This window comes from Rhipicephalus microplus, chromosome 5, assembly GCF_043290135.1.
Source record: "Rhipicephalus microplus isolate Deutch F79 chromosome 5, USDA_Rmic, whole genome shotgun sequence".
NCBI lineage: Eukaryota > Metazoa > Arthropoda > Arachnida > Ixodida > Ixodidae > Rhipicephalus > Rhipicephalus microplus.
Genome location: NC_134704.1, coordinates 8360464 through 8616500, shown reverse-complemented (window position 1 = coordinate 8616500; position 256037 = coordinate 8360464). Strand labels below are relative to the sequence as shown.

Sequence of the window (256037 nt, the reverse complement as noted above, 5' to 3'; positions counted from 1 at the left end):
GCCTATCAGCCATAGCGTGGCGGATCATCTCCGAATGCCTCTAAGATGAAAGCTTGAAGGCATTGGTCGACGCCAGCGACATCTGATCAAGTGCTCGGACTCGAGGTACAGTTATTCGAGGGAACTTGGAAAGCTTCAGAGTGCCAGCGGGCAAACGCTCACGTGGTAAGAGATGAAAACCGTATGTGTTTCACAGACGCCTTGACGGAGCAATGCTTCACATTTTGCTCCGCTTACCTTATTATTGGTTCAGACGTCGGGGATGTGCCTTTGTTTATTTGACCATTCGTGACCGATCTTCCCGAACAAGTATGGGACCCTCATATTTTGCAGAAGCGACTCGTAGGTCAAGCAGAATGTTCTTGTTCATTGGCCTTGCTACGCAGTTGTGAAAACAGGCTTTTTTTTTCTTTGTTTACAATAAACATCTTTAGAAACAGGCGTTCGCCACTTATACGCATGGCGTATGAAGGACGTCTAAATCATGTCTCCTATGGCGTGTTTCCGGCTTGCATTAACAGCTTCTTTTACGTGCTGATACATAGTAGGTGTAATCATCAAGGTAAATTATACTACGTAGGGAGCCTAATGCAGCAAGGAAGATTGGTTGCACAATGACAGTGGCCCTAGGCGGTGTCTGAAGCAGGGACTCACCTCTGTGACGCGTCCGAAGAAGGGCCCAGCAAGGAGGACCTCGAGATGCGTGTCTTCAATTTCTCTTCCTTTTTTTTCTCACGCCGCTGGGTATGCACGTGCACCTACGAACGTCATCTTCATGCGCAGAACACAATGTGTCAGGCAAGGCTATAAACGGCTTTTCGGGCTATTTGACTGCTTATTCGCACCTCACTATTTCCCTTCCAAGTGAAAACGTGAAAAAAAATTTATTGAGCACAAAAAGGCTGCGCTTTAGCATCACCGTTTAAATTACTGTTCAGGTTAAACAAAAAATTTTGCTTGGACGGCCCGATTGTTGCAGTCTATTTTTTATGTTTTCTTTTGTTTATGATAAAAAAATTCATACACAGGTGTCGTGTGTTCATTTCGGCAAGTGGACTCGTCTTCATCAAAGCAGTCCTAAAGAATAGAAGTCCACTTGCCGAAATGTCGGCTGATGCACCTAAAGCCTGTTTACGGATTTTTCTATCGCGAGCTTCTGTCGTCCCCTTTCTGCCGCCTTTCTTATTTCTCCTCTTTAAATGTTTTGGCGCCTACTTAATATATGTCAACTTTTTGTTTCCCCTTCCTTAAGAGTATCATCGTCATTAGTGTGGGAATTGCAAAGCTGCCAGCGAGAAGCTTCTCATACCGCTAATGTCTAACTTTTATTCAAGTGTGCCAAGGTAGGTCAACGTCTGTGTGTAATTCGATTAGTTGCGTAGGTCAGCTGCTGTGACGCCTATTGGGCAGTGTCACGCAACGACGGTACTCGGGGTCAAGTGCAGACGTTGGCATCAAATGTTTCTGGGTGCAGAAAAAAAACGTTACAGAAAAGAGAACGCATGAGGCTCGGACTTGGGGAAATCCCCCGTCGTGGAAGTCACCAGATCAAATCGCTGCAAATAAGGCGGGTCACCTGCCAGTCCTCTCCAGTAAGGTTGGAAAAGGCCTGCGTTAATCTTGCAGGCCCACACCCTATGGTGGACGATGAAGCTGCTGCGGGAAAGGTCCGAAGTCGTTGGTGCGGATTCCCTATCGTAGAACCAAGTCGCGGTCACGTCCTCCAAGGAAAGGTGCGTGTGACGCAACTTGTCCTCGCAGTTCCACTTGTTCCATGTTGAGACCCCGTCGGACGTATTCATGCCAAGTGCATGGATCGTTACATGACGATCCACTGAAATCAGGAGGCTCCGCGGGCCGCAGCATAAGGAGCGTCGACTGGGACACGGCCGCCGTCCTTATGCTTGATATTTTGCTTGCTTGCTTGCTTGTTCCTTTCTTTTGTGGCTCTCACCCACTAAGGGGGATTGGCAAAGAAGCCGGTGGTTAATGCAAGTCAATACCTTTAGATTTTCTAGACTAGGGGAATATGATTACTGTGTTTTGACTGTGAAATTATTTGGCGCAATGTAAAAAAAGAAAATAAAAGGGGGGTGGGCGAGAAATAATAGAATTTGTTGAATATCTGAGGTGGAATCGTTATATGAAATTCTCCTGAAAGTTGAATCATTGCAGTGTATGAGCTAAATAAGAAGTGGTAGTGTGGCTACTAAAATTCGAGAGTTGATCGCTGACTCAGCAAGGTAATCTTCTTGTGTTATATATTTTTGTAGCCATCAGCCGGCTCCTTGATGGCGTCGAGGCCTTTTTCGCGTCTTTGGCTCGGCCCATGGCTCTCTGTGGGCGTCCGTAATCACAGCACTTTCAGCAGATTCCACTTGGTAACGATGGAGAAGGAAATCTTTGGCAGTAAGACTCTTCAAGGTGAAACTTTTTTTTTGGGGGGGGGGGGGCGATTTCGGAAAACTATTTCGGAAGCAATTTCGTAAGGGGGGGGGGGGGGAGAGGCGAACTTATGCCGAAGAAATACAAACATACGTAACTTGCGACTTCTGATTAATGTCACATCTTTATTTATGGTTTATAGCTTCAGAAAACATAATATAAAGCACAACAAGGTGTCACGCTCACGAATGACAAAACAATTAGCAGCCACAATATGTGAAGAAATCGGCTGAGTCTTCGATGCACGACAATATGCGGTCTCGCAAGCTTCCTCGGGGCTTTCTTGAAGCAGCACGTTTGTGACGATGCTCGTAGCTCTCGGCATACGAACAACGGCTGATCAGTAGGGGATTCGTGAATAGTGAATGTTGGAACTGAAACTAACGCTGCCTGAATAGCAAGAGAGCCATTTCGAAGACATCCCTAGAATTGCACATCATTTTATTTAAAGCAGATATTCGCAAATTTTACCAACGTAAAATTACGGTTGCCTTTTTATAGACAAACAAAAATACCACAATTAAGTGAAGTAAGCTAGAATACAGAAGCGACTAGAGCGTTCCGAGATATTTTATAACCGTAAGAATAAATACCGCGGTGACTAGAGTATTCAAGTTTTAACCAAGGACGACATAATCCAGCGATCAATGTAGCACCAACAATCCCGCAGGAAGTCAAGTGGGTTGCATGCAGTTTGGCTAATCAATCATGCTTAAACAACAACAAAAAAGGGATCCCTGTTGTTCCAAACGCTTCACTCTTCTGTGGCTTTCCCATCGGTACGAATATTCGAAAATTATTTGGTGCGCGCTAGAGGCTGCGATTCTAATTTTTCGAATATTCGCACACCTGATAATTAAGGCTACTAAAATTATTCAGCAGGAAGTCGTTCCGTCAGGCTCGATCGAGAGGGCATTATGCTAAGCTAAAAGCTGCGTCGTGCCTTCAGCATCACTGACTCGGAGCTCGATCGAGGAACGGCAAGTTCATGTTGCACATCCTCCGTGTGCAACGGAGCAATCGCCATCGACACGCGGCGTTCGAGAGGCCGCCAGCCACACAAGAGCAGGCAACCGTGGAGGCGCTTCGAGGTCTGTCGGCTGAGTCGAGTAGGCGGGTGGTGGCACGCCGTACACCTGCGAAACGATAAACGTGTTTCGATTGTGATTGGCCCACCTATTTTAAAATGCGCTTGCGTTTTTCTTGCTGTCGCGCAGTTTTTCGTCAATAAGACACTAAAGTAAAAACATTGAAACTGCTTAGACAAAAAAACAAAAAAAAATGGACAGCATTTCCGGAGTGAAGGATGATGGATGGCGCGAAGCTTCGGAGGGTATTATCGGTAAACCATGAATCGTTCGTCCACTGGCCACATCCTCCGTCTGTCCATCCGTCCGTCCGTCCATCTGTCTGTCCGTCCGTCCGTCCGTCCGTCCGTCCGTCCGTCCGTCCGTCCATCCGTCTGTCTGTCTGTACGTCCGTCCGTCCGTCCGTCTGTCTGTCTGTCCTACGGATGGACCGGCAGTTAGGCAGACAGATGAACCGACGGACATTTCACCCCACTCAACATCATTCACTCCGTGGATATGCTGTGAATTTATTGTGGTGTCAGTGGCGTGATATTGAAGTCATTATGACGTCACTCACAATAGCACCACCCGCTGAGTGAGTCCTTGCCCGTTCCTTGATTTTTGGCTCACCAACTATGGAGAATCGGCCATGAAACCAGTTGTTAATATCAGAGAAAATTTTCATTTTTAAATGAAATTAACGAAAGTGTACCACGACCACTAAAAATAAACAAAATTTAGGAATGATTAGTTTCTGTAGAATTATACAATTATATGTACACCAATAAGCTAATGAAATCGTTGAATATCAGTGGCAATCTGAAGAAAAACAAAAAAGTAATATATATATATATATATATATATATATATATATATATATATATATATATATATATATATATATATATATATATATATATATATATATATATATATATATATATATACACATATATGGGATATGGCACAACGCTCCCGTTGTGCCCTTGATGAAGGGAGGACCCCTCCCGGAACTGTTGGGAAATAAATATATTTATCCTTGTTGACAACGCTCCCGTTGTGCCATATCCCATACCTTAACGAAGACTAACTGGTCCATTGAATTATTACTCCCAGACTAGAGTCTGGCGTTCATCAGGATGAAGGCCAGACTCTAGGCCGAAACGTCGAAATAAACCACGTCATGACCGCTCACGGAGGATCTACTTGACTATATGCAACGCTATGGCCATTCAACCACCATGCCTGCCTATATATATATATATATATATATATATATATATATATATATATATATATATATATATATATATATATATATATATATATAAACATGCCCACCTGCCGAAACGTTAGTAAAACTTGTGTGTTCGCACGTTTGTCGACCTCTTTCTATATATATATATATATATATATATATATATATATATATATATATATATATATATATATATATATATATATATATAAGGCGCTATAAAGGCGCTATTTGCTCGCTGTCTGAAGTTGCTTGTTCTATAGTGGCAGGAATTTTAAGAGGGTTGAAGATATTGTTTGGAATGATAAATAGGGAAGTTAAAGTAATTAACTTTTCATTAGTGGAGTTAGACAGTTGGGTCGAATCAGAGAGTTAAAGTACTTTTTGCGAAAGACCGATTGCTGCTTTGAGATTTCTGAAAAGCGCCTTCTAGTAATAACTGCGAAATAATGATGTTCTCTCCGATTCCGTGGCGAAATCAAAATGCGAAAGAGCGCAACTGTAATAAGGGAGCATTGTTATATCAAGCATCAACCGACTTCATTGTATGGGTGTGGGCTGCGTTCATAATTACAACACGCATGACGTACATTCGTTTTCGAAATGGGAAGAACTGCAGCCCTGTAACCGCTGTTTTGAACAATGACGTCATTGGAGCCGTCTGCTTGTTGCGCTATTCTGGCCGTTGGTTTATGTTTCGCCGCAGAATTCAGGGGAATTTCATTAATTCGTAGTTATTTCTGTATCAGGCATGCGCATGTATCGTACTGCTTGCTTTATCCCAATAGAATTGCTACCACGTATTTCGCCAATATAAAACGTGACAATAAATCCCTTGTTGATCCGTTGTTCCTGCCATCGTGTAGTTGCCTGAGTCCTTACTTGCCCAACATTCAGCGCGGTACAAGGCGTCAGAAGTGGTCACTTTGGGTCAAAGCTTGGTCCCGGCGGAACCCCATCAACGGAGCTACTAAAGGCACCACCACGCTTATATATTATTAATATATTTATAAATGTAAGTTAATAATTTAACTTTTTTAAGTAAATTTCCAAATGATGTCTTTCTTCATTCTTGATAATAAGACGTGTGCCGCTAAAGAAAATGCAACTGTGAGGACAGTGAGCAAATAGCGTTTTTTGCTGATTTTTAAGCCAATAATTGGACACATTTCTTGAAACACCTTTTATATATATATATATATATATATATATATATATATATATATATATATATATATATATATATATATGCTCGTGACAGTGACTGACGCCTCTTGAACCAGGCAGTTGGTTTTAGTCAATGAGCCCCTTGATGATATATATATATATATATATATATATATATATATATATATATATATATGCTCGTGACAGTGACTGACGCCTCTTGAACCAGGCAGTTGGTTTTAGTCAATGAGCCCCTTGATGATATATATATATATATATATATATATATATATATATATATATATATATATATATATATATATATGCTCGTGACAGTGACTGACGCCTCTTGAACCAGGCAGTTGGTTTTAGTCAATTAGTCAATGAGCCCCTTGATGATGATATATATATATATATATATATATATATATATATATATATATATTTTACTTGTTACATCACGGCTCACGTGTGTGCAGGTGTGCCCGCTCGAATAGACTCTCAGCCCGGTCACGAGTTTATAAGAATATTCAATTACAAACTAAATGCTCGACGGAATGTGGCAGAATTTCTCAGGTTTAATGGTTTATACAAGATGATTAGCCCACATAACAATAAAACAGATTGTGATCGGATGCCATGAAGAACAACATCGCGAGCAGCGGGGACAGATGAAGGACAGCGCCGTGTGCGTTGTCTCGCCCTGCTTCTCGCGCAGCTCTTGTTTTGGCCACAATGGTGCAATCATTCATGTTTGGTGGTGGTAACAACTTTATTTAAAAATTTCTGCAATTTCGTGGTCTGGGCATAGGTCTTCCCCGAAGACGACCGGAGACCCCGTCTCCTCGCCGTCTCATGGGCTTGCTGGATGCCACAATTGATCCGGTGGAGCTGCACAGCGAGGCCGTCCACCGCGCCGCAGCTTCATCTGAGGAGACTTCATTTTCTTCTGCTAAAACTTCATATTCCCACAGGATGTGCCTAAGTGATGTGTGAGTCCAGCCACACAGTTTGCATCTAGATAGACGTCTGGGTATATCTTCCTAAATAGAGCGGGCTTGGGGAACGTCTGTGTTTGTAATCGCCTCCAAGCTACCGCTTCGGATCTGTCGAGTTCAGGGCTTGGCGGGGAATAAATACACCTAGATTTTTTTTTATGAAAGCTTGTGATGCCACAGTATCTGGGCGCGATACTTTTACCACGGAGCTATTTTTTGGCGACACCAGAAAACTATCAATCGCCATGAATGCGCCCTCTTCGTCTTCACCGTCTGCTTCGCTCCCGTGCAGCGATGTGTCCGATAACTCTGATGAACGATAGAATGAGTAAAGAAAGAAAGGAAGGAATCAAGAAAAGAGAGACACACTAAAATATAAAAGAGGTCAAGCGTATGGCAAGAAGAGGAGGGCGACGCCAGCAGCTCCTGTGCTTCCTTTTCTTCGCGCTCCCAATTTAAAGCTATGTTACATATTGTTATGACCGTCGTCAGTAGGCGCCATGCTGTCGCTGAGACGCGTAGCCGGGCAGCGCTCCCACGCCTGGAACCCCAGTTCTCTCGGAACCTGCGTCCAGAGCTGACGGGGGAGCGGCACTCTTTCAATCCCCAAACAAGTAGCCGATTGGCCGGCTGCCTATGCCCGCCAGGTATTGTCCCTGCTAGCCGGACGATGAGACGCCATGTCGTCACGACGCCGTAAGCCGTTCCAGAGAGGACAACAAACACAGCATCTTCCTTGGAAGAAACCGCGGCCGCCGCCACAAATTGCCCTGCTAATTGAGCGGACAGATCGGCGGACCGTTTGATGTCTGCTGTCAGGAGCTTGGGACCCCTCGATCAGCGGCACACACACGACGAGGAAGAGCCCCGCTGGCGCCACCTTGCAGTGCAGTGATCACGACTCAATATTGGATGTTCACGTGCATGCTCGTACCCCTCGCCTGTTGTGTGTGTGTGATTGGGGTTCCACTCAAGAAGGAGGAGCCCGACAGGGCTTATAACGACGCCGCAGAGTGCGGGACGTCGCCTTGAACCATGTAACGGTTCATCCACCTCGCTCGTGGTCTGTGAAACCACTAGCCCTTCTTTGCTGTAAATACGTGTAAATAATGCTACAAACCTGTTTGTTTTTCGTATCCCCATCTTGTCAGCGTTCGTTTCCTCAACCCGAAGCTACACCACGCTACCACAAAAGACCGGGCAGACCTCGGTATGCAACAACTGGTGATCAGCGCTGGGATTCGGAGCGACTACTGGTGAACAGCGCCGAGAGCCGCAACAACTGGTGTACAGCGCTGGGATCCACAACAATATAGACCAACAAACTCACGATCACGAAATCAACGGAAACATAGTTTTTCATGTAATTGTCTGACCTCATATTTCTAACTCATTTCTTGTCTTTATTATGCCTTCAAAAAAGGGACACTAACGGCGGCGTTTATTCTCGGATTAGTAAACACCAATTTCACAATGCCGAAAGCCCCGCTTTTACCGCGAGAAAACGACTGATAAGTGAAAAAAAAAAACGCTGGGATAAAGAAAGCAATGTACAAGTGGCGACGCTGTCTTCATGTTCGCGCACCAGATAGCCGTGACGTCACAGACTCTGATGGCATGTGATAAGGCCTACGTAATCGTTTCTCGCTAAAACTGATTGATATTGCATTCTAAGCATTCGAAAGAATGCCAATTATTGATGTCGCAAGATTTAGGCAATCTCATTGAAGACATTTGGGCAAAATACACAATAATGTCAGATTTGTGACGTCAGACTGACGTTCACGCGCTCAAGTTAAGGCGCGAAATTCAAAGCTGAAATAGTAACCTTCGTGCATTTCCTCTGGTATATACATAATTATTCTGTAATCGTGGAATAGCGACATCAGAAATGGGAATGGAAATTTTGTCTCCGTTTCTGTGCCTACTAGTCCCGACGGTCTAGCCGTTATGGTCCGGCTGCTGACCCGAAGGTGGAGGGAGCGAATGCCAGCCACGCCGGGTGCATTTCTAACGAGGAGAAATGCGTCCTCCGTGTTTCCAGGAAACCACGTAACTGTTTATGTGGTTAGTTTACGTAGATTTGATATCACAGTAACGAACCCTCGGCACTCAAATTTTACGGAACCTTCCACTGCGGTGTTTCTAAAAATCATTTGCGGTATTGGAACGTTAATGTTCATCATGTATTTTATTTTGCACAAAGTAAAGACGAGATGCTGATTCACCACTCATCAGCGCATACTTGCTGTTTCCTGCACTCAAGAATGAGTCGTTTTATAGCTACAATTTTAATGAATTACATTGCCTCGAAACGGTCAACAAGTACCTATTTCTTGCGCCGGTCCACATCTTGCTTACAGCTCTGAACAGCCGGAGGAACTCAGTGCGAGCTCTTGTTGTACCGGCCCTTGTCCATCCATCAATCAAAGCAGGCCAGCACGAGACAGCTGTCGTCTCGGGTTGGCATCTTTGCATTGTACGACTATTTTGTATAGCGTCATTGCAAAACCGCGTCAGCGCCAGCCGTGTGGCTCTACTGCAGCTAAGCGACGCCACAGCATCAAAAGTGGTTATACTATCATGGGTAAGTGCTATCTGTAAACAAATGTAAATATGGACAGCTGTTAATCATTGGCTCACTGTACGTTAAACGCGTCGTCCTGTGCTAACTTAATTCCCAATTATGCATAATGAAAACCCGTAAATATCGAAGCAACTGCAGTGTAAAGCGCATACTCTGAATGTTAGTCCATCTTTGGGCGAGGTTTTCTTTACATACCCTCCCTGTGAAATCGGGGCAGCGATCTCGGCACGAAATTGCATTTATATACTCGGTAACCACTCAACAAACACACTTGCTAAAATTTCTCGTCTACTATAGTTCACTTTTTACGAGTTGACAAATTGTGCCTGGTAGAGAAGTAGTGGTATAAACTTGTCTAGCGTATAGCGCCAAGAAAATGTTTATTACCAATAATACTTCCCAGGATTTTCATAAGCTTGTAAATTATTTTCTTCTGGACAAGGTTAAAGTACTGGTGTTTCTCTGTGGTAGAGCACTTGCTTGCCACGCCAAAAGCCTCGGTTCAAATCAACCTCGAATGGAATGGATACACTAAGTGGATTCAGAGCGGTGTTAACTAGCAGCCTTGCTCCACGTAGCTGCGATGGACACCAGCTGCGGCAAATAACTACGTTACCAAGGTTAACTGTTGTTTTGAACTCATGACAGCTTACGCTGTAAAAAAAAAAAGAGAGAGAGAGAGAGAGAGAGAGAGAGAGAGAGAGGAGGTGTTCGGGAGGGAATCGAACCTAGGCACTAAATGCGTGTACCAATTATTCGACCACCCGTACTTTTCCGGACGAAACAATACTTTCGACAAGTGTTGTGTTTTGATGATTGATATGTGGGATTTAACATCCCAAAACCACCATATGATTATGAGAGACGCCGTAGAGGGCTCCAAAAATTTCTACCACCTGGGGTTCTTTAACGTGCACCCAAATCTGAGCACACGGGCCTACATTTCCGCCTCCATCAGAAATGCAGCCGCCACAGCCGGGATACGAACCCGCGACCTGCGGGTCAGCAGCCGAGTACCTTAGCCACTAGCCCACCGCGGCGGGGCAAGCGTCGTGTTGGGCAAGGGATCACGTTACAGGAGATGTAAAACTGTCCATCATGAACTTACAGCGCAACAGCAGAAAAATACAGGACAGGGAAGGAGCAAAAAAGAAAGAAAAGATGGCGCTGACTCACAACTGTTGTTTATTGGGAAAAAACGTGGTGAAAAGTATATATATAGGTACTGGCAGCCTACATCACAACATGCGCAGAATACGAGGTGCACCGAGGTAGCGTTGTCACACTCATGGCAATAAACAAGATTGGCCTAAATAACTTAATTCTTTTTCATGCAGTGTGACGGATGGTTCACTAACGCACTTACTACCCCTAAACTTTATATGATATGCCTTCTTTCTCTTTTGCTCCTTCCCTGTCCTGTATTTTTTTCTGGTGTTGCGCTATAAGTAAGTTCACGATGGATCCTAACCAACTGGCCCAACTTACCGTCTTACTATGATGTAAAACTGTGTGGGGCCTAAGAGTAGAAATCGCACCAGGGGTCAAACAATTTCAACTGCATCACGTGTGGTGGATCAAAGCTTTCTACCAACTGCACGGCACTTATATAACCATAATTACTCACCGTCATCAGCCGCAGCGTCAACAAAGTGGGCAGACATATGTAGGTGAGCGTGTTGGGTACACATCGCGCTATATACTTAGCAAAACGAAGAATTATGGCGCGAGGGACACTTATGCCATTAAAATTTCGTTCATGTTGGTGGGCGGAGCTGCGCTTTTTCTGTGCGGAATAAAAAGGGCACCTTTCAACACTAGCTATTTCAACGGCCAGTTTAAGAACAAAATAGGACCCGTATTTCCATGGAGTACAAAAAACTAATTAATAATTATCATCGGCGTTAAACGTCCCAAAACCGCGATGTGATTATGAGGGACGCCGTATAATAGAGTGCCCCTGAAAACACCTGGTGTTTTTGAACGTGCACCTGGGCACACGGGTTTCAAGCATTTTGATCTCCATCGAAAATGCTGCCACGGCTGCCGGGAATCAATCCCGCGACCTACGGGTTAGCAGTCGAGACCGATAACTACTCAGGGGCTTACCTAGAAATGTTTTTTTTTTTCCTTTCGGTGCGGGAGATAAAGGTTCAGCCACACTATGTATATGTCCGCGCGTGCGTTTGTCTATAGGTGCGCGTGTATATATATGCAAGCAAAATTGAAAAGAAAGTTGAAGAAATCTGAGCCCCCCTCCCTTGGCTACGCCCCTGTAATTACTACAGCACCGTGGTGGGCATGTAAAGAAACTCTAAGATGTATGTAGAGGAGTGTGCAACACTGACGACGCAGTTTCCAGTACTAGCAACTACTTTATGTGGCGCAGGGCAGAGCCGAGGAGAGTGCGCCAGGTGGCGTGGTGTGGCGTTGGTGCTGCTGCTAGTGTGCCACGAGGCAGAGTGCGCTGCCACGCGGCGGCGCTACTTCAACTGGCGCGGCTTCCTGAAGTGCATTGACAACCGGTCGTGGATGCTGCTCTCCCTGGACGGAGCCTGCGTTGCACTCATCATGTACGCCACCTACCGCACCATGCTTAACCTGGAGTGCCCAAACTGTGACCTGTGAGTGTTACATGGCCACGAAACGTTTGACTCGTACTACGAAAAGAGTAAAGAGCTCACATTCGAAGGCCACAGCTATCTTCGTCTTAGCCGGTTGTATTGATCGTACTCCTGGTGGCTTCTGTGTGTCACGTAGTGTTGCACTTTAACTCGTAGAAAGCCACTAAAACGTCGAAAAATTGCAACAAGTGAGAGGCAAAAGCAGAGACACTGACACAGATGTGGCTTCTGCACCATCCACTCTCTGCCTTTTTTTGACATTTCAGTTGCTTTCTTCGAGTATGCACCCAACAAGCAACATTCTAGAATCGCACTGCCTCCGTGATCTGTTCGACAGAGCGACATTGTCATGTGATCACGTCATCATGTGCATTCAAGGACCCATAAGGGAAACGTGAACAATGCGTGGAACACGGAGCAACTAACGCCGGTCGCTCCCGAGGGAGAGGCTTTAGGGGTGATTGCCACCTCCCACAAACGTGTGTGTCTAACCCTCTCCCTTCAGTGCCTGTTTTTCACTTCTTATCACTGATTAGGACAAACGAGAACCTCAGTCAGCACTAAATAACAACATTTATGCAGTGATGGGGCTCATGCGGTGATAGTAACAACCAAAAAATGCCCTTACCTCCCCGAAGGGAATCGTGAAAAATGCAAATTCATTTTTTGCGCCGAGAAGGCGTACTGTTTCCGTCAGACATTCTCCTGGCCGACTTCTGCCATCGCATTGAGAGGCGCCCAGCCAGCGAACGGTCGAGAGTGAGGCGCGAGCGGACGGAAGAATCGGGTGCCAGCGTTCTGGGCTCGTCGTTGGCGTTTCACAACGGCGTTTCGAGCACACATTTCTGGATGTCCTTGAGAGGCGCCCAGCCAGTGAACGGTTGAGAGTGAGGAATGAGCCTATGGGAGAGTGGGGCGCAGAGAGGAGAGAGGGAAAGAGCAATCTTCGAGAGAAAGAGCACTCGACCTACCCTTTCCTACACTCTCTCGCAACACATGCTCCGGTTGCTAGGGGCGAAGATAAGAGCTCGCGCGCGGCTATGGCTATAAAAGAGGGAGAGAGAGCGGATAGATAGCACCTGCCGGCGCGCGGACACTACCGCGGACAACGCTGGGTGCTTGATATAGCCCGACTATATGCATTTGCATTGAAAACAAAAGAAACATGCCGGTTTTACTTCAACTGAGCCACCAACCCCCTCTAAATCGAGGGGCTGGATCCGGTCCTCGTCATATGTCATGATGGCGTTCCAAATCTCGGCCATCTGCAATGTTATGATGATGTCGCATCTTCACATCATGAACAAAGTCATGCGATCTTTGTTGGCAATCGTGTTTACGCCGTCGACGGTCACTTTTCCCGTTTGACGAAGCTTATGAAACTTTCGCCTTACTAATTCAAGACGCAGGACGGAAACAGCGTGCTACCGCTAAATGACGCCGGATATAGTGGCTACAACGTAACTAATAAAAATTATGTGCTTGCTACATACTAGTTAACGCCGCGAATGATCTGAACAAAGTTTTGATGCAAATGCTCCACATGCTGGACCCTACGCTCGACCCTGTTTCCCGTGCGAGACGCCGTCAACTCTAGTTACCGCTCCTACTTCAGACGCACTTCTTAAGGAATATTTCTTGAAACATTCGCTAAAAAGCACTAAAGCAACCAGGTTGGTCCCTAGTTGCCATAAGTTGCGCGTAGTTGCGAACGTAGCGCGCGCATTCCTTCAGTGACACTTCATGGGAACGCATCGGTATGAGTGGTAAACAGCAGTCTGACTCATCCACAGCTGCTGCTGGGCGCGCTCGAGTTCCTGCCGCGAAGCGGCGCAGGCGCCAAGCCGATCCTAAACCGTGCAAGCTCGACAGAAACGCCGCTTCTGAAGAGACGAAGGCTCAAGAAATCCACGTCCTTCCTAGCTGCTTCGCTAGCCCATCAAGATTCCCTTGCGGGAAGATGTGTCTAATTTTTAGGGGCGAAGATCCTAAGGCCGAGATTTTGTTTTTCCCTCCTTGCTCGTACATGACTGCCTAGTTTGATGACTCACTCAGCAGGTGCGGAAGGACGGACGGACGGACAGATGGAGTTTATAAAAAAGCGGACAAGCACCACAGGTCAAAAAGAAAACTGGGCGAAGCTTGTCGGAAAAAGAGTTTCACTAACGGGAAAGCATGCAGTGTTTCTAGGATGAGACACAGCTGCAAAGCCTGAAGCTGCACGAAGGGTGTTTCCGCTCGACTGTTTTGTTTTGTTTAAGACTACTGCCGATCTCATTCGGGACCATCGCACTGAGGAGGGACGAGTATTCAAGTGGCACATAAAATAAGTCATAAAAAATAGAACAAAACAAAAACTTAATAATACACTGAAAACTAGATAGGTCAAGGCTACCTCGAGACTGCAGCAATAAATATATACAATACCATCAGCAAAGAGCCACATCAGCTTGAACAGTAAAAAAATGTAAGTATTTCACATGCAACCTCAGCCAATACATTTAAGTATAGTAAGTGTAGCATTACAGTATAATCTTGTAGTCCCATTATTACAATATAATCTCGTATTCCGTTGGACTAAGTGCTGCCTTCTTCATATTTAGTGTACAGGTGGCGAGTATACTGGTATATACTCAATTTTTTGTGGCACATACCTAATCATAATAGACAGTGAACACGCCTGACGCCATTAGACGCCGACAAGCAGATACCCCTTGATAAGTGGTGTACGAATGTATACTAGACAACTTTCCGTTTTTTTTTTTTTTGGCCTAGAATGTGCTTTGACGCACCTCGATTTAAATTTCGTCACCTTCTTCTGACGGGAAGCTCCGGTTTTGGAGTGTCTTTTTTTCCCTTCGCTTGGAGCAACGTCCGTGTCTATGTCACCATTAAAATTCAATTATGAATATTTCAAATTGCACGCAACATTTGCACTGTAAAATATCGGTACGCCATTAATGGTCACGGGCTGCAAATATGCAACATAAAAACTGCTCCCAGGTAAATCATTTGAAATGTAATAAAGGAGCTCTGGTTATTTAGTCACATCAATTCCTGGATGCAGAGCTTGCGTGTGAAAATACACGAGCCTGAATGTCGGATCAGATTTTTATTTGATAGAACTGCACTGTCACGGCCACTGGTACTGAAAAATAAAAAAAGGGCGCCCTGCACGGGCTACGTATACCATCACGCTATGTATAAGCTACACACCACGCGATCCCGTGGTCCGGCGCACCGAAAGATTGTACGTACACTGACTGCGATCGTGGCGTGGATTCAAGTTATCGGAGAGAGTCTGGCTGTTCGTATGAATCATACTCCCAACGCTTCCTTTCAGCCTCGGCTTCGTCTTTTTTTTTTTTTTTTGAGGAACCTTTCACCATTTGTCTAGCTTATTTTTTATTGAGCAGAAATTCTAAGCCACGAAGGCAGTTATTTTGGAAGCTGATATTACGACAGGGCGAAACGGGGGCGAGTGTTTATGCGAGCGGAGGCGATGCGCAGTCGCAGCCAAAACTTTCCTTGCTAACTTGAGGACACGTCACAATCGGCGCGCCGGTAAAACCACGCACTGCGGTGTAGCTCGTATACTGAGCGTGCCTGACTAATCACTTGGACTTCTACACATGCAGCTACTTCCACTGCCGCGCAAACTACAACGCACTGCGCTGGTGCCGCAAGACGAAGCGGTCGAAGGAGATGAACGCCCTGATTGGCGGCTGCCAGAACTTATCGAAGCCGGGCAGGACGCCCGAACAGAAGGCCGCCGAGGAGAGAGCCCGCCAGGACGGCAGGGAGCAGAAGAACTGCGCCAGCATGTACCTCTCCAAGGCGGGCTGCTCGTACGATCCCGACACGCGCAAGTGCATGGCTTTGCGGAAGGTTTAACTGGCGACTTACTCCTTGTTTGTAAAAAGAATGAAGCGCTTGTAGCGACGTCGGGGCGAGTGGGCTCCTCCCAGCCAAAAGCTCACCACCACACAACCACACTCTATTATCACGTGACAACTAGCGCTGCAGCTGCTGCGCCAGTTGTCATAGAGGGCACGTGGAAGACTCTCCGAAGCGCTGCGCCAGTTGTCACGTGATAATAAAGGGCGAGCTTCGGGCTGGGCAGAGCCTATGCATCGCTACAAACGCCTCAGTACGTCGACGGCGCCTACCGCTGTTTACGAACATGCAATAGGTCTATAGCTAGACGTGATTTTATGTCCACTGTGGGTACTGACTATGGTTTAGAGAATAATAATATGGTGGTGCAACAAAAAACAACACGGCAGTGAAATAAGAATACGCGGCAGCACCGACAGCACCCTCAATACGCACGAATTACCGTTAATCGACGAGAACAAGTGATATTTACCAGGTCATACAGTCACATTGCTAGGCGCGAAGAGAACGCACACTTGCCAATAATAAAGTTCAACTATTTCTGTGTGAGCGTCTAATAAAGTTACGCCTAATAATGCATGCTGCGTAGTCCTTAACATCGTCCGGAGTTTCTTTGTAATCCTTTAAGTTTCCCCTCCACACGTCGTGTGCAATTTTGATTTAAGGGCAGACATAAACTGCCACTCATTCTTTCGAAATGCCTGGCGCGCGTGCTAAAGCCTGTCCTTGTTTCTCGGTGAATCAAGCAGCACTTTGCTCTTAGCAAGCTGTTGCTGATTCTTCTAGCCGCCCGTCCTATACCTGCTATGTTATTTGTCAAATATATCTTAGCGCTTTTCCACACCGCTACAGCGAATCAAACGAACTGCTCACCCTGGACTAGCGAGAGACTCCGCACAGAACAGCACGCGCTGGTGACAACAGCCACGAACGCCAATCTCTGGAAGCCTCACATTTCAACCGAGCCACAGACTATACTCCCGCAAGCACATAATGTTACATGCCTACTTTTCAAATTCATCTTTGCAGGCAGGAGACGAAAGAAAGACTTTTTTTATCCCCTGTATTCGTAGCAGCCGTCGCAACCTAGCGCACACCGCCACCTCCGCATTTGTTTTAAGTGCGAAGCGCTCAAAGCTCGACGTAAAATGTCGGATGTCCGCGAAAAACTTTTCGCACCGTCGCTTATCAGCCGCGCCTATCGACGGAGACGGTCTGCGCAGCCATCGCGCCAAGTTTGCCCACCGCGCGAGACGAGTGCGAGAAGATGAAAGGTCCACGCTTCAAACGGAGGCTGTCGGCAGGGGGTGCACAAGTGGCCCCCTCAAGCCTCACCTGTCCTCACTGAAGCTACACCAGCGCTCCATCAGGAGCCATGCGCTCTGGCTTGCACCTCCCAAGAGGAAACCCTGCCGACAGCCATGAACGGGGGTTCCACTTGCACTATTAGTGCTGGCGCTGGAGTGGGGACATTTTTACATAGTCTGTGACAGGTTGTGGTTCGACTTTGCTTAGTCTACGCCAAGGAAGTAGGCCACGTTAAACCCCTCGTGTCACCCAGATTTTACCCGGACTCTGTAAAATTTTCCCTTTTTTTAACGTGATAGCGTTTAAGACCTCGTTTTGAAAAATTCCGGTAGGCGTCATGAATTGTGAGTGAAAAATCATGCGTTCGTCCGGGCGAGACAAAAAAGTCCTGTAAGTCTGCTCGTTCTCGACGAATTTCAGCAGATTATCAGGGAAGTAAATTCGTGCGAAATTAACAACAATAGAGCCCTGCAAGTACAATTTATCCATCTAAAATAACGCAGTGTTTCTCTGAGTGTGCGTTTAAAGTAAGACAATCTGAACTGCACCGTAGCAAAACGTCATCAACAACGTCGTACACAAGCATACTCCATAAGAACTGAGGTACATAGCGATTTGGCATAGCTGACCTGGATACAGTGAGTGCCGCCCATTACACGACCGACTGTTCGCCAGATAGCCAATTCCACGAGACATTACTGAGGCAGAATAGAGAAACGTGTATAACGCACCATGTTGTCGATCTTGACAATTTCAGTGTAAGAAGGCGGCCTCTCCAAGCCCTCGAACTCAGCGGGGACCGTGTACACATCTGCGGACAGCTCTCGCATCCTCTCTGCAAGCTCCCTGGAACGCTCGCACGTCCTGCGCGCGAGACGGGATCGTGATTCATGAGTTTGATACCAGGAGTTGTCAACCTGCGCGGCCCACGAGGCAGTACTGAGGCGCACTGCTCGACGTCATAACTTCCTCTCGCCTTCCTACCGACATGACAGTTTTAACCTAAAATGGCATTCGATAGGAACAAAGAAAGACTGCTTGTCTCCGATCTTCACACTTAGCCATCTAGATAACACCTTACGATTATATAAATTATAACGAATATTTATAATAGGCCTATTCTTACAGATTACAATTACTGTTTTCTATGATAAGTATATCTGTTGATTATAAGTAACCATGCATTTGTCAATTCACCGAATGCATTCTCTTCGGCTGTAAACAATCCTGCTTTTTTTTTCATCCCCTTCCCCCTCGTTGCCGACAAGCAACTTCGCCAGAAAGGGTTGCTGATCCGAATAACGCATACTATCCCGACAGCGACCCTGAACAGACAGCGCGCAGTACACATCTGATCCTGAGGAAGTAAATGAGCGATTGGTATGCCAAAGTAAAAAGGTTATTGAAAGAATTCAAAGCTATGTTGGACAAAACAAAATTAGGAAGACCTTATTGTGTGGATCTGGGGCGCGCCCGCGACCATTGCCACTCCCTTTCCTTCTCCCGCACTCTTGTGACGACGCTTGGCAATAGATGGAGCGCCGCGCGGGCGCGGTGCGTTGATGATGAAAACATTTTAGAATGAAAACTCGAGGAAAACGGGAAGGGTCTCTATTCCAGGACTCCTATGGTAACCTCTGCGCCACCCCAGGCCATGGGAATGAGGGCCCGACAGACCTCGGCGGCACCGTCACTAAGTGTGCCTTCCCATTGCTCTGGGGTACGGGTGGACCAAAGGAGAGAGGGGAGGGAATTAAGAAGCACAGCACTCAACGGTGAAAAGTTGTGGGGATAGTGCCACAGCCTGTACGGGCATCAGTATAACGAGTCGGGCATATTTTATTCATGAAGTGGAGGTTCGGAAAAGTTCGGGTCTGCAGTTGGCGAAGTGTGACAGCCTCCTCGCGTGTGAAGGAGTCTGGTTGGAGTTGGTATTGCGGTCTTTGGCGTATGTAATGTTGTGTGACTCCGTGATATGTGAGAAGTGAAGAACCTGGCTCTGCATTGGCCGCCACTGCGCGGGGCCGCTCGGAGGGTGAGTTCTCGAGCAGTGGCATGAGCGCGTTCATTATCCGACAGTGAGGCATGACCAGGAGTCCTGAGCAGGTGTATGATTCGGCTGTTGTGTGAAGCAATTTTGGATGTGCGTAAGAGAATAGAATGGGAGCTTTTGGGAATCCTGCGACCTGTTAGAAAAGTCCGACATGTCACTGGCGAATCGGTTAGTATGTAGTATGTTTCTGCGGGGAGGCACAAGGTGTGTTGTACCGCCAAGGTAACCGCCAGGATCTCGCCCGAATTTGTAGATGGGGAAGATATTGAGGCCGCACTTACGATCTCATGAGTGCCGCTAACGACCACCGCTGTATGTCATTTGTCGTGCGAGCCGCGTCCGTTTAGTAGACCCTATTCTCCTCAACGTCACTGAGAGTGCGATTCAGGTATCTCACCCGAGCCCGCCGACGGACGATTGATGTTACAGGGTGCATGTTGCGTGGCAGAGGATGTACGCGAGGCGCTTGAGCTATTTCGAGTGGCACGGAAGTACCCTGCGTTTCCGGAGGTTCAGTGGGGACTGGATGACCCAGGTTGTAGAGTACCTGTCTACCTGTTGGTGTGAGAAGAAGGCGTTGGCGCTGACTAATTCACTGGGCCTCGAGTACTTCAGTGAGGGTATTGTGCACTCCTAGTGACAAAAGGCGCTGCGTGTGTATAGTGCAGAACGCCCAGAGCGACCTTGATGGTCTTACGGATGAGTGTGTCCACCTGTTGATGTTGTCCCTGCGTCAGCCGGTGAAATGGAAGGTGATAACTGAAGCGGCTTATTATGCACAAATCCACTAGTCGAAGCATGTCCCGCTCCCCAAGTCCCTACCGTCTATTACTTACGCGTTGAAACATGGCGTGGATCTGCTCCATCTGGCGGGAGAGCATGGAGATGGTGTGTCTTGCCCTGCCATCTGCTTCAACGTAAAGTCCAAGGATGCGTGATCGCTCTACCTGCGGGATAGGTGTTCCTTTGACGAGAACATTGATGTGGGTTGGCGGATTTTTACGGTGGCCGCGAAAGACAAGGAGCTCAGATTTGTTTGGAGCACAAGTGAGGCCACCCCGTCGAGCATAGTCTGACACGACCTCTACCGCTCTTTGAAGCAGGTCTTGAATTTCGCCGTCGGAACACCAAAACGTCCACAACTTGATATCATCGGCATAGATGGCATGGTGCAGGTCCTCAATTTGGTCAAGTTGTTTAGAGCGACCTGGCATAGCGATATTAAATATTGCTGGTCAAATCACAGCTCCCTCAGGGGTTCCTCTGTCTGGGAGGTGGATGATGCTCGAGCGATGCAGGCCTATAATAATTGTTGCCGTGCAATCACGAAGAAAGGCTCTGACATAGTTATAAACGCGAACGCCGCAGCGCGATTCGGCGAGGTTGCTGAGAATAAGGTCGTGCTCCGCATTGTCAAAGGCCGACTTACTCCAGTGCAAGCAAAGCGCGGGTTTGGACACCCCGCGATGGACCCAGGAGCTGCACTTTCAACTGGAGCAACACATGTTGAGTAGATAAGTGCGAGTGAAAGCCGAACTGCGTATGCGAGAAGAAAGACTGGCTCTAGAGAAATGGCGCTGCAAGCGCCGCAGGACATCATGTTCCATGAGCTTGCCTATACATGACGTAAGGGAAATCGGTCGTAAATTTGCGACGCAGATGGGTTTCCCCGGTTTTGCGATGAGGGAAATTTCCGCATGTCGCCATGCTTGGGGTAGCGTGCCGTTCCGCCAATGCTCGTTAAACGTGTCCACCAGGCGCATAAGATCTGCGTCGTTGAGATTTCGAAGAGTCGTGTACCGGACGTGGTCAGTACCGGGCGCTGAATTCTTGCGGATACCTTCTAACACGGAGCGGACCTTTTGAATTGTGATTTCAGCATCTAGGGCACTGGGCGAATCTGTATCATATTGGTACGTGTGATACTGGGGACTCACTCCAAAAGGGATATAACGTGCTTTTAATTCATGCAGGAGACGGTCAGGAGAGTCTCTAAACGAATGAGTGAGGGCATGCAACCGTTTTTGAGTCTGCGTCTTCGTGGCCGATCGGTCTATAAGTTCTCGGAGAATGTTCCATATCTTAGCAGTACTCAGGCTGCCGGCAAAACGATTACAAAATCCCCTCCAATTGTTTTCCGTGAGAGTCTGGACGTATTCCTGGGCTTGTCACGTGATACGCGCTATCCAAAGTTTCAGTTTACGATTTAGGCGCTGACGCTCCCAACGCTTTGCCAGTCCCCTTCTAGCGCCCCACAAGTGGAGCAGGTGCAGGTCGACGTCGGGATTGATGGGCGTAGTGGTGATCGACTGCGTGGTGGCATCGAGGTCAGCCGTGAGGGCCGCGAGCCCGTCGTCGTAGCCATCCACGCGGTGCGTGTTCTTGAGGTTGCACAGGGCTGCAAGAGTCGACGAGACCGAGTCACGTGCGTGCTCTGCTCTGCCTCCTTGGCCGGCGCTCGGTGAGCACGTGTTTTCCTTCGTCCGCGTCCCCTTTGGCCTCAGGCATCTAGGCATCCTCGGCGGGCGTGTTTTAGTGCTAGCTCTGGTTCCGTATGCAGCGGTGCCTAGTGCTTGACGTAGTCGTACTACAGCAAGCCGCACTTGCCGGAGGCTCACCGTACGAGGTTTTCTCTAACTACAGTGCTCTACCCTAACTCTCCTGACCAGTCCAGTGGCCATCGTGAGAGTGCGCAGCATAGCCGCGAGGGACCTTTTACCGCCCGGCATGTCAAAGGCGCTGCACCGTGATCCCTACCGGGGCTGCAGAAATCAAGCACCTTCTTTCTCTTCCAACCACTACCACCACCAACACGTCAAAGCTCGCCATTGCCAACTGCGACGCTCTCGCGGTCTCCCCTTTTTGGTGAACGTCCGCATGTGGGAGCTTTTGCTGCCCGCGTCCCGGACGTTACAATGTGTTAGGGGTGCCGCCAAAGGCCATAAAGTGTTCGTGGGTAATTGTTAAGATCGAGCACCGCCTTGCCGCGCCAAGCTAAACGCTAGGCTAGATGAGCGCGCGCAGGACAGTGCGCAAGCCGTGAGCAGGCGACGGAGACGCGGTCTTGTGACTCGCTAAGCCCGAACCCACGGTGATCTTTCGTTACGGTGAGTAGCGAGGTCATCACAATTGTCAGGTTCATTACTTGAAACGGGTTCATAGAAGTGCTTTGCACGCAACACACGGGGACAAAGAAAGGAGACACGCCAGGCGCTTGTTTGCGTGTCTCCGTTATTCGTGTGTTCCTCGCAAAGTACTTCCATGAATAAGTTCCAACTAGGCCAGCTTGCAGTTTTGCTTCTGAAAGGCTTATAGGGTCCGGAACACTCTAAGAGGTCTGTATTTTTTTAATCCGCCATGAAAGTCAATGTCAGGTCCAGTTAAATTTTGTTTACAACAAGCGTGCAGTGTTGCAACGGTTATAAAAAAAATAGTCGTTCATTCGGTCACGTACAACTTTCTAACGGGGTTAGGCAGCGCAAGAAGCCAGATATTGAGAAACCTCTGAATATTTTGTTATAGCACATTTTGTGATTATTCAATATTGCGCATTTCATTCACGCGCCTCGCTCTCGTGCATTTTTTTTATTTTCATTCTTTACGCTGATTTGGTTCCGTTTGTTGCATTTTCGTCTTTGTCAGGCATCAGCGAAGCGCAACGAGTATGTACCAACGCATGCATGCCATCAATGAAATGAAGTCAAAACATGGAAGAGCCAGTGGGGAAACACAAGACACGGTTAAAAGACAACGACGGTACAGGCTGACACTTACAACTGATTTATTCGAATACCAGAAAAGTTATGCGTCGTAATACGCTGCAGAATCTTTTTACTACCATGGCGTTTAGAAAACTCGTCTCTTCAATTTAAGGAGAGCGCTCTCAAAATTTTTCTTTGTGTCTTCGTGCTCCGCCGACCCAAAATACTAGTGTTGCTCAAACACAGAGTGCACCCGCAGTATACCAGCAATGGCTTGGCAGGTGAGAACTGTCATTCGCAGGTGTAGAGGCCTTGTATTTCCTGGGGCTGTCATCAAGACAACGTCTTACACAAATTATGTTTTGACATTCGTACCTTGCGTTGCACATGTAATTGGTCGCATCTATTTAAACGTTATTTGAACGGTGTCGAAAAAATGTTCCATGACTTCTGGAAGGACACGCTTCACTTTTGCGATGTACAGATTCCTATGACGGAGGGATCTACCCTGTGTTACTTAAGTAATGCGTGAAAGGAGTAAATGAAATTGTAAACTCACCTCTTGACAACGCAAGCGACGAATACCGAAAACACAACAACCATGAAGACAGCAGCCACAACGAGAGTCACCTGGTAGATGCCAACGTTGTCCGCCGGGCCACCTGCATGCGCAGCACACACTGCATCACAAGGGTCAACGCACTGATGGCAAACTCCAGTGTGCTGTAAGCATTTCTTGACCTATTTTAGGAAATGGGCTCCACAGATCACTTCCTAAGAGCAGCCATAAGTGAATTCCCTATTCCTGCTCCACTTTTGTTATCTTACAAACACAGCTCGTTAATCCGAATGCAGTTAAATATAGCTTACAGTTAATTCAAACTGCCGCCCCGGTCCATGGTACAGCCCTGTATATTTCTATCGGCGAAAACTCCCAATGATTCGAACGCGTCGGTATCCACAACAGTTCATTTGAACCAGAAGCCCCTGCTTTTTATCGCTCATCGCAGAAGTCGGCCCAGAGTGATTACAATGTGTTCAAAACCAAACTAAATTTATCAGATATGTAAAATAAAAACAGCATATTTCAGCAGATAAGAATTGGGTGCTGCGCTGGAGCTCTTGAGCAAAGCAGCAAATAATCTTCATGGAGTCGCGATAAAAGAAACGCAAGCAAACGCAAGTTACTGATTTCTTTCCATTCTAATTGCGTTAACTCTGCCATGCAAATAAGCGTGTTTTAGAGCATAAATAGCGTTATATATTTTAAGGTTCATTACTCGCATGAGTGCATGTTGTAGCTTGTTCCTTGCGTATCACTTATAAATCAATCAATGCTGTGCACAGCTACATGATCCTAATGTACTTATTTATTTGTTTATTTATTTATTTATTTAGTGATTTATTTATTTATTCATCTAGATACCTACAGCGCCCTGGGGCATTATTTTAGGGGGGGGGGGGACAGAAAAATATTGCATTACAGTTGGTGTACAACATCAAGAGCTAACATAACAAGATCAGCAACGTGTTAAGATTAGAGATGACGTTACGCATGTACGTTCTTAACAGATCACTCGAAAAAGATATCGCGTCAAACGTAAAACAGTACATTGCCAAAAAACTACAAAAAAGTAAGAAGGATTTAAAAAGAACATAGGAGGAGGCGGTGCAGAGCATGTTTTGAGGTAGTTAAAGGAGTACTGACGCATCTAACTGTAAATATTATAAGGCTTATTGCTCTAAATAAAAACAAGGGTGTCAAGAATCCTAAAAAAGTGTCTTTGTAGTTGGGAATGCATTGAATATATTTTAACACCACCTCCCTATTAAGAAGGGATCACGGCTTAAAGTTAATCTAGAGCAGCTTCCGCTATGTTTGCAATTTTTGACACTGTGTGCGCATTCAATCATGTTTAAATGAAGCTCCACAATGCCGAATCTGCATGTGCACAAAATCATGGTCCCTTAATGATGAAGAAAACACAGCGCCCCAACGTTCCGGTTGTCTGCGAACGTCGTTTCCGCTCTTTCGTGCTCGTGGCGCACCGCGGACCGTCCCAATTAACCGAGTTGCGATCAAATGCAACCGAATTAACGCGAGTCATTAACCAATGCATGTTGTAGACGAGATCAGGAGATGCCTAGATGAGTCATTCGATTTGCTGAATTAATTAACAAGGGTCGAATTAACGAACTCTTGCTGTATCGGGGTTACATGCCGTATTTCACCCAAATACCCGTCCATGATGATGACAGTTTTCGGGCATGATCACACATTCCACACGCCGAGCTAGAACAGCTTGGCTGTTGAAACTTTACGAGCCTGTGTCTCAAACATTCGGATTCTGTTTGCAAATGACACCGAGTGAGACGACCTGATGCCTTTCACACTATCACGTGGCTCCCGGCGCACATGGAAATCAATGGGCTACATCCCAGCAAGCCTAACCCGAATGAACTACTTGATGACCAAGCGCGAGGATGGTCCCGATACGCTTGACAACCCGGCTTGGGAGCGTAACTCCGACCTATTTCTCTCTTCGAAGCACTGTCAGCTTGGGCGTACGAAATTCCCACTCCCACATCCAAAGATGACCAGACCTCAATCTTCCACCTTGAGAATGTTACAAACGGGATCTTTTTCGCCGAGAAGAAGGTTTAGTCGCTTTGCTCCGGACACCAATCCACACTGCCCTGAGTGTCATGTCATGGCAATATTCGGCGTTACAAAATGCCTCTTTTAATAAACAGGAGAACTGGGAGGAAGCTCTAAAAAGCGACGATCTTCATGAACAACTAAGGGCTGTTCAAAATGCCCGCGAACCATAATCTTCCGGACCCAACGTTGGTTCGGCTCGCAACTACGACTCTGTAGTTCATTAAGACCCATTTAAAGTTTGTTGACTGAACGACTTTTTTAGAGGGCACGGCACATGGCATGCAGGCAACATGTCTAAGTCGGAATTGCTGTTTATGAAGGCATTTTCGTGGATTATGGGAGCGGCAACTGCGAGCGGAACATTCTGGCTACCTTCTCATGAGTCTCATCAGGAAACTGTGAGGTGGGTGGATCACCCATCATCGATGTCAGCTAGCGGCACAAATCGGGTGCCTTTCGACGGCACTTATAAGGACCCAGTGAGCAACGCCTGGATGGCTTGTCTATCATCAGTGACGTTATCAACACCTCACCTAGAAAAGGAGCAGCGCAATCAAGGAACCCTCAGAGGGCACGGCACACGGCCTGCAGGCAACATGTCTAAGTCAGCATTGCAGTTTATGCAGGTTCGTTACCTCTCAATACCGCATGTTATCATAGCGACAATCGATTTTTGTAAGTATTGCCGTGCCCTCACAATTGTATTGCTTGTGTCATTGATTGCTGGTCTGCAGTGTTGATGCTTTTAAAGTCTGGTGAAAACCCGGGGCAGAAGACAGCTGAGATGTTAGAGCAAATCTTAGAAAAACAGACAGCATTCGAAACTAAAATAGATGGTATGAGGGAAGATATATTCGATATCAGTATTAAAACTGAAAATTTCATGGACTCTCTGAAAGTTATTGAAGAAATGAGGGAGCGAATTAGCAGTCTGGAAATGATAGTTCGGCAACAAGAACAGAAACTAACTGATTACGAAAACGGGAGTAGACGTAATAATCTACTCGTTTTCGGCCTATCTGAAGATTCTGGTGAAACCGAGTCAGAGCTGACGGAAGCTGTTGTTCATAAACTTTTTCATGTGACATTGGGCAATAACGTCATTTCCGTTGACCGAATTCGCTGGCTCGGCAAGCGAAAATCTAACAGCTCAAGACGAGTCACCATGAATTTGTACAATCACCATGAAAAGGAACACGTGTTAAAAGATTGGAAAGTTAAAAGGGACAACCATTAGTGTTAGCAATGAATACGCGAAGGAAACTTTTTACGCGAGGAAAATGTTAAGGCAAAGCTGCGAAACCAAAAGAGCGAAGGGAGTAAAACTGAAGCTGATTCATGACAAGCTGCAAGTGAACGGTGAGCTCTATCAGTGGGATCAGAAACGAAACATTCGTAGTCGATGCAAGCAACGAAAAAATAAAAAGGAACGTAACCACGACTCTGCAACGTCCGCTCGTCGTTAACTAGAGTTTGCCAGAATCGACAGATGCAAGTGGCATAAAATCATCTGGCACGGCGCGTAGCTAAGACTTCTTTCACTGAATGCACGAAGTATTATGAATAAAGCAACCGATTTAGAATTCTTGTTGATTAGATACAGCCCCCATGTTGCAGTCTTAACTGAGACCTCAAGATTTGCGTAGAGAAATTGTACCAATTTTTAAATGCGGTGATAGAACAACCCTGAACAATTACAGGCCTGTCTCACTTACATCAGTGTGTTGCAAATTATTTCAACATATAGTGGCAAAAAATATTCGGCAGTTTTTAGAACAAAATGAATTACTATGTCCCTTTCAGCATAGATTTCGCAGTGGCCTTTCAACTGTCCCACAACTGATCGAAACTATTCATGACTCGTGTATTGCTGTAGATGCCTGTATGCAAATTGATGTTGTATGTATAGATTTTTAAAAGGCGTTCGACAGAGTTTCGCACCGTGAACTGCTGTTCAAGCTTTGCAATGTAGGTATCAGTGCGAATCTTCTCAATTGGATCGGAGCTTATCTGGGCAATCAACAACAAGCAGTTAGATTGGGAGATGCTATTTCGGAAAATCAGGAGATGTATTCGGGAGTGCCTCAGGGCCCCTACTCTTCCTGTTATACATAAATGATATTTTAGCAGTTGTCCAACCACCAGTAAAAATTAGGCTATTCGCAGATGGCTGCCCAATCTATTGTCCGGTATCATTAAGAGAAGATGAACTTAAAAACAAACAGTGCTTACAAACCTTAAACTTATGGTGTTCTAAATGGGGTATAGAAATTAACATTAAGAAATCCACTTACACACACATTACAAAAAAGAAGGAAGTGCTTCCATTTGCGTATAGCATTGGTGATAATATGCTGGTTAAAGTATGTAGTTTTAAATATTTGGGTATAACTATAACAGATAAATTGAACTGGCGCACTTATATCTAAAACATTTTTCAGTCAGCATAACGAAAGTTGTGCTTCCTACGAAGGAAATTAGGCTGAACCACGAACGATATCAAGCTGCTTGCCTACAAAACGTGTGCCCATTCGAAGTTGGAATACGCTACCGCCGTGTGGAGTCCACATCAAATGGTTTTAAAAAATAAACTAGAACGCATTCAGAAAATCTAAGCTCGCTTCATCTGCTCGAAATATCGAGGAAGGGATTCTGTAACTGACAATATAAAAGGTATGTAAATTATAAACGCTAGAGTTAAGAAGGCGGAAACAGAGATTGAAAATGCTTTTCCAGATTTTACATGCAGGGGTGAAAATAAACAAGGATTATTATTTCACGTGATCTTACAAGAGGTTTCCAAAACAACACGCAGTACATTCATACAACCAATACGCGTTCGAACAAATGTATTCCAATTTTCTTTTTTCTCTGATTCTATTAAAATGTGGAATGTATCACGGAATGATGTGGTGTAAAAAGTATTTTGAGTGAATTTGAGGTTGCTCTTGACGGGCATTTTGTTGAAAATGTACAGATTATTAGTGTTCATGAATAATTGTCTCCCTATAAATGTTTCATATGTCATAAATATTATGTTGGAAATGTTATGAGTGAAAAGCATGTAACTAGGTGTCTTATACAAGTGTGCTATATCTTACAGAATCCACCTTACAAATGCTCCCTAAATATTTATGTAATCTTGTGCACCCTCCCTGTAATGACCCTCATGTGAGGGTTAATGGTATGACTGAATAAAATAAAACGGGTTGCTGTAAAGAGGTTGAGATAGAGGGCACTACAGCTGTCCCCAAAACTATGGTGTGAGCATACTTTGGATAACTCGGTACTCACCCATGTACCTGCAATAATGGTCACTGTATCTGTATCCTCCAGGGCACACACACAGCTGCAAGGTGAAGTTGCATATGGCGTTGTAGTCGGAGCAGTTGCCGTGGTGAGTGCAAGGAGAGTACACACCTGGAGAAAGTTTATCGATAAGTGCACAGCACCGTGGACGGTTCGTTACACGATTATGATTCATAGGCGTATTAGCCAGGGGGGGGGGGGGGGGCAAGCATTCCTCTCCGAGAAAAGTTAGAAGGGGGGTTACTGAGCCCCCCACTTTCGACTTTAGTCACTGTCAGCTGCACGCTGGAGAAAAAAAAACAAATAAGGCAAAATTTTTCTTCACCCTGCAATCCTTCACCACTGTAATCACTCATTTATATTGTTACGAGAAAGAGAAAGTATTACGAGGCAAAGGTACAATGTAGTGATGACTTTCCAACATATTAGCAGTGAGGATTTTCCTTGAAGGCTCTTTGCGACGCTTTCCGCCCTGTGCTGTAACACTGCAGAGCAGGCTAGCACTGAACAGGGGCCCTATATATTGCATCACTTGTTTTTATTCTGCTGTAACTGACCAATGCAGTTATGGATGGGAAAGAACAAACTTTTTATAGACTGGTCAAGAATTTGTTGCTTCAGGAAAATCATTTTCTTTCATCAAAAATAATACCATCCCCGCTTCTCTGTCGAAGCTGCTGTGAGCATATAACTGCGACAAATCTTTATAAATATTTTAGTTTTTCCGTACTGTAAGCGCCAAGAAAGGTTTCCGGTTTAATATCCCATAAATCTGATCAGCCCTGCTTATGGCAACTTGGAGCGATTGAGGCAGCTTGCAAAGCGGCGACGAATAAAGCAGTGGACTCGAGCTCAGTGGGAAGCTAATATAGGTAGATATAAATGCTCAAAATATTTTTAATTCCTCAAGGAATGCTTCAGATTAAAAACTGAGATATTTGTGAGCTGATTTAGTCATTAAAATTTTTATTCAATGATAAAATATTTTCTGTTGAGGAGGCCGCAATCAACATAATTGTATTCACGCGGAAAGTTGTGAGGTAATGCGTCAAAAGCGTCACATGTACATACATCATGCATGACAAACATATACGTGTTGTCCCAATGCATGCTGCTTAAACTGACTGTCTTTTTTTTACGCTATTCAACAAGTGCTGTGCCCTCAAGTCAGCCCTTAAGTATCCACTTATTTCCCTTGTTCATTAATGAGGTTCTCGTACTGGCAGCCGCCGTGATAGCTCAGTGGTTAGAGAATCTAACACGTTATTGGAAGGTCGTAGGTTTGATTCCTGCTCACGACAAGTTACTTTTTCACCCACTTTTATTTCTTCTTATTTACATTACATTGGTTCTACTAATAACTTCCCCTATACATTCTTTGGCATTATTGTCTGTTAGATCTCATTAATATTGTGTCAAAACACGGAAAAATGCGCCCTTAGGTATAGACTTCTTCATATTTTTCATATATATATATATATATATATATATATATATATATATATATATATATATATATATATATATATATATATATTGTAGCATTGTAGCGAAGCCTCCGAACTATGAAATGGGTCGAACTCTTGAGTACCTTCTAGTGGGGCTACCCAACAAGGACGCCGCTCGCGCTGAGAGCCCGTGCTTGGCCGTTACTGTCGCCATTGTGCTTGCTCGCTGTGGGCCGGCTAATAAACGCCTTAACATTTTGGTGGAGAGTGCTGTGCCCTTCAAACATCTTCGGTTCACATTCGATGCCCTTGGAGCTTAGATCCCGTACCGTGCCTTCAACCATGCAACAAGACGCCGCCCAGCAAACGCTTCCTCCTGCGCCGACGCCATGTTCCGGTGTCCCCCGCATCCGCGACCCACCTGTCTTCACCGGCGCGGATGGCACCGACGTCGAGGACTGGCTCGCCATGTACGAACGCGTCAGCGTCCCCAATCATTGGGACGAGGCAGGTAAACTCGGCAACCTGGTTTTCTACCTCGCGGGTGTGGCCGGCATGTGGTATAACAACCACGCGTCTGATTTCGCAACCTGGTCCGATTTTAAGACCGCTATCACCAACGTTTTTGGCCGCCCTGCCGTTCGTAAGCTGCAAGCCGAGCAGCGCTTACGCGAACGCGCTCAGCAGGCCGGTGAATCATTCACCAGTTACATTGAAGACGTCCTGGACCTATGCAAGAAATCCAACGACAGCATGTCCGAATCAGACAAGATCCGGAACGTCATGAAGGGCATTGCCGATGATGCCTTCACGATGCTGCTTGCCAAAAACCCAGGCACAGTAGCTGAGGTCATCACGCTGTGCCAGAGCTACGAGGAGCTCCGCCGGCAGCGTTCGATGACCCGTCGCTCCACACCACGAGATGCAGGGCTTGCAGGCTTGGAGGCGAGCTGTGACCAGGTGGCACTGCTGGCAGACCTCAAGTCCTTCATACGTGAGGAAATCGCACGGCAGTTCTCTCTCCTGCCCTTTGCCCACCCACCGGCTGCTCAACAATCGGCCACTACCATTTTCCCCCCCATCCGCCGAGCGATTGAGCAGGAAATAGCGGAGGTCATGCCTGCGTACCACCCACAACAGCTTCCGGCTCCTGTACCCCCAAGTTACGCTCAAGTGGTCGCCAGGCCGCCTCCAGTCGTTCAAGCGCCCGCCCCACTGACTTACGCCGAAGCTGCCGCACGACCTCCATCCTTTGAAGCGGGTATGCCGGCTACGTATGTTGACGTGACCTCTCAGACTCAGCTCCAGCACCCCCTGCAGCCTTTCCAGCCACCGTTCCGTCCATCGGCTCTTGCGTCATGGACAAGACCTACCCCGGCGAACCGATGGCGCACATCCGACAACCGGCCCATTTGCTTTGCCTGCGGTTACGCCGGCCACGTAGCACGTTATTGCACTCGCGTACAGACGCCCCATATCTCGTCGCCTGTTGCTGGCCAGATCAGGCGTACCTATCACGAGGAAACGCCGTCTATGCCACCGCCAACTCGCCTAGCTTCATCTTCTCGTAGGTCACCGTCTCCACGACGTCGTTCCCCGTCCCCCATGCGGCCAAGTTCAGCTGCTCACGAGCGGGAAAACTAGTCGTCGCAGTCCCCGAGGCAAGGACTGCGATGCTATCGCATTGTGAAAGCCCTCAGAGCCGCCCATCTAATGTCATTGACGTGCTTGTGGACGGTATTCACGCATCTGCTCTTATTGACACAGGAGCTGCAGTATCCGTTATGGACGAAAAATTTTGCCGCTTGCTTCGTAAAGTGACGACGCCAATTTCTGGATTGTCCCTTCGAACCACCGGTTTGCATCGTATCCATCCTACAGCATCCTACTAAGATGGCGGCGGGGCAACTCCGGAAAACCGGCGCATGCGCTGATCGGCTGGTGGGATCGGTGTATTCATCATCATTCCCGCATGCTCTCATGACGTCATCCTGGGGTGGGATTTTCTCTCCCGCAACGACGCCGTCATCCATTGTGCCGCCGCCGTAATTGAACTCTCCCCCTTCTCGCATTTGACGCCGGAAGACAGTTCTTCGAAAGTGAGCAAGATTCTCGTGAAGGACGATACCATAGTGCCTCCAAGCTCCACGATGGGTGTATCTGTCTACTGCGCTGGACTCTCCGACACAATTGCACTCGTTTCGCCATCCGACCGTGCTTGCCGAAGGAAAGGGTTGCTAGTACCTTTCGCGACCGTGCAAATCACCCAGGGCAACGCCTCTATTTTCGTGACCAACCCATCCCCGTACACTGTTACCTTGGTTCGAGGGGAATGTCTCGGCAGAGTGGAACCAGTGGATAACGCACAAGTCCTGGACGTACCTGATGACTCGCGTTGTCCCAATTTGCGTACCATCAGTGCTGTTTCCACTTCTGATTCATCATCTCCTGATGTATTTGGCCCTTACATTGATGACAACCTCACGTCGGTACAGCGTTCCCAGCTTCTGAACCTGTTGCGAGAATATCGTTCTTCTTTCGATGTCGGGCGAAGTTCTCTCGGTCGTGCGTCCGCTGTTACGCATCGTATCGACACTGGTGCCCATCCACCATTACGGCAACGTCCCTACCGTGTGTCGCCTGCTCAACGTCGGGAAATTAACGAGCAGGTTGATGATATGCTCAGACGCGACGTTATTCGGCCCTCGGACAGTCCATGGGCGTCTCCTGTTGTTCTTGTTGCGAAGAAAGATGGTTCTGCGCGGTTCTGGGTGGACTACAGACGGCTCAATAAGATCACTCGCAAGGATGTTTACCCACTGCCGCGCATCGATGACGCAATTGACAGCCTTCACGGAGCCGAATTTTTTTCTTCTCTCGATCTGCGCTCGGGGTACTGGCAAGTACCCATGGCTGATGACGCTCGACCGAAGACTGCGTTCATCACACCCGACGGCTTGTACGAATTCAACGTCATGCCGTTTGGACTATGTAATGCACCTGCGACCTTTGAGCGCATGATGGACACCGTTCTGCGCAACTTGAAATGGCACACGTGCTTGTGTTACCTCGATGACGTTGTTGTGTTCGCTCCAGATTTCTCTACGCACCTCCAACGTCTGAAAGAAGTTTTTGCACGTGTCAGCAATGCCGGCTTGCAACTAAATCTGAAGAAGTGCCGCTTTGCAGCACGGCAACTCACCATCCTTGGGTACGTCGTGTCCAAGGATGGCATTCTTCCTGACCCAGCCAAGCTTCGGGCCGTGGCCAAATTCCCCAAACCTGCGTCCGTCAAAGAACTGCGTAGTTTCGTGGGCCTGTGCTCGTACTTCCGACGCTTCATACGAAACTTTGCCACGATCATATCACCGCTGACGAAGCTCCTTGGAAGTAACGGGTCCCTCAATTCGTGGTCGTCTGAGTGCGACGACGCGTTCGCGAAGCTCCGCCATGTGTTGACGTCTCCTCCCATTCTACGCCACTACGACCCTACGGCCCCGACGGAGGTGCACACAGACGCCAGCGGTGTAGGCCTCGGCGCTGTCCTGGCGCAGCGCAAACCCGGATTCCCTGAATATGTCGTAGCATATGCAAGCCGTACGCTCACGAGAGCTGAGACAAACTACACCGTCACGGAGAAAGAGTGCCTGGCGATCGTCTGGGCTCTTACAAAGTTTCGACCGTATTTGTATGGTCGCCCATTCGATGTCGTCACCGACCATCATGCACTATGCTGGCTTTCATCATTGAAGGATCCCTCAGGCCGTCTCGCCCGTTGGGCTCTTCGTTTACAAGACTACGACATCCGCGTGCTGTACCGCAACGGACGCCAGCATGCTGACGCCGACGCCCTCTCGCGCTCCCCTCTGCCTGAAGGTGATGTGCTCTGCTCAGTATCCTCGGCTGCTGTTTCTGCCATTGACGTTGACATAATCGCTACCGAACAGCGAAAGGATAATTGGATCGGCCCGCTGATCGACTTGCTCTCTGATCCATCCGCAACGCCATCCACGCGTGCATTGCGTCGTCAAGCTCGCCATTTCGCCATTCGTGACGGCCTTCTACACCGACGCAATTACGATGCCGACGGCCGGCAGTGGTTACTCGTGATACCCCGCAGTCTGCGGTCAGAGATATGTGAATCCTTCCATTCTGATTCGCAATGCGCGCACTCTGGGGTATTCAAAACCTACCATCGCATTCGACAACGCTACTTCTGGCGCGGGATGTACCGCTATGTGCAGCAGTTCGTTCGCTCTTGCCTCACTTGCCAACGCCGTAAACCGTCAGCTCACATGTCGCACGCCAGTCTACAACCGTTACCTTGCCCTGACCGTCCCTTTGGGCGCGTAGGTATCGATTTGTATGGACCACTTCCTCTGACGTCGGCTGGTAACCGCTGGGCCATCGTTGCCGTTGACCATTTAACGCGATACGCCGAAACCGCCGCTCTCCCTGCGGCTGCTGCGCGCGATGTTGCGTCCTTCCTGCTGCATCGATTTATACTGCGCCACGGACCACCCCAAGAGCTTCTCAGCGATCGAGGCCGTGTCTTCTTGTCGGAAGTCGTCGAAGCCATTCTGACAGAGTGCCATTCTGTCCACCGCAAAACTTCTGCTTACCACCCACAGACGAATGGCCTCACCGAACGCTTTAACCGCACCCTCGGCGACATGCTTTCTATGTACGTCGCTGCCAACCACACTAATTGGGATAATATACTGCCCTTCGTCACCTACGCCTACAACACCGCCCCTCAGAGCACGACTGGCTTTTCACCTTTCTACTTGCTGTACGGAAGGCACCCGTCGCACACCATGGACACGATACTCCCGTACACGCCGGATCCATCTGAGTGTACACCTATTTCCGAGACAGCCAGGCTTGCTGAAGAGTGTCGCGAGCTTGCCAAGACTTTTACGACGCAAGAGCAAGAGCGGCAGAAGAGTATCCGTGATGGCTCCACCACTTCTGAGCCCACGTTCCTTCCTGGTGCGCTTGTATGGCTCTCGATCCCGACCTCTGCCGCTGGCCTCTCTTCCAAACTACGTCCCAAATACGAAGGCCCCTACCGTGTCATCGAGCGCACCTCACCCGTCAACTATCTGATCGAACCCGTTGAACAATCTTCGGACATGCGCCGCCGTGGGCGAGACATCGTCAACGTGGAGCGCCTGAAGGCTTATTATGACCCGCTCATAATAACAAGCTGTTAGGTCGCCAGGCGGCTCCCTCTTCGACCCCGGGGTAATTGTAGCGAAGCCTCCGAACTATGAAATGGGTCGAACTCTTGAGTACCTTCTAGTGGGGCTACCCAACAAGGACGCCGCTCGCGCTGAGAGCCCGTGCTTGGCCGTTACTGTCGCCATTGTGCTTGCTCGCTGTGGGCCGGCTAATAAACGCCTTAACAATATATATATACACCGGCTGACGAGTGCAGAAAGTCAGCCCTCCCCCCCCCTCACGAAAAGTGTTGATACGCCACTGTTATGATTGTTTGTACGATAATGATTTTGTGCCCCACCCATCCTCTATTGTCCTCGTCTCGTCAGCCGCAGCACAACAAAAAATCATAAACGTCAATTATCACTTTATTGTCGTGCGACCACTAAAGAGCATGGGCCAGGATTCGGGGAGGCCACCAGCAGCTTTAAAAAAATCGTCAAGCTAACAGGAGGACTAGATAATCGCTACTGATCGGACATAGCAACCTGCTGGTTGCCATGAGGAGTCGTGAGCTCAGGTCAAAGGCGATAATCACGCGCACAAAATATGAGACAAGTGAGGAGTAGGAGAAAAACCATGCACATAACGCCTCCTCTATAAAGATGCCTGCGATGTCGCACGCTTTCCCGTAGGGACGGAAGGCTGCTGTAGGTCAGTGCTTTCTCCGCAAGGAGCGCTCGCAGCCTACACTACTACTTCCGCTCGATTTGGAAGTAACGCCGTCACAAAGACACCACCGTGTTGCCTCCGAGACAGCAGTAAACATTGCTTTAATTTCAGAGGCAACAAGGTTTAAAGCAGCCGCCGAAGCGAGCGCTCGCAGCCGACAATGTTTGGGGGAGTGGAGGAGTGAACAGGAGAGGGACGGGAACTAGCTTTTCGGCTCAAGTCGCAGGCAACTTTCTAGAGGAGGCGTCGCGCATAATATTGGCTGTAACGAGGGTGATTACGCTGCTTTAAAGGGGCCCCGTAACGTTTTTCCCAGCAACAACAGGATGGCTCCATCAAACGGGTTTATTGCCTCACGAATCAAAATCGACCACCGAATTTCTTTTTTTTTAGGGCCGAACCTCCTAAAAGAGTGGGTCTGTCCATCCCTTCTATGTATGTATGTATGTATGTATGTATGTATGTATGATTGATTGATTTGTGGGGTTTAACGTCCCAAAACCACGATATGATTATGAGAGACGCCGTAGTGGAGGGCTCCGGAAATTTTGACCACCTGGGGTTCTTTAACGTCTTACATGACGTTACATGACATAGAACTGAGTACACGGGCCTACAACATTTCCGCCTCCATCAGAAATGCAGCCGCCGCAGCCGGGATTCGAACCCGCGCCCTGCGGGTCAGCAGCCGAGTACCTTAGCCACTAGACCACCGCGGCGGGGCATGTATGTATGTATGTATGTATGTATGTATGTATGTATGTATGTATGTATGTATGTATGTATGTATGTATGTATGTATGGAAGTGACTACCTATAGTTCCACCTTTGCCATCTGCTCACTACTTCATCCTTGCAAACATCCCACTACGCCCCATCACCGATCCACCACTTCACCGACCATGAAGCAAATACTGTTGAGAAGTAGCCAATATGAAACTCAAGATGGTCGTGTACTTGTATCCAGGTGCGCGTTAAAGAACCATAGATTGTCTCACGGTGTCCATTCCTTGTTTGTACGTGATCGCCTATAGCTCCACCTTTGCAAATTGCCCACTACTTCGTCCTTACAAACATCCCACTTTGCCCCATCACCGATTCAGCATAAAGCCGTTATGATGAAGGGGGAACGGAAGCGACGTATAGCTACCACTTACGAGTTGTAGAATTTCTTGTATAAGTATTCACAGTATTTGCATATATAACCCTACAGTGCTTCGCCCCACTCATCATATGCTGTGCTTTTTTTCGAATTCATTGATCAAGTGTCAGCGGAGTTGCAAAGATGTGTTGCACGCTGTAATTGTTTTCTCTCCTCTCGGCCCGACGAGCATGCTGGAAGCTGTAGTGACACGTATCCCGAATGAGTACGGCCACTAGCGTGGGTCCGGTCTTAGCGAGCCGCAGGGCACGCGTTAACCATCGCCGTGGCGAGAACACGATACTGCTCAATGTCGCCACACTTTATTGCCAGCGGCGGCACCAAAACGCAGTACAGTCCATTGCAAAGGCATGGCGGGAAATCAAATGGGCTTATCCACGCCACAGGCGAGAAGTACTACACAGGGGTGCCGCGAGCACATCTCCGTGGTAAAAGTGATTCACGGAGACACCGGGACCAAGGCCCGGTTGCTCGAGCGAGGGCAAAGGCGCTCACGTTGGCTTTGGAGAAATACGCGTGTCGGCGTAGCTTGGCCCCGCACTAGGACACCGTACCGCTCTTCGGCCTAGCGTACGCAAAGGGGCAGCAAAAGGTGAGAGTTCGCCTCGGGCGCGAGGCGCCGTCAGCGAAGTCCGACGAGCCCCAAACAACGGGAGTCGACAGACGGAAAAGGGAATGCGTGCTCACCCGCAGCTGTCCCGAAAAAATCTGAGTCGCTCCCGACGCGCGCGCGAAAAACCTCTCGAGAAACCTCGCGCGCAGGGCCACAGTCGACATCCGCTACCGGTTGAGAGGGTGTAAGCATCACTCTTCGCTCTCCCAGCGTGGCAGACAGTGGAGTAGGGGAGTCAGGACGGGAATGAGAACGGCAGAAATAGGCGGCAAAGCCCGGGCAAAGGCAGCGGGCTGGCCTCAATTCCCACAAAGCATAGCAGGAAGCAGGGGGGGGGGGGGGGGGGAGACTGTCGTGTTTTCAGCATTATCAGCAAAATGGCACAGTGAGCGCGCGGCGGCTCTCATCTCTCACGCGTATTTTGGCCCATGTAGAAAATAAGGGGGTGTACGCTTGAGCGCGCACCTTTGTCTATCGTACGTCTTGGCTAGCCTTTTAGCTTCGTCGGAACAATTATGTTGTAGTTACCGGGCGCACAAAGGTCACTGCAGTCGTTGCACAGCCTTCGTTTGCGAAGAGGTCGCGCTTTTCAGACACAGCGAAGTAACAACTGAGACGCTTATTCGCGTTAATCTGTACCTGTGAGTACGTTTCGTGCGTCCTTTGTGCGTGAGAAATGCGGGGCACGTTTAGATCTGCTTGCCATTCTGCGTGTGACCTTCCAATTTCTTCCTATCGCGTTCATTGCTTCGCCTTTGGGTCAAAGCTATGACTTTTTTGTTGTTTTTTTCGTAGGAGCAAGAATCACCGCCAGAATCTTATGGCTGCACTGAAGACAAGTATTTCTCTTGTTACTGCATTGTTTTGGTCCCACTTACGGGGAAAATAAAACAAGACAGAGCAACTGCTGAATTTTCCCGATAGGTAATTTTAATAAGATATCAATTCGTCTGTGGCAGTATTACTTTTTTTCATAACGGTCTGTTTTGTCTTGGTGCTAAATACCTCGATTTGAGAAATATAGAGGCATTCTGGCATTCTTCCTTACTGGAGACCTGTATGGGGGAAAACTGGGCTAATTACCGTCGTTGAATTGTATTGCTCTCCTATCCTGACTCATAATTTTACAACTATATCACGTGCGGATATCTATAAGGTGGTCTCTCTAGATAACTCTCAAGATAACTAAGTGCCCTGGTCATCACATTGAAATAAGGTACGTGAGAAGTAATTTTGCCGGAATACTGTAGAAGGTTTCGATTAGCCGACCTACATTCACTCCCCACGTCTTTCACAGTTAAAGTGCTTGAGTTGTCATCGTCTCCTTTTTCGTCATCTGAATTTCGATTGTTTTGGTAGCACAACGGCAATATGAATGTCGTGTTTATTTACTGTACTCTCGACTGCATCCAAATCAAAGGGTCGTACATGTAGCATAACGGCGTCTTTCTAATGAAAACTAATTATTCGCTGACCTGGGCTTCTGAAAAAAGAAAAAGTGCTAGTTTTTACTGCTCTGCAATACCGCAGTGTTTCATACCAGGTACATCGAACTCTGAACGCGTGTTGCGTACTTTCGGAACAAGCGAAACATTGCGATGTTTGTTTTTACAAGGCCCAACGTTCCCACAAAGACACGTTCACAGAAGACACGTTCACATATGTTGCACTGTTAACCCCAGTTAACAACACGAGACGCGGCTAGTCAAGTGGAAAAGGTCGGCTGTACAGCGCTGTGAATCTAGGTGGCATTCCGGAGAAAGCGACGCGATCACGAAAACGCGCGAAACTTGGACATAACTCGAAAATACCTCTACCTGTGATGAAGTAATATGGAGTTTTAGACTACCGTTTGCAAAACGCTGCGGGCGTTGCGGGCGAAGCGGGCGCGATAAGAGCTTTAGAATAGCGTTTGCCCTGCTGCGAACCGCAACGCACGATCGCAGCGACACTGTAACCTCGAAACCAGCACTTGCGGGCCACATGCGGGCCGCCATCACCACCCGTAGCCTCGAAACCAGCGCATGCGGGCCGCCATCACCGCACGCAATTTCGGATTTTCTGCGTGCGGTCTGCGAACGCGAACGCCGACTCGCGTTACGACGCATGCGCAGTAGCAGCGACCGCACCGCAAGGGCTCGCGGTGCGCTGTTCTAAATCTCCCTAATGGCTGCAGTAACGGATTGGGGTTTAACGTACCAAACCCACTATTTGATTATGAGAGATGCTGTAACTGGGGGCTCCGGAAATTTCGACCATCTGGGATTCTTTAACGTGCGCCTAAATCTATGCATAAGGGTCCAAGCCTTTTCGCTTCCTCCGAAAATGCAGCCGCCGCGGCCCGGACTTGATTACGCGACCTGCGGGTCAGCAGCCGAGTGCCTCAGCCACTAGACCACTGTTGCGGGTACTATTCTGCATCCAAAAACGGCCCGAATAGTCATGGTGTATTCGATAGCGCGACTGAAGTCCAGATTTCGCCGCTGCAAAGGTCCCGACTACGCTTCTCGGCAGTTGCTTATGTTGACAAACATGGCGGTTCTCGGTCCCGTCGTTACCGAATGTAACATACGTGCAAACCATGTATGTTCTTCGGCGTCGTGACTGCGTACTAAGCCCTCCCTGGACACATCAAGGAGGTTATACTAAAAATAAATTCGGCAGATCCCACTTACTTGGGAATCGACGTTTTGCGAAGCATGTGGAGGGAAGTTGACCGTGTTGCAATTGCAATTTTTTTTATTGAGCGACACGTCATGAAATGACGCTGTATATATATATATATATATATACATGCATGCATGCGTGTGTGTGTGTGTGTGTGTGTGTGTGTGTGTGTGTGTGTGTGTGTGTGTGTGTGTGTGTGTGTGTGTGTGTGTGTGTGTACAAATGTTGCACGCACAGATACAACCAGTTGTTTGCACTTGCGCAACGATGCCAACTGCAACGTGCGTATTAGCAGCACCAGAAGCTGATATATGAAGCGAGGATGCTGGTCCTGGACGCTGCTAAACGAATCAACTTCAGCGCATGGCAACTAACCACAATTTACGTTAACCCATCGTGACGGCTCTATCAAAAAAGAACTAATGCAGTGTTTATAAAATTGGCTAGACAGTGTGCTCAGAATTGGGTGCACGTTAAAGAACCCCAGGTGGTCGAAATTTCTCGAGCCCTCACTACGGCGTCTCTCATAATCATATGGTGGTTTTGGGACGTTAAACCCCACATATCAATCAATCAAATTGGCTAGGCAGCACTGCAACCACTACTGACGTTTCACAAAGATTAGCATCTATTTGAAAAGCAGTTTCTAGACCTGGTGTAGCTCTGTGCTAATATGCTTCATTGCCACGCAGAATGCTTGGGTTCGATTCCAGCTGGGACCCTGACATTTATTCTTTGCATTCGTCGGGTCGACGTGACTAATGCCGGGTATTTCTTGACGATCGTGCGTTAATATTATACCCATGTGTGTTTTTGTCGTTTTAGAGTAGATGCTAAGTTTCGATCACCTGTGGCACATATCCGTTCGTGGGTATGTGCCACTGTCTGGCGGGAAGTGTTTGACGACGTACGCGACGGGATTGTGACATTATTGATATCTTGACCAGCGCGTCATATTCGTCAAACCATCTCACCCTCCCATGCTAATTTTGGTTCACGCGAAGTTAATGGGGTGACCACGAGAGCACCCAAACGTAAGCGGCTAGATAGATAGATACGCGCAAAGCTACCGAAGTTCACTAAGAAATGCTTCGCATTTAAAAAAATGGGGGCTCTAATGGTGTTAGAGAACCCCTTTAATGACATGCAAGAGAGCATGAGCGTTGGATTAAAAATAAAAAAATATCATCTGTGCCAATTTACCCATACACTGTGAATCCTGCATGTTTGAGCCGGACCTTACAAATATTTGCATACTTGGAACGAGCAAAAAACATTGTTTCACGTGAACTTTTGGAGGCGTATTTTATCAGTGTTAAACGAGATGTGTGTATCAGTGACACGCCTGTCGCCATGCGTAAATATGAAGCGCAATATTTTTATGTTCTGCTTTCGTGATGTCTTCAACGTGGGATTGTTCATCCCTGTCCTGCGCAACTGTAATGTGCACATAGATGCAGGCATAAATAGCGCTATTTTAAATAAAGTTAGTTGCAAGCTGGTACCCCGTCCTGTCCACTTTCTTTTCTTTCTTTTTTTTTCGTCTATGCGGGTTGTGTCTTTAACAATTCCTCAGAATGAACCAACTGGCCCAACAGTAAACGTAAACTCATCTCACTCATTATCTCTCTTTCGGAAGTTTATGTGAGTGCTTCTTTAAAGCGTGCAAGCAGTTATGTTACGATGAAAATTTTATCTGCGACTGAAAAGCGCTTTGACCCACGTACTTAGATTTCCGTCTACGTTAAAGAACTCCAGGGGGTCAAAATTTTTGGAGTGCTTCAATACGGCGTCTCTCGTAATCATATTGTACTTTTGAGGCGTTCAACCCCAACAGTTAATATTATATGCAAAGCGCTTTACATGCGCAATTATCAAAACTTCAGAAACGAGCTTTGTAAATAGTTGAGATTGCAAGCTTACCCCGTCGTTTAAAAGACAGACACATACTGCACCGCCATGCAATCATTTCAAGTTATCCTATTTGTCCTCATTCACTGAGTCATGCAAGACGCCGCAAGCATTTTCTTATGACCGAACAGTCGCGGTAGTTTTGTTAATGTGCCGTACCTCGAGATCGGAGCGGTCCGTCGCTGGCGCCGCCATCCACCACGATAACGATGTCAGCCGCCCTCTTGACGGCGGCACCGCTGCTGGGAAAGTGAACTCCACCGACAACGTGCAGCAGCAGGAGAGTGACAAGTTTCATGCAGCAGGTGTCCCTGCACAACCCCGTGCCAACTAGGACCACCATTGCACATGCTTGGCTCGCACAAGTTGAGCTCGGACAGAACGTAGTCGCCGCGTTTTTGGTTACTCCAGAGTGCGTCAGTCACAAGAGCGCGACCGACTATAACCGCCCACATCTCCTGAAGTGAAAGCTACGATGGCCGCCACCTTTGCTTAGAACAACTCCGCTTTCACACACTGCACTAAGGTATGCTGTCAAAAAATCAGTTTGCCTTAATATTGATAGATGACGCTACACTCGATAAATGTATCAAGAACTATCATTTCAATTTTGAAAATGGTGCGTGAGGAGTGCCGCGACTAGTGTCCGTAAAATAGCGATATAAGGTAGCGGGGTCTGATGACATGGTTCAGAGGTGCTTATCTACGATAGCACCGGTGTGATAAGCAGCCGGAATACAGAAATGGATAGAACAAAGAAATGACATGCGCTGATAAGGGTGCACGCGGCATTTGCGCACAGCTCAGGTGAGCGCGCGAAAAAAGAAACGGCTTTCGTGCCGTTTCTTTCTTGGTAGTGCAACCTTCGGTTGCACTACGATTTTTTTTTTGCGTGTTTGGTAGTGCAACTCTCAATTGCACTACCAAACACGCAAAACAAAAAATTAGAGATTGCATTTGTAATGTGGTGCATCGGCTACTGTTATCGTGTTATCGATACTGTTACTGTTATCGGTACTATGTCGGCCAAACAGGTCGTTGTATAAACGAGAGGCTGAAGGAACATCTGTACAATGTGAATCGTTATAAACAAGGATGGCTGTCTGTTGACTGCAGCACGTGTGGCTGCAGGCCAATGTTTTCAGGGTGTACTATTGTGGCAACATGCAGGAATCGCACAACAGGCAAGACCATAGAGGCAGAAAAGATATTTTCATTAAAAGATGCTTGTGTTAGCACCCTTTTCGTCACGCTCACCGATAAAGAAAAGTTGTTTTTTTTTTTTTTTTGCTTGGCAGTGTGACGTACTTCAAGTATGCATGGCTAGAGAGGGTGCCTGAACACGCTACCCATATACAGTATCGTAAAGGGTTGAAGCATTCGACGACCCAATTGTTGTGCAATTCGCATTATGTAACCCTGGTTGTTCATTTGGTGTTCTAAAGCGCTCTATTACTCATATTAACGTGATTCATTTCCCGACATCAAGTCTGCCTAAGGCCATTTTAAAAATGCCTTTCAAGCAATGGCATGGCTCAAATCGAGGCAGCCGAGGCCTCAATCACCTCGCTTTGACCTATACCATCTCGTCACTTTCCATCGGCGTCGACCTTCTTGGCCACGTCAAAGGACTGCCGAGTCTACCTTCAAGTACCTGATGGTTTGGTACGATCTGTCCGTGGGGTGTCGGTTGTGTGTCACGCGGCAGTGCTCTCTCTGACCTGATTTTACTGTGAGTACCTCTAGGAGGATATAATATGAAAAAATTGCTGGAGTGGAGGGAGCGCTCTTCAAGTGAAGCCAGCGCCGCCATGTTGTGGTGGGCAGAAAGCTCGGCTCGGCTGGCTCGGTGGCGGCCAGCGCTGCCAGTTCACCTGCAGCGACGGTGGATTGCGGTTCGTGCGCCTGTCTTTCCTTGACAAGTGTGTCTCTGCAGTGCATTCGAATGCGTGCGGCTCGATTCAAGCGAGCATGGTACAATCCTGCGTAGCGTATGGGTGCACAAATCGCGCGATTCCTGCTTCCAAGATCACATTTCACAGGTGCGTACTGAAAGCACGTAGTGCTTACGCGGTCTAATACGGCTGACTCGTGTTTTTCATTGGTAGGCTTAAGGAATTAATATTTGGAAATTATTGGCAGGTTTCCAAAAGATGCTGAGACACGGAACCTATGGGAGCGAGCTGTGCGTCGTGAACACTGGAAACCGACAGATAAAGATCGCCTTTGCTCTGCGCACTTTGATCCGGCGTGTTTTGACCGGACCGGACAAACAACAAGGTTGAAAGCGGGAAGTGTGCCGACTTCGTTCGCTGCTTTTCCTGCCCACCTCCAGGCACCGGTAAGCATCGGAACTTCGCAGATATAGTGCTCTGACATCAAGGAGGTTGGAATGACGTAGACATATCTCTTCTGTCGTGTTTTGTCGACGTGACTGCATTGCTGCGTGTTTCCTCGCGAGCTTTTCGTCCCGTTCGCTCGTTTACAATATCGCTCAACACACGATTAGCGCATGATCATTGTCGAATGTTCCCGAACATGCTTTCGTGAATACATATATTCATGTTATGAGCAATAATTGAAGTATATATATCATTCTAAAAGTAGTTAATTTCCACTGTGTGCTTATTTCAGGTGAAAAGGAAGCGGCCAGCACCAAAACCTCGAGGATGCAGTCCTGCTCAGCAGCAAGAGGCCTTAAATACTGAAGATCATGTCACTGTATCACCATCAAAGCAGTGGTACAAGACGAAGTTGCAGGAAACAGAAGACGAAAGATTGCACTTGAAGAAAAAAATTAAAACGTTGCAGCAGAGCAAACGAAGGCTGACACAAAAGAAAATCACCGCTGAAGAAATTATTAGAGGCATCGAAGAACAAAAGCTTTTGTCAGAAGAGGGCTCCAAGATGTTCGATGCAGCATTTTCTCCTGACATACAACAGCTGCTTCACCGGGCACGGACAGAAAGTGGAGGTAAATACCCTCCAGAGCTGCGAACGTTTGCACTAACTTTACATTTCTACTCACCAGCAGCCTACGAATTTGTGCGATCAAAGTTTAATGACGCCCTCCCTTCGCAGCGCACAATCAGAGAATGGTATAGGTCTGTTGATGGCCAACCAGGCTTTACAGGTGAAGCATTTTCTTTCTTGGAGAAGTTGGTTCAAGGTCGCTCTGAAACTCTTTACTGCGCTCTGATTGTCGATGATATGTCGATTAGGAAACATGTTGAACTTGTCGGAGACAGGGTAGTTGGCTACGTTGATTTTGGAGCATCTCTTGATGATGACAGCCTTCCTGAAGCCACAAATGTTTGTGTTTATATTGTTGTTGGCATAAACATGAGGCTGAAAATTCCAGTCGGCTACTTTCTTATCCACTCGCTCACTGGTTCTGAGAGGGCTGAACTAACAAAACAATGCATTGAACGACTGGAATCTGTGAAAGTTCAAGTTGTCAGTCTAACATTTGATGGTGCGTCATCAAATTTCACTATGGCAAAATGCCTTGGTGCAGAACTGAAGCCTGATCCTGTCGAGTTCTCCACATCCTTTAAAAACCCAGTTGATGAGTCAAGGGATGTGCATATCCTGCTTGACCCATGCCACATGATTAAGTTGATTAGAAATTCACTGGCAACAATGTGTTACATCACTGATGTTGATGGAAACCACATAAAATGGGCTTACATAAAGGCACTGGAGGCTTTACAGCGCGAGGAAGGGCTCCGCCTTGGCAATAAGCTAACTAAGGTGCATATGCAGTGGGAGAAGCAAAAGATGAAGGTACGGCTCGCAGTTCAGGCACTCAGCGCTTCAGTCGCAGACGCTCTTGAATTTTGCGAGCAAACGCTGAAGCTGCCACAGTTTAGAGGTGCTAGTGCCACGGCAAAATTTGTGAGGGTATTTGATCATCTCTTCGATTTGCTAAACTCCAGAAATGCGTTTGCAAAATCATACAAAGCCCCCCTTCGAAAGCAAAATGAGCCTTGTTGGAAACCATTTTTTGCCGACGCTCGAGAGTACATATGTGCTTTAAAAGACCCATTCGGTCGACCACTTTTGCAGGGAACAAAGAGGACAGGATTTGTGGGTTTTCTTGTGTGTATACAGAGCACAGAAAGTATCTTCAAGGAACTCGTTCATGAAGGTCAACTTAACTATCTGCTCACGCACAAGATGAGTCAAGATCACGCAGAAACTTTCTTTGGCTGTGTGCGAGGACGTGGGGGGTTCAACAACAACCCTACAGCTGCCCAATTCATGGCAGCTTACAAGCGTCTATTGGTCCAGACAGAAGTGAGATCGTCCACCTCAGGCAACTGTTCGCAAGATATTGTTTCTATTCTGGGTGCATCTGCCTCTGCCACTACATTTTGTGCAACCACTGAGGTCACATCGCGAAGGTGTGCCATCCTACAACCAGAGGACCACGATTACACAGACCGAATTGACTATCCAGAGAGCCTCTCCACATTCGTTTGCTCTGTCGTGCCTTACATTGCAGGCTTTGTCGCTCGCAAAATCGCTACTACAAACACCTGTGAGTTGTGCATAGAAGCTCTTCATGGAGCGGATACATCTCTATTGGTGAGACAAAAAAATCGAGGTGGACTCTTTTACCCTTCCGAAGACGTTGTGTCACTGTGCGAAACAGCGGAAAAGGGGCTGCGTCGACTGCAGGCTTCCACTCAATGCCTTAAGAACATACATGCCAATACCAAACAACTAGTCCTGGAGATTTTGAGTCAATCACTGGAAAAGAGGTGGTTTTCACAATTGGAACAACATCTTTTTGACGTCGACGTGTTGGACAACCATATTTACAACTTGAGCAAGCAAGTATTGGAGCTGTACATCAAGATCAGGCTGCACCACATGACAAAGGAACGAAGCCGGGAACTCGTGAAAGACAAAGTTAGGTCTTTGCTTTCAAGACTCGTCATTTTTAGGAATCAGTGAAACAACTTTGCCATAACGTTCATGTTGGCTAAAGGCTGAGAAAGCTGTACAAATAAAATTTTAACACATGAAAAACGAACCGTTCTGTAGTCTCTTTAAATACTGCCAGTGTATCGGCGACTATGTGAGCACGTTTTTACTTCTCTAGCAGCAATCATTTGCGAAAAAAAAACGGCCGCGGAAGTGCACTATATGCTACGCGGCCGCCTTCCTGCCCACCACAAGATGGCCGCCGCCGGCTTCACTGTGCTCTATGGGTAAGTATAGGCGGCTTCCACTCCAGCAATTTTTTTATATATATCCTCCTAGGAGTACCTAATGTCTCTTTCCTCTCCTGGCCAGAGGACTTCCCTCTGGACGGCCTCTCTTCTCACTAACAACAGGCTCATAGAGGCCTTTTCACGCAGTGGTATCCACAGTGTTCCTGTTGCCCAGTACCGACCAATGGGGGGACTAATCCGTGTCAAAAATCCAAAGGTTACTCAGGAGGAACTCAGGAGAGCGACCCCACTCAACCAGAACATTACCTATGTCCGACAGTGTGGCAGGGGCGGCATTCTGTGCTGCTCTCCGGACCAGGCCTGCGCTTCTGATCTGTTGAAGTGCACCGCATTTGAATCTCAACCGGTAAGCCCACTTTCCAGCTCATCTCGCTTGCGTGAAAGGCCTAGTTCGTGGTGTAGTTTTGAGCCTGCGCGCCTGAGAGGTATTGGAAATGTTTTCAGCTGCAGGGGCCATATCAGTGTACCGATGCTCACGTGTTTCGGATAATAACCTAAAATTTGTTGGATGATGTGTTGATGTTTTGCTTTCCTTTTGTCATGCCAATGTTGATGTTTTTTTTTGTTATTGTTGACAGTTGACATTACTTGAGTGTTTTTATATACAAATTATTACTTTTATGTACTCCCTCCCTGTAATGACCCACAAATGTGGGTTAACAGTATGCTCAAATAAATAAATAAATAAATAAATAAAAGTCCCCACATATAATCGGTCATTGGTACATTTGCAGGCGTAAGTAGGCCAACAGAGATTAAGGCATGGTCTTTAATTTATAGAGTTGAGGCTCTCTCTCCCCACCCACTTCAATGCATCCAGTGCTGGCAATATAGCCATACCGTTAAGGGGTGCCGATCGTCTTCTTGATGCCGCATATTCCGAGAGGAGCATGACCCTAAAACATGTTCCTCTCAAAACGAACTATGCTGTGTTTGCCAAGGTGCTCACCCTGCTGATCATTCTAACTGCCCGGTGAGGGATCAAGAGCTCCAAATTTTAGAGATTATAGAAAGGAGACGATGCTCATGTCAGAGACAGTCACATGACCCAAGTCATACTAGTGCAGGCAATCCTGCTCTTGATACCGGTATCGCGCTTACCCACGAAGGCGTGGATGAAACCACGCCAGAAACTGCATCTGGTGCAGAAACTGCGTTTGGCTACACTGATTCTCTTACATTTGACTCGCAGATTCTCTTGGAGCCGGCACATTTGCCGACATGACGTTAACGCAACGGTTGCTGGTGCAAATACCTTTGTTCCTGTTTTCTACGGTCCATTTCGATGCAGCACAGCGCGGGGCACCACCTTTTTCATCTGATCCCTGGATAGCGTCTACAGTATCTAGACTATCATCCACACGTGTGCATGGGTCATCATCTGTCTTCAGAGGCATGTGCGGCCCGAGCCACGGATGAATCAGCGAGGACCAACCAATCGACTTGGGCCAGCAGAACTCACGTGGTGCCGATCAAGCGTATATAAACACTCAGCACGACGGCTTCGTGGGACTTGGAGCCGGCACATTTGCCAACATGACGCTAATGCAACTGTTGCTGGTGCAGGTTATACCTACCCATCTCAATCGCGGAGACTTGTAAAAGCATTGCCGGCTTCTCCCACATTCCTAAGTGTTCATAACAAAAACCATGGATGCATGATACATACGTCGCGTTTGATGAGATTTCGATTATTTTCTAACAGTGTTGTACTTGATTTTGTCGTTAATACTCGCGGGGAATGTTGAATTGAACCCAGGGCCTTCTAAGACTCAAGAGATGGAAGTGCTGGAAAGTTTGCAAGGTGGGCAGGAAACTTTAATTTGAAAGTTAAATGACATTGAAGCTAGGTTCAAAAAAAATGAGAACATACTTATGGAAGTGAAAGATAATCTTTGCCAAACTCAGAAGCAGATAAGGGACATCACGAAGACTGTAACAGAATAGGCAGTTATAATATGGCAGCTCATCAACAAGTGAAAGATCTTCAGAAGAAGACAAATGACCTGGAAAACAGAAGTCACCGGAAAAGTCTTGTTTTCTATGGCGTTGATGTTGAAACCTCAAAATCCTGGGATGAATCCGAAGCTATATTAAAGAATATTTGCAATACACACATTGGAATGGAACTTGAATCTGTGGAAAGAGCACATCGCTTAGAACCCTATAATGAGAATAAAAAGAGGCCAATTATTGTTAAATTCTCATTCTATAAAAAACGCCAGGCAGTGCTTTTTAATTCCAAAAAAGATTCAAGAATTCCCAGTATAGCGTTAGCGAGGATTACTCGCCTGAGACGAGAAGTGTCAGGAATAAGCTGTGGGAATATGCTAAGACAAAAAGAAAAGATAAGAACAATGAAGTGAAACTAAATTTTGGCAAACTGATCATTAATGGCAGGGCTTTCAGGTGGGAGGAAGAAAAAAAAGAGGTCGTCCCAGTACGCTGGCAATGACAAACTAGGAAAAAAAAGAGAAATACCAATGTCAAGAACTTGTTGCGGTTATTATGAACTGCCAAAGTGTAGTTAATAAAGCTGCTGAGCTCTCGGGCTTACTTGAAAGTGTCGACGCTGACATAGTCCTTAGCAGAATTTTCGGAAGAACCCTCCATTGCTGATAGTGAGGTGTTTCCGCAAAATTGCGTCGTCTATCGCAAAGATAGGCCCACAGCAGGCGGTGGCGTCTTTTTGCTTGTCCGCTCCTCTTTACAGTCAATGGAGCTTGATTATAAGTGCGGCGCACAGGAGTCTATACGGTGCAAGATAATCTTGCCGGATAACTTCAAGTTCTTGGTCGGAATGGCTTATCGCTCGCCGAGCTCAGATATTATCATAATGCGAATACTATATGTAATTCCTTCCGAAGCGTCAGCCCAGACGATACTTCTCGAGGGTAATTTTAATCTGTCTGGCTTATCTTGGGGTAATGATCTATATATGAGTTTGAGCGGGCACAACAACCTTGCGATGAAAAATATCGTCGACACGTTTGATTTGGCGCAGTACGTTACCACCCCTACTCGCAATGACGCTGAGTTAGATTAGCTGTTTTGTAACGCACCTAATTTCGTGAGTAACCTGACTGTGATTCCATTGATATGTGGGGTTTAACGTCCCAAAACCACCATATGATTATGAGAGACGCCGTAGTGGAGGGCTACGGAAATTTCGACCACATGGGGTTCTTTAACGTGCACCCAAATCTGAGCACACGGGCCTGCAACATTTCCGCCTCCATCGGTAATGCAGCCGCCGCAGCCGGGATTCAAACCCACGAGACTGTGATTCCAAAAATTAGTGAAAATCTTGTTGTTGTTGCTTGTATCCAAAAGGGAAAAAAATGTGTGCGAAGCTACCTACGAGTAGAAGGATCTAGTTTTACGAGAAGGGCGACTACCATGCTATTCCCGAAAAACTTCGTAATTCGTTCCCTGTTTTCGAATGCTTTTTGAGGAGGGTAATGTGCATAATATGTGGGACAAATTTAAGACTATACTATCTGAGTTAACAAATACACATATCCCTAGTGTTTATTCTTCACAGCTAAAAGAGCACAAACAGCCATGGGTAACAGCGCCCATATTGAAACTTATCAACAAAAGAAAAAGGGTGTTTCGCGCATTCAAGAAAAGCAAATCAGCAACTCACTTCGAAAAACTGAAGCCCCGACGCGGTGGTCTAGTGGCTAAGGTACTCGGCTGCTGACCCGCAGGTCGCGGGTTCGAATCCCGGTTGCGGCGGCTACATTTCCGATGGAGGCGGAAATGTTGTAGGCCCGTGTGCTCAGATTCGGGTGCACGTTAAAGAACCCCAGGTGGTCGAAATTTTCGGAGCCCTCCACTACGGCGTCTCTCATAATCATATGGTGGTTTTGGGACGTTAAACCACACATATCAACCAATCACTTCGAAAAACTGAAGTCGACTACCCACGTATATATTCTAAAGAAAGAAAAAGCTAAATATGATTACTTCACTGAGCTGAGCGGCAAAATGAAATCAAATCCTAAAATGTTTTGGAAGTACTTAAAACAGTGTGGCTCCGAGTCCTTTGGAATACAAGAGTTGAATTATAATGGCAAGCCAATTACGGATGACGGGGATAAAGCTACATGTCTAAACAACTTTTTCCCCTCGGTGTTCTTACCCAAACGCAGCTGTGATTATCAACCAACTATTATGAGCATTTCGCCTATGCTTCTGTTGAGCTTAGTGTTGACGGAATTGAAAAAATAGTGCAGGATGTTGATGAGAGTAAATCTAGTGGTCCAGATTGTGTGGGTGCTAACATTCCCTGTAAAGTTGTTTGCGCTACGTGGCGCACGTGTCTTGCCCAAAAGCCGAATTTCGGATTACAACCACCAGGCGGTAGGTGGCGCTGTGTTCGCGTTGAGGGCAAAATAAACTTTAAGCGGGTAGACTTAACCAGAAGGAGGTTATCTGATTGGTGGCTAAAGTCAAGACACGAGTGAAAATTAAATTCTTCACTGCAAAGTACGAATCCTCAAACTCACTTTTTTAAGGAAAAAAAAATAAATATGGTTTTTGGTTCATTAGGTGTTACGGCTTGGTGGCGCTAGCCACCGCCCGATCTAAAGGGTACAGCCATATCCATCCATCCATCAGAGTGGGTAAGGGCTGAGAAAAGGGTTCCTAGTAGTACATCAACAGGCCCAGATGGCATTCCAATTAGGCTGATAAAGACATTAGGTCCGAAGTCTAAGCAGGCTTTGAGAGAGGCAGTGAGCACAATAATAATCGATGGTGAAGTTCCCGATGGATGGAAACTTAGCAGGATGAGCATGATCTATAAAGGAAAGGGGGACAAAGCTGACATAAACAACTACCGTCCTATAACAGTGGCATCAGTGGTCTACAGGCTGGCGATGCAGATTATAAAGGAAAGACTGCAGGCGTGGATAGAGGATGAGGGGGTGCTGGGGGAACTGCAGAATGGATTTCGGAAACACAGGAGGTTGGAAGACAATCTGTTCTCACTGACGCAGTGCATCGAAATAGCAGAAAAGGAACACAGGCCCCTGTGGCTAGCATTTTTGGATATCAAGGGAGCGTACGATAGCGTAGTTCAAGAGGAATTGTGGGGAATACTGGACACACTAGGCGTGGAACATGTAGTCACTAATCTTTTAAAGGGTATCTATAAAGGTAACAAGGTAGTTATAAAGTGGGAAAAACAGGTATCGAAGCCTGCAGAGGTAAAACGGGGGCTTAGGCAGGGGTGCCCCCTGTCACCCTTATTATTCATGATGTACCTACAAGGATTAGAGGCAAAATTAGAGGTAAGTGGACTGGGCTTCAACCTCTCTTTAGTCAAACAAGGAAAACTTATTGATCAGGCACTACCAGCATTAATGTACGCAGATGATATAGTGCTAATGGCCAACAACAAGGAAGATTTGCAGAGATTGATGGACATCTGCGGTAATGAGGGAGATAGGTTAGATTTCAGCTTCAGTAAGGAAAAATCAGCAGTCATGATTTTCAATGACAACGAAGGTAGTGAGCTTAGAATACAGGAGGTCACGCTAGAGATAACAGATAAATACAAATATCTGGGCGTATGGATAAGCAATGGGACCAAGTATCTGAGGGAACACGAAATATACGTGACGACTAAAGGTAACAGGAATGCAGCAGTCATGAAAAATAGGGCACTGTGGAATTACAATAGGTATGATGTTGTGAGAGGAATATGGAAAGGGGTCATGGTTCCTGGGCTGACGTTCGGCAATGCGGTCTTGTGCATGAGATCAGAAGTTCAAGCAAGATTAGAAATTAAGCAACGTGGAATAGGTAGGCTTGCTTTAGGAGCTCACGGGAATACACCAAATCAGGGAGTACAAGGTGATATGGGATGGACATCATTTGAGGGCAGGGAAGCTAGCAGCAAGATAAAATTTGAGAAGCGATTGAGAGAAATGGGGGAAGAGCGTTGGGCTAGGAAGGTTTTCAGCTACTTGTACATGAAGAATGTCGATACAAAATGGAGGAAGCGAACCAGGAAGTTGACTGGTAAATACTTAGAAAACAGCAGGTGGCCAAACCAAAAAGAACTATCGGTTAAGAAGAAAGTGAAGGAAACGGAGACTGACATGTGGAGAATGGGCATGATTAAGAAGTCCGCACTAGAGGTCTATCGAACGTTTAAGCAGGAAATTGCCAAGGAAAGGATCTATGATAATACTCGGGGTAGTTCTCTACTGTTTGAGGCCAGAACGGGAGTACTGCGAACCAAGACATATCGGGCCAAATACGAAGGGGTAGACACAGTATGCAGTGCGTGTGGAGAGGAAGAAGAAACTGCCGAACACTTGATAATGTTCTGTAAAGGGCTTCACCCTATAGTTCAGGATGATGGCGCAGAGTTTTTCAAAGCACTGGGGTTTAGGGACCGGGAGGGCAAAATAAACTTTAAGCGGGTAGACTTCACTAGAAGGAGGTTGTCTGATTGGTGGCTAAAGTCAAGGCGCGAGTGAAAATTAAACTCTTCACTGCAAAGTACGAATCCTCAAACTCTTTTTTAAGGAAAAAAAAATAAATATAGTTTTTGGTTCATTATATATTACGGCTTGGTGGCGCTAGCCACCGCCCGATCTAAAGGGTACAGCCATATCCATCCATCCATCCATCACCACTATCACCATCATGATTGGTAGAGTGGTAGCGCCGGCAGTGACCCCTGACGGAAGGCAAGCCTTGGTGACGGGCGAGAGTTGAACGAGTCTCTTCTGCGCGTGGTAGGTGTTCTGTGGCGTGGCGGTTGCCGCGAACGCTTGTCTGTAGCATGGGTCCCCGGTGCGCGGCACCGCGGGCTGCGCGTCGGGGCCCTCGTGGTAAGTAAAGCATTGGCGACGCCGCCTTGGGCGTGTTATTGTGTTTGTCATGGAGTGTATGGTAATATTGTGCAAGGATGTCTTAGCGTGTTGGTCACTGATGTACAGTAATTTGGCGGACGATATCGTCGTTGTAAATTAGTTAAATAAATGTGTGTTGTTCTTTGGTTTGTACCAACCGTGTCTAGTGTCTTTTCACTCCAAGAGCGTTGCGTGGCGCAAGCTCGCCACAACGAGACCCCACACTGGCTGCCCAACGTGGAGCTCTTGGAGAATCGGACAACAGTTTTCGCGGTTCGGTGCAAGCTTTTGTTTGAGCTGGGGAAGAGTAGGCCTAGGGGGGAAAGGGGGGGGGCTTCTTTGCTAGCGTCGGCGGTGTGCTTTGTTGAGAAGCGAGATGAGTATTAGTGACATGTTTTATTGTCGGCACGCTGAGCATTTATTTTTTTCTGCTCGCAAGTTTTTTTTTTGTTGGTTTTTTTAAATACGTTGTTCACTTGGGACGAGAGCCACGCAGTCTGCATCCTGGGGTGAACAAGGCTTAGAGCACGTGGTTTGTAGGCCAAGCGAGTGAGTACAGAAGCCTTGTGGGTGGTCCGATTTTCTATAAGTAGCTTCAACTCTTTTGGGCTCGGGAAGTCGGGCGTCGTTGCTGTCTGGTATTGCTGCTCGACGCTGGGGCATCGTAACACCGTCTGGGGCGGTGGACGCCGATCGCTCGGTAAGCTGCTGTGTGGGGCGAGCAATAGTGCCACCCTACAGAGTGGGTGTCTCCTTGCGGCTGCCGGTTGTTGCCAAGCGACTCATTAGGCCTAAGGCTCTGCGCAGCCGCCTGTCGCACGTGCCAAAACTATGTGGATCGTGGCGTTACACGCTGCTTTCCTCACTTTTATCTTGCAGTGCACGAATTGGGAAAAGTGACCTTTGTTATATTTTGAGCTGGGCGTCTCGGCCGCCGCCAATGTATTAGCTAGCAGTACTGACCATCGTACCACGTGGGCGAGGAGCCAGAAGCCCCCTTCCCGTTGGCTTGCTGCATTGTTTCTGTCGAGTGTTTCGGAAATTACGCAGCGGGAGTGTTGTAATCCACAGCTGCAGCTGTCTTCTGCACATCGTCAGCGCCACTGGCCAGGAATCCGGTCGTGAGGTCGGTCGATGGAGATGTCTGGGACCTGTGCAACTACCTGCAGTCCGGCGCCCTCGTGAGTGCTGGTCGCAACGGGAAGACGTGTCGGCGCTAGCGACGGTTCGTCGCGCCGACGGCAACGTTTCTGTTGCGGGACCGGTACTGAGGTGAAGTCGAGCTGGACAGTGCAGCAGTGTCGGCCGGCGGCGGCGTCGTTGTGCACGGACATTATGAAGGAACATGTGTTGCGATTTGTTTTATAGAGCTTGTGAAGCTGATTTTTGTTTTTCTGAATACGGTTTGAATTAAGGTTGGGGATGCGGGGGTGCTGACACCCCCTGTAAGGTTGTTTGCGCTGCGTGGCGCACGTGTCTCGCCTAAAAGCCGCATTTCGGGTTACAACCACCGGGCAGTAGGTGGCGTTGTGTTGGCGCGAGCGGTTGTAGTTTTCAGCGCAAAACTCATAACTACAGCTGATAGACGAAACCTCGTGATAATTTCAGGCGGTTTAAACGATGTCTTAAATGAAGATACAGCAGGACTAACAACCACACTGGCGAAAGGCGTCGATGACATGCGCGTCACTTCTCCTAAGGTACAGGTAGTGATATGCACGATACCGGAGGTACCGGTGCGTGATAGCAACCTGCAAAGAGCGGTTGTCAACGCAAACCAAAAGATAGGGCGGATGAGTCGAAAGAAAGGCTTTGAGGTGGTGGAAATAAACAGAGAGGTGCATAGGTGGGGTGGTTTTCAACGAGACAGAATTCACTTCGATGGGCGGCTCGGTCATAAGGTGGGTTGGCGACTTGCAGGACGCGCAGTAGCTTTTTGGGGGGGCAAGCGAGCCATTCGGGGTGCAGGATAGCTAGTAACGAGGAAAACAACCAGGGAGACTCTTCGACAGGTGGTATGGACAGATACGATTCCAAAGTGGCACCAATATCTAAGATAGGTAGAGTCCGTGGCATAAATAGACGTAGCCACGAGCGCCGAGCCAATTCAGACATAGGGTATATTAACATGCAGGGTGGTAGGAACAGGCTGAAGTGGGAAGAGATAGAAGAACAGCTAAGGGAAGAGAGGCCGATGGTATACGGTTTTGTAGAAACACATCTCGGGGACATGGAACAACCTCCGAACAATCCGGACTACGCATGGAAATATTGTAATAGAACAGAAGGCAGCAGGAAGGGGGGTGGTATTGGGGCATTCATTCATAAAAGTACAGACCGGCAAAGGGTCAAGCAGGAGTGCAAGGAATATTTATGGCTAAAAGGGAAAGTGGCAGGTCACATGACACTCCTTGGTTTTGTGTACTTGTGGACGGGAGCAAAAGTCAGAGAGGAAAACCAGGCAATGGTAGAGTGTATATCAAAGGACATTCAGGAGTTAGGAAGAGAGTGCGAGATAATTATACTAGGAGACATGAATGCACACATAGAAAATATAGATGGGTATATCGACCCGACAGGCAAAATGATCATGGATATGTGCGAAAGGCTTGATTTGATCATTTGCAACAGTACCGAGAAGTGTGAAGGGCAAATAACATGGGAGGTAGGAAGGCTGCAGTCGACGATAGATTATGCAATGATGTCACATAGGATGTATGATAAGCTCAGGGAAATGCACATAGATGAAGGTGGCTCCAGAAGTCTGGGTAGTGATCACAAACGTATCAAGCTAAATTTTGGAAGAGCAGTGAAAGTGGGAAGGAGACAAGATCAGCAACTACAGGAAAATTTTTATTCAGAAAGGCAAATAAAAATAGCTACTAAACAAATTGAGAAAGCAATCACGGAGGATAATAAGACAGTGTGGACATACACGAATCTAATTAGACTCTTTGAGCTAGAGCTTGCTAAGACGCATGACAAGTCACCCCGGAAAAGAAGACACAAACCCAAAAGTTGGTGGGATGAGGAAGTTAAGAGAGCCATAGAAAAACGTCAGGAAGTCTCTAGGGAACACAGACATGCTAAGCAGCGGGGTCAACCGACAGATGATGTTGAAAGAAAATGGGAAACCTTTCTAAGCTGTAGAAGGGATGCATCCCTTCTGATCAATGAAAAGATTAGAAGAAAGGGAGCCCAGTGGCTGGCAAAAGTACATAAAAAAGATAGAAAGGCAACTGCGAAATTTTGGAACCATCTAAACTCCCTAAGAAATGAGACGAGCCTAGAGCAGAGTTTTATAACTACAGTCCATGGTGCTAGGCTAGAAGGGGACGAAGCTATTGAATATATAAGAACAAGGGTTACAGAAAAGTTTCAACAAAGAAGTACTTTATGCACCACAATAGACAAGGACGAATCAAGTGGTGCAATGGCTCCATTTTCACAACGAGAGTGGAAAAGGGCTGAGAAAAGGGTTCCTAGTAGTACATCAACAGGCCCAGATGGCATTCCAATTATGCTGATAAAGACATTAGGTCCGAAGTCTAAGCAGACTTTGAGAGAGGCAGTGAGCAAAATAATAATCGATGGTGAAGTTCCCGATGGATGGAAACTTAGCAGGATGAGCATGATCTATAAAGGAAAGGGGGACAAAGCTGACATAAACAACTACCGTCCTATAACAGTGACATCAGTGGTCTACAGGCTGGCGATGCAGATTATAAAGGAAAGACTGCAGGCATGGATAGAGGATGAGAGGGTGCTGGGGGAACTGCAGAATGGGTTTCGGAAACACAGGAGGTTGGAAGACAATCTGTTCTCACTGACGCAGTGCATCGAAATAGCAGAAAAGAAACACAGGCCCCTGTGGCTAGCATTTTTGGATATCAAGGGAGCGTACGATAGCATGGTTCAAGAGGAATTGTGGGGAATACTGGACACACTAGGCATGGAACATGTAGTCACTAATCTTTTAAAGGATATCTATAAAGGTAACAAGGTAGTTATAAAGTGGGAAAAACAGGTATCGAAGCCTGCAGAGGTAAAACGGGGGCTTAGGCAGGGGTGTCCCCTGTCACCCTTATTATTCATGATGTACCTACAAGGGTTAGAGGCCAAATTAGAGGGAAGTGGACTGGGCTTCAACCTCTCTTTAGTTAAACAAGGAAAACTCATTGATCAGGCACTACCAGCATTAATGTACGCAGATGATGTAGTGCTAATGGCGAACAACAAGGAAGATTTGCAGAGATTGATGGACATTTGCGGTAATGAGGGAGATAGGTTAGATTTTAGATTCAGTAAGGAAAAATCAGCAGTCATGATTTTCAATGACAACGAAGGTAGTGAACTTAGAATACAGGAGGTCACGCTAGAGATAACAGATAAATACAAATATCTGGGCGTATGAATAAAGAATGGGACCGAGTACCTGAGGGAACATGAAATATACGTGACGACTAAAGGTAACAGGAATGCAGCAGTAGATGAAAAATAGGGCACTGTGGAATTGATTGATTGATATGTGGGGTTTAACGTCCCAAAACCACTATATGATTATGAGAAACGCCGTAGTGGAGGGCTCCGGAAATTTCGACCACCTGGGGTTCTTTAACGTGCACCCAAATCTGAGCACACAGGCCTACATTTCCGCCTCCATCGGAAATGCAGCCGCCGCAGCCGAGATTCGAACCCGCGACCTGCGGGTCAGCAGCTGAGTACCTTAGCCACTAGACCACCGCGGCGGGGCGGGCACTGTGGAATTACAATAGGTATGATGTTGTGAGAGGAATATAGAAAGGGGTCATGGTTCTTGGGCTGACGTTCGGCAATGCGGTCTTGTGCATGAGATCAGAAGTTCAAGCAAGATTAGAAATTAAGCAACGTGGAATAGGTAGGCTTGCTTTAGGAGCTTACGGGAATACACCAAATCAGTGAGTACAAGGTGATATGGGATGGACATCATTTGAGGGCAGGGAAGCTAGCAGCAAGATAAAATATGAGAAGCGATTGAGAGAAATGGAGGAGGAGCGTTGGGCTAGGAAGATTTTCAGCTACTTGTACATGAAGAATGTCGATACAAAATGGAGGAAGCGAACCAGAAAATTGACTGGTAAATGCTTAGAAAACAGCAGGTGGCCAAACCAAAAAGAACTATCGGTTAAGAAGAAAGTGAAGGAAACGGAGACTGACATGTGGAGAATGGGCATGATTAAGAAGTCCGCACTAGAGATCTATCGAACTTTTAAGCAGGAAATTGCCAAGGAAAGGATCTATGATAATACTCGGGGTAGTTCTCTACTGTTTGAGGCCAGAACGGGAGTACTGCGAACCAAGACATATCGGGCCAAATACGAAGGGGTAGACACAGTATGCAGTGCGTGTGGAGAGGAAGAAGAAACTGCAAACACTTGATAATGTTCTGTAAAGGGCTTCACCCTATAGTTCAGAATGATGGCGCAGAGTTTTTCAAAGCACTGGGGTTTAGGGACCGGGAGGGCAAAATAGACTTTAAGCGGGTAGATTGCGACGCGAAGCTATCGAAACGGCCGCGAGCGCATCATGAGCGTAGCATATAGTCATGTCGTTACATGACACGCATCTCATGATTATCATGTTTGCATTAGTCACATACCTTCGTCATCTATTCACGTACCATAACACATTTGGTATATGTGATGCTAGCGAAACGGCCACGAGCACATCGTGAGCGTGGCATGTAGTCATGTTGTTACATGACACGCATTTCATGATTTTGATGTTAGAGTCTGTCGCTTGTGTTCGCCGTGGAATCATGCCATACCGTACCAATTTTGCAACATGCCACGTGATTGAAACCACCGCAAGAGCTGCGGGACCATTAAATGTAAATCATGGCATTCATGACATACGTCATGATTTTCATGCTAAGACTAGTCAAATATGTTCTTCATACAGTCATGTTATGCCATACCAAGTTTATGCCATACCAAGTTATGCCATACCAAGTCCATCATGTTATGCCATACCAAGTTTGGTAGATATAGCATTATCGAAACGGCCAGAAGAGCTAAAAGTCGTAGGCGGCTAGATAGACAGACAGACAGATAGATAGATAGATACGCTCAAAGTCACTGAAGTTCGCAAGAAAATGCTTCGGATTTAATAAGCTAAATGAAAATCAAGTACGTAGTGCACTGTGAGCAAGGCTCCCGTGTGGGGAGCCGAAACGTCTCTTTAACTTTTGTGTATTTCACCTTCGTCGGCATTTTTGTTATTTTGCACTATGTTTGTCCCCGACCAGACGGGATTTCGTCGGACTCTTGACTATAGAATGAAGATGTATTTTATTCAATGCTGTAATCCCATGCTGTAAGCTGAACGAAGATGTATTTACGTGTGAAAATAACTGTATTATGTGTGTGAACAAAGGTGTACTTCAGGTATTGATATATTTTGTGTGCGTACGATGATGTACATCATTCATTGATGTAACCCCCCGCCCCCTATAACTCCCTCGGGTGCTGTGGGGTATTTCATGAATAAAGAATGAAGAATAAACTACTTGTGAACAGGACGGTGAGAATGATTAAGACCACTTCACAAATTGTTGAAAATATGAATTTGGACAGTAGAGCCACTAAACGCCGGGCTACCTATTACTCCCCAAAATACACTCTTCTATATAGATTTAAGTAAAAAATAGTGCCAGGACAGCAGTTCGCTGAGGAACGATGATTTCTTAAGACGTCATCCAGAAGGCAGTTGAGGCCACTGGTTTACATTTAACATGGGATCATTGAAAGTGCTTCAGTGGAACTGTCGCTCAGTGCTCGCTGTAGCTACTGGTCTTTCACATCTTTGAACCGAATTTTCTCCTGAATTATTTTATCGCAAGAAACATGATTATCTACAGAAAAAAGTTTTGATCTTAGGCAATAACTCTGCATTCGCTTTGATCAACGTTCATGTAGAGCGGGTTTAACGATTTGCCCATAGAGTGAAAACAACATATCAGTTCACATGAACAGAGAGTGAAGTTTTAGCAGTAGATTTATCTATTCCTGGTTGTGTACCTTTTCCAGTAGTCAATGTTTATTTTCTCACAGGGTATTTCAAATACTAGTTTATTTGATTCTGCAGTAGCAGCGTGCAAAAAAAATATAATAATCGCAAGAGATTTCAACTCACGCCACATATCATGGCGTTATAGATCCGATGCCTGTGGCAAACGGTTATCATAATTCAGTGTGGGAATTTACGATCCCCCACTTATCTATCTGGCCTATCACATTCTGTGATAGACCTGACTTTTTCTAGCTCAGGGTCCACCATCACATCGGCCACAAATAGTGGTCACCTTCCAATATTGATTAAAATAATATGCCCACATACTTCGACAAACAAATATGTCCGGAATTATGTTAATTACACATACGGATACATTCCAATTAAGCTTAAATGAACAGGCAGGACAAAGAGAGCACGTAAAGGCCCTTAATTTATGTCAGTTACTAGGTGTCACTATGGATGAAGCCGAATTCAGTAAGCAGTCAACTAGAAGTAGTACTCATTCACCATGGTGGAACAGTGACTGTGATTGCGTGAGTGTTCTGAACGAACATAGTAGTAAGAGGTGACCATATGCTGGACGCACCACCAGTTGAAGCACGTACAGTGCCAACGAAGGGCACTGTACGTGCCAGAAGGGCATGTACAGTGCCCTTCTGGCACGGTTGACGCAGATGTCCTTGGAGCAGGCACTGTTGCAGGAAGGTTCGTTGCAGCAGGTGCTGGTGAACAAGGCAATGTTTTCAAAGAAAAAGAAGGAATTGGCCATTTCGAGTGATGTAGAATGCAACCGGAGACATGACGCTCCAGTAAGCAATGGTGGACTTAAATTGGGCAAAGTGTTCAATAATTCCTTTCGAATACGATTGAAGGATAATGGAAGAAGATGCCAGTTGAATGCCAGTAAATGAACAATGGCACTCACTGAATAATGACACAGATGCACCGGTGTCGACAAAAAACGAAAATGAAACAGTACCGATGGAAACTGCAATGCACAGTTCTGTGAGCTAGTGGAGCTCATCCACATTCAAGACAATGACCATGCTGGTCTGCGCAGCACTAGAAGTAGACAAGTAGGCTGCGTTGGGAGAAATTGGAAGACGAGAATACAGACAGATTCAAAATGACCAATCTTGCCACAAGCCACACAAGTGCGGTTGCTGGAGTGCGGCAAGATCGGTCAAGGTCGCCGCTTCACTGCAGCTAATCAGAACGCCACGCGGTGCAGGCGCTACTGTATCTTATCTTTGGGAGAAGCATTTACACGTGACAGCGACACGTGCACAAAAGCACTGGATGCCCAGACTCCTCTGCCACGCGGAGGCATGAGGTTTGAACAGATGCGCGCTTTCACTGCTTCGAACAGCTCGCTTTCCCACTTTGTTACTTCCCTTTCGGTGTGAACAAGCCCACGGCAGCCTGGCCGCCTAAATGCTCCGCACTTAAAGGAGCCATCCGTCGTTTTTTCGTCTGATTTCTGGAGCTCGTATAGTGCTGAATACAGAGGCGAACGCAAAAATAATGATTGAAATCACTTTACAGTAACCTATGTTATTAGCCTTCAAACTTCAGAGCCCCGCCAGACAACGAAAAAAACGTTCCCTTGAACATGTCACTCTCCCACTGACATCAAAGGCTGTTTCTAATCACCACGCCCCTCTCACACAGATGTGGCATACGACAAGCATCGTGGTGGTCATCGTGCAGCGCCTTTTTGCATCGTTTTGCAACTGTTCTCATACTTTCATGTTAAAAAGCGAAATCTTTTTGTATATGAAGAAGTATAAACCGTGCTTTTATCGTTATTTAATGCACAACGGTGTGCTCTATCTAGGAATGTATTAATATTACGCGTGTCGGGATAATCAAAACGTGCATTCTGTGTTGTCATTCCCACGGGGTGAAACGTTACTTGATTAAAAAATTAGCTGCTGTGTGTCACTCTAGTCCTAAAAAAGTGTTTTCCCATAGAAATAAAATTACAACAGCTTAGTTTTTGGCATTTCCCCTCACCAACGAGGTTTGGTGCACTCTACAGTTCAAAAAGAAGCCATGAAAACAATATGATTAATTTGTTGTCGCAGGGCCCCTTTAAAAGTTGGGGGATCATGGCACAATGCGAATTAAAGAAAAAAATTGTACTTGGTCCTGCACATATGCAAAGCTTTGCTTGTCGCTGTTTACCCAGCAGTGGAAAGGCACCCCCATTATAGGCGATTCTTGCATTACTTTTCGGCTTAGTAACAATGGTGACCCCACTGACAAGCGTACAATTGTTCATTCTTAAGGAGGCACACATGATTTCACTTTGCCAGATGCCAAGTTTGGGTAGGCCGGAGCAATTCATTTTCAATACGAGATATTACAATGAAAGCTGTTACAAAATCACACCAACAGCCAATTTTGGCAGTGCAATTGTCCGCTACAGCTACTGCCTGTGACCATAACTGCTATCATGCACAAAAAAAATCCACAATCATACGGGATTTGAAACCAGGAGCTCTGTGTGAACATCCTGCCACACAGCCATGTCAAAGCTAGAAACCCCTTTTTTAAAAGGCCCTATACTGGGCAAAGAATTATGGTAATAGATGTAATAGAGGAGTGAAATAACAGCCAGGCATCACACAATGCAAATTGCATAACGAGCTTCCCACACATAGTAACAGGCCAACAAAGTGCACATAATGCCTTGCAAATGTGTAGCAGGCACCTCACTTTTCCACATAATTATGGATAATGACACAGCAGGGGCCATGCAACTGTATTTGTAGTAGACACCCCAAGGGGGCCCCTCCATGAAAGAAGAAAGTTTAAAAAGAAGTATCAAATGTGCAACATAACAACATCTGGCAGGTGAAGCAGTAAATTACAATTCAAATCACCACACTAGCCACTTGTTTACAATTTTCTGGTGTCCATCAAAGAGTAGGCTGAAATGAAGTGATTAGTGAGGTCATCATCAAGTGTCTTCACAGCTCTGTGGTAGAGGACACCCGCTTGCTCAGGCTTTCCTTCTGGGTGCTTCAGCTCAAAGAGGATGTACTTCATCCAGACATCTGGAAAGCCGCAGATTGTACAAAATGAATCACGTGGACACCACTGGCATTAAAGCTTGTTTCATGGCAATTGGCTTTTAAATAGAAAGGGAGCCTTGCTACCTTTCCTGTTGCTGAATAAGGCAAAATTTGAGAATTAACACTTTAGAAAGGACACTTCAAATGTGCAACCAGTAAAGCATGTGACCAGCACCAAGACATAGAAGCACTGGTTTTAATCAAAAACAAATTCAATTTCAAATGACACAGCACACTCAAGCACCACGTCAGAAAAACTAGCATTACCTGTCCTAACCAATAGGAATTTCGGGTGACTTTTCTTGTGGAACAAGTTAAGGGGGGACGCGGCTTTAGGATCGCGAAAAATGCCAAAAAAATCGATTTTCTGAAAATCAAGTTTTCAGTTTCTGGAACCCTTTTTCTATCTGATTCCAAAATATCTACACTGAAAACTGCGCAGAAGTGCTTCGGAAAATTAGTTTCACTCACCTAGATAGTGAAACTTTTTTTGGAAACGGCGAGAAAACAGCAATTTTTAAAAAATTATAGATTCACGATGGCTGGGCCGGGAGCCGGCTTTTTGGGCTCATCGGAAAGAGCATTTCTCGTGTTTAACTTTCCTGCCACAGCTGGCTCCTCCCTTTAAAAACAAGTGCACAAAAAGCAAATGTTTGAAGGTCGCTTTGAGGCCCTTGATTGGCTGTGGCCGCCATGTTGCCTCAGCTCGCCTCGCCATTGGCCCGATGCTCGCTCCGGGAGATCGTCGCCTGCTGCTTGTGCGTCGCGAAAATCGCTACTTCGTGACGTGTTCACGGCTCGATGACCACATAAGCTCACCACAATATTCTAGTCCTGCCCAATAATAATGGCAAAGTTATGCATTCATGAATACAAAAAAGCTTTGAAGACAGTCGGCTATTGCATCTTAGACAAACTTGAAGCTATAAAATGGTGCAGCCCCGCCGCGGTGGTCTAGTGGCTAAAGTACTCGGCTGCTAACCCACAGGTCACGGGATCGAATTCCGGCTGCGGTGGCTGCATTTCCGATGGAGGCGGAAATGTTGTAGGCCAGTTTGCTCAGATTTGCATGCACGTTAAAGAACCCAAAGTAGTGAAAATTTTCGGAGCCCTCCACTACGGCGTATCTCATAATCATATGATAGTTTTGGGACGTTAAGCCCCACATATCAATCAACATTTCTGCACCATTGAGTTACAGACCATGCGGGAAAATACGTGCCATGTGTTATCGAGCTATTTCAGCATATACAACACAGCGGTCGCTCCTACGTCGTCCGAAGGGTCCTATGTTGCAAGGCACATTACCAAATGGTAGTTGCTGTGGGTGAAGAAATTTGCATGTGAGCAAGTTCCCAATGAAAATATGCACTTAAAGCCCATTTGCTTGTGTGCACAATCATACTGGAACTCCACTGTAATGGGAAACATTACAATAGAAAGCGAACGAAGCAACGATGTCACAGTCTCATTCAGCTTTATTCTCATACCGATAGCATCATACCTGATGCTTTGCGTTACACGGTGCTTTACTTTTTTCAGGTTATTCATTGGCGGGATGTGCTGCTGTGGCTGTATTTGTGTCATGTCTTGTGTATTTTTCTCGGTATTATATGCTGTGCTCGGTATTCCTGAAGCCCAATAAAACATTTGCAGTCCCGTCTTCGACGCCATTAGAACCATAATTCGTATTGTCAAAGCTTGCAGTAAACTTCTTTAAAAACTGTACGCACTTGATCTTATTATTACATTATCACAGTGGTAAACAATGCAGTGCAATGAATTTCCGAAGCCCTCCACTACGGCGTCTCTCATAATCAAACGGTGGTTTTGGGACGTTGAACTCCACATATCAATTAATTATGAAATGGTGCATTCTATAAATGGATTACCTATTGGCACTAAACTTGGAGCTAATGCAATGCATATAAAATCGCTATTACATCACCAAGAATTATGGGTTCCTTGAGAATGAACTCGTGATGTCTCGTTGGAAATTAAAACTTTAAATTTATAAATCACGCTTGCGCAAGAGGCGTTAGCTCTATGACCAACTACACTGCTAAAAATGCTACAAATAGCTGTGTGCCTTAAAGTATGCAATATACACTGCATGAGATTCGAGAGGTAGGGTGCTATCAATACTTCAGAATACCTTGTGTTAGCATGGTATTAACTATTTAACCATGTTGGGATTTTAATGTCATCTCCTTTGATTGGTGCTTTTTGTGGTGCAATTTGATTACTTTTTAAGTAAAAGTAATAATAGTTGTTATTCAGTAAATACAGTCTACTATAATGAACCATCATAATCCAGTAAAATGAGTCCGTTATATTCGAAGTCCGTAAAATCCAAACTTCGCAGAGGGAAATCGCGTTGCCGTGTGACGATCGTTAGAGCAGTATGGGGCAGGCTAGTTCTGCTGGTGAGCCCTGAATGCATTTTCCAGCACGTTTACAAAAGACCTAATCACTAGTAGGGGTTATGAAAAATGCAATGCAGCGCCGTTACAGTAAGTGCAGGGACGTCATGTAGCTCCTGCACAGCAACAAAACTTAGTCGTCCGATGATAAAACGTTTCTTTTAAGGTTTTTCATACGCTCCTGTTTATCGGCTTTGAATAAATTTTTATTTGTGAGGACGGGAAGGCGTATCTGCTGAAGTGTGGCTGCCTATTGCCAAAAGTGCAGCCCCCCCCCCCCCTTCTAAGAATCGCCAAATGGCCCCAAGTTCGTCTGAGAGGTCTGAACTGAGCGGCACTAAGGCAACTCTCACATTAATAACCTAATTTGACAGCAGAATTCACCTGCTCGAAGCACTGGAACATCTTGGTTTCAAAACATAGTTTGCGGTGCTAACAATATTACTGCAATGAGTGATGAACATCTAATGCAAAACACAAACTGTTTACTTACACTTACTTCGAAAAGAAATTAGTCATCAGCGATTGGCGAGCACCCTTGAGCAATGCTGTTATCACCTTGCGCCACATTTCACTCAGCTGCAACACTTCGACACTGCAGTCATCTTGCTGCTTCTGGAAGTATTCCTTCATTTCATCAATGTGGTCAATCACCTGCTGCGAAGTCAGCCCGACAGCAAGGTACTCGTCTTCGTGTTTACTGTCGCTGTCTGATAACAGCTCAAAACAGCTTTAGATTGTAGCTCCTTGTTATCGATGACGTTGTAGTCAAATGTGACAATGTCAGAGAAGCTGTATGCCCCGAAAGCCGGGTCTGATGTTTCGTCATCTGGGACGAACAACTCTTCATTGGATATGCCATCATTTTGTTGGAAACCAGGTTTCATGAAGCAATTTTTGACTACTTCCCCTTTCAGTTGTTGCCAAACGCTCGCCAACACTTCGACAGTAAATATGATGTCTATATTTGACGCCCAATTAATTTGCATGTCGAATGTCGAAGAGCAAACGTTCAACAAAGTGAGCACGGTAGGCAGCCCTTACGGATAACTTGGTCAATCGGCTGAAGTACCAAGGTCGCATTTGGCGGCAAGTAGGCCAGCTCAATTGCTGCCAGCTCGGGTGACTTCACGTGGTTGGAGCAGGAAGAGCAGCATCTTTCTCTTAGGCTTTATCATCTCCCAGTCGAACTGCAATAACTAGGTCTTAAACATGTCTTTCGTCATCCATGCCTTTGTATTCGCAGTCCATTCGACTGGAATGTTTTTTCCGAGGCTGTGGCTTTCCCAATCACCAACAGTTTTCGTTTCTCGAAGCTGCTCATATTGCAACAATATAACATGGACAAATACTCCTTGGAGCGCCTACCACCATGGCACTGGCAGCCAGAAACTGTGTACGTCCTATTCGGCCTTAGCCTTATAAAATAAACCACTTTCGTTTGCAATTAATAGGTCCTTCTCGTCGTACCTTGCAAGAAGCACTGGTAGCTTGCTGGTCTGCCATTCGGTGACGGTGTCGACACTCACGCTGTTGCGTTCACCATAAACTTGCATGAATGTGGTGCCGTGCCTTACCTTGAAACGCTCTATTCATCCGTGGCTGAAAGTGACGCCACTGTCATGTCCGAGGATCACAGCTAGCTGCTCGGCCCCCTTCCTCAGCAATAGTCTGTTGGCCGGAACATCACGAGATCGGGCATCACGCAGCCACATTAAAAGTGTGGACTCAACGTCCGGGTACATCGCCTTGCAGAGTCTGAAGTGCTTGAGATTCATTGCCCCCACAACTTGCTTGCCAGTGATACTCTTATTGTTCATTGAAGTTACGGTCTGCTTGAACAGTTTCATTGCTCTTGCGATGTCCGCCTACTTCTCACCTTGCGCGACCGCGTTCACTACCTTGAGCTTGTCGCTCATGATAGCGGACTAATGGCCTCCAGAAAAGTTCTGCTTTCTGAAGGCCATTACCTCAAAACTTGCGAACAGACAGAACAGTCAAGCACGTGAACACAATGACAAAATGGCATCAGCTAGCTATGTCCGTGCATGACCAACAGCGCCATTGTGGTCTCAGACTGGCTTGGCTGGAGGCATGGCTAGGCCGGAAGCCACTAATGTTGCCAATGCCATTTAAAATTACCATGGTTTTAGCTCAAAGAGAGCGGCGTGGTGAAGTCTGTTATCAGCCTGCGTCAACACGGTAAAAGTCCACTTTATGCGCCCGATTTCGTCAAAAAGTGTCGCTGATTTCGTCCACTGTAGCCAATAGTCCGTTGTATCGTGGTCCATTAAAAGTAAACTTTGCTCCGTTAATTTGATACACAAAAAAAACTTAGCCTGAATAATGGTCTGTTGTATCCGAAAGTTCATTGTATGCCTGTCTGCTGTAACAAGCGAAGACTGTATAGTTTTATTCAAAGATACAAGCGGTTTTGTTACTGAAGACCTCCACTGCAATTAGTTCCAAGGGTGAGGATAAATGGGCAGCTTTATATTTTGGAAAATAAATTCTGTGGCTTTACACAGCGGAGCATACATGATTACAAAGCACGCCATAAATGGAGACTAAATAATTGTAACCACAGATCGGTAAAATAAATGGAGTTCATGCAGACTCACTCACTAATTATGTTTTTTGCATGTTGAGCTACCCGTCATCAATCCTACATGCATCGGCAGCGTTGCGGCAAGGACGCATTGAATGTCTTTTTTGCGAGTTCAATAGACATGAAACTAAGATATGCAATTCAACTTTGAGCAAACCAAAGAAGAAAACCGGCGGGCCGAACTTGTGCGGTGCTAACCCATGCTATCCAAAATTTCGCTGAAGCAAACTCGCTAGGACTCAGACGCATAAATATTTTCGTCAACCGGACACACTCGGACTCGCACGCTCCGCAGTAGGACATTTGCAGGATGATCCTGATGATGTCAGAGTTACAGCTTACAATTAATGACTAGTAATTGAACTAGCTGCACTAATAAAGAACTTTTCGTGCATCAAGAAACATAATGAAATGCTGTTTGTTTGTTTCTGTTTAATTCATGGAAAGAAAAATTTCCCTACCCACCCAGGGAGAAAGAAACCGTGAGTAAATACAAATGCACTGCGTAGAGTTTATAACGGCGTTTCACACGTGAGAACTCAGCGTTAGAAGAATAATGTTCTTTTTTTTTTTCAAACCGTGCAGCCAATAGGGTCGTTCGCTTCACGTGACGCTTTTCTGTCGCAACATAAGCGATATGCATTTTCAGCTGTAGTAGCTAGCGTGCATGGTTAAAAAATACTATGAAGTGAACAAAACAAGACAAACAGCGTTCTTGGCATGGCGTGGCGTATCACAGCGGAGTCCCGAGCCCACTTTCAGGATGTTCTTGAGAGGCCCCCAGCCAGCAAACCGTCGAGAGTGAGGCGCGAGTGAGCGGGAAAGTGGGGCGCAGCGAGGAGAGAGAGCGAACGGTGAGAGAAGGAGCGGCGAAGCACTGCACCTACCCTCTCCTACACTCGCGCACCACACGCTCCGGTTGCTAGGGACAAGGATAAGAGCATGCGCTAGCTTATCCTGATTAAGAATGCATTCGCATCAAAAAAAAAAAAAAAAACGCCGGACGTTATTATGGGGAGTGGTTAAAAAGTTCAATTTTTACCTGGTTAAACTGGACAGGTCGTGCCATCTAGAGGGCCCAGTTGAACCAAGCACATCTGCCATCTCTAAGCCAATGGTAGGAAATCATTTAATGGCCATTGTTGCATCTGCGGTTCCCGCTGCTCTCATTCTGCCGCTACTACTGTCGGTGGCCACCGCGCAGTAAGACAGGGCAATATTGTGCATGGCAACAGTAATGCGAGACGTTCTGCTTGAGGCGGCTAATTTGAAGTGCGCTAACCTAATGCAGACCACTAAAACGTTATTTTATTTCAAAATAAGCACTTCCTTGGAACAAAGGCAACACTACGAGGTTTCTGGACCACTATTTCAACAACTAACGTTGACTTGATCGTTGCTTTTAGTGTCCTTTTAAGCATTTTCAAGAATAAAAGAGAGCATAATTGCAATGCCCTATGAGTGTATCCGAAAAAGTGGGATGTCTGTGTCCCATTGCCCACAAAAAACAGTCGCCGTTGTTTCAGGAAAAAAAAAAGGTACTTTTATTTTATTGCAAGGATTGGCAGACTGCCTGTGGGCCACAGGGTTGTCAACCTTTGCAGTAAACTATCACAACATAAATAATTCGAATATTCTTACAGCCTCTATGAAGAGACCTTTGCAATAAACTATCATGGCATTAACAATCCAAATATTAATACACCCTGTATGAAGAATTTTAATTTATATTGTTAGAGAGAAGAGACGCCGTATCGACGAGGCTGTGGATGAAATATACCGTAATTACTCGAATCTAACGCGCACCTTTTTTCCGGTTAAGTGAGTTCATAAATCGCATGCGCGTTAGAATCGAGTACGAACAAAAAAATTACGGCCAATCTATTGCCATCGGCAAATCTAAAATGGCCGCCCCCTACGTGCGTCGGCATGGCGCGTCGTCCATTTCTGCCTATGTGTTTCTCATGTGCGGCACTTCGTACGTGTGCTAAGGAATTCGTCATCTAGTAGTGCATTAGCATCGACGGCGTGGAATGGCCGACTCCAAAAACTCGAGTGCACCATGATGCCGCTTTTAAAAGAAAAGTCATCGCGTGTGCAGAAACGGACGGAAATCGGGCCGCATCGCGGTCGTTTGGAGTTCCCGAAACGTGCGTGCGGGACCGGCGGAAACAAAAGCAGAAGATTTTCGACAGCAAAGCTCTACGCAAAGGCTTCAGTGGACCACAGCAGGGTCGGTTTCCGCAAATTAAAGAGCTGCTCGGCGAGTATGTGCTTTAGCAGCGAGCAGCACAGCGGCCCGTGACGGCAGAACTGCTCCAAGTGCGGGCTATGCAATTAGTCTTAGAAAAGTGTCTAATGCGGAGCCAGTTTTAAGCGAGCAGGTGCTGGCTCACTAACTTTATGAAGAGGAAAGGCTTTTCCCTCCGAAGGGGAACATGCATATGCGAAAAGTTTTGCGGAGGAGTACGATGAAAAGCTTCACAGTTTTCAGAGGTTCGTCCTAAACTTGCGGCGCAACAACGACTACCTGCTTGGGCAAATCGGGAATGCCGATCAGGCGCCTCTTTACTTCGACATGCCTGGCACCACAACCGTCGAGAAGAAGGGGGCGAAGCAAGTTCGCGTGCTGACATCGGTCCACGGTAAAACTACAGTGACGGCAATGCTCTGTTACACGTCAGATGGGCACAAGCTTCGCCCGTACCTCATATTTAAATGGAAGACGCTCCCGAAAGGAGTCGTTTTTTCGAGTGGTGTGATCATGCGGGCCAGCGAGAAAAAATGGGTGCGCGTTGCAATCGATGTCTTACGTTTTTTTTTTTTTTTCGCGGTGGAAATCGGGTGCGCGTTACAATCGAGGGCGCGGTAGAATCGAGTAAATACGGTATTTCAAACGAGCAGCAGCAGCGAGACCGGTTGACCACTCTTCATCCTCTTAGTCAGGCACACACGGGCGTCGTCCCACAAAATGTCAACATGCATGCAGCAATATATAATTATAGCACCCGTCTTCCTCTTGTTTGTACAATTGAATGTAGCCCTGACAGCTTCTCAGTTTTTGGTCGCAAAGCCTTGTATGCCATTAAGAACATTCATTGTTTCCTAGCAAGCCCGTTTGATTTTTATTTGCTTGCTTTACGAGCGCACGACACAGCAACTTTTCAGACCCGTGAGTTCCCTTCAGAGCACAAAATTGAAATTATTCGTAAAAGCCACCTAGAAATAATGAACCAGTATGTGCACTCGGGCTGATACTTACCAACATTTGATCCTCCAAACTCAGCTACTGCATGTTCAAAGTAGCTCCTCAAGTTGTCTGCATCCGGTTGAACCTGGGCCAATATAGTTGGACAAAATTAACAAAGGATCGATTTTTTAAAACGATGGATCACCACAACAAATTGTAACAGAGCACATGAAACTCACTCTGGAATTCTCCAAGTCAATCATGCGTTGGAAAAAGTTCACTGATAGAGGTTTCAGATTTAGCATTCTGAAAAGTGATAAAAGATTGATGATCTGAGATAATGCAGCTTTTGATGACACACAAGAGAATGGAAACATGATAGCATGTGGCACCTGTACTTTTCTCTGGTTAAGAGCAAAACTCATACTTTGACACACTTACTTTGACAAAGTTGTATATTACTAGATTAGTTTTACACAGTCTGTGTTACATCATGCCAAGGTTATAGCACTTGTATATCGTGCTTGCTATTTCCCGCCATGAATTTTCCCAACCAGACAGGTTTCCCTCCAACCCTGGGTTTGAATCTAAACACAAAAAGCATAAAACAAATAATTAAGAAAATGAACACAAGAAAGCTGCAAAACCTTTTGTAGAACTTCCGTGCTGCATTGTAGCCATGGTACAAACACTTCAATTCGAGGAGTTTCTCCTTTGCCCAGATGCACACATCATTTGGGTAGAACAATGCTTTCTGTAACAACAAAAAAAAAAGAAAACAAACTGACCTTTAAACTCAACTTCCACTTAACAGAACCATGCTGAAACAAAAAGTATCCCAACAAATTACAAAAAAAAAGACATAACAGCCTGTCACTTGGACAGTCACTGTGTTGGGTCTCGAAATGGAGAGCGAGCGCCATGCTCTTGAAGCAAACGGACACAGTAGACACGATCGGAACAAACCAAACAACTCATATTTATTTAACCGATACCTGCGGGTCCGCAGCCGAGTACCTTAGCCACTACCACCACAGCGAAGCAGCATTCTTTAGAATGACGATATCGTGAAACGAATTAATATAACATCAATTGTGATCCACACGCTAAACAACCTTCAACAATATTACACAACACTCAACAACATGACAAACAAGGCGGTGTTGCTAACGCCTGACTCACCACAAGGGCCCCCTGCAGACAGCCCGCGGTGCCGCGCACCGGGGTCCCACTGCGAAAGACATCCTTTTGTGCAAAATGCCACATGCAAAAGAGACTCGCTCAACTCTCCCGTGCCGCCACCAAAGCTTGCCGCCAGGGGTTACCGCCGGCACTACCGATCTAACCATGACGATGATGATGGTGGTGGTGGTGATAACAAATGCTCACGAGCACAACGCCACCTACTGCTCGGTAGTTGTGAACTCGAAATGTGGCTTATGCACGAAATACATGCGCCACAAGACGCAAACTACTTTACAGAGAGTGTTAGCACCCCCACATCTGTCATCATTTGATTTCAGCTGTTCAATTCCACACCAATGTTTTGTTCATCAAAAAAATTCTCTCAGCCAGAAGTGACCTGTTGGCTACATTTCTAGACAAAATTAACCTATTTAACTAGAACTCGAAAATGTTTTTAGTTCCCCTTTCCTTTGTTATGACTTGCATCAAATGATCATCAATAGCAAGAGGCATTGCAGCAGTGTTTACCTCAAGAAAAGGAATTGTTTCCTCTGGGACCTCTGATGACAGAAATTCAGTGGCTCTCCTCCAAACTGGCAGAGACTCCTGCACAGAAGCATGATGGCACAGGACAAATAAACCTCACCAAGTGGCATTCACGGTGCACCTTCTACACCACTTCTGAATGGCCTCATCTGAGTTGACTCTTCAACATGTTCAAAAGTAGCACAACATGTTCAAAAGTAGCACACGATTTGCATAAAGCACATACAGGAGTCATATTCAAAAAGCATCACCAAAGTGACATTTAGAAGCAGAACAGTAAACTGTCAGAGAATGAAATTTAAATATATTAACAAAATTTTACTACTGCAGCATAACATTCAAAGCTGGGTTTGATAAGTACACATATTAGCCTAGCTGTTCAGTTTTGTTGATGTCATTACATTGATGCAATTACACCACCTCTTCATTCTCGCCATATGGCAGACAGAGTCTTTGCTAGGTTTTGTTGCTTGGTGCTAAACTGATTGTTACAAAACGAGCGCTCAAAAAGGGCGCGCCGCCAAATTCTCGCGCCGGAGCGACGCCGCGAGGTCAACGATAAAAAAAGAAAACAAGCATCCAAAGACTCCCCGGGCGCGCGTCCCTCTTCTCTCTCGGAAGCGTAGGTTCGCCGACGAACCTCCTCACCTCACATCGGCGGCCGAGCAAGCCCTGGAAATCTCTCGATGGAAAGGGGCGTGGTGATGCCGGGTTGCGTCATCCGTCGCGGACGGCCGTCGAACCGTCTCGCGCTTTCCCCCAGCCTTCGCTGCGCATCGCGCCGACGAAATGATGAGAATTTTCTGGAATCTCGCGCGGAAGGTACTTAACCGAGCAGCAGAGATGGGAGATCAGGAGAAGAAGGAGGTTAGCGCCAGTGTGCGTGGGGTTATTCCGCCGCGTCTGTCGGTGCCTTAGTGACAAAGCAGGACAAGAAGAAAGTATGCGCCAGAGTGCATAGGGTGTTCCGCCTTGTGGGCGAAGCCTTTTGTCTTCCGTGACAAAGGAGGAGAAGAAGAGGATTTCCACCTGAGGGGTGAAGACTCGAGCTACAGGCAAGAGTGTGTGTCTACCGCTATCGAGCGAAGACGCGTGGCAACAGCTGCGTGTGTGAAGCCGACGTGTTTCCGGCGAAGAAGTTTGGAGCCTGGAGAGCGGCCAATTGAACACGCGAGGTTTCCTGGAAGAGAAACTTCAGGGGCAGCAAAACGACAACAACGCTGGACTTTGAGTGATTCTCGGAAGAGTATCATCCAGACTTTTGTTCCAAGAACTTTGGACTGAATAAGTTTTCTAACTCTTTAGTCTTTAAGTGTCTTGGCTGTTCGATGCATGCGACTGCATTGTAGTGCGTATTGTTGTCTGTGTCCGTTGTTTCGAGTGTGGCTGATTGTACTGCGTAGTACGTTGTTTGATTGGTGACAGATCGTATTCAACTATTGTCGAGTGTGTGTACTTGTGTATCGTTTTGATCTGCCATAATTGAGAATATAATTTTGTTTTGTTTATTAACTCTCAGTTCCGACTTGTTCTTTGGGCCACAGCCGGCGTCCGCTGGCGCGCCAAATAGGACCACTTCTAAATTGTCCACGCTTTCGTGGTGCGGTTCGGGGGGCCGATACTTCGGCCCTTGGAATTAGCCCGGCGATCGCCTCCCGAATTAACGGGACCTGTGACACTGATGCCCTTGCATAAATGCCATTCTCTTTTTGGGCAAACATGACTCAGCTTGATCACCCTTTACAGAGAGAGGACCAGTGCGTTCGTTTGGGGAGGAGTGAGTTGAGCACTCATAAGCTAATGATGGCAATTGCCGCCTCAGCAAAGTCACTTGTCGAAACAGCTTCCCCAACATTCTCCGTTCGATAAATCTCCGTCACTTATAATCTCTGTCGATTATACAACCACCAGTTTCGAGATGACCCGCATTTTAAGATGCATCGGTTCGGTCCCCATAGAACTAATGCATTAGAAACCTTGGTTATAGAATGCATTTTTAAGCCGACACTGCATCTTGGGACAACTTTCCCATTCAGCCTTGTAGAAAAAAATAGCACCCAAATCTGAGCACATGGGCCTACAGCATTTCTGCCTCCATAGGAAATTCGATCCCGCGACCTGCAGGTCAGCAGCCTAGTACTTTAGCCACTAGACCACCTAATGATTAGAAGAAAAGTAGAGAGAGTGAGATAGCATGTCTCAGAATGCAAGACTTATTCTCCTGGAAGTTCATGTGCTTCTGTATACGCCTCGATCGCATGCATATCCAGTGTCATTACCTAGACAACATCTATCCACAAAGTAGCTTCAGCTTGCCGAAAAGGTCATCTTTGATATCCGGATGTTTTCATGTTTTCGATCCCTGGCAACTTTCTCTGGTTGATGTATAGCTGATCTTTTGCCTTTGTCTGCGACACTCGCAGTAGCACGCCTTGAGCACACACACAAAGGGATGCGACACAGCTATTTTCACCTTGAAAAATAACTTTTGCTTGACGTAAATGTTCGTAACAGTGGGACGTCAGCACTCGCACTTCACAAGGCAACACACTACAACGCGCACAAAAGCATCCTACGCGAACGACACAAGCTTGCACTCTGTCGGCATTATGTGATGGCAAAGACACTGCATCTGACTCGTGACGGAAGGTTGTTGCCAATGCAGTTTAGGTTTTATTTGCATGCACAGGCAATTTTTGAACTCGACTTATTGAAAGAAAAATGCGCATCCGATTCAATTTTTTTTTTTTTTTGAGAATAAAGATTGATTCACGTCCCTGTCAGCTAAGTAATGCTACCATTAGCTGCTGATTTCAAAACTAACTTAATCTATCTTTCTTAGAGAAGCACAAGGTTGCGCCATCGGCTCATTCAAGTGGTCTGCACCCGTTTTTTTGTAGGGTAAGGCTGGGTACCACTGCCGTTATTCTTAGTTTTTCGATTATATGAAGCCCACGTTATACCACAATATTGTGTGGTCCCCTGATGGTCGTATAATGGGGGTTCCACGGTACATTTATTCGAACAGAATAGAAACACTTGAGAAGCAAGCCACTGACTTCGCATAACTAGCACCTACCCAGATGTTCTAAACGTATGCACAGTTATGTAAAGGATGAGTAGTTCACCTGTTTCGATATGGCAGACAGGGCATCTTCAAAGGCCTTTAATGCATCTTCAGCCCCAGGCCCTCTTCCAATGAGCAGCTCAAGCAGCAGAAGCCAAGCTTCAACCGACTTCGCCCACCTTTTGACACTTGCCTGAGCACAGGCCAAAGCAGCGTCATGTTCTTTACAGTTTTGCAGGAGCTTGACCTGGATAAAAGCACAACAAACTGTAAGTTAGCCCACGGGGCAGGTTTAGTTTGTTTAGATACGTGGTCAATTACTGCTGCATCTCTCTAAAAGGTTATGGAACCTTGATGAACACGATTAAAAAAAAAATACTTCCACAGCTGCTCATCCCACCTCATTCCACTACAGCCACTCTATTTAGATGCTCCAAACATAAGTCAGGACTGGTGAACACAATACACTTACCATTTTATGTACCACTATGCATAACACAATGTGAGCTTTTTGGAATACCCTTAAACAAGTTATGAGTATGGTTGTAATGAAATTCAGTCAACAATGACGACTATAGTCAGGAACAAACATTTGTCACACTGCGAACGTATGCCAATTGCACTTGTCAATGTATGTATACTAGTTGCAGTTCCTGTCACTAGAGATATACATGTCCATGTCGGTGCTCTCCCTTCATCGTATCACTGCCTCTGAGAACCCCGCATGTAGCATGGCAGCGATATTGTTAGAAGGGAATGAAAATGCAGATAAAATGAAGTGTTCAATGACATCTCACGTACACTGTACGGCAGGAGTCCTTAAGCATAATGGTCTCAGGGAACCCCACGTTTATCTCCATGAAGTGCCAAGAAATCCCTGCTTTTTTTAATACAAGCACTATTCTTTTGTTTAAAAACATTTATTTATATTTTATTTTTTCTACAAGCACTATTCATTCTGGTACATTCACAAGCAATATAAGTTCAAAAGCAAGGGCATACAGAAAAACCTCGATATAATGAAATTGAAGAAGTCCCGGAAAAATTTATTATAAAGATGGTTTCGTTATATGCAGGTTCAATAATATTGAAAACCGAATGCTAACCCTTGGTTTATTTTTTGATTTTAGAAAAGCTTTTGATTGCATGCAACACAACATTCGTTTCGAAAAACTACCTCACTATGGTTTTCATGGCGTTGCTTTATCTTTAATAAATAGCTACCTAACGGCAAGAACACAGTACACTAAGATCAATGGCGCTACTTCTGAAATTCAGCCCATTAATTACGGCATACCCCAAGGCTCCGTTATAGGACCTGTCCTCTTTTTGTTTTATATAAATGATATTTTACAGGTACAGGGCCACACTAACATTATACTATATGCCGATGACACTTGCATGTTCTTCTCAAGAAGGGAATTGCAGAGCAAGTTCGAACAAGCCAACACCTGGCTGCAAAGATTATATATGTGGCTTAATGCAAATAAACTTCAACTAAACGTAAGTAAAACAAAAGACTTGCTCTTTAAATCTAAAGGAACGAACACGGCTTGTCATCCTCAGCTGAAGTTTCAAAAAGTAAATAATGAACAGTCAAACACGGCAAAATTCTGGGGAGTTATATTCCTTGAGAACATGTCCTGGTCACCATATATGTAGAGACTCTACTTTTGCCTGCCCTGTAGGTATATTAAACAGGCTGCGATATTTACTACCAACAAGCGTGAAGCACCATATCTATAATGCACTTATAGATTCCCGTTTACCATAGTGTCTTCTAGTCTGGTCGACTACAACACAGTACAATTTAGGTACATATCAAATGCTTCAAAACCGTGTGCTAAGTGCAATAGAAACTTAGGACGTATGATAAGCATAGAGTTTCCTAATATAAACCAGAGGGAACGCTGGCGCTAGTGTATATGGGTACTGCCACGCACGGTTCTTCATCGAGCGTGGGAATGATGGGTAGTACACAGATTTGTCTAATCTTCGTACTCCTAACTTGCTTCTGGCTCAGTGTGTGTTCATGTGGCTTGGAGCTATTTTCTCACAAAACAAAAATCAGCAAATGTTTAGCAATTGCACTTCACTACCTTATTCTTTTAGGCTTACCATTTTGAATCGGAAAGTTCAAAAGGGTTCGCTCTTCCTTTCAAAATGAAACCGAAACCAGCAATAGACGAAGCCGCAAGTATGATTCGTCTTCCGCAAGTACGAAGACTAGGCAAATCTGTGTACTACCCATCATTTCCATGGTCGCTGAACGATCGTAGTGCCAGAGTCCTCTCTATTTAATTTTAGGAAACTCTACGATGATAAGCACCCAAACATATTATTCCAAAAATAAAATATTAAAGGCACCCAAACTCTACACATATAAACTATTCCTTGAAATTATGCGGCAATTTGAGTCTGACAAACGATTCTTCCAGAGTAAATACAGTGTGAAAAAGACAGGCTATTATTTCAGAAATAGTTTTGTGTCTATACAACATAGCATAACAAATTACGGGGAACAAAAACTTGCTGTTCAGATTCCTAACCTCCTCAATGACTATACCTTTACTATAGATCTCCTCAAATTCGGAATTAGGAAGCAAGAAGAATAATATGGTTCTGTATCAAATGTATTGTTTTGATTTTCTTTCTTTGTCCCTTCCCACATGTGGCTTGTGAGGCCCTACAAGCTATTTAGTTTTTTTATTTATTTTTGTACATTAGTATAATGCTTTTTTATTTCTGCTCGAGAGTTGTGCGCGCATATTTTTTGTTAAAATTGTGCTTACGCGGTCATGATCGCTGGTGTGCGTGCTATCTCGGCAAGTATCAGTGCGCTTTCAATGCGGAGAGACTGTGTAAAAAGAGCACTTCTCCCTAAAGTGGCCGTATTTGCTCACACGAGTGTTTTTTAGGAGTTTCGCAATATTGCATCCAAAGGAGTTGGCTACTAGCCTTACTTCATATAACATTACAATTTGTTGCAACCACATTCATTGCAGTACTGAACGCGCCGTTGTGTTGTTGCCACATCTAATCGGCCAATCACGAAGGTTGCGATCCCGCGAACTCGCCATGGGGCGCAAGATTGAAGCGTGTGACGAGTCGACCTCCAAGGATCTGCCGTGGTCTCAAAGAATTTCCATCAGCGCCTAACCTGACATTCCCTCAGTACTGACGACACAATTGTCCGCATTTAAAAATAAAGAAGAAAGAAAAAGAGCAAAGCTGTATGTCATCGGGGGCCACACTATACGCACGCAGTGAAACCATGCAAGTGCACACGGAGTTGAAAACAAAGTGTGAATGACACTAATGCTGCGAAAAACTATTTGCTAAAGGGCCCTTCATATGCAGTGCAGCCCCACAAGTATTCCAATTTAAATGCAAATTAATTTCTTAGTCGCGCTATGTCAGGCGTCCGCGTCAAGATCCGTCTATTGCCCTCTCTTAGAGCAACAGCTGCGCGCGCGCTTATCATCGCCCCTATCAACCAGAGCATGCGGTGCGAGAGAGTATATGAGAAGGTAGGTGCAGTGCTTTGCTGCTTCTTCTCTCGTCGTTCGCTCTTCTCTCTATGTCCACTTTCCCGTCTGCTTACGCCTGACTCTCGACTGTTCGCTGGCTGGGCGCCTCTGAGGAACATCCGGAAATGTGTGCTTGAGACGCCGCTGTGAAAGCCCAACGCAGAGTTGAGAGCGCTGTTTGTTTTGTTTACTTCATAACTTTTTAACAGTGCACGCTAGCTACTACAGCTGGAAATGCCCACCGAGCTTCTCGCAACAAGAAAATGGCATGTGCGGCGAATGGCGCTATTGGGTGCACGGTGTAAGAAAAAGAAGAAAACATTATTTTTCTAATGCTGGGTTCTCACTTGCGAAACACCGTTATAAAGACTACGCAATGCATTCGCATTTCCTCCCAATTCTCTTCGGGAAGTTTGGGGTTTTTTTGTTGCTGTTTTTGGTTTGGAGAAAGGAGGGGAGGGCACATCTGTGCATGCGCTCGCGGCGGCAAGAACGATGACAATGCCGACTCGTGGGGCCTGTCCGCCTGTCACACACCTGCGCGCATAACGAGCGCTCGCTTCCACCTGAAGTTCACTGGGGCCAGGAGAGCTGTGCACGCCGCCACCCCTTCGCACTCCATCAGTGGCGGGGCATCAGTGAGTGGCAGATGCTTGCTCGTGCCGAAGTGACGAAATTAGAGGCAAAATTCATCCATGGGAAAAATTCGTTATATTAAAGATGTCTCTTGCTGTTACTGTGCTACATAGAGGTCGAAAATACATGTGCTTTTATGGAGTAACAGCAGGGAATATAAAACTTTGTTATATTGCAGAATTAATAATATAAAGATTTAACTGTATAAGAAATTTATTCACGGACATGCAATTACACTCACTTTCCTTGCACCAACAAATCGATGCGAGGCTAATTAACACTTGGGGCCAGCCACACGTGGGCTGCTGGATTCAGCCGAATCGGTGCTTATTTTTCAGATAGGCTAGTGTAAAGAATGTCCGCTCACAAGCATATTTTGTAGCAAATGGCTGCAGCCAGTTCAAAGCCTTATCTCGGGCATATTCAGCACCTCACTTCCAACAGGAGGAATGCACATGGGGGTAATATAAGGCCTCCTAGATACAAACGCAATAGCTTTACCCTGCAGCCTGTTTTTGGAGTCTGGCTGGCTGTAAGCTATTGGAAGGTTTAGCTGTGCAGATTGCGCATTTGTGGTATGTACAGAGATGTGCTTGTTGACACTTACGCGAGAGTAATAGAGGTATTCTAGATCAATCACACCTCAGGTTCACCACCTAAGTGACCGTGCAAATGGGGAACAAGAGGAAACTTATCAGTGGCTCGCGCACCACGAGGAGGTGCACGCGGAACCCACTTTGAGCAACCAATCTGCACAGTTCTGAATGGAAGTAGAAAATGATTATCTGAGCAGTGTGATGTAATTCAGACAGTGCAGTGACGAAACATCAAGCTATTTTTTTACAGTACTTGTGAATAAAGGAAACCTACTGATTTGAAATATTGGTGACATTTTGTTTATGGAAAAAAAATGCTCCAAAACAGGCAAAAAATATTCCTGTAAGTGTGGTGGGATTTCCTTATTTCTGTTTTCCTTTTTATTTGCAGTCATTAAAACGGTATATTTTTTACATTTCCTGGAGCTCAATACAACTGAAAGCATACACCATCATAATGACGAAAACAGTCGTCCATCACATCAAACATACAGTGCTACTAAAGCAGTACTTCACTTGGAGTAGTTCGGCAGTAAAGAAAGAAAGGACTAGGCTCACCCATTCTTGGTGGTGTTCAAACGTCAGCAGTTCTTCACTTGAAGCCCTCTGCATCAAGTTGACCACTTGGCGTAGCCTCTGCAACAGCCATTTCATGCTACTATGTGTGTGACCCCTTTTGAACACAAGCCAAGATCCTAATTACGCTAAAATATCCGACCATGTCTGCACTTTGACAGCTATCTATAATTTGATATGGGTGCAAAGTAATGCAGTCAGGTTTATCTGTAATTAATAGGTTACTATATATCCTTTACTGAACTAAAAGGTAGAGCAGGTTTACGGGCATTACCGTGCAGAAATAAAACTGCATGCCTACGGTTCTTGATTAATGTTGTCAAAGGCAGATTAAAAAGCAACACTCACAAATACATCCTGCTTTCTGCAAGTTATATCATATGATTAGGCACATAAATATCTTGCCTTTTCCAGCGAGGAACAATGTTTTCAAGAGCTCTCTTTTTTTTTTTCTCTCGCTTGGTGGGCGAGTGGAACAAGCTCGATAGTACAAGGGTTGAAGTCGACAACATACACCAATTTGAGGTGTTCATTAAGAATACAGTAAACTCCTGTTCAATGAAACCTGAAGGGGCCAATAATTGTTTTGTTTAACAGGAGGTTCGTTTACTAAGGAATGAATACTGGTGCAGTATACAAGTACGAAACAAATCATAATAGAGGCAGTTGTTCCATTTAGTCATCAACTTTGTTTAAGAGAGTTTCGTTTACTGAGAGTCTACTGCAGTATGTGAAGCAATGCATATCCTTTAAATTTTCTCTCTCTCTCTTTTTTTACTGTTTCGCTATATTCTGCACTAAAGAAAATGTTACCCTGCTACGGTCTCTACGTAGGGGCTAGCAGTATTGTACATAGAAATAAATAGAGCTGCGAAGTGTTCACTGGGCCAACTAGCATCTTGTGAACCCTAGTTAGGGGGGCGGATGAATCTTTGGGACCGAAAAATTACAAAACACTTTTTTTTTCAATGGCATTTTTGAATTCTGCAAGCAATTTTACACCTGCCTGCCAATTTTCAGACTCCAGAAAGCGATAATTTACTTGTTATATCATTACAAAGAGGTCTCGAGGGCTCGATTTGCGCAGAATCTGGCGAAAAAACACCACTTTTTTCACAACGCAGAGATACCGTTTGCCGAATGCCATAGCCACAATCTTGGTCTCATTTGAAAGCGCGTTTCTCCATCTTACAATTCCCACTCAAATACTCTCTCTGCTCATTGATTGCCAAAAAAACCAAAAAAAAGCAAAGTACGCGACACTATTGGAAGTTGAGCGCACGTGACCACGAGGTGGCTACTTCATTGGCTGATTGGGCTCGCATTGTCTGCTCGCGCATCAACAACGTGTTGTGCTGCCATACTGCCTGTGCTTTGACTAGCATGCTCGTGATCGAAGTTGTTGCAATGCCTGGATCATCACGAAAATTTCATTCCCGTCATAAGTTCGGTAAAGAAAGAAAGAAGGCTCAGGCGAACAACTTTAAGGCGCTTCTTTTGGTGAGTAGCGTCAATGAAAAACGAGATGGGTCGCCCGCCGATGCCGCCAACGCATGCCTGACGGCCTCGCCAGCCTGCGATATTCCCAAACCTGACGCATTGCCAGCACATCTATCACTGGAACGTGCAGATGAACATTGCCCACATCGAGACTCCACAACCCCCATCTCGTCCACGGACAGCGAAAGAATCGCCGAGGCGCCCGAGACAGTCGACGGGGAGTTAGGCCTAGTGGGTTCGCCAGCCACAGACGCTTGGCAAAGCAGCGGCTGCGTTCGTTGTGACACAACCTTGCTAACGGAATCGCAGCTGCAGGTAAAGAGCACAAAGGCCGATTCAAGGCTGCAGGAACTGGCGTCGACTGCCGCGTCGAAGAGAAAATATGAGTTTTTGTAGAACGACCAAGCGAAGAGGAGGCAAGTTTTTTGAGCGCCGATCTTGGCTGCATCGGTCAACTGCTCGATTCCATGAAATGTAAAAGTTGCAACGAAAGCGTCAGTATTTACTCAGGACAGGCAATATGGCCTTGCCGTGAAAATGTGTGCGCGTTGCGTGAACTGTGGGGACATCGCGCAAGCATGGAGTTCTCCGCGAGTGGGTGGCACCGAGAAAGTGAACCCCTTCACCGTCTATATTCTCACCGCTCGAGCCATGCAGGCTACTGTGAACAGTCAAGCAGCTATGGAACGATATATTTTCGACCATGAATATATCTCATCGCAGACTTCACGAGAAAACGTGACAGGGATATGTGAAGCAGAAATTGACACCTGCAGCTAGTCGCGTGTCCGAAAAAGTTATGGGCGAGTGCGCGAGCGCAGTTTGCAAGCTGTACAAGGAGCTGCATATTGACTATGCCGACAGTATTGCAGTCTCGTATGACGGCTCGTGGATGACGCGCGGGCACTCATCCCACATATGCGTGGGGGCAGTGATCCAGCTCTTGAATGGCCTAGTGATGGACTATGTGGTTTTGAGTAACTACTGTGCCGGGTGCGAGCGTAGACCGAAGGAAGACGACCCGGCATATCAAGCTTGGCAAGACAGCCATATGTGCCAAAAACATAGTACAAAAAAAAAGATGGCGAAATGGAAGTTCAGGCAGCTGTGCTCCTTTCTGAGAGGTCCCTAAAAAATGGCCTGAAGTACATGACAACCTTGTCATTTTGGGAATAAGATGAGTACACGACAATCTGTCGACTTGCAGTACACGACAATCTTGTCGACTTGCATCATCTTGGGAATAAGATGAGTCACAGGAAAAGTAATTGCATATTTTAAATCAGTATAAAAAACTGCAAAAGCCTGTGCAGTTTCATCAAGATCACTGAAAAAAAAAAAAAAAGAGTGTCTATAATGAGTCTGCCCCCTTAACTATCAGGTGATAGGTTTCTACCTTTCTTCACAAGCAACCCCCCCCCCCCCCCCCATCTCACAAATTTTAACACAGTGTGAGTAATTGACTCTGTATAATGATGTCCTTACACAGACAACAAACAATAGAAAGCCCATCACATGTATCCCAAATAAACAAAGCATGCGATTATTACCTTTGCTGCTTGCTTTTCACTACTAGACTGCTCCAGAAGTTCCAACTGGAACTGAATATAGAGTTTCCACATTGTCTCTGCGACAGAGAGCAAGACAACACCTATTAATGTAAAAAAAAAAATGTTTCTTTACAGCTGCAACCGTGCGAGCCACGTATACCATAGCATAGCAAGGGGTGTGACGTAGAGTATTGCGTGTCAAAGAGTGAGATTACGGGGTGGGATATACGGTATAGCATAGTACGGGACAGGATGTACTGTATTGCACAGCAAGGAGTGGGAAAGATTAGCAAGGGCTGGGACGTACACTAGTATAGCATATCAGGGGGTGGGAAAGAGGCAGGTAAAAGGTTAGCTGCGCCAGGACTCACCAGCTCTGCTGTCATCCAGCTTTACATGACCGAATGCAAGCTGCACTAATTTTTATTTTTTTCATAACTCTGAACATGAAACCTGCGAGAATATCTCCCAGAACAGCACTTAATAGCAGCTAACCTGTCCTCTTTCACTAGGACCGAAGAGCACTTTCGAGTTTCACAACGTAGTCATGTCAAAAGTAAAGTCTGAAAACACCACGAGAGCCCAACCATGCTGCCCACAACTTTGCACAAGTGTTCACAATTAGGGCCTTAGCAACAGACACCAATCTTAAAGACTATGCTATTGCTGACAGCATGCACCAGAAGAAATATGTGACAAATATGTTCTGGCCATTATAATATAAAAGGGTACTGCCCATTTTCCTAGCATGTTTACCGTATTTACTCGATTCTACCGCGCCCTCGATTGTAACGCGCACCCGATTTCCACCGCGAAAAAAAAAAAAAAAAACGTAAGACATCGATTGCAACGCGCACCCATTTTTTCTCGCTGGCCCGCATGATCACACCACTCGAAAAAACGACTCCTTTCGGGAGCGTCTTCCATTTAAATATGAGGTACGGGCGAAGCTTGTGCCCATCTGACGTGTAACAGAGCATTGCCGTCACTGTAGTTTTACCGTGGACCGATGTCAGCACGCGAACTTGCTTCGCCCCCTTCTTCTCGACGGTTGTGGTGCCAGGCATGTCGAAGTAAAGAGGCGCCTGATCGGCATTCCCGATTTGCCCAAGCAGGTAGTCGTTGTTGCGCCGCAAGTTTAGGACGAACCTCTGAAAACTGTGAAGCTTTTCATCGTACTCCTCCGCAAAACTTTTCGCATATGCATGTTCCCCTTCGGAGGGAAAAGCCTTTCCTCTTCATAAAGTTAGTGAGCCAGCACCTGCTCGCTTAAAACTGGCTCCGCATTAGACACTTTTCTAAGACTAATTGCATAGCCCGCACTTGGAGCAGTTCTGCCGTCACGGGCCGCTGTGCTGCTCGCTGCTAAAGCACATACTCGCCGAGCAGCTCTTTAATTTGCGGAAACCGACCCTGCTGTGGTCCACTGAAGCCTTTGCGTAGAGCTTTGCTGTCGAAAATCTTCTGCTTTTGTTTCCGCCGGTCCCGCACGCACGTTTCGGGAACTCCAAACGACCGCGATGCGGCCCGATTTCCGTCCGTTTCTGCACACGCGATGACTTTTCTTTTAAAAGCGGCATCATGGTGCACTCGAGTTTTTGGAGTCGGCCATTCCACGCCGTCGATGCTAATGCACTACTAGATGACGAATTCCTTAGCACACGTACGAAGTGCCGCACATGAGAAACACATAGGCAGAAATGGACGACGCGCCATGCCGACGCACGTAGGGGGCGGCCATTTTAGATTTGCCGATGGCAATAGATTGGCCGTAATTTTTTTGTTCGTACTCGATTCTAACGCGCATGCGATTTATGAACTCACTTAACCGGAAAAAAGGTGCGCGTTAGATTCGAGTAATTACGGTACTCCCCCATAAGAATCTCCTGCATACATAGACAGGTCTGAGCAAGTGTGAAGCTCAGCAAGCAGTGATAGGATACTTCATCTTGAGATTAAGATTGACTGTCCCATGGCGCATCTATCAGCATCGATGCTAGCCTGATGTCAGGGTACATAGTAAATTCTTATGCAGCACTCTCACTAGCTGTGACGACATCAGGTACCACAACTTGCAAAATGGCTGCAAATGAAGGAAATAAATATACCTATTAAAGGCTAATTTTTTTTGTTAGACATATTAATAATGAGGCCTAACAGATAATCAAGCCAAGAAAAGTATAAGGGATGTTATTAGAAGTAATTGTAATGTGAATGTTAAAAAAGAGAAGTGGGTAACATTCCTTGCCATGATTGTCTGTTGTTTCTCATCAATATTGTGTCTAACAAAGAAAACGAGTCTTTAATATATGTATTGATTTCTTTTATTCGTAGCGAGGGTCTTGTTCCGGCACACTTGTGCCTTCAGGTAATATACGAGAGATTATTTGTCAGCTGCCCGCTCGTAATGATTTTACGTGCTATGTGAAGCCAAACAGGTTGATAAAGAGTGTTCCACATCCGCCGTTATCGCCACTAGCAGTGCTGACTGACGCTCTCACGTTTAAATGCACATATATACCACATAACGTTGACAGGATGACAGCCATTGTGGCAGCTCAGTTGGTAGAGCATTAGACGCATCATTCAAAAGTCATAGGTTCAGTCCCTAACCACGGCAAGCTCTTTTCATCCACCTTTCTTTGTTAGCATTTACGTTGCAATACTTGTAATAACATCCCCTATACTTTCTTTGGCACGATTGTCTGCTAAGTCTCATTAATACAATGACTGCTGGTGAGTCACCGATAGAGCCACTGTGAGGAACGGGTGTAGAAATGTCCCGATATCTAGCGTGAACATGTTTCAAGAAGCTCATACCATGTTGTGATGTCAATGTACAGCAGAAACCAAACCTACTTTTTAGAAACATGCTGCAATAATTTTTTCAAGGTGCACTCAAGCTTAGCAGTGCAATTTCCAGGCCCTTGAGAGCTTCACCTGTCATTCAACACATACAACTGAAAATTTTCATGTCAGAACTTTTTCAAACATGAGCTGCTTGTCTCACGTACGAAGGAAGTAATGAATTGGCTAGGAATTTTGACCAAACGTACCTGTGCATCCACAATTTTACAGCGTCCTGCCAGAACCTTGCTCTCACCTCATGCACATTATTTACACAACAATGTCCCGCATCATGTTCATAAACTTCCGCACTTAATGGTACCAGATCACTAACCTGTTGGGAGCCGTACAAGAGCTTGTTCAAAAATGGCCCTAGCTGCTGCAGCACCTTTTTTATCACTGCATACAACTGCAAAGAAGCAAACAGCTGTTAATATACATGGAGCACACATGCAGGGAAAACGAGCTAAGGTGAAGGTTTTATTGGTATCAGTATTATCATACCTTCCAAGTTCAAGGATTCTGAATCTGGGAGATTTCCCCAACTCAGAGGGGGGGGGGGGGCATCGCGCCAATTTATTTGCCTCCTTTGTTTGGCAGAAAAATAATAAAAAAAACAAAATGCGGAAAAAATGAAGGAGTGAGGAAGTTTGTATACATCAGCCTTGCATTCTTCAACGGTTTGGAATGGCTGAGCACACAAGGGTAGGGTTTTTCAACTACAGTAGAAAGTGCGTAGTCTGAAAGGGGGTGCGCAAATATTCACGTCTCTTTAAATTGCACGTCATCAAAACAATTAGCAAAATCTTTATCTGTCCAAAGAGCTCGCAGATGTATTCTTGGGACACACGTTAACGGATGGGATGGCAAAGTCAGCTGCTAGGAAAGTGCGGGTCGAAGCTTCACTTGCGGCCAACCGAAAACTGAATGTCAAAAAATATAGCAGATCGATAGGAACAACGTTAACATATTCTTTGGACAGGAATGCCAAAACGCTTCTAGCATTTTTTTACGTTTTTATTGCCTGTGTTAGCCGCGTGTTTTATTGCCTGTGTTAACTAGTAGTCGCTATTGATGATCACATCGCCGAGATTGCAGTTTCACGTGTGGCGGCTGTGGAAAACGATAGTTCTGTCTTGAATCCGCGTGCACTGGCTGCGCATATTGCTTTAAAAACCAAGTAGCTGCCACAGTTTTGTACGCAGCGTTTGTGGAAGGCAATGTCCTTTACTGGTCGGGCGATGAACGCACATGCACTTTCGGAGTTGTCAGTTATGTCATTGCCATACATGATTGTGTCAAGAACGACCGCAGTTTCATCCACAGCAGTTATGGCAAACGATAACCACAGCTCTGACAGTCCGTGCACTGGCTACGCACATCATTTCGAAGCTTCGAGCACACTGCTCTTAGCTTTTGTTCGACGGTTACGGTACTAAGGTTCATACGACCTGCCGCAATGAGGAAAAGTTTTCGGAACATCCGAATCTTGGCCCAATGAACGTTGTGAAACTTGGGTGAGAAATTTCAAAATTCTTGTCTGTCGAACTCGCATCATTGAGATTCTACTGTACGATTATATGAATGTCTCCTAAATTGGTTCACAAAATAAGCAATAAGTTCGCACAAAGCCTGGATCGGACTGGGCTACATGTTTGCCAATGTAGCCAGATCACGCACAGAAATTTCGATTTCCGAGAGATTTTCAGGACAACCTTACAAACATAAGAACTGGTCGAAATTCGAGAGTCTCCTAAAAAATCTGAAATACTTGGCAGGCATGCACTTTTGTTCTCGAGTGATAATAGCAAAGAAGAGAGAACACAACCAAGTCGGAAAATTTTTACAGGGAAATGCCTCATTCAACAGTTTTCTGGTACTTGCAACATAACGATGGAAAGATAGATATAAAGTGAAAGATGACAACAAAATAGGAAGTATGCGGGCCCAATTCAACAGTGGTAATGTAAAAAAATCCCCTTCAATGCTGTGAGAAATGTGTTTTAATCTTTCGCCACACTCATGTTTATAAGGTTTCATTTAGGAAACAGTGAAAAAAAAAAGAAAAGGTTAGAAAGCATTGGCCATGGCCAGAAAAGCATTCAAGCGTTCCGAAATTTTTACATTTTTATGAGTATGTATGTCATATACAGCATAGACGGCTTACAACTTAAGTCACCGGAGTAACAAATATCCGCATTATAAGTGGTACCGCACTTTAACCAAAACAACCTTCTTCAAAGGGTATGCTTGCGTAAAACGTATGAAAAATGCTGCCTCGAATGACCGAAAATTGAGACATGGAATGTCGGTGGCTTACAACCACTAAAATTTCCAAATGTTCGAAAATGAGCATCCAAAGACCCGCGTTGCCAATGAAATGAACAAGAGAAAAAAGTAAGAAAGAAAGGCAACGCCACTGTAGAAATTCGCCAGCTATGTTTCAGACCGCCTTGATTACACAGAAACTATGTTGAGTCATGACCGAAGCTTCGCATGTTGAATGATGCTGATCGCTTGATTTCGCTGGCAGGCACCCGATGTTCAAGACATTGCAATAAAACCCCGAACCACTATTAGAATGTTCCATTAACAATATAATTTCTCTTTCCTTCAAGTGCTGTCCCCACAAGGAGTGTCACTGATTCTGTACCTAAGAACAACTCTGATCGTATCCGACCACTACCAAAAAGCAACTATCAATAATTAGGCCCAGCCTGTCGCTCAGCATGTTGTTGCGGGAAGTTTGTCCAAGACAATATGAAGATCAGGCGTTGAGAAGGTGGTACTCAAGCACTGACCCAAGAGAAGCATGCTTGACACGTAGTTTGGGTTCGCGAACAAAAGATCAACGAAAAAAAAAATAATGACACCGCCAAGTTTGTGTAAGTTCACGCGCTGGCAGCAAAGGCAGAGCTGCATCATAATGCAGAGAGAGAATGAACTTTTATTTGAGCAAACAAATTATGCGCTCAAAGTGGGCGGCCTTTTTATTCCAGGTAACCGCGGGCCTTCACCATCTCTCGTGCGTATGCTGCGCTGATTCTTCAGGCCTTGGTCTGATAACTTGGTCTGCCACTGCTCTTTGGTTAGTGTAGTGCCTCCAGGGCTTTGTCTGCATCCCCATACCAGATGGAATAGGGTTTCTGGGACATCACAGTGCTTGCAGCTGTATAAGCACTCGTTTGGTGAGATGCGGTGAAGCAGCGTACCGTGAACGTAGGTGTTAGTTTGCAGCTTCCTGAGGGTTACTGCTTTTTCCCCGAGTCAGGCTGGGATAAATTGGTGGATAAAGTCTTCTGTTCAGCCTGTAGTGCTGCTGCAGTATGTCGTTGTACTTTCTAGGTACACCTTCTTTCCTCTTTAGTGCTTCTTGTGAGTTGGCCCGGTGAACATGCGCTAGGGAGAAAGCATTGGCTGCCTCATTTCCCATCAGGGACTGGTGTCCTGGAGTACAAACGATGTACGTGTCAGGTAGATTCATTTTTGCTGCAGTGGCAAGAATTTCTAAGGCTTGATTGCGAATCGGTTAGAATTGCTATTGTGTCAGTACAGGTTGAGACTGCTATCGCTGTTTCTTCTGCCGTGTCGATTTCTGTAGTTAAGGTGCTAGCTTCCGTAGTAAAACTTTTAAATTTGGAGACAAGGTAGCAAACACGATATCTGTAGCAAGCTCAATAACAATGACGCTTCTCCTGACAGAAAACTCAAAATGCACTTAATGAGTACGCAATCGCAAGTTTCGTACAATACCTCACGCACCCGGCAAGCGGCCAGAGCCACGCTGGGGCCAGCACATAAGGCTTCTCCATTGCCTAGGCAGCCGCCTCCCTTCCTCACTTTGCGAGTTCACGCGGCGCTGCTGCGGTCATTTCCCTTTTTTTTTTTTTCCCTTTCCTCACCCCTTGTTTGTTGATACGCGGTCACCTTGCCCTTCGTAACAACCTTGTCACTCTCTCCCCAGCGATGCTCCTCCTTTACGAAGCACACTCGCAGCTGCGTTTGTCAGAAAGACTTTCCAGCAACTGCATAATAACTGGTCTTCTATTTCAAGGTACTGAACAAAAAACAGTATGCCTACATATGAGGTTCTATAGGAAGGAAAACAGGAGTTGAAAAAGACCGCCTTACAAGCAGTCCTGCGCTATAAGTAGTTACATAATAAGTGGTCTGCATAATATATATATGAGTACAGATACGTGCGCTCCCACAAGCATACATAAGGGGTAGAAATTGTGTGTTGGCACAACTAAAAAAGAACTTCCAGTGCAAGAAAAATTAGGCTTCTATAAAACGTCACAAAACCTTAATATAGCTAAAATATGGTTGATACCCCCATCATCGAAATTCTTATAATGAGAAAGTAAAACATGTTTTTACAACAGTAGTTAAACAGTTATTCTACACTGGTATACGACAGCTTGCACAATGTCTATTGATGTTTGGCGGCTATAGCGTTGCTTGAAGTGGATCTGTCCCAAAAGAGTTTGCAATACTACAACAGTCTCAATGTACCATTTTGTCAGTTCTGGAACCACTTTCCACCGTTATTATTACTTCTGCTTGCCACTGAAGTTTTCTGCAGCACTAGAAGAAAGTTGCTCAAGGCAAAACAACTCTGATGAGGCAGCACAGCATTGAGGTTTTACAGGCTTCATTGAAAACAAATGCTAGTGCACTTGGGTTCTAACAGTTCATATCTTGAGTATTTTGTATCATGTAATGACATCCTCATTTGAAACACATAACAATACTCAAGTGCCGCAAAAGTTCCTTTGATCCAATTGACCACTGTTATATATAGGTTTCAAAAAGAAAAGCAAAATGGGTAGGGGGGGGGGGGTGGCGGCATGCTGTTTCGAACCAACTATAATGTCGGATGGGATATGCCAAACATGCATCAGTAATAAGGACAACACAGCTTCAAATTTTTTAAGACATTTTTTGAAATTGAGACGCTTGTACGGGACTGCCTTAAGCCCCATAAAGATACTGTATAAAAACATCTGAAATTTCTGACAGTGAAAATCTTTGTAGTTTAATTTTTCTGACTGTGCTCAGAGTGCGTACCTGAAACCACAATAACTGAAGTCACCACTACTGCCATGTCAATCATCTCCTAGGCTCGAACTAGCGCTGTCGTGTGTCAATCCACTTGCGGCCGTAGCAGATTTCAAATCAGCTTCGCTGTAATGCGAAAGCGCTGTGCAACAAGCATGCTGTGTATCCAAAGGGTTTACAGTCGGGGCACAGGACAACACCACCTTGGCGGGACGTGGAGTACCTTATTAATGTTCGGAGATTCGAAAGAGCGACACTAGGGGGCACGCATGGTTGGCAATACTGACATGACTACACCACAGGTCCTGTTGTATGGCAGCTTGGTGGCCGCTGAAGTGGTCGGGGGAGGAACAGCCACTTAAATTTATAATTTTCCTTCTTTTCAATGATTTCGCCTTCCACTACCTTTTGGCACGGACATCAAGCTACCAGAATTGGTTGTTACATAACCAATCCCACAGCATTGGAGCATTGTTGTAAGAGAGCCATTTCACCCCAGAAAATGAATAAAAGTTGACAGTGCAGTAGCTTCTCGTTGTTAAAACTAACATATTGTTAAGACTAATATCGTCAAGAGAGGGTCAAACTCACTACAATAAATTAGGTCCAAGCACTGAATCAAATGAAAAGAAAGGCATAGTTTCGCCGCAAAGGTGAAGAAATGAATGAGATAGCAACAAATTGGAATGTCACAGGATGAGCAGCAACCATATCGAAAAGTGCAGCGCGCTGCCTCAAGAAGAAAGACCACACAATAAAAACACAAACAAGACAAGTGCTAGTTAACAATGTTAACAGTTCAACATTCAACACCCTGCTCAAATTCAAAGGATGCACAAAACGTATACCCACAAGTACACAAAAAAATGAGCGTGAACTAACTAGTGTCAGAGTTGTTAGTTCGCTGTGTTTGGAAAGCGCGCTCTTTTCGCACATATAGAGACCACAGCGAAAAAGTGACCTTTGTGCGCCAAGTAACTATAATAGAAGCATTCTGGTGAAAACCCCAGACATACAATTCTCTGTCACCGCAAGATAAGAGAGTGCGCGATGCAGGGGGGAACTACGCACCATACACAAGCGCCTTTGCGCAATCTAGCTAGAAAGGCTGAGAATATACCGATATGTCACCCGAGATCGGCATATCGCCAGCGATCATTTGCATATATAATATGCTCGCCCCTACTACGGCAGAGGATGTGCACTCTGGTGAATCGCTATCGCCGCGCACTAGGAAGTGAGAGATTGCCCCTTCGATTCCACAAGTCGAAATTATTTTTCTGAATAATAATTTGATAAGTAAATTCTGTAGCACTAACATACAGTTTGATGTTGCATGAATAATATAGTTGAGCCCTTTTATAAGAGGCATGCTCCGGGCAGCAATTCCTGTCTTTTATATGAGATGTCTCTTGTAGGCAGGGTACCTTGTATGCATTTTCTTACCAACCCATATTTCACTGTACGTACACTGGTGTCTCTTATACCCATTTGTCTCTTATATCAGTGTCTCTTGTAAAGAGGTTCGACTGTATAGAATGGTTTCTTATATCCGAAAGGATGTTGTAATATGAATCATCGTAACAAAAGCAGATGGTACATAAAGAAGAGATGCGGGTCTAAGAACGTGTTTTTTTTTTAATTACCAATTTTCTGTTGTCACCTGTTTTGATAAGATAAGTAGCTGGGCCGTCCAGCAAGCCAAAGATGCCATCCGGGTTCAAAGACTTCAAGCATTCATCTGAGGCACCGCCATCATCACCGACGAAGGGAGAGAAGGGATAAGGGTATCCCCTCTTACCCCCGCCTCTCCCAAAGAAAGCTGCCAGATTCTAAATAAAGTTTATTCATTCATTCATTTAACTGTTCTGGAAAAAAAAATATCTATGTCAAGACTCAACTGGAAATGCTTTAAAATTGCATCTAAAGACAATAAGGTCGCTGTTCAAAGGCCAGAAGTGAGCACACTTTGAGCACCTTGACGCTGATATTGCGCCCCCGCTCACTATTGTCAATCACACGAGACAAAAAGCCGAGCCTCACTCTTCAAACGACGGTTCTCGCATTTCATCAGCGCAAGAAATGCAGCAGACTCTCGTTAAATGGAACTTGAAGGGACCAGAAAAATCTGTTCCGTTTAACAGGAGTTTTTTTCATTGAGAGATGAATCAGGATGGAGAATCCAAGTATGAAACCAATCATGCTGGAGGCAGCTGTTCCGTTTAAACAGCAGTTTCGTTTGACAGACTTCCGTTTACTGAGAGTCTACTGTAATAAAAAGAAGCCCGCTTTTTTCAGGCACCGCGTCTGGCTTTTAAATCAAGTGGTATGGATCGGCGACCGCCATTGGCCGCTGCGCGCCTGTGTGCGCTGTGGAGCCTACTTGCTGGGTTCATGTCTCGTCGAGCAGAGCAGCTGAACAATGCTTTTCTCATGTGCTTATCTCCATTGTGGATGAAGAAAGCCATAGCTCACAAAATAGCTACGCTGTCAATGTGAAAGTTGTTTAGGCAGAGCACTCTGGAGGCATAGGCTACAAGCAACTGGTCCGATTAGCAACAATTCTTAGCTTGCAAAAGCCAATACATCATAAGTGATTCACAGCCGTCAGCTTGAAAGTCCGTGATACAGCAATGGATGCCGTCTACGCCCATCTTACGTGGTCGAGGGAGCTCACAGTGAGGAAAGTTAGCAGGGACGACATTGCCATTATGTACGATGCTACGTGGCACAAACGCGGCCCCAAGAGCCACAATGGCGTCGCCAATGTTGTGTCTCTTGACACTAGACTTTAATTAGATTTTGAAGTCCGTTAAAACTTCAGCCTAGCTAGCAGTCAGCAATATGCTCTGCCCAGTGGAGCAGAAGAAGTTTGGCAAGCATTTCATGGCCCTGTCTGTGAGCGAAATGTCTGCGAGGGATCAGTTCAAGAGAGCTGAGAGGGACAAACTGGCAGTGATGGCGGTTGCTTCTATTAGAAGGATTCTTCTTTTTGTGTGCAAATTTCATCGCATTTAATGATATTTTTCACAAATTTAAACATTCAATGTTAACCTTTGAACTCGTTTTCTCTCTAAACATTAATTTTGCCATTTTCTTCAATGTGCGCCTCTTTCTGCGTGTATTCAATGGGTCCCTCTTTTTGCGGGTACTTCTGGAGCTCAGATCTGCATGAAATTTGGCCAAATTTTCTCTAAAATATGAGAAATGCAATTACTTCACTTAAATTTTGGTATTTTCCTTATATGATAAAATATTCTATGTAAACTTTTACTAGGGTAGGAATAATATGGACTTCCTGATGTTTATTATTTTTCACATCTATGACATATTTTGTATGCACTTCCTATTAGTTTTCTGCATTCTACACTTTAATTGAAACATTATGAACTATCTAAGGCAAAAAATTATGGAAGGTTAGTGATGGAAAGAGGGGGGGGGGGGAAGGCTTAAGGTTTTCACCTTGTCATGTTGCAGAACTAAATGTATACAACTTGCAAGAAAGCTACCGTATTTACTCGCACAATAGGCGCACTTCTTTCCCAGAAAATCCTGCTCCAAGTTCGGGGTGCACCTAATACGCGGGGTAAAATTTCCAAAAATTTTATTTCCAACTAGTATAGACGACGGATAACGTATACTACGTCATTTAACTCACGAATGCGCACACTACAGCTGAGACAACTTTATTCATAAGTTACACTAGCGCAAGATGTGTTGAGCATGCAATCTCGCCTGTCTGAGAATCAGGGTATGTGAGGCGGTGTGCATTAAAATTTACAAAAATTAACATTAAGAGACTCACGTTGCCAACAAAATGAACACCAAAAAAAATACGAGAAGAAAGCGCCATATCATTCAGGCCACATAGATTGCGTGCTGAACAGTACCGGTCGTTCTATTTCACGGGCTTGCACCCCATATCTGAGGCATTGCAATCAAATCGCGAACTACCATTTCAGTGTTACAAACGCCACCCAAGCTCCCTTTTTTTTACGCAGAGCCATCGAAAAGAGTTATGTTGATTCCATACAAAATCGCAATTCGCAACGTTCATGACCTAATAGGTGGTGCAACTGTACATCCAACATGGCGGTCGTTGAGATGATTGCCTCAAGAGAGACGGTACCGGAAAGTACACGTCTGGCGAAGAGTAAAATTCATGCTTCAGTATGCTTCGATTTATGTTTTTGTGAAAGTAGGGAAGCACTAACATACTATATTAAACAAATAAATGTCAAGTAGCCAATTAGGCGGATGAATATGAGCAAAATCGTAAATAACGTACACACAATCTTCACATTGCTGGCTGTGCGTAATCACAAGCAACGCCTTCTGTCATGTTGGAAAAATGTCAGTACTAATTTCTCAGTAATATCAGAAACATTTTTGTAGGCGCACTTTATCATGGTATTGCTTGCATTGCGTTCTGCCGCAAAGCTTGTTCAGCTCACTTCATGCTTCAATACTGAAGCATGAGCACCAACTGAGGGATGTCCTATTACCGGCAATATTATTTTATGATGCTCTCCTGATTAAAAAAAACTGTAGAATATCAAGAGAATGAAGTTGGCAAGCAGCAAACAAAACCGGTAGCAATATAGAAATTTCATGCTTAAGTGGTGGCATTTCCGTTACTATTCTATGGTTTCAGTGTTTAAATGTACTAAAGATAGCATGATGCGAGGCAGAAAGGACAAAAAAGAAAAAGCGCCATCCACAAGTAATACGAAATGCAAATTGCTGCAGATGTAAAAATCAGGGAGGCACTTCGCAGATGATTCAGATGTCAGATGTGGAATGATGCAACGAACGTTTTTAAACTGGTATTTTCATTCTATTCTAGAGGCGAAATGCATTCCTAATTAGTTCTCGTACTGTTATGAACCGTGGAAACTTGGGCAAGTTGGTAGGACATAACTGAATATATGTAGTAAAGCGTAACCTAGGAGTAGTTACAGCATAATTATTGAAGCAATAAACAAGGACACAAAATAACGCCAACTTTCAGCCTTGAAAGTCCTTGTACGGTGACTTTCAACCTTGAGAGATTGAAAGTCAGTGCTCTTTTCTTTCCTTGTTTATTGCTTCCATAGTTACGCTATCGAGCAGCGCTGTTGTGGCCATTTTTTGTTTATTTTTTCTTCGCGTCAGTTAACATAAAAAGGCGTCGAATTGCATCCATGCAAATACGGTACAGAACTACTCATCACGGGAAAGTTTTGGGTGTGCCTATTATGCGTGAAAATAAAAAAAATCTGATTTCTCGCGACCAAACTTGGGTTGCGCCTATTATTGCGAGTAAATATGGTGTTATATATTTGAAATCAGCACAAAAATTTCTATAAACAGCTCAAGTTTCATTGCTCTACAGTGAATACGAAATAAAGTGTCTTCTAGTAGCATCTCCCCTTAAGCATAAGTAAACACTGCTAAACCAAGTGATTAAGGGGGGACGTGGCAATGGGAATAGTAAATTTGGTCAAAATGTTCAGTTTTTCAAGTATTTTTTTCTGTAATCCTGAGACCATGTTTCACATCATAGTGTGATTTCAGACCAAAATAAGAAGTTGAGAAACAAGCATTTTACTGGTGGGCTGTCATCAAAAGCTACGTGAAAATTGGGCATAGAAAAATGCAAATTTGGAGCTTTCCCTTGGCACAGTGCCACCATATTGGCATCATCATAGAGAGGACAGAGTGGAGCTCAAGACAGAATCAATACTGCATTACTCCGATGAAAATGAAAAATAAAGCCAGCTTTTTTCCGACTTCCATAATATCAGCTCTAGCTCCAATTTCTTTGAGCTTAATTTTCTCAGCTTTCATTTTTGGAGCACTTGTCGGTCGTCCCTCTGCCATTTCACAGCAAATTAAGCTACAGCCATTCCGTTTTTTTTTTCTTTTTTTTTTTTTGCACTTAAATTGTGAGACATTGATGAGTGCCATAAAGCTGTCCATATTTGTGTGCACATCATGCAGACTTTTGTAATTGGCTTTTTGTAAAAGTTGGTCATAAGACAATATGTCCTCGACATTTCAAAAAATTTTAGTGTGTTTATTTAAATATTAAAAAAAAAACCAATAGCATTACGGCATAAAATGGACCTTTGTGAATATCCTTACGCAAATATTTTGACGAACTTGTGTCTAATTAGCTAAATAATTTTGGGATGACAATGAGAGCCTATCAAGTGTTGTAACTCAAAAGTTATTTTAGATAGCTCAAAAACAATTTCATTTATGGTATCAGCACAACAAATGACATGAGCATGCCGAATTTCAATTCTTTGGCTTCGTAAATAACAAAGATAATTTTCATTGCCATGTCCCCCCTTAATTACAAGATTCAAAATGGCTACACAGTGCAATGTACAGGTGACAATAAACAACTTACCATTTTCAACAAGACTCAAGGTTCCGTGCTTGCTTAAGAGCTGCCTCCTTGCCACAGCATCCCACATTCTTTCTTGATTAGGATGCCGAGCCTGCACACTTCAGTACAAAGAGTTATTCAGTCAAGGACAGTCATCTGCAGTGCATTAGCGAAGCCAGTAGTAGTAGCAGTAAGGTCAAGTAATTCCTTTACTGCTTGAAGTTTTACAGTCAAGATGAAGAAAAACTTGGCCAGTTCATACTGGTTCGTGGCTAATAAAGAGCGAAGCACTAAAAAAAGAACAACTACAGACCCAAGCTGACCTTCAAGTCAAAAATGGATGAAAACAAATCAACCTTTTTAAATTTTTATTATCAATTTTGACGAAATTTGCTGAGCTCATGTAATTAGGCATCTAAGAGCACTGAACAAACAATTCAAAAGTTGTGGGTCCAGATCAGACTGGAAGATGATTTCTTGTCCACTTTCATTTATTTCGATTTGCTTTCTTTTGCCTAATTGTCAGACACAAAACATTATTGGGCCCTGAGAAATGCTACTCCTTTAGAGCAATGCTGTTGGCCGCTCCCATGTCGGGACGGGGAGGCCTAACCTCCCGCTGCATCGTGGGCTAGACAGCTTGTAGTTGTGATAGTAATTATAAACTTCATAGAGCAGAGTCAGCTGGAAATTTAATTCCTTGAATTACGTACTTATATGTTTACTATTTTCTGATTCTCTTAGAGCTCAATATATCTGGGTCCGCACATCCATATTTGTTGAATGAAAATTCCTAAGTCTAAGAAATGGCACCAGCGGGAGAGGGGGGGTAAATTTTCGTCTGTCCCTTTTGCCCCCCCCCCCCCCCCCCCAAGAGCAAACATAATAAAAAAAAATGCAGAAGTTCCCCGTCTCAATGCCCCCTTGAAGAAACTCACTTATCCTGGGTGCCTACCCCCCTCCAAGAAGAAATATCCTGGGCACCGTCCCTATGAAATCTCAATCGAAACAATCGACCAAATGCAAATGTGTACTCACTCTTGCAGTATCTGCTCTGCCAAGTGGTGAGCAAAGTCAAAGGCATCACAGATAGGCAGGAAGGACAAGGCGAACTCAATGTCTATCAGGAGTCAGAGAGAAAATACAGTAAAAACCTTTGCTCAGAACCAGTATCGATAGTAGCAACATAATTACAGTAGCTTCTGTGAATAGCTCTGCTACTTAGTCACAAAAGTAATTGTGCATGTAACCAAACTTAGTACCAGGACCACATTGGTCAAGTTTCCTTGATAGCACCTTCCTTGATACAAGGTGTTATACTCAAACTATTGCGAGAATGACTAGCCAATGTTGTAGACTAGGCACTTATACAAAAACAGAAAAAAAAAAAAAAAAAGGAAAACACTTTAAGGACCCGTGAGCTACGATACAACACGATGCAGTCTCCTGGCTGTAGCAACTTTCTGATAGTTGCATTACTGGGTGAGAAGTAACTAAAGTACCACCCAGAAGCTGTCAAGAAATGCAAAACCACGGAATATTACTGAAACAAATGAAGCACCTGGAATGGACTTGACAGCAGCACCATATACGAGGGAAGGAATTTTCACCTTGAGGACAGCATCTTCAGCTTCTGCACCATCCTACACAGTAAGAAAAACATTGCAGACGATAACTACACGTTTCCAGACACCACATATGTGATGTTTGTAAAGTATCGTATTTACTAGGAGTGTGCGAAAGTCCGCCATTTAGATATTTTGCGAGTAGTGTGTGCTACAAGATTCGATTCGGACTGGAATTTTACTATTCAAGCATCCCAAAGACAAATGGTCATCATCCAATTGACAATGGCACCTTTAAAACTTTAATAAGCTTCACCCCATCACTCTTGTAACGCTGCACAGATGCCTTTCAGGCTCTGCTACGGGGGCAAATGCATTGACTTGGGAAAATGCTGGTTTCAACCAGGAGACAATAGATGGGGTAAAGGTTATGGCTCAATTAATGCTGTTTTAAACTTGAAATTTTGGCAGGAAGTAAAAAAAAAATCGGAGGACAAAAATTTTTAGCATCCAAAATTTCAGATTTTTGAATATATAATACCATGTAAAAGCAAGATTTGAAACTCCGGACTCAAATGAAACACACCCTTCTCCGCCACCACATTGGTTGAGTTTCCACAGAGGTTAAAAGAGGAGGAGAGGCTGGGGAAATAGCATCTCTACCTTTCACGCGTAAAGTATTGTCGGCAACACTTTGAGTGTACCAAATCATGTACAGTAAAAGCTCGGCAATTCAAAGTCACTGGGGCCGCGAGAAATCTTCGGATCGAGTAGGTTTTAGAATTAATAGAACATACAGAGAGTGAGATGCAAGGAACTAGAAATTATTCGAAGCAATCAGGGCTGATAATTCGCTGTGCCGGCTAAATTGCAGCTCCAAGGATTGTGTTTTCCCACAATACTTGGTCTTAATTTTGCCACAAAGACGGAAGAACGGTGGGCCTCACTACTGACACCGAAAAAACAACAATAACAAAAAACGCTGTTGTGATCAAATGAAATGCACACCTGCGGAAAACAAGTAGGCTTGGTTGAGCTTTCAACCGGGACACTTGCATTTTTTTTCTTTTCACTCCTCCAGTGTGCGAGTGTTCTTCCTCGGCGTGTGCGAGGAAGAACACTCCGTCAAGAACGTGCCAACTCAAGCAGAACCCCCGAAGACGGAAGAATCATCCGCCTCTATTTCCTCATGGAAACAACAAACACCATTGTCGTTGTCTCCACACAACCTGGATACGACCATGGGAAGAAACTGTCGCCCCCAGCTTGCGTTTCAGCACCTCAACTCGCCTCCCAGCACAACCAGATACCAACCCACAATCAGAGCCAGTGACAAAGCCCCCGGCACCTCCTGCAGCAGTGGTAGAGCTAAGCGGCACAATTCTGTATCCTCCAGCTGGCAAGAAGGCCAACAACCTCACAACAACTCACGAAGCCATCGGGGACTTCCTGTCCGGCTTACCAGCCGCGCCAACTTTTGGCGCAACGTGGCCGCAGTGGACAACCATCCCCTCGTGGATCCTGCACTTCTTCTCCAGGTCAGCCGGCTCTGCAAGATCCACGTATGGGGAGAACTCATGCAGAACAGCTGCGTGGCCCCGTCTAAGGCGTTGACGCAACCCTCGGCTCTGGCGACATCGCGGCCAACTTCGATTCTGCCGTCCCTGTCGTCTCCTGTATCCGACGAGACAGATGCCTCGCGATCACCTTTCAGAGCACCCCGGTACAGCCGGTGGTGTGTGTCCCTGTTCAAACTCCAGAAGCCGGTCCGCCCTAGACAGCCACGGCCCCTTCAAAGTGCCCGCTGGGGTCACATCGACCACGCCACAGCACCCTGCTCGTAAGGAAACACTGCCTTCGCTGCGGTGGCAGCCATGTGAAAGCTCCGTGCCCCGCGGAGCACCCTCGCTGCATCAACTGCAGCGGCACCCATCCAGCTAACAAGCCGCGCTGCCCTTCTTGGCAGATTCACCACAAGGCCGCCATCATTATTGCTTCTTCGTATTGCCCCGTGACACGCCGCCAAGCGCTGGAGAAGGCCAGGACAGCTGTCAACAACATCGACAAGCGTGGCAGCGCGACAATCGTGAAGGGCCGCTCCTTTCGGGACGTTGTCGCTGGTGGTGACCGATCAGTGCTGGCATCCGCCCCTCGCCCTGCTACGAGTGTGCCTCCTGCCTCTACGAGCCCGACAACCCCATCACCCCCTCCTCTGGATATTGCGGCCCCCCGAGGTCGACCTGTAGGACGCGGTGATTAGCGTAGTTGTGGCAGCAATTCACGCAGTGAATGTGCTTCTGCCGGCGTATTCTCCGGAGCGTGGATTGTGTGCCGCGGCTCTCACTGCGCATGAAGACATCGCCCGGCAAGTTAGACAGCTGGATTACCACATCGAGGCCATCAGCACTCTCCCCCATGAGTACACCCGAACTTTCAATTTTTCTGTGCCTGGGCTACATGCCCAGGCGAGTGTTTCACGCACACCTGTCTTATAATGCGCCTCTTCAACTCATCGACTTCTTCTTTAGCGAATATTTTTTCCCTGGCCTTTTTGGCGGCTTTTCCGGACGGTTGCAGGCCCTCGCGGTGAGGTTAGGGCGCGCGCTGTGAAAGGCAGAGCAAATCCTTTATTTTATTTTTTTTATCCCTTTTACCTTTTTCCTGCCTATCCCCTTTACTCCCACATCATCCCTGCGCGGTGTTGTGGTGGTGTCCTCCATAGAAAGAAACAGTAACGGCACCGCGTTTATTTTTCTTTTTCCCTTTCAAAATTACTTCTGCGGAAAACAAGATGTGCTTCACTGCAACACAGTAGTGACACGCTGACAGCATGTCACCTGCTCTTTGCTGCTTCAGCCCATCATGATGCAACCGTTCGCCCATTCTTTCTGGGGAAATAAAAAATGTAATAATGGCCAGTGTGACGAAATTCGTGATATCTTTTGGCTGGAAAACATGATGATTGAAGCTTCCGAACTTAGTTTTCGAAGTAGGCGTTGCAGGCAAGAACTCCGCCAGCAGTGCAAGTGCGCGAATTGCAAGAGAAACCGGATATCAGAGGTTTGCATACATCGTGAATTCTGCCAAACTACCCTTTATTAATTTGTTTATATTCCCAGAAAGAATGCGTAAATCATGATGTGCTGACGTTGCGAAAAGCATGCAATATGCTGCTCGCGCGTCACCACTGTATTGCAGTGAGGCACATCTTGTTTTCCACAGGTGCACATTTTAGTTGACCATGACACAATTTTTTTGTTCTTTTTCGCTGGGAGTAGCGAACCTCAGGTGCTTTCGCAGCCACTCATTAGTATCGCTACGTTGCATTACCTTGTGGCTCTTAAGGGCCGTCATTTCCACGGGTTTGCGGTAAAATCAAGATCGGGAAGTAGCGCATGGCACCCAAAGTTTTCGAATTAACGAGACTGGTGCTGACCACCCCTTCTAATTATCTGCTGAGACTTGCATTGCAAAGTACGGGACCATGGAAATAATAGAGTTCGAATTTACGCGGTTTTACTGTACACATACAATTCTGCCTTTGCATTGCCTTTATAAGACAATTATGGAACACCACCCTGCCAGTGCTTCATCAACTTAGCCGAACGAAACACTCTCACGCTGCTATCTGTGCGGCGAGCAATAGGGCCACCTTACAGAGTGGATGTCTCCTTGCGGCTGCCTTTTCTGCACCTAGGCTGGGTGCTGGGTGGATGCCGGTTGTTGTGCCGGTTGTGCTTTGGAATGTATGTAGCGGGAGTAATGTGACCCGCGGCTGGCTGTCTTCTGCACATTGTCAGCGCCGCTGGCCAGGAATGCGGTCGTAAGGTCGGGCGATGGACACGCCTGGGACTTGCGCAACTGCCTGCAGTCCGGCGCCCTCGTGAGTGCTGGTCAGAACCGTAAGACGTGTCGGCACGAGTGACGGGTCATCGCGCCGATGGCAACGTTGCTGTTGCGGGAGCAGTACTGAGGTGAAGTCGTCGAGCTGGACAGTGCAGCAGTGTCGACCTGCAGCGATGTCATCGTGCACGGACATTGTGAAGGGACATGTGTTTTTTTTTTTTTTTTTTGTGAGAGCTTGTGTAGCTGACTTTTTTTTGTTTCCGGGATATGGTTTGAATTAAGGTTGAAAAGATGTGGGGGTGCTGACACCCCTGTAGAGTTTTTGCACCGCGTGGCCCACATGTCTCGCACATAAGCCTTGTTTGGGGGGGGGGGGGGGCAATAATTGAGCGATAGGTGGCGTTGTGTTCGCGAGCGGTGATCACCGCTATCATCATCATGGTTGGTAGAGTGGTAGCACCGGCGGTGACCCCTGGCGGAAGGCAAGCCTTGTTGCCGGGCGAGAGAGTTGAGCGAGTCTCTTCAGCAGGTGGCGTTTGGCGTGAACAGTTGCTCTCGCGGCGTGTCCACGGTGCACGGAACCACGGGCCGTCTGCCGGGGGCCCGCGCGGTGAGTCAAGCGTTGGCGACGCCGCCTTTTGTGTGCTCTTGTAGTTGTTATGTTGCAATGTGCTGAGTAATATTGTGTAAGGATGTCTTAGAGGGTTCATCACGATTGATGTATAATAATTCAGCTGACGATATCGTCGTTCAAAAGTAGATAAATATGTGTTTGGTTTGGTTTGGACCAACCGCGTCTGCTGTGTCCATTCACTCCAAGAGCCTGGAACACTCACCACCAGCGAGACCTCACATATCTCGCAAAAACATGCTTAAAAATCCTCTCCAATTTTTTTTTCTGCAATTTTGCTTTGAAGTATTAAATGAATATTCAAGCAATATTCTAAAATTATTCAATTTGATTCGCACTCAGAATTCAATAATCGAATTTTCCTCGCACCCAAAATTTTGCTCTTCACAAGCTCTAGTATTTACTGAAACGTAACATCAGCTTTTTTTCTAGGTTTTGGCAACCAAAAATTTAGCCGTGCGAATGCCTAAATTCAAGTTGTCTAAAAAGTGCATTAATACACACCATTAGTTTATTTTCGTTTTATTCTTTTTTTCCAGGACACGATTAAAACTCACCCCCCACATCACAATCGTAGTTGCTAAACTATCGACCAAATATGGTACTGGTGCACAAATGGGCTGTTCAAGTAGCTCGGAGGGACAGAGAAGCAAACGTTTCACAAGAAGCAGTCGGCTTTGTACATAATACGCACTGTAAAATACACATTTCTATCTTTTTTTCACCTACTCATGATCAATACGGCAATACCTATGTTTTACCGCAACAATGTTCAATTTAAGTTTTACTGAAACAAACAATTTCCCCTGAAACCCCCCTGCAATCACAGTTTTGCTTTCTCAACCTGCAACAATGCAGGCCATTCACCTAATCACTACGGTGAGTGTCCCGATAAATGTACTATAGTGCACTTTCCATTTTACTCTCACACTTTCTAGAAACTGTTGATGCACAATAAAAGGCTTCATAATTAGTGATAGACAACAGAACAACCGTGCCAGTTTTATGATAAATGTGGTTACAGTCAAACCCCTTTAAAGAAACACTGATATAAGAGACAAATGGGTATAAGAAAGACCTGTGTACCTACAGTAAAATACGGGTTGGTAAGGAAATGCATGCGTGGTAACTTGCTTATAGTAGACATCACATATAAAACACAAGAACTGCTGCCCAGAACATGCCTTTATAATGGAAGTCAACTGTATTCTGTTAGAAATGCACGTGATCTGAGGCAGCTAGTGAAGAAAGACGATGAGGTTGAGGGAGTGACACTCGTGAAGTTCAGCCTGTGTGGCGTTTGAGTATACAGCTTGTGTGGCATGTGTTTTATTGTGAGAGTAAATTATTCTTTTTATTATGGGGTCGAAGATAACAATTACATTCTAGCAAGCCAAATAGCTTATTTTTGTTCTTGCTTGGGTGACCCGGATTCACCTGTTCAGAGGTGCTGTAAATAAACTAATTTCTACATCAGATTTACATGAATACCCACACTCCAGATCCACTTACCTCTTTCTCCTCAATGCCAAGCACTATCTTTCTTTTTCTCATCTAAGGAACAAAAAAAGAAAGAATACACTATTTAAAATCAAGTATTTCCTCTTCTGAAAGCAAACTCAATCAAGTGGAGGTTGTTACATGCTAAAATACTGATGAGACTATAAAGCACGCCGTAGTCCACTACCCGGGTTTCTTAATGTGCGACTAAATCAAAGTGCACGGGCACTTTTGCCATCCACCCATACAGAAAAGTGGACACTCCATTGTAAAGCTGTGCCGCTGAAGTGCCCAAGCACAAACAGTGGCTGCTGGCACGGCAACTAGGACAGAGCAGTTGCCGTTATAGAACTATTACAATTTCACATGTGGTGCAGCTACCGTGAAATGACACAGCAGTGGAGCTTACCACACTGCTGAGGAGGCACTGGCCCAATGCAGTCAAACCCACTTATAAAAATACCAATTTTAACAATGAGAAGCTACTGCACTGTCAACTTCTACATATTTTCTATGATTAAATAACTTGCTTAGCAATGCCCACATGCCAAATTATCGGTTATAACAACGAATTATGGCTGTTGTGTGACCACATTGAAAGGTACGGAACGAGAAGTCCTTGAAAAAAAAAAGAAGAAAACGAGAAGTTGCAAGGTGCTGAACCCCAACCCCCCCGAGCACCCCTTCAGACTCGTGGTATGCTGCACCGCAGCACGGCGGTGGGGCATTGCAACAAAGCTGACTTTTGAACTCCGCTATGACATCGGAGTGGCGGTGAATGCACCTTTGGACGTGCTATTTGAGTAAAAGTTGTGACTTCTAAGGGCTACAGAATTTGAAACTTCATACATTAGCTTTATGGGGCTTGTGAAGGTCCCGTGAAAGTCTCCTAATTTTCAAGTATGTACAAAAAATTGGTAGCTTTATCATCCTTATTACTGATGTCTGTTGGCATATTTCATCGAATATTATTGTTTTCTTACTACAGCCAGTTCTCCCCCTATTTTGGTTTTTGTCGTGCAACTTATTATAGCAATTATCGGTTATAACCATGAAATTTTTGTGACACTTGAGTATTGTTATAAGTGGGTTCAACCGCATATGCAAAAAATACCTGCTGGGTGCAGCATGTCTTTGCACAGTTTAACGCAGCATTTCTATCCCCAACAACATTGGAAACAGACTGCCAGACTCACCTTGTCAACAAAAATCAGCTCCATTCGGAAGTACTGCAACCATGTAACAAAAGAAAGCAATCAGAAACCTGCTAAACCAACAGTGGCGTAATGTAGTTGTGCTGAACGAAGAAAACAAGAAGACAGGACAAGTGGGGCACAACACTGTTCCGTTAATCATTCGTGCATTTTGTTCAGCACATCTATTTTGCAATGCCATACCAACTAACCCGACCTGAAGCTTTGCTACGGCAAAGACTCAAGAATGGGCTGCCGTACCTCGTGCCAGAGCAGGGACGACTTGTTGTTGAAAAGCAACCCCCTTTGAAGGAGCTTGCGTGCCATTTCTGGAGAGGAGTTGCACTCAAGCTGCCACTTCGCAGCTGCCACCCAGATCTCTGGCAGAACAAAAACAGCAGCCTTGTGTCAACGCTCACTTCAAACTTGGTTCTACAATGCTTGTAGCTGTTCCCAGCCAATAATGAATAGTTTTCTGGGAAAGAAATGCCCAGCAGTGTTATAGGGTACCATAGTTACTAGGAGGGTGCAACATTCAGATATATTACGAGTAGTGTCGATACGATTCGATCCTGCCGGTCGGCAGTCGAGCACAATAACCACCATGGTGAGTCTCTTTCTCAAAAAAAGAAGAAGCATTGTGTACAATTACGATTTGAGTGAAAATCAATAGCATTAAAAATTTCTGTCACTGAATCTGATCCCTCAGATTTCACTTCAGCTGGAAATAGTGAGGTAGGTCTGTACCTGCTCCAAGGTCACTAAGCTGCCATGGTTTGCGAGGCATTTGAATGTACCACGTGAAAATCCAGGGAGGGTCCTAAATATTAAATGCACTAGGACGTTCACAGAAAAAAGAAAGCCTGCAAGAGCGACAGCATGCTATAGATGGCTTGCATTGACGTCCCTTAAATTTCCATGTTGCAGCACCGGCATCTGGGGATGTGAAGCTTGGGACATGGCATTAATGTTATCAAAGCAACATATGCAGGTTCTTTTATTATTCATGCATAGAGGCATTCTTGCCAGCCCAATGGCAATTTTTCCCCAGTTTCACCACCACATTCAGAAGCTGCTTCCTTGAGCTCAGATGCAAGTTGTATATACTCCATGTGCTGAAGCTGGGATGCAATAAGCTTTCTCAGTAGATGAAAGTTGTCATCATCATCTTTTCTACCACAAAAAGAATGGTGAACCAACAGGGTTTCTGGCCATGAAAATTGGGTGTACACTACAATAAAGGCAGCATTAATAATAATTTATACTACAATAAAGGGAGCATTAATAATAATTTATGGGGTTTACCATTTAGAAAACCACAATATGATTATGAGAGACGACGTAGTGAAAGGCTCCAGAAATTTCGACTATCTGGTGTTCTTTAGCATGCACTTGAATCTAAGTACACAGGCCTCGAGCATTTTTGCCTGCATCAAAAATGCAGCTGTCGTGGCCAGGAATCAATCCTGCTGGTCAGCAGTCGAGTACCCTAGCCACTAGACCACCGCCGCGGGTAATGAAGGCAGCATCAGAAGCATGTAAACACGCTATGTGATCAAAGTACAGCTGTATAACATATTGCAACAGTCGAAACACGAAGACCACTCACCTGGCCTGTGACTGTGAAGATTTAGCATGCGGGTATAAAGCGTTCCCACGACATGGTTCCAGCCCTACAGAAGGGGGAGGAAAATGAGAAACGGTTCTGCTTTAGTCACCTGAAATCTATATAAACTATCATGATGATGTATTGTCAAAATTTAATGAAACCTTGCCCTGTCAACCAATCTGCTGCAAGAGTAGCACGACATGCGGCATAAGTGACGTTGACTACACTTCCGTTAAAAAAAAAAACGTGGCCAATCCCCTATATAGGAATCGGTAAAACACAAAAGTGAAACGTGCCCTCACTGAGGTACCGTTTATTCTGCATTGTTTCAGCAACAGCAACAAATTTCAGTCACATTAGGAACAATAAGCAGCTCGAAATTTGTAGCGCACACCTCAAGCAGAAAGCATGCATGAAATCAGCACACACAGGACGAGCGTGGACTAACAACTGCCACAGCTTGACACTTAAAGCGCACTGTTCTAACAGAAAGAAGCACAAAACGAGTGCACAAGTATACACAGGACAAGCGCGAACAACTGTCACCATTCTTTCTGCATCGTGTGTCATCAGTGCGCTCCTTTCGTAAACGCGACCGTGGCAACATGCGAAGTGACTGTCGTCCTCTCCCGAATTACGAGTCTGATAAACACGCGCAGACCATGCTCTGCAAAGGCAGCGCTTCACGGAGGTGACGACCTTTAGAGCACGCCCAACGCAAGCTGTCATGCCATCTCACCAGTGATAACAAAAATGCACTAAAGTTTTGAAGCTCTGAGGACTGCCAAACGGTGTATGATGTAAATAAATGTCTTGTCATTAGCATTGCAGACAATGTGCGCTCTGTAGCATGGTGGTTTGTGCCACGCTCTGAGAATCGAGAGGCTGCTGGTTCAATTTCGTGTGATAGATGTTTGCCTTCTGTTTTTTTTTTTTTTTTATGCAATCTCTTAGTATATAATTTTCAACTTTACTTTTGTGAAGAAAGTACGTCAGCGGAGCCGTGGTGGACATCAGCATAAAACACTGTCATGTTAAAAAAACTATATCCTTCACAAATTTGGATTCTGTAAAGGCATCTAACCTTAGCAACTTTTTATATAAAGCAAAAGATACACTCACCATGCGCACACAAAAATCAATGTGCGACAGCCACAGCTTTGAGTCACCACTGAACAAGAGCACAGCCTTCTGCATTGAAAGACAACAGTGGATACAATGTAAATAAAAAAAGACCGCCAATTTTTCGAAATAGAAACCAATATGACTTGCCTTAAACAGCTTGTTGATTCTTCTTGCAATCATCTGGTCGATCTCTGTTCTCTTGTCTGTTATGCTAAGCCTCTGGGAAGAAAAAAAGCAGCAACAGTGAACAAGCACTGTACAATGCACAGTTTTCAGTAAATGGGTTTGAATAGCAGCTCTTACCGCTCTCCGCTTCTGGAGCAGCTCGTACAAGTTCAGCTCATACTAAATCAGAAAAAAGAAAAAGAAAATATGTTGTGTATGTGTGTATATATGTATATTTTCTGTACATGGCATTATCCAGCAAACATTCTGCCATACCTGCCAAGTTCAAGGATTTTGAATCCGGGAGATTTCCGCAACAGGGGGGGAGGGGTCATTAAAGAAACAAGAACAAACAAACAAAAAACATCATGAAAAACAAAAGGGTGGGAGGAGGGTCTTGATTGCGCCAACATCAGCGTTGTAGTCTTATAGTGGCTAGGAGTAGCCGAACACACGAGGGTAGAGTTTTTCACTAAGGTGAAAGTCTCAAAGGATCAACACAACTAGCAGAATCTATTTCAGTCAAAACAACTCGCGTGTGTCTTCCTGGGACACACGTGAACGTGAACAGACGGGACGGCGCAGTTGGCTGGCGCAAAAGCGCGGGTCAAAGCATTGCTCACTGCTGGAATCTTTTGACAGGAACGCCAGAACGGGTCTGGCCCCTTTTCATTGAGACAGCAATTATATGAACAGTCAAGGCCGTCTTTTTTTTTTTTTTTTTTTGCCGTCGCCACCATCGCTGTTCTTCACCGTATATGTATCTATATCTATGAACACTCAATGAAAAAAAAATAGCAGCATATCCACAGTGTGAATGATGGAGAGTGGGGCGAAGCATACGTTCGTCCGTCCGTGTGACCGTCCGTACGACCATCCGCCCGGCCGTGCATTTGTTCGTGTGTCCGCACGTCCATCCGTGTGTCCGGCCCTGCATCCGTCCATGCGTCCGTGCAGCCTACCGTGGGTCCGTCCATACATCTGTCCGTGTGTCCGTTCGTCCATCTAGTCAACACTCTAAGTACCACCATCTCGCATATTTTCATCATATATTCCGCATATAAAAGCACCACCATCCACCGGACATTCCAAGGACTAAACGAGAGGTGGCACACGCACCCTTTCTTACGGCTTGCGCTTCGTGTCTACTTCCCACCTTTAACCACCTCGAGTTCACAGTATATACTAGTTCATTGTATTCATGGCACTGCGGCCCAATGCTCGCTAAACCTTTCTAAAACCAAGGAGGTTATGCCCAGGGAGTATAACGTAGCAACCCTTTCTTGTCAGATAGTGCTCAATGTACATGCCAATGGCTGCTAATGGGGAATGAGAAACTGAGAATTCCGATTTTAGTTAACGCGCACGCTGCGAATTTTTTATTGTTCAACGACGTACAGGAGAAATTTCCCACCGGCACTACCTTGCAGGTCAAAACGTAAGACTGGTTACGCACTATGATGAGGGACGAATGGGTGCTGCTTTAAGGAGCTTTGCCCCGAAAAAGCCGCCCGCGTTCAGCGCCGAGCTCGTCGCGATGCGTGCTTGTCTCTCACGTGTACTTTGCCCCATGGATGGATGCATGTGCATGCACACTTATCCTTTGGTGGGGAATTGTGCGCCTTCGGCTTTCACTGAAACGAAAGCGTTAGTTGCCGGGCCCACAAAGGTCACGTCGGTCTCTGCACAGGCCCCTTTTGAAAAAACAGCGCGCTTTTCATACACAGAGAGGTATAACAACATGGACACTTGTTAGTTTGTACTCATCTGTACCTGTGATTACGTATCGTGCATTGTTTTTGTTTAAACAACGCGTTACGTGTCGAGTGGTAAACGCTGTTAGTTTGCACTCATCCTGCGAGTATCGTTTTCCAGCGTCATTTATGTGTGAGCGGCGCGCTGCACGTATCGATCTGCTTGCTGTTCTCAGCGTTACATTACAAGTTGTTGCTGTCCCATTTATTGCTTCGCCCTTGCGGCGAAACTGTAACTTTTTTTTATTTTTACGTATTTACTGCTTTTAACCTACCGCTGTGTGCCCTCAGAGCTCGTAGATCGCTATCGCATTGCCAAAACCACGGTTTTGCGCTAGCTGGTTGCGGCAAACGGTAGTTCATTTTACAATCCCAATGCGCTTCGCTGCGCATCCACCATCAAAACTAAGTCGCTTTATGCCATCTACGATAGCATCTGCCGCAGGTTTGTCCGCAGAGTTTATGGAAAGCAGCGTTGCTTTGACTGGTTGAGCGCATACTTTCGGGGTTCTCTCAGTTGCGTCATCGCCACACATGATCATGTCAAGAGTGACCGCGGTTTCGTCCTCAGCGGTTGTGGCAATGACAATCACACTCACTGTAGTGCGCAGGTCGCAGGCGTACTTCCGAAGCTTCGAGTACGCTGCTCTTGGCCTTCGTTCGACGGTTTTCGTACTGAAGTTCGTATCACCCGCAGCGAATAGGAAATGTGTTCAGAACATTCGAATTGAGGCCCAATGAACATAGTAAAATTTGGCTGGGGAATTTAAGAATTCGTATCTGCCGCGGTTTCACATCATTGAGATTATACTGTACGTTAACATGAATGCCTCTTAAACTCATAATAAAATGGGGTAGGGTTCGAAAAGCCTAGAGCGGATTTAGCTGCTTTTTTGTCAATGCGGCCAGATCAGGCACAGAAATTTCAATTGCCGGGAGATTTTCATCCGGAAAAAATGGTCAACATCCGGGAGTCTCCATGCCAATCTGGGAGACTCTGCAGGTATGTTCTGCACACCACTAGAATGATATTTTTCAATGAACAATGTTATATGCACTGCAGTGTGTGCAGACATTGAATGTGGCAAGTAAAAATATATATGCAATGACTGGCAAAGTTGAGCAAGTATCCCTACTTTGCCAGTGGCACTTGTTAGACTCCTTCAAGGGAAGAGTCAGCAACCTACAGAGCGTAGGCCTGGGAGTGCTCGTAATCCATTTTACTATTTTAGCACGCTTGTTAACAAAACAGGGGATAGAAGAACAACATGGTCACCTGCCAGCACAGTAACCTACATACACTGTGCCACTTCATGCTAGCATCACTACTGCCCGAGCCAGGGTCAACAACAAGGTGCCCGTTATATGAGACGTGTGTTAAGGCCACCCAAACCAGAGCTGTGAAGGTGCAAATACACTCTCCCCCTCAAGACTAGTGATGCCAGCATAATAGTAAAAACTGCAAGGGCAGTATGTATGGCAGGTTAACGGACCCAATGACACAAGTGAACCTGTGATTCTTGCAAATTATAGATAGTTTATTTATTTATTTACTTATTTATTTATTTATACAAGTGCCTCACGGGTTCCACGAGGGAACATTGCAGGAGGACATTTGCAGGAGGTCAAGAGGAGACTGCAGGAGGACATTTTGATTTACAAACAACAATGAAAAAAAAAATGTATACTTTCCTTATACAAAGTATGCAAATGTATACTTTCCATATGCAAAGTCTTAACTGCACAAAAATAGAAAAGAACAAAAAGTGTAGTAAATAGTAACATTATATAATTTAGAATGATAGTACATAAGTACATAATACAAATGTGAAATATTTTTCTATGAAAGCCAGAAAAAATACTTTGCTGCGCAAAATAGAAACAGATAAAAGAAACAGTAAACAATAGCGTTAAACAATTCAAAACAATAATAGATAAGCATATAATACAAATGGTGATAAAATGTTACAATGTTATAGGTGACCATGTTAAGAATGAGAAACTAGCAGGAGCACATTAGGTAAGACACACACTACTAGGGTTCAAGAGGCAGTTTTTCCAAGCAGGCTTCTAAAGATCTCAAATTCTATGACGTTTGCTATATGTTCAGGAAGATTTTTCCAAAGTACTATGGCACGTGGTAATGCAGATTAATTAAAGGCGTTTGTGTGCCCATATGGACGCTGACAACTGAGGCTATGCTGCAAACGATGGGAATATCGATGAGGTTTGAGAAATGGCAAGGAAAAACGGTGCTTGCTGTAGGCAATCCTGTGTAACAGACGCAAAAGAGAAAAGATTCTGCGGGATGCGAAGAAGAAAAGAGAGAACGACTGCTTGATCTTTGTTACGCTAGAATGCCTGCTGTAGTTACTGATGATAAAGCGAGCGGCGCAGTTTTGAACAGATTCCAGGCTTCGCCATAGATAACCTTGATCAGGTGACCATATGAAAAATGTGCATACTAGTATTTGGTAAGCGAGCTTGCACGTGGAAGGAGGAGCATTATGAAGGTTGCGTTTTATGTAACCAAGCGTTCATGATGCATCAGCTGTAATCTTGTTGATATGACTAGACCAAGAAAGGTTCGATGTCAAATGGATGCCTAGATACTTATAAGATGATGTATGTCATAGAGGGCTACCATGAAGGAAATACAGAACTGTTAAAAGTGAGCACTTTCTAGTGAAGGTCACTTCATTAAACTTATCAACGATTAAGTCATTAGACAATCTGAGCACCATGTGGTTACACGATCAAGGTCCTGCCGCAAAGCTGTATGATCTGATGGTGAAGCGATTTTGCAATTAACGCAGTCTTCGCAAAGATGCGAATTTATGACGTGATTTCTGAGGGAAGATCATTGATAAAAATTAAAGATAACAAACGGCCAATAACACTTTCCTGAGGGACACCAGATGTCACCTCTGAGAGAGAGGAAGACATGTTATCAATCACAGTACACTGTTTGCAAAAACACAAAGTTTCTAATCCAAGAACATGTAAGTGAATCTAAGTTGAAAGATGATACTTTAGTTGTTAAACGACGATGCGCTATGCAGTCAAAGGCCTTAGAAAAGTAGATGAATATGCTGTCTGTTGGTAAATTTTCACCGAAGATCTCATGCATGAATTTAATTAGCTGTGAAGCACAAAAAAGCCCCTTGCAAAAGCTGTTCTGACTTCTTAATAAAGAATTGGTTTTGCTCTAAGTGTGATGCAACATGTGAAGAAATAATGTGCTGAAGTAGCTTACATAGGATTCTCATTAAGGATATCAAACAATAATTACTGGGCAGGCATTTATCCCTAGATTTGAAGACCGGAATGACCTTAGCAATTTTCCAGTAATATGGAATCTCGCCAGTTTGTAGCGATTGCTGAAAGATGTAACCGAGAATGGTACTAGACGGAACAGTGGTCTGCGTTAAGATTTTCAAGTTTATGCTATCGACACCTGAGCATGTTGACGTCTTAAGATTAGTAATTAGGGAAGAGATACCTGCAGGAATAATGACTATAATATCCATAAAGCGATACTCATATGTACATGGCAGATGCATGTTAGTGTAATTTTCTTTTGTAGAAACTGAAATGAAGTAATTATTAAACACGACTGACTGTTGGTCATGCGAGAAGAACTTGTGTTTCGCTCGACGCACAGCATGACAACAAACCTTATAAACACGATGCTGTGCCCATGCTACTGAAGATTGCAATAACCTTGCTTTTCTGAAAAGACGCTTCTTTCTATTTCAAATGGTGTGAAGTGTATGAGTATACCATGGTTTAGATATATTAACGTGAATTGTCAAACGAGAGATAAGTTGATGCACCAGGCTCAACAATTTTTCTTTATAAAGGCACCAATTTTCATTGACTGACCGATTGAAGAAGAAGGTCACAAATCAGCGAGAGAAGTCTTCTAAACTCTAATTTATGGATGAATAGTCACCTCTTTTATAGCCAAGTATTGGCCTTGGAGAGACACAAGGCTTGGATGCAGGTAAACTAACACATATCTGAATGAGGCGGTGGTCATTGAGACCATCTAGATATAAGGTTGAGGTAGCTTTTTCAGGAGCTGATAGAAGCAGAATGAGTTCTGTTGTTAGTGCAATCCGTACTATTAATTTAACATTGCTCTTTCCCAATTCATGGTGACCAGTGCAGAGTCCATCATCAATCTACTCACATTGGCTTGAAAGAGCAGTAAACCTAGCTGAGATGTTATCTCGTTTACAAAGGCAGGAGGTGTACTTCTTCACTGTGGCTTGTGTGCACATTAATTTGATTGCTTCACGGTTTAATGTACAGAGGAGGCACGTCACACGAGCTGCAGTAAAGGTAACTGGATATTTTTACAGTTTCTTTTAATCCCATGCCTATGAACCTACATATGTCGCTCTCTAACTTATGTTTTTAATAGTAGGCGGTACCACCACCGGTCAACGCACTTGCTCGTTTTTAGTTATACATTCTAGGTCTATTTGTTTTTAACCAAACGTTTGTTTCCATTCAAGCAGCCACAGTTCAGAAATAAGCACCATCCAAGAACAAATCGACGAACACGGGCAGCTTGAGTAACAAGTGCGCTGAGAACACAAGAACCGCATAGTTGACACATTGCGATTCGCATTACAGTCTCCTCTCGCACTTGACTCGATTCCGTCAAGCACTGAATACGCTAAAGCGATCCCGCATCATTCATCGCTTTCACAATAAACACTGTAATACCTGTATGTAGGTCAAGTAGTCTTCTTTGGACTTCTTCCTTCGACGCAGGCGATATTCGAACCGTTTCCTGCGTCTAAGAATTTCTCTGCAAGTCAATGCATCACTGATTATTATAACTTCAGATAACTGCACGTGAATATGGGTACAACTTTCAAGCCGTCTCCGACAGCAACTGAGATTTACAACGTGCTTCAGCCAGCTCGAAGAGCACTTGCCTCACTTGCTCTCTCGTGACTAGACCGGTCCTTTCCATTTGCTCCAATTCGGGAATGAAGCCCTCGATGTTTTTCTGAACAAGCTCCGCCATGTTCAGACGCTGTCTCTGTAATTGCTACAAAGTATACTACTACACAGAAAGCACGCGGCTGTCACACGCCAAAATTTTGCCCGTTACACGCGGAATCGCGGACCTTGTAGCTTTCACGCGCACGGCTATGGATGGCTATGACTATGCGGCTATTGTGCAGAGCCATGATAGCAATAGCGGTTTGGCTCTATGCAGGAGCTGTTCTACTTTCGAATCACTGAATACTGTGAAATGACGATACCAAACAATTTTGTTTATAAAATACCTTGAACCACTCCAATAGTAGTTTGGTGAGCACCTCGGCCAACTGTTGCGTTTTGTGCAGAGCACTGGGAGCATTTTTTTCCTTCCGTGGAGGAGTTCTTTTTTTTTTTTTTTTCAGGGCTATGGTAGATATCCACGCTGAACTCGCTTTTCCTAAGATTCCTTAGCTCTTTTATTCAGGGACTTTAGCTCTTCCGACCGCGCGGGTTCCGGGCAACGATTCGGGGCCAACGGGGTTGCGGAAAACAGGGACGCGCCTGCCACGTACAATGAAATAACAAAATATTTTTACCTCGCGCGGAGACTATATCCACTCCCTCATCCACGTCTTTATAGGCCACAGGCCCTTACGCTCAGACTACTGCAGACCGACACGTACCCTAACCTGAGATCCCTTCACGCTATTTATCCTGACGTGTTCCCCAACGACGCTTGCGCCGCATGTGGGGGTGTATCCACGCTGGCGCACATGCTCTGGGAGTGCAAGGCAATGTACACTAACCCCAACACTACATCGGTCAGGTGGGAGGCGGCCCTACGCAGCTCCCTCCTGGCCGACCAACTTTGGGCCGTCCAGCAGGCCCGCGGAGCGGCCGATAGGCTTGGCCTAACGGTCCCGACGTGGGAGTCGCCCGCTGCGCGCTGACGCGCGCCTTGCAGGACCTCAATAAAGTTTCGCAACCAACCAACCCTCCCTCTACTTACGTACTACAAGCACAGTTTTTTAATGTGTCGCTAAAAGCATTGGAGGGGGGAGGGGGGCTGACAAGAGGGCAAGAACATACTTCCTCTACTCCCGTTTATCAGTGTGCGTCATGACCATGAGCACCCTTTTTTCTTAGTCTGTTTTTTTTTTTTTTTTGAACACGCATCAGTGTGATCAAGAGCGTGGCGCGCGAGCATGGCGCGGCATACCCCGCTGTCACCGCGATCGCTCAAATCAGCCAATTACCGTGGACTCGGGGTTTATGGCGTGGTCATTTGGGTTTATGGCATCATTCGTCGAGAGAACAGGGTAAGATTTCTAGCTCCGTTGGAGAATTATTTTAACTTCCCAGCGAAATGTTCCACCATAATACTTGATTCACATGTTCTCAGAAGCGTCGACTACCAATCGGCAATGTTTTCCGACCATGAAAAACTTCAAAAACCGTCTCTTCATGAAAAAACTTTTTCAAGGTTTAATGTTCCCTCCGACTTACTAGCTTGAATGGCACAAAGCTGCTTTCTCTCTGGTAAAAACTCAGCCTAACATGAAGTATTTAAAGGCACAATAAATTTATATTAACTATTTCAATGTAGTTGCTATGTTACCTGTTAAAAAGTGTGGTCGAAAATGCAAGGCTATCTCTGCTATCCGGAACAGAAACAGCCTGCTTATTTACATTTTGTATAGCATTGCATAAGAACCTCGTCACTTGTTATGAATATTTATATGGTCATATATCATGTAATCACCGAGAAGAATGTTGCAGTCTTTCAAGCTGCAGTCGCCTTTAGCATTACTGCCACAAAGTCCAGCCTTTCTCCTCAGTCTTTAACAACAGCCACTTGAACTTACCGTAGCTTTCTTCACAACATCTCTGTTTTATCACCACACTTTATGCCACAATTCTTTGGTTATTACTACGAGGTACATATTCAATTTTGTAAAACCCAAAGCGTTTTTTTTACTGCACACACGAAATAATTGAAATCACCTTCTTCACCAGGGAAGCAGAGATAATTATAATTTTCATGAGGCAGTAAGTCTGTACATTTTTTTTACTCACTGTATTATGTGGCATCTTTGATTGTGCGTTATTCCGTTGTCTTATCTGTGGTGTTGGAAGGTGATACAACACTATCTCACGACATTGGCCTCGAGAATGAATGAATAAATAAATAAATAATTTTTTTGAAACTTGCATGCAGCTCAAAGACAAATCAGGGCTGTAAAATTGTGCACACAATTCCATGTTCTTGCATATTTGAAATCATATTTATTGTAAAATAATTAAAATATCTCCAGTCATAACACCACTTTTGTTATGTTTGGCTGTACATGTGGCGATGAACTTAAATGAAATGGCTACTTTGGCTGCTTCTAGCTTAAATTGCAGCTCCTATTGAATTTACCCAACGCACACTTTTTCTGCTTTTGACAAGGTGGTGGATACTCAGACGACTTCTTCTGTGACAATTCAGTATTGCTGCATGCTATAAATTGATTGGCTCCAAGTCCTCAGCAGTCAATGTAAGGAATACCCAGTTGTGTTTGTGTTAGAAGCCTTGAGCTGCTGAGTTGGCATGCAGCTTACTGGTGATGGCAGCGTGGTTCACAATCCTGGTCCTTGTCTCCCCTTGGTATTTGAGAATTTTGTTTGTCTGTAGACTTCTTACCATTTGCGTTCTATGGATTGACAGAAGTATACATGATAGGCAACACTCACGATGCAAAGTTTAACCAGAGACACAAGATTCTGATATAAGTAGACTCGCATTAAATGGAACCTAAAGGGACAAAAAAGAAATAAGTTACAATTAACAGGAGTTCCATTTACTAAGAAATGAAGAAGGGTGCAGAATACAAGAACGAAATCAATCTCGTCAAGAGCACTCATTTCATTTAAACTGAGAAATGGCTAACCTCCCTGTCCTTCCTCCTTCAATCTTCCTTCTTACTGGGAGTCTACTGTACTTATCTTTGTTTCTTTACTTCATTGCAATGGCTTTTTTTTTTTTTTTAATTTCACTGCTGGTGCGTGGGCATTGACAGTCAGATAATCACTAATGCCCAGCAAAAAAAATCACCATTTTTCTGAAAGCACTGATGTGACAAAAAACAAAATTGAATGCATTGTAGTTTGACAAAACACCCACAAAATGCCATTACCAGGTTTACTGCCACCAAAACATTGGTACCTGCTGTCCAGAAATGTTGAGACTTACTGACAAACTAAAGCTTTTTACTATTGGCCTCGCATGATAGTGTCTAATAAGTGCCACAACCAATTATCCTTATTTCTTTCATTGATTTTTCACGTTATCATGTCTAGGGTGCAAACAACACATGCATGAAGTTCAGTAAGCAAGTGCATCATAATCGACACAGTGATGTCATTGAAAAGCATAATTTTATTTATCAGCACTATTCATAAATAAGTTTGTGAGAGTGGCGTAAGAAATGCTTTTCTAACACCACAGCTCCAAGTAATGGCTTGCGATAATGACTCAGGTATCTTCCAGACCATCCACAACATGCGATTTATCGCTGTCGATGTCCAACGAAGATCCCAACAAACCAGGGCTTCCAGCTAGCATTGGATCTGAACAAGATAGGACAAATTAGGCTGTTACAACATTAAGTTTATTTATGTTAACTAATATGGCAAAGACACACAGGGTTTGCAGGAGAAATAGAGTATCTATGATCTTGCTCACCTGATAATATGACACTCTCTGCTCTGTGTTCACTCATTTGACTAGCCACAAGAGATGGATCATCCACCTCACCAAGACAAGAGGTGTCATGAATCTCCTGAAAATACAAAAAGTACAAGCAGCTTTTAAAAATATTTTCACCAAGATGTGCACTGCAACACTGCATAATTAGCCAATTAAATGTATAAAATTAACTGACTACAAATAGAGCAATGCAGCACTGGACCATCACAGGAACACATGCTTGAGGTACCATTAAGGGTTCCACAGCACAATGAAAGGGCACGCAAGCATAGTGCTGAACATTGAAGGCTATTTCTGTGTTATACATAAGACTTCGGCCTGCTATATATTGTCACGAGACTTCAGAAGTGCAGGGGTCTTTTAATTAAACAAGATGAAGCCAGCTCTCGAAAAGTGCGTCCATCGCAGCTGGCTCTCGAGTGAAAAACAAGCATGCAATCTTTTTTTTTTCTAGGGCAAGAGCCGCTCTTGCTCCCAACCAATTACATGCAGGTGGCATTATTCCCCTTCCGCAAAAAAAGCAGGAAAGACTAAAATCAAAGGAGAGAAAAAGAATAAGACATAGAGCCGCCCCGATGCTATAATATAGGCACGTGAAGAAAAAGGAGATAAAAACCCTAACAAAGGGAAAGCATAAGATAAGAAGCATGACAATAAGAAAAAAGTCAATGAACAAACAAGCAAGTTCGCAAAAATAAATAAAAACACAAAGACCTGTGAACGATGAAAAGTTACGAACACGTACTGAACGGTTTCATGCGCACAACAAGAACTATGTCCACGCACGGTCGTGTCCTGGTCCGTGTCTGCGGTGTTGAATCTGGGACCACATTATAGCTCACGTCATTGATGGGGCGTAGCACTTTGTACGGGCCAAGATACGGCTAAGTAACTTTTCACTGAGGCCCCAGCGGCGAACGGGCATCCATACCCAAACTTGCGCTCTGGGGTTGTAGGCCACTTACCTGCGGCAGGTATTATAGCGTAGTGCGTCTGCCTGCTGCTGCTGGCCGACGTGCAGTCATGCGGGCTGTCAAGCTTCCTCGGCACGCTCTGCAAATTCCTTGGCGTCAGGTGCCAACTTGTCGTAGTCTTGACACGGTAGCATAGAGTCTTGCATGGTCTACACTTCGCGGCCATATAAAATCTGAAATGGCGTGAATCGCGTGGTCTCTTGCACGACGGTGTTATCCGCGAAGGTTATGCAAGGCAAAATCCAGTCCTATGTTTTGTGCTGTACATCAATGTACACTGCGATCATGTCTCCAAGCGTCTTATTCAGTCGCTCGGTAAGCCCATTGGTTTGCAGATGCCGCGTGGTTGTCTTTCGGTGTCTAGTGTTGCTTAGAAAAAAAACTTTATCCATAAGCTGTGAATGCTGTGCTTCTGTCCATTCTTATGCTAAAAGGTGCACCGTTACACAACACGAAGTGGCGCATGAAAAATTGCGCTACTTCAGAGGCCATGGCTCATGGAATCGCCTGCGTCTCAGTGTAGCGTGTTAAATAGTCGGTCGCCACGATCACCCATTTGCTGCCGTCAGCAGACAGGAAAAATGGTCCGAGGATATTCATGCCGACCTGGTCAAACAATTTTCAAGGTGCATCAATTGGCTGAAGTGAGCCAACTGGCTTAACAGATGGTTGCTTTCGGAGCTGGTATTCCCGACAACCTTTGACGTACCGTTTGATGCTTGCTGAAAGTCCGCACCAATAGTATCTTTCGCTTACTCTGGCAAGTGTCCATGCGTAGCCCAAAAGACCAGATGTGGCTTCGTTGTAGAAAGCGAGGAGGACGTTGTCTCGCATGTCTCGAGCAACCACCGGTAGGTAACCACAGTCGTTCGAATGAGCGTTCTTCTTGTACAGCATGCTGTCTTGCAGGCAGAATGACATCAACGAGCGGGACAGATGACATGGTATGATTGTGCCGTGGCCCTCTAAATGATCAATTATTGGTCAAATCACTTCGTCAGCTTGCAGTCGTCTGGTCAAGTAGGCAGAGGTAATGGCGGTCGGGAAACCTTGGTCATCCTCTGCTCTGTGGCTGACGAGACGAAGGGGTGCGCGCGACAGTGTGTCAGCATCTTTACGCTTACGGCTGGCCTTATAAACTGATGGTGACATCAAATTCCTGCAGCTGCAAGCTCCACTGTGCTAGTCGTCCCGAAGGGTCGACAAAGTTTGCCAATCAACAGAGAGCATAGTGGTCCGTGACTATCTTGAAGGGACGACCATAAAAATATGGGCAAAACTTGGTGATTGCCCAAACGACTGCAAGACATTCTTTCTCCGTAGTGGAATAATTCGCCTCGGCACGGGATAGGGAGCGGCTGGCGTAGGCTATGACTCTTTCGATGCCATCTTGACACTGAATGAGCACTGCACCAAGGCCGTAGTTACTGGCGATCACCGTCGAAATGAGCGAGAACGGGCGCTGATTGCATGCACTGTTACAGTTTAGCAAAAGCTGCTTGTTGCTCACTTTCCCAGACAAATGGTGTGTCGTCCCTTGTAAGCCAAGTAAGGGGTTCTGCTATCTGTGAAAAGCCGTGAATGAACCAGCGATAATAGGCACACAAACCAAGGAAGCGCCGGACGGTGTTCTTGTTGACAAGAGCTGGTAATTCGGCAATAGCAACAAGCTTGTCTGGATCGGGCTGGACCCCTGTGGCGCTAACTACATGTCCAAAAAATTTGACTTCCTCATAACCGAAATGGCACTCCTGTGGCTTTAGTTTAAAGTGTGCGGATCGAATAGCCTCCAACACATTGCGCAGGCAGTGAAGATGCTGCTCGAACGTGGCAGATCGGACCACCACATCATCAAGGTAGACAAGACAAGTCCGCCACTTCAGCCCTGTGAGGACAGTGTCCATCATTTGCTGGAAGGTTGCCAGCACTGAACACAACCCAAAAGGATGCACTCAAAACCAGTAGAGGCCATCTGGAGTCACAAAGGCTGTTTTCTTGCGGTCTTGCTCATTTACCTCGATGTGCCAGTACCCACTTCTCAGATCGAGAGAAGAGAAATAGTAAGCATACCAAAGTATATCCAACAAGTCGTCAATATGCGGCAACGGGTACACGTCCTTTTTGGTCACATTGTTAAGCTTCCCGTAGTCGACACAGATGCGCAGTGTGCTGTCTTTCTTTTTGACAAGGGCGACAGGAGATGACCACAGACTGTTGGATGGTTTGATCACACCATCGTCAAGCATATCTTGGTCCGTGTCCATGCTATCGGCGGCCTCCAACGTGAGACAGTTGCTAACCTCTTCTATTTCGTTGACAAAAGCGATTGAAGTGCCGTGAAAGAGGTGTCAATTCTCGTTGCTGAAGTTGGTAACAAGCAACTGCAATCGGCCATCACAAAGCTGCATGACACTTATAGCTACACAAATGTCTTGTTTCGATAGGGGCTCAAAATTCGTTTTGGCCACCGCTTTGCAATTGCCCAAATTATAGCATGTGATGATCATTACACTTGCTCGAGGAGCAGGCGTGATGCTGTCCGCAGAAACACGAAGTACGTCAAGACGCTGTTCATCGTCCTGTACATCTCGCTTGGCTGCAGAAGTGACACGACGCTCTTGCCGGTCAATAATAGCGCTATACATATTCGTCAGAATAACGTCACGGGAGCACTCGCATAGGACAAGGCAGCTTGCAACAAACGTATATCCTTGTATCTGAACTCTAGTAGCACAAATGCCCCGAAGAGTACCGACATGGCCACCAGCCATCCATATCTGCACGTTGTGCTGCAACGTGATTACTTTCTTTAGCTGCAAGGCCAGTTTCCCGCTTAATATACAGTAGTCTACGCCAATGTCTACTAACACATCAACCATGTAACCATCAATCATCACTGGTTTGTCAAGTGAAAGCCAGTCGTACTGTGCAACAATAGGTGATGACAGATCAGTATTATTGCATCTCTGCATCTATCGGAGATCTCAGCACTTCGACGTTCAATGACCCCACCCCCAGAAGTCGCTGCAGTTAGTTTTATGGCGAGGACTGGGAGAACGTGCGGTAGAATACTGCTGGCGCAGCGGCGGAAATCACCTCGGCGACGGCGAGTGTAACTGGCAGATGGTGGCACATACTGCTGGGAGAGGTAGTTTTTGTTGTTGCGGGCCCGCTAGCCAAACCGGGGCGGTGGCGAGTGCGCAGAGAAGCTGCGGCAGCGGTATGGGCACTGGCAGTACAAGTGATCAGCTTCACTGCAGTGAAACCACTGAATCCGGTGGTCGGGTGTACGCCAAATATCTAACTTACAAAAGGACATATGCCTATCGTTGATGTAATGCACTGGCTGCTCCAAATCATGGCTGACTGGAGCGGTACATACAAAAGATTGCGACCTATACCTATCGTCGTAGTACTGTATTGGCTGCGCTGTCTGGAGCGACACGATGGGAGGAGCACGGACTACAGTGGCGGAGAGGCAACAGGCTGCTATAAGGCTTCCATGTAGGTCATCTCGTGGCGGTATTCAGTCGGAACTGGCGCAACGCCGTTAGGAGGCGAGGTGCCCCGTGATGCCTGGTGTAGCTTCTCTCTCATAACCACTGCAATAGAGCCAGATGTAGGATGAAATGTCACGCCAGTATTTTGCAGCTCCTTGCGCACCATGGAACAAATGAGTTCTCATAAGCAGTCATTGTTTCCAGTTGTGGCGAAAATGTCAGCAGTGGACATGCCGTTGACTTGTCTTTCTACAGACTGGAATGTTACTGCAGCATCTTTTCAATTGTCAAAGCCTCGGTCAAGAGCTCCGCAATGATCCAAGGAGGGCTCTGCCCGAGGCCGACAAAGAGCTCCTCTTTAATGCCACGCATCAGATGGCGCAACTTTTTATTCTTCGCCATTCGTGGGTCAGCTCATCGGAAGAGGTGAGTCATGTTTTCCACGTAAGTGGTAACTGTTTCATTTCGCAACTGTACTTGGGCCTGAATCACTCGTTTCGCTCGTTTTTGACGATCGACACTGGTGTAAGTCCTTAGAAGCCTACGACAGAACTTGCGCCACTCGACAGAACTTGCGCCATAGGCTCGGTCAAGAACACCACAACCATCTTCGGAGAGCTCTGCACGAGGCAGGCAAAGAGCTGCTCTTTTACCCTGCACACCTGATGACACAACTTCTCATACTGTGCTATTTATTCTTGGGTCAGCTCATCAGAAGAGGCATGTCATGTCTTCAATATATATGGTGATCGTTTCATTTAGCAACTGGACACGAACTTGAATCACTCGTTCTTGGTGACCGGCACTGTATAGGCCTCCAGAAGCCTATGACAGATCTCGCACCACGACGTACGGTGCTCCTTGAGATTCTGTTACCATGTATGCGCACCATCCTCCAGGTAGTAGACAAGTCCCATTTTCGCTGCGTCGTCCCATTGGTTCAAACCGCTACGCGCTCAATATCGGCCATCCTATCTTCAACGTCCTCGCACTCTGTGCCATGGAACGTCGCCGTAACCCATGGGTTCTCCAAGGTATACCGGTTTTGCATCATAGTTCCCGTGCTGGTTGAAGCTGTGTGAACTGAAGCGCTTGTAATACCTGTCGCAATGGTGGGATCCCCATTGTTGACTTCCGGAGGCAATCTTCTGATTCGGCGGCTAGTGGGAGTGATGACTGGGACTGGGCTCACAGGGTGACTCTCTGGAGGCGTCTGCACCATCCGTGAGGACTACCCAGCAACCAGTTTGTCACAAGACTTCAGAAGTCATTTACTTAATGAAAATGTAGCCAGCTCTCGAAAAGCGTATCCGTCGCGGCTCGCTCTCGATCGAAGAAGAAGCATGCAATCTTCCTTTCTTTTCTAAGGCGAGAGCTGCTCATGCTGTCAACCCAATACATGCAGGTACATGCAGACAAAAGGTTCAGGCAACAAGAAAGAAAACTCAGATTTTGAAAGCACAACCTGTACGGTCCTTGTGCCTAAACTTATGTCTGCATTCATAACACTATTTTCATCAAGTATAACAACACAAAACCAACCAGCTCTCCTTTCTACCAGGTACAAGGGGGGGGGGAAGGGCACGCTTTCATAGGAATATACTGAATAGTGACCTGGGAACTTTTGACCCCCCTTGTAAATTTTGTTCATTGCTGGATGGAGTCACCAGCATACATGTTTCTCTGGATAACACTAATAGCTAATTACTATGATGATAACTATAAGCTATTTATTATACATTTTCTAAGCCCAGAATTACTGCTCTTATGCAATAGCAATAGCAAGCAATAGCAACTAAGCAATAGCAAGAAAAATTATGGACCATCTCCCCAAAGGAAACCACGATAGGATGCGAACAGCAGCGGTGCGCATGCTGTTGACCTGGCTGAAAAGGGCGTCAACGCAGGTGCTGGAAGAACGGTTTGAAGCGAAACTCAGTGTAGCCTTTGCTCAAGTAAACACTTCTTTGAAACGCAAGGACACGGGAGGTGGGTTGGGTTTCGGGTAAGTTTCATCGCAGATAAATAAGCTGAAAGAGTGTTTTCACTTGACGTGCAGTCAAGCATTGCGGGCGGCGGAGTGGGTGAAGTGAGACCTAGGTGTGTTGGGAGGAACCGGCAGCTGCTACGGGTGAGAGAGATAGTGACGTCATTGCGCAGCTGCGACTTGACCTACTTGGCATCGTTCCAACAACTGGAGTGGGGAGAATGCAGCGCATCGGCATGAAGACACGGAGAGACAGCGTTACACAGGCTAGTCAAAGAGCTGCTTCGCATCTAATATAAGCATGGTGCTTTCTGCAACACGCCAGTTGTGTGCAGACTGCATTTTTGTTTACCTCGTCAGTGCCTTATGCCATGCTACATTACCATGCCAGCTGTAAGCAACTGACCTCAGTAACATGTGGCCAAAGCCATTGGATGCACTCTGATTATGTAAACTGCCGACACCTTGTTCCTTGCTAAATTGGGTGTAAGCCCGACAATGAACTACATCGACTTCCTTCCGCGACAGAAATGGGTCGGAAGGTCGAGGGAGGAACCAAAGCAGCCACAGAAGAGTCGTTGCATCTCTTGTAGCTTCCTTATTACCACATTAATTTACAATATTCCTGCAGTAGCAGATTCACCTCGTATGTCTTTTCACAGATTACAGACCTCGGAGTTGTTCAGTGGCCCTTTGCAGAGGCTTATGTCCTGTAGTGAACTTAACACATTGCTTATGGGACTGACCTGTACTTGAAATTCCTCTCCATCAATGCAACACATGGCATATGAGCTTGAACTATCTACGTCTGATGTGTCCAGGGAAACAGTGTCAGGTTGAGGAGATGATGGCTCTGCAGGCGCAAGACTAGTGTTGCTGTTGACAACAAGTTCTGCAGGAGGAACAGCAGGTGGCAAGTGCATCTGCACGAGGACGCTTTCAGCAGCCTGACGGGGCTCAGTCTGTTAAAGTATATACACAGTTTTCATTAACAAAACAATGAGTGAATAGAATGCCCATGCTAACAAAAATATCTGCAATGAGTCGGGACCAAAATTTGGCATTATACCTAGTATAAGGCCACTTTCCTTCCCTACAGGGGTGCAACAGCTGAAATAAGATTCGAAACAATTTTCGGAGCAGCAAAATATCACATTTGGAGCATGGAATTAAATTGGGAGCAGGTTACAGAAAAAAAAAACATCCATTTTTAATCACAAAATTCCAAATTTCCAGCAGCATAACAAACAATGCTTGTTTCTAGAAAACAAAAATATGTAGAAACCATTCAGCATCACCTAAATTGTTCACAGTGCTCGTGAGCACTGATATTATAACAAAGGAGTACTTGAAACCACCCCACAGTGCAAGCAATGATGAAGTCTACATTAGGATTTGTAGCCCCTGTCAAATCTTTTGACAAACTCTGCAAGTTCAAATGTGTCTTCTAAGCCAGCGACCTTGAAATTTTGGGTATTCGTAAACCAATAACGAGTGAGGTTGCAAAAAAAATAAATACAGTTGAACCCCTTTATAGGAGACATGCAGCAGGCAGCAATTCTCGTTTTTTACATGAGGGGTCTCTTATAAGAAGGGTACCACTTATGTGTTTTTTTTATGAACCACTATTTCTATGTAGGCCCACTGGTTCCTCTACTACCCATTTGTCTCTTACATCAGTGCCTCTTATAAAGGGGTTCGACTGTAGCATAAGTTTTTTTTGTTGTTGTTTCTTAGATATTTGTCTTACACTACTACAAATGATTGCCAGTAACATTTTTAGATGTCAGTGATCATAATAGTATCCACAATTATGTGGCGAATAAACGCACGAGGAACAAAATGTACTGTGTCTTATGACTACTGTGGGGTCTCGATATGGCGAGCACTACGCTCTTGGAGTGAACGGACACAGCAGACGTGGTCAGAACGAACCAAACAATACACATTTATTTAACTGCTTTTAGACGGATGATATCATTAGCTAAATTAATATACATCAATTATGAACAACACACTAAAACAACCTTACACAATATTACACAACACTCCAAAACATAAAAAACACAAGAACACACACAAGGCGACTTCGCCAATGCCTGACTCACCACAAAGGCCTCGGTGCGCAACCCGCGGTGCTGCGCACCGGGAACCCACCACTAGAGACACACGCCAACTGCCACCACAAAGAGATCCGCTTCTTTTTCCTGTGCCGCCACGCAGGCTTGCTGCCAGGCGCCGCCACCGGCGCTACCATTCTAACCATGATGATGATGGTGGTGATACACGCCCCCGAGCACAACGCCACCTACAGCTCGGTAGTTGTGAACCCGAAATGCGGCCAATGTGCGAGACACACACGCCACGAGGCGCAAACAACATTACAGGGGGTGTTAGCACCCCCACACTTCATATTGTTAACAACCCCTTCTAAATCACAATATGCTTTTTCGCACTGCACCAGCGTACTGCGACAAAGATAGCTTAAGCAGCGTTCTGCACGAGATAGCACAACATACATACAAATAACTATTGAAATTGCACGAGATAGCACAACATACGTACAAATAACTATTGAAATGATTGATTGATATGTGGGGTTTAATGTCCCAAAACCACCATATGTATATGAGAGACGCCGTAGTGACACTAATAACACTAATAAAAACACCAGATCTTAGGATTGACTGAAAACCACTACTAATAGTGCAAGTAGACAACGTGTCTATGTTCAGGTCACCACTGAAAAACAATACACATTTATTTTGTGAGACAAATTCCATTATTTTCTTCGATCGATATGTGGGGTTTAACGTCCCAAAACCACCATATGATTATGAAAGACGCCGTAGTGGAGGGCTCCGAAAATTTCGACCACCTGGGGTTCTTTAACGTGCACCCAAATCTGAGCACACGGGCCTACAACATTTCCGCCTCCACCGCAAATGCAGCCGCCGCAGCCGGGATTCGATCCCGCGACCTGCGGGTTAGCGGCGGGGCAACTATTGAAATGTCTTGCAAGTTATTGCAACAGGCAGAAGATTCTGTTTAGGTGAAGGTCACGAGTTCATGATCATAGCGGCTTCCACAGCCCGCTGGACAGCCCAAAGTTGGTCATCATGGGCAGAGTTGTGCAGCACTGTCTCCCAGCGTGTGCGGAGGCAATCACTGAAGGTTTCCCTTTCTTGGCAATGATGTGTTGGTCAACACTGCATCTTGAAGGTCTGCTTGAACTGCTTGTCGTAGGATAGGAACTTCAGTGGTCGACATGTTCTCAGAGATCTTCGAACAGGCTGTGTGTTGGAAGTGCTGTCTGCGGCGATGTCTGGTTCTACTGGGTCAGTCACAGGAGTAAATGAACCAGCACCGTCATCATAATCCTGGTCATTCATTCGAGGCACTTCCGAATCGCAGGTTGGCTGCACATCTTTTGTCATCCCATCATCGGATAGGTTCCTAAAACTGAAGGCTTCCGACGGGGGTCGTAGATGCTGTCTATTTCGCCTGCACTGCTTGCTCACTGTCCTCAGAGAGTACTCTGTAAGAACGAGGTGCAACCTGCTCAAGCACCGTCGCTTTTCTCGACCATCCCTTCTCATCTTTCAGGCGAACGATGTCACTTGGCCGAAGTCTTGAAAGCGTTCTCTTCGGTGCACCCCGTTGAGGCCCCTTTGTGACTTTTCGGCTGCCAGGTGGATTAAAGTCGGGAAGATCAGTTCTGAGGCGGCGATTCATTAGCAGTTCACCAGGGGAATTGACCACCGCACTCTCAAGCCCTTGATAAAAAACACCTTCTTTACACTTTTATACACTTCATACACTTTAAAGGAAGGAAATTTTTTGAGGTAGTCTAAAATGCCACATCTACAACTACTTTTTTAATCAGAAGAAGCTGTGAAATTGAAATACATATATTGAAAAGTCATGTAGTATAACTTTTTTTTTACAAATGGCATTAAGGCAAGTGCCACTTTACTTGATCAGGACGTCTTGAAGGGCTAGTTGGTTCATTCTATGCAGGAAAAATTGCGCCAAATAAAAAAGGACACCACAAAGGAGGGACCCACTTTACTTGCCTGTGTGGTACCTTGCATCTTACGGCAATGGGAAGTTAATGCTATTTTCAGTGCCCATGTAATAGCAGTATAAAGATTAAAACTTAAAAGGGCCTTGTATATGCCACCCGGCTTCTAGCTCCTCTTGTGCAATACATAAAATCAAGCACACGACTCACAGGAAGTGTCTGTATGATGATCTGCCCTGGAGGTAAAGTGGCAATAGGAATACTGCCTGGGCCTGGCGTGGTGAGCAAGATGGCTTGCGGAGGGGCTGATGGAAGCTGAAAATTCTGTGGAATAACTTCCAAGACGCCATCTGTCGTTGTTGTCAGGGTTAAGGGAGCCGCTGGCTGCAATGTTGTTCCCGTGAGACCCGAGGCAACAGCTGCAATAATGCACACTGAGGTGTAAGCAACATCAATGAGACAACACCTCATCAAATAGACCTTAAAATAATGCTTGTGCGGCTATTCAGACAAAAAGAGAGAGAGAAAACTGAAAATCCCAGTCATATGTTTGCAGATATTCCATTCTAATTTTTCTATAATATAATATAACAGACATGCCTTGCACCAGTCTGCTTCAGGTGGCTAATGTTTGGTTAACAAGCTGCACTTTAAAACCGCTGCCTAAACACATAAATTGCTCCAACTAGAACAGCGGCACATACACCAGGAGGTTTTGCTTTAGTTCACAAAATATAAACAATCTAAACTTTTTAAGTTGGATCACTTGAAGATGCAGATATTCCTTGCAATAATAAACCAAAATGCATGACAGACTAATCAATAAAGCTGCCCCCCTAACTATTTCATGAACATTATCATGGGTGCGGCCAGCCAGAAACAGGAGTGAGAACTTCCTCACTACACCCCTCTAAATCATTTTACACCTTTGTATGCGCTACAGTTATGAGTTGCCTGGGTGGGTAGCACCTCCGTCAGAACTGAACAGAACTCAAACCCAAGGTATTATTAGTGCTTTGTTGTACTGCAACATAATGTCATACAAAACAAGGCCAGCCTACCAGTAAATGTAGTAAACAAAGGAGCGTGAATTATTCATCAAAACAACAACGGCAGCAGTGCAAGAAAATTGAAGAAAAACAGCAAGAAATCTTCACTACAAAGGTGAAGGCGTTCAAGTGGGTTTCCAAATCCCCTAAACGAGACGAAACAAGTGTATATTTCAAACAATCCTTCAATGTAATCCCATTTGCTGGTCTACAAAAGGAACTCCAGGCAAAAGTTATTCTCTTCAGCCCCAGAGATCTCAATTAGGGTCACTGCTTCGAGCAAGCGAAGCTAATTCTGAAAGAACAATATTTTTTGCCTTCAAGTTGAATTACTTGCATACAGAGCTATACTTCACTTAAAGGGAGACACAGCTCTTAGGACCCAAAAATTTGGCCAAAAATTGAATTTTCAAAAATGTTATTTTCATATTCTTTCTGCCATTGCGCACCAGTGTGCAAGTTCTCATTTCAAAATCTCGCGTATTAGCGGCGTAACAGTAAATCAATGATGCGATGGCACGCCCAAAGCCCTTTAAATTGTAGACAAATCGCGCTTATTTCGGCTTCTTGTAACTCTTGAACGGCACACTCTAACGCTGCCATTTTGGTATTGTTGAAAAGCTCTCAGGTTAAAATTTTTTTTATTGCTCAGTCAGGCAACACTGAGCTTACCACTTTATCAAATAAAAAGGAAAAAGAAAGTAAGCATAAAACGTCATTGGCCACTTCCAAACATGTTGCTAAAATGGCGTCGTCTGATTGGCTAAGGACGCTGCATTTGAAAACCTGGCTAGTTGAGGCGCCATTTTGGCTTCGGTTATGATCCTACGATGAACGTGCCTGCAGGACCAAGAAAGTTCTACTCAGTGTATAAGATCGACCGAAGGTGATCTAAAATACAAAACAAAAAGAAAACGTGATAATGGAAGCGATCAGCAAGCGAGCGTCGTTGCTGAAGCTGTCATGAGCAGCAACATAGCCCAAGTGAGTGCTTGTGAGCAGGTCATGCCTGAACGACTTGAGTCGACACCTGGGACAGCACGAAAGACTGCAATTTTCGCCGATGCAAATGCCGTGTCATTGGCCTCCGCCACGGACACTGCAGCTTCATATTTGATGGCCTACTTGGAGATCCTGAACGGGCTTCTGGCTGATTCCCTACGGTGCAAAGTGTGGTGGAAAGTATGTGGCGGGTGTACTAAACTAGTCACGGGTGACTGCGACTACTGCCTCTCTAAGAAACTGATAGTGAAGTGCAATCGTTGTGGCAAAGTGATGACGGCACGGAACTCGCACAGAGTCGATGGTGTAAAGTTGTGCAATAAATTTGAGATAAGCATTTTATCTACGCGTGCAATGCTCTGTAGTGGGAATGGCCAGACATTCATGAACAATATTTTCGCGTTAATGGGACTGTCGCGGCGGGTGCTGCACAATAAAATGTTCCAACAACAATTTTTGTTTATTTGAATGGCCAAAGTGGCATTTCTGATGGTTTCATATTGCAGAATCAAGAATCCACTATATCTCCAGCAGATTAGTTGGGGGTCCCCCAGGCAAAAAGCTGTGCAAACAGCTTGACGGGACCTGGGGGCATACAGAGGGCAGCACATGTAGCGGATTCTACATAGCTGTAAACACTGTCAACAAAAACAAAGAGCAAAATATGAGGAAAATCTAAAAACGTATAAGAAACATCAGAGCACTGGTACAACATGATGTACACGCCATGAAAAAAAATATATCTTCATAAAGTAATCACGCACATCTGATTTGAGCACACTGAAAGGGGCACTGAAATTTATATGGGATTTTGAGCACACTGAAAGGGGCACTGAAATTTATATTAGATTTTAAGAAATTGTAAAGAGTTGGTATGCAATACTCTAGTCTAGCTCTACTGTAGTTAGTGCATGTATGGGGTACTGGTGTTTGCCTGTTACGTATGCTGTAGTCATGACGAGTGTGTTCTTCATGTTTTGGAAGCTTGTTTCTATGCATATAAAGGGAGAGTTTATAATTGTGTAACTTGGAGGCTTTCAACGTATTATGTTTAATTAATAGGGGAGCAGGCCTGGGTGCCCGGTAAAATTTTCAAACAAATTACCTTATTTTGGAGCTGTTCTAGTTTATTAAAGTATGTGGTTGTTGTTGTGCCCCAGAGGGTACAGTATGAACAATGCGAGTAAAAATTTGCATAATATATGACACTTTTTAGCCCTAGTAAAATTTAGTCTCTAATTTTGTAGCGGCATCCAACTGCTTTGCCCAATTCAATTGATAGCTTGTTAACATGCGTGTTCCATGACATAGTGTCGTTAAACCAGACACATAGAAACTTTTCTGATGAAACGTGCTGAAGGGCTGTTCCTTGAAAATTAAGAGTGAGTTCACAGTCACATTTTTTGTTGAATGGTTTAAATGTAATATATTTATTTTTCTTAATATTTAAACAATCTGTTAAAGTCCAGCCATTTGCAAAGCTTAATTAAGTAATTATTTATTGAAGTGTTTTGAGTTACTTAAAGTTTGCACGGAAAATAATATGTTGGTGTCATAAGCGTACATGACCAGTTTCAGTGAGTCAGGCACATGACATAAATCATTTATGTAAAGTATGAAAAACAAAGGTTCTAGAATGGAGCCCTGGAGCACCCCGTATTTCACAATAGAAGTTGGAGATGCCAGTTCACCGACGTTCACACACTGCTTTCTGTTACAGAGATAACTTTTCACGAGTTCAAGAGCAGTGCCGCAAATACGATAGTCGTGTAGTTTAGACTTCAGAATATAATGATTCACACAGTCAAATGCTTTCCTTAAATCTATGAATAAGCCAACAGTAAAAAGTTTGTTTTCTATGTTGTTCAGAATTTTATTTTTAATTTGCAATAGCGCCATTTCCGTAGATTTCCTTTTCTTGAAGTCGTACTGTGAATCACTTACTACGTGGTATTCAGTTAAAGAGTTAAAGAGATGGAGCAACAATATCTCTGGTTCTACTCAACCAGTCTCAATAATTTTTTTTGTCAGCAAGGTGGTGAATTTAGAAGCGCAGCAGGATTAGTAAATAGTTACACATTATCAAACAAAATTTATAAAATCATTTTTTTGAAGTTATTATTGGGTTTTACAAAAAAATTTTCAGATGTCCTAATTTTCGAGATTGTAGTAAAATATTCATTCTTGCCTGATTTAACCCGTACATTATCCTCAATCACTGTAGTGTTCAAGAGGTTTCCATAATTATTTCTAACTTCTCCTGAAATGTTTTTTCTCATTTTCCAAAACTGTGTTTTTGATTATAGTGTAGTTTAGAAGTGACGATACCTCTGGGGTTACTTATCCTATTGCAGTGATTCTTGTTTTGTTAGAAAAGGGGACATATGGGGAGTGCAGTAGGTATAAAGTTTGAATGAATAACATGAGAGATATTTTCAAAAAGTAATAATTTCTCATAGGTGTTACTCAAGCATTTTGCTTACAAAAGTTTGACATGTTGTAACTTTGGCCCAAATCAGTCTAGAGCATTCATTCTTGTAGCACTGCAAGCTTTGACCATACAACACCATTTTCATATGCCACTGTCTTTTATCACTACCAGCATTCAATAAAAAACTCACCTCTAAATGAATCAATGCAAAAAACATGAATTTCTCAATGTTTTTAAAAGTACTTGTTGCACAGAAAAAGTAATTGCATACTTGAAATCAGCATGTCAAAATACACAAAGGATGGAAGTTTGATCAAAATTTACCCATAAATAATAAAAAAAAACATTCAAGTGGTGTCCCGTCTCAATGAGATGGCACTTCATTTCAGGCATCTGTGTGCACGCCAGGTTTGAAAATAGCATTTCCCTGCAAATGTCAACTATTTCATCCTTGTAGACATTTCTGCGGTTTATTTCTATGTAGATGTGTGATAGAACTAGTAATGAAGAGCCTCCAATGAACCTGTAATAAACTTTTATGCACAATGTATATGGTAAATTGTGGCTAACAGCTGTTTAACAGGTCAAATACATTTTATTAATTAAACTTATTTAGACAAATATTTAAATTTTGCCAATTTTTCATTGTTCATGCGAATGAATATTTTTCCACTTTTTTTGTATGCAGAAGAACAAAATTAATAAGTTATACATAAATTGAGTTGGGATTTCCTTCTCGGGACTGAAGAGGTTGTAAAAGAACATTCATTGACGTTCAGTGCCAGTTGGATAGAAACAAGTGGTTATTTGCAAGGGTTCCTGTGTTCAATAAACATACTGTACCAAAAAGTAAATAAAAACTTGCCAATGGGAAGAGTTGTTATCCCTGGCATTTGTGGTGGTGCAGCAGCCTTAAGAATCCTGAGAGGTGCGCCAGGTACAACAATTTTCGTATGCTGCTGCGAGAGCTCGTCGAGCGTTGTTTGCGAGCTGGTCGCCCCTTCATCCTGCAGCTCCATCTTTGGGCAATAGTTTTCATACAAGTAACTGCAGATCTCTGCAGGAAAAAATGGAGTCAATAGGCTAAGATCATCAGGCACGCCAAGGTGTTGACAAGGGAGAGAGCTGCACAAGCAAGAGACTGCTGCTAGCTTAGCTTGATGAGAGTGGCATACATGTGACCTTGGCACAGGCCTCATACAGTTCGAAGCGAACCGATTGTTAAAAATTAACGAATGAAATGAGACCCAATGACTGTAACATTGGTAAACAACATGCTTTCAGTGACTCTTGCTTAATAAATTGTAGGGGTTACAAGTGGGGAAAAAATTAGCAATGGAGAAAAATTACAGCGCAAATATACAACAAAGGTGTAAATCATAGTACTAAGTTTCAAATCGCACAAAACATAATACAATAAGCATAAACAATTACAGTTGAACCTCCTTATATGAGACATTGCACCAGGGAGAAATATTTTATATGGCAGTAGCACGTATGCATTGTCATATGAACCACTACTTCATTTGTCTCTTACGTCAGTGTCGCTTATAAAGAAGATGGGTTATGCACAAACATTTGAGTGTTATTCTTTTTTTCTTTTTCACTGCACATAAAATGTATTAGAAATGATTCGATTTTGTGTAAGTGTTGGGGTTATTCAGTTTCAAATACCCTTCTAGAGGCTTCGGCATGCCTACCCACTACATGAAAGTGGTAGATCTAAGACACACACAATATCCATTAGAATTACCAAAGAAGGTAAACCTGGTATACTTTTTGCAACGGCCGGACTTGAGGGGAGCCGCATTGTGTGCAAGTGCCGTGTCTCGCCTCTAGTAATAACTGGTGAGAGAGGGGCTAGTTGGTGAATTGTTTACAAAAAAAAGACGATAAGCACAAAAAGGACACAAGCGAGAGAGACGAGACATACATAGCTTTGTCTCTCTTCCTTGTGTGCTGCCCTATTTACATATCGTCTCTTTTTATGAAACTTCCCTCTTGTATGGCCATGCCTCCTCACCCCCCTTTTGAGAACTTCTCCATACCTTCTGGTGCGCTCTACCTCATGAGGCAGTTGCTTCTCTCACAGTGTCCAACATAATCTTGCCAGTTTCCAAAACAGCAAGCTTGCATGACAAAAGCATCTGCATCTTCGACGATTCCTTATAGTGCGTATGAATCATTCCTCCTTGGTTGCAAAGCTCCCCCCAGAACATAATCTTACCAATTTCACTGACATGTCACGTACACTTACGCGTAAAACAGATAAAAGTTGCTGACAGTGCGGCAAAGTCATGTGCAGATACACATGCAGCCAATACTTCGTTTCTTTGCAGTGTGAACGAAACTTTTACAGGGACGTACCTCGAAATGCTAGTTTGCCAGCATTTGGGACGGACCTCTTCAAACTCCACCACTTCCCACGTAACCACTGTGGAGATCGAACACTAGAAAACAAGAAGGCACCACAGTGAATAAATGCTGTCCAAGTTAAGAGACCCCTCACTAGGCCCCATAACGAATTTTAGTTAGACCATGACAGTTGCTGTGTGTCCGATGCCACAGGTATTTTTTCAATCGGTTTGTTACGAGCCGAGAGAACGGGTAATTTCAAGCAGCGTCAAACTATGATGTAAGGAGGTGAGCTTGAAACCCTTGCCGCTTGCTCCGCATTACCGAGCACGAAAACTGCCACATTTCACCGGCACAAGAGTGGCGGTACCATGAGCTAGTGCCGCATTAACATTTACTTGAGCGTGGTAAAACAAATGAGCGTAATGAGTGCTTGAATGCATTAAAACATTACTTTCGTTTCCAGGGTTGGCGACTGCTCAATGTATTAACTGCGGGGCATCGTGGGAACACAAACGCATGCAAAACAGAGGCACACTAGCCCCGCATGTTGCTGCAATTCACCAAAAAAAGTAAAAAAAATACACACATTCCCTTTGTGTGTGTCTATATTTCTGTCAAGTTTTATTCATCTATTCAAGCAATAATTTGCACAAACGACATGTCACGTCAATTATTTTCGCCATGTCACGTGCTACTGTTGGCAACGTCAGAGCACAGCCGTCTATGTAGTGGACCGACGTCACAGCATTACCGTCTACGTAGGGCAATTTCTACGTCTATTTCACGCCCTCATTCTCTGGGCGCAAGCATGTGAGAAGAAGGGCGAGCGGTATTGAGCTTGAAATTAGACCCATTTATGCAGCGGACAATGTTGCAAATTTCGGCATATGTGATCATAAACGCCGCTTTAATGCATGGCACTTATCAGCTCAAAATTATGAAACCTGATGATGGGCCCCACTTTAAAAAGATGCATTCTGAAAAAAAAATATAATCTGCAGCCTAGGATAATGAAATTTTCTGCTGTATAAATAGGCCTAATGCTGACTTTAAATATGTAATTAGTTTTATAGTAATATGCACAGTTTTTTTTCGTGTCATGAGAGTGTGGAGAAGTATAGTTTGTTAGGGACAAACGTTTTGGGCCAAAAATTTGTGATTCTGAGCCATTAATGGCTTATTTTACTCCACATTAGCTGTAGAATGTAGATAACTATCAAGAAAGTACACATAGAACATTCTGATGGGCAAGCAAAATTGTGATGTAAAAATTCTTAGAATTCTCAATTTATACTAATTGCATACTTTAGGTTCGTAATAACTATACAGGTGATATTAGGTTCTAAAGGAGATACTTTTTTGTTTGATTTCATCTCAGCAAGGAGAAAGGGGGTTGCAGAAAAACCCTGCCTTACTGCAGCTTGACTCAGCCTGGCTCCTTGTGTTACAGTCTGACAGTATGCAGCACCGACTATAGGTACATGGCATGCTAACAATAAGCCAAGGAAGGCACTTTGCAAAAGTATAAATACAATAGCATAAGGATGCATAAAGTGAGCTGACTTTTTTTTTTCATCCATAAATGTAGCAACGCTATGCCACTACAGCAATAAAATATGCACTAAACATTTGAGAAAATAATATGTGGCAACGAATAATCACAACCAAATAAGAGAAAGAAAACGTAATGGTCACAACAAACTCTATATAAACAGGCGAAAACATATATATAATTGGTATATGCACAAATATTGATGCTCTGATTTAATTACATGGCGGGATCGAGCGATATGAAATGCGTGAATAAGAAGCGAGGAAACGTGTTGTCCAGGTTTATTACATGTGTATTTAAGGTGTTTAAAATTTCAGCAATACGATAGGATACAGATTGCTGCCCATAGTTAGTATGACAAAAATGTGGTAACCAAAAAACTGCATGTCTTGTGCTATATAAAGTTTCGCGTCGATGTAAGTTAAAAAAATTCATACTAACATTTCCATTTCGCAAGGCATTTCAATACATACAAGCCAGAGCAAATAAGTATATGAACTCAAATAGCATTATTTTGTGTATGTAAAAATATTTAGACATGTGTTCTTTGAAAGCAAGATATCCTACAGCCTGAATGACTTGTTAATTTTAGCTTAGTAATGTTTTGCTTTGATGTTGTACCTCGAACTAGGCGGCAGTAATTTATTGTAGAAAGAAATAGGGAGTTATACACAGTATGTTTCACAATCATGGGCAAAACATGACGGTGTCTTTGTAATAATTAAGTTATTTTGTTTAACTTTGTGCAAAGACAATCAACCTGTTTTTGCTCCAAAGCAAATTTTCGGTTTTTTACCTCAAATTGTTTTCCCTCGTTTGAAATTTTAATTTCTTCATTGTCTAAATACAGCCTTCTTGTCAAATTTAGGGCCTTATGCTTTGGGTAAAACATGATCACGTGTGTTTTTTTAGCATTAATTTTTACATAGTTTCCATCACACCAACTTTTGATGTCCTAGAGTACAGTGTTCGCACAATTTGTGAGTGTGTCTGAATTTGTGCCCCTAAAGAAAAGTGCAGTGTCATGGGCATAAGCAATCCATTTTAAACTTTTAGAGGTCAAAAAAAGATCACTCATGTGAACAACGAAAAGAAGTGGCCCCAGAATACTCCCTTGTGGTACACTATGTGGAATAGGTTTTATTTTTTTGTTTGAGTGATTGTCGTTAACGTACTGACACCTATTATGAAGATACAAAGACAAGAACTTGTTTGCGGGACCATGTATTCGGTGCTGTTCAAGCTTAGCTAAAAGTGTGATATGGTGAACGGTATGAAATGCTTTTGAGGGATCTAAAAATATACCCATGACCAGTTCCTTCGAATCAAGTGCAGTACTTATAAACTCCTCTTGAGTCAATAAAGACAATTGTGTCGGTCTTCCTTCGAGAAAACCATATTGTAATGTCAAGATGAGTGAGTCTTTGTCTAGGAAACCACATAATTGCTTGTGCATAACTTTTTCCAAGCCCTTTGAAAAAGCAGCTAGAATGAAAATAGGCCTAAAATTGTTAAGGTCGTTTTTGTTCCACCCTTTGTGAATTGCAACTACTATATTTACGCACATAATGAACGTATTCGCACAATAAACGCACCCCCAACTTCAGTAGTAAAAACTTGGATTTTTTTTTTCCCTGCGTAATAAATGCACTCCCTACATATGTCCACTGCAGTCCCGAAACCGACACCTAGCGCCTTCTTGCCCGTTGGATCTCTTCCTTTTTTTTATTATTATGCTGACCCCCCTCGGTCACCTCGGCTCTCTCTCTCCCCTCCTTTCACTGCTTCAACGCACCACATCCTTTTTCTTTTTATCTGTGCACGGCACATACCCAGTCACTTTCAAATATCTATGCGCCACAGCGGGTTACGCGAATGACGCCAGTGTAGAGACATCGCAGCTGACAAGCACACAGTAAGCGAAGGTCACGAAACTTCCCGCGCCCCAACTGAAGGTCGCTGCCTGCAAATTCGAAACTTTAAGGCCCTAGCACATGCACACAATTTTACAGCGATCACAGGATTTGCTGTCACTATGGTTGTTGCGAAGGGCCGTTCGTCGCCATCGCGTCGCAGGTTTTGGAAAACCAGAAAAAATCGTGACTACTTCCGCAACATGTTCCCCTATTCTCACTTCGGTTGCAAGCGAGGCGGCAGTCGTATTCTGTTGTTAATCTTGTTATCGGCGATTTGTTTTGATGCTTTGGTGGTAGCTTGCTGCAATGTTGGTTGCTTGCTACAATCTAAACAGCATCGTCGCCGTCATCGTGCGAGGTTGTCACGAAGTTAGCAAAGTGAGTCGTTGCGTCACAGCGCATGCTTCTGGGCGCCCCAAGAGGTTACAGCAGATACCACTGTTGCGGTTAAACGATTGTGAGAAAAGATAGCCGCGAAATGCTTCAATGGCATGCACGAGCGGTGCGAAAACAGCTTGTAGAAGATAGCGTCTTCAACCACCAAAGATGAGTGAAGTGCAACAAAGGAGCTGAGTGACCTAACTTCTTTTTTCATTACCACATTTTTTTGCTCATACCAAAAAAATTTTCATAAAGTTTGTCCTACATAATAAACACACCTCCAACTTTGCTCTGATTTTTCCAGAAAAAAAAAAGTGTGTTCATTACATGAGTAAATACGGAACCTCTGCAATTTGTATTTCCTTTGAAAAGCAGCTCTGTCCTATGCATAAGTTATAAATTTCAGCTAAAATCGGTACCACGTATGTGTATAAAAAATTTAATTGGCCTACTTTACACATCATTAGCATCACGTGACTTTGAATGATTTAGGCTGTGAAACACATTTTTAACTTCATTTTCAGTTGTGGGAAAGAACATTATGTAGTCAGCAAAGTTTGCTGTGTTATGGATCGAGAGAATGCTTATTGTGTTATAATTTCTCGGCTCTCCAACATCTATAAAATGATCATTTAGAATATTTCAGAAAGCTGCCGCGTGCAGTTGTTCACAAGCATGCTGTCAACGTTAGTTATATCAGTTTGTCTAATAAGGTTGTTCAGCCGTTTCCACAACAAGGTATATTTGCTTACCACATCATTAAAATAAGCTTGATAATACTGTTCCCTCACAGTTTTTCGCTTGGCATTGAGCTTATTTCTAAACACTTTGAAAGCCTTAAACTTATCGGTATCTCTACTTTTTACAAATTCCCAGTACATGCGGTTTTTCAAGATTATCTGCTTGTGAAGGTGTAAACAGTTATCCCAGGCCTTTCAGATTTCTTAGATTTTGAGACTATGATCTTGAAAAATGTTTCTGATAGATAGATTTAAAATCTATAATAAATGCTCAATACATGCTATCTGCATCGGTCACGATAAAATATGACTTCAGTCATGATTCTGAACATTAAAAATGAAAACGTTGTAGCCAACTATCTGTGATATTTTGCACAAGCGCACAATTGGTACACCCGCGCTTTCCTTTATTTCCCAAAGAAATAAAAGCAAAAATATGAAGGTGGTCCCTAATATCGCACAGAAGGATTTGATTTGAAACTACTTCACAGGGCTCAATAATCACAGGGCTTATTAACAACTCCACAGGTTGGCTCATTAATAACACTGACAAAAACACAAGATCTTAGGATTGACTGAAAACCACTACTAATAGTGCAAATAGACAACGTGTCTATGTTCAGGTCACCACTGAGAAACAATACATATTTATTTTGTGATACAAATTCCATTATTTTCTTCGATCGATATGTGGGGTTTAACGTCCAAAAACCACCATATGATTATGAGAGACGCCGTAGTGGAGGGCTCCGGAAATTTCGACCACCTGGGGTTCTTTAACGTGCACCCAAATCTGAGCACACAAGCCTACATCATTTCCGCCTCCATCGTAAATGCAGCCCCCCAGCCGGGATTCGATCCCGCGACCTGCGGGTCAGCAGACGAGTACCTTAGCCACTAGACCACTGCGGCGGGGCTATTTTCTTTAAAAAATGAAGCAATAGTTGACATTGAGCATTTGAAGGATGGTAGAACACAGAAATATTCTCTGGGCCATTTTGTGCTGTTAATATCTGATAATTATCGGTTGAAATAGTGAATTCCTCTAGAGTTTGCACTTCGTGAGCACGACTAACCAGCAGTAACACGCCACCATCCACCGTTATGGATGGTAGAATATGAATGTTTGATAACCAATACACGTAAATGAAACGTTATGTTGTGTATACCAAATTTCTGAGAGCATTATTGCATTAATGTAAACAGCAGGAGAATCAATGAGCGCATCTGTAGCATCTTGTTTATTTTCCAACGATCGTGCATTCGGATGAAGGTAGGCTAAGCAGTTTTTATTTCGCAATGTTCTTAGGTTTGCTGCTGCATCAGCTATCTTGGCACATAAATAAAATGGGATTTATGCATATGATTGCAAAAAGCAGCGCACTGAAAAGTTTATCATGGCTCTTCACTATCGTTTGTCATGAGCTCTACGTCATCGGTATTAAAGAGCTGGACCACAAGATCTTCAATCATGCCATGGCCCCTTAAAGGGACTTTAATGTCAAATAACAATTTACGTCAGAGCAAAAGCTCAATGTATAACAACATCTAAAACGACAATATTATCAACAGTGCCCTACTTATCGATAAATTAGAAAAATGCACAAAAACACATGCGCCACAGTAGGAAATTCTCAAAATGATCCCGATGACATCAGACAGACCGCCTACAATTAATCACTAGTGATCGATCTAGCTGTACTAAATAAAGAACCTTCCGTGCATTAAGAGACGCAATAAAACGCTGCCTGTTCGTTTCTGTTTGATTCATAGAAAGAAAGAACCGCTGGACCTTACTATGGAGAATGGTGCGAGTGGTTCAAAAATTCAATTATTGTGTAGTTACACTGGACAGGTGGTGCCATCTAGCGGAGCGCAGTTGAATAAAAAAACGTCTGCTGTCTCGGAGCCAATGGTTGGAAATTGATCAATGATCGTGTTTGCTGCTGTGGCTCCCGCTGCTTTCGGTCTGCTGCTACTAGCGCAGTAAAGCCGGGCAACGTTGTGCACGGCAACAGTGACTTGAGTCGGTATGGTTAGTTCACTTTTTTAGGCGGGTAATTTGAAGTGCACTAACCCGATGCGGACTATTAAAACGTGATTTTATTTCAAAATAGGCCTTTCCTTGGCACAAAAGTAACACTACGAGGTTTCTGTACCGCTATTTCAACAATCAACATCGACTTAGTAGTTGCCTTTAGTGTCCCTTTAACATGTGAAGGGTGCACTAAATTCACATGTTAAGGGACAACCCACCGATTCGTGGTTTTCAGAAAAAATAGTAAAGTGTCTATTATGCCTATACATATATGAAAAATAGACTTTAAAAGAATTATTCAGTGCAAAAAAGCTTAGAAGTGACTGGCCATAAACCTCAAATACCGCTATTTTGCCATGGTGTATGTGACGTCATGTCAAGTGCCAAGCTGAAGAAACTAAAATATCTCGATTTTACGAGCAGCTCACCATGGAACAATGTCGTTCTCCGAAGGCAGACGCTCACCCAGCAAGCTACTCGTTATGTCACGGCTCGCGAGTGCACCCCAACTTTTAAGCTGCTGACTTGTTTATAGGTTATTCAATAATTAAGTGCTCGACCAAATGTATTGTAATATTGCCAGTGTACTTGTGAACGCACAAAGATTAAGCCCAAGGGACTGATTATGATAGAAAATTGTGTGAGAAGGCCCCTTAATAGCAAGTTTCAGGAAATTTCGTTGTGCTAATGTCGCCAAAACGCGACGAATGCACTTCGCAATTCGTGACTTCACACGTGAAAATTTCGACACAAAATTTTATAACTTGGATTTTGATATTCTGCTCTGTCAATGAACTTATGTTGACAAAATTAACGACGTAAGAGTTTTCAAAGATAGATCAAAACCTAATCATTGTTTTACTTTAGTGTCCCTTTTATCACCGCACCCCATGTTGAATGCAACGCTTGTGGAAAAAGAACACAATTCAGTTTGAAATCTGAACTCTTTTTGCAGTGCACAGCTATGTAACTTTCGGCAGACATGATCATGATCAAGCGTTCATCTGGACATTTTAAAATGGCCACAAGAAGATGAACAAATAGTAAATTAAAAGTTGAAAACAAATTCTAAGCAAATAAAGATGCTGTTAAATAATTTCAGGCAGAATAGTAAGTAGTTCTAAAAGTATGTATGACATGCTTAAAAAAAAACGAGCGGTTTTGTCGTGACCCAGCTAATTTTTACAATACCTTTAGGAATTAGAACTAGGTGATTGCAAATCTCACTTTTTGGTCCGAAGTGGAAGCAAATTTGAATGGGGGCAGGTCTTGTGCAGTAATAGGGTGCAAGCTTTTTAATATGTCACAGTTTAAATCTGCTATACTTAGCACACATAACTACATTGAACATGTGGCCTGCCAAAGGGGTCTAGTGATTATAGTGCTCAACTGCTGACAGCAGCGGAATTTTCGATAGAGGCGAAAATGATCGAGGCCCGTGTACTTCGATTTACGAGCACCTCACAAGAACCTCGGGTGGATGAAATTTCCGGAGCCCTCCAGTATGGCATCCCTTGTAATCATACAGTGGTTTGTAACTGAAAAATTACAGTCGAGCACCTTTATAAGAGACACTGATATAAGAGACCAATGGATATAAGAGACACCAGTGTGGCTATAGCAAAATACGGGTGAATAAGAAACTGCATATGAACTACCCTGCTTATGAGAGACATCTCATATCAAGACCAAAAAAGTTTATTTCCAACTATTGTTGGGGGTCGCCCCAGGTTAAAAACAGCGAAAAATGCAGCTTCAAAGTGCCTGGGTACACAAGGCAGTGTTGAAATACAGTTCTGTCTACGCAACGAAAATATATACATTTCAAACATGCAAAAGCAAATGTAATTCATGTAAAAGACAACTGCTGCCCAGAATATGCCTTTTATAAAGGGGTTTAACTGTATACTATTACCTTCACGTGAGGCTTCAAGGCAACGCTGCAGTAAAACCACCTTTTCAGGTGGGTCACATGTGGCTTAATATTACTTCATTAGTTAATTTTGAATGCTTCGGAATTTCAAACAATTCAGATTAGTGTTGAACCGAATTCGACTACTGAAGTATTCATTCTGTGAAGAAGGAAGAGCATCGTTGGCAAGCAACGTCGCCACCGCTTGGGTACTGGGTGCTGGGCTTGGCTCGCTCGGCTCGTGCTGATCATCGCCGGCATCTGCTTGACCGTTGCTCTTGCACGATCGTGTTTCTTCGTAGGACCACCGTCGCAACAGTCGTCAATAAACCCTTTTTCAATTGGTGGAGGGTGCTGACATTCCCCGCCGCCTGAACCTGGGTGCTGCCATTCGCCGTCGCCTGAACCTGGAGCTGCGCAACCGAACGCTACCTCCCATCATGGCTACCAACAACGCGCAACCTGGCTCTCCCACTCCATCCCCCAGCAACCCCGGCGTTCTTCGTTTGCGAGAGCCCAAGGTCTTTAGCGGAGCTGATGAGACCGACGTGGAAGACTGGTTCGCTAACTACGAACTGGTGAGCGCAAACAACAAGTGGGATGACGCGGACAAATTGACTAACGTCATCTTTTACCTCACTGACGTGGCCGAAATGTGGTATAACAACCACAAAAACGACATCACGACGTGGTCCATCTTTAAAACCTTGTTTGCTGACGTTTTTGGCTGACCCGCAGTCCGCAAGTCCAGAGCCGAACAACACTTGCGGACTCGCGCACTAAAGCCAACGGAATCTTTCACCAGCTACATCGAAGACATTATTGCTCTTTGCAACCGTGTGAACGCCACCATGCCCGAGTCGGAGAAGATTCAACACATCCTCAAAGGGATAAATGACGGTGCATATCAGCTGCTCCTGGCCCGTAATCCTGCCACCGTTGCGGAACTTGTCACTTTGTGTCAAAGTTTCGACGAGTTGAGGAAGCAGCGCGCCCTGACTCGGCCATTTTCCTCACACGCCGACTCGCTCTCCAGTCTCACTTCTGTTCCCGACCACTCACCAACCCTGCAAGAGATTAAAGACTTTGTGTGTGAAGAAGTAGCTCGGCAACTGTCGTTGATTCCCTTCACGCAGCCACCGCCGTCCTCTCGTCTGCCCTCACCACTCCGTGACGTTATTGCCGAAGAGGTAGCTCAGGCTGTTCCCGTCGCTGCCCACCAGCAGCCTGTGGCCATGCCTGTTGCCCATGCGCCGGCTATGCAGCCCGTGGCCGCGCCTCTTACGTATGCCCAGGTGGTACGTAGCAGACCCCGCCAGCAGCATTTGCCACCCATGTCTTCAGTCGCTCCCCACTCCACCCCATTTTCGACACCTTGGGCCGCACCACGAGTCAGCCGTGTCTCTGCTGCAGAACGTCACGTCATCAACGACCAGGTCGAAGAGATGCTACGCCGTCGCGTTATTCGACCATCGCACAGTCCTTGGGCATCTCCTGTCGTTCTAGTTCGAAAGAAAGATGGATCGATTCGATTTTGCGTCGACTACCCGCGATTAAACAAGGTGACGCGGAAAGACGTCTATCCATTACCGCGCATAGATGACGCCCTTGACAGCCTCCAAGGAGCCGAATTCTTCTCCTCCTTAGACTTACGATCTGGATACTGGCAGGTTCCTATGGCAGAACCTGATCGCCAGAAAACTGCGTTTACACCAGATGGCCTGTACGAATTTAACGTAATGCCATTTGGTCTTTGTAATGCTCCTGCCACGTTTGAACGGCTCATGGACAACACACTGCATGGACTGAAGTGGTCTGTGTGTCTATGCTACCTCGACGACATTGTCGTTTTCTCTGCCGATTTTCCTACGCATCTGCTTCGGCTCCAACTGGTTCTGACGTGTTTAACCACCGCTGGGCTCCAACTGAACCTTAAAAAGTGCCGCTTCGCCGCGCGAGAGCTGTCCATCTTAGGGCACATCGTCTCCAAGCATGGTGTTCGACCCGACCCTGCAAAACTGCGAGCAGTCGCTGAGTTCCCGAAACCTACTACACTGAAAGAATTACGCAGTTTTGTCGGACTATGCTCGTACTTCCGGCGCTTCGTGCGAAATTTTGCATCGATCATGTCACCACTGACCAACCTCCTACGCGGTGATGCAGACCTTTCATCCTGGTCTTCTGACTGCGACGTCGCGTTTGCCACGCTCCGTAATCTGCTAACATCTCCTCCAATTCTTCGGCATTTCGACCCAACAGCTGCAACGGAAGTTCACACAGACGCTAGTGGGGTTGGTCTAGGCGCCGTCCTCGCCCAATGCAAGCCGGGCTACTCCGAATACGTCGTCGCTTATGCGAGTCGCACACTTACTAAAGCTGAGGCCAATTACAGCGTCACTGAAAAAGAGTGCTTGGCGCTAGTGTGGGCGCTTCGCAAGTTCCGCCCTTATTTGTACGGTCGCCCATTCGACCTGGTAACGGACCACCATGCACTTTGTTGGCTCGCCACATTGAAAGACCCTTCTGGCCGCCTAGCTCGGTGGGCACTGCAAATCCAGGAGTACGACATTCGTGTCATCTATCGCAGCGGACGCAAGCATTCTGACGCCGACGCCCTGTCGCGTTCGCCTTTACCTCCCGACTCGGCCTGCGGAACCACTGGTGCCAACTCCGTCGCATCTCTCGACCTCGACTCCTTTACCAGTGAACAACACAAGGACCCGTGGATCGCTTCTCTTTTTAACTGTCTTTCTGGATCGTCAACCACTACGGTACCACGATCTCTCCGACGTCAAGCTGCTCATTTCGCCATTCGTGATCGGCTACTACACCGACGCAACTACGCCCCCGAAGGTCGTAAGTGGCTCTTGGTTGTCCCGCGCAGCTTGCGATCACAAATCTGCGCCTCCTTTCACGACGATCCCCAATGTGGTCATGCCGGAGTTTTCAAAACTTACGAACGCATTCATCATCGCTTCTGCTGGCGCGGAATGTATAATTTCGTTCGAAAATTCGTTATGGGCTGTCCTGACTGTCAACGTCGCAAATCACCGCCTTTCCACTCGTCCGGTGCGCTTCAACCGCTTCCGTGCCCTGCCAAACCTTTCGATCGGATCGGAATTGATCTCTATGGCCCTCTACCGACAACATCAGATGAAAATCGGTGGATTATAGTCGCTGTGGACCATTTAACACGCTACGCTGAGACCGCCGCCCTTCCAAGTGCCACTGCGCGGGATGTAGCATCCTTCATCCTTCATCGCTTCATATTACGACATGGTGCACCTCGAGAACTACTAAGCGACCGAGGTCGAGCCTTCCTATCAGAAGTCGTCACGTCTCTGCTTTCTGAATGCCATGTTGTTCATCGCAAGACCACGGCATACCACTCGCAGACTAACGGGCTCACGGAAAGATTTAACCGCACCCTTGGCGATATGCTCGCCATGTATGTGACATCCAATCATACTAACTGGGATCGCATTCTTCCATTCATTACGTTCGCATATAACACCGCGGCACAGTCTACCACTGGATTTTCACCTTTCTTTCTTCTTTATGGACGCGAACCATCCCACACCATCGATACTCTCCTTCCATACCGTCCTGACGCATCCGAATGCCCATCTGTGTCCGAAGCTGCCCGAAATGCGGAAGAGTGCCGTGAACTCGCACGCACCTTTACGTCTCGAGAACAACAGCGCCAGAAAGAAAACAACGTCGACTCTTCACAAAGCCCCAGCTATTCCCCGGGATCACTTGTATGGCTGGCTGTTCCTTACCAAACCCCCGGCATTTCCTCAAAACTCGTTCCAAAGTACGAGGGCCCATACCGCGTTTTGGAGCAAACCTCGCCGGTGAATTTTCTCATCGAGCCACTTTCCCCATCTGACGACATGCGCCGGCGTGGACGTGACATCGTCCACGTCGCCCGCCTTAAGCCATATTATAGTCCTCTGCCTCCAGACTCTTAGGTCGCCAGGATGGCTCTTTTTCGGCGGGGGCAAATTGTGAAGAAGAAAGAGCATCGTTGGCAAGCAACATCGCCACCGCTTGGGTACTGGGTGCTGGGCTTGGCTCGCTCGGCTCGTGCTGATCATCGCCGGCATCTGCTTGACCGTTGCTCTTGCACGATCGTGTTTCTTCGTAGGACCACCGTCGCAACAGTCGTCAATAAACCCTTTTTCAATTCGAATATTCGAGTCGCTCAAATATTCACTCATCCTTAGGCCAGACTTAGTCTTTAAAGGGGCATTACTATCCATATTTTTTTAATTCTGCACTCACGCGAGGGGAGCTTGTGTGGTAAGGCCCATTTACACAAAAGTTATGTAGTGCAGAACTTTCATGAGCAATATCTTAGTTCAATTAGACTCACTCAAACACGCTCTACATACTATAATAACATTTGTTCGAATTGGTTTAAAACATCCATTTTTGTTTTACTGGATAAGTTATTTATTCCACGTTATTGCTATAAGCCGATTTGTTTTACTACTCTCACAGTTCAATGATAAATCTTGCTCCAAACCATACAAAACCTATTTAACATTCTGACAACTACACATAATATTAAAACAATAATTTCATGTTTGAAATCAGCACACAAAGGTACATAACCTGTGAAAGTTTCATAAAAATTTGCTTTAAAAAATGTTTTTCCGAAACAGGGTCTTCCTTTAGGGCCAGTAAAAAGGCTCCTACTTTTTTTTTACACGCACCATACAAGCTCAGCAATTCATAGATTGGACCGCGCAACGATCACATTTTCTGAATATTACACCGCTGCACACCGCGCAGAGCCTCTATTTCGAAAAACAATTCCCGCACATATTTCCTACGCCTGACCGACCCCCTTGCACGCACAGTGACGTCTACTCGGCGATCGGCGACGTGATGTAGCACGCAGCTCGCCGATTGGTCTAAATCAGGTGTGAAAAAACATCAGTGAAGTCAACGTCAGTTCTTGTTCCCACCCACAGCTATGATACTGCCCCTTATTTCTTGGTACTGCGGTGAAAGAACCAGCCTCGCAGTTCCACTCTTCGTGTCCACTCTTCGCTCAACTACAGTGCCTGTGCGCACGTACGAATGTACTTCGCCCTTGACATGAGCCACACGGGTAAAAAGCGTTGCTCTGCCGTCGGCTGCAAATCGAGCAGCTGGGCAGCGGAGAAGCATCGTCACCGGGTGCCTCACGATAGGGCACTGCGCGCTGCATGGCTGAAGCAAATCGGCCATCCAACGACGTACGCCGGGGACCTGATCGTTTGTGCTCAACACTTCACACCTGATGCTAACACGGCTGACCCGCGGCTGGTGCGGCAAATGGTAAACAAGCAACCATGCTTCACAGCAAGCGGAAGTGCGCTGCGACTGATAGAGTTCACCGATGACGTCAATCGCGGACGTGGTGTCATGCTGCCGAAGTGGATGGAGTCACGACGATGGGTTACGCCTTCCCCTTCATGGAAGGGAGAAGAGGACCAGGCTGTGCGAAAATTTGAAACCAGCTTAGACCAATGTTCTAACCCCCGTAACTTTCTTAATATAGCACATATTCGCAAAATTCTTGCGGCAGCATGTTTGCAAAAAAAAACTGCACATATATCTCTTTTTAAAAATTTTTTGACCTCAGGGCTGTTTACTGGCCCTTTAAATCTATGACCGCTTGGAGATCAATCTAATTAATTTTTACCGCTTACGAGTTACGTAGGCCCTAGGAAACGCTATCAAATATATGATGTCACATCGTTTGTTACGGGAATGTCAAGGTGGCTTCGGCAGCCGCATTTTCTCTTTGTGCATTTTCTCGCTTACCAAGTCTACCTCTGCAGCAAGCCTGGAGATTTTGGTCTTGTAAAAGAGTAATCTACTAATAATAGGGAAATTGTGTTTCTCCCTAGCGTCACTCAGCAAAAAGAGGCTCTTCACTCGCTGCTCCATGGGATGCGAAAGGACTACGGCACTCTAGTACAGCTGGCATACAAAAAATTACCGTATTTACTCGATTCTACCGCGCCCTCGATTGTAACGCGCACCCGATTTCCACCGCGAAAAAAAAAAAAAAAAACGTAAGACATCGATTGCAACGCGCACCCATTTTTCTCGCTGGCCCGCACGATCACACCACTCGAAAAAACGACTCCTTTCGTGAGCGTCTTCCATTTAAATATGAGGTACGGGCGAAGCTTGTGCTCATCTGACGTGTAACAGAGCATTGCCGTCACTGTAGTTTTACCGTGGACCGATGTCAGCACATGAACTTGCTTCGTCCCCTTCTTCTCGACGGTTGTGGTGCCAGGCATGTCGAAGTAAAGAGGTGTCTGATCGGCATTCCCGATTTGCCCAAGCAGGTAGCCGTTGTTGCGCCGCAAGTTTAGGACGAACCTCTGAAAACTGTGAAGCTTTTCATCGTATTCCTCCGCAAAACTTTTCGCATATGCATGTTCTCCTTCGGAGGAAAAAGCCTTTCCTCTTCATAAAGTTAGTTATCCAGCACCTGCTCGCTTTAAACTGGCTCCGCATTAGACTTTTTTCTAAGACTAATTGCATAGCCCGCACTTGGAGCAGTTCTGTCGTCACGGGCCGCTGTGCCGCTCGCTGCGCAAGCACATACTCGCCGAGCAGCTCCTTAATTTGCGGAAACCGACCCTGCTGTGGTCCACTGAAGCCTTTGCGAGAAGCTTTGCTGTCGACAATCTTCTGCTTTTGTTTCCGCCGGTCCCGCACGCACGTTTCGGGAACTCCGAACGACCGCGATGCGGCCCGATTTCCGTCCGTTTCTGCACACGCGATGACTTTTCTTTTAAAAGCGGCATCGTGGTGCACTCGAGTTTTCGGAGTCAACCCTTCCATGCCGTCGATGCTAATGCACTACTAGATAACGAACTGCTCAGCACACGTACGAAGTGCCGCACATGGGAAACACAGGCAGAAATGGCCGATGCGTCATGCCGACGCACGTAGGGGGCGGCCATTTTGGATTTGCCGATGGCAATAGATTGACCGTAATTTTTTTGTTCGTACTCGATTCTAACGCGCATGCGATTTATGAACCCGCTTAACCGGAAAAAAGGTGCGCGTTAGATTCGAGTAATTACGGAGGTTATGCCATACCGACACACCGTGGTGTGTGCGTAGCGTGATTCTCTGGCTGCAGTATTTGAGAACGCAGAGAAGGAATGTGACTGGTGAGGGCTAGACAGGGCAAGTGGCAAGGGTGTGCGGCTTTCCTACATCATGGTTGTGGTTGTGTGCCATTTCAAAATAATTTTGACCTCATCTTGTAACAGATCAATAACGTTCTAACATTGCTATATGGTCTCATGAAGGGTCCATCAAGGTTTTAGTGCTATCACCTCGTGAAATTATGAAACAAACGGCATCCACTATGGCCCACTTAACTGTTCAATAAAAATGGAGAATCGCAGAGCATTTGTTTATTTATACTAGTTACATACAACATCATAATTGGTTATAAAAGAAAGATACCAAAAACGACAATAAAAGCGTATAAAGCAAAAACAGGTAACGAAAAGGCTAAAAAAACAGTCATTAGTGTTAGTGAGAATAAAACCATATAATAACAATCTATGGAGCCAAGTTTATATACATGGATAATGTTTCTGGCTAAAAAAATGGCATCTATGAGATCAAAGCATTAAATTTTTTGACACCACATAAGTGAACGAATGTCTCATGAGAGCAATATGACCAGAAGACATGTTACCTGGTCCAGTCCTTTGCAAACTCCACCCAGTCAATCATGCTCTCCTCGGAAACTTGCAGTGCATACACCCTGCCATAAAAAGAATGTCTTACGGAGCTCATTCACAAAAGAGTGCCCACATAGACAGAACATATTACCACATCAAATATTCTACGAGCAAGCAAAGGCTTGAGCTCTTTGCAGCCGAGTTGTATTCCTTACAGAAGACTAGTGCCAATAGTGCTGGCATGAACAAAGTTACGAAGTCACAATTTACATGAGAATAGTAACTTGTACTGAAACTTTCACTCATACTAGTAAATAAAAACATGCACCATGAACTCATAATACCAACTGGAGTGAGAAAAGATAGATACAAAACCATAGCTGAAAAAGAAAACAGTATATGACCTTGCACACACATGCATACACGTGATTCATGTGATGTGTGCACCACACGAAAAATTTGTTAAGCCGAGATAATAACTACCGCTGCCCACCAAAAACAGAAAATTATGCAAATTCAATGCAACGTTACAAAGACTTGTATAAAGAGTCTCCAGGCAAGTCCCCAGAGGTAAGTATAAGAGGTATGAAGTTGACTAGTGGATGCTCCACCTGGATTGATCACTTTCAGAAATGTTAATTTTGCATGGATGCTTAATCATTAAGCAAGTGAACAAAATTCCTGCCGCTCCAGCAAGTTATTCCATCAATAGCCCCATTTCTTCATGTGATATGAGTTAGTTAGTTAGTTAGTTAGTTTAGCAATGCAAAAATTACATAAGGCCCCCGTCACAGAACGGTGAAACAGTACCGCTAGTGAATGCAGCATAGACATCTAAACGCTATTAAGCATGGAATGCTCTTAGATCCTGTTTAAGACCTTCAAGTGACCTTGTGCCAGAAAGCCAGAGCTGTTATATGGGCACTCAAAAGAGATCGTCTTGGAGCCTACCTAAGAAAAAAATTAAAGCCATTTCATGCTGTGAAGAGGCAGGCCAGAACAGCTGCTGGGTCTCTGCTCTTGTCTTGTTCTTCATAAGCGTGCTGCTCATCAGGTGTTCTAAGAATGTGCAGTCGAACCATACTTTTAATGCATGACTGCACCAGCCTTCTCAGTACGCAGGAAAACCAGTACGAAAGGCATATCGGTTCAGTGACGCTTTCTGCGTGGTTTTCATGCATGAGGACAGATGTGGATGGATGCCACCAAATAATGAAGGTGTGCCATTTACAGTTTTGCAGTCACAATGTGGTCTCTAGCCCCGAACCCTTCGTACAGAGCCCCTTTACATATGTTAGCCCCTGCCCCAATAAGTGACGAAAAATATACCCACTTCAAACTTGTGAAAATGACCATCAATGTTTCCATCATGTAGTTAACAAGGCAACAGCAGATGAGAAGTTTTTTCGAGGCCTACGGGCAAGCACTTCACTGATGGTGTTGGTAACCACAAACTGAGACACCCATACACTGCGAAATTCATCAAACGTGCCTTTATAATTTTTTTCAGCCCCCCCCCCCTTCTTGGCTCATTCTTTTTATGTAAGGAGGGTGGGATCTGGCAGACGAAGCTTAGCTTTCGAACCTTGCTAATATGATGGTGCAAGGCGGCAGGAAAGGCAAGTGATGCTTCTGTGAATTCCGGTTGTTATCCGATTTTGAGCTCTCTTCAAATCGTCTACACCGATTAAATTACTTTTTCAGACACAGAACAATTTTAGCCATTTGTGCTTGGACAGTGTATAGTGCAGATCAAAGTCAGCATAGATAAAAGTATTGAACAGGACCATAAGGGCAGTTTGATGATACCCTTCTACCCTATAATTTTTTATGATTTTTGTGTGATATTTGTGGAGCCGCACAATAAAGCTGAGTGAACATATTCCCTTAATCCAAAGATAGGTCTTCTACAGCCTCATCCTTTAGGTACGCTTACAGTAGGCACTGTGAAAATTTCAAGCAGCAACTTGATTCTTGTTGCGTAATGATCGCACCCCCAAATCTTAGATTTTTTTTTCTCTCACTAAGCCGAAAAATACAGTAAGCTCAAAGGCAATCTTGAGCAAATGTTGGTTTACTACACGATGATGTGGAGTTGTTTTAAAGTCTGCTGAATGTTACTTTAGCTGGCTTGGAGGCTCAACCAAGCTGCCGCCTTACGTTCTGATGAGTGTGAGGTCATCCTCGCGGGTCCAGTTGGTGCCGCCAGCCTCCTTCCAGTTGAGATAGTTGAGCCACTTTGTCCGACACTGCTTCTCTGAACGGCTGCCTACACGCTCTGCCACAGCAGTCCATGACAAACCACCGCTCACCATCTCTCCAGGCAACGCTCCACTGAGGTCATACACAGCCTCGGCCAGTCGCCGTTCTTCTGCAGTTACCCACACCCCTGCAAAAAAAAAAAGAAAGCTTTATTCAGGGTGAGTAATCAGGGTGGGTGTGCCTCGAGTGATCGCACTCAACAGCTCACAAAAAGTTGAACTGAAATCAGAAGTTCAACAGAAACCCTTCTGGTTGAAATAAAACATAATGAAGGAAAGGTAGTACGCCAACAAAATAAAAGAAACAAACACAGTTTTTTTTTTATCTTTTATTTGGTCAGCATACTTCCTTTCCTTCATCACTTCACTGAAGGTTACACAGCCAAGAAGCTTTTGGCTTCAAAACCATCAAGACTTGAAATGTGCTAGCTAGTAGGGCCCACGAAACCACGCAAAATTCAAAACATACCTTAAGAATTGCCGCCTTAAAAAGAACCAATGAGCCACTTTTCTACCCCATTAGCAACTGTTTGGTTTCCTTACTGCCCTTTAACTCTTTTGAATACCACGCAAAAATGGTTATTTTTCATATGTCGCGGGAAAACAGCGTTTGCCAATTTGAAAAATACTCTAGCATGCATTGCAGCATGCCAAATTTCGCACAATGAAATAGCCTTTCCAAAATATACGTTGTGGAGCAACACAAATCTTTTGAAATAAATAAAAATGAGAAAAGTGTGTGATTTGTGGTTGCCAGCGAGTAAACAGTGCAATAAAAAACTATAGTACAAGCAAAATATTCAAAACGAAGACAATTCAGAATATACGCTTTGAAAATAAATGCCCCAGGAACATGACCCAAGAAATGACCCAGGAATTGTACAAAAGATTTCTATTCATATAGGCAAAGAAAATCGGAACCCAGATACGGCTTTGTTGCTCGTTCCATACAATAAAGCATTGTATTTTTTTTTAAAGACACAAGTTAACTCGTACACTCTTCTCAGTAAATATTTGTTTTTTGGGTGATGTGAGCCTGCAGATGTTCCAATATAGACGCTAACCATGATGTTAATAATCCCTTATAAATCACATGTCCAATGCACTTCACTATTTTGTCTAGCGTCATCTCTTCCTATAAACCACTTCACTCCACATAGGTTGGTGTAATGCATTCAAGCATACTTCTTTGTATTTCTGCACATCGTATAAAAAAAAAGAACAATATTGTTACGAGGAGGAGACCGACTCGGAGGGGTAGTCACACATGTATTTACAGCCGGTTAAACGAGTAGCGCCAGCCACAGAGATTAGCTCGCGCCATTCTATCTGCTTTGTCTTTTTCAACTCCATGCACTGGCACGTAGCATGACCTCCAGCTGCAGAGGCACCGTCCCGGTGCTTTAAGGGTCGTTATCTGACGCATATTTATAGGGCTTGATCCGCGAGACGTGTACAATATATCACTGGACCGCACAGCAGATGATGATGGATGAATGGGGCTGATCTCGTAGGTGACAGGTGTTACTTGACGCAATATACGGTAGGGTCCCGTGTATTGAGACAGAAGTTTTTCTGATAGGCCCAGCCGACGATGAGGGGACCAGAGTAAAACGAGGGTACAGGAATCGAAATGTTCGTCTTTATGTTCCACATTGTACTGACGGCATTGGTTGGTTTGCGACGCTATCAGCCGAGCGTGAGCGAGCTCACGGGCATGATCGGCTCGCGCAATCGCGTCGCGGGCATACTTGCTGGTGGACTAGGTGTGAGCTGAGATGACTGTGTCCGGTGGTAAAGTCGGCTCTCTTCCGTACAATAAGTAGAACGGCGAAAAGCCCGCTGTGTCGTGACGGGATGAATTATACGCGAAAGTTGCGTAGGGTAAGGCAAGGTCCCAGTCTCGGTGGTCGGGGGACACGTACATAGCGAGCATATTTGCAAGAGTGCAGTTAAATCGTTCAGTAAGGCCGTTTGTTTGAGGGTGGTAAGCGGTTGTCAGTGTGTGTTGCGTGGAACAAGAACGCCGAATGTCGGCGATGACTTGGGATAGAAATGTACGGCCACGGTCTGTGAGGAGCTGTCTCGGAGCACCGTGAATCAATATAACATCCCGTAACAAGAAGTCAGCGACGTCGGTTGCAAAGCTGGTCGGTAGAGCTCGCGTAATAGCGTAGTCTCTAAACACGGCTATCCATTTGTTTCCCCATATTGATGTGGGAAAGGGACCAAGCAGATCTAACCCAACACGGTAAAATGGTTCTGCGGGTATGTCAATTGGTTGAAGATGGCCAGCGGGTAGCAGCGACGGTGTTTTACGACGTTGGCATAGGTCACACGTGGCGACGTATGGGCGTACCGAGCAAGCAAGGCCTGGCCAAGAAGAAACGGCGCGGGACGCGCTCGTATGTGCGGAATACGCCAAGGTGTCCAGCCGTGGGAGCGTTGTGAAGTTCGGTGAGAACGCAGCGGCGCAAATGCTTAGGCACAACAATGAGAAGGTCGGGCCCGTCTGGTCAGAAATTGCGGCACGCCCTTTTGAATGACAAAGTAGCAGATGGAAGCATCATTTGGGGAGGATTCCGTATGGCTGATGATGTCAAGCAGCACTGGATCGCGCTTCTGTTCTTCCCCGATATTAAGGAAGTTGGACACTGACAAGATAGAGTTCTCTGTGGGCTCGTCAGTTCCTCAGGATCGTCGACAGGGTACCGGGAGAGGCAATCGGCATCATGGTGTAGGCAGCCAGATTTGTAGACCACCGAATAGGAAAACTCTTGCAGGCGTAAAGCCCAGCGACCAAGGTGGTCTGATGGATCTTTCAGAGAGTTGAGCCAGCAGAGCACGTGGTGGTCGGTAACTACCCAAATGGGCTATAGATAAGGTTGAAATTTCGCCACCGCCCATACAAGAGCCAAGCACTCATACTCTGTGATTAAATAGTTACGTTCAGGGCAGATAGGAGGCGGCTGGCATATGCATTAACGCAGTCATGGCCATGTTGTTTCTGAGCCAGCACTGCACCAGTGCCATGTTCACTTGCATCTGTACAGAATTTCCGTAGGGGCAGCCAGATTGAAGTATGCCAGAATCTGAGGAGTAGTGAGAAGAGCGATGAGTGCTTGGCTCCTGTATGTGCGGTAGCAAAAACAAACTTGGCAATCCACTATAAGGAGTGCCGTTGTGTGCCGTATTTTGATAAAACTTTATATATCGTTTTATATCGGGACAGAGATTTATTAACCTGTTTGATTGTAGAAGCAGCAGAAATGACACGTGATGATTTTGAGTGTGTTAGTGCACCTTCTTTAATGTTAGTACACCTTCCTTAAATGTTCTTTCTGCGCTCACGCAGAAAGAACGTTTTTTGGATGGTGTGATAGATAATAACGGATGAGTAATGTACGGCACTGCATGTACGCTTTTTGTTGTTCTGCCTTTTATTATTTCTTCTCTTTCATCCCCTTTATATATTTTGACGTTTGCAATAAACATTTAGTTAAAGTTAAGCATTTGTGTTGTGTGTTCCTTATAATCAATGCTGCGCTTTTTACCAAGATAGAAACATCACAAGACTGGAATTTTCTTCTGTGAAAAATCCCGCAGCGTCGCTGTAGCTGCAGTCAAAGGGAACCTGTTGGCGAACTTGGCTCGATAAACATTGTCTGGCAAAATAGATACTGACGACACAGTACCCCTCAGCAACTGAAGTAGCTTGTTCTAAATAACGACATCAACTGCGAACATTCTTCGTTCCACCTCTCCGATTGCCAGCACAGTGATCACGCCTTCTTCGGTAGCGCCGTCGTTCCCGACCGTCCTTACGTCCCGCTCCGCCCACCTGCCACAGACCGCCCGAAAATGTCCAATCTTGTGACATTTGGAGCAACGTTTCCTACGTGTCTTACATTCTCGTGACTTAGCAAGGTGTCTTGTAGAGCCGCAGCGGTAACACCTGCGCACAGACGCCATTGTGGAGTCACCATCTAGGCTCCTGCCTTGGAAAAGGTGCTGTACTATGTTCGTTTGTGGCGATCCTTCGTCATAGACAGCTGCGCCCTCCACTGCCTGCTCATACGTCTGCAGCATTTGCACGGCTTTTGCCAGCGTAAGTTGTGACCCCCTTACGAACAATTTCTGTCGCAATTCAGTGCTTTATATTCTGTCAACAAGCCGGTCTCCAAGCTGCCTCCAAAAAATCCCCGAATTCACAACTCTTTGCCAACTGTCAAAGGGCACTGACGTACTCTCGTATCGGCTCATTTGGCAGTTGCCGACCTAACGTGAATTGACGTCACTCGACCAGTACGTTGACAGTGCTTGAGAACTGCCGCTCCAATAGGCCAAACACCTCGGTGTATCCCTTCCACTTGCCTCTGTCTTGTCTTCTACAGCTGCCTTGCTTGCCTCCAGCCCGGCTTTTGTCGTGTCTAGGGTCCGTGCCGGCTCTGCGGCCAGTGTGCGAAAAACACAGAGTCCTTCGACCTCAAGACTTTGCACCAGAATGGACTTGTTCCGTTGTGGCGGTTGCGCGTCCATCCCAGTCGCTTCAAGGGAATTTGTGAAATCATCACGCCACTGCAACCATGAAATTGTTGCATCTCTGGGAGTCTCCAGAAAAGGCAGTAATGGCGGTAGTCTGTTTGATTCCATCACGTAGGAGATGCCCTTTGGAATGGCAGGGAGCTAGCTAAGGGAAAGAGTTCGTCGTTAGCTTGGTAGCTTCGCTGACTGCGCCAGATTGTAGTATCACACAACGCTGAATGACAAGGCAAGATGATACATTGCCGAGAAAACCCTGTCTCTTATTTTGATGGCAATCTCTTATATACCGATGATGTCATTGACAGCACCCCCTATACCCAACAACCATGCTCAATGAAATTTCACGGATCCGTAGTACCCAAACTAACAATGAAGCTTAATTGCGTACACTTGCTGCTCGAGTTGAAATCTCAGAGAAAGAGTTGAAGTTAAGTCGCTGCACTCGCAACCTTCTTCTGATTCAAGGGATTGTGTCACTAATTTTGCTTCCCTAATAAAAGTCCTAGCAGAAAAATGTGACAATGTGGAAAACCATCAAAGATGCTGTAAATTACTATTCTTGAGAATTCCAGATGCAAACAATGAAAGCTGGGTGAAGTCTGAATTGCGTGTAATGTCATTCTTGTCAGAGAAGCTTTTCATTTTGATTGCAGTGACTGATTTATAATGCGCACACAGATTAGGTCGGTTCCATGAAAACAAAAATCATCTGATTATTATTAAGTTCACATGGTTTGAAGACAAGACCACCATCCTTCAAGCTGCTTGTAAAGGTGAGGGCTGCTCTTTTGCTGTTCGAGAAGATAACTCTGCGCGCGTGCGAGCAGCCAGTAAGAAGCTTCACACGTTTGGTGTGCAAATGGGTTCTCGATTCAAGATCCGTTTTGACAAGCTTCTCACTGACAATAGGAAGTTCGTCTATGATGCAGGTTCTTATTCTATTATACAACTAACAAAGGTGTGGGGGTGATAACACCACCTATTAAGCTGTTTGCGCCTCGTAGCGCACACGTGTTTTGCGCATTGGTCACATTTCTGGTTCACAACTATCGAGCCATAAATGGCATTTTGCTCGGAAGCATTCATTACCACCACCACCACCATCATCATCATGGTTAGCGCAGTATAGAGTCACTTGCAAAAATTTCAAAGTGCCACAAAAGTAGGCTGCATGTGGGCAACATTGAGCGGTGGGGGCCATTTCCCTTCCAGGCTGTCCAGAAGATTGGTAGCAAGGATGAGACCAGGCCGATCTTTCAGACTTGATGCTGTGTTACGCTCGCCTGAATGGGAATATGCATGTGTGTTTATTAAAGAGGATACTAGAAGTGATTTCTAGTCATCGATGATTATGAATGAACTGCGCAAATGAACTGCAGAGTAAGCAGCTTGATGTGAATGCGACGTGCGGTGTCGCCATGTGCTCGCAAACTTTCTTCATGGCCATCATAGCTTGATCCGTCTCGTCTTGTAACGGGTGTTTTTCATCGGTACAAGGGTGTGTGTGTGTTCAGTGATTTCACGCAAGACGCCATTAGCTCATACACTAGGTGAATATTGCATGTTTGCGCTAACATAGAATGCTGAATATGCAGTCGCTATTGAGGTTCACGTCACAGCTCATGCTATGTCGCTCCTGGCGAACTGGAATATGTGTGTGTTTCTTGAAGACAATATTAGAAGATATTTCTAGTAATCTTTTTTTAATTTTTTAATGAACAGCACGGTGAGCGGTAAGATTGTGAACGTAACGTGTGGCGGGTGTCGCCATGTGCTCACTAACAGTCTTCATGGCTTCATCAGTCGCGTTTTGTGTCACGGCTGTATTCACTAGGTAGGGAGGTGAATGTGTTCAGTGATTTCTCGCAAGGTGCTACTATTTACTTCTTCACTACGTTAAACTTTCGAATTTGTGATGACTTTTGCAATATGCTGAATGTGCAGTTGGTGTTCAGGTTCACTTCCCAGCACTCAATTGTGTCATTCGATTAATAGCTTAATCACACCTTGCTCGCGCACGTTACATGCTGCTCAGCTTATTGATACATGTAGTAGGAGTAGTGTGTGAACGCTAATTGGAAGATGTGCGTGACGTAGTTATGTCTCGGTTTGGAATGCAAGCAGCCGCACATACGAGCCAATTGGCACGTGGTTGCTATACTACCGTATCTTGTTTGCGAATGCGTTGTCATTTTCTAACTAATTCATAGAAAAGTAAGCAGTTAAAATCTGAGCGACAGCACTTCGTTAACACAAGATGAGGAGTGCTCTTGACAGTTAGCTGTGCTCCGGCATAAAAGTTTCCTTGTTAACGTCTGCAGCCTGTAAGTTGTGGAGAGGTTCGGTTTAATTTCAACTTTTTTTTTTTTTCATCATGCGCGCTTGTTACAGTTTTTTCTCCACCGACTTTCCTAGATTTTTGGTCAGAAGTAGCATAATTCAAAAATTTTAAAGCATATGCTAAAGGAACACAGTATCGCAGTTAAAAACTTATATGTATTATGCCGGAACCAACAAGCCCAGTTATAAATTTTTATAAGACACACTGTTACATGTTTATCTCAACAGTAGGAGTACATAAGAAGGCTTTACGAGGTTATTATGATAAGGAAAAAAGCTCAGACCACGAAATTCATGTTCTACTTTTATGCCACTCATTCAGCTGTTACAACTGGCCCAAGAACGATTGTAATCCACTGCAAAATACATACTTGTTTTTATTGTGACCCTTTTTGATTGATTGATATGTGGGGTTTAACGTCCCAAAACCACTATATGATTATGAGAGACGCCGTAGTGGAGGGCTCCGGAAATTTAGACCACCTGGGGTTCTTTAACGTGCACCCAAATCTGAGCACACGGGCCTACAACATTTCCGCCTCCATCGGAAATGCAGCCGCCACAGCCGGGATTCGAACCCGCGCCCTGCGGGTCAGCAGCCGAGTACCTTAGCCACTAGACCACCGCGGCGGGGCATTGTGACCCTTTTTATTGACTGAACTGCATTGTAAGTGTGTGCTCGGTAGTATACAACGTTAGCATCATAATTTTTGTAAAAAATATGTTTTATATCTAATACCATTTTATATCCCCAAATTTTATGTGCAACCTTCCTATCAGTCACAGTGATGTTTTGCGATATGGCAAATAATAATGTCACTGACGTCAAGGTTAACCAGTGAACAATCATTTTAATAATTTTTTTAAATTTCTTTTCGTGATGTGCTTACTCGAAATTCATGTGCAGTCTGTTCAAAAGATACAGACAAATAAAAGCTGAGGAAATTGAAGAGTTTTTAGTGTTTTATTTTTAATCACTGACCATTGATTGATTTGTGGGGTTTAACGTCTCAAAACCACCATTTGATTATGAGAGACGCCGTAGTGGAGGGCTCCGGAAATTTTGACCACCTGGGGTTCTTTAACGTGCACCCAAATCTGAGTACACGGGCCTATTAATCACTGACCAGACCGAATGGGAAATCAAGGCAAAATATTGTTGCATGCGAGTGTTTCCTGCAGACTTCGTGTAGCTTACTGCAGAGACGACTCTTCTTGCGAAGGGCAGAATTTTTGAGATCAACTCTATATACAGTCATGTTTGAACGCCTTTCTTTGGCATTTTTTTTCCTGCACAAAATGGGGAAATAAACTATACTTCTAGGTCACGTTCAGTTTATGCTTAGGTATACTTCCTCCCATCTGCATGGTGCGTTATAAAAGCGACAAAATGCCTTTAGGTAATGTGCGCATGCTAAAAGCCCAGCAGCAGAACTGCACGTTCAAGACACACGCTCACCGAAAAGTGCTTGAAAGGGATATGGCGGCGCAAGGTCACGTGATGCGAAAAAGTATTGGTGGCGGTACGCAGAAAACAGATGCGGTATTCTGAAATTTTTCGAGTGACTCTAGCGGGGTAGCACCGGCAGTGACACCTCACGGCAGTGACACCTCGGTCCATCTTCAAAACTTGCTTGCCTCAACCTTGATACTCATGTATTATCCTAGATTAAGTATTTTCTCGCTAACTGCTCATAATACAGTCATTGTTACATTCAGTCATCAAGTAGCTTTGTCTTGTAAGGTGTACCACAAGGCTATGTGCTTGGACCTCTCCTGTTCCTGATCTTTATAACTGACATCCCTGCAAACATTTCTGCATCCATTGAATTATTCGCTAATGACTGCGTCCTCTATCGGCGTATACCCTCCACCAATGACCAGCTTATCCTCAAGAAAGACTTTAAAAAATTGTAAATTGTTGTTCTGCCTGGCTTATGTCCCTCAACATTTCCAAATTCAAGTACATGTGTGTTACCTGGAAGCACGCAACCTTGAATTACCAGTACTCTCTCAAATCTTCAGTGCTCACCCAAGTCGCCTGTTACCATTACCTCGGAGTTACAATTATTGATCAACTCACATGAACTATGCACATAACAAATCTTATAAAAGACTGCTCCGAATCACTTGGCCTCCTCAAGCGGTCATTCTTTCTAGCATTAATCCCTGTGCGCAAACTCAGTCACAAAACATTCATTCGGACAAAACTTCAACATGCCTCAGTGATTCGGAACCCTCACCAGACTTGTCTTATTGACTCTATTGAAGCAGTACAAAATCGTGCGGCATGTTTCAATACTTCAAACTATGACTGGCACACTAGTATCACTACCATAAAATCTTCTCTCAGCATACCTAGTCTATCTATTTGCCATCAGATTTTAAAACTATTCCTTTTTCACAAACTGTAATATAAATTCCCTCACCTCAGAGATAATATTTTTGTTCCGCCCGACAGCACTTCACACAGTCTGTTTAATAACCTCACTGTTCAGCGCTTACATGGTAACACTAAAGCATTCAACAATCTATCTATTTGCCGTCAGATTTTAAAACTATTTCTTTTTCACAAACTGTAATATAAATTCCCTCACCTCAGAGATAATATTTTTGTTCCGCCCGACCGCACTTCACACCGTCTGTTTAATAACCTCACTGTTCAGTGCTTACATGATAACACTAAAGCATTCAACAAATCCTTCCTACCAACTGCTATTGAGGTATGGAATGCATTGCCCGAACAAATAGTAAATGAGCGAAATTCCAATAAATTTAGGTACACACTTTCATGTTTTCTCAACCTGTAATCTGCCACTATCATAATGTTATTTCATGTACTATTCTCCTTCTGACGGCCGCTGAAAGGAGAATAGTACATGAAATAAGAGGCCATTAAGTCACATTTTGTGAAGCTGAAAGTATGGAAGAGTAAAGCAGTTCTCCTCACAACGGTGGAGATGCTATGGCGGCTCGCACATGCGCAACGAGTGCCAGCAAGAAGGAGGCGAGTTGTGCGAGTGCGGCATTTCAGATGCGCCAGCCGACATCACGGCCTCCATATGATAGACGAGCTGGAAAAGCAAAACTTTTGTGCCGATTATGAGCAAACGTGCTGAGATACTTGCTTATACAGCGCCTGTGTGCCATTTGCAGCCTCATTACAGTTCATATTGTGAATCTATAATACACTTGCAGCTTTGCACTTCACGTTTAATCCTCTGAATTCGAGAGCAACGGCATGAATCGGCCGGATAATCACGACGACAGGCTGTTTTCTTCTGCAGATATGGTAAGTTTGGGGTACTGAACATAATGTAATAGTGAAATTTTAATTTGTCTCGCTATTTATCTAGATGAAGCACCTCTGAGTAATTATTTTCATGTGTGTCACAATACTGTCACAGGGTCGTGACATGAACAAAGGAAGCAGACTGCAGGTCGAATAATAAATAAACAGTTACTTAGGGCCGAACTTGTGGCCACGTAAAATGAAAGTCAGATTACAGCAAGAAGCTGGCACTAATAGTGGCGAGCAGGTCGTCGGCTGTTGATCAACTGACAAGCAGCGAAGCATGTAGGCATTTATACACTTGCCATCGAACATTCTAGCGTTATCGCTGGCAGCAATGCAAGTTCCAGAATAATCTGAAAGGTTCACGAAGTGGGTGCAATCTTAAGAAAACTACTACTGCCTCGAAGCTTCTCTAACACTGTAGACGCAGTTTGCGCTGATCATAGTGTAACGGGGCAATAACAAAACTTGAAGGAAGGAACGTGAGAATACATGCGCACGAGTATCCTTTGCAGCAGTGCGGGTCGGCCGACTGCGACCGTAGCGAAAAAAAGTTGGCCAAAGATGAGGTTACTCCGCGCAAAACGTGAACATAAAGCGATAATTTAGCAATAAACCACCTTATTCTGTCAGGCACGTCTAATTCTTGACTTGGCAAGCTCCGGTGAGTAGAGTGGGCTACAAACTGCTTTCCGATAGTTGTGACCGTCGTACACGAGAACAGCTGGCTCACCCGCGAGCCGTAGACGTTGCCGTACTCGTCTAGCAATTCTAGGCAGCCTTCGCTAGGGAACGCAACAGCACAGTGCCGAAGGAAAACAACGAAGCTGAGGCGCCAACCATTTTCAGAGAAGATAGAAGCCAGAGTATTGTCGGGGTAGGTAATTAGTTGTTTCCAAATTTGGTTTATTTATTTATTTACAATAAAAAAAGTAAATAATGTTTCCATAATTTAACACTGGGAAGCGGTGAAGAGGCTTAGAATAATGAGGGAAACCAGAAAAATGTAATATAACAATCTGGGAGAGGTTGGGACACATACTATATGACAATTCTAACATTTCAAGCCTCAGAAGTTTTCGCTAACTATGGACTGTATAAGCAATAAACAAAGTGAAAGGAATAACAATACAAGTGTGTACAGTGTACAGTGAAAAAAGACAGTCAAAGCGCAAATAAAAGTTTAATATTAGGGGCAAAGCTCCTAAAGGCGTGGGTCTGTTTATCCCTTATTTGTACGTGATCGCCTATAGTTCCACCTTTGCAAACTGTCCACTACTTCAACCTTGTAAACACTACACCCCATCACCGATCCACCCCATCACGGACCCTAAAGCCGTTATAATGAAGGGGGAACGGAAGCGACGTATAGCTACCACTTACGAATATTAAAATTTTTTGTATAAATATATACATTGTTTGTCACGTCTTTGATGATGAAGTGGGCGATATTCAGGTATGATTCACGGTTTAGCAATGAAACCCTCCACGCTTTGCCCCACTTATCGTCATTCACTCCATGAATATGCTGTGATTTTGTTTTGTTTTTTCACTTACGTTAACAGACCCAAATTCAGGAGGGGAATAGTACTTACACAAGCAGTAACAGGCTTCTTTTGCATTAAACATCGGAGTGCAAGTAAATGTGACTTGCAATGCATTACCTTGACGACAGTTCTCTTTCATGAGTCGGCACCTGTCCTTTATAGATGCTGCACTCCGACCCAATTTACTTCCAATAAATCTCCAGTCATTCCCGTGGGCTGCTCGTAGCCTGCAGGGAAGTAAAAGTTTGTGCAAATAAATGTGGATACGTGGTATATGAAGATGAATAAGACAAATGCCCCCAAACCCTTTTAATATCACCCAGCATAAAGTGATGCGATATCGTGATATAACTGTGGTGCAGATATAACATAAAATCTTCACGTATTCATTTTTGAAAGACAGGGCCTGCAAACATGCACAGAAGAAGAAAGTCAGGCGCGCACGAAGGCAGAAAAGAAGGACGACACAAAAACTTATTTGCACATGCCTATGCAAAATACAAATCTTTGCTAGCTTATTGACAGCCACAAAAGCAACAATAAGGCCGTATCCATTTCCTACTTTCTTTAGCCTACGAAAATGCAATGAATGTCTGGTATACCTACGGTACGTTTCCTCCTCTCTCTTCCTGCAACCATGCTCGGGCTTAACCTAACGAATTTCTTTAACCATTCAGCGACAGTGACCACTACATCAAAAAGATAACCTAAAGACGCATAACCTGCATGCTAAAGCTATCACTCACTTTGTGCTCACAGGACTTTGTGAGGGCCGACTTTAGGCAAGACATGGTTATACTGTTTTTTACAACCTTCGAGTGTTCTGACAAGAAATTTAATACAGTCAAACCTCGTTATAATGAAGTTGAAGGGAAACCACAATTATTTTATTATATACATTATTTTGTTATATCGATTATAAGAGTTTGTGGCTATGTATGCTCAGATGAGCGCACACCTATGAGCATGCAAAGAAGGAAAACGCCCTGCGGCCCGATGTACCACTATGCGACCACGCGTGCGACAGAAAGTAAACACAGTCAAATCTCATTAATTCAAACACGCTTAATTCGAACTTCCGGTTAATTCGAACTCACGATGTGGTCCCATCGAAGCTATGTGTATTCCAATGGGCGAAAATGCCCTGTAATTGAAACGAGCAAGCACTTGCGACGATTAATTCGATTATACCACTCTTCAAAAATGCTCTCAGCACCATGCCCAATCCCACGGCGGCACCTCTCAACACTATGGGCGAAGAAGGAAAAGAAGAAAAGGGAAAAAAAGACTGGGGGGGATTGTTTGCTTTCTCTCAAATGCCTACCCGCGATGCGCCTGTGCCACGCTTCTCCCTTTTCTGTCTCTGCACGTAATAGACCCTTCTCCTTTCAAGGCCGCACGCAGAGAGAGAGAGAAAAAAATTCCGCCATATCCACGAAGTGAATGATGATGAGTGGGCGAAGCTCCGGAGGTAAACCTGGTAAACCATGAATCCTCTGTACATTTTGCCCACTCAATTTTATTACATCGCTCCCCCTAGCGTACGTCGCCGCACTAAATCGAACGATTGCCTTCAACCAATGACACGCGCCATATGTGACATCATTCCTACTTTATAAGATCTCGCGTCTTTCATCAACTACAAGTACCGCTTTCTAGTTTATAACATCTTGCATCTTTTCATCATCAGCTACAAGTACCACCATCTAGTAAACACTACAAGAACTAAACGAGAGGTGGCTACATACAGGGGACGGTACCGCCATCTAGTGAACACTGCAAGAACTAAACTAGAGGTGGCTACATACAGGCTACAGGGGACGCACAGCCCACGCCCTAAGGAACTTCGCCCCTAAAAAAAGAAAGCTATCGCAGAAAGTTGGCTCTCTCTCTAATGCCGATCTGCTTTTCTCTGCGTGGAGACGCTCCTCCTTTCTCAGTGCCGAGGGAGGCAGTGGAGACGCATTTGTTGTCGCCGTCTTTAGAGAGTGTTGGCGCTGGACTTAGCCACGCCCTACTATGCTTTGCAAACTGCCTGCGAAATCGATTGACTCGCTGCAAGGCAAACAGCCTTCTGAAGCTTCCCCGTCATGTGTTTTCTTAAGTGAGAGGGAAATCGCTTTGCACGGCGGCGGCGCTTCTCCGTGAAAAGACCTACTGAGCGCTTCCTCAATCCTCTCCACTGGCTGTATGAGAAGGACGACTCTCTCGGCCGCATGTGGCGTGGCTGTAAGGTCGGCGTGGGAGTTTTGAAAGAGCCGCACCAAACGAGCGTAAAACTCAGCAGAAAACTATATACTTAACACAATGGTAGTTTTTTTTAATAGACTATTTGATCGACTAATTCGGTTCGTTATATTCATCTACCAGTCAATTTTACTTCGTTACAACGAGTTTAAGTTGCATGATTCTCAATGGAGCTTTCAAAGAGAATTTCACTTACTTTGTTATATCCACTATTTCGTCATATCCCGTTACGTTATAACAAGGTTTGAGTGCAGTGGTTTTAAAGATCTTGAAAAACAGTGCCAGCAAACGTGGTTCTAAAATGTAAGAAAAATGTCTAGAAATTGTACACTTAAACTTGCTTATAACGAACCTCCAGATAATAAACTCCTCAATGTAACGAAGTTTCTCTATTCACAGTCGTTGCTCCATAAAAGCACATGTACTTGTGACCTCTATGTTACAAAGTAACAGAGGAAGACAACTTCGATATAAGGAATTTTTTCCACAGACAATCTAGGAATTTCGCCTTGGATTTCGGTGCGAGCATGCATTTTCCACAAGTTCTCCCCCCCCCCCCCCCCCCCCCGATGATGAAGCGCGAAGCGGCGGCAGCGCATACGAAGCAGCAGGCGAGAGCGAGCGCTTGTGATTAGCCAAGGGTGACCGCGAGGCGGGCAGGCGGGCCTGCGCCTCATGAGCTGGTGTTGCCGCCATTCTTGCCGCCATTCTTGCCGCCATGGGCATGCACGGGTGCAAAAACAAAAAAAGAAAACTACTTTTGCGTTGGCAGTGCCACGCTTTTAGTTAGCATCACATATGAAGGGCACTTTAGAAAACAGTAGCTACCTAAGAACCAATTCCTCATTTCCGCACATAAAGGCCTTTCTTCCAATCTACTAGCATTAACTTTAAAGAGACCGGCAATTGCCTACAACATGAAATTGGATGACTGCATGAATGAAAAGATTGTCCCTTACGGTGACTCAAGCCAACCCTATTCTCTCGTGAAAAGTGCAGTTATAATTTTATTTCTTCATAAAAAATTGCGAAAAATAGCCTGTGGCACCACCTGGTGGCACAAACTTCATCTATTTTATGTGCCCTGTTTTATGACTGAAAACTAGTGTATGCTGTGAACAATTTTTCTGTTAGTAGTTTCTTTATGGTAAACATCCTTATGGTAAACATAAAGTGATGTTATCACTCCAGCACTTTTTACAGAGCCTTACAGCAATGCCAATACCATTCGTGATGATAAGCCTGGAATGTTCATATTGTAACGAATGTAGCAGCCTCACAACAAGGATGTTCTATTTAGACGGTTCATTAAGGGCGAACTTGTGCCCAAAGTGAACGACGCACAGCAATCAAGAAGATCCAAGGTCGGTAGTCCTCGTGAGCCTCTGCCTTGAGCACCCTCGTTCTCTTCTTCTTCACACGTGTTGGCTGTTCAATGAAGTGCTGTGCGCATGCAGGGCTGGCTCGTGCATTGCGGCTGGCTTCGTCGCTCGTAGTAGTGCCGTTAGCGTTTCTCTGGTTCCCGACCTCCCCGTTGCGCGAAGCAATGGTAATTTCCTGTGGCATTATCCCCCCTCTCAAGAGGCATCGCCCCGATGCTTTCGATGATAATGTATGCAGCGTTCCCGTCTCGGAAGGTTGGCAAGAGTGAAATGGTTGTACAGCAAGCAAGTGGGGTGGCTAGTCTTCGTACCAGTCATAGTACGGTTTCATGCGCACAATGTGTACACGTTCGGTGGGGTTGCGTCGTTTGGAATGCCCATGTTCTGTAGGCTTGACTTCATAAACGAGGTCGCTGAGTTGCTGTACTACCTCGTAAAAACCGAAATATCGACAAATGAGTTTTTCAGACAGGCCTCGTCATCGTACTGGGGTCCATATCCACACTTTGTCACCAATTTCATACCGTGTTTCACGTCTTCCTCGGTTGTAGCGATCAGCATCGATTCGTTGTTGGTGACATATTAGGTACCTTGCTAATTGGCGGACCTCTTCCGCTCTCTCTATATAGTCATCGAGATCAGAAGGGTAGTCATGTTGATCTATAGGTAACATAGCATCCAGTGCTGTGGTAACTACACGACCGTAAACTAGTTGAAACAGGGCAATCTTGGTAGTCTCTTGTACGGCGGTGTTATAGGCGAAGGTGACGTATGGTAAAATTTCGTCCCACTTTTTGTGTTCCATGTCCACATACATAGATATCATGTCAGCTAGAGTTCTGTTAAGGCGTTCAGTCAGGCTGTTGCTTTGAGGGTGATATGCGGTAGTTTTCCTGTCAACAGTGTGGGTCATGTTCAGCTGGCATTCCATGAGTTTTGCTGTGAAAGCCGGTCCGCGATCGGTGATTACAACAGACGTAGCGCCATGTCGTAGCACTATGCTCTGTACAAAGAATTTGGCGACCTCAGCTGCCGTTCCTCGATGCAAGGAGTCTGTTTCCGCGTATCTCGTCAAATAATCAGTCGCTACAACGATCCACTTCTTGTCAAGTAAAGATATCGGGAATGGTCCAAGGAGGTCCATTCCCATTTGTTGGAAAGGTGCTTTCGGTGGGTCTATCGGGTGCAGAAGGCCCGCTGGCTTAGCACAAGACGCTTTCCGCCTTTGGCACTCGCGGCATGTTCTAACATAGCGCTGTACTGAAGACAATAGCTCGGGCCAATAATAGTGCAGACTGATTTGTGCAAGCGTTCGAGTGACCCCCAAATGTCCAGACGTAGGCTCATCGTGGCACGCTTGTAATATTTCTTGCCGCATAGTTGCGAGAACGACAAGCACAAACTTTTCACGGTTGGGCTTAAAGTTTCTCTTGTAGAGGACATTTCCTCGGAGGCAGAACGATGCGAGGCTTCGAGAAAATATACGAGGTACTTGTACGTCAGCTCCTTTCAGGTGTTTGATGAGCGGGAGCAATTCTTCGTCCGCATGTTGAAATTCGGCTATCTGAGAAGTCTCGACAACAGCCACGAATGAAAAGTCCTCTTCATCTGATAGTGCTGTGTCTGCAGGTGCCCTTGACAAACAGTCGGTGTCGGTATGTTTCCTGCCAGATCGGTATACCACAGTTATGTCAAATTCTTGCAGTCTGAGGCTCCACCTTCCTAGTCGTCCGGACGGGTCCTTGAGGTTGGCGAGCCAGCAAAGGGCATGGTGATCGCTGACTGCCTTGAATGGTCTACCATACAAGTAAGGCCGAAACTTACTGATGGCCCAGACGACGGCTAGGCATTCTTTCTCTGTGGCGGAATAATTGGTCTCCGCCTGCTCCAGCTGGCGTATAATCCAGCTGGCGTATGCTATCACTTTTTCTTCGCCATTCTGCCACTGTATTAGGATGCATCATAGGCCGATGTTACTGGCGTCTGTGTGTATTTCTGTGTCAGCTGTTTCATCGAAATGAGAAAGAATTGGGGGCTCTTGCAACCGTTTTCTTAATTCGTTGAAGGCGCTTTGTTGGTCGGTTTCCCACTGGAAAGGTACATCTGCTCTCGTAAGTTTCGTCAAGGGTTCTGCAATCTGCGAGAAATTTCTGACAAATCGTCTATAGTAAGCACAGAGACCTAGGAATCTTCGTACTGACTTTTTGTCTGCTGGCACCGGGAACCTTGCAACGGCGGCTGTCTTTTCGGGATCAAGGTGCACACCATGGGTGCTGACAACGTGCCCAAGGAATCAAAGCTCTTCGAAACCGAATTGGCACTTCTCTGGCTTGATGGTTAAATCTGCCGAACGGATTGCTTCTAACACTGTTCGCAGGCACTTGATATGCTCCTCGAATGTAGCGGCGAAGATGACCACATAGTCAAGGTACACTAAGCAACACTGCCACTTCAATCCGGAAGGTACAGTGGCCATCATGCGTTAGAACGTTGCCGGCGCACAACAGAGACCAAAAGGGAGAGCCTTAAATTCATAGAGTCCGTTCGGGGTAACAAAAGCAGTCTTCTCGCGATCATGTTCATCAACTTCGATCTGCCAGTATCCACTTTTCAGATCTAGTGATGAGAAGAACTTGGCACACCGAAGTCTGCCTAATGTGTCTTCAATACGCGGGAGGGGATATACATCCCGTCTAGTCACAGCATTTAATTTCCGGTAGTCGACGCAAAACCTTAGCGTGCTATCCTTCTTCTTGACAAGTACTACAGGAGATGCCCACGGACTGCTAGAAGGTTGAATAACATATCTTCAAGCATCCCCTGTACTTGATTCTTGATAACTTCCCTTTCTTTTAATGAAACGCGGTACGGTTGCTGGCGTACCGGCCTGGTTGTCTCGTCTGTTACGATCCTGTGTTTTGCAATGGTCGTGCGTCGTACCTTTGAACTATTGGAGAAACAGCTGCCAAATTCCCGTACAAGGTCCTATAGCTCTTGACGTTGGATCACTGAAAGGTTAGGATTTACGGATATTACGTCGAAGACATCAGATGTTGGTTTCATATCCGTTGACGTTGTTTCAAGGCTGCATATTTCTGTGGCTTCACAAACCTCATGAAGAAAGACTATGGCTGTCCCCTTTGCGATGTGCTGGAATTCGTTCCCACAATTTGTTAGGAGGATGTCTGCGTACCCGTTTCATAGCTGGATAATCCCTCGTGCCAAACAAACACCTCTTTTCAGGAAAACATCCATGTTGCTGTCTGCCACACCTTCGTAGTCACCAAACGTATCATTTCTGACTAGAACCATTACACTGCTCTGCGGCGGTACAGTCACATCATCATCGACGATGCGCAGTGGAGTGGTGTATTGCTCGTCTGCTCGAGCTACCTTTATAGCTTGTTCCGTCGAAAATGATGCGCTGGACCTCTGCAAATTAATAATGGCACCATTTCCTAGCAGAAAATCCTTTCCGAGTATAACTTCTCTCAAACATACGGGCAGGACAACAAAGTCACCAGCTTAAGCAAAACCACCTATTTCAACTCTTGCAGCGCATTTGCCGGGAGGCATAATAAGGTGACCGCCTGCCGTACATACTTGAGGTCCACTCCATTCGGTCAGAACTTTCCTGAGGCACTTCGTTAAATCGTAGCTTATCACAAAGTAATCCGCACCGGTATCGATTAAAGCCATGAGCTCTAGCCCGTCAATTACCAACGGCAAGTCTGAAGTTATCTTCTCATTACTGCACTTCTTTACCTGGAGACAGTTGTCGTTGTCGTCACGCTGGTGTCGCAGTGGAGGATCTTTGTATTTCGAATCACCAGCGGCCTCGCCTCCACAGGTCGCCCGCTTCAGTTTCCCGGGTTTGGACTAGGCGAACGATGCCTAGGTGCGTTTGGAAAGGAACGTGGGCTTGGCGAGCGCTAACGTAGAGGAAATGGTGACTGCGGTTGATGACAACGATGCAGGTCGAAGCTCTGACGTGAGCACAAGTATTCCTCAATGTCGGACGGCCTTCCGCCGTTTCGCGGACACGGTGCGTTGACCGCAAGTCCTCGAAGACCAGCTTGACGATATCGGCAAAACCGGTACAGATGGCCAGCCTCTCCACGGTAGAAGCACAAGGACCTACGTTCCGCATCTCGGCATACTTTGCTTTTCCGAGGTCTTGTCTCTGTCGAAAGAGGTGCGCTGCGAGTTGCCTCTACGATATGGCGCGGGCTGCGTGTTGTCGGTGCGTAAGTACCAGGTGTCTCGATAGGCGCACAGTGGACAGCAGACCGCCTGAGCACCTCAGAATAAGTTACCGCGCGTCATATCGGTGGTGCATCCCTATGCGACTACCTTATGGCCTGCCGAATTTCTTCTCGGACAACATCCGCAATAGACAGTTCCGGTGAAGCGGGTGGCTGCAGCTTGCGTAGTTCCCCCCTGACAACCGACCGGACGAGCTCCTGCAGAGTGTCAAGATTATCGACAACGTTTGCCGAGAAGACCCCTGCTGATGTACAGGCTACGTCACGATTGTATTGCCGGGCTCTCTGTTGCAGCGTCGTTTCTATTGTTGTTGCTTCCGACCGAAACTCAGCAACAGTGCGCGGCAGATTGCGAACGAGTTCCGCGAACAGCTCTTGTTTTACCCCATGTATGAGATGACGCACCTTCTTGTCTTCTGTCATGTTGGGATCAGCTCGCTTGAACAGGCTGGGCATGTCTTCTATGTACATAGCGACAGTCTCGTTTGTGCGTTGATTCGGTGCACGAAGAGCTGCTTCTGCTTTTTCCCGGCGATCATTGTTGTCAAAGGTACACAGTAGCTGCCGCCGGAACTCTTCCCAGGACGTCAAAGATGAGTCTTGGTTTTCGTACCACACTCGTGCTGCGTCTTCCAAAGAGACGTATACGTTGCGCAACTTGCCTGCTTCGTTCCATTGGTTTATGTTCGCCACCCTCTCGAAATGATCCAGCCAGTCTTCGGCGTCCTCGAACGGGTCACCATGGAACACCTTTGGTATGACAGGTTGGCTGACAATGAGCTGTGATGGTACAATTTGGCTAGTCATGGTGGTAGCGTTTCTTGTCTCCGCCGCTGATGCCCTTGGCACAGGGGGAAGTGATCCAAATTCTGGTGAATCCCCTCAAATACGGCGACTGGTACGTTGGTGCACCAGCGTAAGCTCCACGGCTTGCGGATGGTCAGGGCTTGGACTTAGCTCTCTCGTGGGATTTGGAATCATCTACCCCGCACCTCCACCAGAAAATGTAACGAATGTAGCAGCCTCACAACAAGGATGTTCTATTTACACGGTTTATTAAGGGCGAACTTGTGCCCAAAGTGAAAGACGCACAGCAATCAAGAAGATCCAAGGTCGGTAGTCCTCGTGAGCCTCTGCCTTGAGCACCCTCGTTCTCTTCTTCTTCACACGTGTTGGCTGTTCAATGAAGTGCCGTGCGCATGCAGGGCCGGCTCGTGCATTGCGGCTGGCTTCGTCGCTCGTAGTCTAGCCGTTAGCGTTTCTCTGGTTCCCGACATCCGCGTTGCGCGGAGCAATGGTAATTTCCTGTGGCAATATAACTGCTACTGGAATGAAAAACACAACCCTAGCCCCACTGCAATGCCCTGCATGTGAACTTCCCTGCATAAAAAACATGCAATGTAGTGCAATGCCAGGAGAAACGAGTTGCAAAGCCCAGTCAGCCAGTTTTCTTCCTTACGTTGTTAATGTTAATGAGAATAGACAAGCCAAGGAAATTATAGGTGATATTATTTGTAGCAATATTATTGTGAACAAATTCAAGTGGACAAAAAAAACAAATTGCCAACAGGAAATGAACCTGCAACCTTTGAAAAACATGTCCAATGCTGTATTGATTGAGCTACGGCATCAGTAGGAAAAAAAAGGAGGATGACCCTAATTTCAGGTCTGGCGGTTCCATGCTGCCAATTTCATACAGGGTGGGTGCTCTTCCAAACGACTGTGAGCTTCTCTTCTGCCGAGCACCAGGCCAGAAGTGTGCTTGTACCTATACAGGTGCCTGGTGGCAGCAATTCTCTTCCTCCCACAGCAGCGGCGGATGCTCAACTATTTCACCAAGGCTGCGGTGGATTAATATACGCCCAGGAGCCTTCCAGGAGCCTTCGCAGAACGTTATGGGGCTACTTTTCGAGATGAGTACACAGAAACAACAGAGCGCCAGGTCGGTGTGTTCCGGTCGGCACTGGGAATCGCACCATGTACCTCCCGAATTGAAAGTGGACACTCTAACCATGTAGTCATTGGTGCGGCCTGTACACTATATAGGATCTATCTGTGCATTCGAACCTGGGAGTGTTAATCAGCAGTGCTTGAAGCCAAGATGGCGACTAAGCAAAAAACAAGCTGCAAAGCAAGCAAAACTCTTTTTCGCTTTGCTTTTCCAGCAGGAAAACTGGGAACATTTTTTTTTGCTTGTTGGCACTGCGCAGCACAGGATCTTTGGCCAAGCTAACAGCCAACTAATAATCTGAGATTTCATATGAAGGTTGCAGGTATGGTCCCTCACAACGACAAGTTGTCATCGTGCCCACTTCGATTTTTTCATATTTCTGTAAAGCTGAGCAAATAGCAAAATTTTTGGAGCACAGTGAATTGAAAAATTAAGTCTGAGTGTGAATCGGATAAAATATTTTTTGACAAGTTTTCAAATATTTGTTTATTTTTCGTTTACTTCAAAGTTAAATTACACAAAAAAGGTTGCAGAGAATCTTTCACTTTTTTTATGAGATAGGAACATGATAGTGTTTCTCTTGGCTAGGTTGGTGAAGTGCTGGAGGGATGGTGCTCCATAGCTGTTTTATCAAGAATGAGGCAATGTAGAGGCCAAATTGTATTTATTTACGTGGTTTGGAGCAACCGATGCATTGTCACAACACCTTAATGTAAAAGGAAAAGACACTATTTCCTCCATCTCTCCTCTGCTTCAACTTCAGTGGAGGCCCAATTGATTTGGCAGACAAGGGTGTGCTCCCTTTGAGTTCAGTGTTTAACCTTCCTTAAGGACGTCAACATAAAAGAACATTTGTGATCAAAATCTTTGGCTTCCGATTTTTTAGACTTTCTGCCCAGATTTCAAACAAAAAATGACATTAAATGAACCTCCTGTTTCACTGAGCCTGTCATCTCCATATTGGAACCAGCATTTTCTTGAGTCAATACATTTGCGTCCACAGCAGAGTCTGAAAGGCAGCTTCACTATAATGCGAGATGTGATAGATTGAAGCAAACAAACAAAAAATCTGAAGGGGCTACTGTCAATTAAATGAACTTCCTGTTTCGCTGAGCCTGTCATCTCGATATTGGAACCAGCATTTTCTTGAGTCAATACATTTGCGTCCACAGCAGAGTCTGAAAGGCAGCTTCACTATAATGCGAGATGTGATAGATCGGAGCAAACAAACAAAAAATCTGAAGGGGCTTCTGTTAATCTGACATTGACTGTATTTGTCTTTGGCAAGTTTGAATAGTGAAATTCCAGTGTGAATCAAATGAAATAGCAACTATTCAAAAAGCATTTCGAATATTTGCACGTTCCTACATGATTTATATATAATAACCACAAATGACATCCACTACACTTTCCTTGGCTTGATTTCTCCTTAACATTGGGCTGAACAAAGCAAAATGAGCCCTTAAAGACTCCCCTTCTATCCTTCATTATGTATGCTTGTGCGATGGAAACTAAGTAAAGACAACACAGATGGATCAAGTGCTTCTATGTGAGCACATTTCACATTGTGATGTTCATTTTGACATTCGTTTTTGGATGTTCAAAGAGATTTCACAAATGTTCGGCATTGCCAATAAGCCGACAAATTTGAGCTTAACATATCAGAGATCGACTGTACAAGAAAAAGCTGTGGACAAGTACGTGAAATAATTTTTAATTAAGAAAAGGTCATTGATTATCACAGCCGACCAATAAATGCACTTTTAACTAGATATTGTACCAGAAAAAAATGGTTGCTTATTCGAAATCAGCACTGACATATACACGAACTCAGCAGGCTTCATCAACATCAATATAAAATTTGAAGAACCTTGAGGAGCAGCGTCCTCCTTTAAGAGACCACTCGTCTCAGCACACTATTTGGAGTAAGCAGAAATCAAAATAAGCCCACATACTCTTTGATTTGGTCCAGTTCTTCAGAGCTGTATTTGCCAATGTGGTTCTTGTTGTCATACATGCGGATGACACGGCGATACACCGAGAACAGGGGCCGGTTCAAGCCCTTGGCCACAGTGCGGTAGAAATCCTTACGCTCGTCTTTGGTCATTGAAAATATCACAGTGGCTGGGCTGCTGATATCGCGCTCCTAAAAAGACAATGTTTATTTAGTGCACCTAATTAGTGAGGTATGCATCATGCCCTTATCTCATGTGCCTATTATTAAACACACAGCATTCAACAGACACAACTCAGTAACTACAATGGCCCAACTTCACAAATGCCCAAATTCACTGCGTTTCAGTGTTACACAACTGTGGAAAGCCACTTTATGAGTTTTATAGGCATTAATGATGCTAAAAACTTGCAAGAAGTTTAACCGTACTTTACTCTAGCAATAATGGCAGAAATACTTAGTACAGGTAATCAAACAAAGTTAAGCTACTGAAAGCAGTCATTCTGTTTACTGAGCCACTATAAATCGTAATGTGAGGTTTCTGCTTATTAATTAAAAGTGACTGCTCTATTGATGTTGGTTGATATTTCATGAATAAAGAAACATCGTAATAGTTGGTACAGCTAGACATTGTTTAAAACATAGAAAATTTATATGTCTTGAATTAAGTGCACTAGTGATAAATCAGATTTTTGGTTGATTCACATTGCAAGCTTTTGCTTGGCCAATTAAGTCTTCAATATGCCTTAATGCCACCAAATTCAAACTGCTCTCTGCATAAATTTGGTTATGTCATACTTGTTTGCTTGTGTGCACCTGAAAATACCTGCTGCCACTGTCGCTTCTCGGTGAACATTCATGTTCTTGGGTCACTGAAAGCCACTAATAAAGCGAGCCTATAGTGCAGCCAATCTAGCCAAATCACGGGCAGCAACATTCACATGTTAACTGCAGAACGGTTCACATGGCCTTCGTATAGAAGTACTTTACTGGGCTAATCGGCTCATGATTCTACATAGACCACGAAAACATGGCTGTTCTTGTGCAACTAAAAAAAATGAGAAAACAGGTCAGTAGGGGTGCAAAATTTAGACTGTTTATAACAGTGATGTGATTGACTTGAGCTGTTTTGGAGCAGATTTTTGGAGCAACAAAAACTGCATTTTGGAGCAGGAAAAGGTTATTTAGGAGCTGCTGAAAATGCATTTTGATGGGAGAAAAACGACTTTTGGAGCAGCTTAAGGCTCACTACCAAATGGGACACTGACTGTGTGAAGCACAGCAGTGAACTAAGGAGTAACCCTTTCGAATAAAGAAGGTCTGTGCAATAATGGATGTTTGGAGATGTTTGTATGACATCACAGTATATAACCCCAAACTAATCTCAAACCTTCCAGTACATTTTTTAATATGGGATACAACCAACTACGAATTAGTGCAACATTCTGGCTGCTGAAATAATGCAGAAGAGCATTTATTATTTGAAGAACAAATAAATCACCATAGAATTTTTTATTGAAGACTAGCAACACTAATTTTTTTTATTGCAGAAGATTTGTTGTCTAGTTGGTTGTCTTCTTGCCTGACATCTTGTCAAGGGCTGCAGAGAGTCGTATTTTTCGTTCACCAAGCAAAGACTGGCACTACTGATGCGCTCGAGTCTCAATCCAGTACGTGGTGTGAGCACGGCAGTCGCCAGAAAAGCTTCAGTATTTAGGGGTCGTGGAAACGCTGATCTACGAGGCTTTCATTGTGTCAGAACATTCACAGAGGCTCGCGGCGATACCAAGCACGGCTCCAAGCACATCTAAATCGCATCACGAAAGCTTATTGACAGCATTCCATATGACCGTGAAGTGCGCGGCCGCGTGAACAGTACAGCCGGCGTGGATGCACTTGGCGGCCGCTTTCGGTGACATGCGCGAAATGCGTAGCTACGATGACAAAGAAATAGGCGTGCACTGTGCTTGGTATCGTATTTTTGAGTGCCATCGCACGAAACTGCTAGCCGCTGTTCTGAGCAATCTTAGCAGTGATGCGGAGTGGGGGGGGGGGGGTTGACGAGCTTGACTGTGGGGTTCGCTGCCAATACATAAAATGCCCGTCCGAGGTTCCGAGGAGCTAGTGAGTGATCTGCTTCGTTGTCTACGAAGAAGCATGTTTCCACGAGTGCGCTAGCATGTTGTTCTCGCCCGCAAAGTTCGTCTTGCATCAGCAAAATTAGGCCTAAAGACGACTCCGGTGACGCACTGTGCTCATAGTAATCTGATCGAGCATTCGCTTACAGTTCCTAACTAAAGCATAATTATATTCTAAGTGATCGTCAAGCCGTGAACACGTCATAAAGTAGTGACTCTCGACAGCCATGTCCTCTCAACGCACAAGCAGCAGATTACAATCACCCAGAGCGAGCATAGGGCCAATGGCGAGGCGAGCTGGGACAACACAGCGGCCACAATCAATCAGGGGCCTCAAAACGACAATAAAACATTTGCTTTTTGTGCTCTTGTTTTTTAAAGGAAGGAGCCAGCTGAGGCGAGCAATTTGAACACAGAAATACTCTTTTTGATGAGCCCACAAAGCCGGTTTGCAGCCGCGCCATTGCAAAGCTATAATTTCTTGAAAATAACTGTTTTTTCATGATTTACAGAAATATTTTCACTACCTAGAAGGGTGAAACGAATTTTCCAAAGCACTTCTGCACGGTTTGGGTTGCAGAAACTTAAAACTTAATATTGAGAAATCTTTTTTTTTTTTTTGCCATTTTTCGCGATACAAAACCGCGTGTCACCTTAATATTTGTGCTACACCTGAGTTGACTGTTGATAATAAGTTACAAAGAAGTTTAAAGCTGGTTTGCTAGTTCACCGCCCTTCTAGCTTTCAGCTGTTTTGAACTACTGTCTTCTATCCACCTGCCGAACACGATTAGCTCGGAACTTCAGACACCGGCTTGCAGCAAGCCGTTCCGTCCAAGGTGCATTTTGGGGGGGGGGGGGGGGGGTCACGCTAATTTACACCAGTCTGGGCCCAACCAATTGTCTGCGCCTTTCCATAAAGCAGCGTCCGGCCATATCCCCCCCCCCCCCCCCCAGGACGGGCCACCAATAACCTCGAATTGTCGCCGGCGGCACGCTGCGCCCGTTTTTCAGTAGTATTTTGTAATTAGGTGCAGTTTTGGCACAGAAAGGAGGAAATGTAGCGAAAGGTAGCAGGTTTCCCGTTTTGGCACAGCTATCGCATCACTATTATAAGCACAAACATGCACTAAAAACTAGGCACACATCAAGTGCAAGCCACCCTAATCAAAACCTGTGAACTACAAACTTTCTCTCTGCCCACGAGAGAGACACTGACCTATCACTGATACATGAGGAAGCTTGTGGTTTTATGAGGAATGCCTCCAACAATTCTCAAGCCGTGGTGTCCCCGCTTCTGCTGATAACCTGCATCTTATTCACGCACGAATCACACTCATGAAAATTGTAGTGCGTTGTCAGATGTGTCCAATCTTTACCTTGTAGTGTACACATATCCCGGAGGAGTATGGCCACTCGCGTAAGTCCGGTTTTAGCGAGCCGAAGGGCAAGCGTTAACTGTCGCCGTGGTGAGAACACGGTACTGCTCAAGGTCACAACACTTTATTGCCTGCGGCAACCCCGAAAACGCAGTACAGAGCCCGTTTCAACAGGGGCGGCGGGAAAGCAAATGGGCTTATCCGTGCCACGGGTGAGAAGTACTACACAGGATGCCGCGAACACGTCTCCGTGATTAAAAGTGATTCACAGTGACAATGGGACAAACGACCTGGTCGCTCGTGTGAAGGCAAAAACTCTGCTCGCGCTGGCTTCCGAAAGGTACGGATCGGCGTAGTTTGACCACACACTAGGACACCGCACCACTCTTCGGTCTAGCGTTCAAAGGGACCACAAAAAGTGAGCGTTCGCCGCGGGCACAAGGCACCGTTGGGGAAGTCCGACAAGCCCCAAATAGTAAACACCGACGAACGGAAAAGAAATGAGTGCTCACCCTAAGCTGTCCCGGAGAGATCTCTCACTGCTGACGCATGTGCACGAAACGTTCAGAGAAACTTTGCGCATGGCGCCACAGTCGACATTTACTACCGGGTGAGAGGGGTTAGAACTCACTCCGTTCCCCCAGTGCGACAGATCGCGGAGGAAGGGAGAGTCATGTTTGGACATGAGAACGGCAGGAATAGGTGGCAAAGCCCGCTCAATGGTGGCGGGCTAGCCTCAATTCCTATACCCTCTCATCTAAATTTGCCCTTTACCAGTCTGCAAAGGCAGCCAGACGTCACCCATGCAGTTAAAATGACACTTCTATGAGCAACAGCTAACCTCAGTCCAGCCCTGTAACTACTGCTAAAAGAAATGATGTCGAAGGAGAAACATTAATAACAAAATAAGCACATGACACTATAACATGTTTGCAAAACAGAAGTAAGGCTAGTGTTCGTGGTGCTGAGGCGGGATAGCGTCCACCGTGTGGAGGGGCTGCAAAGCGTGATGTTTACTGAGTGCGATGCCCGTGTGCAAGGTCAGAGGCACGGAAGGCGCTGACTGGTAGCTCACAACGATGATAGGGCTGCAGGTCCGACGAAGGCCACTTCGGTGGCAGCTCAGAGGTCCCGAATTTCCCAATGGATAACGGGGATACGTCACTGAGAAGTCGGGCCTCTCCAGAGATCAAGGAGGCCAAACTGAAATTGGCTGCCAGGTGTCCTGGTGTTGGCAGGCAGCAATCATATAGCTGCTGTTAGCTAGCCTCTCGCAGGAGCCAAAGTGGAAGGGGCAGCAGGGCTTCTCGGTGATCGCAGAGAGCGGTGATGGCCGAGAGTAGGGCACAGCCGGACTGTCTGACGTCAGCAGGTCAGTGCCCCGAACATCTGGTGTCGACATTGATGGGACGAAAACACGAGACACACACTTCCCGGGCACGCACAGAAGCGCCATGAATGTACACAAGCACAAAAGCACGCACGCACACACCCCTCCAGAGCTTGCGCGTGAGCGAAGGCACAAAGTATTCTTCGTTCCTCTCACCATGCATAAGCACCAATGTTCAAGTTCACAGCCCCCTTCGCCAGTAGACGAAATACAGCACAAAGAGTGTTAAACAGAGCAAAAATTACACTCAATATCTGGCCAAAAAAACATAAAAACATAATATACAAAGGAACACTTTAAAAAACTGGGTGGGGTGAACTTCTTTACGTGAAAAGGCCGTAAAGAAGCTAACCTATACTGAGGCTAGACAGTAAACTGAGGGCCTTCAGTTGTGGAAAAAGTACGCCATCCAGCTCAAAATCACAAAGGTGATTGCCTCCTCAGCTTATACCGTTGTGGGGTCCAAATGTGGTCCGCCGCCCCGGGTCTGCCCCGTTGCTTGCACGAAGTGCCGCTGGGTGCTGGCACGAGCTCGTCAGACCATGACAAAGGGTTTCTGGTCTGCGATGTGGGCACGGCCGAGTTTTCCCAAAAAGGGGATCTTTCAGCAACTTCGTGCCATGGAGGCTCACTGACAATCGGTTCATAACACCGGGCGGCTTGCCGACCCTCAGTGTCACTGTTTGTCAGATGTGGCAGGCACGGCAATAGCGATAAATGTCACGCTTTATGCCGGACCAGGTCACAATGTTGCTCAGTTTGCGAAAACTTTCGAGCCACTTAGGTGACCAGCCATGAGTTCGTTGTGATAGAATCGCAACAGAGCAGCCCTCAGATTTTTTGGGCATAGCCACCTTACACGGATACGCAGACTTATCGACGGTGGCTATGTAGTTCAGCAGGAGCCCGTCATGGTCCAGCAAAATGAATATGCCGGGGACTCACACACACTGTTTCTAGCCCACTTTTCACGCCCACTGCAGAGCAAGCAGCATACTATACGGCGCTCCATCTCTCCAAGACTCGAAACGAATCACTTTGCTGAGCCTTCAGTAGCTCTTCGCTGCTGAAAGCGGTTCGGATTCTCCCAAAGGGGGGGGAGTCTGGTATCACGCCTTCTCAGGACCGCAGCAACCGCCGCATGCGTCGCCGTCATGAGTTCGCTCTCGGCATCGTGGCCTTCGGAAAGCTCCCCCGCCTGGCCGCTAAACGGTGCACTGCTTACTTGGATAGCAGCCAAAGTTCATCCGCAAAGGCACCGCTAGCGGCTGTCAGATCGGGATCAAGGTTCCGGCAGACGACAGGGGCATGAGATAGCACGCCAGCTACCAGTTTGCGTTGTTTACTATAGGGGCTATGTGCTTTCTATCTGTTCCCAGTGAAATGCAGCAAATTGTGATGCACCACTTTCATTATGAAAGCGCACAACAAAGGAAGGTCATTTTGCACACTAAATATAACTGCGTCATGTCTTTTCTGTGTGCCTGAGGCTTGATATCGTGAGTAGTGTAAATGGAGACTATCAGCTTCTTACATTCAGAAAAAGCTACTGTGGGCTGAAAATAACAAAATATACGAACCTCAAAGAAAAGCTTGCAGACTTTCATAAGCAACTTGGCGTATACTGGCTTAGTCAATGTAGAGGTATGCAATGCAGGCGTATCCAAAAGTAATAGCAAAGCCGGTAAGAACAGCCTCTCAGAAAAAGACCAGCCAGAAGAATAAATTTCTCATTCCTTGAAGAAAATTGTGCTTGTCTCGCCCTTTTTATCTTTTTCTAATTCTGAAAATAGGGTCATGCTTAGGGTTTTATTGTTAAAATGTGGCGGCAATTTATACATCAGCATATTTATTATGAACGCACGAAATCGAGTACTCCTTTGATTAGTGTGAATGCCCTACTTTAAAACATGGTTTTTATCAAGCTGAGCCAAATAAATGCTTTTCTTGTTCCTCTCCTCCCCATTGCACGTATACTCCATTCAGTGTTTTAAAGTAACATATTTGGACGTACTTGGCATGCTAGCATTTTATTTCTGGGGGCACTTCTATTAAGACGAACACATGATCGTGTTCCCTTCGAGTTCGTCTTAAAGGGAGTATACAGTGTTGCTTTCTTTTTCTTTCTTTCCTTTATTTGTCTCACTCAATATACAGTAGACTCTCAATAAACTAAACCTGAAGGGACCAGGAAAATCAGGAAATTCGTTTAGTGAGAGGTGAACATAGGGGCAGAATACAAGCCCAAAACAAAGCATTGCAGAAACAATAGTTCCATTTAAGCAGTAGTTCCGTTTGACAGATTTCCGTTTATTGAGAGTCTACTGTAATTCTCGCTTGCTTCCTCTTTTCCCCCTTTCCCTATGCCTTCCTTCCTGCATTTCTTTCTCTCATTTTTTATATGCTATGCTTTCTCCCCACCCTCACTTCCCTTTCTTACTCCTTAGCTACACTTCTATACAAAGCTATGCCATGTTCTGTCAGTGTGCCTGGATAACCAACAGGTTAGGATGCATGCTTCTGGATTGTGAATACGCAAGTTAGATTCTCGCTGCCTCGTCAAGAATTCTGTTAGCCAAGATTTTCTCTCTTTCCCTGTCTTTCGATCACCCGCTTGCTATACGCTATCCATCTGTAGCCCAAATTCAGTGTGCAAACCCGTTAATGATGATAATAGTTTTTGGTCATGATATAATCCTTGGCTAGAATAGCTTCAGTGTTAAAAGCACTTTAAACTAATTTTCCTGCATCCCCCTCTCTGGAAGCTTACAGTTGAATCACCTACTTATGTCATACCATTCATTCCCGTCATGTAAACTGTTATAAGCAAATGCAACTGTAAGCAGTTCAGGTAAACCACCAAGTTTATCAAATTGCTCCGAGTTACAAGAAATGGCATAGAACAAATAGCAGGATTTCGCCACAGTGCTATGAGTAAGAAGGCACGAGGCATGTGCGCGAGACCTCGAGGGTGGGCAGAAGCGCCACGTTCACGTAAGAGATAGGACAAGAAGGCTCGTGGCACACAATTTGAGCTGTCATGGGGAGCTCCGGAGGATGAGCTGTCACTGTGCTATGGAGCTTCGAACTGCGAAGGCAGGAAGGTCAGTGTCACTACCATGACGGAAGCAGTAGAGTCACTCGGTTCAGAGGCAGGGGTACAACAGCTAAAGTAGAATTTGAAGCAATTATCGGAGTAACAAAATGTCCCTTTTGGAGCACTAAAACCCAAATTTAGAGCAGGTTACAGGAAAAAAACTAATTTTTGTCATGAAAGATCAAATTTGGAGCACTATAAAAGGGAATGCTAACATTTAGAAAGAAAATATATGTACAAAACATTCAATCCACCTAAATAGTGCAGAGTGAACATGAGCACTGCTATTTCAGTAAAAGCAGTATTCTGAATTACCTCACTGAGCAAATCCAAAATCAAGCTGGGAGCCGACAGATAGGAACACGTAGTTGGGTAATCAGGGTGAACAGTGGAGGTGCCTCAGACAGGCTGGCCGACGTTTCGATAGGAGGTGGCGTGTGTGTGTCTCTGTTGGTAATCGCCATCTGAAAAGAGAAAATCTATAAAGCAGAAGAGTGCAGCCCTCGCTTCATTGCAAGCTAAGTTGCAATGTTGCAAAGAGTTCTCGGAGGTTGGAGGAAGTGAAAAAAACAAAAAACAAAGTAAGAATGGTGTTCTACAAAGCGGTGGCCATTGCAGACACTAACGAAGGAAAGAGCATGAAATACTTCAGAACCAGGCGATGGGCGCTACGTCTAGCCACCTTAGAAGGTTGCAGACGATAGCACCGTATGCCAATTTTAAAACACCTATGAATGGGAAGGACAACAAGGAAGTAGTTACGACAGGGGTAGAAGCAGGCGGCATACTTTTCAAATGTAAAGATGTCAACATACCGGTGTGGTCTGAAGAGAACGTGTCTAACAGAAAAGATCATCGGCAAAAAAAAAAAAAAAATGTTTTCAAGTGCTTTCGCACGTAGCTCGCCCAGTGGAGTTGCCTCAAAAATTTGACGACATGTTGCCCAAGGAAAAGAGAAATCGAGAATGCAAAGAAAATGAACAAGGAGAAAAAAAAAGAAAGAAAGGGAAGGAAAGAAAAAGGAAAGAAAAGGCGGTGCAGGGGAAAGTGGGATGTTGGTGTAGACAGACGGAAAAAAAAAACGCACGGGACTTTCTGGATAGGCAATGACCTTAAAAATTCACAGAATAAGTGCTTTTGGAAGCGGGGAAAGATGAAAGGAAGCAGTGGTTCGAAGGTTCTAAAAAATAAACTTTTTGTAGTGATATATAGACACATGCATATCTATAATTAAAATTTTTACAAAATTATAAAGTAATAGCATGATATGTAGACTAGGAGTGATTCTATGTAATACCAGTTATGTCTATTTGAAGGTTCAACGTATCTTATGTCTGTCATTACTGCCACAATTATGCTATGGCTTTTAGTGATTCCAAATTTCCACGTGCTACATTGATTCCTAAAGGGGGCAGAGAGTTAAATTTGTGTATCAAATATGATTCCACGTATTTTCTCTCCCGTGGTGACCAGAAATTTGTTTGTAGAATGTAAAGCTTGGCTTAGTCAAAATTGTGGTCCTGTTGATTGAAGTGACCGGCTACTGTTTTTGGTAAATTGTGCTTTGCGTCTGCACTGTGGCCGTTCAGTCTTACATGAATTGGCTGCCCAGTTTTGCCTATATATTGTTTCCTACAGGTGGCACACTGAAGACAGTATATTAGGTTGTTTGAATTGCAAGTGAAGCTCAATGTAACCTTGTGAATGTAATCAGATGTGCTTTTTAAAAACGCTGGTAAAAGGCTGTATATGTTTGCAGGTGGAGCATCTGGATGGGCCACAGGGGCCAGAGGTCCTAGTCTTTGCTTTGAGTTTTGCCTGAACAAATATGCCTTTAAAGTTAGCGTTGCATCTTTAGACGACCTTAGGCGGTTCGGGAAAGATTTTCTTAAGGTTATGGTTGGTTGTTAGAATTGAATAGTATGTTGTGAGAATGTTTTTATGTTCGGAAGTGCATTAAAGAACTTGGTAGTGAAAAGTGGTGTTATTGTTGTTGTGATTTTGGGGCGTTGTTTGAGTGCCTCATTGCGGTCCAGTTCCAGTTCATCCGTAAAGGCTTTGTCAAGGGATGTGTTAGGATAGTTTCTGTCTGATAGTGTTCCTTTTAGGTCAGTATGTCTGTTTACGTAATCCTAGTTTTTTATGCATATGCTGCGTAGCCTTGTTTTTCGACTGTTAAAAATGCCCTCTTTGCAATGTCTCGGGTGGTAGCTTGTATAATCTAGGTATTGTCATTTTTCAAATGGCTTCTTATACACAGTTGTATTTAATACGCCATTTTCAAGATATACGGTGACGTCTAGAGAGTTGATGTGCTGAGCCGAGGTGTTGGAGGCGAGCTTTATTATCTTATGAAATGGGTTTAGGAGCGAAGTGAATTTAGCTAGATTGTCTCTCCCATATCCCCATATTGTAGATATGTCATCTATGTACTGAAGATATGCGTGAGGTTTCTTCTCACGAGACAGGAATTCGGTTTCCAGAATTCCCATGAATATATTTGCATAGGTCAGGGCAAATGGGATACCCAAGCTTGTTCCCTGTATTTGAAGGGAAGTTTTCCTCAAATTTGAAGTAGTTATGTGACAGTACTAGTTCCAGTAGTGTTAAATATACTCCAGTACAATGTTGTACGCTTTGTCGGGATGAGGTTAGCTAACCTGAAGAAGCCCTCATGGATAGGAATATTCGTATATAAAGCGGTAACATCTAATGTGATGAGAATGACATCTTAGGGTAGAGTACCATGTTATTAATTTCCTCTATTATTATGAGTACGTGGGGTGTATCTTGTACAAATGACGGTAATGAGTTTAGAATGACACCTAGAAAGTGGTTTAGGAATATGGAGAGGTTCTTGGTTGGGGTGGTGTTGGATACTATTGGGCACCCTGGAATATTGGCACTATATAATTCTGTAGATGATTTTTGTGAATTTTGGGAAGGAGGTAAAACCACCCTGCTGCTTTGCTGTTTCGTTGCAAAAATTCAAACTCCGATGGAGTTACCTACTTATCCGCTAAAAGGGATCTAAGCCGGCTGGTAATTGTGAGTGTGTATTGTTCTGTTGAATCATTGTCTAATTTACAGTAGAGTTCAGGGTTGTCCAGTTGTCTGTAAGCTTCGTACTTGTACTTTTATATAGGCCAGATGACTATGCTTCCTTCCTTATCAGCCTCCTTAATTATAATGTTTCTAAAACCTTCTAAAACTACTTTTACTGCGCATTGTCGAAGTCATAGCCAATCCAGAAAGTTCTCTGTGGCTTTTTTCCAGTCTGCCTATACCAACGTCCTACTTTCCCCTGTGCCGCCTTTTCTTTTTTTCGTTTTCTTTTTTTTATCCTTGTTCATTTTCTTTGCATTCTCGATTTTTCTTTTCCTTAGCCAACATGCCGTCAAATTCTTGGGGCAACTCCACTGGGCGAGCTACGTGCGAAAGCACTTGGAAAACTTTTTTTTTTTTTTTGCCAATGATCTTTTTCATTAGACACATTCTCTTCAGACCCCACCGGTATGTCGACATTTTGACATTTGAAAAGTACGCCGCCTGCTTCTACCCTTGTCGTAACTGCTTCCTTGTTGTCCTTCCCATTCATAGGTGTTCTGGAATAGGCGTACGGCGCTATCGTCGGCAACCTTCTACAGTGGCTAGACGTGGCGCCCATCTGCTGGTTTTGAAGTATTTCATGCTCTTTCCTTCATTGGTGTCTGCAGCGGCCACCGCATTGTAGAACGCCGCTCCTACTTTGCATTCCACCCTCTTTTTTTTTTACTTTTTTTTATTTGCTTCTCCTTCCTCCAACCTCATAGAAGAGAACACTTTGTAACATTGCAACCTAGCTTGCCATAAATCGAAGGCTGCACTCTTCTGCTTTATAATTTTTTTTTCAGACGGCGATTACCAACAGGGAAACACGCCACCACCAGGAGATGACATCACTACTAACCCCCTTAAAACTAACACGCCAAGGATGACAAGGTGCCTTTGACAAAGACAGTTCTTCCTATCGATACGTCGGCCAGCCTGTCTGAGGCACTTCCACTGTTCGCCGTGATTACCTCATTAAGCAAATAATAATGAAGTCTACATTAGCATGTGCCAAGCCGGCTGAATCCTTTAACCGTCTCTGCGAATTCAAATGTGGCTCTGCCAAGCTGGCGACCTCGAAATCTGGGATATTCGTAAAACCGAGGAGTAGAGGTAGCAAAAAAAAAAAAAGAGAGAGAGAAAAAAAAACTGACACACAATATGACATTTGCTGCTCCAAATGAATGCCATTCCTTTTTTAGACGTCAGCGATTATATTAGTACTCAATTACACGGCACATACACGCATGAGTAATTGAACAATATCTGCTGTGTCCCCTGACTAGCGCTGACAGCCCGTTCCAAATCATATAGACTTTTCTGCAAGGCACTGGTGTACTGTGGCAGAGGTAGCTTACACACCATCCTGCGCAGGTTAGAACAATGACAAGCGACAAGCAATTTTCGAGATGCTACCCCCCAACCCTGCCCCACTTTTTTTTTCTTTCTTGGTGGGACACAACTCGGTTTGCTTGCAAGGTGCGTTCGACGAGATCAAAGTAACAACGGCACGCGACCGTTTACCTGGCGCTGCGCCGGATATCCATCACCACGACGCATTTTCAAGCCAGAAAATTGTGTTATGTGCTGCTGCTGCTATGGCAACCAACGTGGTGGTGGTTTGCAACGATGATGTTTTCGCACATCGACCTCGTTCGCACACAGAAAACGCAACATACATTCCTAACATGCCATAACCACATTGCCTACTAGAAAATTCATATTTTCCGCGAAGCATTGGTGGCTATGGCAAGATATTTTCTTTTTTTTTTTTTCTTTCATGAAGTTCCATCGTCCCACCGATAGGTATCCGCTGTGATCAGCAGACCAATGGGCGAGCAGCATTGTTACCTCATTATATACTTTATCTGGTCAATTGCATCAGTGTCCTCATATAACGAGTATATAATCACCGTGGTTCGAGGTTACGGTCTGCACACTTGGTTTGATTTCTCACTGAAATTAACGCACCTGAGATAATTTTGAGGCTGGTCGAGTATTTTGGCACAGCATAGTGCCATTTCAACAAATTTCATGGTTTCGGCGCAGCTCGGCACACTAGAGAATTGTATCGAATCGGCACAATTGGCACAGCTGTTGCACCCCTGCGGACAGATGTCGGCATAAGGGGCTCAGGAAGTGGTTGTCAACTTCGGAGGTCCAAAGTGAGGATGCCTGGACTTGCCACAGCCTTGCATAGCAGTTCGTGGGGGAACAACAGCTCTTCCGCTTCGAGCAAAAACAAATGTGCCTCACAACAGTCATTGGAGTGTGTCATGAATGAGGCCATGGATGAGTTGGCTTTAATCAAGCAGGCTGAAGATGACGAATAAGACCGGGGCATCGGCAATGAAGACGAGCAGCTCGTTCAGTGACGTCTTCCAGGACAACTTCGATGACGGTACCACTTTGTCGTAGTTCTAGAAGTGGCATCGAAACAGTAAGAATGTTCTACTATTGCGGGACCGCATGAGAGTAGCGACCAAGAAGCGTTCTTGGCTATAGACAGGTTAAGGCTAAGGATCAAGCTTGACTTGGATCGAAGTTAGTTCCAGTTTCACTGCATAGACTGTTATTGTGTGTGTTCATGTTTCGCGGTTTATGGTTTGTTCAGATTTTTCCCATTTTGCGTAATATTGGAATGGGTTTGCCCTGTTACCGCTGGCTCGAGTTTCTCTCAATCCAACCCTTCCGCAGTAAATCAAGTGCTCCCGTGGTAAATCATGACAGCAACTTCCTGCACATAATCATACCATAAAACTTTCAAAAATAGGCATGGCCTACCTCACAGTACTTCTGTATATTGCTTTCAAGGATTTCTGTCTCTTCTTTGGAGAACATGCCTTGTTTCCAGGAGTGGCCTGAAAGTAGTATAGATTGAATCATGACAATTCTATTGCTGGAAAGCTAAAGGACTTTAACCTTTGATATGCAGATTATTCTTAATCGCTTTTGTAGTAAACCAGTTCTGGTTGACATCAGTCACAGACGTTGTCGTGGTGGGCTGGGACAAATCCTGTAAAAAAAAAATCAAGTTTTGCCTCCATATTACCAAATGCATCTTGGCATCAGGAAGGATGCCCACAGACAAATCACAAGGCCAATGTGGAGTAATGTAAAATAGTTATGCAAACATATGGCCAAAACAGCATTACTTGCAATATACAACTGCTTGTCCCAGTAAATTCTATTAACTCAGTTTCATGACTAGCAAGTAAAGAATACTATAGACTCAGAACAGCAACAAGCCCTAACTATCACTCTCCCAAGTTAGAGACAAAATTGACATTTAAACTCACATACATAATACAGAATCAGTAAATTTATCACTGAGGCACAAAGTCTATCATTTAGGGGAGATGTGGGTCGAAAAACGCAAGTTTTCTAAAAAATTGACGATTTATTGTTTTCACAAGTTTTGTTAAGATCAGTAAGTCTACTGTTCTGAGAAGAAATCTATGTCGAGACTCAACTGGAAATGCTTTAAAATTGCGTCTGAAGAGCACAAAGTGGCTGTTAAAAGGCCGAAAGTGTGGTCTTCAAGCACCTTGCCGCTGATAATGCGCCTCCGCTCACTATTGTCGATCGCATGGGGAAAAGAGCCGAGCCTCACTCTTCAAATAACGATGGGTTTCGTGCTTCATCAGTGCCAGAAATAATAATGCTTTTGCTGTGTTCTACAGGCGCCGCACCTGGCTTTTAAAACCCATTGTATGGATCGGTGACTGCCATTGGCCGCTGCGTGCCTGTGTGCGCTGTGAAGCTTATTTGCAAGGTTCATGTTTTGTCAAGCAGAGCAGCTGAACAACGCTTTTCTCGTAAGTTTATCAACATTATGGATGAAAAAAGCCCTAGCTCGTGCAATAGCTAGGCTGTCAATGTGAAAGCTGTATAGGCAGAGCACTCTGGAGACATGGGCTATGAGGAGCTGGTCCAATTAGCGGCAATTCTCAGCTTGCAAAAGCCAACGCATCATAAGTCATTCACAGCCATTAGCCGGAAAGTCCCGTGATACGGCAATGAATGCCATCTGCGTCAATCTTACAAGGTCGAGGGAGCTCACAGTGAGGGAAGTTAGCAGGGACGACATTGCCATTATGTACGACGCTACGTGGCACAAACACAACCACAAGAGCCACAATGGCGTCGGCATTGTTGTGTCTCTAGACACCCTACTTTAATTAGATTTCAAAGTCCGTTCAAACTTCTGCTAGCTAGCAGTCAGCACAAGGCTCCAATGTGCCCCAATGGAGTGGAAGAAGCTTGGAAAGCGTTTCATGGCCCTGTCCGTGAGCGAAATGTCTGTGAGAAGTAAGCTCGAAAGGGCCATAAGGACAAACTTATGGTGCTGGCGCATTTTAGTGACAGTGGCCAATTCAAGAAGGATTGTTCTTTCCTGCGCACAAATTTCATCCCATTTAATGACATCTTTCATAAACAAATATTCATTTTTAACTTTAAAACTTTTTCTCAAAACACAAATTTTGCTAATTTTTTCAATGTGCCCCTAATTTTGTCAATTTTTTCCAAGGTAGGAAAATGCAAATAGCTTGTTTAAATTTCAATATCTTTATTATATAATAAAAAAATCTATGGAAACGTTTCCTAACCCAGGAGAAATATGAACTTCCCACCTTAACACTTTCGTTACTACGCCTACTCAAACTGATCACCAGTGATCGACACTTTGGCTTGTTGATTTTGGCATGGTAGATTTGTTCCACGTGGACCCAGCACTTTCAAGTAGTTACTCCAGTGACTAAACTTTTAGAATCAATTTGAATTTGCCCATTTTGGCAACATGGTGATTTTTGAAAGATGTTTGCACAAACCAATGTGCGTGTGTTGTTGGGAAAATGTACTAGACAGGCGAAGTTGACAAAAGTGCGTGCCCCTCGTGATTATGCTGCAGTAGCATCGAAGGTTTGTAATCAAATAAAACTTTCTAAGCCAAATATCAAATTAAAGTGTCAGCTTTGAAATTTGACAGTGTTGAGAAGTAATAATAGCCAGAAATTTATGCCAGCTATTCCATAAAAAGCTGTAGCTGAAAGTCAGGCAATATTTATTTTACAAAAATATTTCCGAAGGTCTGCCGCATGCATAAAAAATGTGCAGGTGGCTCACACAGCCAGTTTCCAGCCACTTTGGTTTTGCGTGTATCGTTATATGCGACATAGGGTTGCATCTAATGTCACTAGTCGCTCCTATGACGTCATCGTCACGCGCGTATGGTTGAGCACCAGCACTGCAACACACACGCATCGCTCTAAACTGTCTTGCAACCCCACCTTAACTGAGCGAGGACAAATTTAGAGTCAGTGATGACAGAACCCCAGCTACAAGTTTTTTGGCGACGATGTTTTGCGTCAGCCTGGGACATTCAGAGCCATTCATCGGTTTGTTTTGTTTACGGCCTCGACTTGTCTTTTCCACCACATGTAGCTAGTTACCTTTGTGCCCAAGCTTATAGCTACTCTGGTTACATGCGAGGTCCCCACTTTGCTGGGGTGCGGCGTGCTGGCACCAGATGCAGAACTTCTCCCAAGAACAAGGAGGCTACAGGAGCACATCTTGGCCCCGACTACGAAGTAGCACGAAACGTTTTAGAACTTCACGCTATATCGTTTTTCTTGGCAAAGCAGAGTTAGTGCCTTGAAGATGACAAGATCACATGGTTGAAACATTGTCTCCAGTGACACTCCCTGCTCAAGTGTATGCATGCCTGCATCTTCACTTGAACTTGTGCTTTACTTTACTAAATTGTATGCTCAAGTTACAGAAATATGAACCTAGTATGCTTTATATGTTAAACAAATGATGGCCTAAATAAAACATTTGTTATCGATGACCAGTTTATCTACATGAGCACCTCTGCCAGAGGTCATACTAATTGTAGCAGCCTGTAATGGTACACATATCTGCAAGAATTTCATGACATGCTCTTTTCAGGCAGCCAAGATCATCAACAAGATAGATTAAGTGGATGCGAAACCAAACAGCTTTTGCATTGCAATGTATACAGGCGTGGGCATTGTCAACAGACAGGGAGGAAGGCGTGCCGAATGGGCTGCCGTGAATGCGTGCCCAAAGGATGAACAGGCTGCATGATGCACAAACGTAGAGTTCTAGCAAAGGCCCTCCTCATCCCCCTCTTGTTGTCCCCATTCACCTTTTCCATTTTTCTGTGCTGCCCTATGGTGTGTTGTTGGTAGGGGCTGGGAGAACTGGTATAGCAAAAACAAAAGCCTCCAGCTAGGGTAAGACTGTATACCCCGTGGCGTCGTGGAAAAGGCAGATTGGATGAAACATAAGAGGAGGACGTAGCAGCTCACAAATGTATTCATTCTGTTAGCGTCGCAACAGCTAATAAGCAAAAATGAATATCTTGACAGCCTCAACAATGTTTGAGGCCGAGTCAACTTAGGCGTTGAAAAGATGGCGCATTTATTTATGCAGTCTGCTTCTCGGACTGAATATAAGCAAGAACTTTAAACTTTAGCACAACCACACCTCACGCTGCTATGACTGGCAGGTAGCAAGGCAAAGAACCGTACCTCACGCTTACCTCATTAAGGTTGACGAGAGGAATACCTGGATCCAGTGACCGGTTGCTGCTTTCACCTGAAAGCAAGAGACCAGCAATGAAATGCAAGACGGCACTTGAAACAGACTGGATGCACACAACACAGCTAGATCAATGCAAAATAATTACAATGGAATCATCAATGAAGCACTCCTTTGGGCTTGCTGGTATTGCACTGCATGGTGGGTGTGGTCAGTCAACATCTTTGAACAATGCCGTTGCAAGACGAGTTCAGTGGAATCCTGCCGGCTAGTAGAAGGGTTATGAAAGAGATAATCGACCACCACCTATTGGTAGCATCGAACCACATGAAAATTCATACAAATTTTTTCTGAGATGAAAGCTTGTTAGCTAAAGAAAAAGCCATCCTGATCCAGGGATCGAACCCAAAACCAATGCCTTTCCAGGGCAGCCACTCTACCAATTGAGCTATCCAGGATGCTAGAGGACGAATTAGTAAAAAAGCTCGAAGTTCATGGACACAGACTACTGCAAAACGAGTTCTAAGAGGATTTCCGCATATTTCTATATGGAATCCGAATCAGTAAAAAAGCTCGAAGTTCATGGACACAGACTACTGCAAAACGAGTTCTAAGAGGATTTCCGCATATTTCTATATGGAATCCATATGAATTTCTGGAGCTGCATGGCTTCATGTTACAAACGAGTGGTTGTCAACAATCTTTTCTATAACCCATAGAGTTCAGTGTTAGTGCAGTCGTAGAGCACCAACCAGCAATGTGTGAGGCAATGGGTTCAATGCCTAGTAGCACAGGCCATCCAAAACCTTTTCTTTTTGCAAAAAGAAGAGAGGTACCATAACTTGGCACTTGGAAGTGCACATACTTCCAGAGAAGGTGGTTTTCTTTTTCCACTATCTGCATTTGCTTCCCTTCTCCTCCCACGATGACACTGCACGGTGTTCCCTCACGGGTTGCGTGCGTTTCTTAGCGTTCAATCACCATCATACAACCGGCTCACTTCTGTATTCTGCACTACATGTGCCTTGCATCAGTGCCTAATAAGGTACTTTTCATTTCAGCTATGCCACAAGTGACAAGCATAAGCAGCTATGGAAGCAGTAATACTAAATGAAATGACCTCCTACTTATTCTATGTGCTCACAGTTATTAAGGAAATGGATTTCATTAGCCAAGACTGATCGCAATCAACACACGCAAAAAAATCATTTCAGGACTCGTCAACATTACTCTCAGTGGATACGGGGTACTCACCCTGAGCTGCCAGAAAGAGTGTTGGCTGCTGAGAAAAGGTGAGCCGCTTCTCTTCGGGGCCGCACGAAGCCAAGAAGTAGGAAGGAGCCATCTCCTGACTGCTGCTGCTGCCTGGTGAATCGAGACTGTCCATGGCTGACAGTGAGTCGCCTGTCAACAGATGGATGCAGCGTGAAAATATGCAAGGCAAGGCTAGAACTCCTTTTAAAACTGGCCATTCCTATCAAACCACTTCATTAAACCATTAATTTGCATTGTCAGCTCACTCGACATAGGGTGCTCATAGTGAAATGAGACAATGTAGGGCACATACTTTCATACCCACTGCCTTTAGTTTGTGTCATGCCAGCATAATATCAAGTGGAACACTAACATTAAAGCCAACACTACTTTTAGCAGCCAGACTCATAGCAACATGACGTGGTCATCTCAAGCATACAAACTGCAGCCCCGAAAAGTTTGATGTTTTCAATCCACAAGTGCTGTAATTTGTTGTAAAGCCTGAAAATCAGGATAATAAGCTTGCCTTGATAGCATGCACGGCGTGTGTAGGTTAACGAATACCACTGCAAGGTTAATGACTACAGAACAAGTAAAACCACCACTCATGTAATGCTTTCTGTCTTAAATCTGTATGCTCAACAAGATACAAATGCTATAAGTAAAACTAAAATGGCACTGTAAGACAGAATCCACCTTTCCCATGCATGCTGCCTAGCCCCACTGTGTGAATGTCTGATGCTCATGATACTGGTAGACTCTGTGATCAAAACATAGCTTTATGTATCATTATGGCACATCAGTTCTAAAAAAGTTTTCAGGATAAAGGACAGTTCATTAAAGGAAAAAACTCATTCGCACAAAAGTCCGGTAGATGGCATCGTCGAACACACCATTATGGGCAGACTCGATACAAGTGGAGCAGCAAGGGAAGAACAGCACTATCTTGCTACATTAGCATACAGTTCATAATCATAGCATTACTGCTCAACTTGAATGGAACTACTGCATACACTCAACTATGGGCTGCACCAGTGCAAAGCCCCCAACATGGCAATCCACATTTTGAAATAAAAAAAAAAAAATCTCGCTTGTGAATGGCAGCTTCGTCGTGTCTCGCATACGGTGCATGTCGCAGGAGCAACCAGTTGACAATAGCTCTCCTGCAGTTTCGTCATGCGGCGCTATCTGTGAGCTTCGAGCACGTGACACTATTTGGGAGGTCTTGTCGTTTTTCTCGCCAGTTCCATCTACCATTTGTGCTGCCATTCATTTTGACGAGTCTGGCAAGGATGCCTGCAGCTAGGTGTTATATATCACATCATTAGGTATATATGGCACGAATAAACAAATTTTTCCATACATGGATCGAAAGTTGAACGAAAATTTCGTACTTTCGCGGAAGAGCTGCACCCCATCAAAATTACGGGAAAAAAAAAAAGAGTGGCTTTTACGCAAGTGTATATGGTATATTGTGAGTGTTTTTAACACCAGAGTCAAGCCAAAAGATACCATACTGATGCATAAGCCTAACTTCAGCGGTACAAGTATAAATTTTTTAAATGCTGAACTACAAGGAAAAAAATACAATCACTAAGCCACCTGGCTGCACAGAGTGAATATAAGGATGCTCTAGCGATGCTTCTAAGGAAATGTTCATAACGTTTACCAAATATTTTATTTTCTGTGTTTTTGCTCAGGCAGTCAGGACCCCCTCTTTTTTTTTTTTTTTTTTTACTTATGTACGTAAGAAGACAGATCTCTGGACCAGCAGAATTAAAAATTGACCAGTTTAAGGGCTCTATGATGCGTATATAAACTTGGAATGACAAGTAGCCTGACGAGTAAAAATGTGTAACTACACTGTACCCTTTTTTTCTTTTTTTTTTTCAATTAATTGCTGTTTTTTTGCCATGTGTAAAAATGTGTAACTACACTGTACCCTTTTTTTCTTTTTTTTCAATTTTGTTTCCCTGTATTTAATAATGCATTTATCACTGATATTTTTTGTTTCGTACTTGCTCCCCTTACTCAATGCCCTATCGGGCCCTGTAAGGTATCATGAATAAATAAATAAATAAATAGAGTGACACCTGTTTCGTATTCGCCTATAAAGTGGACGGAGGGTTAGCCACTCTGGTAGCTCAGTTGGTAGAGCATCGGATTCATTATTCGAAGGTCGCAGGTTCGGTCTCTTCGCACGGCAAGTTGTCTTTTCGTCCACTTTTGTTTCTCACATTTAAATAACAATTGCTTCTAAAACATCTTTTATACTTTCCTTGGCATGATTGTTTATTAGAGCTCATTATTACTAGTTTTGGAATAGGATATGTAAAGCTTTGCACTAGAGTTTCTAGCCACTGCACATGCGTCATACACTAACCTTTTGGTATGTGCGCTACATTTAATAGCATGCATACCCCAACAACACAAATGCTACAAAACCAGTTTTCAATTCTCTAATGTTAATTTATTAATCAGCATCTTGACTACACCCACTGCCAGGCAAAGGCCCCTCCGAGGTTCTGCGAATATACCCGGTTCTGTGCTTGCTGCTGCCACGTATAGCCGCCAACTTCTTAATCTCATTGGCCAACCCAACTTTGTCTCCCTCTCCCGCATTTACCTTCTCCTGGAATCCAGTCAGTTTACCCTTGATGAGCAGTAATTATCCTGCCTACGTGCCCAGCCCATGTCCACTTCTTCTTGATTTCAGCTACGATATCCTTGACCCCCGTTTGTTCCCTGACCCATTCAGCTCTCTTCCTGTCTCTTAAGGTTACACCTGTTATGCTATTACGTCAACACAAATGTTCAGTAACACCATGCTACCATTAAAGGGTGTTTGCATGTGTGAAACGAATGTTGCAGCTATGACTATGATGTGCAGTGCAAAGAAGAGGACGATGATGTGTTGGTGCTCGGAAAAAACAACAGCCGCCATCTTCACTGCTGGTCTATTTCCCACTGCAAACAAGTTGTAAATATCGTTGCAACATTTCAGTGAACAACGAGTATGGTAATTATTGTCTCTGATAGGACAGCAGACATTGCACATCAATTAGCATTTGTTTTGTAATAGCAGCTAATAAAAGTTTCATATAAGGAAGGATTGTACATATACACCAATAACATAAGATGATCATGGGGCATACCCTGCTTGAGCTTAAACAAGATCCAATACCCCCCCCCCCCCCCCCCTGTCATGCCCATATTAGAAAATATACTCACAAACAGCAAAAATTTACTGGTGTAACATCGATTACTAGAGACTTCACTTCAAGTACAGCTTAAACTCGTAGCATTGCACTTAGCTGAGCTGCTTGGTAATAACAAATCATAAAAGAACACAAATGACAAGACAACACATACGTAAATTCTGTCTGTGTTGTCTGTTCTCTTGTGACTGAGTACACATGCCTTACGTACTTTAATGATAAAACTCGTATCTAGCATCTTTGCACCACAAATAAATGGTGGGAAACAAGCGCACAGTGGCTCGTTGCCTAGATCATTCAGCAGTGTGATGAAATAAATGTTACAGTATCTCTAGAATGTTTCTATTAGCAATCCCACTATAACGAGAAATAGAATTAAAGACAATGTATATGTTTTAAAAAAGATGGCGTGCAAACATGGACACAGGAAAGAAGTCGCAACACCACAAGGCTCCAATGTGGCTTTTTTTTTCTGGTGTCCGTGTTTGCATGCCCTGTCCTTGAGAATGAATACTTGATAACTCAGCCACGTATTATTCTAAACATATATGCACCATTACTGAATTACTCGAAGTTACTTTACAGTTGTTGGCTGCTCCAAGCATTTCCTGAAGTAGTGCTGCCTCTTTGCAGCGTCCACAAAATGCCCTGCTGCAAAATCACTGGCAATGGTCAGCTATTTGTGTATTTTAGTTTTTAATCTACCAAGGCATATGAGCACTTTTTCCAATATGAACAACTCTGGACAGTGATTACATGAAGTGACTAAACTGAAGACAATTGAAAGTTTTAATTGTATTCACAGCATACAAGGAACATACCCTCACCACCTCTCCCTGGCTCAGATGAATACAAGACACTTTTGAAGCCTAGGCAAAGGCACAGCGCGTCTGAGCAACTCGGAGTGAGCGACACGCCAACCAGAAAAAGAGAAAGTGGTTGCTTAAAAACAAGTGTTGCTTACTGGTATTGTCAGCCACCACGACCACCTCCTCTTCGATGCTATTATCGCTAAGGTACGCTGTTTCGCAGCCATCCATCACAAGTGAACCGTGACACGGCGATCCAATAGGTCCAACAGAGATTTCCTCATCTGAAACGTCGTCGGGGCTATCAAGCATGTCGGCTTGAACGCCCACCGTCGCCACACGGATCGGGTCCATCACCTACGGTGGAACAAAACATGCGAGTGAATTTCACTAATCATAGCAGGGAATGACAGAAAAATGTGTTATTACATCAAATCTTTACACGGCCCGATACATGCCTGGCATCGCTTTGCCATGCGTGTATGCGAATACAGAGCACAAGCAACTGAACGCGGTAATTTAGCAACGCAGACATACTGCACCACTCAATTCGCCTTGTAGGAGACTTTTATGAAGTGTTTTGTGGCATGGCGATACGTAACCTTGATAAAAAAGAGCGAGCAGCAAATGATTGTTCAGAGTGTCAACAGACGTGGAAACCTCGCTTAGCTTTCTCTCACGCACACTCACTGCCCAGTCTAGTTCGCCTTGGTATGGGCATCCCGAAATAAGAGATTGCCACGGTTTCTGTTGACAACAGACCTCACGTGGAGGCATAGGAATTTTTTTTTTTTCCTTGCGAGCGCGGGAGCTTCTTACTCCGTTTATGGAGGACCGCTTGAGTGACGGGCGCTCCAGTGCTCACAAGCACTGGAGCTTTGTGGTAGAATTTAGGCATCTTTCGACAGCGTTTTGGCTATGTTTACGTAGCGCACATCATGTCAACGTTTATCGCTGATGCAGTTGCCTAGCAACGTGGGGACTGGTGAACCCGCGGATTATCCGGGAATCTGAGAAAATGCCAGGATGATGGAAAATGGCGGCTGCCACAGCCCGGAGCGCTTATTTTAAAACAGCGTTTGCGAACCTTGGTAGAAGCGACCTCAGTGAAGTCGGCGAGGTGGCAAATGCGAAAAGACGAGCGGTGCTTACCGCCGTAAAGAAGAAGCTGCTGCGAGTTCACACATGCAGCCGATAAGCCGAAACAGCCGACAGCTAGCGCGACTACTAAACCACAGATAAGTCCGATAACTCTCGCTACCAGACTGCCCTTCGATTTTTTCTCTCCGTCGTCTCAAGGAAACATGGAGGTTGTACGATTGTCACGTGCGTTGCGCATAGGTCGACTTTGGACGAAACAGGTGAGAATAACTGCCTGTCAATTCTGTCAACGAATGCTGGTTAATTCATATACTTAGAAATTCAGTTACATGTGTGTGAGCGCCGTGGGTCTTTCGGCACTTTTTTTCCGAGCGGTGGTCCTTACAATTCCGTTCAGCTGCTTAGGTCAAATACATCGCCCTAGTTCGCTGATGTAAAGACGAAAACGGAGAGTATTGATGCATAAGCATAGTCTTGTTGTCAACAGTAAGGTGCACTCAAATCTAACTACGAGTGTCCTTGAATTTTACTTCACCAAAATGTGACCGCACATTTCTATGAAGGCAAAGTGCTAGATTCCTGCGTGCTGCCTCATTAAACTATCCTAAATGGTCGAAATTGTACGAGCATCTTTAATGCGGCATCTCACGTAGTTTGAGTAGTTTTGGGGAGTCAAAATCTTTCTAATGATCCTCCGGTTTTCAGTGCTTTCAGTTTACACGACGCTAAGCAAGCTTATGTTCGGCATACACCTGTTTATCTTTAATTTTCGCATAATGGCTAATGGGTGGTGTTATCGGCTTGCGCTGCAACCCGTACAGTGTTCTGCGTGGCCAAAATCCGCGCTTACTTGCTTGCGGCATGTCAAGCGCTCTGTTTCAGCAATGTTGTTCGACAATTCCGTTTCAGGCATGCTTAGCACCTCCGTCGTCAAGATGTTTAAACCTGCACGAATACCAAAGCAAACAGCTAATGGCTGACAATGGTATTAATGTCCAGAGGTTTAAAGTCGCCGACAAAGTGTCTGAAGCACAAGAGATTGCTCGAACACTTGGTAAGTTGACCTTCGTAACAGTTCGCAGGTCCACAGCTCGTTATTTAAACGGTCTGGTAATTTAAAAAAAAAGGATATGGTACCTACAATGAACACAATATGAGGGCAAAGGAAGTCAGATTAAACGACCATTGGGGCAGCACACATATTGCTGCAAGCTTGAAGAAGCGCCTTCAGATTTCATCAGTCTGTCCCAAGTTAGCCTTGCAACAGGCAGGGATTTGTGCATCGTTCACTGCGAAATGTGCTACAGACTGACTGGGGCACTGTTGTAATGTGTGACATATAAAGTGTTGCCTTTTTCGTACTGTCACATTGCTGGGGGGGAAAAAAAGTGGGCCTCCAGAATAACCATATTCAAGCAATAATTATTGAGAATAATGTAACAAGAGCATATGCTTCAGACATATTTGTTCTTAATCACGTCTTTAGGTTATTTGATCGATTTCTGCTTGCAGATGTTGCAGAATTTGTCATCAAGGCACAAATACTTGCTGGTGGCAGAGGAAAAGGGACGTTCAGCAGCGGCCTTCGGGGTGGAGTGAAGCTTACCAAGGAGTAATGAGGCTTCTTTCGCAGACTTGGAACTTTAGTAGTATTAGTGAATTAAGCTAACTTGTGTATAATATGCACACGGGCACTCAAAGGAACTTCATACTGAAATTTCTTGGCTGGCATTTTGTATTATGTACTCCTTCAGTTAAGAAGTATGTGGGACTGTAATTGTAATTAAACAAAGGTGTTTGCAACAAGCACAGTCACTGATCGTTAGACTGGTTGGTGAATTACTACGCAAAGTGACGATCAAAAGTTAAGAGACCAGGGGAGCGCATGGCGAACAGCATCGCACTGCCTTTTCACAGCTACCAGAGAAGCTCGAATGTGCGTACTGCGCACACGTTTCTTTTTCTATCTACCAGCCTGCGTTATCACTATCTTGAACTGCGCGCACGCCAGAAAATCACAATGTATCACTTTTGCAGCCACCGCAGAAGCTCTAAGTGATGATATTGTGACGGGAAAAAAAAAAACACGCTTGTAGTGACAGGGCTCTGCGCGCCGCTTCTTCAGCTCGGTTCCAGACATTCCACAGCGGCGTAAACATGTATATGGCGTGTTTTGCCAAGAGGCATCAATGCTCAGTAATCTTATCACATGTGTTCACTAAAAAGAAACTTACACAATATGCACGTTCTTGCCACTGCAGAGCATCTGGAACCAAGGCACAGAAGAGGCGTGCTCCAAGCACTGCCACTGCCAATACAAGAAGTTACATATTTTTGTCACGATATCATCGCTGGGTGACTCTGCGGTGACTGCGACAGTGACACCTAGCGATTTTTCTGGTGTTCCAGTGTGCACTCAGTTGAAGGAAGCAAAAGTGCAGGCTGGTATGTTGGAAAAGAATGCACGCTGTTCAGAGAAGCTCTAGTGCTCTAGTGCGTGCTCTCAGGCTTCTCTGGTACCCGTGAGAAGGCGCCGTGCTGCTGTTCGCCACGCGCTCCCGTGGTCTCCCAAATTTTGATTGCCACTGCACAGTGTAGTGCTAGTACGGCATGCATGACAGATGCATGAGACAGAGACAGCACCATAGGTCAGCATAACTAGTGGAGCTCACTTAGACTTGCTTACATATCCTGCGCTTAGGAAGGACTCACTCGGACACAGGCTCACCAAAAGTTTTCTGAGCCAGACTCACTCGGGCTCACTCTAAATTTTTCTTGAACTGGACTTTCTCATCTTTTTCATCATGGTCGATAAATAATCATCTTGCGACCATGATGTCAATGCTCTGTAACACCAATGTGTCGTGTATTCGGTGGTATTCTTAGCGCTTTTTCATATAGAACCACGAATATGAGTTACACTAGTGCTCATAAAACAATAAGCTCACTTTTTTTTTAAAGGGATGACAGCAGGAGGGGTAATTAGCAATCTGATCAACAATGAAGCGGTGTGTGAAAGACACTGCTTCAGAATACGTGCGAGTAGACGTAAAAATGAAAAAATAAATAAGGTGCACACATTTCCTTCGTGTGTAATCATGTACCTCTAGTTCTATTCTATTCATCTATTTAAGCATTAAATTACAGGAACTGCGCATGCCATGTAAAGTAATTTTCACCATGCCACATGCTACTGTTGGCGATGTCACTGCACTACCATCCACGTAGGGCAATACCTCGTCTACGTCATCCCCTCATTCTCTGGGCACGCGCCTGCAAAAGGAAGGGCAACCAGCATTCATTTTGAAAATTTGCCCATTCCCACGTTGCGTAGCTTCGCAAATTTCGGCACACATGATCGTGTACGCCCCATGTATGTGTTGTGCTCGGCTCAAAATTGTGAAACCTGGTGAGGGGCCCTTTAACTTTTTCATTACCACGCCTATTCAAATTGGTCATCAGTAATCGAAGCTTTTGGCTTATCGATTTTGGCATGTTAAATTTGTTTCTCGTGGACCCAGCACTTTCTAGTAGCTAGTCCAGCGACTCAACTTTCAGAATCAATTTGAATTTGCCTGTTATGACGACATAGTGATTTTTGAAAGACTCACGCAGACCAGTGTGCATGTGTTGTTGGGAAAATGCACTAGGCTGGCAAAGTTGACAAAAGTGCGTGTCCCTCCGGATTATGCTACAGTAGCATCGATGGTCTGTAATCAAGTTAACCTTCGCCAGCCAAATATCAAATTAAAGTGTGAGCTTCGCAATTTGACAGTGTTGAGCAGAAATTTATGCGAGATATTCAATAGAAAGCTGCTCCAAGGAGATAGAGAAAATTTGTTTTATAAGAAATATTTACGAAGGTCTGCCACACGTTCAAAATGTCCAGGTGGCCTTCTCTGACAGTTTCCAGCAGCTTTTGTTTTGCTTGAATCATTATATGAAAGACAGGGTTGCATCTAGTGTCACTAGTTGCTCCTATGGCGTCATCGTCACGCGGGCATGGGGGTGCACCAGCACTACAAAGCACATGCCCCGCTCGAAACTGTCTTGCAACCCCACCTAAACTGAGTGAGGATGAGCTTAAAATCCATGGATGACAGACCCCCAGCTTCAAGTTTTGGGGCGACGATGTTTTGCGTCAGCCTGGGGCATTCGGAGCCATTCATCGGTTTGCTTGTTTACGGCCTCAACTTGTCTTTTCCACCACAAGTACGTAGCTAGTGACCTTTGTGCCCAAGCTTATAGCTACTCTGGTTACATGCGAGGTCCCCACTTCGCTGGGGTACGGTGTGATGGCGCTGGTTGCAGAGCTTCTCCTAATGACAATAAGGCCCCCAAAGCAGATCTTGGCACTGATGATGGAGCAGCACGTAATGTTTTAGAACTGCATACAATATTGTTCTTTTTTCAATACGATATGTGCAAAAATTCAAGGAAATATGCTTGGATGCATCTATTGGAGCGGCCACCTATGCAGAGTGAGGTGGCTCAAGGAAAGAGGTGACGCTTGATGAAATAGCGAAGTTTGTTTGACATCTAATTTATAGAAGGATTATTCACACCACAGGTATCTGTCTGTATAGGAACACTTGGAGATTCTTATCGCAATACAACAAATATTTACTCAGTGAAGTGTACGAGTACACTTGTATCTCACGAAAAATTATGCAATGCTTTACCGCGTGACACAAGCAATAAAGCAGCATCTCGATTCTGATTTTCTTTGTCTATGTGAAAAGAAACATTTTGTAGAACATTTATTATTTTTTATAGTGTTCCTGGGGCATTTAGCTACAAAAAGTATATTCTGAGTTTTTCTTGTTTTGAATATTTTGGCATATATAGTGTTTCTTATGTATCTGTTTACCAACTGGCGACGAAAAATTTCATACTTTTCACATTTTTATTCATTTTAAAATATTTTGTTGCTCCACAACATATCATTTTTGGAAAGAGCATTTTAATGCACAAAGTTTGGTATGCTGCAGAAGATGCTGGAGTACTTTTAAACTAAACTGGCAAAAACGATCTTCTCGAGACATATGAAAAACAATCATATTTGTGCGGTAACGAGAGAGTTGCTTAGCGCACAACTTATACTTGTGGCTAGGCTTGTGTGAATATTCAAAAGATTCAAATATTTGAACAAATATCACAGTATTCGAATTTGCTTTGATTCGAACATAAGTTAATGAAAATTTCGAAGTATTCGTTATGAACGAATAGGTGTATATCAGTCCGTCTGTAACTTCCGTAAAGGTGGTTTCACTGCAATAGAAGGGTGCCAAGCGTTAAAACGTTTGTATTTAACTTTTTGAAAAGGAGATTTCACTGCAGTTAAGTGGTGCTAAACTGTGATAACACCTATTTACGAGTCTGCACTACTGTGAAGCCCCACTTCAAGGTTAAATGAACATATCGTCCTAGCTTATATACACAATTTTGACATTTGAAAGCTTGCTGTATTTGCTTATACGATCTCAGTATAGTAAATATTGAGACGTAACATATTTGACAGGTTATCACTTGCATTCTATCAAAAGTGAAATACTGCTACTAGTTGTCGAGGGCCTCGGAGCTGCCTGTTCGAGTCGGGGCTCAGGGCTTCTTCCTGGGGTCACTGTCCAATTTGTCAGGGTCTTCATCGTCTTCGTCATCGTCGCCTTCGTCGTGCCTCTCAGTGATTTCCATCTTAGCCCTCTTTCGTAACGTTTCATTCACTCGCCTCCTCGTCTCCTATCTTAAACATTTCCCACTTTCTTAGAAGATAAAAGAAAAGCATTTGCACAGGCTTTGTTTCATTATGTATCGTGCAGGTTAGTTTGATTGTGACAAATATACCCTTTTTCCTTTATAACATGTGACATATACTGTTCGAATTCGATTTGAAAAATCACGATTCGCTTCGAATCTAAAATTCACTATTTGCACAAGCCTACTTGTGACAGTACAAAGATGCAGTCCAACGTTATGTGTGGCCCCGCCGTGGTGGTCTAGTGGCTAAGGTACTCGGCTGCTGACTCGCAGGTAGCGGGATCGAATCCCGGCTGCGGCGGCTGCATTTCCGATGGAGGCGGAAATGTTGTAGGCCCATGTACTCAGATTTGGGTGCACGTTGAAGAACCCCAGGTGGTCGAAATTTCCGGAGCCCTCCACTACGACGTCTCTCATAATCATATAGTGGTTTTGGGACGTTAAACCCCACATATCAATCAAATCAATCAAGGTTATGCGTGTCGCTACTGTGTAAAGCACCTGGTGTAGCATAGTATTTCCTGTTGTCATTCATCCTCTTTCTGTTTTTCAGCCCAGCCCAAGTGCCAGAGCTTGTGGAGAAGATGCTTGGCTATAAGTTGGTCACAAAGCAGACACCAAAAGATGGCGTCCTGGTGAACAAGGTACTTGTTCATCTTTTCAATGGCTATTCACTTGCCAAAACACTGGCCTGAAAGCAGTGGTTGGAAAACAACCTTTTAGAAGTGGCCAGCATCCACTACAACACAAGTTGTTGCCACAACCTGTATAAGGAGGCATTACTACCACATGTCTACACTTTTTCTAGAATAACATGTCTCTGTATACAAGATAATTAGATTGTGAGCATATTATGAACATAGTTTACTAATGTAGATGAACATAGTTTGCTAATGTAGATTCATTTAATGTATTGCCAGTCGGGACTCAGTAATAGGAATGCTGAACAGGGTAAGCTCTATACCCGCCATGTATTTTAGCCAAGGTTTATGTACCTTTTTCTCCATAACCATAAGAGCTACAGTAAATATTTTACTATCATTGTGATCTTGATTGATTCCTCTTCTTACTAAAGCAGATTTAGCACTGAAAATTATAACACTCGTTTTTTATAAACTTATACTTCAGGTACCTAATTATCACTTGTTTATAGCTATTAGATATGTTGCAGAAGAGCACTTTTTCACACAATGATAATTGTGCTTCTGTACATTCCCCATTACATTATCTAAATACTGGCCGAAAACTGTTGATTTTAGATACTGTAGTTGTTGAGATAAAGGAAAATAAGTACGAAAAAGGCATGCTTTGAGATAATTGCCATTTGAAGTGAAAAATGTGCATTATTTAAAAATTACAACGAGATAACAGTATATTGACGAACCCCTTTAATAGGCACCAGCCAGATGCTCGTCACCTTTTTTTTTTTTTTTTATTGAAATGTTTCACCTGGTGAGCCTCCTTTGTCGCCTGCTGTGGAGCCCTGTCAGCAAAGTATACTGTCCACACAGATCAAGGGTGCGTAGACCCTGCATTGTGCAGAGCCCTGGCAAAGTTCCAAAATAGTTCAGCACATTCGTATGGGCTATATTGTGATCATTAAAAGTCAGCACGGCATCAAGAGTGCTTTTCAGTTTTTGTTGTCTGAGGAAAACGTTTTTTGAAGCACACTCTCAAAAGACAATTATATGACTCGTTATGGTTCTGAGTTTTTCCGTGGGGGCATTCAGCAAGTAATTCTGGATAATATAGTTGCAGATAATTTGGCTTAAGAGCTTCAATAACGGATGCTCGAAGTTGTTTTTTTGTGAACGAATGGTTCATCATTCAATTAAGCTTTGTTGAATTTACACCAAGTTGAAGCCTTGGAGCAAAGGCGGGGGCTGATTGGAATCCTTTGATGCCATGTGAAAATGTGTGAACCGGGCAGCTTTTCGTACCTCTTCCAGGATGGCGCTATTTTTTTTTTTTTTTGATGGCCCAACGATTATAGTTTTGGGGCTTGCCAATGATGACACTACTATGACGTCTCTCACCAGATATAGATTTCCTGACAGAAAGCTTGATGCCTCTGCTTTTTTTTGTTTTTGCAGTTTTGAGCAAATTCTTTTCTGAATGTGCCAAATGCACTCCAGCTTGCAAACTGTAACTTCTACATATGGCTATGATGTTTAACTGCATGAAATCCCTTGCTACGTAAATATGAGGGCATGGCAGGCCGCCGCACAAATTTCGAAATTGCGATTTTTAGAGAAAAAAACCGTCCTAAGGCAAACAAATGACTGATTATGGTGCAGAAAAGGCTACATAACTCAAATAATGCAGAAAGAAAAACGAGCCAAAAAATTCAAAAAATGACACACTAGTGGCACTTTTGCCTTGGCAGGTCTTGCACGAACTTAACCTGTTATTACAAATTTTTACGGTATTTTTACTTGAACTTCACTTTTTATCAGCAAAAATTGGCTACTTTGTATCCTAATAATGCCAGACATTAAACTTGGCACATTTGCAGCCCAAATGTCAAAAAACACTTTGAAAATTGCACTGACATTGTGTCTCGGAGGTCAACATGAAATTAGAACATTTGAAATCTTGATCTTATTTTCTCTTTTAATAATCAACCAGTTTCGCCAAATTACCCATTTACTATCTAGGGGAAATCAGCACTGCAGTGAAGCCACACTCCTGTACTTATCACCTGTACCTCAATAAATTATTTTTAAAATTTCAAAGCTTGTTACATGGACTTATATGCACCAAGTATAGCATATTTTAAAATGTAACATATTTTAAAGCTTCTAACTTATGCCCTATTACTATTCAAATCCTGCCACTATTTGAATTTGCTTTTACTTTGAAACAAAAAGGGACATTTCTATACACCTAGTTCAATTTCTTAATGATATTGTGCAAGGTAGTAGGGTCATGACAAAAATGCTCATTTTTCTTTATAATATACGAGATATGGCAATGAATTTGAAATCCAACAAAACCACTATTTGTTTCGAACATCTATTTGCCCATTTCCATCATTTTCCAATTTTTGTTGCCCTTCACCATTGGTTTTTGTGGCAGTACTAATGCAGGGCATAAGACTGATGAGGTGAGCTGTTAAAACATGTGGCCATCTAAAGTGCAATAACATTTATAAATAATAAATGAAAAATTAAGTTGCTTAGGTTGTGGAGTCTTGAAATGAGGCACATTCTCAAAGTGAACAGACACAGCCGACCCGATTAAGACAAACCAAACACTTGTACATTTGCTCATCTACTTTTACAAGCACCGATATCGTTAGCTAAATTAAATACCTGACTAGTGACACGCTAAAAACATGTTGTACAGTGTTCCAAAACTCTCAACATAACAACCACAAAGTATCGTGAAGGGCGTCATTGGCGATGTTCGACTCACCATAATGGATATCCACAGGACACAACATGCAGTCGCGTACCCCTGCGTACCGCTGCAGGAGACAACCATCATGCCAGCTGCCAAATGCCAAAGAGAGTCTCAAATCTTTTCTGTGCGGCCATCTAGTCTTGCTGCTGGGTAGCACTGCAGGGCTACTGCACTAACGGTAATAATGATGATCATGATCCCATGCGAGCACGTCACCTCTGGCTCAGCGGTATAACCTAAATACAGCCCATCCACAAGACACGTATGCGCCACGAGGTGCAAACAACTTTACAGAGGGTGATTGCATCCTCGCAAGGTGCAGGCATCATAAGCTTACTGCTTCAGATTTCTTGTTTGTTGTCTGTAAATTTAGAAGATATTCTTTGGTTCGTGTTCTTACCAAGGTGATGATTGCTGAGGCACTGGACATAGCAAGGGAGACTTACCTGGCCATCCTAATGGACCGCTCGTACAACGGTCCTGTAGTGGTGGCCAGTCCAGCTGGTGGCGTGGACATTGAAGATGTTGCCGAGAAGACGCCACACCTGATCTTTAAGGTAAATAGCACAATGTCTAGATGCCTCCCATGTGACTAGTGAGGTGCATGATCAGTGTTTCCCTCTGCATCTCTTTGATCTCACATAGCTTCACCAGACCATTGGCACAATCGCTATTCTCTCAGTAGATGGTACTAGTGGCACCGATTACATAGAATGTTCATCTTCATTTGCACCCATTCTGTCAACTCTAATGATTAGCATTCTGTAGAAGAAAAATTAAGTTTTCTCATTTCATTCCCTTCCACATACCTTAGGAATCCATGTTTTGTGAGGCATGCGAAAAGAAGGTGACTGTGTTATGATCTTTATATTGAGGGGAATGTTATCAAATGATTAACTGATGGAACAGAGTTTTATAAACATGTCTTGAAATACAAATTGCATCATTGCTTCTTTCTGGCATGTGCAAGTTACGAAAGTAATGACAGAGTTTAGGGGACGTGCTGATTGTTCAAGAGATGCCTTGACAAATGGTGTTGTTCGTATGTAACAGGAGCCAGTCAGCATCTTGGAGGGCATCACTAGCACACAAGCACAGAACATTGCCAAAAACCTCAACTTCAAGGGGCCACTATTAGATAAGGTGAGATGTGGTTGTGATATCTTATATGTGTGTTTGTTTTACACCACACATCACATATATTAGTGGCTTACGGCGTCGCCTTACGTGCGCCACCGTAAGCCACTAATATATGTGATGATGCCATTGTAATGTTACTGAAAGTACATGGCCTTTCCTTTGCTTGACATTCTTTGGAAAAACACTTCATTTCATTCACATAATCGCACACTACCATCAAATCATTTCCGAACTGTGACGAGAAGTACATGCTGACAGAGCGGCTCAGCTGACGGGTGACTTGTCAGGCTTTCATCGGTGCGGGTGCCTAAGTTTTTGTGGCGATCTATTAGCGGAAGCCAATGCAGCTATATGTGCTATGCGTTGCCTGCTGCATTTTTTGTCTAAGCATTTCTATCTAGTTGCATGCAGTGCGTCACCTACTAAGCTCATTTCATCAGCGTCGATCACTGTAATGTACGCGTGCGTTTGCCCTTGCACAGTGACGTTTCTTCTTTGTGTTGGATCAGCTCCGGACCAAGCAAAGCTGCAATGAGTATTTTGTCGGGCCAATGCAACGGCGGCGAGTTGCCTTGATTTACACGAGTGATGCACACTTCATTGAAGCAGCTTCGCGCACAAAGGTGCGGCAGCGAACAGCGCGCAATCGGTACGCTTACAGTACGCATGTGTGAGCGGTAACAGCTCTAAACTGCTGAGCCACACATACGGCTGAGGAGGCACTTTATGATCTGGATTCTTTGAGATGTCCATTCTTGGTAGATTCATCGCAATGATGCGCCAGGGCATTCATCGATACCAGTCACCACGCTCTTATGCATTTTACAGTGAAAGCTGTTATGAAATCACAACTCGAGTCACGCGCAGTTGTCTGCCGCCGCCGCTGGTGTTCGTAACCACATTGAGCGAAATTATTAAAAAAAATCCTAGCACCAAAGACACAGTGGGGCTTGAAACCCAGGTCTGCTGGGTGCCAGCCCAGTATTCTACCACTGATCTACGCCGGTGCTTGTGGCTTGTTGGTGAACTTGCCTTAGGCAGGCTTTATGTTGGGAAAGCAATCGCGTTAATACGACTTATAAAGACTTATAAAGCGTTTTAAAACAGCAAAAGAACAATCATTCATCGCACAATTCGAATAGCATAACGAGTGGGCCGTACAATGCTCCAACCCATTACAAAAGCTTGTTCTTGTTCCCCTATTAACTGTGGCACATACTTACTTCAGCCATTATTCCTCATCGTGTCAGCCACTGCTTGAACAATTGGCACGAAATTCTTTGCAAGTGTTAAGTAAATACCACGCTTCTCAGAATAAAGACAAAAAATAGCATAGCAAATGCTGGCCTACGACCCAAAAGTTTATTATTAATGCCCTAGCGGGTATCAAGCAAGTGTGCTTACAGTAGTTAAGCAATGAGGGCTTTGAAAAGGCTCTGAAAGGCCACTCTTCTAGCTTTCGCTGTGACTGTGCTGCCCCTTCTATGCATGCCTGGCGTTTTTTGTGCAGCCATGACAGCGCTTGCGCCGAAGTCGCAGTAATGACTGCATGGGTTACTGTCGATGCACTTGTCGTAAAGGTGCAAAATTGAAAGTTTTTTACAGTAACTAGTGCGGTCGAATATTCCAAAACATCGAATATTCGAGTGACTTCAAATATGTGGTTTTCGAACCGAACATGAATATTAAGATTGCAATATTCGTGCACCCCTACCGTATAAACCGGAATATAGGTCGAGATTTTTTCAATAAAATAATAAGCTAAGGTCGCCCCTCGTTTTATATAGCGATGTCTAGCCAAAAGTGCGATGCTGTCTGGCAACATATGGCTTGCATGTGCTTGTGAAGCCAGACGCGGCCATATCCACATCCAAATCCAATCGCAGTCTGTTTTCTTTGTGTTGGTGATTTGCTTCCGATCTGTTCCGAGCTTTCGCTCCGCTTGACATTGCGCTGCATTTTTAGTAGCCTTTTTTTTTTTTTTTTTTTTCGTTCACTGAATATGTCTAGCGGTGCGAGGAGGCAGTACTCAGCTGCGTTTAAACTATATGTTGTTGAGTTCGCAGAAGTGAACGGGAATATGGCTGCTCAGCGCCGCTTTGGTGTATCAGAAAAAAGCGTGCGCTATTGGAGGGCGCAGAAAGGGAAGCTGCAGATGTGCAATCCTCGAAAAATGTCGTTTCGTGGACGAAGTGCCGTTCATCCACAGCTGGAGGATAAGCTAGCAAACTTTGTGCGGGAAGTTCTTGCGCGCTCGCTGCCAGTGACCGTAGATACCATTCGCAAGAAAACCGTGGAACTCGCTCGAGAAGCTGGGCTCACGAGAGAAGAGTTTCGTGCACCGAACTTTTGGGTGCGTCGATTCATGAGACGCAAAGGATTTTCTCTCCAGCGGGGCACATCCATCTGTCAAAAGTTGCCGGAGGAGTTCGAGGACAAGCTCATAAACTTTCAGCGCTTCGTAAACCGGCTTCGGGAGCAGAACGACTACATGATGGGGCAGATTGGCAACGCCGATGAGACCCCCGTGTGGTTTGACATGCCTTCGTCGATCACGATCATGCAGCACGGCGCCAAGGATGTGAAGCTGCTGTCCACTGGCAACGAGCACTTGCGCTTCACCGTCATGCTGGCATGCACGGCAGATGATAGAAAGCTTCCGTCCTTCGTCATTTTCAAACGCAAGACAATGCGATGGTGCGACAGTTGGTGCGACAGTTGGTGCGACAATGCGACAGTTGCAATGGTGGTAGAGGGGTGCTCCGACGATCGGGATGGGGTGCGCCCAATTCGCAAATAAATGTGGTTCGGCAGTTTTGGGTTGTTTTTCTTTTTTTTTCTTTTTCGGTAACCTGAACTTGAGGGGGTCGACCTATATTTCCACTCGACCCATAGTCCGGTTTATACGGTACTTATGTTATTGAGCAACAAAACTGTGGCAAGCGGCGGATAGCGAGACAGCACGCTAAAAACCAGCACAGGGCTGTTGTCGTATGTGTAGTTCGTCCGTTTCAAGTAACAAAACTACTCTATTAAAAAATCCACAACACTCGCATATACTGCTTTTGTAACATACTGGTTAGATTCCTTTTTCTAAGCATATGTATAAGCACACTGTGAACGGGAGGACATGTTTGCGTCATTTGGCTTCTGTTGCTGATTGGACATTGATATTTTAATGCAGTTGTAAGGTGCTCTGTTGACTCGATAGACTATTGACTCAACGGCCGTCAAAACTGCCCATGTGGTAGCTTGTGCTTGACAGTTGAGTCAATAGACCATCGTTTCAATTGGCTTCCAAAGGCCTGTGTGACACGGCCGTTACTCGTGAATATTTCGGAGCTTCATATTTTTAATGTTCTGTGAAATTTGCAGGTTAGCAGTAAGCAGCTGTTGCTCACTATCATTGAACTCTGTGCGATTATTTCTGTGCTTGTGATTTTGCAGATATTTCTTGAGTCTAAGTCATCTTGCATCTTTTTGTGCAGGATATTTCTTCTTTTATTTTTGCACAGGCTTACTCAGTCTGCTGCTACTAGTAAAGTTAGCAAGAAAGTCGCTGGCTTTTTTTTTTTTTCATGAAAGGTATCACAAACGTGATAATTCAAGCTGTGTGAGATTTTCTCTTTTTTCTTCTTCTTAATATTATTATTCGAGACATGGTTCTGCAATCATGTATGTCAATTATCCCTGATACAGTATACTGGGGCTTATTTGGAGTAAACTATTTCTCATAAAACATCTTTCAAATAAAAGCTGTTGAGGTCACAATTACTAGATTCTTGTGAGTGCCTGTTTACAAAGAAGTGCAGCAGTTGCAGTGTTGTTGCAGTAGTGCAGTTGCAGTGTTCTGTGGCCACTATAAAATTTTAGGACTCACTGGTGTGGCCCATGGTCCCCAGTGCTGTGGGTCACGTTAGCCTCAAATGTAATCTTTTTTTTTATTACAAGTGACCATAGACTAGAAGAAGTACTTGCTATTAGTTATCAGTAAACATGACATGAAAATCATTAGTGAAAAATGTTCACATAAACTTGTTTGATGATTATATCATTCTTACAGCATAAAATTTTCCTGACTTTCTGTAGTGGCCATGAATGAAAATTGCATGACTGTTATTGCACTGCTTATTCTCTTTATGTTCTGTTTGCTGGCAGGCAGCCGAACAGATAGAGAGGTTGTACAACTTATTTCTCAAAGTTGATGCCACTCAGGTTGAAGTGAACCCATTTGGAGAAACACCAGACGGAAGAGGTCAGTGCCTTTTAAACATTTTGTAGGCAGTAGTGTTATTGCAGCTGCAGGGCAAGCACTTGTTCTGCTTGTATAGTTTTTATATACCAATTGTAGCAGCTCAGAGCATTTTACACTCCACAAAAGCTTGCACCTCTGGAGACATATCTTGTCTCCAATCAGTAGTTATCATCCATCTTGCTTGTTAATATAGTGATTGTGTCCCTTTCATTACCTGAAAGCACCAGGTGCTTAAAAGAAAGGAAATAGAGTGCAGTGTATATGATTATCAAGCTGGGACACGGGTCTTAGAAGGCCGAAAGTTGCAAAAAAATCGACTTTCTGAAGCTGGCATTTTGAAATCTGCAACTATTTTTTAACTCATCTGAGAAGTGTCTAGCTTTTTGTGTGATTCTGGCGCAAAATTAATTTATAACAACCCCTGTGAGATGAATGTGAGCGCAAATAGACGCTAAAATCTCGCTTTTTCCGCACCATATCATTGCCGTTACGCACGAGCTATCGTGGTCATGTCGGTCTCGTTTGGAAGGGTCGTTCTTCATCATAAATTTCCCGCCACTGCTGGCTTGCCTTTTTCATTGGTATTTCAGCAAAAACGCGTTGTCGAGAAGCATCAGCGCACGATTCTGTTGACTGCTTGGGGCACGTGACAAAACCTAGGCATCCGATTGGCCAAGTGGCGTATTCGGCATCTGCTTCACCGTTGAGACGTGCATGGACATGCACCATTTTGTCGTGGTACTGTTGACTGTCTGCGACACGGTGCTTGACGTGCCTTTGAAGTTGATGTGTACAGTCCACCTTTTGCATGCCTATACAGCTCCTGTGCAGCCCCCTGGCGGCGGCTCTGGGAAATGATCTGCGGGGCGCCGTTCTGTATTTTCACTGTGGCATCGGTGGTGAGAGCGGTGCGAGTGGTGCGGGCGGCGCAACCAATGAATTTATCTAACAATCTGGTTCTGGTAGTGGAAGTTATTATGACCAGTTTATTAACTAAAAAATGCAGTAGAGCTAATAAGCAAGCAATTACACCGAGAACTCGAGGAAGCGTGAATTTGTTGCTTTGCTGAAGCTCGGTAGAATCTCATGCGAGCGGATAACTACACTTTGTGGCTGTTTCTCTCAGACGCTGTTCGTGGATGTCGTATGTCTGTTTCTCCATCAACGCGTTTCTTTGCGTCTCTCGCTGCATTGCTCCTTTTCTCTTTTTTTTTATAACCATTGAAGGAGGATCCAATGCACACAGAAGGCTGTGCGAGGTTGCACTTCTGATATTTGGATATGTAAGAGCAAGTCCGGATCAAAGTGAGCGGTGACAGTGGCAGAAGCTCGCTCGCCACGATGCCCCGCGATTTGTTTCTGGAAGTGTCTGCGAGAGGGGGCCACTCAGACATGCAAAAGGTCAATTGTACACATCGTCGCTGAAGGTGGTGTGTACAAGGTGATGTTCATGGGAATTGATCCTGCGTGCTATCGCAGCCACGAAATTTTGTGTTGGTACCCCTTTGAAAAAAATGCTTTGCAAGAGCCTGAGCTTCAACATGTGTATAAATTTCATCTAGCTGGTTTCATGTGTACTTTTTTCTTTGCATGGGTACCAGTTGTGTGCTTTGATGCGAAGATAAACTTCGATGACAATGCGGCCTTCAGACAGCAAGCTATTTTTGCTCAGGAAGACACATCTGAGAGTGATCCTCGAGAGGTGCTCGCAACCAAGCACCACCTCAACTACATTGGCATGGATGGAAATATTGCCTGCTTAGGTAGGTATGTGATGGCTTTGTCCATGCACGTTGTTTTTCAGTGCACTGTGAAAGCTTTTTATGGCAATAGGCATTAAAAAACATACAAAAGGTCTTTTCAAAAAATGTTTGGTGCCACCATTTCTTCATTGAAGCACTGATCATTTTGTCTTTACAAGGGCTTTTCGGGTACAGTGGGAAGGCCATAACATCTCTAAACACTTGTGAAAAATCTGATTTGGTATCTACAGTTTGGTGATTGCTGAACAGCTGCATGTTTCAATTGCTAGTAAAAATATTTGAAACATCAAAGTTTTATTCACAAGCAACTGATCATCACAGCCGGCATGTGTGTCTATGATTTCTTTATATATTGTTGTCAGTAATGGCAGTTTAATTATTTCTAGAGCTTTCCCAATAACAAAATTTTGGATGCAAATCGAATTGAATATTTTTCATATACAGTAATACCTCGTTAACTCGATGTCTTAAAAACCAGAGAAAATTTCAATATAAACTGATTTTTGAGATAAGCAAAGTTGTGCTAATTGCCGGGAAAAGTGTGCGCTGTTCAGAAAGATTACTCCTACTTACCGGCTCTTCAGCGAAAGCTTCTAACCTTTCTTCTTGTGCATGTTTAAAAGAGAAAAAAATAACATACAAGAGGCTTTGACCAGCTAGGTTTTGCCGTGCTGCTATTTTATTTAGCAGAGAAAAATTGCCTAATGCTCATCTGCTTTGCTGTCGTACTCGAGCCTAGGAAGGCGTCCTCCAGCTGCTTTGCGCATCGCATTAGTCCATCTTCCCCGCCCCTGCAGCCGACCCTACTTCGAAGCATGCGAAGCAAATTTTTAGTCTAGGAAGGTGTCGGCACCTCTCGAGGTGGTTCATCATCGCCGTTGTCTCCGCCGTCCCTTACGTTAGGGACCATTTGAAGCATTTTAGCATCCGTCATTTACCTGGTCACTGCCACATCCTGCTCACACAGCGCATACTCCAGAAAAGTCACGTCATTTTTGGTGGCACCGTTACCTGTAAGCTTGGTGACCTCTTGGCAAAGTGCCTCACAGTCTCTGCTGAAATCCATCCAGCACTTCCTGCTTGTTTTTCAGCACCGTCGAAAGCGTAGACGAGGAGATGCAGAATGCCTGCACGATGCTCAGTTTCGTTCGGTCTCCTTTCTCCACTTCCTTAATTAGGGCAACTTTTTTTTTTTCCACCATTAGCGATTTGCATTGCTTTGATGCCATGCATGCTGCACTCTCACTAAGTTGCCGCTTCTCACAGTCAGCGAGAAATCCATACCACGTGTTTTGGGCTGATAAACGGAAACCCCTTCAATGGGGTCTTTAAGGTAATAAAATGAAATGAAATGAAATCAGACCTCAGGGAAAATGATGTGCACTACGCAAAGCGAACGAGACAAACTACGCCAAGCATGGGCAGAGGACCTCGCTGCTCCGCGCATGTGTCAAATGACATGCAACAGGGTTGTTTAAAAAAGTTGATATGTCGCTGGGCTGAGACTTCATGCACTTCGCATTTGCAGGAAGCATCGACGTAGTGGCAGGCGCGGCTAAATAAGAAAAAAAAAATCGACGGACTTCAGGTGTGGCAGCACTGCGCGAATAATGTCAAATGGTCTGGCAGCGAAATTTTTGTTCCACTCCCAGGGAATATTTTGAGTTATCTGCAATCTGACCTAAAAATACTTCGAGATAATGGTATGTATAGAAAATATCGTAGAACCTTGTTATAATGAAGTGGGATATAACAAACTAAAGCAATTGTAATTCTCCTTAAAATTCCCATAGATGCACATTTATCTAAAACTTCGTTTTAATGAAGCATAAATTTCCTCAGAATGGATATAACGAAGCATCTTTTGTCCACAACTAGCATTTACTGATCATTTTGGTATATGTCAATTCAATATTTTATAGCGCACGACGGTTTACGTCTCATCACGGCTGCGGTTATTCAAAAATCATGCCTTGCGCTCGCTGGGAGCTGCCTGCCAACACGCGCGTTGGTTTGAGTATTCCTGCCTCCCCTTTCCTCAGGAACTAATGGACTTGCCTGCGCAGCAACTTGAGTGAGCGTGCGGGTCAGCCGGCCTTCCCTCTCCTGTAGAACTCATTAACTCACCCGTGAACCTGACCTCCTTCTCTTCAGCTCCGCGCTGGGACGGCGCAAATTGTGGCTTTGTTCTTTGTTATTCGCTGTGGAAAAGCAACACCGCCTCTATTAGTTTCTGCCGCCAGACACGAGATGGACAACAGCAGCGACAAACGTAAGAGCAAAAATATAACAATTGAGCAGAAGTCGCATCAATGATGAAAGCTGTTGAGTCCGGCGTCAAGGAAAAAAAAAGTTGTCGAAGATTTTGTCAATGACGCCAGTGATTGAGGATGCCGCGGGCGGCGAGGCCCTGATGTTGTGGGATGCTCTCCTTGACGCCGGCGTTGCGCCTAACTGCGACACTTTCTGCACGTACGTCGGTGCTGATGCTGACACAATGACAACGAAAAAGTTGTCAGATGCGGAAATAGTGCGCGCGGTGACGGGGGTGCATGACGACTGTGACAAATGTGTCGACACCATGGAGCCTAATATTGGCGAACCCAACAAAGCTAAATGTGATAGACCTGCTGCGCCGCTTCTTTGGTGCTTACAATGATGACGAGGACGGACTCGAAATAACTGCTAAAGCTGAAATATTGTAGTCATCCGTGTGAAGAAAAGTCTGTAAAAGTCTATTAAGGACTGTTTCTCTTCGAAGTGATCTGCTAGCTGGTGTGCTGAATTTGGTGGAAATAAAAGTGCACCATTCTTTATCATTTTGCTAGTTTTTTTCTTTCCGACCGCCGTTTTTCTCTGCATGGTGGGCTGCTGTGATTCGGTAGTGAGTACATTCTCTCTTGCTGGCTAATTGTCATTAGAAATGGATATTGGCTATAATAATCTAATGGTTATAACGAAGTAATTCATTTTTCTCTTTAGCTTCCTTATAACAATGTTTGACTGTAGATATACATGGGACGTATGGGAAAATGTTCGGTGCCACGAAAAATTTTAACTCTGCTGATTTTTCGGTATATGCGAGTTCGAGTTAATGAGGTATTGCTGGTTAAATATTTTTTTCAATACACTCTAACCTCATTATAATGAAACCGGGTGTAGCGAAGTATTGGTTATAACAAAATAAATGAAAAATAGTGTTGCAATAGGTATAGCATTAAAAATAAGCAAATAAACCTGTATAATGAATTTTCAGATAAAACGAACTTATTTTCATGTAAGATGCAAGATTGTTATAATGAGGTTTGAGTGTACTTTGAAGAAAAGTTGAAGAAAAATAGATTCAGGAGGATTTCAAGGCATATTCTAATGAGATAGCAATATAAAGTGTTTATTTTGCCTAGGTTGATGAAGTGCTGGCGGGGTGGTGTTTCATAGTCGTCTTATCAAGAGTGAGGCAATACAGAGGCCAAACTGTATTTATGTGGATGATGTTGTGCAACCAGAGTGTTGCCAACAACATTTTACACGTGAAAGGCAAAGATGCTATTTCTCTGCCACTCCTCTTCTTCCAACTTTTGTGGAAGCCCAACGAGTGTGGTGGACTAGAGTGTGCTCTCTACGAGTCCGGAGTTCCAAATATTTCTTCTGGATGCTATAATTCTGGATGCTGGAATTTTGGATGCTATAAAACCTTTGGTATTTGATTTTTCTAACTTCCTGCCCAAATTTCAGGTCCGAGACAGTATTGATTGAGCCCCCACCTCTGCAAAATCTATCATCTCCTTTTGTGATCATAGCCGAGCCTGAAAGACAGCATTGCCGCAATACAAGTGTGTTGGAGTGAGGCATGTTAAAAGTCTGAAGGGGCCACTGTCATTGGACGTCGATAGTATGTGTTTTTAGGCAGTTTGAATAGTTTCGAATAGCAAAATTCTTTTGTGTTTTATCAATTTGTGCACTACCCAACAATGAGTAAATTTCTAGTGCAAATCAATTCGGATAGCAAACACTATTTGAATTTTCGAATATTCGTGCACCCTTAATTATTTCTCATCAAAGGAATATTGAACAAAAATCATAAAAATTACAAAAACATTGAAATTTTGCTGGAAAGACACGACTGTTCCGATGAAAAGAGAGCTCAATTCTCATATTTTTGAAGAGTTGACAATGTTATTGGACTTCTCTTGTCACCGCGGCAGATAAAGTGTCCATGTGTTTCCCCTTTCTCCACCTCTCCTTTGTATCCCACTCCTTCACTAAGACGCTGCCTCCTGTTTTGGGGCTTTATCCCACCCAGAAGCATTGTTGTTTGTAGTGGTTCTAGGAACTGTAGTGGGGCTAAGTGGGTTGACAGATGTGAACAATGGCTGGCATAGCTGGCATGCCCATTTCCAGTGGTGTCACCTGCTCTAGTTCGCAAAACGTGGCAATTTGTGGAAAACGCACTAAATGCATTATTTTATAATAGTCTCTCTCTGAAATGAAGGTTGTGTCTACAGATTTCAGCAGCCACTCTTTTAGTTTAGCTCAGAATTTTGGTGGCAAATATTTTGTACAGTATCCCTTTAAGCTATTAAAGGTTAGATTATTTTCCTTTGTTAATGTACAGGCTGTTCCACACTTTAGGGAAAACTTGCATTGCAATGTGCCCGGCATTTTCCCCTCAGTTTTAAACGGCTACATCTGTGTAGAGCACGCAAGTTGTCGTTTTTAGCTTTGTGAGGCGGGGTAGTTTCGGGCTGTAATTTCACGAGCCTAGTAGTCAGGCTCACCATGTGATGCCTCGACGTGTCACCCCGCAGAGCAAAACCAGCTGCTCTTCACAGACGTGGCCACCGCTGTACGTGTCCATGTAAGGCTGAGACAGCTAAATACAGTCAACTGACGTTTTTTCGGACCCTCTAGGGAGCGAAAAACCGTCCGAAAATTCGGGCAGTCCAAAAAAATGAATGCAAGCAAAGAAAAAAACGCATTATTTTACTGACAATTTTCAATGCAAGCAAAAAAAAGTGCACCATTTTGCTAATATCTTTCAATGCAAGCAAAAAACGCACCATTTTATTGATATTTCTCGAATCAACAGGATGAAAGTCGAAGTACCACGCTTCCAGAACTCTGCCAAAGCATCAGTGGGGTGGCTCTGAAAAGAGCTGTTGAAAAAAAATGCATGCAGCCGAAAGCAGGTACCCTTAGGGCAGTCGGTGTTAGAGCTGCAGTGGCTTGAAAAACTTGTTGATCCTTGTTTGAACGGCGTGCCCCTTGCATGTGATCACATTCGCCTCGATCTGAGCAAGGGTCATGTCATCACTGTACACTGATGACAGCGTCATCAGTGCTGAACTCTTTGCTCACGTCAGCCAGCGATCGGCCACTCTTCACTAACTTAATAAGGGCGGCTTTCTTCTCCATCATTATCCGACGGTACTGTTTTCTGCGATTCGATGCCATCGGCGAGGACGACGAAGGCGGAGTGGGGGCCATCGCAGGCAAGCGAAATGTGAACAAAGGAGTTTGCTGACGAGCGTCGAAGCACCTAGGCTTAGCGTTGCAGAGCGCACTTCATACGATCTCACAACCACGCACTAGGCTAGCCAAACACCATGTGGGCTGCGTAAACAAAACGGCGCGACGGTACTTTGGAGGTGGCGCTGGTAAACATTCAAGATAGCCAGCGTGGCCAGACCAAATCGGTGTGTGACTGTTAGTTTTAGTTCGAAGTAATGAAACGCTTCGCGAAAGCGCTGCGCGGAAAGCCAGAGTGGCACGCACAAGCGCTAAAGCGAAAGAACTTCATTGGCGCCGAAAATTTCCGGGTGGATAGTGTCGATTGTCAGCGAAGCACCCTTGCACGACAAACACGGCCAGTGTTAGGAATCTCGGAGGCCGTGTGTGTTTCTCCGCTAACGATCGAGTCCAAGCAACAGATGCCGCCACAGTATACCGGCGCGCTCATTCATGCGATCGTAATCATGTGTGACGCAGTTGTGGTGGTTTCCTGGTTTCCGACCTTCCGTCGCGCCAAAAAGTCCGAAAAATTGGACTCCGGGGGGTTCGAGCGTCCGAAATTTCAGACTTCCTTATACATTGATTCTATGGGGCTCGTGGCGGTGCCGCGAAGATGTCCAAATTATCGGGCATGTCTGAAAAATCGGGATTTGACTGTAGATTACTGAGATGACTATGTTTTTCTCCCCTGTGGCAGTCAATGGTGCAGGCCTGGCCATGGCCACCATGGACATTATCCAGCTTTATGGCGGTACACCAGCCAACTTCTTGGATGTTGGTGGCTCAGTCAAAGAAGACCAAGTCACAGAAGCCTTCAAGATAATTACCGATGATCCAAAGGTAGGCCACCCGCTCATGACTGTATCAAAGATAGCGTCAGCACATGCATCATAAAAAAACAATTCTACAGCTAGTCCCTGGCTGTAGAGCTCACACTCAATGGCTGATTGACGAAAATTTTCACGCTGCCAATGTGATCAGTTGGGGTGAAGAACAATGTTAATGCCGGTTGTATTCTGTGAAGTACTTCACTCTTTCATATGTGTGTCAGTGTTGTTGTTATGAACTGTACTTATGATTAAGAATAGTGCAGTACATGCATGCATCATTGCAGGTCAAAGCTGTCCTTGTGAACATCTTTGGAGGCATTGTCAACTGTGCTACCATTGCAAACGGAATCACAAGTGCATGCCGCTCAATAAACCTCACTGTTCCTCTTGTGGTGAGGCTGGAAGGTGAGGCTACACTTCTTGCTTTTGACGAGCTCTCTGTATGTCACTAAGCATTTGAGGCTTGTGCGAATATTCGAGTGCTCCGAATATTCAAACGAATATTACAGTGTTTTCATATTCAATTCAATTTTAGATTATTGGAAACTTTGAAGTATTCGAAATGAATGAATTGATGTATAGTGAAACTTTTAATATGTCCCCTGGTTTTGCGACAATCTGCTTTTTATGACGGATCAGAAGTAATGTATTAAAAACTTTCGTTATACGACACGGTTTTGCACCAATCCTGTATCTTTACAATGACTTCCCGATTCTGTCCAACCTTTAAAAAAAAAACACCTTTACTCGCATCGAATGTAGACAAAATATTCACTAGTGCAAAATATGAACTTGCATTCTCCTTGGTTGATTAGATATTGAGAGATTGGGACAGGATATGCATATGCCTTGATCGCGTGTGTACATAGAATCATTTACCTACAGAAGCTCTATTCACACAGAGCAGCTCCTTTTGGCTGAAAAGTTCGCATTCAATATCTTGATATTTTCACGTCCTCGGTTAGTGAAAGCTTTTCCTCATTGACATTAAGCTGATCACCTGCCTTTGTTTGTGGCACTCATAGTCACAAGCTTGAGCACACAAAATGGCGTGATGCAGCTATTTTCATCGTGCAAAATAACTTTCACATGATGTCAACCTTCATTATAACAACTGGACATCACTAGTTGCGCTTCATAAGGCAACAAATCAACTACAACGCGCACAGCTCAGTCGAACATGAAGGCATTCTTGATGAAACTTTTTGTAACTCTCCTGATGGGAGCCTGTTAGAACATGGTTTTGGGTTCGTGCGCAGGCAATTTTTGAACTCTATTTATTGGGGAAAGATGCATGTTTGGTTCAATTTTTAAAATTCAGAATAAAGACTCGCCCGCACCTCCTTCAACTAAGTAATGCTGCCGCTGGCAGTAATGTTTTAGTCAACCTTTTTTTGGGGGGGAAGCACAAAGTCGTGCCATGGGCTTATTCAGGCAGTCTGTACCCTCTTTTTGGGCAAGGCTGACTGTCGCTGCATATATTGTTGTTGTTGTTTTTTTTTTTTTTGTACAATGCCAGTATTATTCGACAGTTTTGCATGGTCCCCTAAAGGTCGTGTAATTGGCTTTTCCATAATATATTACTGTAGACTCTCGATAATACCAACTCTGATAATTTAAACTATCGGTTAATTCAAATGAAATTACATTTTTTGGTTGGCCCTCTATTTTTTCAATGTATTTAAAAGCCGCTTATCAAACTTCATCATTCGGTTAATTCATACTTTTTGCAGTTTCATATAGAAAAATATCTGCTGCTTTCCCACCACTATTTGAAAATTTGCGTGCTTATATAATTCTAACAGTCTAAAAGTGAAAGATAGGCACCTGAGTAACTAAAGGAAAAAGGCTTTTCTAGTAAACAAATGCTTGAAACAAAGCACACGCATGGTAAACCACGACACTTCTCAAGTGGTATAGAGAGCTTTGTGCTGAAGTCACATACTTATAGCAATTAAGCAGTTGGCAATTCACAATTTCTTTAAAAGGTCTGTTCAGCAGTAAATGGCCAATAAACTTGTGGACCTTATTTCTCTGCTTTTTGTTCATTGCATGCATTTCGAGCTTAAAGACACTTAAAATATTTTTAAATGGGATAAAATCAATGCCTAATAATAATGTGTGGTGTTATCTCACCCAGAGTCATCTACCTGGGAACTTCTGATAATTCAAATTTCTTGATAATTCAAAGAAAATTCAGAGGTCCCTTTGAGTTTGAATTAACAAAAGTCGACTGTAGTTCGAGTGTGACCCTTGTAAAGCTGGTTTCACTGCAGTGTAGTGGTGAAATACCGTGAAAACATTTAGGGGAAATTGCACTGCTGTGAAAGCCCCTTTCAAGGTAAATGAACATATTGCCCTCTCATCGATTAATCATTTTTGAAATTTAAAAGCTTGTTATACCAGCCTACATTCTGAAAGTATAGTCAGTTTTAAAACATAGCATATGTGACTGGCATTCTACCAAAATTTTGCTACTAGTATTCGAGGTTGTTTTTACTTCCTTTGAACTAAGCAGGCAGGTGAGGGGGCTTCGGAGAATATTAGTACCCATGCACAACACTCATCGTAGCAACTTGTCACATGCTGCTGTGCCTACGAAGTGACGAAAACGAAGTGAACGTAGTCTCGAGGACACGAGCGCACGGGTTATTGAAAACGGACACCTTGGTTGGCGGCACGCCATCTAGTGAGCATTGTTAGAATCATTGAGAAGTTTACACTGGCAACACAGGTGTACATGCAGGCATTGCCGGACAGAGTGCAAGCATAAGAAGCTTGCTGAGCAAAGCTCCTAAAACTTACTAATCACGCAAGCCTACTAGAAATGTAACATTATGAAATAGATCTGTTTGACTAGAAGGTCTGTCCGATCCTAGAAGAGGAAATGTCTCCAGCCACAGTTTTGTAAATGAACCCAACGTTTTGGGACCCATTCAGTCCTTTCCTCTGGTGTGACTGCATTGGTTGTGATAGTGGCGTCACTTCTTATCCTCCCACCTCGGCTTCCCTTTTTTTATGGCGTCTCGAAGTATGCACTTAAACCGAGGGCTTTGTTCCCAGCTAGTAGTTAATGTGCCCAGGGGTGTGCAGGATGGGCCATGACACAACTTCTGGCACCAGTTCAAGAAAAATGCAAGTGCTGCTAGTTCCCCTTTGTTGACATACTCCCATAGTTTTTCTGCCACTGACCAGTATGCAAGGCACTGGTCAACTTTTTTTGCGTTTCTTTTTATAATAATTTTTGGGGTTTAGCGTCCTTATTTTCAAATAATAAGAAGCAATGTTTACGGTTTACCTTTTTTATTTAAGCATTTTGAGTTCCTCGCTCTGTGCAGCAAGGGACGCAGCAATATGTCAGCATTGCGGTTTCGGCCAATAGGCGCCTCATGTTGATACATATCTTAAGCATGCATATACGTAAACGTATGTGGTGTGCGTACTGTGCTGCACTGAGCCTCTAACATGGCGGTATGCCCACGACGGCTAGCAGATGGCAGCAATTTTGCATGGGGTCAATAGTATACTGTGACGGTAGTTATAGTGCGAGAACAAAACGACGACACAGAGACAAGAAGGACGCACTATAACTATCGTCATGCCATACCAACTAGCCCAAGCTGCCACAGTTCTAAGTATACTGTGACTTTATTAATAGCTGACTCTACGTCTTCGTAGAAGCGTTCAACCAAATTATCATCAAGGCTCGATGTAGGCCTGTACCACCTTCATCGTGTACCTTTTGTTAAACTTGATTATGAGACTTGCCAGCAATACTCTTGTGTATAAGAAACCCCACCCCTAGTTCTTTTCTGTCAACTAGTCCACGGTAGCATAGGACACGTCCGTTCTCCAGCACTGTATAAGCCTCACATGTCCTCCCGACTTCACTGAGCCCTATTATATCCCATTGAGCACCCTTTAATTCTTCAGATAAGACAACTAGACTAGCCTCACTAGATAGTGTTCTAGCGTTGAATGTAGCCAAGTTCAGATTCCAATCATTTCCAACTTCCCATGAATACAGCAATTACCAGTAACCGCAGAGAGAAGATCAATTGGCATGCTCTCTGTAGTTACCAGTCTATCTATCACCTATGGACATGTGTGATGCACTACACTCAAACCTCGTTATGAGGAAGTTGAAGGGGAGCCACAATTATTTTGTTATATTCATTATTTCGTTATATCGATTATAACAGTTTGGTGCAATGTACGCTCAGATGGATACACAACTATAAGCATGCAAAGAAGGAAACCGCCTCGCGGCCCGATGTACCGCTTCGCGACCACGCATGCGACGGAAAATAAACACAGTCGAGTCTCATTAATTAGAACACGGTCAATTCGAACTCATGCTGTGGTCTTGTCAAAGCTATATGTATTCCAATGGACAAAAACGCCCTGTGATTCGAGCGCGCAAGCTTTTGCGACGGTTAATTCGAACATACCGCGTTCCAAAAATGTTCTCAGCACCATGCCCAGTCCCGCAGCGTCACCTCTCAACGCTGCGCACGAAGAAGGAAAAAGAAGAAAAGGAAGGAAAAGAGTGTGGCGAATTGTTTGCTCTCTCTCAAATGCCGATCTGCGACAGGGTTGTGTTACGCTTCTCCCTTTTCTGTCTCTGCACGTAGAGACCCTTTTCCTTTCAAGGCCGCGCACGGGGAGAGAGAGGAAAAAAAAGAAAGCTGTCGCATAGAGTTGGCTCTTTCTCGGCTCTTTCTCTAATGCCGATCTGCTTCTCTCCACGTGGAGACGTTCCTTCTTTCTCAGTGCAGAGGGTAGCAGCGAAGACGCAATCATTGCCATCATCTTTAGAGAGCATTGGCGCTGGACTTCGCCGCGCGCTACTATGCTTTGCAAACTGCATGCGAAATTTATTGACTCGCTGCAAGGCAAACCTGTGCAGACGCGCTTCGCCGATTACTTCAATTAATGACGGATGTCTTCTGATTTGTGAATAAATGTAAGTCTTCTGAAGCTTCCCCATCGTGTGTTCTTAAGTGAGAAGAAAATCGCTTTGCACCGCGACAGCGCTTCTCCATCATGTGACCCGCTGAGCGCTTCCTCAATCCTCTCCGCTGGCTGTGTGAGAAGGACGGCTTTCTCGGCCTCGCGTGGCTTGGCTGTAAGGTCGGCGTGCGAGTTTTGAAAGAGCCACGCCAAATGATATACTTAACAGACAACGGTAGTTTTTTTGTTTTTGATAGACTAATTTGGTTCGTTATATTCATTTACCAGTCAATTTTACATTGTTACGAGGTTTAAAATGCACAGTTCTGAATAGAGCTTTTCAGTGGAGTTTCATTTACTTTGTTATATCCATTATTTCGTTATATTCCATTATGTTATAACGAGATTTGAGTGTAGTTGTTCAAGAGAATATTATTGGTCCAATAATTAAGTTATGAAAAGTATAGCCATGAAGTTATATAAACCTGAACTGGTTTAACGTTTCTTCAGAATTTTCTTCTCATTGAAACACTCGTGTTGGAACTGGTGATGAAACACTCTGAAATCACTTTTACAGGAACCAATGTTGAAGAGGCAAGGAGCATTTTGAGCTCCAGTGGATTGCCCATCACCACCGCTGCAGACTTGGATGATGCAGCGCAGAAAGCTGTAGCCAGCCTCAAAGGTTGATTCACAGGTGCCTTCACTAGCCAAGGTAGGGCACACAGACATTCCTGTTGAGGTAGATTCAAAAAATATACATGTACATGCAGCATACATATTTTATACCCGAGCAATGAGAGGGAGCCACAGTCGCAAGTAGCGCTGTCGCACGTGTTGTCGGTGTTGCTCCTCCCCGCAGTTGCTTGGCCGACTTCGCAGTGTGCGCGGCTTTCATCGTGCTTCTTTTCTCTTGGTGTTGTGACCGCGTGCACATGTGCTTATCCTCTACGACTTTGATCATCTGTGAATTGTGAGAACCTTACACTATCGGCTACAGGATGTCTCGGAGCTGCCAAGCTTTACGATGCCAATTTGCTTTGTGCCCAACTGCAGCAGCGGGTACAAAAGCAATTGAAAAAAAGCGGCACTTGCTTGCACCGCCGTCCGATGCGCCGCTTCTTGAAAAGTGGGTGGGAGCTATTCCCCATGCCAATAAACTTATGAGCAAGACATGCAAGGTGTGTTACCTGCATTTTATGCAACATGACATTGTAAAGACTTGCAAGCATGTTGTTGACATAGACTGCAGCTGTTGGGCATTACTATCTGAAGAGGTGCTGTGTCAGTTTCTGAATGTTCCAAGCTACTTGTCAAGAACGATGAGGAGGCGGCGGTTGCCTAAAGATGGGGCCAATTTACCCAACAAAGTCATACTTGTTGCTATGTCATCATATAGGAACCAGCAAGAAGTTTCTGATTTCATGCACAACATTGATTTCGTACCAATTGTCCAAAAACGACTCATCTTTAAAGCTTCCAAAAAAAAATTGGAGAATGGCGGACCTTGAGGTCAACACTGGTAAAGCTCGGCAGGTTGTCTTTTACAATGCATGAATGTAGGATGTTTACGCGATCCTAAAGAGCATCGCAATTCATGAGGACCTCACATACGTCATCCATGCAAAGGGAAGACTTGCGCAGCAGGAATGCAAAGATTGACATATCTTCTGCAAAAATGTAGAAGTCATTATGCAAAGTGTGCACGCAAAACAATTTTGCTGTGGTTGCCTTCTTATCGATGCCACCCGCTCCAGCAGAGTGACAAAAAAAAAAGTTGGAGGTGGGCTCTATCACAACGATTGCTTAAAGAGGATGCCTTTGGTAGGCGTGTGTGGTGGTTAGGTTTGTCACGTAGCAAGGCGTGTGACGCGAGGAAGATGGAGACAGTGCAGAAAACAAAATTAAGTTATATTGGACGAGGAAAAAACTATTGCAAATGCAGTACTAGGCGTCGTACACGCAAGCGGTTCACACACATAAGAAAAGAGTAAACAGTCTCACAGACTGTGCCGTAGCCCGGTGCCTTGAAGTGGGACCCGTTGCGTGCTCGGATGCAGTCGTCGCTTGGGTCAGCATACCGCTGTAAAGGGCATCACCAAATCTAGGCGTAGCCGCACACTGTCAGCGATGTCTGCTCGCTGGACGTGGTCAGCCGCTCCGGTCTTTCGAGGGCGCTTGCCGTACCGGAGATGTTCGCAAAACCACTCACCCAGAACTCGTGCCTAGCCACGCCGACGTGGCTAGGCACGACGTCAATGGCTCGAAGACAGGAACCCGGCCTTTCGAACCTCGTGCGTAGTTGCGGGTTCGCCCTAGGCTCCCATGCGTCGTCTCGTCAGCGTCCGAACAGCTTCGTTCTGCGCGAGCGCCTTCTCTTCTTTCTTCAGTGGGCGCGCTTCAATGCCCCTTCATTTTTATCATCTTCCAGGTGATGTGGCGCTGTCGTCTGCTATGCCCGCATTTTCCAGGCTACTACATCACAGCGTGAGAGGCAATACTGGTCATCGAGTGTGAATACCGTAATTACTCGAATCTAACGCGCACCTTTTTTCCGGTTAAGGGGAGACTCTGGTGTTCTAAAAAAATTTTCTGTTTATTATCATATTCAAATGAAATTTTCAGGCAATGTATCTTTTAACCTGCTGTGAAGATATATGCAATCCATTTTCTTTTATCTCGAGTAGTTTTAGAGATATTGAATATATAATGAATCGTTGAATTGCCCAATTATTCTGCAATTTAATCATTAAATATCCTTGAACCCTTTATATGGACATATTCTAGAATAATCAAGGATCACAACTATACTATCACTGTAATTAGCTTTATTTTTATAAAAGTTATTGCCATATGTAATATAATGGTTGGGAACATGAAAATTTTCATGAGATTTATCAGCACATAAAAAATTTTCTCTTGACTAAATATAAATTTTAGTAGTTTTATTGTGTATAGAACTCGTAAGCTGTCAATTGCAACAAGAATTGTTGAAATCTGATCACTAGATCAAAAGATACTGTGGGCAACAGTATAGCACATAGGCAAGAAACTGATTTTGAGAAAACACAAAAAGAAGTTTGAAGACTATATATAGGTTTAATTCTTGCCAAAAAAGCAACAGATGGGAGTCCTTTTTGTTCTAGAAGCCACCAGGTTTATAATCACCATCACTCTCTTTCACACGCCTCTTCTTCGTGGCATTCTTGAAGTCTTCTGCTCTGGTATGCTTTTTGTCACATGCCGCTAGCCGCTGCTGGTCCTTTTCCAGACATCTTTCAACATCTGTGTTGCCTTGGTTCAAATGCAGCTCCTTCAAAATGGCCTCAGAAGCACGTTTCTTTCCAGCATTGAATTGAGCAACCGCTTCCGCAACAGCAATTTCGACTGTGAAGAGCGAGGCGTGCTTGGTTTTTGGTACAAGCGACCAGATCACTGAATGGAGGCTCTCATTCGAGTTTTGAGTTTTGCCTCTTTAACAGCGCTCCAACAGCTTTCGATCTGAGAGGCGAGTGTACTCTGGAAAGAGCGCTTCTGCAACATATTCCGGGAGGTCGTACCGATGCTTAGGAGGAGCCTGCTGCCTTTCCACTGCCTTGTTGTGGGCACACCATGAGTCTTCTCCCTTTGGGCACCGTGAATGTTGTGGCTTTGCATCAGTAGAAGTCACATGATAGTAAGTGGCAAGGACAGCATTTTCCATCTCATCGATGTTTCCCTGGTGTGCCTTGAGTGCCCAACCATAATAATTTGTAAGCTTCGTTACAAGCTCAGCGGTGAGCTTTTCTTTGCCACCGAGGCTTGGCCGACCTTCCCCCTTCCTCTTCTGCAGGAGGTATCTCAGTGCAGCACCCATCCTTTTATGTATATGACTTATGCAATCCTCCTTTTCGATAGCCACGAAGCCATACACTTGCTCCTCCTGAAGGCTGTTGAAAGCGCGGCTATCGCCATCGCACAACAGCGTTGTGTAGCGGAATCCATGCTTTTCGAGGGACCGGCGAAACAGAATTTTGGCAGCCTCCACCTCCATCTGGCCAGGCTTGCTCGAAGAGTTTTTTTGGCACTTGTGCCGAGCTCGCCACTCACTGTATCGAGGGTCGTCGTCCTTGGGGCCAATCTCGCAACTCAAACAGAAGTTCGAGAAAACTTTGAAGTCCAACACATAGCCCGAAAACAGTTCTATTACAGTTCCCACACAAATGTGTGACAAGTGGCCACGAGTTAGCCAAGTCCCGTCGTAGGAAACTGCGATATTGCCGGGGTTCCCGAAATTCAGTTCAGAATAGATGGCCTTCACAGCTGTTGCGCACTCGCTAATAATACTCGCGGATGCGTTCATCGCAGCAGGGTTCATCTTGGTTTTGACGTAGTCTTGGTACGTTTTGTTGTGCATTCCACGATGAGACACATTCAGGGCCGAAAAAATGTCGTTTAGCACGGTCTGCCCATTTCCCGTGCTCATAACTGCACGAGCCGCAAGCACATTTACTTCGAAAGGGTTGCAGGTCGCATTCCCCTCTGCTCTCGGCGAGCTCCATCCGGCGCTGACATCTCCGCAGACGGCACAGTTCACCACTATTCTAACTGCCAATCCGTACTCACGGTCGCCCCGTGAAACATTCAATGGGCCAGAGCAGAATTCGCATTTCGCGCACCGAAGCAGTTGGTTCAGCAGCGGTAGGCTTAGCAGCGTGAACTCGGTGCCGGACCCCGCCGCTTCCGGGGAATCTCCGATAAGCGACCGCTTTCGGCGGGTAGCTGATAACGAAGACAGCTTCTGTCGTTGCTCTTCCGCGCGATGCTCAATTGCCACTTTTTCTGCTTCTGTCACAAAATGCGTATCGACGCGCGTTGTCCTCGTGTCGTCGGCCACAGGCATCGCGCGCGGCTGCAGCTTCGGTGGATATCGTACACTCGCTGGCGCATGTCGCAGAGCTCGTCGCTGTCGATTCACTCGACGCTGCTTCAGGTATCCGAGACCGACTCTTGCGTTTTTTGCCGTAGGCATGAGCTGTTGCGAATTTGCGTCGCCCGCCAGCCATTGTCGCGTCTGAACAATTTGTGACAAGGAGTCGCGCATTGTTGCACACAGTCGGGCAGACGAAATTTCGGTCGTCCAATTGGAGAGCAGGATTTGCCCCACGTGGTATAAACGCGCCAATGCCGTGCGAGTATTCCCTCCTTTTCGGTGGCGTGTAGCTCCATAGTCACCAGACTTAGAGTTGTTTTCTCGCTAAACCGGATTGCTGAAGCAGTTAGCTTTCGAATGATTCCAAAATGGCCGTGCTGCGGCTAACGGTTACCGCAGACGGCGGCATTGAAATTGCCCGTTTTGGGAGGGCGTTTTCGAGCGAGAGTGATCATGATCTCTTTAGAACGCAATAGCAAAATAAATACTAATCGGAACGCGTTAATATTTCAGCAATAGATTCTTTCGGACGTCGAGATTTCGAAAAAAAATATTTTAAAAAATTGATTTTTTGGCAATTTTTTTGCTCTAAAAGACTCGTGTCTCCCCTTAAGCGAGTTCATAAATCGCATGCGCGTTAAAATTGAGTGCGAAAAAAAAATGAATACGGTCATTTTATTGCCATCGGCATTTCCTAAATGGCCGCCCCCTACGTGCTTTGGCAAGGCGCGTCGGCCATTTCTGCCTATGTGTTTCCCATGAGCGGCACTTCGTACGTGTGCTGAGGAGTTCATCATCTTGTAGTTCATTAGCGTCGACGGCATGGAAGGGCCGACTCCAAAAACTCGACGAGTGCACCACGATGCCACTTTTAAAAGAAAAGTCATCGCGTGTGCCGAAACAGACGGAAATCGGGCCGCATCGCGGTCATTCGGAGTTCCCGAAACGTGCGTGTGGGACTGGCGGAAACAAAAGCAGAAGATTGTCAAAGATTCACGCAAAGGCTTCAGTGGTCCACAGCAGGGTTGGTTTCTGCAAATTGAAGAGCTGCTCGCCGAGTACGTGCTTCAGCAGCGAGCGGCACAGCAGCCCGTGACGACAGAACTGCTTTAAGTGCGGGCTATGCAGTTAGCTTTAGAAAAAGGGCTAATGCGGAGCCAGTTCAAAGCGAGCAGGTGCTGGCTAACTAACTTTATGAAGAGGAAAGGTTTCTCCCTCGGAAAGCGAATGGGCATGCATTAAAACTTGCCGGAGGAGTTCGAAGAAAAGCTTGACAGTTTTCAGAGGTTCGTCCTAAACTTGCGGCAACCAAACGGCTACCTGCTTGGGCAAATCGGGAATGCCGATCAGACGCCTCTTTACTTCGACATGCCTGGCACCACAACCGTCGAGAAGAAGGGGGCGAAGTAAGTTCGCATGCTGACGTCGGGCCACGGTAAAACAAGAGTGACGGCAATGCTCCGTTGCACGTCAGATAGGCAGAAGCTTCCCTCGTACCTCATATTTAAACGGAAGATGCTCCCGAAAGGAGTCGTTTTCCCGAGTAGCTTGATCGTGCGGGCCAACGAGAAAAATGGGTGAGCGTTGCAATCGATATCTTACTTTTTTTTTAGTCGTGAAAACCGAGTGCGCGTTACTATCGAGGGCGCGGTAGAATCGAGTAAATACGGTATGTCAGTGGCAGTCTCACATACCTTTCAAGAAAACTGCTTGCATGTGTGAGCACGGTAGAGCACACTGTAAAGCATGCTAGCAAAGGCGCATGTTTTGGTTACTTATTTTGGGATGTGCTGGATACTCTAGTAAAGAGAAGCACAAATATTTTTGGCTGTTGCTAGCATGCCAATCAGTTTATGGCTCAAACAATTCACTTTTATTTAACAGCTTGTATGCACTTCTTCGCAGGAGCCAAATGCTTGGAGAAAGCAGTGCCACTCGGGCACAGAGAGTGCGCAAGAAGGCAAAGCTAGTTTAACAAACTTCTTTTCTGTAAACCTGCCGGCAATTCTGCGCCGTATGTACAGTTCAGTCCACAGTTAAAGGGAACACTCAAGTGAGTACCTGTCATATTTCGGGCCCCATAACTGCAATTAGACACAAAAACATTGTTTGTGCATGGCACTATTCTACTGAAAGAAATTAGAACTGTCAACCAGCATTAGTCTTATGAAAATATAATTCACTATGCTTTTGCCAACAGGTGAAATCTGGACATGGTGAACACGAAAGTGTTCCCTTAAACAGTGGACCCATCTGTACATATGCGTAAATAAAGTTTTGCTATTAATTTTGAACCCCAATGATCTGTACTCGCTTCTACCATGTCATATGTTATTGTTGTTGCCATGTTTGAATAAATTTACAAAAAATGTAAGTTGCCTTGTGTTTTGAAACAGCCTAAATGTGGGGTGTCATTTAGTACAGTGCAAGGTTTATGAAAACATCACTTTCGCGATGCAGCGCATATTATAAATGGGACTATTCTCTCGGCTAGACATCATTTTTCAGGCTAATTAATGCACTGTAATTGCTGCAGAGAAATGTCCACGTCAGTTTTTGATTGATTCCTGATGTGTTTTCCCATTGGAAAAAAAAAATATTGACCACAACGAATAGCAGTGTTCCATTCATCCCACAAAATTTACTAGTTGCCAAGTTCTCATGTTACGTAACCCCTAGTGCTGCACATTACATATTCTAGTACAGTTGAGCCCATTTAAAACGAACAGGAAACTGTCACGATAAGTGGTCGTTGTATCAGTAGTTCGTTGATTATGGACTCGCCCTAAAAATGTGTACTTAGCGACGAAACAGTTTTCTTGTGTGTCTGTGTGTGTGTACTTGTATGTTTTATTAAAGAGTGCAGACAACCCCTCTGGTGACAGGTTAGGCCTCCTTGTGTGTTAAGAGACTCCCGCTGTGTGTTCACGAGTAAATTAAACCACACTCGCCCTCGAACTCGCCTCGTTTTACTGAAGCGCAGTACTGCAACCAATCATGCTTGGCCAGTTCCGTGCAGCAGGCTGTTTACTTGGTTTATCGCCGTTGCATGCCTGGTCGTTCACAGTCTAATATACGTGCGTGTTCGTGCGTTCTTTGCACGTGCTTCACCCCGTATCGTGTTCTGGTGCAGCAAGTTGCGTGTTCGTTAGACACGACGGAATAAATGCATTTTGCAAGAAACGCGCAAGCGACCTTGCATGACGCCGTGGCGGCGAACGGCAACATGGCGCGTACTGTCGTCACTTTGCGTGGTTTAAACACGAGCAGATATCTGTCGGCGACTGTGGTAAGGTTGTTGGCAAAGAGTAAAAATAGCACGTTCATCGCCACCAGCGACTTTGCCTTTGCTCGATAGGCTTATCTGTTAAGGCAACTCTGCATCGGCAGTTGTTATTACTGATTTCTGCCTTTGGGTCACTGTTCACTGTCAGTGTTTGGTTACTGTTCTGCCTTTGGGTCACTGCCATTACCCAAAGGCAGAACATTTTCGCTGCAAATTGTGGTGTCGGTGAGTTGAGCATCACAGTGAACCTTTAAACGACAAAAAGTTACCGCTTCTTGCATTTATAGCTTCTGACATTCGAAAGCATTGTTTTGTTAGTTGCCAGCGGTCGTAGGTGTGGAAACGGGGTCAGAAAAGTTTGCCGAGCGAAAACCAACAAGTCTTTATGATGCCTCCTTTTTTTCTTTTTCCTCTTACTGCCGTTTTGGCAGTGAAGTAATGCCTGGAAAGTGAGCGACCTCGCTTGCAGCGTCCGAAATCTGCGTGCAGTGGTTGCCGCAGTTTGCGATATCTTCGTTGCGAGTAAACTGCAGCTGGGTGCGTGCGCCTCTCACGTGCTTTAGAATGCCTGTTTTAACTTTCGATTTTCTTTAAGTCTTTGCACCAGTAAGTTTATTTTTCCCCATTTTGCTTTCTTTCATTCCTGAATGCCCACATCAAGACTATAATGTTCATTGCGCACAATCCCCATCATTGTCAGTCGCTGCAATAGTTCGTTGTAACAGAAGAAGCCTTTGACATGAATATACCCCATACGAAAATAATTCGTTATATCCAAAAATTTGTTATAAGCAATTATTCATAATACTACCTATGTCAAAGCTATTGTTCACTGCATTATAACCGATAATTTATCATATCCAAATTTGTTATATCAAAGTTTGAGTGTATCCCACTCAAACTTCGTATGTAGCCCAGTATTATGCATCAGTTCATTTAGATGCTACCTTTGTTCATTACAGAGTCCCTCCCAGTCAATACAGCTGATGGACTTCTGGTGGAAGAAATGGTTCCATTGTACAAAGAAGCTGCAGCTTGCAGCTGCATTTATAAAGCCTTTTTTTTTTGTCTGCTAATAAACTGGTATGCATTCCTAAACTTTGTTGCTGTGTTTACTGGAAGGCGTGAACAGTCACCAGAACAGAAGTCTCTTTCACATACCACTTCTGATAAGCAGTAGCATCCAACATGTAAATAAACTTGCCAGTTAATCTTTATAAATATTCACAATTGTTGAAACGTAACTACAATGTTGTTCAACGTAGTATACGTATTCGAGGTTCCCAAGATTTAAACTGTACAAGCATGCTGTTGCTTGTAGCAAGAGTGCAGCACTTTTAACAGCACAAAATGTGGAGCTGTAGCTTGCATCGAACATTGAGACAGCCACTCTTAGCTGAATGACAAGTTGTTTTGAAGCATATGCACTTATCCATGAGCAGCGACTGCCTGTTTGTCAGATGCAAAGCAACACATCCAAAACACTGCATCGTCTTTAAATGTGAACCAACATCCACCTGAGTTACTAGAAGGAGCACTTTTGATGTAGTTAAGAGACTGACCACATGATGTTAGTATAGAGGATGGCATGCAAGAGGAATGCTAATATTTCTAGCTTAGCCTGATGGACACATAAAAAGCATATTTTTTCACTAACTTTTTCAGAAACTGCTAATTTAGTATCTCCTTCACATTGGTATAACATTTCATGGTGTTTGCACAGGTCCCAATGTGTATATAGTATACAAAAACCAAAATGAACGTGAGTATACCCATCTCTTTTTGCTGTTTCATTTGTGTATGCTGTTTATGTTTCAGATTCTATCAACTAGATCAACAAAAACTTTGCCACAGATGCTGAAGTGTCCAAAGAGCATACAGATTGAAAAGCTTTTTCATCACTTTATTGAATAGCTCCCCACAGCACAAAAATTCAATGAAAGCTGTTATCAGTGTATGCCAAGTGCAGGAAGGCTTTCAATGCAAAAAAAAAAATCTTTTTCAAATTTATTATAATTATTTTCGCAGGTACTGGTGGTACCAGAGTTTCCTAAATATACACTAGAGAAAACTCCGGCGCTAGTGTCTATGGGAGCTACAACGCATGGCGCTGACCTGGATTTGCCTAGTCTTTGTTACATACGTTCCTTTCGGCTTCACGTAGCTTGAAGCTGCTTTGTCACGAAATAATCAGCAAATGTTCAGCATTTGCACTTCACCATCTTAACCTTTTTGGTTCTCAAGTTCAAATCGGGTCATAAGTTCGAAACGGTTAGTTCTTTTATTGGAAACAAAACCAAAACACTGAAATAAACAAAGCCACAAGTGCATTCAGAGCCCGCAAGCACGAAGAGTCGGCAAATCCATGTACATCTATCATTCCCATAGTCATTTAATGATCGCAGTGCCAGAATTGCCTTTAGTTAAATTTTAAAAACTATGGTGCCAAGTAGAAGACCTTTAGCCAGGTGCTGGGATACTAGCTATGATTTTCTTCATCGGATAAAAAAAACATTTCAAAATTATGGCTTTCATTCTATGATACTTGTAGATCTGTACAGAATGGATGAATTTAAAGCCACCCCTAAATGGGCATATAATTGTGCATGATACAAGACAACGTAGCATCACTGATTATTTGAAATCAGATCTGTTGATTTAGTCGCACATTTTGGCACTTCGTTTACGTGTTCTTCAAAATATGGCATCACACAAGGCAACATTAAGATGCTTTAAGTACCAGCTCAACATAGTTAGGATCCTGTACAACCGACACTTTGGCGATAAGGAATTTCCTCTCTCTCTCTTCTTTTTTTTTTTCATATGCTATCTGCAGCTCCAAATCATATATAAAAATTACCAGATACTTTAAGAAATAGTGATGGGTCATTTCAAAACTGTTCTCTGTACATCATTCTATGAAATGCCAGTGAAGTTACATTGTGACTTCAGAGAAAATGCTACTCAAAAAAAAAAAAAAAGTTTCTATACTTTGTAGCCTAGGCAAATGAATTTTTTTTTTTTTTTTTGAAGACATAGTCTTTTATGCACATTTCAAATATGTGATCAGTTTTCTAGTAAGTTGCATAGTTTTCGTTTTATACCATGACAATATGTAAAATACAATTCTTAGCGAACACATTTTTTTGCCATAATGTTTTTATCATTCAGAGCCATTAATGGCTCATACTGCTCTATATTAACTGTGGAATGCAAATAAATAACAAAAAAGCATATAAGACAATTTAATAGACAAGAAAAAACTGAAATGTGAGAAGCCATAAAATGCTCAGATCAAATTGCTTATTTTAGGCTCATAATAATTGTACAGGTGATATCAAGTTTTAAAGGAGATACTGTTACTCTTCACTTGTTGAAAAATATGTGGGCAAAATTTTATCTCGATCTGGTTATCAGAAGTACAAAAAACATGATGTCAAAGCTCAAGAAGTTGCCCGAAATTTGCATCTGGAGAAAAATGTATTTTGAACATAAAAGTCAAAGATTATATATGTGGCAAAAATATGTTTTTAAAAATAATTTCTTCCATCATGAAAGCTTCGGAATCCTGATTATTTTGAGCATATGGCTTTGGTGAACAGCTCACGTTAAGTGCAATGGCCAAGCAGCCAGGTGAGAACTTCCAAGGGACTCTGGACAATGAGCTCTTTTTGGTTTTTAGTAGCCACCTTGTGCTCTTTAAGGAAACCCTAAAACATCTCTTTTGAAGTTGTGTCACCGCTTAAGCTGGAGCACTATCAAATCATTCACACCACAAATTTAACCCTTTCGGCCCTGGCGTCGTCAAATGACGACACGACTCAAAAACTTCATTTTCAACGTGAAAACAGAACCGAAACTGCTCGTTTTCTTTTTCGTTGTACAATTGGAAGTGCTAGTGCCATCGCCATCATTAGTCATGTGATCCCGCAGAGGAGCGTTGAAGGAAGAAGAAGAAATGACAACAACAAACATGGCAGACGCATCGGCAGGTACGTGCGCTTTTCTTTCTTTTGTAATTCATGAACCGCTTCATATTTCAAGTTGTAATTTTTCTTATAATATCTAAACAGATAGCCCATAACACGGGCATTTGAATTATTGTCACTGCATGCGCGGATTACTTGCAAAAAGGCGTTTTTTCGGCGTGCGGTTTTGACGACAGCAGGGCTTTGTGGTTGTTCATCGCGTGCTGGCGGGCGGGCGACTTGCGTTGGCATCCGGCTACATTGAGCTTTTTTTTTCCTTACAGGTGCACCTAATCCAGGTATACCAGCATCCTCGTTCTACGGCAGGCGTTTAGAAGAAAGCACAGATGCACTTTTTCATGAACTGGACAATGGTAATTTGTCTGATCTAGAAGGAGAAATAGACAATTCCTCTGACAGCGGTGATGATCTTGAGGAGCCCGAGCAAGAACATGCTGACAGCGAGGAGGAAAGTGCGGATGATGTTTGCGAGGTGCCGGCAGCAGCTTGGACTAAAAAGAAGTTCGTAAAGCCAGACACATCTTTTGAGTGCGACGAACTTCCTTTTTTGAATACTAACGAAGAGATGCCCTCACCGTGGGACTACTTCAGTCACTACGTTCCCAAGAGCATATTCATTGACATGGCAGAAAGAACTAACCAGTATTCTTTACTGCAAGAAGGGAGATGCGTTGGTACAAATGAACAGGAAATCCGACAGCTGATTTCTCTTCACTTGATCATGGGGGTGATGCGATACCCAAGGCTACGGTTATATTGGAAGCCGGAAATGAAGACTAGGCTGGTGGCATCCACTGAACTCTCACGCAACCGCTTCGAAAAGCTGAGGAACAATCTGCACATCGTTGACGTGTCTCTGCCGGACCCAAAGGATCGCTTCTGGAAGGTGAGACCCCTTCTTGATAAATTTGAAGCAAGGTGTCGGTCCTTGAAGGTGGAGGAACGATTGTGTATCGATGAACAAATTGTTCCCTTCAAAGGAAAGCTCGATATAAAGCAGTATGTGAAAGGCAAGCCACACCCCTGGGGTGTAAAAATCTTCATGCTGTGTGGAGAGTCTGGCATTGTGTATTCTTCCCTGCCTTATCAGGGGTCAACAACAAGGCTAGACGAAAGCCTAAAACAGCAGTATGGCGTGACAGGCGCTATAGTGTCACAGCTTGCTCACCGTATTCCCTGCGACAAGGGGCACAAGCTATTTTTTGACAATTATTTTACGTCACTGCCTCTGCTGCGCATGCTCCTTGATAAGAAGATATTTGCTGCAGGAACAATTCGAGTCAACCGATGTCAAAAATGCCCGCTGGAGCCAGAGAAAAATCTAAAGCAAAAAGGTCGCGGTTCTTCCGCTTCTGTGGTCAGCAAAGATGGAAAAGTGGCGGTCACACGATGGTACGACAACAAGGCTGTGACTCTGGCATCGAACTTTGTGGCTATCGATGATGAAGACACCGCAAAGCGCTGGAGCAAGAAAGATGGGTGCTACATAGAAGTAAAACGGCCTGCTGTTGTAAGAATGTACAACAGCAGCATGGGTGGAGTTGATAAAACCGACTTCCTAGTGGCACTCTACCGCACGAAGATTCGGTCACGAAAATGGACACTGAGGATGATATTTCATGTTATCAATGCTTCAGTCGTGAATGCATGGCTTGAATACAGAAGAGATGCAGTCGCACGAGGGCTGACGTCTGCCAGTCAGCTGGACTTGCTCGACTTCACTCTGAGTATTGCAGAAGCCCTTGCACGAGTACAGAGCCTGCCCAAGGCGAGAAAACGCGGAAGGCCATCGCTCTCACCTTTGCAACCTTCTAAAGAAGCAAAATATACCGAAAATAGGCCTGTGCGAGATGTGCGATACGACGAGGTGGGACACTGGCCTATTCGCTCTGACAGCAGGGAGCAGCGATGTAAGCTGGAGGGTTGCACGGGACAAACGCGTATAATGTGTGAGAAATGTAAGGTGCATGTGTGTCTTGCCAAGTCTCGAAACTGCTTCCGAGCATTCCATATGCATAAGTGATGAAATTTGTGCTTGGAACTATATTGTACTTTTCACATAGCAATAAACCAACTTTTCGCTGTTTCGCAACCACTGAGCCCTGATGTGCGGTTTTGACGACGTAGATGTAAATCGGTAAATAATCGCAGAAATGAATTTTTTTTTGCTTAGTTAAGTTTCTAGAGTCCTTGAGGTATCAAATATCTAAACGAAAAAAATCTGTGTAGAAAATAAAAATTCCAGGGCTGAAAGGGTTAATGACACGTCATATACCAAGGCCACTGCGGACAATTATATCATACCCTCCTTCTCACCTCTGCCTTGCCTCCTCCACTCATGAGACATGCTGGCAATCGCAGAGCTCTTATGAGCACACACGACAATTTGAGCTTCTTCCAGTCTAAACCTCCAGGTTGTATGCCGATCGGCTGCGTGCAATCTCCGAGGCCCTCACACAGTACACCCAGCAGCATATATGCCATCTAACAGCAGAGACGAAGATTGCGGAGTAGTTGATACCTGCTCCGACAGGCGCTACCACCCTACCAGTTAATCTTACTTCCAGGCATCCCACAGCCAATCAGATCAAAGGCCTGGGTGACATCGCACTACCAAAGCATGTCGCTCTCTGAATTGGTGGTTTAAAACGAGTTTGGCTGAGTTGCAGCGATCTGCGGCGATTCTCAGCTTTAAAGCACTGTAATAAATTACAGAGAGGGCTGAAATGCAGAGGGCCTTGGTCTTGGTCTACCATTAGGTCTTGGTCTACCGGCCCAATGTCAAAATTGTCGAAACCGTTTCAGGGTCGCTTTAAATGCAATTTTAACCTACTTCAAGTGTATTTACAATTTAAAAATCTCGTTTTTGTTGAGAAAGTACAGATACTAAGCGTGTGAAACTAAATATAAACAAAAGCATACAATTTTTGGAAAAAACTAGTCTTTTTTTTACTCTTATTGCCCCTTAATATTCACATCATTATGTGCCTTTACATATGGCTTTATAGTTTTCATCACTAGAGATGTAGCATACTGCACTAGTTTTGCTTAATCATCTGACGAAATAGCTGGACTGTATTCTGCTTGGACTGATAATTTTTGTGGCTACTGCAGTTCTTCTAACAGCTCTGCTTATTGAACACTTTCAACAAAAATAAGATTACATTCAGGAAATACAAACAGAGGGGGCTTTCACAAAAATGTGCAATCAATGGTCAAAATGTGCAATCAATGGTGAACATTGGCAGAAAAAACACAATACATGAATGATGGATGTGTGGGTATCCAGGCTGGCAAAACAATTTAGCACCAGCAAACAACAAAAAGAAGGCAAAGACAGCACAATAGCTAATGTGTTGCCTGGACCTCCCTTTTGTCTTTTTGTTCAGAGGTGCTAAAGTGTTTCTAGAGTTTTATATTTACATGACAATTTAATATAAACAAGTTTTCTTCATGATTCGAAGAAACTCCTCCTGGTTAACTTCACCGTCTCCATCTCTGTCAGCTTCACTTATCATCTCCTGCATAAAAAGTGATGAAATTAACACGGTAGGGATACTCCACGATCCTCTCAATGAAGTAATGGAATGTTGTAGTGAGAGTTCTCTGATCGTACCAGTTGTGAAACTTCTGTTTCAAAATCCGTACATGCATGCCCATGGACAAGTTTCCAGAAGATGGCAAACTTACACCTGTGCTATGCACAGGGGTGCAACAGCCGAAATACAATTTGGAGCAATTTTCAGAGCAGCGAAATGTTACTTTTCGAGCACTAAAATGCAAATTTGCAGCAGATTACAAGAAAAAAGAGCATGCATTTTTTAACATGAAATACCAAATTTGGAGCAGTACAAACATTCAGAAAAAAAATATGTATAAGCCATTGAACATCACTTAGATCGTGCATTGTGAACATATGCACTGCTATTTCAGTAAAATTATTTTGAACCACTTCACTGAGCAAACAATGATATATTCCATGTTAGCGTTTGCTGCGCCTGTCAAATCATTTAACAGACTCTGCGAATTTACATATGGATCTGCCAAGAACAATGCAATTGCTCAAGCTCAAACCCCATGCTCATTTTAAAAAATTTTGTTTGAACGCATGATTTAATTCTTATTTAAAAATACAACCCATATTAAAAATACGAATTTGACACCATGGCCGGATTTGTGTCCCCTCTTGAGACTTTTCTGGATTTACACCACTAAGTAGCATACTACAATGATAGTGCGTACAGCTTGCCTTTGGTTTCATTTAGGCTCACGAGATGGTCCCATGGTTCAAGTTCATTCTTTTAAGTTTGCTTACACCATTTTGGAGCAGGTTTGGAGCAGTTACTAGCAAATATTGCACTTCGGAGCAGCATGGAGCAGCATTTCTCCTTTGGAGCAGCACTTCCATCACTGCAATGGCAGAGCATTGCATACCCTGGTGATAGAATTTGTTCAGGTTGCTCTTCCATCTCACGGTCATGGAAACATTTTGCAATAAGTTTAGCCTACAAAATGATTAAACATGTTTTAAATGGAAATAACATTGCATCACTTAGCTTTATATTTGGAAAACAAGCATCGCAAATCTCAAGAACGAAAGCCATCTGAAGCCTGTACTTCCCATCATTCCCATGGTGGTAGAATCGCTGCTGAGAGAGCCCACATAGACACTAGTGCCAGGTTCCCCTCTAGGTATTATAGCCTCTTCACATTTAGCATCCATATTTGTAGGCATCAATGTTTAGGTGTAGTATTCCAACAAAACTGAACTTGAAGAATTCAAATGTGCTATGTTTGAAAGACCGGCATATAGTTTCCACGATACCCGATAGAGAGCACCACTAGTCTTATAAAAGTGCTGCGGTGAAAAGTTGAAATGGTGGAAAAAAGCCTGAGCAGCTTGCGGTGATGGAAGTGTCAATTTTTCGGCTATCATTCTGTACTTATCAATATTACGTGAAACTTTTTGCTCACGCACTGAACTTGCACTTCATTCAAGCATAACAAATTGTTGCTCAGTTGGTATGCGCTACCACTGAAACATGAGATATGTGTTCACAATGATCCACATTGGTGAACAAAAGTTGCCAACGTGTGACGAGCATACTTTGGTTGGCACTCAACAGCCAGATTCCTGACCAATGAAGAGATTTCTGCCATGCTAGAGGAAAGTGATGTAGGTCTCTCGAAGTCAGGAGATGAAGGAGAACATAGCCTTTTTTCTCCTATAAGTGAGGATGAGTCTACATGTGATTCTGCAGATGTACCTGCAAGCAGTGGTGTTAAGGAAGCTAATATGAAGGTTGAAGTTTCCAGCCAGCAGTTGTCGCAGAGTACAATGGATGCATGGGTGACACGGACCTGGTCGGTAAATAGAACAAGAAAATCAAACAACCAGTAAGAACAAGGAAATGAACAGTGAAGTTCTTCACCCAAATTGTGGACGTTGCTGTGTGAAATGCATGGATTGAGTACCAATGTGGAGGTCAAACCATGGGCATACTAAGAAAGGAAGTTCTTTCCCTGCTTCAGCTCAAGCAAGACATTACATGAACTAGATTAGAGAAATCCAACACGCAACGGCAAGAAAAATAAAATAAAACGCCTGCGACCGACAGCTCCAGGCCTGTGCAATTACTGAATATTGGTGCACGTAATGACCGCTATGACCATGTCCAAGAGTCTTGCCAGCTAAAAAATTCAATGCTGAGCAGAAACGGGAACTGCAGAGGCAAAATCAGAGCAAGGTGCCCTGACAACTCAAAGACCTGTGCGATTACTGAATACTGACTCATGAAATGACCGCTATGACCCCGTCCCAGAGTCTTGTGAGCTAAAAAAATGCATTGCTGTGCAGAAACGGGACTGCGGTGGCGAAATCAAACAACCAGTAAGAACAACCAGTTACAGAGCTAAGTACACCAAATATGTCCTCCTGTGTCCTCATGAGGAAGAGTGTTTCATAAGGTTCCACGATGCTCCTAACTAGAGTACCCTTATGTTGATGCCCCTTTGACAACGTTCACAATTTCTGTCCACAAGTGTGGACACTTTTGAATTACTTGAAAGAACTGAAATTTTTCAGGTTTTTCTTGTTATAAGTTAGGAACAAGGCTTTTAATAACATACTTTTTCAAAAAAAAAAATAACTTTTTCATTCTTGCTAGAGTCGGTAGCTTAGGGGATAGTATGAAACTATATGATGACGCACAAGCAGCTATCTTGGAAGTTATGGTACCTAACGACATCCCAAGTAGCCAAACTGCGATGTGAACTTGCTAGAATTATTGTTGTAACCTGACGTCAAGCTAGTGTTGCAGTCTGCAAGTGTGCCCCCATAAAAAAATTGACTTTAATACCAAAATAAAGTATGTTATCAGCATTTGCTGAGCTGCACACTTGCTCAGAGACATTTCTGCACACAGGAGATTAGTATGAAAGGTAAAACTCGCCTTTGAAAAAAAGCGTCAGTGCCCCTTTAGGCAAAGGAATGGACCTAGGCCAGCCACATAATGCAAAGATCAGACAGCTGGTGAACAGTTGGGGCATTGAAATTGATACCAAGGGATGAGGAATGCAGTACAGGAGGACAGCTAGTTAGATGGAGTGATAAAATGAAAAAGTTTGCAGAAGTAAAAAGAATCGGCACACTTAAGATAGGAAAAATTGAAGATCACTGAGGGAGGCCGTTGTCCTGAAGTGGAAGTAGCAGTGAATAATGAAGAAGGCTACAAATATCAAGAAGATGGTTACATCTGCTAATATAGGCCACAAACAGCAGCCAAATGCTATAAGCAGTGTTTTGAGATTTAAGGGGCATTAAAGAGCAAAACTATTTTTGGCATATTAGTAAAACGCAGTTTCACAATCCCAAAAACACTACCCTTGTTGCGACATGACGCTTGGTAAGCGAGGAAACAAGTGAGAAGAAAATGCTGGTGAAGACGCCACTTTGAGATTCCTGCACCAAACCGCGTGACGTAAATTTTACATGGCTTTTACTCAATAAAAATTAACTACATTGTTTCTTGTGGGTGCCCTAAACCAAGAATATGAAATTTCAAAAATTTTATTGAGTCAATGTCACGAAAAGACGAAATATATATTTGAAAATTGTTACATCACGCGCGGAGATTTCGGTGCAAGATTTATAAATTAAACATGAACACTGATTTTCTCCACTAATAATAAACTTATGGCTTGTGGCATTACAGTTCTAAGAGTGCAGTTTATCAATCTAAACCAAATCATTGTTTCTCTTATGTGTCCCTTAAGGACAATTTCTATACTGCCATCACATGATGGACTGCTGATTACAATTAAGCCCAAATAAAGTCGAATTTCTCACTGGTGATTTTCTCCCTTTTGCAGTTTGTGTGTGTCAAAGAACCAATCACAATAAAGAAACTCAATCTGTAATTGAATATGACCAATGGCAATAATTAGTATAATATCTGATAGTTCGAGCACAGCTTTGGACATTACTATATGAATTATTTTCACCTCTACTGTATCCTACAAAAGTAAACTTGCCTTGCGCTGGGCTGTAAGTCACTTCTTTTCTGTAAGTCACTTCTTTTCTGTAAGTCACTTTTCTGTAAGTCACTGGGCTGTGAGTCATTTTTCTTACCTGCAGTTCTTCATCCGACAGGTTTTCGGAGAGCTGTTTTGCGACGCTCTTAAGGTTTTTAAAGGAAATCTTGCCGGTGTTGTCTTCATCAAACAATTGGAATGCTTTCATGATTTCTTCATTAATGTCCTTCTCCGCCAATCTTGTGGCCATTACATTCATGAAGTCTTCTCGAGCTATTTTGCCTAGATGTTTGGAGCAGGAGAAATGGATCACACAGAGATACACTACTTCAGCAAGTACTACATTTAAAGGGCACTTCAACACATTATGCACCACACTCAAATATTTGAGTACCTAAGAACAGCGCGAAACACTGTCACTGTCCGATGTTTCGCGCCGTTTCTAGCTTTCTTGAATATGTACAATCGGCCCAAATGAGCCCTTTAGTGTAGTATTTGCATGATTACGTCATCCGCCTTTCACGAAGCATGGACAGTATTATATAGCATATGATACTTGAAGTACGAGCGTGTAGCTACACAGGGTCGATGACGGGAACTTAATTATTGTCTTCTTGTGTCCCTATGTTGTTATACGCTCGTATCTCAGGTATCACGAATCACCGACTCACCCAGTCAGCCATTTCGACAAGTGTACTAAATCTGGCTAGTCAGTATTTCGTAATCATTATTACGCGACCAAACAAGCTAGCGACGTGCCTAAGCATCAGATTCGTAGCATCTTCTTAATGCAAACTAGATTTGTGATATAAAGGATCGAATTACCAGTCTCTTGCTTGTCTATCTCTGCAAGCAGCTTCTTGACCTCCTCCTTTCTAGGTTCGAAACCCAGGGCCCGCATTGCGAACTGGTGGCAGAAAAGTGAGCATTATGTCAAAGGCGCGAACGAGCGCGTTGTTAGTAGCAAGCAGTACGCCTGAGTACTCGCCTTCAAGTCCTTCGCTTCCATAAACCCACTGCTACTGGGGTCAAATAGGTTGAACGCCGCGTTGATGTCATTTTTCTGTTCATCGCTCGGTTCGGGCTTGCCGCTGAGCTTGCGCTTATACCCTCCAGATGTTGCGCTCTTCCGGGACTGTTGGAATAGATGGGGCTTAACAGGTGCCGCTGCGTTAATTTCGATTACGACGAAAGCACTTACCATGGTGTAGGCACTTGTCCACAGACTTGGTTTCGCCTACTGCGACAGCTGGTACCGGCTGGGATTTGGTGATTGCCGCCCTGAACGCACAGTGCGTCAGCGTTGTCGCGGCTGTGGTCACTACTGAATGAATTGGAACCTATTAAATCACTCGTTTAGGAACGGAGGCATATAAAAAAGGCTGGTGTTATACCAAACAACTTTCGCGGGCGTTCATAAACAACGATCAGGCTAATCAGACGCGCGCAGACGTGAGCCGCAGCATCATCATCACCACTACGACCGCTGCAGCTACACAGCTCCATGGGCAGAAATTATACAAGGTCAATCTTGAATTATATGTTATACATAATTTAATAAGCATTTAGCCGTGCATAAAGTCGTAGGTGTTCTCTGATGAAGCACTACAGCAGCTACATGCAAAATAATAGATGAATATAAGTGAAAAGAGAGAAGGCAAGCGACAAAAGAGAGACAGAGAGAGAGAGAGAGATAGGAAAGTTGAGAGCCGGCACAGAGTTTGATCGTCACGGTTTGATACATGAAACTTTGAGGGAACCGGTCTAAAAAAAAACTAGGTTTAAGTTTAACCACAGAAACATTTAAATTTTGGTGCCTTCGTTTTGGGAAATTGTCACAGAGATGTGTTTGATGCGGTGTGTAATTTCATTCAAGGCACTAAACGTATGATCAACATAAGGCCCCTACAACAAATACTCAAAAAAAGAAAAAGGAGCCGGGAAGTAATTTTTGAAATGCGAGTAAGTATGAGACCAGAGTTATTCAATCATACCTCTGGTATGAGACATACATGCCAAATTAATCGGGTTTGGCAAACTCAGCTGTCTGGTCGGCTCCCAAAATCAAGGTATTGTTATTACATTAGTGATTACTTTCTTGTCTTTTTAATCTTTTTTGATAATGTTTTTCTTCAACATCTATTTTTTTTAAGCAATAGTGCAGTTACACACCATCCATAGGGGCCATGGATTCCAGGCTACAAACAAAGTCCAATTGAGGAAGGGTAACTAGAAGTGGGGCAGCTTGGGCTAGTTGGTATGACATGACGATAGTTATAGCGCGAAAACAAAACGACGACACAGAGACAAGTCCTTCTTGTCTCTGTGTCGTCGTTTTGTTCTCGCACTATAACTATCGCCAAGGGTGGGGCCCGGCTGGGCACCACTCGGCGAGTTGCTCGGAGGATTTCAAGCTGAATATGGTTCGCCCC

At 44.5% G+C, this 256037-nt stretch overlaps 6 protein-coding genes across 14 annotated transcripts; 2 read left to right on the top strand and 4 right to left on the bottom strand.

The window, feature by feature from the left end:
* Nucleotides 1–2990: 2990 nt before the first annotated feature.
* LOC119175045 (uncharacterized) lies at nt 2991–43237 on the bottom strand. Of its 2 annotated transcripts, XM_037426222.2 has the most exons (5): nt 42935–43233; nt 29065–29190; nt 23668–23770; nt 18086–18218; nt 2991–3581 (listed from the first exon to the last, which is right to left on the bottom strand). In XM_037426222.2, exons 1-5 carry the CDS (start codon nt 43116–43118, stop codon nt 3432–3434), a joined length of 696 nt encoding a protein of 231 aa, XP_037282119.2. In that variant the 5' UTR covers nt 43119–43233; the 3' UTR covers nt 2991–3431. The 2 variants fall into 2 exon arrangements, with proteins under 2 accessions (XP_037282119.2, XP_075750918.1); XM_075894803.1 differs by lacking the exon at nt 18086–18218 and having other exon boundaries at nt 3225–3581; nt 42935–43237.
* On the top strand, nt 9393–16194 carry LOC119175046 (uncharacterized). Its single transcript, XM_037426223.2, has 3 exons — nt 9393–9525; nt 11915–12149; nt 15788–16194. Exons 1-3 carry the CDS (start codon nt 9522–9524, stop codon nt 16041–16043), a joined length of 495 nt encoding a protein of 164 aa, XP_037282120.1. The 5' UTR covers nt 9393–9521; the 3' UTR covers nt 16044–16194.
* Nucleotides 43238–64696: 21459 nt separating the features above from the next.
* On the bottom strand, nt 64697–119335 carry LOC119175048 (U3 small nucleolar RNA-associated protein 6 homolog). The gene is made up of 21 exons (XM_037426224.2): nt 119058–119335; nt 118843–118927; nt 112490–112531; nt 112334–112405; nt 112184–112252; nt 111062–111125; nt 109714–109832; nt 109456–109488; nt 108272–108313; nt 102279–102360; nt 101756–101837; nt 100739–100836; nt 89615–89689; nt 86434–86510; nt 83366–83443; nt 78107–78292; nt 74961–75038; nt 73895–74001; nt 73487–73553; nt 73320–73392; nt 64697–65008 (listed from the first exon to the last, which is right to left on the bottom strand). The coding sequence occupies exons 1-21, from the start codon at nt 119147–119149 to the stop codon at nt 64851–64853; spliced, it is 1779 nt and encodes a 592-aa protein (XP_037282121.1). The 5' UTR covers nt 119150–119335; the 3' UTR covers nt 64697–64850.
* A 3175-nt stretch (nt 119336–122510) lies between these two features.
* On the bottom strand, nt 122511–206459 carry LOC119175049 (cyclin-D-binding Myb-like transcription factor 1). 5 transcript variants are annotated; one of them, XM_037426226.2, is made up of 16 exons: nt 206323–206459; nt 205326–205527; nt 201144–201293; nt 199891–199946; nt 196245–196338; nt 196107–196183; nt 182231–182421; nt 170548–170657; nt 158603–158831; nt 156457–156525; nt 140195–140277; nt 138693–138884; nt 133556–133764; nt 130068–130283; nt 122837–122933; nt 122511–122721 (listed from the first exon to the last, which is right to left on the bottom strand). In XM_037426226.2, exons 2-16 carry the CDS (start codon nt 205522–205524, stop codon nt 122627–122629), a joined length of 2067 nt encoding a protein of 688 aa, XP_037282123.1. In that variant the 5' UTR covers nt 205525–205527; nt 206323–206459; the 3' UTR covers nt 122511–122626. The 5 variants fall into 5 exon arrangements, with proteins under 5 accessions (XP_037282123.1, XP_037282122.1, XP_075750914.1 ...); XM_037426225.2 differs by having other exon boundaries at nt 206258–206390; XM_075894799.1 differs by lacking the exon at nt 206323–206459 and adding an exon at nt 205990–206203.
* On the top strand, nt 206399–243181 carry ScsbetaG (Succinyl-coenzyme A synthetase beta subunit, GDP-forming). 3 transcript variants are annotated; one of them, XR_012895279.1, is made up of 13 exons: nt 206399–206531; nt 207181–207325; nt 207784–207883; nt 212582–212672; nt 215838–215990; nt 216487–216576; nt 220732–220828; nt 222430–222591; nt 228800–228942; nt 229217–229337; nt 234463–234600; nt 240703–240850; nt 243046–243181. XR_012895279.1 is itself a non-coding variant. In XM_037426228.2 (12 exons), the coding sequence occupies exons 1-11, from the start codon at nt 206475–206477 to the stop codon at nt 234573–234575; spliced, it is 1272 nt and encodes a 423-aa protein (XP_037282125.1). In that variant the 5' UTR covers nt 206399–206474; the 3' UTR covers nt 234576–234600; nt 243046–243181. The 3 variants fall into 3 exon arrangements, 1 of the variants encoding a protein (XP_037282125.1); XR_005110237.2 differs by lacking the exon at nt 243046–243181 and adding an exon at nt 240998–241171; XM_037426228.2 differs by lacking the exon at nt 240703–240850.
* Nucleotides 243182–243965: 784 nt separating this feature from the next.
* Nucleotides 243966–255212, bottom strand: LOC119175052 (uncharacterized). 2 transcript variants are annotated; one of them, XM_037426230.2, is made up of 5 exons: nt 254807–255183; nt 254594–254740; nt 254431–254512; nt 253703–253887; nt 243966–249593 (listed from the first exon to the last, which is right to left on the bottom strand). In XM_037426230.2, exons 1-5 carry the CDS (start codon nt 254807–254809, stop codon nt 249504–249506), a joined length of 507 nt encoding a protein of 168 aa, XP_037282127.1. In that variant the 5' UTR covers nt 254810–255183; the 3' UTR covers nt 243966–249503. The 2 variants fall into 2 exon arrangements, with proteins under 2 accessions (XP_037282127.1, XP_075750917.1); XM_075894802.1 differs by lacking the exon at nt 243966–249593 and adding an exon at nt 249606–251433 and having other exon boundaries at nt 254807–255212.
* Nucleotides 255213–256037: the final 825 nt, after the last annotated feature.

Bases quoted from the DNA above. Each gene is read 5' to 3' on its own strand.
- LOC119175046 (XM_037426223.2), top strand. The intron at 12,150-15,787 runs GTGAGTGTTACA...CTACACATGCAG, and splicing joins GAGTGCCCAAACTGTGACCT to CTACTTCCACTGCCGCGCAA.
- LOC119175045 (XM_037426222.2), bottom strand. From the start codon at position 43,118: ATGGTGGTCCTAGTTGGCACGGGGTTGTGCAGGGACACCTGCTGCATG. The intron at 23,771-29,064 runs GTGAGTACCGAG...CTGCGCATGCAG, and splicing joins CCATTATTGCAGGTACATGG to GTGGCCCGGCGGACAACGTT. The intron at 3,582-18,085 runs GTGCGTTATACA...ATCGTTTCGCAG, and splicing joins TTGTCAAGATCGACAACATG to GTGTACGGCGTGCCACCACC.
- LOC119175048 (XM_037426224.2), bottom strand. From the start codon at position 119,149: ATGGCGGAGCTTGTTCAGAAAAACATCGAGGGCTTCATTCCCGAATTG. The intron at 112,532-118,842 runs GTATTACAGTGT...TTTCTGATTTAG, and splicing joins ACTACTTGACCTACATACAG to TATGAGCTGAACTTGTACGA. The intron at 73,554-73,894 runs GTTTTGCAGCTT...ATCACTTTTCAG, and splicing joins GCACGGAAGTTCTACAAAAG to AATGCTAAATCTGAAACCTC.
- LOC119175049 (XM_037426226.2), bottom strand. From the start codon at position 205,524: ATGGACCCGATCCGTGTGGCGACGGTGGGCGTTCAAGCCGACATGCTT. The intron at 196,339-199,890 runs GTAAGCGTGAGG...TTTTTTTTACAG, and splicing joins CTCTCGTCAACCTTAATGAG to GATTTGTCCCAGCCCACCAC. The intron at 122,934-130,067 runs GTCAGTCCCATA...TTGTATTTTCAG, and splicing joins GAGAGGAATTTCAAGTACAG to GAGATTCATGACACCTCTTG.
- ScsbetaG (XM_037426228.2), top strand. From the start codon at position 206,475: ATGGAGGTTGTACGATTGTCACGTGCGTTGCGCATAGGTCGACTTTGG. The intron at 215,991-216,486 runs GTAAATAGCACA...CGTATGTAACAG, and splicing joins CGCCACACCTGATCTTTAAG to GAGCCAGTCAGCATCTTGGA. The intron at 228,943-229,216 runs GTAGGCCACCCG...GCATCATTGCAG, and splicing joins TAATTACCGATGATCCAAAG to GTCAAAGCTGTCCTTGTGAA.
- LOC119175052 (XM_075894802.1), bottom strand. The intron at 254,513-254,593 runs GCGAGTACTCAG...TTCTGCCACCAG, and splicing joins TGGAAGCGAAGGACTTGAAG to TTCGCAATGCGGGCCCTGGG. The intron at 253,888-254,430 runs GTAATTCGATCC...CCAAACATCTAG, and splicing joins GATAGACAAGCAAGAGACTG to GCAAAATAGCTCGAGAAGAC.